The sequence below is a fragment of the Bufo bufo genome, chromosome 3, assembly GCF_905171765.1.
Source record: "Bufo bufo chromosome 3, aBufBuf1.1, whole genome shotgun sequence".
Classification (NCBI taxonomy): Eukaryota; Metazoa; Chordata; class Amphibia; order Anura; family Bufonidae; genus Bufo; species Bufo bufo.
In genome coordinates, this window is record NC_053391.1 from 16,890,979 (window position 1) to 17,173,422 (window position 282,444).

At 44.9% G+C, this 282,444-nt stretch overlaps 2 protein-coding genes across 8 annotated transcripts; one reads left to right on the top strand and one right to left on the bottom strand.

Annotated features, from left to right (window-relative positions):
* The first annotated feature begins 30,368 nt into the window (after positions 1-30,368).
* Positions 30,369-123,321, top strand: LOC120994391 (beta-1,4-galactosyltransferase 3-like). The gene is made up of 7 exons (XM_040422911.1): positions 30,369-30,437; positions 73,732-74,131; positions 94,597-94,832; positions 98,974-99,164; positions 112,994-113,116; positions 115,485-115,589; positions 122,064-123,321. The coding sequence occupies exons 2-7, from the start codon at positions 73,894-73,896 to the stop codon at positions 122,230-122,232; spliced, it is 1,062 nt and encodes a 353-aa protein (XP_040278845.1). The 5' UTR covers positions 30,369-30,437; positions 73,732-73,893; the 3' UTR covers positions 122,233-123,321.
* A 15,490-nt stretch (positions 123,322-138,811) lies between these two features.
* On the bottom strand, positions 138,812-232,876 carry B4GALT4 (beta-1,4-galactosyltransferase 4). 7 transcript variants are annotated; one of them, XM_040422915.1, is made up of 7 exons: positions 232,779-232,876; positions 200,401-200,834; positions 189,973-190,205; positions 189,515-189,702; positions 170,553-170,675; positions 147,248-147,352; positions 138,812-139,377 (listed from the first exon to the last, which is right to left on the bottom strand). In XM_040422915.1, the coding sequence occupies exons 2-7, from the start codon at positions 200,669-200,671 to the stop codon at positions 139,242-139,244; spliced, it is 1,056 nt and encodes a 351-aa protein (XP_040278849.1). In that variant the 5' UTR covers positions 200,672-200,834; positions 232,779-232,876; the 3' UTR covers positions 138,812-139,241. The 7 variants fall into 7 exon arrangements, with proteins under 7 accessions (XP_040278849.1, XP_040278848.1, XP_040278847.1 ...); XM_040422914.1 differs by lacking the exon at positions 232,779-232,876 and adding an exon at positions 207,522-207,689; XM_040422913.1 differs by lacking the exon at positions 232,779-232,876 and adding an exon at positions 207,513-207,689.
* Between the last annotated feature and the right edge of the window lie 49,568 nt (positions 232,877-282,444).

The following is a 282,444-nucleotide window of genomic DNA, read 5'->3' on the forward strand; positions in this document are numbered from 1 at the left end:
CGCAAAATAACTACCCATGAACTGAGAAAAGTCAAGCGTGCAGCTGCCAAGATGCCACATGCCACCAGTTTGGCCATATTTCAGAGCTGCAACATCACTGGAGTGCCCAAAAGCACAAGATGTGCAATACTCAAAGACATGGCCAAGGTAAGAAAGGCTGAAAGACGACCACCACTGAACAAGACACACAAGCTGAAACGTCAAGACTGGGCCAAGAAATATCTCAAGACTGATTTTTCTAAGGTTTTATGGACTGATGAAATGAGAGTGAGTCTTGATGGGCCAGATGGATGGGCCCGTGGCTGGATTGGTAAAGGGCAGAGAGCTCCAGTCCGACTCAGACGCCAGCAAGGTGGAGGTGGAGTACTGGTTTGGGCTGGTATCATCAAAGATTAGCTTGTGGGGCCTTTTCGGGTTGAGGATGGAGTCAAGCTCAACTCCCAGTCCTACTGCCAGTTTCTGGAAGACACCTTCTTCAAGCAGTGGTACAGGAAGAAGTCTGCATCCTTCAAGAAAAACATGATTTTCATGCAGGACAATGCTCCATCACACGCGTCCAATTACTCCACAGCGTGGCTGGAAAGAAAGGGTATAAAAGAAGAAAATCTAATGACATGGCCTCCTTGTTCACCTGATCTGAACCCCATTGAGAACCTGTGGTCCATCATCAAATGTGAGATTTACAAGGAGGGAAAACAGTACACCTCTCTGAACAGTGTCTGGGAGGCTGTGGTTGCTGCTGCACGCAATGTTGATGGTGAACAGATCAAAACACTGACAGAATCCATGGATGGCAGGCTTTTGAGTGTCCTTGCAAAGAAAGGTGGCTATATTGGTCACTGATTTGTTTTTGTTTTGTTTTTGAATGTCAGAAATGTATATTTGTGAATGTTGAGATGTTATATTGGTTTCACTGGTAAAAATAAATAATTGAAATGGGTATATATTTGTTTTTTGTTGAGTTGCCTAATAATTATGCACAGTAATAGTCACCTGCACACACAGATATCCCCCTAAAATAGCTAAAACTAAAAACAAACTAAAAACTACTTCCAAAAATATTCAGCTTTGATATTAATGAGTTTTTTGGGTTCATTGAGAACATGGTTGTTGTTCAATAATAAAATTAATCCTCAAAAATACAACTTGCCTAATAATTCTGCACTCCCTGTATATGGGGTGATCACCCCCCTGTAAGGCTCCATTCAGACGTCTGTATGTGTTTTGCGTATCCGATCCATGTATCCGTGGATCTGTAAAAAACATACGGACGTCTGAATGAAGCCTTACAGTGGGGTGATCAATGACAGGGGGGTGATCAATGACAGGGGGGTGATCAGGGAGTCTATATGTGGTGATCACCCCCCTGTCATTGATCACCCCCCTGTAAGGCTCCATTCAGACGTCCGTATGTGTTTTGCGGATCCGATCCATGTATCCGTGGATCCGTAAAAAACATACGGACGTCTGAATGGAGCCTTACAAGGGGGTGATCAATGACAGGGGGATGATCAATGACAGGGGGGTGATCAGGGAGTCTATATGGGGTGATCAGGGGTTAATAAGTGACAGGGGGGTGTAGTGTAGTGTGGTGTTTGGTGCTACTTATTACTGAGCTGCCTGTGTCCTCTGGTGGTCGATCCAAGCAAAAGGGACCACCAGAGGACCAGGTAGCAGGTATATTAGACGCTGTTATCAAAACAGCGTCTAATATACCTGTTAGGGGTTAAAAAAATGCGCGCGTTCACAGGAAATCTCGCGTCTCGCGAGATGACGCATAGATGCGTGACTCTGCCTGGAGCTGCCGCCTCTGTAACGCGATCCGGCATTAGTCGGTCCGGAGGCGGTTAAGGGTCCCCAGTTTTAAGTTTGCTCCCAGGTTCCGTGGATTGTTTGAAGTATTGAGGCGGATCAACGTAGTAACACACAAGCTACATCTACCCTCCTCTCTGCGCATTCCCAATGCCTTCCATGTCTCCTTACTGAAACCAGTGGTCCTTAATCGTTTCTCAACGGCTCCTTCTACTCCAACTCTGGTATCAGAAAATGCTGATGAGGTATTTGGACATCAAGAAACGTGGTAGGAAGACCTACTATCTTGTGGACTGGAAGGGATTTGATCCTAAGGAGAGATCTTGGGAGCCGCAGGAGAACATTCATGCTTCGGATCTGATAAAGAGCTTTCTGTCTCAACATGGACTCAAGAAGAGGGGGCGTTACAATTCTTTCTCGACAATTAAGAAGCATAGTACACAATATATATATTCCAATTACAATGCTTAGGTCCAAAGTGTGTAGACGGACAAGGAATACATATAACAGCATAAATTCGACATCAATCCATTGCGGTAAGCCGAGCATGTGGTTGCAATAGACATTGGTATAATAACAATAAAATATACTAAAGTGAGAGTGTAGGGAGGAGAGGGAATGGGGTAGATAAAAATAAAAAGGGGGGGGATTGGGAAGGGATAGGAGGGGGTGTGTCAGGTAAGGTCTGTTCATGACACCAATCTGCACTTAGAGAATTGAAAAAGGTGAGCACTGATGGCGGTTAGGAATGAGTGGAAAGCTATTCTAGCCTCACAAAAGCACCTGAAATACCTAGGCGCGAAGTAGTTTCCTGACATCATTATAGGGTTATTAGGGTTCTTGTGTAAAGGCTGCCAGTTCGACTGATCATGTCTGAACAGGAACCAAGGTGTCCAAAGCTTCATGTACCTACTGTGGTCCCTGGCCTCCCAACTCGCTAGCTCCTCCATACGGCATATTTGATCCACTTTGGTTAGCCAAGAGTCCACAGTAGGAGGTTTAGTACACAGCCACTTCTGCGGGATGAGCAGCCTGGCCGCCTGTAGCAAATTAGTAGTAAGACATTTTTTCGAGGGTGAGAACGTAGAAGTTGGGAGCCACAAAAGCACCAGAGTGGGGGGCAAAGAGACAGAGATATGTGTTATTTTTTGGATTGTTGATAAGACATCGTCCCAAAATGGGCGGATCTTCGTGCAAAACCCAAAAATATGCGATAGAGTGCCCGTGTCTTTGTGGCATCTATAGCATCTGTCCGTCTGCCTCATGCCTCTGATGAACATTTGTTTTGGGGTCTGATACCATTGTGTGAGGACTTTGTATGAGTGTTCTTGTATTCTAGTGCATCTAGAGAAGCCATGGGAGTGCGCGTGAATGCGCAGTATATTAGTTTCAGTCATTTCTACATTTAGCTCAGCAGCCCAGTGTCTCAAATATTGTGGCACTCCAGGGGAACAGGGATTTAACCAAGGACAGGTAACACATGGAGACTAGTTTGCGTGGAATGGCGTCAAAGGTCAAAAGTTTTTCAGAGCAGGTTTATGTCTCCTACTATCTATCAATGGCTTACTAATGGAGTTAAACTCAATCAGCTCCATGAAGTTGCATGAGTTAATAAGGAGATGAAGTGGGTATTGTTGGTCAGAAAGTCCCCCTGAGGTCACCCCTAGAAACTCCGCTGCTGTGTATTTGCGCAGTTTTATCCAGGTCGGGGCCACTTGTGTTGTATTTGGACGCATCGTGAAGGGGAGTAGGTCCACTGGCAGAGAGGGGAGGGGTTATTTAAAAGTCTCAGTTTGTTATTAAGCTGTTGAATGACCGAGGCTGTTCCTCTTAGCAAATCTTGAGATCTAAGGTTGGAGGAGTTTAGGCCCCACAAACCCGCCCTTTGGACATAAGAGAGTTGTGCCAGTTCTAGTTCATTTCCCCAGTTTTGGTAACTGGGAACATGGAGCTGGATCCATCTTTTCAGGTGTATAGCTTGATAATATAAGTGTGCATCTGGTAACCCAGAACCTCCCATGTTCCTCTTTTGTATTAATCTGCTGTAGGCTAGCCTAGCACTCCTACCTCCCCACAGGAATGTACTGAATAGCCGTTTAACTTGAGAGAAGAAGGACAAAGGGAGAAAGATAGGTAACATCTGTAGCACATATAGAATCTTTGGCATAATATAAGCCTTCAACAGATATTTCCTGCCCATCCACGAGACATACGGAATCCTAAAGGAATGGAGTTGGCGTTGAAAGTCTTTCAACAAAGGTTCATGATTCAGGTGGAAGATTTGGTCTAGGCTAGCAGGTAGTTTAATCCCTAAGTACGAGAGATGGGAATTTTGGCAAATGAAAGGGGTTGTGTCTTTAAAAGGAACCTGTCATGTGGATATTTGATTATAATCTAACTAATTATATACAATCATTAACTACTAAAAAGTACCTTAGATGTATTCACTTACTGGTGTGACAGATGGTTACCTCATAATATACACACAAAGATGCCACATGCCGTATGCTAATGAGCTGATTTGAGTCCAGCGTGATGTCATTGAGTCCAGCGTATTTTTAATTCAGAGCTATAGCCACTCCCCTGCCCACCTGCTGCTGGTTCATATGGAAAAAAACTGTCATTCAGCAGCAGGTGGGCGGGGAGAGTCAGAATATTCAGGACTCATCATTATCAGCTGGAGCTTTTCAACACAAGATGTTGGCAGATTGACTGGGTCAATTAACCACCTCCGGACCGCCTAACGCAGGATCGCGTTCCGGAGGTGGCAGCGCTGCGCAGAGTCACGCATATACGCGTCATCTCGCGAGACGCGAGATTTCCTGTGAACGCGCGCACACAGGCGCGCGCGTTCACAGGATCGGAAGGTAAGCGAGTGGATCTCCAGCCTGCCAGCAGCGATCGTTCGCTGGCAGGCTGGAGATGTGATTTTTTTTAACCCCTAACAGGTATATTAGACGCTGTTTTGATAACAGCGTCTAATATACCTGCTACCTGGTACTCTGGTGGTCCCTTTCATTTGGATCGACCACCAGAGGACACAGGTAGCTCAGTAAAGTAGCACCAAACACCACTACACTACACTACACCCCCCTGTCACTTATTAACCCCTTATGAACCCCTGATCACCCCATATAGACTCCCTGATCACCCCCCTGTCATTGATCACCCCCCTGTCATTGATCACCCCCCTGTAAGGCTCCATTCGGATGTCCGTATGATTTTTACGGATCCACTGATACATGGATCGGATCCGCAAAACACATACGGACGTCTAAATGGAGCCTTACAGGGGGGTGATCAATGATGGGGGTGATCACCCCATATAGACTCCCTGATCACCCCCCTGTCATTGATCACCCCCCTGTCATTGATCACCCCCCTGTAAGGCTGCATTCAGATGTCTGTATGTTTTTTACGGATCCACGGATACATGGATTGGATCCGCAAAACACATACAGGCGTCTGAATGGAGCCTTACAGGGGGGTGATCACCCCATATAGACTCCCTGATCACCCCCCTGTCATTGATCACACCCTTGTAAGGCTCCATTCAGACGTCCGTATGATTTTTACGGATCCACTGATACATGGATCGGATCTGCAAAACATATACGGACATCTGAATGGAGCCTTATAGGGGGGAGATCAATGACAGGGGGGTGATCACCCCATATTAGACTCCCTGATCACCCCCCTGTCATTGATCACCCCCCTGTCATTGATCACCCCCCTGTAAGGCTGCATTCAGATTTCCGTATGATTTTTACGGATCCACTGATACATGGATCGGATCCGCAAAACACATACGGACATCTGAATGGAGCCTTATAGGGGGGTGATCAATGACAGGGGGGTGATCACCCCATATAGACTCCCTGATCACCCCCCTGTCATTGATCACCCCCCTGTCATTGATCACCCCCCTGTCATTGATCACCCCCCTGTAAGGCTGCATTCAGATGTCCGTATGATTTTTACGGATCCACTGATACATGGATCGGATCCGCAAAACACATACGGACATCTGAATGGAGCCTTACAGGGGGGTGATCACCCCATATAGACCCCCCTGATCACCCCCCTGTCATTGATCACCCCCCTGTCATTGATCACCCCCCTGTAAGGCTGCATTCAAATGTCCGTATGATTTTTACGGATCCACTGATACATGGATCGGATCCGCAAAACACATACGGACATCTGAATGGAGCCTTATAGGGGGTGATCAATGACAGGGGGGTGATCACCCCATATAGACGCCCTGATCACCCCCCTGTCATTGATCTCCCCCCTGTCATTGATCACCCCCCTGTCATTGATCACCTCCCTGTAAGGCTGCATTCAGATGTCCGTATGATTTTTACGGATCCACTGATACATGGATCGCATCTGCAAAACACATACGGACATCTGAATGGAGCCTTACAGGGGGGTGATCACCCCATATAGACTCCCTGATCACCCCCCTGTCATTGATCACCCCCCTGTCATTGATCACCCCCCTGTAAGACTCCATTCAGAAAATTTTTTGGCCCAAGTTAGCGGAAATTATTATTTTTTTTCTTACAAAGTCTCATATTCCACTAACTTGTGTCAAAAAATAAAATCTCACATGAACTCACCATACCCCTCACGGAATCCAAATGCGTAAAAATTTTTAGATATTTATATTCCAGACTTCTCACGCTTTAGGGCCCCTAGAATGCCAGGGCACTATAAATACCCCACATGTGACCTCATTTCGGAAAGAAGACACCCAAAGGTATTCCGTGAGGTGCATATTGAGTCCATGAAAGATTAAAAATTTTGTCCCAAGTTAGCGGAAAGGGAGACTTTGTGAGAAAAAAAAAAAAACAATTTCCGCTAACTTGTGCCCAAAATTTTTTTTTTCTATGAACTCGCCATGCCCCTCATTGAATACCTTGGGGTGTCTTCTTTCTAAAATGGGGTCACATGTGGGGTATTTATACTGCCCTGGCATTCTAGGGGCCCTAAAGTGTGAGAAGAAGTCTGGGATCCAAATGTCTAAAAATGCCCTCATAAAAGGAATGTGGGCCGCTTTGCGCATCTAGGCTGCAAAAAAGTGTCACACATCTGGTATCGACGTACTCAGGAGAAGTTGGGCAATGTGTTTTGGGGTGTCATTTTACATATGCCCATGCTGGGTGAGATAAATATCTTGGTCAAATGCCAACTTTGTATAAAAAATGGGAAAAGTTGTCTTTTGCCGAGATATTTCTCTCACCCAGCATGAGTATATGTAAAAAGACACCCCAAAACACATTGCCCAACTTCTCCTGAATACGGCGATACCACATGTGTGACACTTTTTTGCAGCATAGGTGGGCAAAGGGGCCCACATTCCAAAGAGCACCTTTCGGATTTCATAGGTCATTTACCTACTTACCACACATTAGGGCCCCTAGAATGCCAGGGCAGTATAACTACCCCACAAGTGTCCCCATTTTGGAAAGAAGACACCCCAAGGTATTCCGTGAGGGGCATGGCGAGTTCATAGAATTTTATATTTTTTGTCACAAGTTAGCGGAAAATGATGATTTTTTTTTTTTCCTTACAAAGTCTCATATTCCACTAACTTGTGACAAAAAAAAAAACTTCCATGAACTCACTATGCCCATCACGAAATACCTTGGGGTGTCTTCTTTCCAAAATGGGGTCACTTGTGGGGTAGTTATACTGCCCTGGCATTTTAGGGGCCGAATGCGTGAGAAGTGGTTTGAAATCAAAATCTGTAAAAAATGGCCAGTGAAATCCGAAAGGTGCTCTTTGGAATGTGTGCCCCTTTGCCCACATAGGCTGCATAAAAGTGTCACACATCTGGTATCCCCGTACTCAGGAGAAGTTGGGCAATGTGTTTTGGGGATTCTTTTTACATATACCCATGCTGGGTGAGAGAAATATCTTGGCAAAAGACAACTTTTCCCATTTTTTTATACAAAGTTGGCATTTGACCGAGATATTCATCTCACCCAGCATAAGTATATGTAAAATGACACCCCAAAACACATTGCCCAACTTCTCCTGAGTACGGAGCTACCACATGTGTGACACTTTTTTGTAGCCTAGGTGGGCAAAGGGGCCCACATTCCAAAGAGCACCTTTCGGATTTCACCGGCCATTTTTTACACATTTTGATTTCAAACTACTTACCACACATTTGGGCCCCTAGAATGCCAGGGCAGTATAACTACCCCACAAGTGACCCCATTTTGAAAAGAAGACACCCCAAGGTATTCGCTGATGGGCATAGTGAGTTCATAGAAGTTTTTATTTTTTGTCACAAGTTAGTGGAATATGAGACTTTGTAAGAAAAAAAAAGAAAAAAGAAAAAAATCATAATTTTCCACTAACTTGTGACAAAAAATAAAAAGTTCTATGAACTTACTATGCCCATCAGCGAATACCTTAGGGTGTCTACTTTCCGAAATGGGGTCATTTGTGGGGTGTTTGTACTGTCTGGGCTTTGTAAAACCTCAGGAAACATGACAGGTGCTCAGAAAGTCAGAGCTGCTTCAAAAAGCGGAAATTCACATTTTTGTACCATAGTTTGTAAACGCTATAACTTTTACCCAAACCATTTTTTTTTTACCCAAACATTTTTTTTTATCAAAGACATGTAGAACAATAAATTTTGAGAAAAATTTATATATGGATGTTGTTTTTTTTGCAAAATTTTACACCTGAAAGTGAAAAATATCATTTTTTTGCAAACAAATCGTTAAATTTCGATTAATAACAAAAAAAGTAAAAATGTCAGCAGCAATGAAATACCACCAAATGAAAGCTCTATTAGTGAGAAGAAAAGGAGGTAAAATTCATTTGGGTGGTAAGTTGCATGACCAAGCAATAAATGGTTAAAGTAGTGTAGGTCAGAAGTGTAAAAAGTGGCCTGGTCATTAAGGGTGTTTAAGATATAGGGGCTGAGGTGATTAAAGAAAGTGACCCAGCATTTTGCTAAGAGAATCCATCACTTATTTATGTTGCCCTTAGTTAGGACACCATAAAACTGGTGACAGGTTCCCTTTAAGCAGGGAGATCACCTTCTTTGGGGCTGAGACATTCATAGCCTCCGATTTTGTGTAGTTCACTTTAAAATCAGGTAGTCTCCCATATTGTTCAAAGAGGGATAGAAGATGCGGAAAGGCCTCGACAGGGTTTGTAAGCATAACCAGAAGGTCGTCTGCATAAGCGGCATTTATGAATTCAGGAGAGTTTTCCTGTTGTATTCCTCTTATGCCAGGGTGTTCTCTGATGGCTGTAACAACGTCTCCATGACCATAACATACAAGGTAGGTGACAGGGGACATTCCTGACGAGTCCCGTTTGTAATCGGGAATGGTTGGGACAGCGTGCCATTCACCCGTATACGGGCACTAGGTTCGTGGTAAAGGGACATAATGGCCGTTTGGAATTGTTCTGGTATGCCGAATTTATGCAGAGTTTTCCTCATGTAGTTCCAGCTCACCCTGTCAAAGGCCTTTTCCGCATCCACACCCAGCAAAACTAATGAAGCAACTTTTTTCTTGGCCAACTGCATGGCCGAGATCACTCTGCAAGAGTTTTGGTTGCCCTCACGCCCTGGCACGAACCCAGCCTGATCAGGGTGAATCAGTTTCGGCAGGAGGGGGCCTAGGCGGGTAGCTAACAACTTTGCCCAAATTTTTATATCCACATTAAGAAGCGAAATCAGTCTGTAGATGCCACACTGATTAGGGTCTTTCCCTGCTTTTGGGAGAATTGTGACCGTCGCCTCTAGAGATTGTTTGTGAAGTGTGGAGCCCTTTAAAAGGGAGTTACACCATGCAGACAGATGTGGGGTTAAAATAGTTGAAAACTTTTTGAAATAACCAACTGGGAACCCATCTGGGCCTGGGCATTTCCCCATTGGCATAGAGTTAAGGATTCTCGTCACCTCTTCTATTGTGATCGGAGCCAGTAGCGTTTCGCTATCCCCCTCATCTAAGTGTGGCAAATTAAGATTCTGCAAAAACCCATCAGTGGCTCTCTCTATATCGGCATCTGTGTCATTATCCTGACATCTAAGGCCATACAGCTGGCTTTAAAAATGTTGGAATTCTTTTACAATATCTGAGGTTTTGTGCACCAGATGTCCGTCTTTCGTGTTAATCCCTGATATGTAGGAGGAGTCCTTTTTCTGTTTGATAAGTGAAGACATGAGTCTTGTACCTTCGGAATCGGAATTGAGCATATTGGTAAGCCTTGGCGTGACAGGTATTAAGGTGGTCTTTTAATTTTTTCCGTAGCAGTGATAGCTCTGTTTGGGCGGCTATTGCTTTAGATTTCTTATGTAAGGATTCTAGAGCTGTAATTTGTTCAATCAGCGAGTGGAAAGTTTTTTGTCTATCTTTCTTAATTTTACTGCCTAACGCTATCAGTTCCCCCCGAATGACCGCCTTATGTGTTTCCCAAATAGTGGTTATAGACACGTCATCCGTGGTGTTCTCCTTGAAGAAACATTGCAATTTGGATTCAAGGTCTCTCACCCCCGCCTCACTATCCAATATAGAGTCTCATTCAGTCTCCATTGCCGGGAATGTTGAGGTAAGTTAGAGAACCTCACGGATGTCGTGACCGGGGCATGATCGGATACCGTCATGGGATCTATGGTGGACCTCTCCACTATGTCAATATGGTTACTAGAGATAAAGATGTAATCTAGCCTTCTATATACTTTATGGGGGGCCAAAAAGAACGTGTAATCATGGTCTGTAGGGTGAGTCAAGCGCCATGTGTCTACCAAGTGGGCGTCCGAAATGTGCTTGTTTATTCTACCTAAAACCGCCTGAGTCAGGGGTGAGGATTGGTCCGAGGCGTCCAGAAGAGGGTTCAACGTAATGTTGAGGTCCCCGCCTACTAACCAGACTCCCTCAGCAAATGAGGACAGATTCGAAAGTGTAGTAGCTAACCAAGAGCCCTGACCTCTGTTAGGGCTGTATAGACTTGCCAAGGTCACTAAAACAGTCCCCAGTTTCCCTTTCACAAAAACATAACGACCCTCTGGATCCGTTAAGAATGCAATGAGGGTGAAGGGTACCCGTTTGGAAATGGCAATTCCCGCCCCCCTGGATGCTTTAGCCTGGCCACTGATGAACCAGAGCTGAAAGTATGACTGAGAGATTTTGGGGATATGCCCCAGTTTAAAGTGAAGTTCCTGAAAGAAGCAGATGTCAGTGTAAGACTTTTTCATGAGCCGTATGACTTGTGAGCGCTTTTGGGGGGTATTAAAACCCCTGACATTAAGTGAGGTGCAGTTAACCGAAGCCATCAGTGCAGTGCGGTAGGAGAGTGCCAGTAGTCATGTGATGCGGTGAACATGAACATAGGGGTAACTCAACAACTTGGGTAAAACAAAAACCTTTGCTACATGCAAGGACAATGGAATTCCCCTTGCCAGATCTTCCAATTCAGTGACAATTTGTACATCCTAAAAAGCAAGAAGGGTTCAGAGAGAATGCAAGTACACCATGATGGGACATAGGGTCCTCCGGTGGCCGAGTGGGAGCGTACCGGCTTATGTAAAGCCAGTCAGTAGAATGCACTGGAGCCAGGAACCGGGACCCCATGCCCCTGCAAAATGTGGCAATATATTTCACATCTATTCATAGCAACAGCCCTAACCGTCTAAAAGAGCCGTAGGAGGAATAAACATGGTCTTTCAACTAATAACTTTCTCATATAAAAGGAAAATACTGATTCACATAGCATATATCTTGTGCTGGTCGCTCGGGTCGGCAACGAGCAGCTGACAACTGACAACTGTAGTAAGCACAAGAGGTAAGATGTAGGCCCCCCAGCAAGGCTATGACACAAAACAGAACATAATAAGCAACGTCTCTGGGGGCCCATTTTTCAAGAAAGAGCATACAACCTGTGGAGGATGTTCAGGTGTTTTTAGATTTAGACCCTTGCCCCTTTCTTGGTGGAACTTTAGACCATCTGGAGCTCTCTGGGAGTTCCGGGAGCGGGATGCCAGTCTCAGCCGAGGGCAGTCATGATGGAATGTTCTGTGGGATTGCGTTCAGGAGCTCCCAAGCTGCCGGTAAGTCGTTGGGGGTCCGGATCGTGCATCTCTTGCCCTCTCTTGTGAACGTGAGGCCGAATGGAAACAGCCACTTGAAAGGGGTCTTGCTCAATCGTAGCAGTTCCATGAGTGGACATAAAACCCTTCTCTTGTTGAGGATTGAGGGAGCCAAATCTTGAAACATCAATATCTTAGCCCCGCCGTGCTGCAAGTCCCCATGATCTCTACCCGCTTTGAAGAGTGCTGCGGTATCTATATATCTTAGTAGGCCACAGATCACGTCTCGCGGGGGGTCGTCGTCTTTTGGTTTGGGGCGCAAGGAGCGGTGAATGCGCTCAATAGTGATGGCGGATGCCCTGTCTGTTGTAGGGTGGTAAAGATGTTGGATGCCGCCTCAGGCAACTCATCGTGGAGCACTGTTTCTGGTAGGCCTCTGAGGCGTACGTTCTTACGCCTGCTCCGGTTCTCCTGGTCCTCAATCAAGGCATATGAATGGTCCAAAGAGGAGAGGTATGTGGAGCAATTATCACCGACCGTGCGAGCATAGTCCAGTATGGACCCTTGTGTGTTCTCAAGTCTCTCAACTCGATGTCCGATATGTTTAATGTCACTTTTAATCTCTGCGAGCTCTTGTAGCCCTGGAATCAAAGCTGAAGACAGTGCTTGTTGTAGGAAACTCTTAGAAATGGGTTCTAGGGTATCATTTTGCGATCCCAGTGAGCCCTCAGTGAGCGGGCTATCAGCTCTTTCAGCGACTTCTGACTCCTCATCAAGGTCCGGCGGCGCCATTTTTGTTTGTTCGTATGCCTGAGCTGCCGCTTTCTTGTTGAAGTACTTCTCCATGTCAGAGGTTCCCCGATCTTGTTTGTGGGGCTCAGGCTTGTCTTTAGGCAAATATCTGCCAACTTTTCCCATGTTTCTGTGGTTATGGTGCGAAATAAACCACTTTGCAGAGTTGTGGAGAGGAGAGCTCTCTCACATGCGGCCGGTCAGGATGGCGGTCAGGCTCCGCCTCTATAGTAGTTATATTCTCGTACATAGAAGCAGTATTATAGTAGTTACATTCTTGTACATAGAAGCAGTATTATAGTAGTTATATTCTTGTACATAGGAGGCAGTATTATAGTAGTTATATTCTTGTACATAGGAGGCAGTATTATAGTAGTTATATTCTTGTACATAGAAGCAGTATTATAGTAGTTATATTCTTGTACATAGGAGCAGTATTATAGTACTTACATTCTTGTACATAGAAGCAGTATTATAGTAGTTATATACTTGTACATAGGAGCAGTATTATAGTAGTTATATTCTTGTACATAGGAGCAGTATTATAGTAGTTATATTCTTGTACATAGGAGCAGTATTATAGTAGTTATATTCTTAACCAAATTTATTTTTATTCAAAGTAAGTAAGGCATATCAATCGATCACATAGAAACATAGAAATATAGAATGTGTCGGCAGATAAGAACCATTTGGCCCATCTAGTCTGCCCAATATACTGAATACTATGGATAGCCACCGGCCCTATCTTATATGAAGGATGGCCTTATGCCTATCCCATGCATGCTTAAACCCCTTCACTGTATTTGCAGCTACCACTTCTGCAGGAAGGCTATTCCATGCATCCACTACTCTCTCAGTAAAGTAATACTTCCTTATATTACTTTTAAACCTTTGCCCCTCTAATTTAAAACTGTGTCCTCTTGTGGTAGTTTTTCTTCTTTTAAATATGCTCTCTTCCTTTACCGAGTTGATTCCCTTTATGTATTTAAAAGTTTCTATCATATCCCCTCTGTCTCTTCTTTCTTCCAAGCTATACATATTAAGGTCCTTTAACCTTTCCTGGTAAGTTTTATCCTGCAATCCATGAACTAGTTTAGTAGCTCTTCTCTGAACTCTCTCTAGAGTATCTATATCCTTCTGGAGATATGGCCTCCAGTACTGCGCACAATACTCCAAGTGAGGTCTCACCAGTGTTCTGTACAGCGGCATAAGCACTTCACTCTTTCTACTGCTTATACCTCTCCCTATACATCCAAGCATTCTGCTGGCATTTCGGGCTGCTCTATTACATTGTCTTCCCACCTTTAAGTCTTCTGAAATAATTACTCCTAAATCCCTTTCCTCAGATACTGAGGTCAGGACTGTGTCAAATATTCTATATTCTGCCCTTGGGTTTTTACGCCCCAGGTGCATTATCTTGCACTTATCCACATTAAATTTCAGTTTCCAGAGTTCTGACCATTCTTCTAGTTTTCCTAAATCCTTTTCCATTTGGTGTTTCCCTCCAGGAACATCAACCCTGTTACATATCTTTGTGTCATCAGCAAAAAGACAAACCTTACCAGCGAGGCCTTTTGCAATATCACTTATGAAGATATTAAACAAAATCGGTCCCAGTACAGATCCCTGTGGAACCCCACTGGTAACATTACCTTGTTTTGAATGTTCTCCATTGACTACAACCCTCTGTTGTCTGTCACTCAGCCACTGCCTAATCCACTCAACAATATGGGAGTCCATGCTCAATGACTGCAGTTTATTGATAAGTCTTCTATGTGGGACAGTGTCAAAAGCCTTACTAAAATCTAGATATGCGATGTCTACTGCACCTCCACCGTCTATTATTTTATTCACCCAGTCAAAAAAATCTATAAGATTTGTTTGACATGATCTCCCTGAAGTAAACCCATGTTGTTTTTCATCTTGCAATCCATGGGATTTTAGATGTTCCACAATCCTATCCTTTAATAGGGTTTCCATTAATTTGCCTACTATTGATGTCAGACTCACTGGTCTATAGTTGCTCGATTCCTCCCTACTACCTTTCTTGTGAATGGGCACGACATTTGCCAATTTCCAATCTTCCGGGACGACTCCTGTTACTAATGATTGGTTAAATAAATCTGTTTACGGTTTTGCCAGCTCACCACTAAGCTCTTTTAATAATTTTGGGTGTATCTCATCAGGCCCCTGTGACTTATCTGTCTTCACCTTAGACAGCAAACTTAGAACATCTTCCTCTGTAAAGATACATGCATCAAACGATTTAATAGTCATTCTTTCTAGTGGAGGTCCTTCTCCTTTTTCTTTTGTAAAAACTGAACAGAAGTATTCATTAAGGCAGTCGGCTAGCCCTTTATTCTCTTCTACAAACCATCGTAGCATCACTGGCAAGGCAAAGTCACAAATCGGTCATGGAAGTGACCACAAATGCATGTCAGTGCAACACATGTTGTACAAAATGATACATCAAATGTGACAGACAATAAAAATCAAATATAACACAAATAAGAGGAAAAGAGAGGGAAAGGAAGGGAAAGGAAAGGGGGGGGGGGTAGGGGAGTTTTCTCCAACTCCGTCAGGGGAACTTCCTATATGTCTTCCAGGGCGACCAGATTTTCAGAAAGCGGGAACGCGTGCAAGATTCCCAGTGGGCCAGCTCTTCAAACCTGTAGATCTGATCCACCTTATCCCTCCACATCGAAACAGTGGGAGGTTCAGTATCCTTCCAAAGCAGCGGGATGAGCAGTCTCGCCGCCGTGATGAGCATAGTAGGAAGATCAGATGTACAGGGGGAAAGCGAGTCATTAGGGCACCAAAGCAGAATCAGTTTAGGATCCAGCTTAACCTGCTTAGCACACACCTCATTTATCAGAGCTTCTATACTGGTCCAGAACGCTTTAATCTTTTCACAGTGCCACCAAATGTGTGACAGAGAGCCTACTTCTTTTCTACACCTCCAGCAATCACTTGGGAAATCTGCATTAAGCCTATGCAAGAACTCCGGGGACTTGTACCATCTCGTGAGCAGCTTATACGAGTTTTTTTGTACCTTAATACAGCGGCTAAAGCCGAGAGAGTGTGTAAGGACAAATGCCCTTTCTGGGTCTGTAAGGTGGATGGACAATTCCCTTTCCCATGAAGAAAGGAAATGTAGCTCAGGAGGGGAGGCTGAGAGTAACTCCTTATATATGGTAGACAGCGGTTTAGGGATCCTACGGGCATCTGATAGTCTCTTAGACAGCCAAGAGGGGGTTCCAGAGGTAGTGGGGGGTGGTAGCTTAATCATCTTAATCTCCTTCTGCAGGGCAAAACTCTGTAGGAAGGAAGCTTTTTTGACTATAGGGTCATTCAAGACCGTGGACCAATCCAGGGACCCATCCGGGGACCTAATCTCACTTAAAGGGATCTCGGCCAAAAGAGGCCAGATACCTAAGGGCTTCTCGGCTTCCGGATGGACATAAAACTGTAAAGAGGAAAGCGGAGTACCCGGTATGGGAAACTCAAGTGTTCTATCCTTAAACTGCTTGGCCCACTCAACAAACATACCCTTCCATAGGAGTGGCAAAGAGGAACTACCCGGAGAACAAGGGGACAGCCCCCAGAGAATCCGCTTCATTCTAGTGGAGAGCAGAGAGCACTCAAGACACACATATGGAGCACTATAAGTGCTATTGAGAAGGGATAGACCTCTAAATAGTTGAAAGGCCACATAGTAGGAACGTATGTCGGGCAGACCAAAGCCGCCAAACCTCCTCTCTCTGGTCAGCACCGAATAAGCAATTCTGGAGGGTTTACTTCCCCACAAAAAGAGGGAAAAAACTCTGCGGATGTCTACAAAAAATGAGTGCGGCAGCCAGATAGGCAACACCTGCAGAAGGTACAAAAATTTAGGAGCTATAAAGGTCCTGAGGTAGTTCCTCTTGCCACACCAGGAAATAAACGGCAGTCTAATAGAGTGCAGCTGCTTCCTAATTGAGGACAATAAGGGGGCATAATTCAGAGCAAATAAGTCCTTCGCCTGAGCCCGGACGTGCACTCCCAAAAATACTATGTCTTTTGGAGCCCAGTGAAAGGGGGTAGTATTCTGAAGGGCCTCTTTAACCGATTCTGGACAAGTAACGTTTAGGGCCATTGACTTGCTATAGTTGATTTTAAAGTTTGACACATAGCCAAACTCCTCAAAAAGAGACAAAAGCCTAGGGAAGGATGTTTCGGGATTGGAGGTCATGATAAGTAGGTCATCTGCAAATGCGGCTGTCAAGTGGGTCCGAGAATCAATGGTCAAGCCCCTAACCGCAGGATCCTGCTGGATCTTACACAGCAAAGTCTCCATCACTATGACAAACAGAGATGGGGAGAGAGGACACCCCTGCCTCGTCCCATTGGATATGGAAAAGGAGGGAGAAAGCGTACCATTTATTTTGAGTTTGGCAGACGGAGCTGAGTACAGAGTGAAGATCGCAGATATAAACGAATCTGGGAAACCAAATCTCGACAGGGCCCGCGACATATAATGCCAACCGACCCTGTCGAAGGCCTTCTCCGCGTCCGTGCTCAGCAAAGCCAGAGGCGTAGAGGAGCTTCTAGCCCAATCCATAAGATGGAGCAAACGTATCGTGTTTTCACAGCCCTGTCTGCCCCGCACAAATCCCACTTGCTCGCTATCAATAAGATCCGGCAGGATCAGCTGTATTCGCTGCGCCAGAATCTTGGCCCACCACTTGACATCCGCATTTAGCAGTGAAATCGGGCGATAACTGCCACAGTGGAGGGGGTCTTTGTTTTCTTTATGGATTATAGTTATGTGGTCCTCTAACGTTTGGGGGGTTAGTATAGTAGTTATATTCTTGTACATAGGAGCAGTATTATAGTAGTTCTATTCTTGTACATAGGAGCAGTATTATAGTAGTTATATTCTTGTACATAGGAGGCAGTATTATAGTAGTTATATTCTTGTACATAGGAGGCAGTATTATAGAAGTCATATATTTTTGAACATAGGAGGCAGTATTATAGTAGTTATATTATTATACATAGGAGCAGTATTATAGTACTTATATTCTTGTACATAGGAGCAGTATTATAGTAGTTATATTCTTGTACATAGGAGGCAGTATTATAGTAGTTATATTCTTGTACATAGAAGGCACTATTATAGTAGTTATATTCTTGTACATAGGAGACAGTATTATAGGAGTTATATTCTTGCACATAGGAGCAGTATTATAGTAGTTATATTCCAGTACATAGGAGGAGCAGTATTATAGTAGTTATATTCTTGTACATAGGAGGCAGTATTATAGTAGTCATATTCTTGTACATAGGAGCAGTATTATAGTAGTTATATTCTTGTAAATAGTAGGCAATATTATAGTAGTTATATTCTTGTACATAGGAGCAGTATTATAGTAGTTATATTCTTGTACATAGGAGGCAGTATCATAGTAGTTATATTCTTGTACATAGGAGCAGTATTATAGTAGTTATATTCTTGTACATAGGAGCAGTATTATAGTAGTTATATTCTTGTACATAGGAGGCAGTATCATAGTAGTTATATTCTTGTACATAGGGGCAGTATTATAGTAGTTATATTCATGTACATAGGAGCAGTATTATAGTAGATATATTCTTGTACATAGCAGTATTATAGTAGTTATATTCTTGTACATAGGAGCAGTATTATAGTAGTTACATTCTTGTACATAGGAGCAGTATTATAGTAGTTAAATTCTTGTACATAGGAGCAGTATTATAGTAGTTATATTCTTGTACATAGGAGCAGTATTATAGTAGTTATATTCTTGTACATAGGAGCAGTATTATAGTAGTTATATTCTTGTACATAGGAGCAGTATTATAGTAGTTATATTCTTGTACATAGGAGGCAGTATTATAGTAGTTATATTCTTGCACATAGGAGCAGTATTATAGTAGTTATATTCTTGTACATAGGAGCAGTATTATAGTAGTTATATTCTTGTACATAGGAGCAGTATTATAGTAGTTATATTCTTGTACATAGGAGGCAGTATTATACTAGTTATTTTCTTGTACATAGGAACAGTATTATACTAGTTATTTTCTTGTACATAGGAGCAGTATTATAGTAGTTATATTCTTGTAAATAGAAGGCAGTATTATAGTAGTTATATTCTTGTACATAGGAGCAGTATTATAGTAGTTATTTTCTTGTACATAGGAGCAGTATTATAGTAGTTATATTCCTGTACATAGGAGCAATATTATAGTAGTTATATTCCTGTACATAGGAGCAGAATTATAGTAATTATATTCTTGTACATAGGAGGCAGTATTATACTAGTTATATTCTTATACATAGGAGCAGTATTATAGTAGTTATATTCTTGTACATAGGAGCAGTATTATAGTAGTTATATTCTTGTACATAGGAGCAGTATTATAGTAGTTAGTTTCTTGTACATAGGAAGAGTATTATAGTAGTCATATTCTTGTACATGGGAGGCAGTATTATAGTAGTAATATACTTGTACATAGGAGCAGTATTTGTAATGACCGGCATCACGCAAAGGGAGGGAAATGGGAAGGCCCTGTCCAAGGGAGAGGGAAAGATGGTGACCCCTGACTCACCTTGCGGCTGGCACCTGACTGCCCTGACGTCCCTAGACGGGTCCCTCACCCGTACGCCGATCACGTGCCTAAACCCTGGCTTTCCCTAAGATGAGCCCTACGTAGTGAACGGGGCGGTGGGATCACTAGTCCGCACCACTGACACTAAAGGGAAAACACCAAGGAGAGGACAGACAATACAGACAAACATATAATCCCAGGTGGGCGACAACAGCAGACCACCAAGGCCCAACAGGGATCCGGAGGGTAACGTTCTGGAACAACAACCAGGGAACACAGCTACTCAGCTCCAGTGGGTCAGTATATAAGTCCAGGCAGGAAGCTCTATATCTGGCAACCAGAGAAGTGAGAGATGGGAATATAAGGAGGTTGGGATTGCTGGACAAGAAACAGCTGAGGAGGAGAAGCTACGGATCCCTGAGTGAGCCAAAAAGGATTGCAAGGCAAACCCAGAAAGCTACCATTAATAAACAGCACTGTCTTTAGACATTGAGAGCGCAGCCACCCGCTGCGACTTCCTGACCCCGGGTATAACGGAGTCAGGCGTGGCTCTTGACACCCTCGTGACAGTATTATAGTAGTTATATTCTTGTACATAGGAGCAGTATTATAGTAGTTATATTCTTGCACATAGGAGGCAGTATTATAGTAGTTATATTCTTGTACACAGGAGCAGTATTATAGTAGTTATATTCTTGTACATAGGAGGCAGTATTATAGTAGTTACGGTATATTCTTATACAAAGGAGCAGTATTATAGTAGTTATATTCTTGTACATAGGAGGAAGTATTATTGTAGTTATATTCTTGCACATAGGAGTAGTATTATAGTAGTTATATTTTTGTACATAGAAGCAGTATTATAGTAGTTATATTCTTGTACATAGGAGGCAGTATTATAGTAGTTATATTCTTGTACATAGGAGCAGTATTATAGTAGTTATATTCCTGTACATAGGAGCAGTATTATAGTAGTTATATTCTTGTACATAGGAGCAGTATTATAGTAGTTATATTCTTGTACATAGAAAGCAGTATTATAGTAGTTATATTCTTGTACATAGGAGCAGTATTATAGCAGTTATATTCTTGTACATAGGAGCAGTATTATAGTAGTTATATTCTTGTAAATAGAAGGCAGTATTATAGTAGTTATATTCTTGTACATAGGAGCAGTATTATAGTAGTCATATTCTTGTACATAGGAGGCAGTATTATAGTAGTCATATTCTTGTACATAGGAGGCAGTATTATAGTAGTTATATTCTTGTACATAGGAGCAGTATTATAGTAGTTATATTCTTGTACATAGGAGCAGTATTATAGTAGTTATATTCTTGTACATAGGAGCAGTATTATAGTAGTTATATTTTTGTACATAGAAGCAGTATTATAGTAGTTATATTCTTGTACATAGGAGACAGTATTATTGTAGTTATATTCTTGTATATAGGAGCAGTATTATAGTAGTTATATTCTTGTACATAGGAGCAGTATTATAGTAGTTATATTCTTGTACATAGGAGCAGTATTATAGTAGTTATTTTCTTATACATAGGAGGCAGTATTATAGTAGTTATATTCTTGTACATAGGAGCAGTATCATAGTAGTTATATTCTTGTACATAGGAGGCAGTATTATAGTAGTTATATTCTTGTACATAGGAGGCAGTATTATAGTAGTTATATTCTTGTACATAGGAGCAGTATTATAGTAGTTATATTCTTGTACATAGGAGGCAGTATTATAGTAGTTATATTCTTGTACATAGGAGGCAGTATTATAGTAGTTATATTCCTGTACATAGGAGCAGTATTATAGTAGTTATATTCTGGTACATAGGAGCAGTATTATAGTAGTTATATTCTTGTACATAGGAGCAGTATTATAGTAGTTATATTCTTGTACATAGGAGCAGTATTATAGTAGTTATATTTTTATACATAGGAGCAGTATTATAGTAGTTATATTCTTGTACATAGGAGGCACTATTATAGTAGTTATATTCTTGTACATAGGAGGCAGTATTATAGTAGTTACGGTATATTCTTATACATAGGAGCAGTATTATAGTAGTTATATTCTTGTACATAGGAGGCAGTATTATAGTAGTTATATTCTTGTACATAGGAGCAGTATTATTGTAGTTATATTCTTGTACATAGGAGCAGTATTATAGTAGTTATATTTTTGTACATAGAAGCAGTATTATAGTAGTTATATTCTTCTACATAGGAGGCAGTATTATAGTAGTTATATTCTTGTACATAGGAGCAGTATTATAGTAGTTATATTTGTGTACATAGAAGCAGTATTATAGTAGTTATATTCTTGTACATAGGAGACAGTATTATTGTAGTTATATTCTTGTATATAGGAGCAGTATTATAGTAGTTATATTCTTGTACATAGGAGCAGTATTATAGTAGTTATATTCTTGTACATAGGAGCAGTATTATAGTAGTTATATTCTTATACATAGGAGGCAGTATTATAGTAGTTATATTCTTGTATATAGGAGGCAGTATTATAGTAGTTATATTCTTGTATATAGGAGCAGTATTATAGTAGTTATATTCTTGTACATAGGAGCAGTATTATAGTAGTTATATTCTTGTACATAGGGACAGTAATTATACTAGTTATATTCTTGTACATAGGAGCAGTATTATAGTAGTTATATTCTTGTACATAGGAGGCAGTATTATAGTAGTTATATTCTTGTACATAGGAGCAGTATTATAGTAGTTATATTCTTGTACATAGGAGCAGTATTATAGTAGTTATATTCTTGTACATAGGAGGCAGTATTATAGTAGTTATATTCTTGTACATAGGAGCAGTATTATAGTAGTTATATTCTTGTACATAGGAGCAGTATTATAGTAGTTATATTCTTGTACATAGGAGGCAGTATTATAGTAGTTATATTCTTGTACATAGGAGGCAGTATTATAGTAGTTATATTCCTGTACATAGGAGCAGTATTATAGTAGTTATATTCTTGTACATAGGAGCAGTATTATAGTAGTTATATTCTTGTACATAGGAGCAGTATTATAGTAGTTATATTTTTATACATAGGAGCAGTATTATAGTAGTTATATTCTTGTACATAGGAGGCACTATTATAGTAGTTATATTCTTGTACATAGGAGGCAGTATTATAGTAGTTACGGTATATTCTTATACATAGGAGCAGTATTATAGTAGTTATATTCTTGTACATAGGAGGCAGTATTATAGTAGTTATATTCTTGTACATAGGAGCAGTATTATTGTAGTTATATTCTTGTACATAGGAGCAGTATTATAGTAGTTATATTTTTGTACATAGAAGCAGTATTATAGTAGTTATATTCTTGTACATAGGAGGCAGTATTATAGTAGTTATATTCTTGTACATAGGAGCAGTATTATAGTAGTTATATTTGTGTACATAGAAGCAGTATTATAGTAGTTATATTCTTGTACATAGGAGACAGTATTATTGTAGTTATATTCTTGTATATAGGAGCAGTATTATAGTAGTTATATTCTTGTACATAGGAGCAGTATTATAGTAGTTATATTCTTGTACATAGGAGCAGTATTATAGTAGTTATATTCTTATACATAGGAGGCAGTATTATAGTAGTTATATTCTTGTATATAGGAGGCAGTATTATAGTAGTTATATTCTTGTATATAGGAGCAGTATTATAGTAGTTATATTCTTGTACATAGGAGCAGTATTATAGTAGTTATATTCTTGTACATAGGAGCAGTAATTATACTAGTTATATTCTTGTACATAGGAGCAGTATTATAGTAGTTATATTCTTGTACATAGGAGGCAGTATTATAGTAGTTATATTCTTGTACATAGGAGGAGTATTATAGTAGTTATATTCTTGTACATAGGAGCAGTATTATAGTAGTTATATTCTTGTACATAGGAGGCAGTATTATAGTAGTTATATTCTTGTACATAGGAGCAGTATTATAGTAGTTATATTATTGTACATAGGAGCAGTATTATAGTAGTTATATTCTTGTACATAGGAGACAGTATTATAGTAGTTATATTCTTGTACATAGGAGGCAGTATTATAGTAGTTATATTCTTGTACATAGGAGGCAGTATTATAGTAGTTATATTCTTGTACATAGGAGCAGTATTATAGTAGTTATATTCTTGTACATAGGAGGCAGTATTATAGTAGTTATATTCTTGTACATAGGAGGCAGTATTATAGTAGTTATATTCTTGTACATAGGAGCAGTATTATAGTAGTTATATTCTTGTACATAGGAGGCAGTATTATAGTAGTTATATTCTTGTACATAGGAGGCAGTATTATAGTAGTTATATTCTTGTACATAGGAGCAGTATTATAGTAGTTATATTCTGGTACATAGGAGCAGTATTATAGTAGTTATATTCTTGTACATAGGAGCAGTATTATAGTAGTTATATTCTTGTACATAGGAGCAGTATTATAGTAGTTATATTTTTATACATAGGAGCAGTATTATAGTAGTTATATTCTTGTACATAGGAGGCACTATTATAGTAGTTATATTCTTGTACATAGGAGGCAGTATTATAGTAGTTATATTCTTGTACATAGGAGCAGTATTATAGTAGTTATATTCTTGTACATAGGAGGCAGTATTATAGTAGTTATATTCTTGCACATAGGAGGCAGTATTATAGTAGTTATATTCTTGTACATAGGAGCAGTATTATAGTAGTTATATTCTTGTACATAGGAAGCAGTATTATAGTAGTTATATTCTTGTACATAGGAGCAGTATTATAGTAGTTATATTCTTGTACATAGGAGCAGTATTATAGTAGTTATATTCTTGTACATAGGAGGCAGTATTATAGTAGTTATATTCTTGTACATAGGAGCAGTATTATAGTAGTTATATTATTGTACATAGGAGCAGTATTATAGTAGTTATATGCTTGTACATAGGAGGCAGTATTATAGTAGTTATATTCTTGTACATAGGAGCAGTATTATAGTAGTTATATTCTTGTACATAGGAGCAGTATTATAGTAGTTATATTCTTGTACATAGGAGGCAGTATTATAGTAGTTATATTCTTGTACATAGGAGCAGTATTATAGTAGTTATATTCTGGTACATAGGAACAGTATTATAGTAGTTATATTCTTGTACATAGGAGCAGTATTATAGTAGTTATATTCTTGTACATAGGAGGCAGTATTATAGTAGTTATATTCCTGTACATAGGAGCAGTATTATAGTAGTTATATTCTTGTACATAGGAGGCAGTATTATAGTAGTTATATTCTTGTATATAGGAGCAGTATTATAGTAGTTATATTTGTGTACAGAGAAGCAGTATTATAGTAGTTATATTTTTGTACATAGGAGCAGTATTATAGTAGTTATATTCTTGTACATAGGAGACAGTATTATTGTAGTTATATTCTTGTACATAGGAGCAGTATTATAGTAGTTATATTCTTGTACATAGGAGCAGTATTATAGTAGTTATATTCTTGTATATAGGAGGCAGTATTATAATAGTTATATTCTTGTATATAGGAGGCAGTATTATAGTAGTTATATTCTTGTATATAGGAGCAGTATTATAGTAGTTATATTCTTGTACATAGGAGCAGTATTATAGTAGTTATATTCTTGTACATAGGAGGCAGTATTATAGTAGTTATATTCCTGTACATAGGATCAGTATTATAGTAGTTATATTCTTGTACATAGGAGGCAGTATTATTGTACATAGGAGCAGTATTATAGTAGTTATATTCTTGTACATAGGAGACAGTATTATAGTAGTTATATTCTTGTACATAGGAGGCAGTATTATAGTAGTTATATTCTTGTACATAGTAGGCAGTATTATAGTAGTTATATTCTTGTACATAGGAGGCAGTATTATAGTAGTTATATTCTTGCATATAGGAGGCAGTATTATAGTAGTTATATTCTTGTACATAGGAGCAGTATTATAGTAGTTATATTTTTGCACATAGGAGCAGTATTATAGTAGTTATATTCTTAACCATATTTCTTTTTATTGAGGTAAGAAAACAAGGCCACACGCCCACACAAGACATCAGTATCATAACATTAAATGTCACAATAGTTATCCAGCATACAAGTCATGTGTAAACAATACCAGAGATTATCAACATCACCATAAAACATACATCAAAAGAAACAAAAGGAGGAAAAAGAGGAAGGGAGAGACAATAGGTTAGGTGGGGGAAGGGATCAGAGAAGTGAGGAATTCCTGCTCTATCATGTGAAATTCCTGTGTGATTTCCACGGGGACCATAGCTTTAGGAAACAATGGCGAGAGTTTGTTTCCCAATGCGCCAATTCCTCGAAACGGTAGATGTGATCTACCTTGTCCGTCCACATATCTAGATTTGGAGGAGAATCAGTTTTCCACATATAGTAGTTATATTCTTGTACATAGGAGCAGTATTATAGTAGTTATATTTTTATACATAGGAGCAGTATTATAGTAGTTATATTCTTGTACATAGGAGGCACTATTATAGTAGTTATATTCTTGAACATAGGAGGCAGTATTATAGTAGTTATATTCTTGTACATAGGAGCAGTATTATAGTAGTTATATTCTTGTACATAGGAGGCAGTATTATAGTAGTTATATTCTTGTACATAGGAGGCAGTATTATAGTAGTTATATTCTTGTACATAGGAGCAGTATTATAGTAGTTATATTCTTGTACATAGGAGGCAGTATTATAGTAGTTATATTCTTGTACATAGGAGCAGTATTATAGTAGTTATATTCTTGTACATAGGAGGCAGTATTATAGTAGTTATATTCTTGTACATAGGAGCAGTATTATAGTAGTTATATTCTGGTACATAGGAGCCGTATTATAGTAGTTATATTCTTATACATAGGAGCAGTATTATAGTAGTTATATTCTTGTACATAGGAGGCACTATTATAGTAGTTATATTCTTGTACATAGGAGGCAGTATTATAGTAGTTACGGTATATTCTTATACATAGGAGCAGTATTATAGTAGTTATATTCTTGTACATAGGAGGCAGTATTATAGTAGTTATATTCTTGTACATAGGAGCAGTATTATTGTAGTTATATTCTTGTACATAGGAGCAGTATTATAGTAGTTATATTTTTGTACATAGAAGCAGTATTATAGTAGTTATATTCTTGTACATAGGAGGCAGTATTATAGTAGTTATATTCTTGTACATAGGAGACAGTATTATTGTAGTTATATTCTTGTATATAGGAGCAGTATTATAGTAGTTATATTCTTGTACATAGGAGCAGTATTATAGTAGTTATATTCTTGTATATAGGAGGCAGTATTATAGTAGTTATATTCTTGTATATAGGAGGCAGTATTATAGTAGTTATATTCTTGTACATAGGAGCAGTAATTATACTAGTTATATTCTTGTACATAGGAGCAGTATTATAGTAGTTATATTCTTGTACATAGGAGGCAGTATTATAGTAGTTATATTCTTGTACATAGGAGCAGTATTATTGTAGTTATATTCTTGTACATAGGAGCAGTATTATAGTAGTTATATTCTTGTACATAGGAGGCAGTATTATAGTAGTTATATTCTTGTACATAGGAGCAGTATTATAGTAGTTATATTATTGTACATAGGAGCAGTATTATAGTAGTTATATTCTTGTACATAGGAGACAGTATTATAGTAGTTATATTCTTGTACATAGGAGGCAGTATTATAGTAGTTATATTCTTGTACATAGGAGGCAGTATTATAGTAGTTATATTCTTGTACATAGGAGGCAGTATTATAGTAGTTATATTCTTGTACATAGGAGCAGTATTATAGTAGTTATATTCTTGTACATAGGAGCAGTATTATAGTAGTTATATTCTTGTACATAGGAGGCAGTATTATAGTAGTTATATTCCTGTACATAGGAGCAGTATTATAGTAGTTATATTCTTGTACATAGGAGGCAGTATTATAGTAGTTATATTCTTGTACATAGGAGCAGTATTATAGTAGTTATATTCTTGTACATAGGAGCAGTATTATAGTAGTTATATTCTTGTACATAGGAGGCAGTATTATAGTAGTTATATTCCTGTACATAGGAGCAGTATTATAGTAGTTATATTCTTGTACATAGGAGGCAGTATTATAGTAGTTATATTCTTGTACATAGGAGCAGTATTATAGTAGTTATATTCTTGTACATAGGAGCAGTATTATAGTAGTTATATTCTTGTACATAGGAGGCAGTATTATAGTAGTTATATTCCTGTACATAGGAGCAGTATTATAGTAGTTATATTTTTGCACATAGGAGCAGTATTATAGTAGTTATATTCTTATACATAGGAGCAGTATTATAGTAGTTATATTCTTGTACATAGGAGGCAGTATTATAGTAGTTATATTCTTGTACATAGGAGGCAGTATTATAGTAGTTATATTCTTGTACATAGGAGCAGTATTATAGTAGTTATATTCTTGTACATATCACTGCATTCAGAATATAAATATCTTTCCTATATGCCTTATGATTATTTTCTACTGATGATAACATTGTTTTGTTCTTGATCCTCCATCTCTCGATTAGTTAATGACTCACCTTTTACATAAAGACATTCTCTATTCTGCGGGACTTTTCCCTTTCCCTGTTACCAGGTGGATCCAGCAGCTAGATTAGAATCTATGGGCAGATTCTGGTACAAACACAGTCAGGGAACAGTCATATAGCGTAGCTGTGCCGCTGCTGGGATCGGACAGCACAAGTTGCAGCATTGTTATATAATCTAATGCAAACGGCTTATTCATTTCTGATAATTGGCGTTACTGTAACCTGCAAAACCGTGTAACTATCAACAATGAGCACGCAATAAAACATGTGGTTCTAACTAGTTACTATAATGCTGCTGCGTCTTGCGTTGCTGTCTTCGGCATCAAGGCAGCTCAATAAAGAATTTTCCGGTCTACAATCCTACAGGCGCGATAGAATATGCCAGAGCCCCCACACAGACTGCACGTGTTCTCCTCCAAGATACACTTGTTGGCAGGAGGACGACCTCAGTGATACATAAGGATCAGGCACTTGTGATAAGTCGCCAGATCCTCGGCAAATAATATTCTGCAAGTTCATGATAAAGACAACCCAACCCTAAACGTCTCTTCTAACAAAAAGTAAATATCACTGGGCACATCCACCCACACCCAGCGAAGAGAAAACGTGGACGAGTCAGAGGGATGTCAGAAAGTGACAACGACGCTGAATGGCCGTGTAGGCCAACGATGACGCACTGTTATTGGGAACTGTGGATGACACACTGTTATGGGGGATCTGTGGATGACACACTGTTATGGAGGATCTGTGGATGACACACTGTTATGGGGGATCTGTGGATGACACACTGTTATGGGGGATCTGTGGATGACACACTGTTATGGGGGATCTGTGGATGACGCACTGTTATGGGGGGAATCTGTGGATGACACACTGTTATGGGGGATCTGTGGATGACACTGTTATGGGGATCTGTGGATGACACTGTTATGGGGATCTGTGGATGACATTGTTATGAGGAACCTATGGATGACACTGTTATGGGGATCTGTGGATGACACTGTTATGGAGGATCTGTGGATGACATTGTTACGGGGGATCTGTGGATGACACTGTTATGGAGGATCTGTGGATGACATTGTTACGGGGGATCTGTGGATGACACTGTTATGGAGGATCTGTGGATGACATTGTTACGGGGGAACTGTGGATGACACTGTTATGCGGGATCTGTGGATGACACTGTTATGGAGGATCTGTGGATGACACACTGTTATGGGGGATCTGTGGATGACACTGTTATGGTGGATCTGTGGATGACATTGTTACGGGGGATCTGTGGAGGACAAGGTAATGGGGGATCTGTGGATGACACCATTATGGAGGAACTGTGGATGACACTGTTATGCGGGATCTGTGGATGACACTGTTATGGAGGATCTGTGGATGACACTGTTATGCGGGATCTGTGGATGACATTGTTACGGGGGATCTGTGGATGACACTGTTATGCGGGATCTGTGGATGACACTGTTATGGAGGATCTGTGGATGACATTGTTACGGGGGATCTGTGGATGACACTGTTATGCGGGATCTGTGGATGACACTGTTATGCGGGATCTGTGGATGACACTGTTATGCGGGATCTGTGGATGACATTGTTACGGGGGATCTGTGGATGACACTGTTATGGGGGATCTGTGGATGACATTGTTACGGGGGATCTGTGGAGGACAAGGTAATGGGGGATCTGTGGATGACACTGTTATGGGGGATCTGTGGATGGCACTGTTATGGGGGAACTGTGGAAGAGACACTGTTAGGCTCCATTCACACGTCCGCAAAATGGGTCCGCATCCTTTCTGCAATTTTGCGGAATGGGTGCGGACCCATTCATTCTCTATGGGGACGGAATGGATGCGGACAGCACACAGTGTGCTGTTTGCAGCCGCAATTGCGGAGTGCGGCCCCGATTTTGGGTCCGCAGCTCCGCAAAAAGATAGAGCATGTCCTATTCTTGTCCGCAGCTTGCGGACAAGAATAGGCATTTCTATAGGGGTGACGGGCTGGTGTGTTGCGGACCCGCAATTTGCGGGTCCGCAACACACCACGGACGTGTGAATGTAGCCTTATGGGGGATCTGTGGATAACACACTGTTATGGGGGATCTGTGGAGGACACACTGTTATGGGGGCATCTTTGGATGACATTGTTATGGGGGATCTGTGGAGGACACACTGTTATGGGGGATCTGTGGAGGACACAATGTTAAGGGGGATCTGTGGCTCTTCATACAGAGGTGTAGTAAGTCTATTTTGAGGCCCCTGGCCCCTCTTAGTGTACTGCACTACATCCACGGTAACCATGACAACAGCGCGGGAAACGCTTAGCCCGCTCCAAGTCTGAGGGCGAACTTCTCACCAATCAGCCGCGTCCTCGGGCGGTGGGCGGGGCTTGTGGTCTCTAGGACGGGGCAGCGCCTGAGCGGGAGCGCGCACGTATAAATGATGGGGGGCGCGCAGGGCAACAGGTGACTGGTTGTGTGACGGGCGGCAGCTGGGCAGGTAAGTGTCACCGCGTCCTCCGAGACCTGGGGCCGAGGATGCACCTGCCTCCGGGAGTAACTACCGTGTGTTCTAGGAGGGTGTATGGAGAATGGGGGTCATTCTGCGGGTCACTACACGCTGCAGTGTAATAAGCTTATAATGTAGAGTTATATGCTAACCGTTAGAGATGTAGCAGAGCTGACTGTGTTGGGGAACTCTCAGGAGACTAATGACGTTTTGGCTAAGTTTGCTTACGAAATTTAAAGGGGTACTCCAACCCATGTCTCTATAGTGTATTATTTGGGGTCCCACCTCTCCCCACCCGCTGTCCTCCTCCTTGTCATTAGATGACCCCCATTCCTCCTGATGACTCGGTGTCCTTGAGGTGGCACTCCAACACCTTGAAGAGAAAAAAACTTTTTTTTTATTGGTTTTTAATAACCTCTATAAGCAGTAACTTTTTTCGATTGTCCTAGACGCCCGACGCCTTGTTGACGGTGGGACGAGCCACCCTTTAATTACGGATACAGTTTCAAAAAATAAATACATTATAAAATAAAAATTCATTATTTTTTTGGCGTAAAAAATTAAAAACTCCCCAGTTCTGTCTTCTCTTTTTTTTTTTTTAAGGCATCAGTGTAAATGACGTGCAAACCTGGATGCGAGCTCGGTCGGGGCTGGTAATACCGGATCTACATGGCTCTTTTGTGTTTGAATGTTGTGTGTGTATATATATATACACACCACATGCACTGGGTGCTATTCCTCAGAGGTCGGCTTCTCCTCCGCGATACGTACTTGGCAAATAACGAGGCAGCACTTCCAGCTTTTGGTGACAGGGTGACGACCCCAAAACTGTATTCCCAGCAACGTTTCGGCCTACTCAATGTATAATATATATATTTTTTACAACTTTTTTTTTTAAAAATATTTCTTTTCTCCCGGGGACCAGCGGTTTGTTGGCGTACTTACTTACCTCTGTATTGTGATTTTGTTATCACCCTGATACACCGGCTCTAGGGCTGGGGGGTCTTCCTTAGGACCCCCGGCTGCCCTGACAACGCCCTTTAATAGCGTCTCAGGTAGTCGGCAAGAACCCCCCCCCCCCATTTCCAACCACTCAGATGCCACAATGACAATTGACTGTGGCATCCAAGGGGTTAAACAGGGGGTGGTAGGCGGGTGTGAGCGGTGTGTCGCAGCCTCTGACTATACCCGTACTCTGTTGGTTGTTAAGGGGTTAATTATGCCTTGAAATTCTGCAACTTTGCGATATGCCTCCATATATTTTTTTATTTTTTTTTCTCTCGCCTCCTGTTCAAGATCTCTGCTTGCTGTTAGTGAATGCTTGTTAACATCCAAAGGCTGAAAAGTTTGATACTTCTCAGAGCTGAGGGTTTGTTACAGGCATCCTCAGTCCTTTGTGAATTAAATGCAGCAGAAGTACTTCTGTCTGGATTTTTTGCTACAGTGTATCAGCGCAGGTAAGGGGTATCGGTCTGGAGTCTCTTACTGAAGATTTAAAGGGGGTTCTCCGGGTTTTTAATATTGATGACCTCTCCTCCGTTGTCGGACCCCCGCCGATCCGCTTTATGAAGGCGCGGCGCGCGCAGGGTGCATGTGCCGTCTCCCTCCTCTCGCTGCTGGTATAACTATGGTGAGCAGGAAGACGGCGCGCGGTCACCTTCCCTTCATACTGCTGACACTCTACTTTGTCCGTGTTCACGGATCCATAACGCCCATTATAATCTATAGGTCTGTGAAAGCCATGGATCAGTACGAAGAGAGGCTTTAAATTATTTTTTTTGGAACATGGATGAGACACGGACATCATTTTCACGGAGGCCTCACTGACCATCTTTTCACGGATTTAACCCCTTTAGGACACCGCCTTATTTCACCTTAAGGAGCAGGCCATTTTTTGCAAATCTGACCAGTGTCACTTTAAGTGCTGATAACTTTAAAACACTTTGACTTATCCAGGCCGTTCTGAGATATTTTTTTTTTTTTTTGTCACATATTGTACTTCATGACAAAAAATTTTACCAAAAAATTGCAAGTTTCAATTTCTCTACTTCTATAATACATACTAATACCTCCAAAAATACTTATTACTTTACATTCCCCATATGTCTATTTCATGTTTGGATCACTTTGGGAATGATATTTTATATTTTGGGGGATGTTACAAGGCTTAGAAGTTTAGAAGCAAATCTTGAAATTTTTCAGAAATTTTCAAAAACCCAATTTTTAGGGACCAGTTCAGGTCTGAAGTCACTTTGCGAGGCTTACATAATAGAAACCACCCAAAAATGACCCCATTCTATAAACTACACCCCTCAAGCTATTCAAAACTGATTTTACAAACATCGTTAACCCTTTAGGTGTTGCACAAGAATTAATGGAAAATAGATACAATTTCAAAATTTCACTTTTTTGGCAGATTTTCCATTTTAATATTTTTTTTTTTTCCGGTTACAAAGCAAGGGTTAACAGCCAAACAAAACTCAATATTTATGGCCCTGATTCTGTCGTTTGCAGAAACACCCCATATGTGGTCGTAAATCGCTGTACGGGCACACGGCAGGGCGCAGAAGGAAAGGAATGCCATACGGTTTTTGGAAGGCAGTTTTTTCTGGAATGTTTTTTTTTAACACGTGTCCCATTTGAAGCCCCCCTGATGCACCCCTAGAGTAGAAACTCCAAAAAAGTGACCCCATTTTCGAAACTACGGGATAGGGTGGCAGTATTGTTGGTACTAGTTTAGAGTACATATGATTTTTGGTTGCTCTATATTACACTTTTTGTGAGGCAAGGTAACAAAAAATGGCTGTTTTGGCACCGTTTTTATTTTTTATTTACAACCTTCATCTGACAGGTTAGATCATGTGGTATTTAGCCAAGATGCCTGCAATGATTTGAGCAGGCACTGGGTTCCGATCCCTGCCCGCCGGGCGGTGGTGATCGGAACTATACATGACATACCGGTACGTCATGTGTCCTGAAGAGGTTAAAGGGGTAGTCACACTTGAGCAATTGGCATTTATCCTGCAAGGAAAGTGAATACAAGCCACTTACTAATGTATTGTGATTCTCCATATTGCCTCCTTTGGTGGCTGGATTCATTTTCCCATCACATTATACACGGCTCGTTTCCATGGTTACGACCACCCTGCAATCCATCAGTGGTGGTCGTGCTTGCACACTATAGGAAAAAGTGCTGGCCTCTTTGGCCGGGACCGTGAGAGCTCACGTACTGTAGGCCGATGCTTTTTTCCTATAATGTGCAAGCACGACCACCGCTGCTGGACTGCAGGGTGGTCATAACCATGGAAACGAGTAGTGTATAATATGATAGAAAAATTAATGGAGGCAATATGGAGAATCACAATACATTAGTAAGTGGCTTGTATTCACTTTCTCTACATGATCAATGCCATTTGTTGAAGTGAGACGACCCCTTTAAGCACGGACTGGTGAATGATGCTTTACTGGGATAAACCATTGACAGCAGATCAGTAGGGGTCTGACCATCGGCGCTCCCGCCGATCAGTGACGCTTTGATAGCCTTTCATGGGATGCCCCCAATGCCAAAAAGGATGGAAATCTTTGTTGAGCACCATGTATGGCAGTATTATATGGGCTCTGTATGTTACTGGTACTTAGGTGAGGTGTCATGAAGCCCCTAATGTTTTCACAGCTCGTAGCCCACCAAATCTTCCTCTATTACTGCAGTCTGTGTTCTTTCATGTGCTCCTATGTTATTCTGTATTCGTGGTCACGAGAAGCAGATTTCAGGGGAGATAAATAACTTACCGCAATCACATTAGTCAGTAATACTGCAGAGGGGATCTTCTCCTCAGTGTCCACACTGGCTCAGGATCAGAGAACCGGGCGTGTAGTGTATCTATACAGTGACTGCACCAGCAGAATAGTGAGTGCAGCTCTGCAGTATAATACAGGATGTAACTCCGGATCAGTACAGGATAAGTATTGTATGTACACAGTGACTGCACCAGCAGAATAGTGAGTGCAGCTCTGGAGTATAATACAGGATGTAACTCAGGATCAGTAATGTATGTACACAGTGACTGCACCAGCAGAATAGTGAGTGCAGCTCTGGAGTATAATACAGGATGTAACTCAGGATCAGTACAGGATAAGTAATATATGTACACAGTGACTGCACCAGCAGAATAGTGAGTGCAGCTCTGGAGTATAATACAGGATGTAACTCAGGATCAGTAATGTATGTACACAGTGACTGCACCAGCAGAATAGTGAGTGCAGCTCTGGAGTATAATACAGGATGTAACTCAGGATCAGTACAGGATAAGTAATATATGTACACAGTGACTGCACCAGCAGAATAGTGAGTGCAGCTCTGGAGTATAATACAGGATGTAACTCAGGATCAGTAATGTATGTACACAGTGACTGCACCAGCAGAATAGTGAGTGCAGCTCTGGAGTATAATACAGGATGTAACTCAGGATCAGTACAGGATAAGTAATATATGTACACAGTGACTGCACCAGCAGAATAGTGAGTGCAGCTCTGGAGTATAATACAGGATGTAACTCAGGATCAGTAATGTATGTACACAGTGACTGCACCAGCAGAATAGTGAGTGCAGCTATGGAGTATAATACAGGATGTAACTCAGGATCAGTACAGGATAAGTAATGTATGTACACAGTGACTGCACCAGCAGAATAGTGAGTGCAGCTCTGGAGTATAATACAGGATGTAACTCCGGATCAGTACAGGATAAGTAATGTAATGTATGTACACAGTGACTGCACCAGCAGAATAGTGAGTGCAGCTCTGGAGTATAATACAGGATGTAACTCAGGATCAGTACAGGATAAGTAATGTATGTACACAGTGACTGCACCAGCAGAATAGTGAGTGCAGCTCTGGAGTATAATACAGGATGTAACTCAGGATCAGTACAGGATAAGTAATGTATGTACACAGTGACTGCACCAGCAGAATAGTGAGTGCAGCTCTGGAGTATAATACAGGATGTAACTCAGGATCACTACAGGATAAGTAATGTATGTACACAGTGACTGCACCAGCAGAATAGTGAGTGCAGCTCTGGAGTATAATACAGGATGTAACTCAGGATCAGTACAGGATAAGTAATGTATGTACACAGTGACTGCACCAGCAGAATAGTGATTGCAGCTCTGGAGTATAATACAGGATGTAACTCAGGATCAGTACAGGATAAGTAATGTATGTACACCGTGACTACACCAGCAGAATAGTGAGTGCAGCTCTGGAGTATAATACAGGATGTAACTCAGGATCAGTACAGGATAAGTAATGTATGTACACAGTGACTGCACCAGCAGAATAGTGAGTGCAGCTCTGGAGTATAATACAGGATGTAACTCAGGATCAGTACAGGATAAGTAATGTACATACAGCAACTTTTTAGTTAGATGATACCTGTATATAAACTGTGAGTTGGACATTCCCTTTAAAGTTTTTATTTCTGTACCGCAGCCTGTTGCCCCACTAGCTGATTCCTGACTGTCCCCAGTATTTGCTGAACATCTTAGGATACGCTGCCTCTCTGTGCCCTATATGAGTGCAGTTCCTGATGTGAAGCTCCAGTAGAAGCATGCAGCCAGCAGACAGACCCCAGAGCTGCATTCCACCCCTGAGAAACAGCTTTTATCTGGGTCAAAGTGCATGTTGCAGGATGGTTTTCGGGGCGGCTGCAGCGTGACCGCCTGTAACTGCAGTCTGCTCCATGCAAAGCACTGAGACCTTTGTACGTTCTGCTGGGGATTAGGACGGTTTATTATCCCATCTATTGCAAAAGTATTCACCCCCTTGACTTTTTTCGTGTCTTGGTGCCTCACAATCTGGAATTAACATGGATTGTTTGAGGATTTGCATCATGTAATTTACGGAACATGCCGACAACTTTTTTTAAAATATTTTTTTTATTGTGAAGCAAACCACAGAATAACAGAAAAGGTCAATGTGCAGAACTATTCACCCCCCTATAGTCAGTACTTTGTAGAGCAGCCTTCTCCGGCAATCACAGCTCCAAGTCGCTTTGGATAAGTCTCTAGGAGCAGTCGCCACATCTTACCCCTGGGACTGTTGCCCGTTCCTCCTTGCAGAACTGCTCCGGCTCCTTCAGGTCGGATGTTTCTGCTGGTGAACAGCATTAAGTCTGACCACAGATCTTTTATTGGCTTGAGATCTGGGCTGTGACTAGGCCATTCTAACAGATTTACAGGTTTCCCCTTAAAGGGGTTGTTCAGAGCTGAACCTGGATTTACCTATATTTTCACCCAGACAGCCCCCCTGAGGCTAGCATCGGAGCATCGCACGGGCTCTTTTGTTTTCAATAACACTGCCGGGCGGAAACTTCCGCCCGGCAGTAAGTTCGGTGACATCACTGGCTCTGATGGGCGGGCTTAAGCCCTGCCTTAGCTGTTTTACTGGCTAGGGCAGGGCTAAATCCCACCCATCAGTGCCGGTGACGTCACTGGGCTTCCTGGCAGCCCCATGAAGAGCCCGGTTCGTCACCGGATCTCCAAAAAATACCTTTGCCCTGTGCGATTTAGCTCAGGGCAAAGGAGAGCATCGGAGCATGAACTGCTCCGATGCTCATGTCGGGGTGAAAATGGGGATATGTCTGGGTTCAGCTCTGAACCCGGACAACCCCTTTAAACCAGTCAAGTGTTGCTTTAGCCGTGTGTTTGGGGTCATTCTCCTGCTGGAAGGTGACCCTCCGTCTGAGCCTCAGATCACACACAGTGGTCCAGGTTATGCTCAAGAATATCCCTGTATTTAGTAGGGATCGACCGATATTGATTTTTTTTTTTTTTTCTAGAGCCGATAACCTGTGAACTTTCAGGCCGATAGCCGATAACTTATACCGATATTCTGTGCATTTTAATTTTAGATTTTTTTTTTTCTGTTTAAAGGAGTGTGTGTGTGTGTGTCTGTGTGTGTGTGTGTGATTACAAAATGTATTGAACACATGTTGATACAAGCCGTTATCAAGCCAAGTGAAACACATAATAAAGTGACTGTGCGTATATAGGAACATGTCAGGAAGTAATCGGTGCTAATTTCCTGTTTGATTCCATACTGGTGCATATAAAAACTCCATACAAAACCATTCATGGTGCAGCAGCCATCGGATCCCCTCAGGTATAGTGCATCACATTTCCGTCATGGTCTTCTATCTCATAGAGCTACATGTGCGGTGTACTCATGTTTTCCCAAATAGTGATAAAAACATCCATGGCTTGCTCCAACATAATTCACACCTGTAAGAAAACCGCAACTCAGGAATCCATACAATTCTGTTACCTTATGCTCTCACGGCACTATATCACAGATGGAGCGCTCCCCCATCTCGGCATGTCTCTGTACACTGCGCCTGCGCTGCCCTCATACCGCCGTGCGTCATCACCCGGTGTTAGAGGCAGGCCGATCTCGCAGCACTACATTAAAGATGCCGCGTTCCCCCAACTCGCCGTGTCTCCCTGTTCACTACGCCTGCGCCACCATCGCGGCGCATCACAAACCCGAGCGGACCAACACTGCAACACGCGCATGCCCAACTCAGCCTCCCGCCCTGCACCCCACGCCTGCAACAGGGCGAACACCGAAGGAGCCCCGAAGTTACCAAGTCTGGAAACCTGGTCACCCATCAGTATTGCATCGCGCAGCGTCTTCTCTATACAAAGCGCTGTATTCACTACAAGCAGCAACAACACCTTGTATTGACCCCAGCCTGAACAACAGTCATTATAACCGTTACCTGTATTTATTGAGGACTGTATTAGATATGGTATTGAGCACAATCTGTGACCTCCCGGGAATACTACCCGGTATATTCAACACATGAACATTTCCATACGTCACATATTAAAGTCCCTCTGTGATAATGGTAACGATTCGTATTATAAGGTAACTGAAATGGATAAAACCTGGGTCAGCGATCTCTCCCACAGGTGTCCACAACTCTCCATACGTAACTGCGGAATATAAAAAATAACATAATGTATCATCTGCAATCACTCGAGTGTCGCCAGACCCCGGGGTCGCAGCAATTTGTGCGCCATCCTCTATATACCTCAGTTGATCATTCCTGAGGTCACTCTAAATTCTATGTTTAACCCTTTAGGTTTGAGTGTATCCAAGCGATGGATCCACCTCAGTTTGCATTTTTTTTTTTAGGAGGGACACAGTCTCCCCCCCCCCCCCCCCCCTCTTTGGCAGAGCCACTTGATCGAGTATCATAAACTCAAGTTCCTGTTCTTTGTGTTTAGATACCGGGAGATCTTTCCTCATTTCTAATACTAAACCTGTGATTGTTCACCCGTGTCTTCACGCCATTGTGTTTAGTTTTGAAAAAAGTCTGTTGTAAGCGCACTTGTTCTGGAACGCTCGTCCTCACCGCGCTATCTTTGATGTTCCGTGTCCTTCTATAGGACATCAGTGGGGCCTCTTTAACCACCTCAGCCCCCAGTGCTTAAACACCCTGAAAGACCAGACCACTTTTTACACTTCTGCACTACACTACTTTCATCATTTATTGCTCGGTCATGCAACTTACCACCCAAAGGAATTTTACCTCCTTTTCTTCTCACTAATAGAGCTTTCATTTGGTGGTATTTCATTGCTGCTGACTTTTACTTTTTTTGTTATTAATCAAAATTTTACGATTTTTTTTTGCAAAAAAATGACATTTTTTCACTTTCAGTTGTAAAATTTTGCAAACAAAACGACATCCATATATAAATTTTGCTCTAAATTTATTGTTCTACATGTCTTTGATAAAAAAAAAATGGTTTGGGTAAAAGTTATAGCGTTTACAAACTATGGTACAAAAATGTGAATTTCCGCTTTTTGAAGCAGCTCTGACTTTCTGAGCACCTGTCATGTTTCCTGAGGTTCTACAATGGCCAGACAGTACAAACACCCTACAAATGACCCCATTTCGGAAATTAGACACCCTAAGGTATTCGCTGATGGGCATAGTGAGTTCATAGAACTTTTTATTTTTCCATTACGCCACATGACAGCACCTGTGAGAGATCCTCCTCCTTCCGGACAGGAAACAGGAACTTCCCAGATCTTTAAATTGGTCCCATGCCTTCCACCTTCAGTTCTTTCCTGTTTCCTGTCCAGGGACAGGAGGATTTCTTTCCAGGTCTATTTTGTGGCTGCAGGACCTCTAGGGTTAAGACGAAACCTAGTGGAGGTACCTGTCGGCGTAAGTCTCCACTAGGAGCCGCTGAGAAGTCCGGCGTCTGCATTTTCTTCCCTTCTTCGGAGCCATGGGGGGATGCCTGGGCTGCCTCGTGTCCCTGCCTGCCGGCGAAGTCGCGGCATGAGGGGGGAGCTGCGTCTTCCCTCTCATTGAGACTGGCTGTGCTGGACGCGCGCGTCGCGCCGGAAGTGACGCGTGCGTTCCACCGGCCGGAAGGGGAGGAGCTAAAACATGGCGGGCGCTGCGCGGCCCATTTGAAAAAGGGAACGCCAGCCAGCGTCGAGGGAGTAGCAGCAGGATCGACTGGCACAAGCGGCACCTACAGCCCTCGATTGCCCCTCTTTACACAGCACGATAATGCAGGAAGAAGGGGATGTACAACAGCGCACCGACAGACAGGAGCAGCTTTTGGAACCCAGCATGGTACTCCTGGGGGTAAGAGGGGTTAACCCCCACCATCTCCCTTTGGGGAGTTATTATTTTGGCCAGGTTAAACTGATGGGATGTTTTATTAAATGCAGGCTAAAGAGGCCCCAAGGAAAGCTTCCCACAAAAGAGCTAAGGAGTGTGGAATCTGCAAGAGGAAGTTGGATTCATCTTACTCCAAGACATGTTGTCAGCCATGTCTGGATAAGTTAGTGGCAGAGGAGTCGCCATCTTTATTACAGAGTATCCAGAATTTAGTAAAAAATGAAGTCCGTTCGTCCGTAGAGGAGCTTAGAAAATCCCTGCCTAGCTCATCCAGGCATAAGAAGGCCCAGGCGGTAGCGGAGGATACTACGGACTCCGAGTCTGAGGAGGGCGCTATTGTAGACTCAGATTCCTCTTCCGAGGATTTGACAGGGAAGCCGTTGTTTAGAGCTGAAGATACGGACCTATTATTGAAGGCGGTTAGATCCACGATGGAGCTGGGGGAGGAAAAGGAGTCCAGGTCTAGACCAGAGCTGATGTTTGAGAGCCTTAAGCCCAAAAGGTCTAGAGTTTTCCCCATTCAGGACTGTATAAAGGACCTGATTAAACGTGAATGGGAGAAGCCCGATAAAAAATTCTTTATCCCTAGAGCGGTCAAGAGAAAGTACCCCTTTGATGATCAGGAGGTCTCAGCTTGGCAGGAGGTACCAAGGGTAGACGCTCCTGTAGCTAAAATAAATAAAAAGTCAGCCCTTCCGTTTGAGGATCTAGGGTCCCTTAAGGATCCCATGGACAAAAGGGCTGACGCATACTTAAGGAAGAATTGGGAAGCTTCCACCTCTGCCTTTAAGCCAAATATAGCAACTACCTCGGTGGCTAGGTCATTAAAGCTCTGGTTGGAGGAATTAGAGTCTCATATAGAGAATAAGACTCCTAGGGATCAGCTGCTTGAGGCAATACCAACTATGTCCAGGGCAGTGGACTTTATTTCTGATGCCTCTGCTGATGCATTGAGGCTTTCCGCTAGGGCGGCTGCCCTATCCAATTCAGCCAGAAGGTCCTTATGGTTGAAAGGGTGGAGGGGCGACGTAGCTTCAAAATCTAAGCTTTGCGCCTTGCCTTGCCAAGGAGATTTTTTATTTGGATCAGCCTTAGATGACATTTTAGATAAGGCATCCGATAAAAAGAAAGGATTTCCAGCACCGTCCTTTCCTAAACAGGGGAAGCCATTTCGGAATAATGAAAGAAGGAAGGCTTTTGGGGATCCAAAGAAAAGGAGGGAGTGGAGATCTGATAAATCAAAAAGTGTCCTGTTTAAACCCAGACCTCAAACATCAGGTTCCACTCAACAATGACGCCAGACCCCAGGTGGGCGGTCGTCTTTCTTTATTTTTTCCAGCCTGGCGAAATATTACCGCAAGCGCCTGGGTAAAGGATATTATAAAGGAAGGCTATCGCCTAGACTTCAAGAGACTACCACCCAGGACATTCAAAGTTACTTCTTTAAATCAAAATTCTCCAAAACAGGTGGCACTTTCGGAGGAAATAAACAACCTCCTGGGAAAGGCAGTCCTTGTCCCAGTCCCCATGGACGAACAAGGAGAGGGTTTCTATTCAACCCTATTTCTGGTCCCCAAGCCCAACGGTACGTTCAGACTGATTATAAATTTAAAAGGTCTCAACCAGTATCTGTCCTACCAGAAGTTCAGGATGGAGTCCATCTCCTCCACGGTCCTCCATCTGTTTCCCAACTGCGTGATGGCCTCAATAGACATAAAGGACGCCTACTACCACGTGCCCATCCATCCCTCGTCCCAAAAATACCTGAGGGTGGCAGTGAGGATGGGGGAATCAATCGTCCATTTACAGTTCTGAGCACTTCCTTTTGGGGTATCACAGGTGCCGAGGCTCTTCACAAAGCTGATGGCGGAGGTAATGGCGGAAGTAAGGAGGTCGGACATCATTATAGTCTCATACCTGGACGACCTTCTCCTGGTAGGGCAGTCCCCAGAGCAGTTGAAATCTCACATACAGAAGGTCCTGGGGATCCTCATGAGCCTGGGCTGGTTAATAAATTGGGACAAATCATCCCTGATTCCAACATCCAGATGCGTTTTCCTCGGCATCCTGTTAGACTCTCAGACTCAGAAATCTTATCTTCCAGCAGACAAAAAGGAGGGGATTCAGCAGAAGATCAGGTCTTTCAGCAAGGTCAAGGAAGTCCCCTTAAGAAAAGCTATGTCTATTCTGGGTCTGATGACTGCTTGTATTCCGGCTGTGAGGTGGGCCCAATTCAGGTCCAGAATACTGCAACGGCTCATTCTATCCAAATGGGATGGGAGGTCGCTATCCCTGGATCACAAGATTGTGGTCCCGGGTTCAGTAACCCGGTCCCTAGCTTGGTGGCTAAAGGCTTCGAACCTCGGTCAGGGGGTAGAGTGGGTGAGACACGATCCCTTGATAATTACCACCGACGCAAGCCCTTGGGGATGGGGGGCCCATTCAGTTTTGGGGTTTTTCCAAGGTCCTTGGTCAAGAGACCAGAGTGCTCAGTCCCAAAATGCCAGGGAATTAAGAGCAGTCCTGTGCGCACTAGAGAAAAGTCTCCCTTTTTTGTCCCAAAAGCATGTCAGGATCCTATCAGACAACGCCTCGGTGGTGGCTTATATAAACAAACAAGGGGGGACAAGATCCTATCGACTAATGGAGCTGGCATCCAGGATTTTCTTGTTGATACAGAGGAAAGTTCTGTCCCTCTCAGCGGTGCACCTGAAAGGCTCAGAGAATCACCAGGCGGACTTTCTCAGCAGACACAGATTCAGTCAGGCGAATTGGTGTCTGAATCAGGAAGTGTTTCACCAAATACAGGCCCTATGGGGATCCCCTACGATAGATCTTTTCGCCTCAGTGGAAAACAAAAAGTGCAAAAAGTTCTTTTCTCTCAACGGGGAGGATCAGTCGATAGGCACAGATGCGCTCTCAGTCGTGGGGGAAGGGCCTAGTCTATGCGTTTCCTCCCATCAGTCTATTGCCCAGAGTGATCCAGAAGATCAGAGGGGAGCAGGCGACGGTGATCCTAATAGCACCATTCTGGCCAAGAAGAGTCTGGTTTGCTTGGTTGAGGAGACTATCAATAGCCGATCCTTGGGTGCTTCCGGAAAGACAGGACCTATTATATCAGGGCCCTCTACATCATCCGGAAGTCAAGAACCTCCACCTGACGGCTTGGATTTTGAGAGGACATTCTTCAGGTCTAGAGGCCTATCGGAACAGGTCATCGGGACTCTCCTAGCTAGTAGGAAGAAAGTCACCTCCGAAATCTATCTGAGAGTATGGAAAACCTTCCTTCGGTTTGCAGGTCCAGGCTTAGACTTGAGCTCACCCAACATCCCGTTAATTTTGAACTTTTTGCAGGAAGGCCTTAACAAAAAGCTTAAACCCAGCACTCTCAAGGTGCAGGTCTCAGCTCTGAGTGTCCTGTTTGACTTTCGATTGGCTACTCATCCTTGGGTTAAAAGGTTCATTAGGGGGTCCTCTAGACTATGTCCTATAGTTAGATCTAAGTCAGCCCCCTGGGACCTTAACCTGGTTCTTTCTGCTCTTACCAAGGCTCCGTTTGAGCCTCTGGGGGACATCCCCTTAAAGATGTTGTCCTATAAGACCGTATTTTTAGTGGCCATTACATCTGCCAGACGAGTAGGAGAGCTGTCCGCCTTGTCCTCTTCCCCACCATATACTCAGATTCTGGAGGATAGGATTGTTTTCAAACCAGACCCTGCATTCCTGCCCAAAGTAGTGTCTGTATTCCATAAGTCTCAGGAGATAGTTCTCCCTTCCTTTTGTCAGGACCCAAAGAATGAGGGAGAAAGATCCTTTCATACTTTAGACGTTAGAAGGTGTGTCTGAGTATTTAGAGTCTACAAAGGACTTTAGAAAGACCCCGCAACTCTTTGTTCAATTTCAGGGTCAGAACAGGGGCTCAAAGGTTGCAAGCCGTACCTTAGCCAGATGGATCAAGAGAGCGATAGGTTTGGCATATTCACTATCAGAGTGTCAGGTCCCTTCAGATTTTTCAGCCCATTCTACCAGGGCAGTAGCCTCTTCCTGGGCAGAAAAAGGGTGTGCTACTATAGAACAGATCTGTAGGGCTGCAACGTGGAGTTCTCCCTCTACGTTTTACAAGCACTACAGGTTGGACCTTTCATCTGTGCAGGATATGTCTTTTGGGAGAAAGGTGCTGTAGTCCCTCCCTAATAATTATCTAGTCTAGTCTCTCACAGGTGCTGTCATGGGGCGTAATGGAAATACTTCAATTACTCTTACCGGTAATATGTTTTCCATGAGCCCATGACAGCACCTACATAATTCCCTCCCTTATTTAAAAAAAAAATATATATATATATATATATATATATATATATATATATATATATATAATAATAAGACTTTTATTTATAAAGAATGATGATGGGGAAAAAAGAAAAAAAAAAAAAAAAAAGAAAGAGAGAAGGAGAAATTTACTCTTTAGTATAGTGCCAAAGAAGAGATATGCCTGGCATATATTTGGCGCAGAGTTTTTTCTATTATGTTTTCTCGCCTATGTTGTTAGTTTTTACTATATATACAGTCATGTGAAAAAATTAGGACACCCTTTGAAAGCATGTGGTTTTTTGTAACATTTTTAATAAATGGTTATTTCATCTCCGTTTCAACAATACAGAGAGATTAAAGTAATCCAACTAAACAAAGAAAACTGAAGAAAAGTCTTTTCAAGATCTTCTGTAAATGTCATTCTACAAAAATGCCTATTCTAACTGAGGAAAAAGATAGGACACCCTCACATGTATTCCCTCTTAAATTGGCTCAGATCTCACACAGGTATATCACACCAGGTGCACATAATTAGTAGATCGTTACTCTGCATGTTGAATGAGGCTTGCCCTATTTAAACCTCAGACATTTAGTTTGGTGTGCTCCTGACTGTTGAAGTGAGAGTGAGCACCATGGTGAGAGCAAAAGAGCTGTCAGAGGACTTCAGAAAAAAGATTGTAGCAGCCTATGAGTCTGGGAAGGGATTTAAAAAGATCTCAAAAGATTTTGAAATCAGCCATTCCACTGTCCGGAAGATAGTCTACAAGTGGAGGGCTTTCAAAACAACTGCCAACATGCCCAGGACTGGTCGCCCCAGCAAGTTCACCCCAAGAGCAGACCGCAAGATGCTAAAAGAGGTCTCCAAAAACCCTAAAGTGTCATCTCGAGAACTACAGCAGGCTCTGGCTACTGTTGATGTAGAAGTACATGCCTCTACAATCAGAAAGAGACTGTACAAGTTTAACTTGCATGGGAGGTGTGCAAGGAGGAAACCTTTGCTTTCCAAGAGAAACATCGAGGCCAGACTGACATTTGCCAGAGATAAAGTTGACAAAGACCAGGACTTCTGGAATAATGTTCTTTGGACAGATGAGTCCAAAATTGAATTATTTGGACACAACAGCAGAGGACATGTTTGGCGTAAACCAAACACAGCATTCCAAGAAAAGAACCTCATACCAACTGTGAAGCATGGAGGTGGAAGTGTCATGGTTTGGGGCTGCTTTGCTGCAGCAGGACCTGGTCAGCTCACCATCATAGAATCCACGATGAATTCTACTGTGTATCAGAAGGTGCTTGAAGAACATGTGAGACCATCAGTTAGAAAATTAAAGCTGAAGCGGAACTGGACCATGCAACATGACAATGACCCAAAACATACTAGTAAATCAACCAAAGATTGGCTGAAAAAGAAGAAATGGAGAGTCCTGGAATGGCCAAGTCAAAGTCCAGATTTGAATCCCATTGAGATGCTGTGGGGTGACTTGAAAAGGGCTGTACGTGCAAGAAACCCCTCAAACATCTCACAGCTGAAAAAGTTCTGCATTGAGGAGTGGGGTAAAATTTCCTCAGACCGATGTCGAAGACTGGTAGATGGCTACAAGAACCGTCTCACTGCAGTTATTTCAGCCAAAGGAGGTAACACTCGCTATTAGGGGCAAGGGTGTCCTATCTTTTTCCTCAGTTAGAATAGGCATTTTTGTAGAATGACATTTACAGAAGATCTTGAAAAGACTTCTTCAGTTTTCTTTGTTTAGTCGGATTACTTTAATCTCTCTGTATTGTTGAAACGGAGATGAAATAACCATTTATTAAAAATGTTACAAAAAACCACATGCTTTCAAAGGGTGTCCTAATTTTTTCACATGACTGTAGGTGCGTTGCTGGTCCCAGGAATCTTGTCAAATACTGAAGGTGGAAGGCATGGGACCAATTTAAAGATCTGGGAAGTTCCTGTTTCCTGTCCGGAAGGAGGAGGATCTCTCACAGGTGCTGTCATGGGCTCTTGGAAAACATATTACCGGTAAGAGTAATTGAAGTATTTTTGTCACAAGTTAGCGGAAAATGAGACTTTGTAAGAGAAGAAAAAAAAAATCTATTTCTACTAACTTGTGCCAAAAAAATGTCTGAATGGAGCCTGACAGGGGGGTGATCAATGACAGGGGGGTGATCACCCCCCTATAAGGCTCCATTCAGACGACCATATGTGTTTTGCGGATCCGATCCGTGGATCCGTAAAACACATACGGACATCTGAATGGAGCCTTACAAGGGGGTGATCAGGGAGTCTATATGGGGTGATCAGGGGTTAATAAGTGTCAGGGGGGGGGGTGTAGTGTAGTGGTGTTTGGTGTTACTTATTACAGAGCTACCTGTGTCCTCTGGTGGTCGATCCAAGCAAAAGGGACCACCAGAGGACCAGGTAGCAGGAATATTAGACGCTGTTATCAAAACAGCGTCTAATATACCTGTTAGGGGTTTAAAAAAATCGCATCTACAGCCTGCCAGCGAACGATCGCCGCTGGCAGGCTGGAGATCCACTCTCTTACCTTCCGATCCTGTGAGCGCGCGCGCCTGTGTGCACGCTTTCACAGGATATCTCGCGTCTCGCGAGATGACGCGTATATGCCTGACTCTGCCTGAGTGTGCCGCCTCTGGAACGTGATCCTGCATGAGGCGGTTAAAAGCCAACATGTTGGGGTACCCCCTCTGTAGTATACCCCAGTGTTGCCTAATGATACAGCACTGTCTTCATTGTATGTGGATACAAACGGTACCCGGTTAGGACTTTTCTTGGGGCACGCTTTTTTCACCTCCTCCCGAGGGATCGGATTTACTTTATTAATATGCCCCTTCACTAATGTTGGGGGACTTGTTCCTAGAAAGGGGATATCCCTAATTTTTTTCCAAGGCTTTATTTAAATGGTCTTCCTCATCTACAATCCTTTTAACCCGTAACATCTGACTATATGGGAGCGATTTAATCATCCTGGTCGGATGACCGCTTGTATATTGTATTGTGTATATACGTGTTCCTCATCTGGACTGGAACCCAAGATGCTTTATCTGAGTTTCATGTGTTCCTTAATAATATGGATGAACATATCAAGTTCACATTAGTGGCATCCAGTGAAAGTACAATTTCTGGATACACGGGTGTATATAAAGAATGGGCAGTTGCACACAGATTTGCACATTAAGGAAACTGATAAAAATACTCTGTTACAATATACAAGCGGTCATCCGACCAGGATGATTAAATCGCTCCCATATAGTCAGATGTTACGGGTTAAGGGATTGTAGATGAGGAAGACCATTTAAATAAAGCCTTGTTAAAAATGGGGGACTCGTTCCTAGAAAGGGGATATCCCTCAACATTAGTGAAGGGGCATATTAATAAAGTTAATCCAATTCCCTCGGGAGGAGGTGAAAAAAGCGTGCCCCAAGAAAAGTCCTAACCGGGTACCGTTTGTATCCACATACAATGAAGACCGTGCTATATCATTAGGCGACACTGGGGTATACTACAGAGGGGGTACCCCAACATGTTGGCTTTTAAAGAGGCCCCACTGATGTCCTATAGAAGGACACGAAACATCAAAGATAGCGCGGTGAGGACGAGCGTTCCAGAACAAGTGCGCTTGCAACAGACTTTTTTCAAAACTAAACACAATGGCGTGAAGACACGGGTGAACAATCACAGGTTTAGTATTAGAAATGAGGAAAGATCTCCCGGTATCTAAACACTTCAGTGAATACAAACAAAAAACAGGAACTTAGGTTTATGATACTCGATCATGTGGCTCTGCCAAAGAGGGGGGGGGACGACAGGGTGTCCCTCCTAAAAAAAAAAAAATGCAAATTGAGGTGGATCCATCGCTTGGATACACTCAAACCTAAAGGGTTAAACATAGAATTTAGAGTGACCTCAGGAATGATCAACTGAGGTATATAGAGGATGGCGCACAAATTGCTGCGACCCTGGGGTCTGGCGACACTCGAGTGATTGCAGATGATACATTATGATATTTTTTATATCCCGCAGTTACGTATGGAGAGTTGTGGACACCTGTGGGAGAGATCGCTGACCCAGGTTTTATCCATTTCAGTTACCTTATAATACGAATCGTTACCATTATTACAGAGGGACTTTAATATGTGACGTATGGAAATGTTCATGTGTTGAATATACCGGGTAGTATTCCCGGGAGGTCACATAGATTGTGGTCAATACCATATCTAATACAGTCCTCAATAAATACAGGTAACGGTTATAATGACTGTTGTTCAGGCTGGGGTCAATACAAGGTGTTGTTGCTGCTTGTAGTGAATACAGCGCTTTGTATAGAGAAGACGCTGCGCGATGCAATACTGATGGGTGACCAGGTTTCCAGACTTGGTAACTTCGGGGCTCCTTCGGTGTTCGCCCTGTTGCAGGCGTGGGGTGCAGGGCGGGAGGCTGAGTTGGGCATGCGCGTGTTGCAGTGTTGGTCCGCTCGGGTTTGTGATGCGCCGCGATGGTGGTGCAGGCGTAGTGAACAGGGAGACACGGCGAGTTGGGGGAACGCGGCATCTTTAATGTAGTGCTGCGAGATCGGCCTGCCTCTAACACCGGGTGATGACGCACGGCGGTATGAGGGCAGCGCAGGCGCAGTGTACAGAGACATGCCGAGATGGGGGAGCGCTCCATCTGTGATATAGTGCCGTGAGAGCATAAGGTAACTGAACTTTATGGATTCCTGAGTTGCGGTTTTCTTACAGGTGTGAATTATGTTGGAGCAAGCCATGGATGTTTTTATCACTATTTGGGAAAACATGAGTACACTGCACATGTAGCTCTATGAGATAGAAGACCATGACGGAAATGTGATGCACTATACCTGAGGGGATCCGATGGCTGCTGCACAATGAATGGTTTTGTATGGAGTTTTTATATGCACCGATTACTTCCTGACATGTTCCTATATATGCACAGTCACTTTATTATGTGTTTCACTTGGCTTGATAACGGCTTGTATCAACATGTGTTCAATACATTTTGTAATCCTTCACTTGTTATGTAAGGAGTGCTGCGTTACATTTATTTGGATTGTGTTTGGACCCCACCTGAATCATCTGCATCACTTGAAGTGAGGAGTGCTGCCCTGCCATCACCTGTTAACCTGCAAGTTTATCCAGAGGAAGGCAAAAAAAAACTGAGGTAGAAGCCAATTTTCCCCACTTTAGGGGAATAAAAAAATCCTCCCGACTCCAATCAGAATAACTCCCTGGATCAACGACCCCTCTCTAGTAGTTATAGCCTGTAATATTACACTGTAATAATATTATTTTAACCCCTTCCCGACACATGACGTACCATTAAGTCATGGAAGCCACTGCGTTCCTGCAATTTGATGTAATAGTATGTCATGGTGATCAGGCGGACACCGGAGTGGTGCGCGCCTGATCACTGCAGGGGCCCGGCAGTCACTGGTAGCCGTGCCCCTGCTGTATCTGCCGGCATCACTGTAGAATCTGATACCGGCGGATTAACCCCTTCTATGCCGCTGACTGCGACATAGAAGGGGTTTGTGTCTGTTGAGGGAGCGCATCGAGTCCCCGCACTGCTGTGGCAGGGACTCGATGTGTCAGAAGGCAGCCCGATGCCGTGCAGAGGCTGCACAATGCCATGCCTTGCCTTGCACGGCATCAGGACCTGCCTTCTACGGGTGCCAAGGAGATCCGGCCTCAGGCCCGTCTCCGACCTAGGCAACCTGTTAGTGTATGACTCGGTGTCATACACTAACAGGCAATGCATTACCATACAGATGTATTGTAATGCATTGCAGAGTTGATCAGACCCCCAAAAGTGAACATCAGAAATAAAGTAAAGAGAAAAAGTAAAAGAAAAAAAACTCCCCTTATTTCCCTTACGCCCATGACAGCACCCTTGAGAGACCGCCTCCATCCAGGACAGGAAACAGGAACTTTTGTGGAGAGCTCATAAGGAGGAGCATGACCCCAAGACCACCAGTTCCTGTTTCCTGTCCTAGACAGAGGACTGTTTGTAGAGAGCAAAAAAAGTTTAGGCTGCAGGGCCCCCTGAGTCGTTTGGAGTGGGGTTACCTGTTCCGGTGTAAGTCTCCTCTAGGAGCCGCCGGCTGAAGTCTGGTGCTAGCTGCTGGGGTCCGGGTTATGCCGCGCTGCCGCTACTCTGCAGTCCCGGCCGCACTGGGAGGTGCGTCTGGCACGCCGGTCCTTCCTGACAGTGTTCAGGCGAGCCGGGGCCTCCCTCCTCACCACGCTTTGCAGGGGGACAAAATCTCGCGAGCCAAGCGAGATCCGGATCTCTGCTGCGAGACTTCCGGTATTTGGAACGGACGCAGCATGCGTTCCGGAAGTAGGAAGTGGATTTCCTGCTTACGGCCGCAGATGGCTTCAGCAGGACCCGACCGAGGGAATTGTGACACACAGGAGGAGCGCGGTCAGTAGCAGCCCAGCCAGCCTTATAGGAAGCCGGATTTTGGATCCTGGGAATCACTCTATCCCACAGCATCATGGAGGAGGAGAGTGCCCAACGTGCCGATCAGCAGGAGGGTCATGAGAGCAGACCGGTACTCCTGGTGGGGTAAGGGGGATCATTCCCCATCACTTTTCTTCTTTAGTCATGCTAAATCTCCTTTCCCCTTTTTTTTGGCCTTTTAGACTATAAAAGAGGGGCCTAGAAAGGCGGTCTCAAAAACCAGAGGGAAAGAATGTGCCGTCTGTAAAAAGAAACTTGCACCCTCTTGGTAAAAAATGCTATGTCAACGTTGCATTGAGAAGCTAGTAGAGGAAGAGTCCCCATCCGTTCTGCAGAGTATTAGGGAGATGGTGAAGACAGAGGTCTCTGATTCCTTGAAAGATTTCAAAAAGAGCTTCCCCTCTGTAGCCTCGAGCTCCCTTGGAACCAGATCAGGCATGGCTAATAAATCTGACTCAGATCCACTAGAAGAAAGTGAAACAGGGGAAATCCTAGATAGCCCAGACTCGTCCCAGGATGAAGAATCCACTGGCAGATCTCCCGTGGGTGGCAGACTTACTCACTTCCTTTAATTCAGGTAGACTGTCAAAAATTTCTCAGTCGCTATTTCAATAGGTCACATTCATCACCTACAATATACAGGTTCTTCTCAAAAAATTAGCATATTGTGATAAAGTTCATTATTTTCTGTAATGTACTGATAAACATTAGACTTTCATATATTTTAGATTCATTACACACAACAAGTAGTTCAAGCCTTTTCTTGTTTTAATATTGATGATTTTGGCATACAGCTCATGAAAACCCCAAATTCCTATCTCAAAAAATTAGCATATTTCATCCGACCAAAGAAAAGTGTTTTTAATACAAAAAAAGTCAACCTTCAAATAATTAAGTTCAGTTCTGCACTCAATACTTGGTCGGGAATCCTTTTGCAGAAATGACTGCTTCAATGCGGCAATGTGGCCTGGAGGCAATCAGCCTGTGGCACTGCTGAGGTGTTATGGAGGCCCAGGATGCTTCGATAGCGGCCTTAAGCTCATCCAGAGTGTTGGGTCTTGCATATCTCAACTTTCTCTTCCCAATATCCCACAGATTCTCTATGGGGTTCAGGTCAGGAGAGTTGGCAGGCCAATTGAGCACAGTAATACCATGGTCAGTAAACCATTTACCAGTGGTTTTGGCACTGTGAGCAGGTGCCAGGTCGTGCTGAAAAATTAAATCTTTATCTCCATAAAGCTTTTCAGCAGATGGAAGCATGAAGTGCTCCAAAATCTCCTGATAGCTAGCTGCATTGACCCTGCCCTTGATAAAACACAGTGGACCAACACCAGCAGCTGACATGGCACCCCAGACCATCACTGACTGTGGGTACTTGACACTGGACTTCAGGCATTTTGGCATTTCCCTCTCCCCAGTCTTCCTCCAGACTCTGGCACCTTGATTTCCAAATGACATGCAAAATTAGCTTTCATCCGAAAAAAGTACTTTGGACCACTGAGCAACAGTCCAGTGCTGCTTCTCTGTAGCCCAGGTCAGGCGCTTCTGCCGCTGTTTCTGGTTCAAAAGTGGCTTGACCTGGGGAATCCGGCACCTGTAGCCCATTTCCTGCACACGCCTGTACATGGTGGCTCTGGATGTTTCTACTCCAGACTCCACTATACCAGTGGTCAGCTGGAGCCAACTTCACTCCAGACCCCTGCAGTGGCAAATCCTGAAGGAATGGCAGGGTACCCTCCACCCATTAGATACATTCCTCACACTCACCCCCCAGGTGCTTCAGTCTTTTCGCTGGTGGCTGAATCCTGTAAACCTGTCCCAGGGACTCCCTTGGAACCAACAGAATTTTGTTACCCTTACCACCGACGCAAGTCCTTTCGGCTGGGGGGCCTGTTGCCAAGGCTACTTAAGGCAAGGCGTTTGGAAAAGAGAGCAGAGTCTAGACTCTCAAAACATGAGGGAACTGAGAGCGGTTTTTCTTACCTAAGAGTTTCTTCCTCTACTTCAGGGAAAAGCTATAAGTTTTTTTGGACAACACCACAGTTGTCTCCTATTTGAACAGACAAGGAGGAACCAAATCAGAAAATCTTATGCAGTTGGCAGCAGACATTTTTTCCCTTATAATTCCTTGTGTTCCGTCCCTTATGGCAGTACATCTAAGGGGTACGGAAAACAAGGTGGCAGATTTCTTAAGCAGAAACACACTAGACCAGGGGGAATGGTGTCTGAATCAAATGGTATTCGATCAAATAATTCAACTTTGGGGTCGCCCTCATCTGGACTTATTTGCTACCAGAGAAAACAGAAAATGTTGTCGTCTTTTCCCTCAGCGCGAGAGATTCACCAACGGGGGTAGATGCCTTCTCCCTTCATTGGCCGAACCAGCTCCTCTACGCCTTTCCTCCGTTGAGACTTCTTCCAAGATTCCTCCAAAAGTTGAGACCAGAACGAACGACAGTGATCCTAATTGCTCCATTCTGGCCCAGAAGGTTCACCTGGTTGAGGAAGCTATCCCTGACAGACCCTTGGATTCTCCCGGATAGGCAAGATCTTCTGTCTCAAGGACCTGTCAACCATCCAAGTGTGAGGCAGTTACACTTAACAGCATGGCTCTTGAGGGGGAAATCCTAGAAAGTAGAGGACTCTCTAAAAAAGTAGTTTCCACTTTGCTATCCTGCAGAAAGGAGATCACCTCTTCCATTTATCTCAGAATTTGGGACACCTTCCAGACGTTTGCCAAGGATCCGGTATATCCTTTAAATCCCCCGCCTATGTGTAAGATCTTAGATTTTCTGCAAGCCGGTCATGAAAAGAAGCTGAGGCTGAGTACTCTTAAGGTACAGGTATCCGCTCTAAGTGCCTTCTTTGATTCCCCCATCTCTAACCACCCCTGGGTCCGAAGATTTTTTAAAGCCATCAGCAGACTTGGACCTATATCTGGTCCTTCAGTTCCCCCCGGGACCTCAACTTGGTCCTCACTAGTCTCACGGAGCCTCCTTTTGAGCCACTACAAGAATTACCCATAAAAGTCTTGTCCTTCAAAACCGCTTTCCTTGTGGCAATCACCTCAGCAAGGAGGGTTGGTGAAATTTCGGCTTTTTCTACTTCGCCACCTTACACTAACATCCTAGATGACAGGGTGCTCATTAAGCCAGACCCTTCCTTCTTACCGAAAGTGGTTTCTATGTTCCATAGAACACAGGACATTATCCTTCCTTCCCTGTGTCAAAGTCCGAGGAATGAAAAAGAGGAAAAGCTCCATTGCTTGGATGTAAAAAGATGCCTATCTCATTACCTGGAGGTTACTAGTCAGTGGAGGAAAACCTCAAAGCTGTTCATCCAATTTAGTGGAAAAAATAAGGGTCTCCCAGCCTCCACTAAAACCCTTTCCAGATGGATTGTGAGCGCCATTACTTTGGCCTATTCTTCAGCTGGAAAGACTCCCCCGGGGGGTTTTGGTGCTCATTCCACAAGATCAGTTTCCACCACTTGGGCAGAAAGGGCTGACGCTACCTTAGAACAGATTTGTAGAACAGCCACATGGCAGTCACCCTGCACCTTCTTTCGTCACTACAGATTAGACCTAGGCGCCAGAGAACTAGCTTTTGGTAGGAAAGTCCTCCAGGCAGTAGTCGTCGCCCCCCCCCCCCCCCCCTAAAAAAGGGATTTCTATTCTAGTTGTCGCTCAAGGGTGCTGTCATGGGCGTAAGGGAAATTTAAGATTACACTTATCGGTAATCACTTTTCCATAAGCCCATGACAGCACCCGGGATTTATTCCCACCCTATATGGAGATAGATTTTATTTTTTTGGAAATTAATATTTATCTATCTAATACGTTGTTGGGCCCCCTCTTTGCCTTCAGAACTGTCTTAATTCTACGTGGCATTGATTCCACAAGGTGCTGATAGCATTCTTTAGAAATGTTGGCCCATATTGATAGGATAGCATCTTGCAGTTGATGGAGATTTGAGGGATGCACATCCAGGGCACGAAGCTCCCGTTCCACCACATCCCAAAGATGCTCTATTGGGTTGAGATCTGGTGACTGTGGGGGCCATTTTAGTACAGTGAACTCATTGTCATGTTCAAGAAACCAATTTGAAATGATTTGAGCTTTGTGACATGGTGCATTATCCTGCTGGAAGTAGCCATCAGAGGATGGATACATGTTCTCATTCTGTTTACGCCAAATTCGGACTCTACCATTTGAATGTCTCAACAGAAATGGAGACTCTCATCAGACCAGGGAACATTTTTCCAGTCTTCAACAGTCCAATTTTGGTGAGCTCGTGCAAATTGTAGCCTCTTTTTCCTATTTGTAGTGGAGATGAGTGGTACCCGGTGGGGTCTTCTGCTGTTGTAGCCCATCCGCCTCAAGGTTGTGCGTGTTGTGGCTTCACAAATGCTTTGCTGCATACCTCGGTTGTAACGAGTGGTTATTTCAGTCAACGTTGCTCTTCTATCAGCTTGAATCAGTCGGCCCATTCTCCTCTGACCTCTAGCATCCACAAGGCATATTTGCCCACAGGACTGCCGCATACTGGATGTTTTTCCCTTTTCACACCATTCTTTGTAAACCCTAGAAATGGTTGTGCGTGAAAATCCCAGTAACTGAGCAGATTGTGAAATACTCAGACCGGCCTGTCTGGCACCAACAACCATGCCACGCTCAAAATTGCTTAAATCGCCTTTCTTTCCCATTCGGACATTCAGTTTCGAGTTCAGGAGATTGTCTTGACTAGGACCACCCCCCTAAATGCATTGAAGCAACTGCCATGTGATTGGTTGACTAGATAATTGCATTAATGAGAAATAGAACAGGTGTTCCTAATAATTGTGTGTGTATGTATGTATGTATGTAATATTCTAGGATAAGTTCTTGCGGTTAACTGGTGTTCTTGGGACCATGCTCCTCCTTATGAGCTCTCCACGAAAGTTCCTGTCCTGGATGGAGGCGGTCTCTCAAGGGTGCTGTCATGGGCTTATGGAAAAGTGATTACTGGTAAGTGTAATCTTAAATTTTATAATAAAAAACACCATATTTGGTATCGCCGCATCCGTAATGACCGGCTCTATAAATATATCACCTGATCCACCCTGTCCAATAAACGCCATTAAAAAAAAACATTTTGTGATGTAAGGTGACAAAAATTGCAACACTAAGCAATCAAAAAGGCGTATGTCCCACAAAATGGTATCCATAAAACCATCGCCTCATCCTGCAAAAATGAGCCCCTACCTAAGACAATTGCCCCAATAAATAAACTCTAGCTCTCAGGACATGGAGACACTAAAACATTTTTTGGGTTTTGTTTCAAAACTGCTATTGTGCTAAAGTGAAATATATATATATATATATATATATATATATATATATATATATATATATATATATATATATATATATTTTATAAAAATCCGCAGCACTCCAAGTAAAAAAAAGTGCAATTTATTCACACATGTCAAAACAGACAACGTTTCGGTCCTCTCACAGAACCTCTCTCAAGTCAAGTGAACAAAAAAGTGCATAGTGCAAGAATAAATACATCTTTACATCATGGCCCGTTAATTCATTGGCCAATAAAGTGACAGTGCACTTCATGGGTGGGCTACAATTCATATAATTAACTTCACATGTTAACATACGCACCAACAGAAGTCAGGGCATATCGGTAATACCTTCAATAGTGATCAAACAACATTAGTGTATACAAGTGCATATAATAGAGAACAGTGCAGTTAAAAAGACAGTGACTCTAATACCTTGCCAGGATCTTGACAGAGAAAACAGTAAGGGGAGAAGGCGTCTTTGCTTGTGTTGGAGCGCGCCACTCATCCGTGTCTACTGCTCCTTAGTGCGCATGTATCTAACCCACTTCCCTTATGACGCAGTATATAACAATCATGCGTCACCTCTAGGCTGGAGACCAACATGGTGACGCCCAATCGATCTTGTCAGCGTCCACCGCATACACATAGTATGCGTCAGCACGCTGACTCCTCGTCTGTGCTTCACCACGAGTCCATATCCGCCATATTAGTTTCGGGCACTTGTTTGGGCAGTATTATTATGCCTCCATATCTCCCCATATTTTGTCATTCCTATTTAATACCCGGCACAGGCAAGAGTCTAGGTGATAATTCAAACAGTCCATGCATACACATGCGTCATGTATTTAGCATAGACATATCGCTGTAGCTTCCATTCGATTCACCACATACAGAATACAGACAACATCAGACCATAAGTCCTATAGACTGGATATTAGCTAACCATTCCTCCTGTCACCCTAAATTCGACATTTAACCCTTTTGGTTTAAGAGTATCCAGCCGGAAAATCCACCTTAGCTCAGTTTTCTTTAGTTTATTTAGTCGATCCCCTCCTCTATCTAATGACTTAACTTGATCTATAATCATGAATTTTAGATCACTTTCCTTATGGTTCTTTTCAGCAAAATGTTTCGATACGGGCAGATCCCTTCTTTTATTCCTGATTGTCTATGATTATTCAACCTAGTTTTTAGATCACATGTGGTTTCACCAACATATAACTTTTTACAAGGGCACCACAATACATATATCACCCATGACGAGTCACAGGTGAGATAATGCCTTATGTCAAAGGTCTCGCCCGTGTCTGGATGTGTGAACACCGATCCTTTGACCATCTGTTTACAGTTCACACATCCCAGACACGGGAAAGAACCCGTGCGCCTTGTTTTAAGAAACGTCTGTCTCAATTGTCCCTTGTCTGGTACTCTGGAGTGTACTACCTTATCCCTGATATGCCCTGCTCTTTTATATGCCATCATGGGCGGATTTTTAAAGGCAGCAATATTGGGGTGTCCACTACTCAATAGCCCCCAGTGTCGCCTCACTATCTTTTCAATATCTGGACTCAACTCGTTGTATGATGATACCAACGGCAATCTATCACTGGTCTGTCTTTGTTTGGGGGTTAACAACTCCTCTCTAGGGGTCTTTTTAGCTCTGTCAGCATGTTTTTTTACTAACCTTCTAGGATACCCCCTCTCTATAAAACGATTGTTCCATATTTTTCATTGCTGAATTCATATTCTCATCTTTGTCAACTATTCTCCGTACTCGAAGCATTTGGCTGAATGGCAGAGTTCACCATCCTTCTTGGATGCCCACTCGTAAAATGCAATAATGTATTCTTATCTGTGGATTTGATGTTCAAATCCATATGTACCTGTTCATCCTCAATATATACTTGAGTGTCCAAGTATTGCACCCGGTCAACCGATGCCGTTAACGTAAATTGGATCTCCCGATCAAGAGTTCAAATATACGTGGAAGTCCATCAGCTGCTCCATGGTGCCACCCCAAATGAGGAAGATATCGTCTATGTATCTCCACCACGTCAAAACCTGGTTGAAGTGGGGAGATACATAGACAAGACGTTCCTCAAATGACCGCACAAAGATATTTGCATAAGTGGGCGCGGCATTGGAGCCCATTGCCGCGCCCATCATCTGCAAGAAAAAACGTCCCTGGAACACAAAATAGTTGTTCCTCAAGGACAATTCCAACAATGTCAATATAAACTGTCGTACTGGAGCGGAGTATTGAGTGTTGTAACATGTCCGCTACAGCAGACAGGCCTTTTCCATGATCAATCAAAGTGTGACACTATATCGAAAGAGGCCAGAATCGCCCCCTTTGGAACCCGCATTCCTTTAATTTTGGTGATGAAGTCACCGGTGTCCCTAACGTATGATTTAGCACCCATAGCATATTCTCTCAATATTTTGTCCAAAAAAACATTTATATTGGATAGGATCGAACCCCTACCAGAAATTATAGGGCGACCAGCCTTTTATGTATCTTTGGTAATACGTATATCGTGGGTGTAACCGGGGACTTCACCACCAAAAACTCTTTAAGTTGTCTATCAATGATACCATTCTGTACCGCAACAGCCAAATGTGCATCTATTTTCCTTGCAATATCGAATCTGGGGTCCCTGACCAATGGATTATAGACACCAGGTTCACTCAATTGCCTTTGTATCTCTCTAATATATAGAGTAGTGTCCATAACCATGATCCCACCACCCTTGTCCGCAGGCTTGATGGTGAGATCGGGGTTACTAGACAAACCCTCCAATGCAGACATTTCTTGTGTCGCAATATTTGGCCTCATGAACATATTGGACTGAGCTCTTTTTCTCAACATAGCTACATCTCTCTTAACCGCCTCCGAAAAACATTCCAAGGCATGTGAATTGACAAGTGGAACAAAATCACTTTTTAAATGCAAATCAAACTGTTTCAAAGTGAGTTGACCATCAGGATTGCTGACTTAATATTCATAGCACCAGTGGAACTGGAGTCGAACCACACCCTCAGTTTTAAATTCCTGAGGAGGCGGTTCAAGTCCAGTTCCAACTGGAACCAATCCGGCTTAGCCTGTGGGCAAAAGGACAATCCCTTATTCAGGGCTTTCAATTCATAATCAGTCAATGTATAGGGTGAAATGTTTACCACCACATTAGATTCTACTTTTTCTTGTTTGTATTCATCTGTCTGGAGTTGTTGGTCCTCATCAATCTCTGTGCTCTGGTTTTTCCAGGCTCTTCTGTGTCTGAGACCTCCCCGTCTCGTGGGGCGTCTCCCATAACAACTCGTGGGCCTAAAAAAGTTCCAGACTGGCTAGAGTTGGAATCATCATTAGCATCTTTAATTTCTCGCCCATTTGTTGGTTTCTTTGTTACGTTTAGGTGTCTTTTTGGGTAAGTGGCCCCATTCCACACGCCAGGGTTGCTCCCAGACGTAGACATGACCAGACGCATAATCATTCTGATCTCTATGCCACTTTGATCTTTTGACCTCCCCGAGGTCCTTCAGCATTTTTTCCAGAAAACACTGTTTCTCGAAGGAAATGGTGGTGCTTAAAAATAAATTGCAGGACACTGAACAACAGCTGAAGTCAACTGTGTCCACTAATGAGGCGGATGTATTCTTTGAGAAACAAAAGTGTTTTCTGGAAAAAATGCGGAAGGACCTCGAGGAGGTCAAAAGATCAAAGTGGCATAGAGATCAGAATGATTATGCGTCTGGTCATGTCTACGTCTGGGAGCAACCCTGGCGTGTGGAATGGGGCCACTTACGTTTAGGTGTCTTTTTGGGTAACAAAGAAACCAACAAATGGGCGAGAAATAAAGATGCTAATGATTCAAAGTCTAGCCAGTCTGGAACTTTTTTAGGCCCACGAGTTGTTATGGGAGACGCCCCACGAGACGGGGAGGTCTCAGACACAGAAGAGCTTGGAAAAACCAGAGCACAGAGATTGATGAGGACCAACAACTCCAGACAGATGAATACAAACAAGAAAAAGTAGAATCTAATGTGGTGGTAAACATTTCACCCTATACATTGACTGATTATGAATTGAAAGCCCTGAATAAGGGATTGTCCTTTTGCCCACAGGCTAAGCCGGATTGGTTCCAGTTGGAACTGGACTTGAACCGCCTCCTCAGGAATTTAAAACTGAGGGTGTGGTTCGACTCCAGTTCCACTGGTGCTATGAATATTAAGTCAGCAATCCTGATGGTCAACTCACTTTGAAACAGTTTGATTTGCATTTAAAAAGTGATTTTGTTCCACTTGTCAATTCACATGCCTTGGAATGTTTTTCGGAGGCGGTTAAGAGAGATGTAGCTATGTTGAGAAAAAAAGCTCAGTCCAATATGTTCATGAGGCCAAATATTGCGACACAAGAAATGTCTGCATTGGAGGGTTTGTCTAGTAACCCCGATCTCACCATCAAGCCTGCGGACAAGGGTGGTGGGATCATGGTTATGGACACTACTCTATATATTAGAGAGATACAAAGGCAATTGAGTGAACCTGGTGTCTATGAACCATTGGTCAGGGACCCCAGATTCGATATTGCAAGGAAAATAGATGCACATTTGGCTGTTGCGGTACAGAATGGTATCATTGATAGACAACTTAAAGAGTTTTTGGTGGTGAAGTCCCCGGTTACACCCACGATATACGTATTACCAAAGATACATAAAAGGCTGGTCGCCCTATAATTTCTGGTAGGGGTTCGATCCTATCCAATATAAATGTTTTTTTGGACAAAATATTGAGAGAATATGCTATGGGTGCTAAATCATACGTTAGGGACACCGGTGACTTCATCACCAAAATTAAAGGAATGCGGGTTCCAAAGGGGGCGATTCTGGCCTCTTTCGATATAGTGTCATTATACACTTTGATTGATCATGGAAAAGGCCTGTCTGCTGTAGCGGACATGTTACAACACTCAATACTCCGCTCCAGTACGACAGTTTATATTGACATTGTTGGAATTGTCCTTGAGGAACAACTATTTTGTGTTCCAGGGACGTTTTTTCTTGCAGATGATTGGCGCGGCAATGGGCTCCAATGCCGCGCCCACTTATGCAAATATCTTTGTGCGGTCATTTGAGGAACGTCTCGTCTATGTATCTCCCCACTTCAACCAGGTTTTGACGTGGTGGAGATACATAGACGATATCTTCCTCATTTGGGGTGGCACCATGGAGCAGCTGATGGACTTTCACGTATATTTGAACTCTTGATCGGGAGATCCAATTTACGTTAACAGCATCGGTTGACCGGGTGCAATACTTGGACACTAGTATATATTGAGGATGAACAGGTACATATGGATTTGAACATCAAATTCACAGATAAGAATACATTATTGCATTTTACGAGTGGGCATCCAAGAAGGATGGTGAACTCTCTGCCATTCAGCCAAATGCTTCGAGTATGGAGAATAGTTGACAAAGATGAGAATATGAATTCAGCAATGAAAAATATGGAACAATCGTTTATAGAGAGGGGGTATCCTAGAAGGTTAGTAAAAAAACATGCTGACAGAGCTAGAAAGACCCCTAGAGAGGAGTTATTAACCCCCAAACAAAGACAGACCAGTGATAGATTGCCGTTTGTATCATCATACAACGAGTTGAGTCCAGATATTGAAAAGATAGTGAGGCGACACTGGGGGCTATTGAGTAGTGGACACCCCAATATTGCTGCCTTTAAAAATCCGCCCATGATGGCATATAAAAGAGCAGGGCATATCAGGGATAAGGTAGTACACTCCAGAGTACCAGACAAGGGACAATTGAGACAGACGTTTCTTAAAACAAGGCGCACGGGTTCTTTCCCGTGTCTGGGATGTGTGAACTGTAAACAGATGGTCAAAGGATCGGTGTTCACACATCCAGACACGGGCGAGACCTTTTGACATAAGGCATTATCTCACCTGTGACTCGTCATGGGTGATATATGTATTGTGGTGCCCTTGTAAAAAGTTATATGTTGGTGAAACCACATGTGATCTAAAAACTAGGTTGAATAATCATAGACAATCAGGAATAAAAGAAGGGATCTGCCCGTATCGAAACATTTTGCTGAAAAGAACCATAAAGAAAGTGATCTAAAATTCATGATTATAGATCAAGTTAAGTCATTAGATAGAGGAGGGGATCGACTAAATAAACTAAAGAAAACTGAGCTAAGGTGGATTTTCCGGCTGGATACTCTTAAACCAAAAGGGTTAAATGTCGAATTTAGGGTGACAGGAGGAATGGTTAGCTAATATCCAGTCTATAGGACTTATGGTCTGATGTTGTCTGTATTCTGTATGTGGTGAATCGAATGGAAGCTACAGCGATATGTCTATGCTAAATACATGACGCATGTGTATGCATGGACTGTTTGAATTATCACCTAGACTCTTGCCTGTGCCGGGTATTAAATAGGAATGACAAAATATGGGGAGATATGGAGGCATAATACTGCCCAAACAAGTGCCCGAAACTAATATGGCGGATATGGACTCGTGGTGAGGCACGGACGAGGAGTCAGCGTGCTGACGCATACTATGTGTATGCGGTGGACGCCGACAAGATCGATCGGGCGTCACCACGTTGGTCTCCAGCCTAGAGGTGACGCATGATTGTTATATACTGCGTCATAAGGGAAGTGGGTTAGATACATGCGCACTAAGGAGCAGTAGACACGGATGAGTGGCGCGCTCCAACACAAGCAAAGACTCCTTCTCCCCTTACTGTTTTCTCTGTCAAGCTCCCGGCAAGGTATTAGAGTCACTGTCTTTTTAACTGCACTGTTCACTCTATTATATGCACTTGTATACACTAATGTTGTTTGATCACTATCGAAGGTATTACCGATATGCCCTGACTTCTGTTGGTGCGTATGTTAACATGTGAAGTTAATTATATGAATTGTAGCCCACCCATGAAGTGCACTGTCACTTTATTGGCCAATGAATTAACGGGCCATGATGTAAAGATGTATTTATTCTTGCACTATGCACTTTTTTTGTTCGCTTGACTTGAGAAAGGTTCTGTGAGAGGACCAAAACGTTGTCTGTTTTGACATGTGTGAATAAATTGCACATTTTTTTTTACTTGAAGGAGTGCTGCGGATTTTCTTTGCTATTGATTCCGTCCTGCATCGAGGGACTACTGTGGGCACCTATATAACTACAGCTGCATTTGAAGGAGTGCTGCCTGACCTTTTCCGTGTGTGTGTATATGTGTGTGTGTATATATATATATATATATATATATATATATATATATATATATATATTACACACAATTATACACGTGTCTCAACCCTTCCTCAACAATCCCCCTGTTGTCGGAATTACGACAATATCTTGGGGAAAAGGGTTGAGATATATTTGCCCCATCCTTGCTGGAAGTTCAGGAAGAACTGTAGTGCACACTATCTTTAGGTACCTAGACATCCCTCATTTAGCTTCCTCCAACCTGCCCTTCACCGCAACTTACTCCTCCGTCCATAGGATATACCGTCTTCTTCTCGCGGGAACTTTAATAGTCATCCAGTGTCGGCCACTCCCCATGTTTGGAGTGACCACACCCCCACAGTCTCTCGGTAGTTGCCGATCTTCAGGTGTCATCCCCCCCCCCCCAAATCTGGAGTGGGTTCACCCTTGCAGTCTAACTGGCCTTTTCAAGTAAAAAATCTTCCGGTGTCGGCCACCCCCAATTGGAGTGACCACACCCCCATAGTCTCTCGGCAATATTGCCGATCTTCAGGTATGGCCCGCCTCCACGGAATCTGGAGCGGGTTCACCCTCACAACCTTTAACTGGCCTTTCCTTCAAGTAGCAGTCTTCCAGTGTCGGCCACCCCCACTTTGGAGTGACCACACCCCCACAGTCTCTCGGTAGTTGCCGATCTTCAGGTATGGCCCGCCCCCAAGAAATCTGAAGCGGGTTCACCCTCACAACCTCAGTCCCAACTTTCTTCAAGCACGACTTTCTCTTGTTCCATCTTGATGGGTGCGGTTCTCCCGTGGACAGATTAATAGGTCTTTACAAGGCAGGTCAGATTTTTCATTGCGCGAGGTGATGTCATGGTACCTAAATTCTAACTGCGGAGAACACCTCCGCCACACTACACATCCAGCCCTTCCCTTAAGAACTTCACCGTTCCGGGTTTCAAGGTGGCAAATGGCAAAGGCCTGTCCCTATCGTGTCCTAATCTTATCCCCATTCACACAATATACATGTCGCATCCCTCCCAACACCACCAAATTCCATTAAATGTGTACCCATAGAGACTCATGCAACCTGGCATATCTCTCTACCTCCAAAGACACAGGTAGGTCGTAGACCCCCGTGTCAATGGGAAACGACTATAGGATGCAAATGTGTACAGCCAAATCCTGGGTATAGGCTGTCACACATTTGTACCTAGAGTGTCTATGGGTACACAATTGACCAACAAACAAAATCAATATATACAATGTGCTATGGGGCTTCAGGGTAGTACAAGTTATACGTCCCGAACCCTCATAGGAAACAGTGTCCATAAAATATTTGGCTACAGGACAGCCTCCTCCGGTTAGTTCTGTAAAGTTCAGTCTGGTTCTGGTGTATTTGGTCAATAAGTCCCTTGACCCTCCAATATGACGATGACCAGAACCAGAAGTTTCACTGGGTGAAACAAGTGATAATAAGCTCTTCCACCCGAACGTCTCAGTCTTCCTCCAGAGCCTGAGATAATGCTCCCGCTGGATTGTGGCACAGTCCTCCATCTCTAGAACACCTCTGAACAAAAGGTCGCTTGGTTGCCAAAATCCAGTGGGAGCCTCACAAGAGTGTCAGGGGGGATAGCTGGTCTCTTCTGTGGCGTCATCTGGGTTTTTCCTCTGCTCCATATAAACACACCTATGGCAGAAGAAAATACCAGGCGCTCCTGGGGGTTTTCTCCCCTCACGATGCAATGAAATGTCAAAAATCCCAGCACCAATACCTTTGACCCATGAGTAGAGAAAGGCATAGGGTTGACCTTTATCTCACAGGACCCCTCGTTATCCTAACACTGGTGTCTGAACACCCTACCTTCAGAGGATCGCATCCTCTGCTACACATCCCTCTGCACCAACAGATAAGGATGGCCACCCTACTAGGTTAGGACAACTGAAGTGCTGTGGACAAAGCACCATCTTGTTATTGATGGCACCCTATCCCCGTCCACTCATGCGTACCCAGGCTGATTTCCCCCTGTGATCCTGTCCTGTGGAGGCCCGCAGAACCAATGGCATGGTCATGCCCTGGCTCTCCAGGACCCCACAACACAAGAACACAGTCCACACTCTGCTGCCAAACACTCTGCGTCCAATCCCTATCAGAGCTGTGCCACCTGCTCGGACTAGAATTAAGTGCGCAGCACAACATTACACCAATGTTGTCTGTCCGCCCCAGTGTAACACAGTGTAACAACAGTGTTACCTGTATCGATCAGAGACCTTGGTTGCTCAGCGTGGCATTCCACTTAACTGTGTTCCAATGTCACCCGTTCCGCAAACCAACAATTTTCTCGATCCACAGTATAACAAAGTTCTACTCAAAGGGGACACAAGAATGAATCAAAACAGCAGTGACCGGACTTACAGCAAGGAATGTAAACTACAAAAATCAGCATGGTGAGACACATTCATGGACAAGGACCTCTGCCGTTACACATAAACATACAAACGGGTAACAAACACACAACATGGACATACACGGGGAACAAACGGTGTAACAACTAGTACAGGGGTTTCAAATGTTGCCTAGCCTAGCTTGGCCATTCTGACCCCTCAGCGCCTGATGAGGCATGTGTCGCTGAGAGGTAGCCCTTTTATGGCCAAACTGACTAGACCCCGCTGCACGATTTGTTACCTGGATCCCATCACTGGACACATTGCGATTACTTGCACAAGGGCAATTCCTTGCAATGTGTCCCTTGTTCCCACACCTGAAGCACCTGATTGGGCTTTCTGTCCTGTGTGCTTTGTTCTTATGTTTTGCAGTGCTTCGCTATATGGCCCAAGTCACCACACGCAAAACATTTGTTTGCACGGCATGGCTTAGGTCCGTCCACACTGCAACCGTGGTCCCTGAATTGTTCCATCCTCAGGGAGGCACTTTTCTTCTTCCCAAAGTCAGGGAAAAATCTGTTAATCTGGACAGGCTTGGTCTGGTGATTTGGCCTGTCACAGACTACTCTCCCCCCTTTTTGCCCTGCATAGGGCAAAGTTTTGGGAGATTCCGACCCTTACTTTACGGAAAAAGAAATGGCCGGCACCAACTTGGTGGTGACCTGTTGCATGCCAGTCATTATCTGGGACCTTACAGCAACCTGACCCTTCAATTTGGCTACCGTCACATCAGTAGAGGCAGTCCGCTCCTTGAAGGCCTTGACCTCCGTATAAGACTGAGTCAACTTAGCCTCGATTTCCTCCTTCTGCCTCTGCAGCTCTACTAACTGTGACTGTATCCTAGCCACCTGCGCATCTCGGTCAACAGTAGACTGCACATTCTCCGTCAGCTGTGCCTGCAATGCCGAAACCTGGTCCAAATTACTAGCACAGCATTGGCAGTGAATGGCCGGAGGAATTGTCTCCGTTGACTGAGACACCAGCGCAACTTCCTTTGGCTTGCAGATGCTAACCTCAAATGTTTGCACCAGTTTGGCTAGCATCTGAAGCCGTTTGGTGGCCTTGTTCAACACCGTCCGTTTGTTAACACATAGCTTGTCGTATCTACAAGCCTGTGCTAACAAATCGGACCACAGCATTTCTGCTGACTTGTATGTGGTGGGGAGGATGGGGTTAAATGTGCTGTGTCTGCTCAAGTGTTGCAGTGTGGGGAAGTCCATACTCACTGTTTGCTGAGCGTCCATCTTCTCATTGGGGCCGTACCTCTTCGTCCTAACAGCTGCTTGGAAGAAGTCCTTTTTCTTCTGGATCATTTCTTCCCGACCAGCCGGACTTGTACGCTGCTCCAACGAAGATGGATCTCTTTCAGTGACGTGTCCTCTTCTCCCTCGCAATCACTTGAGCGATGCAGTGACCGTGTAAAGCAAATGGCAAAGAATTAGTTCACAGATAGACAATAGTTTCTCTGCTAAAGATTTTGATCTGCGTTTGGTGCTATAAGGAAGAGTCGCGTTACCTGTCCGAATTATCAGGTCCTAGACGCTCAGACCACTGACCGCGTCTCTCTTGCCTGATAATTCACAGTATAACGGACCTCTAGCCTCAAAACCAAACACAGATTTCAAAATCTAAGCAGTGGGCCTGCCTCGCCAATGTAAAGGGGGAATATTAATCACCAATATTTATGCAAATATTGATAATTGATATTCATAAATAGGAGGAGCCGTCTATTGATGACTCCGCCTATTTATACCTTTTATATAACAAGACAATATTTTCACTATACTTTACACTAATCACTAAGCTAGCTGCATGCGCCTTACTAAACTATCGCTAATAAACACACATTACACAGATAGTTATAAATAAAACAGTATTTATTAATACCTAATACAGTTAAACACGCAATACACTAACAATACGGCACTATAACACAGTACTAAACTACACTACAGTTACCAAATCCCACCCACAAACTAACTATCCAATACACTCACACATATATATTAGCAGCCCACCCACCTGGTTCTACTTACTGTCCCTATGGAGTACGACGAGGGTAAACGGTGGCACTGCAGGGGTGTATGCAGGCCACAGACACTAAGACAGTAATAGGGGTGAGGTACAGTGGAGGTGACCAGGGCTGCACAGCAATGCAAGGGTTAATACCTTGCAAGTGACTCTGGTAGGATTAGGGTGAAGGGGAACTGAAGGGTAGGGATCCAGAAATGCAAGGGTTAATACCCTGCCAGTGAATGCTGGGGTACAGGGGAATGGTAGGGGTGAATACCAGGGAGAGGGATAGTAGGGATGATGGTGGGAGTAGATTGGGGTATGGGGTGTAGGGAAAGGGGGAATGTGGTTGGTACTGCAAGGGCAGAGATACAATGCAGTGCCAGGGTATTTGCAGGGGGTTTCACCAACAGGGGTGGATGCTGCTGGGCAGGAAAGGGGTAAATATGGTTGGCACTGCAAGGGCAGAGATACAATGCCATGCCAGCGTATACTCAGCCATCTCCAGGGGCATATGGGCCTCTCTTCCTTCAGGGACCTGTTCCCATGTGTGGCTCTCTGTAGTCCAGTTCCAAAAGACCCCTCTTCCTGGCTTGAGGCTCCTATATCAGCCTCAGAAACAGCCCACCTCCCCCCTCAGGCATGTGACATCATAGTGTGCCTTCCTAGAGTGGCATGGAGTTTAGCCATGGCGAAGAGGTGTGGAAAACAGGTTTATGATGTCTCTGGTTAGAAAGCCCCCTCACAAACGGTGCCAGAGTCTGATTGTTTGGGGCCTGAACAAAAGAGGACTAGCTACTAATCAGCTGTTATCCTACAGGCTATCAGCACAAGTTTTTCTCTAAACATGGGGGATGAATTGTTGATAAGAGTTGGAATTGCATATATACATAGTACATATTACATATATATATCCACAGATGCTTGGGGCACATCTATAAACACATACAAAACCGGGGGTATGAATGGGCAGCAATAAGCCCACATACACACTGTCATGCTGACATAAGTGTATATACATAGACACGTGTGCAAATACATACACACATATCTATATATACACACACCCTCGCATATACCTGGGGCATCACATACAGGGGACATACATATATCCCCACTTGCCATACAGGGCCAATATATACACGGTCATACAGGAAATATATATATAAAGGGGGCACATTTTCCAGGGACCACATATTTCCCACAGGGGCCACCATGAGCCCCTGTGGGCCACTAAGGGCAGATGTGCGCAGATGCTGGGCAGATCTGCGCACATCATCCTATAAAGTGACCATTAATGCATGCATATATATCATACATGCATGCACGTGTTTGCATGCATATATGTGTGTGTGTGTATATATATATATATATATATATATATATATATATATATATATATATATATATAATTATAATATATGTGTCTCAACCCTTCCTCAACAGTCTCCCTTTCGGTATCTCCTCAGCCCCCAGGGTCGTCTTCAAGGTCATAGTGGAGATAATGGCTCACCTCAGGAAACAAGGTCTAATAATAATGCTGTATTTTGACGACTTCCTAATTTTAGCAGACTCAGAAGAACAGATGCAAAACTACCTCCATGCCTTTCTAAGCCTATTAGAAGATCTGGGTTGGATTGTAAATCTAAAATAAAATCCTGTATTCATCCCCAAACAAGAATAAAATTCTTGGGTATCCTCCTAGACTCAGTCAGTCCTCTTTTCTTCCAGAAAAGAAAATATTGGGCCTGATACAAAAAATAAAAAAATTCCAAAAACAAAAAATTTGCTCAGACATAATGAAGCTGTTGGGAGTTCTGACGTCGTGCATATCCTCAGTTCCTTGGGCACAGTTCCACTCCATAACCTTACAGAACTGGCTATTGAAGGTTTTGGACAAAAGACAGGAATGTCCGGATCTCAGTGCAGGTAAAATCATCCATCACATGGTGGACAGAGGCCTCAAATCTCGACAAGGGCTTGGTCTGACAGAGAATACAATGTATCCAAATTCAAACAGATGCAAGCAAATCTGGTTGGGGAGCATTCATAGAAGGAAACTTCTTTCAAGCTCTCTGGCCAAAGAGCGTTTCGGAAAAATCATCAAACTACAGAAAACTAAAAGCCGTTTGGGAAATGCTAAAAGCTACGTCTGGATGCTTAGAAGGTCATCATATAAAGATTCTCTCCGACAACATAACTATCTTATTTGAGACGACAAGGAGGAACAAGATCACAGGATCTAATGAGGCTGTCGGAAAAAATATTCTCTTGGGGAGAAAGAAACGTAAAATCAACTTCCGCAGTTCACCTTAAGGGTTCTCAAAACCAAATGGTGGACTTCCTGAGCAGGAAAACTCTAGATCAGGGAGAATGGTCTCTGAACCAGGAAACATTCAACCTGATAGGGAAAAAGATGGGGCCCACCAAGTATAGATCTTTTGACCTCAAAAACAAATGCAAAAAGCTGCAATTTCTGCTCCCTAAATTTTAGGGACAACCCTTGGACAATAGATGCTTTCTCCCACACCTGGGATTGGAAGTTGGCTTATGCGTTCCCTCCATTTCAGCTGATCCCCCAAAGTGGTTCAGAAAATCATCCACTACAGACCAAATCTCATTTTGATAACACCATGGTGCTTCGAAGAGGAGCTGGTTCTCGGTTCTCAAAAAACTGTCTATTCAAGACTCTTGGATCCTTCCCTACAGAAAGGACATTCTAACACTGGGTCCATTGATCCATCCACATCCAGAATTCTTCAAGCTGGCAGCCTGGATCCTAAGTCAGAAATCCTAAAGAAACAGTGCTTATCAGACAAAGTGATCTCCACACTCAAAGCCTGTAGGAAAAGATTCACTTTGGCAATTTACCTAAAGATCTGGAAAAAATTCTGCACCTGGTTGGGAGAGACAGATCCAAATAGGTCTCCTCCAAATATACAAAAAATCCTAGAATTCCTTTAACGGGGATTAGACATTGGCCTTCGGCCATCAACCCTAAAAGTACAAATTGCGGCCCTAAGCATATTTTTTGACTCAAATTTGTTATAACATGGATGGATAAAAAGATTCTGCAAGGCAGCCACTCGTTTCAAGCCACTTATCAGACCTCGTGTACCATCGTGGGATTTAAACCTAGTTCTACAAGGCCTAACATCTAGCCCTTTTGAACCTCTGAATGAAGCCTCAGTTAAATTTCTCTCGCTTAAAACAGTCTTCCAGGTAGCCAGAAATTCAGGCCTTATCCATTAGACAACCCTATTTAACGATTAGGGATGATCGCATTATTTTCAGACCAGATCCTGGGTTTTTGCTGAAAGTAGTTTCTGATTTCTATGGAACTCAGGAAATTGTCCTTCCCTCTTTCTGTAATCCCCCAAAAAATCTAAAGGGGGAAAGTTTCTATTCCCTAGATGTTAGACGTATAGTTATGAAGTGTATATAGAAGTCTCTAGGGAGTTCTGAAGAGCTGACAATCTTTTTTAGTCCAGTTTGCAGGCAAAAATAAAGGGAAATCGGCCTCTAAAGCCTCCATTGCCAGGTGGATAAAACAGGCAATCTGGCATTATCGTGTCAAATCTTGCTTGCCCGGTAAAAATTAAGGCTCATTCCACCAGGGCAGTTTCTTATGCCGCAAAAGCAGGTGCATCTTTGGACCATATATGCAAAGCTGTGACCTGGTCAAATGTGCATACATTTATTAAACATTATAGGCTTATCTTTTTGTAGGAAGGTCCTTCAAGCCATAGCCCCCCCCCCTAAGATTATTGATCTGTTAGGTCTCTTATACTATGCCGTCATGGTGGTGAAATGGGAAAAATTGAATTTGACTTACCGGTAATTCCTTTTCCATGAATCCACCATGACTGCACGGAATTCCCACCCAAATAATCTGATATTATCTTTAGTATGAAGGAATACAAAAAAATACAATAATTTGATATCTTATCGGGCACTATAGTAATTTGATAAACACAGAGGTGGATGGTGGGAGGGCGCAATTTAACCTTTGTTTCCTGCCCCTACAGAGGTCAGGGGTCAATCTCATATACTATGCCGTCATGGTGGATTCATGGAAAAGGAATTACCGGTAAGTCTAATTCAATTTATTTGTTTTCAAAAAATGCTTTATTATATAAAACTGAAACATCATAGAAAGTAGACAATATAGAGCAATTAAAAATCATATGTAGCCCAAAATGGTACCAATAAAACTGGCACTTTATCCCGTAGTTTCTAAAATGTGGTCACTTTTTTGAGTTTCTACTGTAGGGGTGCATCAGGGGGGCTTCAAATGGGACATGGCATCTAAAAACCAGTTCAGCTAAATCTGCCTTCCAAAAACCATATAGCGTTCCTTTCCTTCTGCGCCCTGCCGTGTGCCCGTACAGCAGTTTACAATCACATGTGGGGTGTTTCTGTAAACCGCAGAATCAGGGTAATAAATATTAAGTTTTTTGTTTGGCTTTTAACCCTTGCTCTGCTACTGGAAAAAATTGATTAAAATGTAAAATCTGCCAAAATCGTGAAATTCTGAAATTTCTTGTGGAACACCTAAAGGGTTAACAAAGTTTGTAAAATCTGTTTTGAATACCTTGAGGGGTGTAGTTTTCTAAAATGGGGTCATTTTTGGGTGGTTTCTATTATGTAAGCCTCACAAAGTGACTTCAGATCTGAACTGGTCCTTTAAAAAGTGGGTTTTGGAAATTTTCCGAAAAATTTCAAGATTTGCTTGCAAACTTCTAAGCCTTCTAACGTTCCCCAAAAATAAAATGTCATTTTGAAAATGATCTAAACATTAAGTAGACATATGCTGAATGTAAAGTAATGACTATGAGGAGGAAACTCGACAGGCTGCAGTACCCATTGCAACCACTGGGCTGTCACTCATAGACAAATATAGCATAATAGTCTCCTGATAGAGTATCCCAAAGTCCTGCATGGGGACCGTGTGTAGAGGAAGGACAAAGGACACCTGAAATTCTGCACAGATGTGTTCATGTCTCGTGACCCCATCCAGAAGACCCGATAAGGAGGAAAAGCCAAATTCAACTTGTTTTTTACTCAAATATGACTTATTATTTTTTGAACTTTTGGATGGTTAATCCAGAGATGGGTCAAGGTTGGTTCGCACAAGCCCCCAAGCAATTGCAAAACCAGCAGAAATGTTATTGAGGCTTTAGATGTTACTGGAGTGAGAAAACCGTATAAGATCTCTAATATTTTTATGTATATATTATTAGTATTAGTATTAGTATTATTAGTATTATTAGTATTAGTATTAGTAGTAGTATTAGTAGTAGTAGTAGTAGTAGTATTATTAGTAGTATTTGTATTAGTAGTATTTGTATTAGTAGTATTTGTATTAGTATTATTTGTATTAGTATTATTTGTATTAGTATTATTTGTATTAGTATTAGTTGTATTAGTATTAGTTGTATTAGTATTAGTTGTATTAGTATTAGTTGTATTAGTATTAGTTGTATTAGTATTAGTTGTATTAGTATTAGTTGTATTAGTATTAGTTGTATTAGTATTAGTTGTATTAGTATTAGTTGTATTAGTATTAGTTGTATTAGTATTAGTTGTATTAGTATTAGTTGTATTAGTATTAGTTGTATTAGTATTAGTTGTATTAGTATTAGTTGTATTAGTATTAGTTGTATTAGTATTAGTTGTATTAGTATTAGTTGTATTAGTATTTGTAGTATTAGTATTTGTATTAATATTTTTGTCATTTGCAGGACATGTCTCAGCAGACCCTGCGGCATACGTTGTCCATCCTCCTCCCCGGCGTGGATCTGGCCTCATAAAGATGCCTGCGCCTCCCGTTGGGTTCCCTCCCAGCTTTGACACGTTTTCACTTCACCAAATCCTTAAAACGTGAGGCGAGTGCATCTGGCGCCATGTTCTCAGGCCGGACAGACAAGCGGTGCTTCTTCATGTGTTTGGCCGCCTCTCAGCTGCTGTTCATCTTGCTGCTGTATCGGCGTGGAGCCTCCAGCATGTTTCAGGGAATTTTCGGAGCCTACCCTGTATGGGATTATTCGAAAACCCAGGACGTCTACACCAACCTGAGCCTATTCATTCCGGACCCCGAAGCCGTGAAGACTCAGTACTGTCCCATCAGGTCTCCCATACTTGGTAGGTTTCTTATCTATAAATCCTGGTCCAGGCAACTGGTGTGGTGACCACTGAGATTTTGGAGGGTGTCCATGGGTATTTGTGCTGATGAGGTAAAGACGAAGTCTGGCTCAGTTGTCATTCTAGTCCATCCCAAAGGTGTTGGATGGGGCTGAGGTCAGGGTTCTGTGCACCCGCCAAACTTGTCACCCTATGTCATTACAGCTTTGTGCACATGGGCCCCCCGTAAAGTTGGGTGTGACTTTTTAATATTAACCTTGGCTGGAAATAAAGGGCTGAACCCCAGGGAACAACCTCCTCCAATAGCTTACAGTAGGTACTATGCAGTACGGTAGGTAACGTTCTCCAAGCTTCATCCAAACCCATATTCATCCATCAAATTGCGAGATAGAGAGATGGGATTCATCACTACAGGTAATGTTTCCACTACTCCAGAGATGACGTGCTTTACACCCCTCCAGCAGACTCTTGGTATTAAGCATAGGCTTGTGTGCAGCTGCTCCACCATGGAGAACCCATCTCATGAAGCTCCTCAGACAGTTCTTGTGCAGTTCGGATCTCTGTAGTGAGTGATACAACAGAGGATAGGTATTTTTTCACACCAGAAGCTTCAAACACTTGGCCGTCGATGTGCAAGTCCAGGAGAAATCCCCCTTTAAGAGCTCAAAATGCGCGAGCATCTTATCTTTTCCTCGAGAACAGGGTCATCAAAGACCAGAAAGTGCTGTATGTGTCAAACTTGACATCTCGATGGGCTGCTGTCTGGTCTTCTCAGATTACAAGCCTCGGTGACTACATCAGCAGGTTCCCTAGACTCTCCTTCCATCTCCCCATCATGTGAAGGCAGTCTCATTTTTTACACTCATTATGCTTCTTGTTGGGTAAAATGAGAGACAGACGAGCAGGTGCCCCAGGGCAGGAATGGCCATTACCCCCCCCCCACACACACACACACCAAGGAAGGGCAGGAACTAATGTTGGTGAGGAGTAAGGCCCCGGTAGAGATTTCCTATTACCATGACAACAGAAATTGGAGTGCTCAGCCTGGAAAAATAGGTTATCTGAGATTAGAGGGGAGTTTATTAAAACCTTGGTTTCACACAAGTGCCCTGGAGTAAGATGCGCCAAGAGGTGCAGACCTCTCACTAAATTGGCGCATCTTGCGGCAGTCTGTGCACTACAAAAGTAAATCTACACCAGCTGTGGGTGCTTACAAGCTACATCAGTTTTTGGCGTAAATTATAGTAAATATGTCTGTCAGTAGAAGCCATAATTTAGTCAAATAAGGTGACGTAAAATAGAAAAAAAATTTTTTTTGTGAAGACCCCTCATCCTTCAAAATTTGCATTTTTTTTTTTTATCTCTTACCACCCCTTTAATTGCGTAAAGGGGCATGTACCAAGATAAAACTCATATGCACAGGCTAGAGGAGTAGTATCTGATCGGCAGGGGTTTGATAGATGATTATAGTGAGAACGGGGTTCCCTGAATAAATGTGGCTAATGGTTGAGCATGTGCGCTGCAGCTCCATTCATTCTCTATGGAGCTGCCAGAGATGGACCCCTTTTAAGGCGAGATGAAGCACGGTATCTCACTTGTATGCTTTCTATACGACAAGTTGTTTGCTGTGGTTCTGAGCGGTAAAGAATGCGCTGTACCCTCACACATCAGATGCTTTGACAGCGTTTCCCCCTTGGACCTGGCCTACGAAAAGCAGAATGTCCGGCTTAAAGGTCACATCTGACGCCTCACTTACAGAAATGGAAGGTGTTTGGGCTTAAAAGGTCACCGTACAGATGGAGCCGTCAAGAGGGATTTGTCTACTTGCCTCTTTTGTAATGGAAAAACCTCAAAATGAGAGATCGGACTCTGTACACATACAGTGGGGGAAATAATTATTTGACCCCTCACTGATTTTGTAAGTTTGTCCAATGACAAAGAAATGAAAAGTCTCAGAACAGTATCATTTCAATGGTAGGTTTATTGTAACAGTGGCAGATAGCACATCAAAAGGAAAATCGAAAAAATAACTTTAAATAAAAGATAGCAACTGATTTGCATTTCATTGAGTGAAATAAGTATTTGAACCCTCTAACAAAAAAAGACTTAATACTTGGTGGAAAAACCCTGGTTTGCAAGCACAGAGGTCAAACGTTTCTTGTAATTATTGACCAAGTTTGCGCACATTTTAGGAGGAATGTTGGTCCACTCCTCTTTGCAGATCATTTCTAAATCCCTAAGGTTTCGAGGCTGTCTCTGTGCAACTCTGAGCTTGAGCTCCCTCCATAGGTTTTCGATTGGATTAAGGTCCGGAGACTGACTAGGCCACTCCATGACCTTAATGTGCTTCTTCTTGAGCCACTCCTTTGTTGCCTTTGCTGTATGTTTTGGGTCATTGTCGTGCTGGAACACCCATCCACGACCCATTTTCAGTTTCCTGGCAGAGGGAAGGAGGTTGTCGCTCAGGATTTCACGATACATGGCTCCGTCCATTTTCCCGTTTATGCGAATAAGTTGTCCTGTGCCCTTAGCAGAAAAACACCCCAAAGCAAAATGTTTCCACCCCCATGCTTGACGGTGGGGACGGTGTTTTGGGGGTCATAGGCAGCATTTTTCTTCCTCCAAACACAGCGAGTTGAGTTAATGCCAAAGAGCTCTATTTTGGTCTCATCAGACCACAGCACCTTCTCCCAGTCACTCTCTGAATCATTCAGGTGTTCATTGGCAAACTTCAGACGGGCCTGCACATGTGCCTTCCTGAGCAGGGGGACCTTGCGAGCCCTGCAGGATTTTAATCCATTGCGGTGTAATGTGTTTCCAATGGTTTTCTTGGTGACTGTGGTCCCTGCTAATTTGAGGTCATTAACTAACTCCTCCCGTGTAGTTCTAGGATGCTTTTTCACCTTTCTCAGAACCATTGACACCCCACGAGGTGAGATCTTGCGTGGAGCCCCAGAGCGAGGTCGATTGATGGTCATTTTGTGCTCCTTCCATTTTCGAACAATCGCACCAACAGTTGTCACCTTCTCTCCCAGCTTCTTGCTAATGGTTTTGTAGCCCATTCCAGCCTTGTGCAGGTCTACAATTTTGTCTCTGACATCCTTGGACAGCTCTTTGGTCTTTCCCATGTTGGAGAGTTTGGAGTCTGCTTGATTGATTGATTCTGTGGACAGGTGTCTTTTATACAGGTGACTAGTTAAGACAGGTGTCCTTAATGAGGGTGACTAATTGAGTAGAAGTGTCTAACCACTCTGTGGGAGCCAGAACTCTTAATGGTTGGTAGGGGTTCAAATACTTATTTCACTCAATGAAATGCAAATCAGTTGCTATCTTTTATTTAAAGTTATTTTTTCGATTTTCCTTTTGATGTGCTATCTGCCACTGTTACAATAAACCTACCATTGAAATGATACTGTTCTGAGACTTTTCATTTCTTTGTCATTGGACAAACTTACAAAATCAGTGAGGGGTCAAATAATTATTTCCCCCACTGTATATTGAGACTTTTTAACCGTTGGGGGGGATGGGCACTGCTTTCTGGTGGTAGATAAATTTATATTTTCCGTACACCTCCCCAACGGCACTAAGCAGGAGGGTACCCTGCCTCCCAGGGACAGGAAACAACGTAGAGAACAAAGTTTAAAAGCCTCCTCCCCTTTAACTTCTCCAGTTGTTTCCTGTCCCTCGGGGATGAGGTAGAGAACAGACAGGTTCCCTTCTGCTAAATTATTTTCGCTCAGCATTTGGTAAGTAGTCCCTGGCATCCAGGAGGGCTGTAGCAGAGCAGCGGAGTTCCGGGACACGAGACTCTCTTCTAAAAGCTATTAGATCCACCTTGAGCATTGAAGAGTCAAAAGAAACCCAGACTGTTCAGGATCAAATGTTGAAGGAGCTAGGGATCAAATGTTGAAGGAGCTAGGGGATAGGAAGAAAAGAGTATTCCTGGTCCATGACAACATTAAAAAACGTATTTCTTAAGAGTGGAAGGATCCTGAAAACAAGAGCTGGTGCTTTCTAAAGTATTTAAAAGAAAATATCCCTTCAATGAAGATTACTCCGTCCACTGGGATAAGACTCTCGGGGTAGATGCCAGAATTTCCAAAAAAGCATTCCTACCGTTTAAAGACGTTGGGCTCTTGAAAGACAGTATGGATAAGAAGTGTGAATCAGTGCTAAAAAGATCCTGGGAATCTAATACCGCTATGTTAAGACCAAGCATCGCAGCCACTTACACAGCCAGGTCCCTATCCTTGAGGTTGTCTCAGCTGGAGGAACATTTGGTCTCAGGCACTCCTAGAGAAGACATTTTATCTTCTCTGCCGGTTTTGAAAAAAGGTTCACATTTTTTAGCTGATGCCTCTGCAGACCTTAACCACTTAAGGACCACAGGTTTATACCCCCCTAAAGACCAGGCCCTTTTTTACAAATCGGCACTCCACAACTTTAGCGGTTTATTGCTCGGTCATGCAACTTACCACCCAAATGAATTTTACCTCCTTTTCTTCTCACTAATAGAGCTTTCATTTGGTGGTATTTCATTGCTGCTGACATTTTTACTTTTTTTGTTATTAATCGAAATTTAACGATTTTTTTGCAAAAAAATGAAATTTTTCAGTTGTAAAATTTATCTCAAAGTTTATTGTTCTACATGTCTTTGATAAAAAAAAAAAAATGGGTAAAAAAAAAAAAATGGTTTGGGTAAAAGTTATAGCGTTTACAAACTATGGTACAAAAATGTGAATTTCCGCTTTTTGAAGCAGCTCTGACTTTCTGAGCACCTGTCATGTTTCCTGAGGTTCTACAATGCCCAGACAGTACAAACACCCCACAAATTACCCCATTTCGGAAAGTAGACACCCTAAGGTATTCGCTGATGGGCATAGTGAGTTCATAGAACTTTTTATTTTTTGTCACAAGTTAGTGGAAAATGATGATTTTTATTTTTATTTATTTATTTTTTTTTTTTTTCTTACAAAGTCTCATATTCCACTAACTTGTGACAAAAAATAAAAACTTCTATGAACTCACTATGCCCATCAGCGAATACCTTGGGGTGTCTTCTTTCCAAAATGGGGTCACTTGTGGGGTAGTTATACTGCCCTGGCATTCTAGGGGCCCAAATGTGTGGTAAGTAGTTTGAAATCAAAATGTGTAAAAAATGACCGGTGAAATCCGAAAGGTGCTCATTGGAATGTGGGCCCCTTTGCCCACCTAGGCTGCAAAAAAGTGCCACACATGTGGTATCACCGTACTCAGGAGAAGTTGGAATGTGTTTTGGGGTGTCATTTTACATATACCCATGCTGGGTGAGATAAATATCTTGGTCAAATGCCAACTTTGTATAAAAAAAATGGGAAAAGTTGTCTTTTGCCAAGATATTTCTCTCACCCAGCATGGGTATATGTAAAATGACACATTCCCCAACTTCTCCTGAGTACGGAGATACCACATGTGTGACACTTTTTTGCAGCCTAGGTGGGCAAAGGGGCCCATATTCCAAAGAGCACCTTTCGGATTTCACCGGTCATTTTTTACACATTTTGATTTCAAACTTATTACCACACATTTGGGCCCCTAGAATGCCAGGGCAGTATAACTACCCCACAAGTGACCACATTTTGGAAAGAAGACACCCCCAGGTATTCGCTGATGGGCATAGTGAGTTCATAGAAGTTTTTATTTTTTGTCACAAGTTAGTGGAATATGAGACTTTGTAAGGAAAAAAAATAAAAAATCATCATTTTCCGCTAACTTGTGACAAAAAATATAAAATTCTAGGAACTCGCCATGCCCCTCACGGAATACCTGGGGGTGTCTTCTTTCCAAAATGGGGTCACTTGTGGGGTAGTTATACTGCCCTGGCATTTTCCAGGGGCCCTAATGTGTGGTAAGTAGGTAAATGACCTGTGAAATCCTAAAGGTGCTCTTTGGAATGTGGGCCCCTTTGCCCACCTAGGCTGCAAAAAAGTGTCACATGTGGTATCGCCGTATTCAGGAGAAGTTGGGCAATGTGTTTTGGGGTGTCTTTTTACATATACTCATGCTGGGTGAGAAATATCTCGGCAAAAGACAACTTTTCCCATTTTTTTTCTACAAAGTTGGCATTTGACCAAGATATTTATCTCACCCAGCATGGGTATATGTGAAATGACACCCCAAAACACTTTGCCCAACTTCTCTTGAGTACGGCGATACCAGATGTGTGACACTTTTTTGCAGCCTAGATGCGCAAAGGGGCCCACATTCCTTTTATGAGGGCATTTTTAGACATTTGGATCCCAGACTTCTTCTCATGCTTTAGGGCCCCTAAAATGCCAGGGCAGTATAAATACCCCACATGTGACCCCATTTTGGAAAGAAGACACCCCAAGGTATTCAATGAGGGGCATGGCGAGTTCATAGAAATTTATTTTTTTTTGGCACAAGTTAGCGGAAATTGATTTTATTTTATTTTTTCTCACAAAGTCTCCCTTTCCGCTAACTTGGGACAAAAATTTCAATCTTTCATGGACTCAATATGCCCCTCACGGAATACCTGGGGGTGTCTTCTTTCCGAAATGGGGTCACATGTGGGGTATTTATACTGCCCTGGAATTCTAGGGGCCCTAAAGCGTGAGAAGAAGTCTGGAATAAATGTCTAAAAAATTTTACGCATTTGGATTCCGTGAGGGGTATGGTGAGTTCATGTGAGATTTTATTTTTGGACACAAGTTAGTAGAATGAGACTTTGTAAGAAAAAAAAAATTCCGCTAACTTGGGCCAAAAAAATGTCTGAATGGAGCCTTACAGAGGGGTGATCAATGACAGGGGGGTGGTCAATGACAGGGGGTGATCAGGGAGTCTATATGGGGTGATCACCCCCCTGTCATTGATCACCCCCCTATAAGGCTCCATTCAGATGTCCGTATGTGTTTTGCGGATCCGATCCATGTATCCGTGGATCCGTAAAAATCATACGAACATCTGAATGCAGCATGACAGGGGGGTGATCAGGGAGTCTATATGGGGTGATCACCCCCCCCTGGAAGGCTCCAGGGAGACGCCTGTATGTGTTTTGCGTATCCGATCCATCTATCAGTGGATCCGTAAAAATCATGCGGACATCTGAATGGAGCTTTACAGGGGGGTGATCAATGACAGGGGGGTGATCAGGGAGTCTATATGGGGTGATCACCACAGTCATTGATCACGCCCCTGTAAGGCTCCATTCAGACGTCCGTATGCGTTTTGCGGATCCGATCCATCTATCAGTGGATCTGTAAAAATCATGCGGACATCTGAATGGAGCTTTACAGGGGGGTGATCAATGACAGGGGGGTGATCAATGACAGGGGGGTGATCAGGGAGTCTATATGGGGTGATCAGGGTGATCAAGGGTGAATAAGGGGTTAATAAGTGACAGGGGGGGGTGGTGTAGTGTAGTGGTGCTTGGTGCAACATATTACTGAGCTGCCTGTGTCCTCTGGTGGTCGATCCAAACAAAGGGGACCACCAGAGGACCAGGTAGCAGGTATATTAGATGCTGTTATCAAAACAGCGTCTAATATACCTGTTAGGGGTTAAAAAAATCACATCTCCAGCCTGCCAGCGAACGATGGCCGCTGGCAGGCTGGAGATCCACTCTCTTACCTTCCGTTCCTGTGAGCCTCTTATTAGAAAAGGAAGCAGTTATTCCAGTCCCAGAAGACCAGATGGGGAGAGGCTTCTACTCCCCAATATTCCTAGTGAAAAAAACAAACTACTCCTTCAGAGCTATTATGAACCTAAAATACCTCAACAGGTTCGTCCAATACAAGAAGTTCAAGATGGAGACTGAAGTCAACAATCAATTTGTTAACACAGGATTGCTTTATAGCAGACGCCTACTACTATGTACCAATTTATCGAAAGCATCAGAAATATCTACGATTCAGTCTTCTTGAAAGACCACCTAATACATCTACAGTTTCAAGTTCTACCATTCAGCCTGGCATCATCTCCGAGGGTGTTTACAAAAATGGTAGCGGAGATATGAAGTTTTTTTTCATCAGAAAGAGAGAATTTTTATCACATACCTAGACTATTTCCTCATTTCAGCATCCTCAGATACTTCTACAAGATCATTTGAGGACTGTTCTAGATGTTCTCCAGTCTCTAGGCTGGAAGCTGAATTTAGAAAAATCTGATCTAACACCCAACAGGGTAAAGGTCTTTTTGGGTATTCAGATGGATTCCCATCAAATGACCTCCCTTTCTTCCAGAATCAAAGAAGACCTTAATTCAAAGATCTCAGCATTTCAGCAGCTCAAAAGTTTCCTTCAGGAGGATCATGAGAATTCTGGGGCTTATGACTTCAACAATTCCAGCGATCAAGTGGGCTCAGTTCCACGGAAGACCATTGCAGGAATTTCTCCTAAAACATTGGAACAGAAGTTTGCTTTCACTGGACAGGTCAGTGACCCTCTCCCCAAAAATGAAGAACTCCCTTAATTGGTGGCTGAACATGCCGAACTTGAACCAAGGAGTTCCTTGGCAGACCACAAACCTAGTGGTCATAACGGACGCAAGTGGGTCAGGTTGGGGGGCCCACTGCAGAGAACTAGTACAAGGAACATGGGACCCAGACGTTCTCCCCTTATCCTTAAATGGGCTACTGGCAGTATTTTTGGCTCTAAAGGCCGTTTTACCAGATATTCGCTTCCAGAATTTCAAGATCCTCTTAGACAACAGCACTACTGTTGTATATCTAAGCAAGCAGGGGTGCACGAGAAGCAGAACTCTGTGCCAGATTGCATCCCAGATTTTTTCCTGCGCCGAGACGCACATAGTCAATCTCCTCAGTCCATCTAAGAGGAGAAGAGAACATTCTGGCAGACTTCCTGAGCAGAAGGAGGTTATTTCCAGGAGAGTGGAGCCTCAAGAGAACAGTTTTTGAAAATTTGCAGCAAATGGGGACATCCGACGGTGGACCTTTTCCGCTTCTCAGAGAAGCAAACTGATCTATTTTATTCCCCCTCATTCAGGGACAACCCAACGAGAGTGGATGCCTTTTCAGGTCCTTGGCTGCCAGGTCTTCTATATGCCTTCCCACCAATCCAATTAATCCCAAAGGTCCTAACGAAGATTGCAGAAGAACGCTCTCACGTAATCCTGATTGCTCCATATTGGCCAAAAAGGGTGTGGTTTCCCCTGCTTCTGAGTCTTTCCAGAAAGAGGTACTGGATTCTTTCTCAGATTTTGCCCATTCTGCTTCAAGGTCCGGCCTGGCACCCAACAATCAACCAGTTAAAACTCACTGCCTGGAATTTTTCTTTCTCAGATCCCGCCCATTCTGCTTCAAGGTCCGGCCTGGCACCCTACAATCAACCAGTTAAAACTCACTGCCTGGAATTTGAACGGTCTATCCTAAAGTCAAAAGGGTTATCAGATGCCGTCATCAACACTCTTCTTTCCAGCAGAAAACAGTCATGTCCAACATCTATCTCAGGACTCCTGGAATCCTACTTTACCACCAGATACTAAGGTAATGTTAGACTTTTTGCAAAAAAGTCTTGACAAAGGACTGAGTTGGCACCATTAAGGTCCAGATAGCTGCTCTTAGTGCCTTTTGTATGGAAGTCAGGTTGGCCGAGTTGGATTTGATCAAGAGGTTCATTTAATAGGGCAAGTAGACTGCATCCTGTTCATAGGTCCACGATTCCTCCCTGGGATCTTAACCTGGTCCTTTCTGTCTTGATGGATCATCCCTTTGAGCCTCTTGACTGAATCTTTCTGACTCCTATCCCTAAAAACTGACTTTCTTTTAGCCATCACCTCGGCTAGGAGAATCAGAGAAATTCAAGCCTTGTCCTGTAGGCCTCGGTATCTTAATATTTTGGAAGACTGAATTGTGCTAAGACATGAGCCTTTCTTACCAAAAGTGTTTTTGAAATTTCACTGGCAGCAGGAAATCTCGTTGCCTACATTCTGCGCCCAAGCAAAATCATTGAAGGAATTGAAGTTTCATCATTTGGATGTGCGTAGATGTGTGCTGCCTTATCTGGATTCTACGAAAGAACGAAGGAAAACCAACCATCTGCTGGTCCAGTACACAGGACAAAATAAGGGGCAGGCAGCTTCAAAAGCTACCATCGCTCGCTGGATTAAAATGACTCAGCATGGCATATATAGAAACAGGACTCACTCCACCCGCTGAATTGAAAGCTCATTCTACAAGAGCAGTGTCGACCTTTTTGGGCAGAAAATGCCTCGGCGTCTTTGTCTCAAATCTGCAAGGCAGCAACCTGGTCTAGTCCAACGTTTTTTAATCACTATAAAAGTCCAACCGGAAGTTTTGTCTGCAGCAGTCCCTCCCTAGTCTGATTTCTTTGGTAATCCTCCTGCTTAGTGCCGTTGGGGAGGCGTACGGAAAAGATCATGATTACTCTTACCGGTAATTGGGTTTTCCGTATAGCCTCCAACGGCTTTTTTTTTTTTTTCTTTTTTTCTTCTTTTTTTTTTTTTTTCACCCTGATACTTTTCGATTTATGTTATGTGCTATTAACTAAAAAAATGTATCTCCCAAAATAAAATTTTCTTCAGCATCATCCTGAGTTCTTAGGTATTTACCGGAGAAGGTAAAGGGGAGGAGGCTTTTAAACTTTGTTCTCGACGTTGTTTCTTGTCCCTGGGAGGCGGGGTACCCTCCTGCTTAGTGCCGTTGTGGAGGCTATACGGAAAATCCAATTACCGGTAAGAGTAATCATAATCTTTTATTGCTTAAAGGGGTTGCTGCTTTGGGGGGTCCCCCCCCCCCCCCTTTTTTTCTTTCCCGTTATGAGGATCACCCGAAAATGAGACGGACGACATGTGAGGGTGTGCTATAGTCAATTGCAGAATACTGGTGCGAGCACTCTAGTAGCAGACCTTCTAGAATGCCCAGGAGAGACAAGCATGATGAATGCAGTATACAAGGGGTTAAATCCAGAGACAAGCCAGAGTCTATACCAGGAGAGTAGTCAGCATCCACTAGGCTAATCCAAACAAGCCAGAAGTAAAAAAATAAAATAAAAATAAAAATAGAAAAGTCTGAGTAATGATATGAAACGGGTGACTTTAATCCCCAAATCCCCCGCCTGGCTCCAGGATTGGCCACGGAGTCAGAAACTATATTTACTGTTTTCAGTCACTAACTGGTCCATCATCAGGATAGTATAGGTCATCAATATCAGATCAGCAGGAGCCGACACTCCTACCGAACGGCTGTTTAAAGAGAACACAGTGCTGGTGCAAGCGCTGTGTTCTCTTCTCGGTTTGCCGTTGACATTGCAACAACCGACCAGCTGCTTGAAGAGAACGCGGCGCTCATGGTCTCCATTTCACAACTCCGCCGTCCCATTCCCTTCAATGGGACAGCTCCTTCCTAGTCAAGTTAATAGGATTGAGCTGTCCCATTGAAGTGAATTGGCACTGCGAAGCTGTGATTACATCTGCTGGCTGCTGCAGTGTCGACGGTTAACGGATCTGATGTTGATGAGCTATCCTGAGGATAGGTCATCAATATAACAAAAGCGGGCAACCTCTTTAACTGGAGTGGAAAGCTGCGGTAACTGAATGGATAGTTTTTGTTTTTTGCAACCTGCAAATCCAGAAAATTAGCTCCCGACCCACAATCAACAAAACCCTTACACACAACCATATTTTCAGAATAAAAAAAAAAAGAAAACTGGCAACAAAACATTCTTGGAAAGAATGGGGAAATACCTGGCTGCCTAGGTGGTCTTCCCTAGAGGTTTGCGTTTTGCCAGATTGGAACAATTCTTGAGCATATGGCCAGCATCTCCATAGTAAAAGAACAGGACTTGCCGCTGCTGGGCTGACATGGTGGATCCTAGCTGCATAAGTTCCTCAGAAGACAAGGAATGGACCTTTTGGCTTTCAGTGGAGTAGGCTGCAAAGAAATGAACTCCTTTTTGTTTATGCTTCTTTAGACATCTATCACTTTTGATGGCTAGAGTCATAGCTTCCTTGAAGGACATCTCTGCAAATAATATAACACGATCCTTTAAGCGCTCGGATAAACCTTGATGGAAATTACAAGGAAGAGCTAGGTTATTCCACTGGGAAGCAATAGACAATCTCCTAAATTCAGAACAGTAATCTTCAACAGGGCGATCACCCTGCCAAAGAGATTAGCTTCAGCCAGGGACTTGTGATTGGGTTTGTCAGATGGCAAACCCAAAGCTGCAAAAAAAAGTCTGCAGATTTCAGTTCAGGGGCATTAAGATCCAGAGAAAAGGACCAGACCTGAGAATCTCCTGTAAAAGAGGCATAACGAATCCCAGTCATTGCTGCTAAATTCCTGGTGAAAGAGGCCTCAAACGGAAATACAGCTTGCAACTCTCCTGAAATGGTACAAAATATTTTCCCATCATCAGAAAATCGACAAGTAAGGTTTACCTTTTTATGTAGCTGGATCTGGAATGGTGCCTGCAGTAACATTTTGTCCAAGCACGTGAGGTCTCTTGGATGTTGAAGTCTTTTCAGCCAGGACCAGTTGGGTTAAGCCCTGTATTTGGTCCACAAGACCATGAATCTGCTCCATACTGTGCCTGTGAGATGTACCGCTAATGAACCCAAAAACTGCCACCAGTCTTCTGAAACCTCTCCAGGTAGTATGAAACTAAGGCTGCCCTTAGGTATTCACCAGAATCCACCATCATACAGGATCACTTGGCTGCTAGGGACCCAGAATACATCTGCAGAGCTTGGGCACATTACTAGCAGACCTTCTAGAATGACCATGGAGAGAAAATAGAAGTAAACAAGCAGGGACAAAAAACAGGAGTGATTAACGTGAATAATGCGGTACATAAGCGGTTAAATCCAGAGACAAGCCAGGGTTGATCTCCAGGAGAGTAGAAGAAAGCAGCAGCTGACTTAAATCCTCTGCCTAGCTCCAGGATTGGACAGACAAGATACCTGATTGGCTCGGTTTCCAGTCACACTGCCAGGTCCAGGAACCAGAGATTGTCTGGTCAGCATGGCAACTCTCCCCGTACAGCCCTGCATAGTGATGGGAGGTGAACTCCTGATATGACAAGTGTTCAATTCCCCTGCAGCTCCCCAACAGGAGAAATGATGCATTACATGGTGCTTGTTGAAATAATTGGGCTGTCCGTGTAAGGCTCTAGCAACATAATGGACGCTAGCAGAATCCGACAGACCGATTTTTACCTCCTCTGAGGTGCACACTGTGTGGCCATATACACTGAACAAAAATATAAACTCAACACTTTCGGTTTTGCTCCCATTTTTCATGAGCTGAACTTAAAGATCTGAAACATGTTCTACATACACAAGACCCATTACTCTCAAATATTGTTCACAAATCTGTCTAAATCTGTGTTAGTGAACACTTCTCCTTTGCCGAGATAATCCATCCCACCTCTCAGGTGTGGCATATCAAGGTGTTTATTAGACAGCATGAATATCGCACAGGTGTGCCTTAGACTGCCCACAATAAAGGCCACTCTGAAATGTGCACAGTTTTGCCTTACGGGGGGAACCATTTGCCTCATGCAGTGTAACACATCTCCGTCGCATAGAGTTGATCAGGTTGTTGATTGTGGCCTGTGAAATGTTGGTCCACTCCTCTGTGCGAAGTTGCAGAATATTGGCAGAAACTGTAACACGCTGTCGTATACGACGATCCAGAGCATCCCAAACATGCTCAATGGGTGACATGTCCGGTGAGTATGCTGGCCATGCAAGAACTGGGATGTTTTCAGCTTCCAGGAATTGTGTACAGATCCTTGCAATATGGGGCCGTGCATTATCAGGCTGCAACATGAGGTGATGGTCGTGGATGAATGGCACAACAATGGGCCTCAGGATCTCGTCACAGTATCTCTGTGCATTCAAAATGTCATCAATAAAATGCACCTGTGTTTGTTGTCCATAACATACGCCTGCCCATACGATAACCCCACCGCCACCATGGGCCCCTCGATCCACAACGTTGATGTCAGCAAACCGCTCACCCACACGACGCCACACACTGTCTGCCATCTGCCCTGAACAGTGAAAACCGTGACTCTTCCGTGAACAGAACGCCTCTCCAACGTGCCAGACGCCATCGAATGTGAGCATTTGCCCACTCAAGTCGGTTACGACGATTAACTGCAGTCGGGTCCAGACCCTGATGAGGACGACGAGTATGTAGATGAGCTTCCCTGAGACTATTTCTGACAGTTTGTGTAGAAATTCTTTGGTTATGCAAACAGATTGTTGCTGCAGCTGTCCGGGTGACTGGTCTCAGACGATCATGGAGGTGAACATGCTGGATGTGGAGGTCCTGGGCTGGTGTGGTTACACGTGGTCTGCGGTTGTGAGGCCGGTTGGATGTACTGCCAAATTCTCAAACACCTTTTAGAGACGGCTTATGGTAGAGAAATGAACATTCATTGCACGGGCAACAGCTCTGGTAGACATTCCTGCAGTCAGCATGCCAATTGCATTGTGCTGTGTGATCAAACTGCACATTTCAGAGTGACCTTTTATTGTGAGCAGTCTAAGGCACACCTGTGCAATATGCATGCGGTCTAATCATCACCTTGATATGCCACACCTGTGAGGTGGGATGGATTATCTCGGCAAAGGAGAAGTGCTCACTAACACAGATTAAGACAGATTTGTGAACAATATTGGAGAGTAATGGGTCTTTTGTTTTTGTAGAAAATGTTTCAGATCTTTGAGTTCAGCTCATGCAAAATGCGAGCAAAACCGAAAGTGTTGCGTTTATATTTTTGTTCAGTGTATGTTGAATGGAGCAGCATGGTGTGTACTCGACCACTGATCTGGCGGTATTGTAGTGTTACATGGCAGTCATTCAGATGGTCAGCCAAGGGTAGTTTGAGTTTTCCTTAGTGGGACAGCTCTACTTTCTGGCTCACAGGGCATACGGACATCGTAAACTCCCTCTAATAGGACATATAGATTGGGGTTATCTTTGTAAGTCAACCCATTTAAGCTGCTGATTGACATTAGATGGCCGTACAGATTAAATAGACCCGCTCTGTGCTCCAGGAGTGGACCCCATTGACTGTAATAAGTTCCATCAAGTTTCCATCGTGGCGTCCATCATTTTGTACAGAATCTTACACTACAGACAGGACACATTTTTCATCTTCTGGAAGCAAATGGCAAAGGTTCCCATTCACTAAAAACAAGCAGATACTGAAAACTGTGAGGAATTCCCGTATGTTTTGCTCTATAAGACGCATCGGACCATATGACACTCCTAAGATATAGAGGAGGAAAATAAGAAAATATTATTTTGTAAGACCTCAAATCTGACCCCCCAATTCCTTATCAGATCCCAAGATCCTTCAAACCTCAAATCAGACCTAAAACAATACATGAACTTGCCTCTCCTGTTCCAGATGGCACTGCCACTCTGCGGATCCAGCGGTGTCTCCTGCACTCACCACTTCCTTGTCTTCTGAGTGCCGCGCTGCACTGTGGCCTCACACGTCACAGCGTCATGTCATAGTGCACGTAGGACCACACTGTCCTGATGCTGTTCACAGTCCGGACACATGCAGTGCCCAGAAGAAAACAAGGGAGTGGTGAGTACAGCCATTGCTAGCAGCGCTACACTCATCATTCCCTGTGTCTCCTGCATACTAATGACCTTTTCTATAATGGAAGCGCTCATTAGTTTTCGCTCCATAAGATGCATTGACCTTTTTACAGTGCATCTTATGGGGCAAAAAATATAGTAATATTGTATATAAAATGTATCAATGTTGCTTAATGTGTTCCATTGTGAGTTGGATACATTTGTTGAAGCTGAACGACCTCTTTAAAGGGTTTCTCCACTGCAACGTTCCCTCCCTTTTAGGATTCTTGGACTATAAGAACATCATAAAGTGTCCCCTTCTTGGACCCCCAGCGATCAGCTGTAATCGTTGGGGAAACCTGGCAATAAGTGTTCTCTGCAGCGCAACCACAGGGAATAGGAAGCATTACACATTGTCCATTCACATCAATGGACAGTATGTAATACAGGACAGGTCCTCCAGAGACGTGCTTGTTTTAACCGAGGTCAAACTCTGAGGATCATGAACAGAGAAGCCCCTCTAATAACGGGCTATCTAGCTTCCTAAAAAGTATTCCCTATCCTCAGGACAGGATTCGATTTGGTGAGCATCCGACTTTCGGGAAGGAGCATATAGACAAAACTATTATTTTTTAAAGATTTACAATACTTGCCCCACGTTTGGTAATGCTTGGTTGATCATGGGTGCTGTCAGCTGCGGTATTCATGGCATCCTAAATGCTAATCTGTTTCGAGACAATTTAGCATCTATATCTCTATTTCCTTGCACCTCTGAGTCTGTTCTGCTTCGGCCACGTGCTCCTCATCACCCTTTTTTTCACACTTGGTATCATTCATTAGCAGTTCTAAGTTACACTCACCTAAAGAATTATTAGGAACACCTGTTCTATTTCTCATTATTGCAATTCTCTAGTCAACCAATCACATGGCAGTTGCTCCAATGCATTTAGGGGTGTGGTCCTGGTCAAGACAATCTCCTGAACTCCAAACTGAATGTCAGAATGGGAAAGAAAGGTGATTTAAGCAATTTTGAGCGTGGCATGGTTGTTGGTGCCAGACGGGCCGGTCTGAGTATTTCACAATCTGCTCAGTTACTGGGATTTTCACGCACAACCATTTCTAGGGTTTACAAAGAATGGTGTGAAAAGGGAAAAACATCCAGTATGCGGCTGTCCTGTGGGCGAAAATGCCTTGTGGAGGCTAGAGGTCAGAGGAGAATGGGCCGACTGATTCAAGCTGATAGCAGAGCAACATTGACTGAAATAACCACTCGTTACAACCGAGGTATTCAGCAAAGCATTTGTGAAGCCACAACATGCACAACCTTGAGGCGGATGGGCTACAACAGCAGAAGACCCCACCGGGGACCACTTATCTCCACTACAAATAGGAAAAAGAGGCTACAATTTGCACGAGCTCACCAAAATTGGACTGTTGAAGACTGGAAAAATGTTGCCTGGTCTGATGAGTCTCGATTTCTGTTGAGACATTCAAATGGTAGAGTCCGAATTTGGCGTAAACAGAATGAGAACATGTATCCATCCTCTGATGGCTACTTCCAGCAGGATAATGCACCATGTCACAAAGCTCGAATCATTTCAAATTGGTTTCTTGAACATGACAATGAGTTCACTGTACTAAAATGGCCCCCACAGTCAGCAGATCTCAACCCAATAGAGCATCTTTGGGATGTGGTGGAACGGGAGCTTCGTGCCCTGGATGTGCATCCCTCAAATCTCCATCAACTGCAAGAAGCTATCCTCTCAATATGGGCCAACATTTCTAAAGAATGCTATCAGCACCTTGTTGAATCAATTAAGGCAGTTCTGAAGTCAAAAGGGGGTCCAACACCGTATTAGTATGGTGGTCCTAATAATTCTTTAGGTGAGTGTATATAAATCCAAGATATCTGGTCATTTCTGTGCAACATCTTAAGGTGCACTTACACGGGCTGAGCTAAAGCCGATTGTCAGAAAGGAAGCATTCCTTCTCGACACTCTGCTGCTCGCTCAGTGGAGGTGATCGCTGCATTTACATGCAGCCATCACCTCCACAGTATAAGGACGAGTGGTCCCTATTGTGATTGCTCGTCCTTATGCAGCTGCATTGTTTCTGGGCAGCAGATTGTGCTGTCTGAACAGCAATAAATGATACTTTACGTGCCTGCACTAACTATTCTTTCACCCAATGAACGAGCGTTTTGTGGCACCCTTACATGGGCAGGTTATGGGGAACGAGCATTCTCGGGAATGTTCATTCCTAATCTGCCCGATTTTATCTGGACTTGTATATCCACCTTCAAGTGCAACTAGTAAGTACATAAAAGTGAACAAAAGTCATCATACATGAGCCATTTTTTTTCCCTCTACATTTTAAAGAACTAACTATGCTTTATGTAGTCCATAATTATTCCTTCCATATCCCACATAATATTTCATTACCCCTACACTCAGCAATGACCTCCTTATCTCTCCATCCCTTCATGCTGATCTCCTTCTAAACATTAAAACTTTGCCCTCTAAACCCACTCAGCTGCATCATGCCTTATCCTACCCTCACCTGCTATCCCACTCTACTTCTTCGGACTACTGGAGACCTCTTTTCATATCCTGGACCCCCTTGTCTAATCTCGCTTCTATCACCGAGCCCCTACCACTAACTGCTTTCATTACTCTAACCTCATACCCATTCATCTGACTCCTGGAGCACTATGGAACTTGCGTTCTGTTTTGCAATAAGCTTTCCTACATCCATCAGCTCTTAATTTCCCCAAAAATTACCCTACTTGGTCTCACAGAAACATGGCTGAAACCCTCTGACACAGCCACACTCTGCTAGGAAAAACTGCAATTTACCCACACTCCCTGTGCGGACAGACTTGGTGGTCGTGTTGGCCTCCTATCAGGTAACTGCTTATTCCACCCATCTCTACTTTTCGTCAACCTCCATTCTTTTGAAGTTTACTCTGTCCGCTTCTACTCAACCTCCAAATAGCCATAATCTGTCGTCCACCAGGCCCCGCTACAACCTTTCTTGACCACTTCAATACCTGGCTGCTACACTTCTCAGGTCATCTTCCCACCATCATGGGGGATTTGAGCATCCCTGTTGACACATGCCACTCAACTGCCTCAAAACTCCTATCTCTTACTACTTCCTTTTGGCCTCACACAATGGTCCTCCACAGCCACCCAGCAAGATGGACACACACTAGACCTTATTTTCACCCACCTCTGCTCCCCATCTAAACTCTGGTCTCTCCCCCTCTATGACCACAACCTTTTTATTGTCAACCATACACTTCAGCTGCTCTGCCTGTCCATAAACTACCTTGTACGAACCTCAAACCTCTCGATTCACACACTCTTGTCACGGGCAGTGACAATCACTGTGTCAACCATCTAGTGTGATCTAGAGCTAATCCTAAGGGCGTTATCCTGGCATTCCCTTGGTCTTCACCTTTTAACCCGTATACAGGCATCTGGACTTCGCTGCAGGTGAGCCACCAGGCCACTTCCTCCTGGAGTAGTCCAGGTGTCGTTGGCAGCTGACCTACGAGGGTTAGAGACACCTGTGCAAAGCACCAAGGCATCAGGCAATTCTCGTAGTCAGTAGCAGGCAGAGATTGTGCAGATGCGTGAAACCTGTTCAAGGTCAGCGCAGGCAGCAGAGGGTCAATATGGTAGGCATGCATGAGTTTGGTCAGGCAGTGGAGGGTCAGAATCGGTAAACTAGCAGAGGTCCTTTCACAGGGACTAGCAAGGTAGCTACACCTGTTGCTCAGGCACCCTCAACCAGGCAGGGAATAGATCATGGTGTACGTGTGCTGGACTTAATAGTTAGCAAGAGCACACTCGTAGCCTCATGAGAGAGGAAAGAGGGGCCTCTCCTTGGCTTTTACGGAGTGGAAACTGGTGGATCTGGATCCTTCGGATCACAGCAGCAGAAGAGTCAAAGATGCAGTGTCCCTGCCCACCCCAGACCTAGGAATTAGCTATCCCATAGAACTGAATGGGACGGCTTCTTGTAATTACACCTGCTCACCGCTGCGATGTTGATGGCAGGTAAACAATGAATAGAAGGCTGTGCAGGCACTGCACGCAGCCTTCTCTTCAACCACATGATCGGTGGCAGTGCCGGGTGTTGGACCCCCTGAGGATAGGTCATCAATAAATAAAATCTCTAAACCTCTTTAATACTTTTATCTCTATACTCCGTCCCCTGGTGCCCCATCTCGCATCCCTCATCTCTGCTGAAGAGTTTGCCTCATATTTTATACATAAAAATCTGAGAACGCTTCAACCAACAATCCCTGCAACCCCTCTACACAACTACTCAGTGCCCACATACCTCAATTTACCACCATTACTGAGGAAAAGCTTTCCACCTTAAAGCTCCTGTCACCATGATCAACCCTATTAAGTCATGCATGCAGTTTGGTATATATCCATGGCCACACTGCTGAGAAACACATTTTTATTTATATACTAATGACCTAACTGGAGCACCAAGGGGCTGGCCAAAGCTCTTGGAGCACCAGTTTGTTACTCATTCACCTTTTAGTCCCTCCTTCCCCCTTTCCTGTGGATTGACAGCGCTAGACATCGGGTATACCTATGTCTCTGGTGCCTGTTCTTCCGGTCCCACTGCTCGCCGAGTGCTGAGACTTGTCACCTGTGCTGCGCTCTATCTCCTGGTCTCGTCTCTTGCTCAGTGCTGTAGGAGAACAAGCTCTGAGACCTGTCGTCATCTGTGCCGGCGCTGTATCTTTTGGGCTTGGCGCTTGATCAGCAGAACTCTTGACACACTGACCAAGTGCGGAGCCCCGGGTTCAACTACCCGTTCTTGGTTTCTTTGGTTGTGACTTGGGCTTTCTTCTTTTTAGTTGGTCCTTTAACCATAACGCTCAACAAGCCGCCAAGTTTGAAGAAGATCCAGATGAAGAACCGCTATGTGACGTCTGGAGGTAGCTTCAGCCCCAGGCACTGCTTTGGAAGGTACCGCACAGCTGTAATTATACCACACAGGAACAGAGAGTCTCACCTCCGAAGCTTGCTCTACTACCTTCACCCCTTCCTGCAACGCCAACAGCTGCACTACACAATATTTGTGGTCCATCAGGTAACGTGCATTTCTCAGCATCGTCTCTTGTAAATTTTATAGGTTTCTTGGTTTGAAGTTCTTGGTTCAGGTCAGAGGTCCCCAACCTTTTTTACATTGTTTTTTTTATTTACCAGCATCTTACCAATCTTGGTAAGGAACTCCTACAATTTATTTTTCAAAAGAGATAACAAGGCTATTAAAGAACCCCCCGAAGTGTATTCAAACCCCTAAATCTGACCCCAGATCTAAAAAAGACAGTATTTACTTACCTCTTACACTCGGCCACCCTCACCCTGACCTGCTCACAAATACTGATGTAAGTCTAAAACAACCGTCACTGAGCCAAAACTTTTGTTGGTGTCCCACTAAACCTGGATGGGTCAGGGATCAGCAACCTCTTCACTCCAGCTGTGGTGAAACTTTCACTCCCAGCATGCTCTATTCACTTGTATGGGAGTACTCACAACAGTCAAGCAAGCTGGGAGTGGTAGTTTCACCACAGCTGGAGTGCCGGAGGTTGCCGATCCTTGGTCTAGGTGGTGGTTTTCTTATGAGGTTTGCACAGCTCAAATTCTTTTGTGAAATTGTATATTGTACCATCTTATGTTACTATCAGACCTTCTGCCCACACTTGCAGTACCAGTTGACTTCAGCTTGGGGTTCTTCTGAGCACATTGCACCTGTTGAGGTCCCTCATCACCCTCCATCACTAAGCTTCAGGAACCCCGATGACTGCTCTTCTGGAGCTGTACTTTTTTCAAGAAGATGACTTATCATTTTGGTCCAGGTTTCTCTTGCTCCCAGAAGAGGAGGCCCAGCTTTTTACTTCTGCTGAGATCTACCTCTGGAGCAAGATGAGATGCAATGGGCTGGGTCACAAACCTCTAACACTCTTTTTGAGGAATCTCCATATTCTCAGACCATGAAGAGTCCTGTTCTATATAAGTTTTTGTTTTGAGATCTGATACAACTTTCTTTTTGCTTTTGCCTTTCACGTTCTAATGCCATCTCCAGATGTTATCAGTAGGCAGGTAAGTGGAGTAGTACCATGAGTAACCTTAGATTAAACCTTAGATTTATTTATTTTTGTTTTTGTGATACCTTCAGCCTTATAGTGAAAATTAGCCATTGTGGGAGGGACTCGGCAGCTAGTGTTCAGCTCTCCTGCAGCACCCCCACAGGAGAAATAAAGTATTACACAGGCTGGGTCCTCCGGAGACCTAGATGCTCTTGGAAGCTCTGCTATAATCTTCGTGAATCCTCAGTTTGACCCCCCTCCACTATATTAATACAGAATCGCCTAATGGGGTACTACAAATACATCAACTGGGTTTTTTAATCTAGGTAACCCTGGAAACACCTTGGGCTCAGTCACAAGTGTTTTGTCTACAGTTACTTTATATACATACACACATTTGTGGTTCTCCATATTTTATTTATTTTTTTTAAATCTGATTACTAATGCAGGCCGGGGTGGAGAATATTGGGGCCTAACTGGCTTTACCCTTCTCCAGTTTTGCAGTCCGTCGCCCCAAGACTTCTAAAACTAAACCGATCTCTTACCGTTTTGTGTTTACAGCTCTTATGCAGAGCAATGTAAGAAATTGCCTGCATAAACGCACCTACCCTTTAAACCTCGAAATATTGGCTCTGGCCGCAGTGGACACATGTCCGGTTTCTGGTCGAGCTGATGCAGCTGGCACCTTCCAACCCCTTGCAGTCTTTTACGATAATTAATTACTCGTCTATTCCTGGCAGCTGACGGGGCATCGGGCCGCTCGCTGAGGAGTGTAAAGGAACATCAGCAAATGAATTACAATAAATAGAGAGAAATCATAATTTTTCATCCGTGCTCAGGCAGTGGATTTTATTCACCCATAGTAAAATTCCTTCTGTCTGGCATTAGTGGGGCCGCAACTCCTGTGGAGGCTCATCACTGACCACCTGCCACCACTAGGAGGAGCTCACCATCTACAGATTTCTACCTCCCATTGACTTTAATGCTTACCTGCCTAAACCTGTATGCAGTGAGCTCCCCCTAGTGGTGGCTGCAACCACCACACAACTGCTATGCAGTTCATGATGCGAGTTGTCCAGCACTGACCACCTGCCACCACTAGGAGGAGGACATTGCCTACAGATTTCAACCTTTCATTGACTTTAATGCTGGCTATTTAAACCTGCATGCAGTGAGCTCCCACTAGTGGTAGGTGCAACTTGTATGGGGTTCATGATGTGATATGGTCCAGCACTGACCACCTGCCACCACTAGGAGGAGCACACTGCCTACAGATTTCAACCTCCTATTAGGTTCAATGCTATCTGTCTAAACCTGTATGCAGTGAGCTCCTCCTAGTGGTGGCAGCAACCACAACTGCTGTAGGGTTCATGAGATGGTCCACCACGAGGAGAAGCTCTAGACCTACAGATTTCTACCTCCTATTGAGTTTAATGCTGTATGCAGTGAGCTCCCCCTAGTGGTGGCTGCAACTGTTGTGGGGTTCATGATGAGATGGTCCAGCACTGACCACCTGCAGACAGAATTTCATTGAGCACAGCAGGGAATTTGGAGCAGTTTGTGGGGAAAACACCTTCCCTGAACACTAGAGATATTATAGATTATGGTGGACAAAATTATATACATGATACTGGATTATCAGGTGCCTGGTTAAAGGAATTCTGAACAAACCATGTTATATCTGTGAGCAGCTCCATAGATCACTGCTTGGCAGCACTGAGCTTGTAGGACACATGATAAATGCATTATAAGTTAGCACTTTTCTTTTCAGTATGTTCGTCTCCATTCACATCCAAAGGTGAGTTCTGAATTCTGTTTTTCTGCTAAAAGATGGCAGTAAACTGTGGATGGTTGGGGGGATACACAGCTCAGCCATCCAGAACAGAACATGCTGTATAATATATATTCTCTGCACTCGGAGGCCCCGCTCTGTGAGTTTCGGTGGTCTCGCGCTTTGTGGTGAAGCTGCTCGTTATTCCCAGACGCCTCCACTTCACAGTAATAGCACTTACAGGTGACCGGGGCAGATCAGAAGTGTTACAGATTGGTGTTTGGCATCCTATGGCACTGGCGTGTTGGGCATATACACTGCAGATCTTTCACCTCTGAATTTAAACCAATCTCCTCCAAAAGCTGCACAAAGATCGGCAGAATAAATTGCCATGTATAGCGTGAAATGTGCAGCAAAATGCAGGTAACTCCATGCAGATTTTAATGGGAATTTTCTGCACCCTTTGGTTCTGTACAGACTGTCTCCAATTAATTTTCATAGGGATCCACTTTTTTTTTTTTTTTTTTTGAAAAACCTTGATTAAAAAAATAATTTGCATTGCACATATATTAACTTTTATATGGTCAGGTCCCATTATTCTGACCACATCCTACTTACGATGTCTACGGCATGTAGCTCATGAAGGACGTCCTGTGTGCTGAGCTGGCTCAGTGGGTATATAAGATGTGTGATAGGCTGTCTGCACACATATCCCTTGGTGGGTATATAAGATGTGTGATAGGCTGTCTGCACACATATCCCTTGGTGGGTATATAAGATGTGTGATAGGCTGTCTGCACACATATCCCTTGTTGCTTTCATGGGTAAATGGGGCCATTTATCAGAGTTGCAGGAAAGGAAAGTTTTTTGACTTTTTTCCTATTAGTGCCCTACGATCTCATTGTGGTGTGAGAGGGTAATTAAGTGACAAAGAGCAGCCCCCCCCCCCCGTTATGGGGATGCTGCTATTGACTGCCTTCACTGGGACGTACAGTTTTATTGTGGAGGTGACATGGCTGTGTGCCTGATTCCATACGTATATAGTGTAGGAGGTGAGCACCTAGGTATGTCGTTTTAGTTTTCTGGTCTTTTTAGAGGCCATCACATTTCGGGCCATTTCCACTGGTGAGGGGCAGAGAAAGCGATTTGTTTATACACCTAAAATTCCTCCTATAACTCTTCCTGGCAGTTTAGCGGATAATAAATCCCCCTTTTATTCCCTGCGTACAGTGATAAATCCCGGTTAGGATAACATTGTCGCCTTCCTTTTCCTCCTCCTGTAATGGTCCGTGAAATAGTCACCACTTCCATTACTCTACGAGGCAGATTTTCCTCAATTTCCCGGCTAACAGCGACATTTATCTTCACAGGCGGGGAACGCAATGTTTAACCGGGCCAAGCTCCTCAACATCGGCGTGAGAGAAGCGCTGCGCTACAACAGCTGGGACTGTTTAATCTTACACGACGTTGACCTCGTTCCGGAAAATGACTACAACCTGTACATATGTGACGAGTATTACCCCAAGCATCTCTCCAGCGCCATGGACAAGTTCAAGTACAGGTAATGCACTGCGCATGCTGCGCCGGGTCATGGCTGCCGCACACGCTAGTATTGCCGGGCATTTTGACACTATTACAAAACCACTCATCTGTTACATGGGTAGAATACATTGAATAAATATACAGATCTAGCAGAGCTGAACCTGTCATTGGAATTACAGTACCTTGTGTACATGGATGGAAATTTACAAATGCATTAATGCCAAATGTTCCGAAAAAACAAATCCGGTTTTCCGGTCTGCGCATGCGCAGACCTTTTAAAAATGTGAAAAATAAATACTGGATGACACCAGAGAGATGGATCTGGTATTGCAATGCATTTGTGAGACTGATCAGTCTACAAATGCTATCCGTTTGCATACGGATTTCCGCATCCGGCAGGCAGTTCCGGCGACAGAACTGCCTGCTGGAATCCAACAACGCAAGTGTGAAAGTAGCCTAAACTCTGAGTGCTTAATATGTACATGTATGTTACACTAATATATATCCACACGCGCACACAGTATGTTGTAATGCTTCTGCCATACACTACAATAATCCATATGACCCTATACTTTAGACCAGGGATCATCAGTCACTGCCACTCCAATAGTTGTGTAACTACAGTTCCCATTATGCTCCTGTGAGGAATATGGATCATTATTTAATGGCAGCCATGATTTTCATCTGATTCACCTTTGTCAGTGTACATGCAAAATAAGTTCTCATTCCAACCATCTGCTTGTCAGATAGCAGAGGTAGTGAACTCCACAGGGGCTCTGGCTTCAAGGAGGCCACCTGTGGGCATAATCACACCTAACCCAGACTGCACGGAGGCCAAGCTAATCCTGCAGGAAAACTCCCGGCAGGGGGTCTCAGCCCTTGCCCAGATCTATCATTTCTCCCCAGACATCATAACCGGCGGTTCATAAGGAATTATGAATCGCCCGTCCATCCCAGGCATGAGTCAAATATATATTTGTGATCCTGTGACCAAGATGGTCAGGCTCCTACTCTTAGCTTGGTAATAGGGAGCCTGGGAGAGCAGATATACATATCTCCCCACAGAAACCAAATGACGGTACCATGCTTGGACTCTACTTGTAGCCGGAACCACGGCGGGTCTGTTGGTCCCAGAACCTTCTCCCTGTGACCTTCTGGGCTGCTGGAGCTATGAACCCTAAAGGGTTTTGTGGGTCATTGAGCTGCCAGGATCAGCAGGGAGGGGGGGGGGGGGGGGGGGCCCTTCCCAGAGGCAGGAAGAGGAGGGGCCAGCTACAGTTTTAAAAGGCTTGTGCCAGCAAGCGGGCGGGTCTTTCTCTGAAAGGGGGTCACATCGTGCCATGTGTCTGGAGAGACCTGGAAACTTCTGACATCACTGCCCCCACGTGACCACAGCCAAGGACTATTCCACCATCATAACCCAAAGGAACATTCATCTACGCAGTAACTGACCTGTGCTCTGTGTATACCATACTACCTGTATTCGTAACCTCAGACCACTGTATATATTCTCTGTGTATATTGTGTTATCTAGTAAGCCCTTAAGGCGATTAAACTTATAATTTAATCTTGTGCTGTCTTGTATCTCGATCGCGAACCCCCACCTCCGTGTTTCGGTCTAGTTATAAGCTACCGTGGGTTGGTTTCTGTGGCGAAACCAACCTCGCCACTGGGTTTTGGAGGGGCCTGGCTACCAGCCTCTTGCCCCAGGATTATGGGCCCTCTCATCAGCCCATGCAAAACTTAAACCCCATGGCGATTTGACTGTGTTTTGTGGCATCTGAGCGCTCAGATCCAAGCCATATGGGGACATGTGGGGTTTTGAGATGTGTGACAGAACCATCTGTCTGTGTAATTGTATTGTATGTTATGTGAGGGTACCCAGTTAGCTCATTTTATTGTATTTATGTTGTCTGAGTGCCATTCACCTAATAATATGCACTCAGACTTGAGCTGTCTGGGAATGTGTTAAATGTCTGTGTATTGTAAAGGGTGGGACATTGTATGTTTGAGTAAGTGATGTCTGTTCCATTGTCCCCACGTGTGTATTGGCCATTCCCCTTTGTCCTGAGAGATAATTGGATTACTCCTCGGGTGTCTCCAGGGCAGAGAGGAGGAAACCATGATGCATTGTGGGGATGTGTTGTAACATATTGATTGGTTATATTTCAAAACCCTGTGGGCAGTACTATGTTTTTGGTTTGTGAATAAAAGAGTCTGTACGTGAAGTACAGGCGGTTCCGGTTTTATCCTTCATCATGTTGAGGCTGGTGTTTGGGTAACTGATCGACGCTGGGGATTGCTTTACGCTGGGAGATTTGCTATACTCCCCTGGCTTTACTACTAGCTCTTGTAAGAGCTGGTTCCTGCTCTCTGGATGTAGGAGAGGTTCACCCACTGGAGCCTTGTCGTAGGTCCAGGGTGGGTAGGAGACTGTGAGACCTCAACCAAGCTTCGGCGGTTCGTGGGGTCTGCAGTGCGTACGGTGTCAAGTGGAGTGCTTGGAGTCCTCAGAAAGCACTAGGAGCATCCATTCAACGGAGGTACCCAGTCGGGGTGCTAGGCGTTCTGTTACATTTGGTGGCAAGCAGTGGGATGGCGTCCTAGTGTGAGGAGAAGCAGCTCGGAGACACCGTTTGTGAAGTATATTGAGGGCAACGCTAGTATCCGTACAGCGCCCCTGGCTACAGCAGCAGGATGGAATCAACTAGTCTTCAGACAGCGTTCTATGACGAGGAGGAGGAGGCAGCCGCAGACTACAGGGATGCAGACAGAAAGGAAGTCTGGTATGATGCCCTGGAAAATGCCCAGCGGCGGTGAGGTGAGAGTCTCCCCAATTATGAGCAGCAGCTACAGAAGCGTGTGGTGAAGCGGATGGGTCTCTTGGGAGAGCAGCCCCTGGATGACTGGGTAACAATGCTCCAGAGCCTGGTATGTAAGGAGCTTTGGCTAGAGGACGCTTACCAGGCCCTAAGGTGGCATGTCATTCAACATTCCCCCTGGGCAGCTGAGCATGACAAGCCAGAGGGAGAGGAGTTTTATGGTCCGGGCTTGTTATGGGAGTCCTTTGCAGAGCCTGACTTCGGGAGCCCGGCACAGTCCAGACTTCAGAACATCTTCTACGAGAGGGAGGCTAGGCTGGATTGGGATGACCCCCATGAGGTAGAGAAAGACCTGGCTCACCTAGCAACCCTGGAGTGGGAGCTGGAGCAGGACTACCGAGATCTCTTCCACTCCATTTGAGAGGGCTCAGCGAGAGAGCAGAGTGTCAGACCCAGGTCCAGAGCCCTTCAGCTGGAAGGATATTGTGGAGGTGTTCTGGGAAGACCCAACTGAAGTATCCCCTGCTTCAGTACCAGCTACAGAGGTAGGGGACCTCATAGACTGGTCCTGGGGGGAAACCCATATGGCAGGTGGAGATGGGACTGAGATCTCTCCACCGGCCCTACAGGGATGCTGGGCAGTCGGTCCAGATCCCCAACGGCAGCCAGAGTTTCAGGGAGTAGGGACAGTTGGTCCTGCTCCCCAGCAGCAGTATATTTTGCAGGGAGAGGAGAGCATCGTCTCCATTCCCCAGCGGCAGTGTGTTGTAAAGAGAGAAGAGACAACCGATCTCTCTCCCCAACCACAGGGGGACAGCACCCCTAACTCCGATGGTGCAGATGGGACCGTGGTCTCTGCACCAGGCCTACCAGGATGCTGGACGGCCGGTTCAGATCCCCCACCAACCCTGCAGGAATGCCAGGAGGAGGAGGTACCGATTCCTCCTCTCCACAGCCGATCTGCAACAAGGTCCTGGGGATAGGATTCCCTGACCACATCCTAGTAGAAGAGCTGGTATCTGGGCAGAGCGCAGTCAGCCTCTGCCCTCCGATATCCTCTTCTCCAGAGCCGGACATCCCACAGGCTACCCCAGCGGAAGAACTGGCATCTGGGCAGAGCGCAGTTGGCCTCTGCCCTCCTCTATCCTCTTCTCCAGAGCCTGACTCCCCACAGGCTACCCCAGCAGAAGAGCTGGCATCTGGGCCGAGCGCAGTCAGCCTGTGCCCTCCCCTATCCTCTTCTCCAGAGCCGGACTTCCCACAGGCTACTTCAGCGGAAGAGCTGGCATCGGGGCAGAGCGCAGTCGGCCTCTGCCCACCAAGTACCTACAGCTCCAAGCTAGAGAGCAACAAGGAAGCAAGGAGTAGCAGATGCCCCCTCAACAGCTGGGGACATTCAGAACAGAGCCAGGCCCCAAAATTCAACAGGTCCAGTATTGGGTTGTGGGTGGACTGCCAGACTAACTCAGGTACTGACCGTGAGGTCAGGTATCTCGTTAGTCTTCCCTGGGAGGGGGAGATATGTGGCGAAACCAACCTCGCCACTGGGTTTTGGAGGGGCCTGGCTACCAGCCTCTTGCCCCAGGATTATGAGCCCTCTCATCAGCCCATGCAAAACTTAAACCCCATGGCGATTTGACTGTGTTTGTGGCATCTGAGCGCTCAGATCCAAGCCATATGGGGACATGTGGGGTTTTGAGATGTGTGACAGAACCATCTGTCTGTGTAATTGTATTGTATGTTATGTGAGGGTACCCAGTTAGCTCATTTTATTGTATTCATGTTGTCTGAGTGCCATTCACCTAATAATATGCACTCAGACTTGAGCTGTCTGGGAATGTGTTAAATGTCTGTGTATTGTAAAGGGTGGGACATTGTATGTTTGAGTAAGTGATGTCTGTTCCATTGTCCCCACGTGTGTATTGGCCATTCCCCTTTGTCCTGAGAGATAATTGGATTACTCCTCGGGTGTCTCCAGGGCAGAGAGGAGGAAACCATGATGCATTGTGGGGATGTGTTGTAACATATTGATTGGTTATATTTCAAAACCCTGTGGGCAGTACTATGTTTTTGGTTTGTGAATAAAAGAGGCTGTACGTGAAGTACAGGCGGTTCCGGTTTTATCCTTCATCATGTTGAGGCTGGTGTTTGGGTAACTGATCGACGCTGGGGATTGCTATACGCTGGGAGATTTGCTATACTCCCCTGGCTTTACTACTAGCTCTTGTAAGAGCTTGTTCCTGGTTCCTGCTCTTTGGATGTAGGAGAGGTTCACCCACTGGAGCCTGGAGCCTTGTCGTAGGTCCAGGGTGGGTAGGAGACTGTGAGACCTCAACCAAGCTTCGGCGGTTCGTGGGGTCTGCAGTGCGTACGGTGTCAAGTGGAGTGCTTTGAGTCCTCGGAAAGCACTAGGAGCATCCATTCAACGGAGGTACCCGGTCGGGGTGCTAGGCGTTCCGTTACAGTTTCTCACCCTATATAATCCCGTTAGCGACCGGGCTTATATCAAACGAGAAGCTGGTGGCAGATACCCGGGCTGAGATGGCGCTGTTTTATTGGGGCAGTGACCAGGCTCCCTCAGCTTGTTGCCTCTCTGTGCCCGTGTGGACAGGAGGAGTCGGTGTAAACTGTACCAAGCTGACCTTACCTGCACCTCCGGGAGGGCATAACATCACGTCTTGGTAACCCGTGACCATACTGCGTCTCAAGAGCTCGACGTAGTTGCCGTCAAGCGGTCACATACTGGTGGCAGCAAAGTGGGATTGAGATACTAGTGTGTGTGTGTGTGTGTGTGTGTGTGTGTGTGTGTGTGTGACCCATACTTCCAGACAGTAAAGATGACCAGCGGTAGCTTTTGCCTTCAAAGTCTTATGATCAGCTCAACACTAGACAGTCTGAGTGCAAATACAATAAGGTGTGTGTGTGTGTGTGTGTGTGTGCATCAGGTGGCAGTCTGTGTCAGTGATCATCCGTGGCAATGATGGCCAGCATCACAAGAAGCAAGGCTAAGGATAAGCCGATGCTATGAATGGTGGCGGGGAGGACGCAGTCCAGATGAGCGGCCGAGAGCAGGTGGAAGGCAACTTTCTTAAAGGCGAGGGGGAGCACAGCCAAAGCTTCCCAAGGAGCCAGTTGCCGGCTGTGAGGTCCGCGGTGGGCCTCACTCCACCTGAAAATCCCCCCCCCCCCCCCCCCCCGACCAGGCAGGCTCGGCTGCTCTCCTACAGGCTGCCCTAGACCAACTCCAGGCAGTAGACCAGGCGGCTTATGAGATCCTCATGGCAGCTGCAGAACTTGGTGAGCAAGCACAGGCCGAGCGTGAGCACCAGCTACAAGTACTCCAGCTCCAACTCCAGCCCAATGTGAGTCTCCAGAGATTCGGATTCCCAAACTGTGGGCGGAGGACTTCCCCCTGCTGGACAAAGATGGGGACCTGGAAACCTTTTTTTTTTTTTTTGCATTTGAGACTGCCTGCCATCAGTACCAGCTGCCGGAGGACCAGTGGGTCAGCTTCCTCACGCCACGTCTCGGGAGAAAAAGCCCTTGATATCTTTGGGAACCTGCCCAGCGAGACCATCCTGAGCTATGAGGAAATCAAGCAGGCTCTGATCCGGCAGTACAACCTGACCTCTGAGACATACCGGAAAAAACTCCGTAGTTTGCAGAGGGGTTCTACCCAGAGCTGGGCCGATCACATGCGGGCCTTGCTGAGAGCGGTCGACCAATGGACCACAGGATTGGAGCTCACCACCATCCAGCAGCTGAAGGAGCTCATCATCGCCACAGAGCAGTTCTTGTGGAATTGCCTGGAAGACCTACAGCAGTACCTCCGCGACCGGAAGCCAAAGGGGGCCTCCGCAACAGCAGCCCTGGCCGATGAATACACCAACAGGACTTCAGAGGTCCGGAAACCTGTCTGCTGGAGAGAGGGTAAGACGCACGCTGCACCTGCTATCCCTGCCCCTAGGCCCAAGTGGGCACCGGCCCCTGCTGCACTTTCCATGTCGGTGGGGGAACACCGACTGTGCCACCTCTGTAAGCAGCCAGGACACTTCAAAGCCATGTGTACCCAGCGCCCACGGGACCGTACCAGTCATCGACCCGGAAACCGTCCACTGTGTGTGTGTGTGTGGGTGGGGGTGGTGGGAGGTCCCTTAACAATTTTCAACCGGTCACCGTGGGCCAGGCCGTGGCCATGGGACTTAGAGACTCCGGCGCTGAGATGACTCTGGTACGGCCTGAACTGGTGGCACCCCATGATTTATTGCCCGGTAGACCCCTTACTGTCTCCGGGATTGGAGGCGAAGAACCGTCGCCAAGGCCTATTTGGACTGGGGGCGCCGGTCGAGGAGTAAGGGAGGTGGGGGTATCCTCAAATATCCCTGCCAGTGTTTTGCTGGGGATGGACCTGGGGCGGCTTGTGTATGTGGCTGCTGACACCCCGAGGTCCGATCCCCCAGAATGTGATGCCATGTCCACCCCTGATACTGTGAATATACTTAACATGCCTGTTGATAGGGATTGTGGGAGATGTAATGTGTGCCTCTCCCCTCAAGGGGAAGGGGGTCATCCACGCCAGCTGTGCTGAGGTCCCAGGGTATGGCCAGCAAGCCTGCTGGAACCTGTTGTCCTCAGGTGTGGTGACTGTGGGACAAGCAGGGGGCAGACAGCTGCGGGGGAGGAGGATGCTAATGAGGTCAGGGCTGTCCCAGGAGAAGTAGGGCTGCCAGGTGAAGCCTCAACTGGGATGTCAGAGGGCCAGGTTAGTCCGTCTGGACTGGTCGGGAGCTGAGGGGAAGCAGGCACTATCAGCTGCTGTCACGAGCAGTGGGGGAGTGCTGGGGCCCCTCAGGGGTCTGACTTTTCCCCTTCCGACTAAGTGGCTACCGAGTCAGAAGCCAGGAGACAGGTCCCGGGGACGTGGCAGTCTAGTCTATTCTGGCCACGTCCGGTCAGAGGTTTCAGGTGGCGGTAGTGGCTTACGCCAGCCTGAACGCTCTCAAGGAGCAAGCGGCACAGCCTTCCTGGGACTCAGACCTCGATCGGGTGGTCTGGGACCAAGGACGGCTGTACCGGGTCACGGTCCAGTAGGGCTCACCAGAGGAGTGGCCTAGGGACAGGCAGGTAGTAGAACTGACAGGGGACGTGGCAGTCTCGTCTATTCTGACCACGTCCACGTCCTTGCTGTTGCGGAGAAGGTGGCACGGCCTCCCTAGGACTCGGACCTCCAGAGGCCGGTCTGGGACTAGGGACGGTTGTGCCAGGAAACTGTCCAGCAGGGCTCACTGGAGGCATGGCCTAGGGACCAACAATTTGTGGTACCTTATCCATTCAGGGTGGAGTTTTTGTGGATTGTGCACGAGATTCCGATGGTCGGATACCCAGGGGCCGCTAAGTCAGAGGCCTGGACGGGAGACGTAACCACCCCTGGGGTGTCGGTCATCGAGTGTCGTGCGTTTCCAGGAAAAAGTGCAGGCCTTGTCGTGATTGGTGCGTGACGGTATGGGACAGGTCCAGACCGACCAGAAGCGGGTGTACGACCAGATGGCTTGTGAGAGGACCCACCAGGTGGGTCAGCAAGCGTGGATGCTGGTTCCCGTACCTCAGGACAAGCTTCAGGCGGCCTGGGAAGGCCCATGCCTCGCGCACCAGTGGCTCAATGCCAGGATGTACCTGGTCACCCTGGACCGCGCCCGGGGAAGGCAGAAGGCATCATGAGCGGGAGGCAGGTGCCCTCCTGGAATTCCACCACTTCCGGGAAATGTTAACCAAAACGCCCGGAAGGACGGCGTCCACAGAGATGCCGTTGGGCATGGAGTGTGGTCCTGCCACTTCTAAGCGCATGGTCAAGCTGCTTAAGGGACTCAAAGAGGCTACGTATCTGGAGGTCATTGCCATCTTCGGTCCTACATGGGAGGATCCCCGAGAGCATCTGGCGCAGATGCTCGGGCAGATCTGCCAGGCAGGCTTTACCCTTACTCCAGGAAAGTGCCAGCTGGGCATAAGCGAGGGGCCCCGGGCAGGCGGGGAAGCATTGGAACCAGAGCCCGGGAAAGTGGATGCCAGCACATGCTGGCTCACTTCCCAGGACAAGAACTAGGTGATGTCCTTCCTGGGCACCACCGGCTACTATAGTGGGTTCGCGCCCCACTATAGTAGCCTGGCGAGGCCCCTGACGGACCGCTCCAGGAAGAAGCTGTCCTCTGCAGTCGATTGGTCAACAGACCGCGAGACGGCCTTCTAGGCACTAAAGGACGCCCTTTCCAGCTTCCCGGTACTACAGGCAGCTGACTTCACTCGGCTGTTTATAGTACCGACTGATGGCAGTAATCGTGGCCTTGTTATCATGCTCCGTCAGGGTGACTCCATTGGCCAGGAGCAAATGGGAGGTGGGTACGCGGAAGCCTGGCGCTTCAGCCGTACCACTTTGCCAATTGCCACCAGAGAGGGTGCGGATGGGCGCACGGGGAAACACGGGAATGTGCTTCCCCTAGCACCCTCTAAAAGGGGGAGGTGTGAGGAATATGGATCGTTATTTAATGGCAGCCATGATTTTCATCTGATTCACCTTTGTCAGTGTACATGCAAAATAAGTTCTCATTCCAACCATCTGCTTTTCAGATAGCAGAGGTAGTGAACTCCACGAAACCACTCATCTGTTACATGGGTAGAATACATTGAACAGATATACAGATCTAGCAGAGCCGAACCTGTTATTGGAATTACAGTACCTTCTGTGCATGGATGGAACGTTACTTTTGTCTGTGACTGCCCTCTAGTGGATATTTTATGTAGAATGCTCTGCGCTCTATAGGTTTAACAGATGCTGGAAAGATATATGACTAGTTATATTCTTGTACATAGGAGCAGTATTATAGTAGTTATATCCTTGTACATAGGAGGCAGTATTATAGTAGTTATATTCTTGTACATAGAAGCAGTATTATAGTGGTTATATTCCTGTACATAGGGGGCAGTATTATAGTAGTTATATTCTTTTATATAGGGGGCAGTATTATAGTAGTTATATTCTTGTACATAGGAGGCAGTATTATAGTAGTTATATTCTTGTACATAGGAGGCAGTATTATAGTAGTTATATTCTTGTACATAGGAGGCAGTATTATAGTAGTTATATTCTTGTATATAGGAGCAGTATTATAGTAGTTATATTCTTGTATATAGGAGCAGTATTATAGTAGTTATATTCTTGTATATAGGAGGCAGTATTATAGTAGTTATATTCTTGTACATAGGAGGCAGTATTATAGTAGTTATATTCTTGTACATAGGAGCAGTATTATAGTAGTTATATTCCTGTACATAGGAGGCAGTATTATAGTAGTTATATTCCTGTACATAGAAGCAGTATTATAATAGTTATATTCTTGTACATAGGAACAGTGTTATAGTAGTTATATTCTTGTACATAGGGGGCAGTATTATAGTAGTTATATTCTTGTACATAGGAGCAGTATTATAGTAGTTATATTCTTGTACATAGGGGCAGTATTATAGTAGTTATATTCTTGTACATAGGAGGCAGTATTATAGTAGTTATATTCTTGTACATAGGAGGCAGTATTATAGTAGTTATATTCTTGTACATAGGAGGCAGTATTATAGTAGTTAAATTCTTGTACATAGGAGCAGTATTATAGTAGTTATATTCCTGTACATAGGAGCAGTATTATGGTAGTTATATTCTTGTACATAGGAGGCAGTATTATAGTAGATATATTCTTGTACATAGGGGCAGTATTATAGTAGTTATATTCTTGTACATAGGAGGCAGTATTATAGTAGTTATATTCCTGTACATAGAAGCAGTATTATAATAGTTATATTCTTGTACATAGGAACAGTGTTATAGTAGTTATATTCTTGTACATAGGGGGCAGTATTATAGTAGTTATATTCTTGTACATAGGAGGCAGTATTATAGGAGTTATATTCTTGTACATAGGAGGCAGTATTATAGTAGTTATATTCTTGTACATAGGAGGCAGTATTATAGGAGTTATATTCTTGTACATAGGAGGCAGTATTATAGTAGATATATTCTTGTACATAGGGGCAGTATTATAGTAGTTATATTCTTGTACATAGGAGGCAGTATTATCGTAGTTATATTCTTGTACATAGGAGCAGTATTATAGTAGTTATATTCTTGTACATAGGAGCAGTATTATAGTAGTTATATTCTTGTACATAGGAGCAGTATTATAGTAGTTATATTCTTGTACATAGGAGGCAGTATTATACTAGTTATATTCTTGTACATAGGAGGCAGTATTTAGTTTCCGAAGACTGTATGTATGCATCTGTATTCCAGTTTAATTACAGTTTTAGTTAGAATATCTTATAATGTCACAATGCAAGTTGGTGGCTACAATACATTTCGTACTATCTGTCTGCTGTATAGATATATTTCTGCAGGGAGATACCAACATAATGTTAAATATTTTCCTCTTCAGATAAATCTGTATAATAATATTTACAACTCTGTGCAGACGTTTGCCCTTATGCCTGAGGTCCAGCAATGATTCAAACTGTTTGTGCACATACGCAGTACTAGTCACTCGCCACACGGTGTCACTGCTGCTCACTGTATAGGTGCACTACAGCTAAGGGTACTTTCACACTAGCGTTAAAGTTTTCCGGTATTGAGTTCCATCCTAGGGGCTCAATACTGGAAAAAAAGCTTTGGTTTTATCCTAATGCATTCTGAATGGAGAGCATTCTGTTCAGTATGCATCATGATGTCTTCAGTTCAGTCACTCTTGCGGTATTTGGCCGGAGAAAATACTGCAGCATGCTGCGGTATTTCCTCCTTCCAAAATTCCGGAACACTTGCCGGAATGCTGGATCCGGCATTATTTTCCATTTGAAATGCATTAAACGGATCTGGTCTGCGCATGCGCAGACCTTTCAAAAATGTGAAAAAATAAATATTGGATCCGTTTTTCTGGATGACACCAGAGAGACGGATATGGTATTGCAATGCATTTTGTGAGACTGATCCGCATCTGGATCAGTCTACAAATGCTATCCTTTTGCATACAGATTTCCGGATCCGGCAGCCAGTTCCAGCGATGGAACTGCCTGTTGGAATCCAACAACGCAAGTGTGAAAGTACCCTAAGCTCTGAGTGCTGAACTTTAATATGTACATGTATGTTACACTAATATATATATATATATATATATATATATATATATATATATATATATATATATATTATACACACACAGTATGTTGCAATGCTTCTGCCATACACTACAATAATCCATATGACCCTATGCTTTAGACCAGGGATCATCAGTCACTGCCACTCCAATAGTTGTGTAACTACAGTTCCCATTATGCTCCTGTGAGGAATATGGATCATTATTTAATGGCAGCCATGATTTTCATCTGATTCACCTTTGTCAGTGTACATGCAAAATAAGTTCTCATTCCAACCATCTGCTTGTCAGATAGCGGAGGTAGTGAACTCCACAGGGGCTCTGGCTTCAAGGAGGCCACCTGTGGGCATAATCACACCTAACCCAGACTGCACGGAGGCCAAGCTAATCCTGCAGGAAAACTCCCGGCAGGGGGTCTCAGCCCTTGTCTAGATCTCATTTCCTTCCAGACATCATGGAACCGGCGGTTCATAAGGAATTATGAATCGCCCGTCCATCCCAGGCATGAGTCAAATATATATTTGTGATCCTGTGACCAAGATGGTCAGGCTCCTACTCTTAGCTTGGTAATAGGGAGCCTGGGAGGGCAGATATACATATCTCCCCACAGAAACCAAGTGACTGTACCATGTTTGAACTCTACTTGTAGCCGGAACCCAGGCGGGTCTGTTGGTCCCAGAACCTTCTCCCTGTGACCTTCTGGGCTGCTGGAGCTATGAACCCTAAAGGGTTTTGTGGGTCATTGAGCTGCCAGGATCAGCAGGGAGGGGGGGGGGGGGGACCCTTCTCAGAGGCAGGAAGAGGAGGGGGCAGCTACAGTTTAAAAGGCTTGTGCCAGCAAGCGGGCGGGTCTTTCTCTGAAAGGGGGTCACATCATGCCATGTGTTCTGGAGAGACCTGGAAACTTCTGACATCACTGCCCCCACGTGACCACAGCCAAGGACTATTCCACCATCATAACCCAAAGGACGTGGTAACTGACCTGTGCTCTGTGTAATCCTGTGTATACCATATTACCTATATTCGTAACCTCAGACTACTGTATATATTCACTGTGTATATTGTGTTATATCTAGTGAGCCCTTAAGGCGATTAAACTTTACTAATTTAATCTTGTGCTGTCTTGTATCTCTATTACGAATCCTCACGTCCGTGTTTCGGCCTAGTTATACGATACCGCGGGTTGGTTTCTCACCTTATGTAATCTCGTTAGCGGACCGGGCTTGTATCAAACGAGAAGCTAGTGGCAGATACCCGGGCTGAGGAAGCGCTGTTTCACTGGGGCAGTGACCAGGCTCCCTCAGCTTGTTGCCTCTCTGTGCCCGTGTGGACAGGAGGAGTCGGTGTAAACTGTACCAAGCCGACCTTACCTGCTCCTCCGGGAGGGCGTAACGTCACGTCTTGGTAACCAGTGACCATACCGCGTCTCGTGAGCTCGACGTAGTTGCCGTCAAGCAGGCACGAGGTGTGGTATTCGTCACAACTCTGTTTACATCTATGGTTTACCAAGAACAGCTGGGAGTTGTAGTTTGACAACTGCTCGTGTCGGAGGTCACTGACCCTTGCTCTAGACATACAGTATAATGCTTGTAATCTCCTTCTGTGATTGACTGCCAGGGAGAGCTGGGAGAGGAATAGGAAAGAGACTCTGGCTGAAGCCGTGACAGAGACCATCGGGCGTTAGATAACACATTAAGGATTTCAGGGGATTGCATTTCACTGATACAGAATGCAAAAATCCTGTGCACCACCTGCGTTTTTTTAGGGATCATGAGGCTCCGGCAGCCATTCTCGATGAATACGCCAGTGGTTGTAATTCTTTTTTACTTCCCCTGCAGGCTTCCATATTGGACATATTTTGGAGGAGTGACTGCACTTACACCAGATCAGTTCATGAGGATCAATGGATTCCCCAACGCATACTGGGGCTGGGGAGGAGAGGACGATGATATCGCCATGAGGTAACCTACCGCGGTGAGGGTCACAAAGCTGTGATTGGGACGAGCGCTGTCTTCCTCCCTTTCCCCTACTAGAAGCCGCTCTGTAAGGCCCCTTTCACACGGGCGAGTATTCCGCGCGGATGCGATGCGTGAGTTGAACACATTGCACCCGCACTGAATCCCGACACATTCATTTCTATGGGGCTGTGCACACGAGTGGTGATTTTCACGCATCACTTGTGCGTTGCGTGAAAATCGCAGCATGCTCCTCTTTGTGCGTTTTTCACGTAACGCAGGCCCCATAGAAATGAATGGGGTTGCGTGAAAATCGCAAGCATCCGCAAGCAAGTGCGGATGCGGTGCGATTTTCACGCACGGTTGCTAGGAGACAATCTGGATGGAGACCCGATCATTATTATTTTCCCTTATAACATGGTTATAAGGGAAAATAATAGCATTCTGAATACAGGATGCATAGTAAAATAGCGCTGGAGGGGTTAAAAAAATAACAATTACCTCACCTTAGTCCAGTTGATTGCGCAGCCCGGCTTCTCGTCTGTCTCCTTTGCTGAACAGGACCTGTGGTGATGTCACTCCGGTCATCACATGATCTGAGTGACATCACCACAGGTCCTGTTCCTGCAATGAATGCTCACCACAGGTCCTGTTCAGCAAAGTTGACAGACGAGAAGCCGGGCTGCGCGATCAACTGGACTAAGGTGAGTTAAATAATTTTTTATTTATTTTTAACCCCTCCAGCGCTATTTTACTATGCATTCTGTATTCAGAATGCATTATTTCCCCTTATAACATGGTTATGAAGGGAAAATAATAGCAATCTACAGAACACCGATCCCAAGCCCGAACTTCTGGGAAGAAGTTCGGGTTTGGGTACCAAACACGCGCGATTTTTCTCACGTGAGTGCAAAACATTGTAATGCGTTTTCACTCACGTGAGAAAAATCTCGCGTGTTTGGTACCTAAACCCGAACTCCCGCAACGCCCATGTGAAAGAGGCCTAAGTGTTCAGAAACCTCCTCGGTCACACGAGAACCCATCTAGTGTAAAACAGCAATGAGGAGGAGAAGCAGCAGAAGGCCGGCACTCCAGCTGTTGTGAAACTACAACTCCCAGCATGCATACTGCCTCTGCTCTTTTCAGTACTCTGGGAATAGTAGTTTCACAACAGCTTGACTGCTGAAGGATGCAGGCCCCGGGCCTCCAGCTCACCTATTCGTTGGGGATGGAGGGAAATTGCCTTTATGAGAACCCAGCAGAGGGTTAGACCCGAAATCTGCACGTTACACGTAACATTTTGGACTCCACTATATCTAATGCATCTGCAAGTGTCCTGGAGGACAAGTTGGAGAGACCTGACCTACATCCATTATGTGGGCCCCGCTCCAGTCACATGTAACCCTCAGAACACTTCTGATTGGCCAGAAGGCTACATCCAGGTCTGGAAATGAGTGAGGTTGAGCCCCTTTTGCCCGGCATACAATGGCTTCTTCAGGTGCCCTCAGATCGAGCGCTCTTTGTGGAGATTTCCTTGCAATCATCTTCCAGAAGGGCCAACTATTGGACGTGGCCTTTAAAGGGTTTCTATCACTTCGTATGCCATAATTAGCTCTCAGACACTAGCGATCCGCTAGTGTCTGCTCTGGCCAACCATCCTAATATAACTGTTTATTGGGCAGCCGTTTTGCTAAAAAAATAACTGTTATAAATATGCTAATGAGCCTCTAGGTGCTATGTGGGCGTCATTAGCACCTAGAGGCTCCGTCTACCTTCATACACAGCCACCGCCCAGCGCGTCCCTCCAGCCCGCCCATCTCCTGCTGAATGCGATCCTCCGTGTGACGTAACGGACGAATTCTCGCGCATGCGCCGTGCGCGGCTGTATTCGGCGCATGCGCAGTGAATGTCTGACCGCTTCCCTGCTCAGACATCTCCACTGCGCCGATGACGTCATAGTGCTCCAAGGAACAGGCGCAGTGGAGATGTCTGAGCAGGGAAGCGGTCAGACATTCACTGCGCATGCGCCGAATACAGCCGCGCACGGCGCATGCGCGAGAATTCGTCCGTTGCGTCACACGGAGGATCGCATTCATCAGGAGATGGGCGGGCTGGAGGGACGCGCTGGGTGGTGGCTGTGTATGAAGGTAGACTGAGCCTCTAGGTGCTAATGACGCCCACATAGCACCTAGAGGCTCATTAGCATATTTATAAAAGTTATTTTTTTAGCAAAACGGCTGCCCAAAAAGCTCTTATATTAGGATGGTTGGCCAGAGCAGACACTAGCGGATCGCTAGTGTTTGAGAGCTAATTATGTCATACGAAGTGATAGAAACCCTTTAATAGGTTTTTATGTGTTTTCCTCTTTTACAAGGATTCGCCTCTCGGGGATGAAAATCACTCGGACGCCTTTAAGCCTTGGCCGATATAAAATGATCCCACACGACCGTGACTCCGGCAATGAGGAGAACTCTTACAGGTAAACGGGACCTAGTGAAAGTGTCAGCCGCCGATAGGTCATCAGTATCAGATTGGCGGGAGTCAGACTCTCTTCACCTCTGCCATTCAGCTGTTTGAAGAGGCCTCGGCGCACCATGCGGCTTCTTCCTAGGCCAGTGACGTCACATTTACCAGTCCCATGGCCTAGGCACGGCTCCATCCCATTCAGTTGGATAGGCCTGGGCTGCAATACCAAGCACAGCCACCATACGGTGTACAGCCCTGTATAATCTTTGAGGAGGCCACAGCACTCGCCGGAGCGCCACAGCCTCTTCAAACATCTTCTCAGTGGTCCTGCCTGGAGTCATCCCCCCACCTATCAGACATTGATGACTGGAGAATTGGCCATCAATATGGAAATCCCAGATAACTAATGGGTTCTCTCCATTCCAGGTCCTCCTCCATTGGCTAGAGTAGCGAGAGACTGCAAGGAGCATCTTTATCTCTCTCTGGAGGACCTGGCACGTCCACTGATGTAAATGGCCACTGTGTAATACTTCTCCTCTCCTGTGGTGGAGCTGCAGGGAAATTACACACTTGCCGCAGGGCTTCTCCTCATATTTCATCCAATCCGTGAACACTTTGTGGAACTGTAAATCGACATAGTGTTAAGTAAAGTTAGGGCTCGTTGACACGACCGTTGGTGTCCCGTTCCCATATTGTGGACCACATTTGTGGATCCGCAATACACGGGCACCGTTCCGTTGTCATTCCGCATCACGGATGCGGACCCATTAATTTCAATTGGTCCCCAAATCCGGAGATGCAGAACGGAAGCACTATGGAGTGCTTTCTGGGGTTTCGTTCTGTGCCTCCACTCCGCAAAAAGATAGAACATGCTCTATATTTTTGCGGAACGGAGGGATCGCGGGCCCATTCAAGTGAATGGGTCTGCGATCCCCATGCGCCTGTCCCACGGAAGGTGCCCGTGCATTGTGGACCGCAGCACGGGCTTCACACGGTCGTGTGAATGAGCCCTAAAGGTTTGTTCCATTCACATGTTTTACTCCAGTCACATCCAGAGCTGCATTTAGCAGTTGTTTTTTCCCCCCTCGCCTATGACAGCACCCATGGATAGCATCCGCCCCTTACCTCAAGACAGGAAACAGGAAGCACAGCCTCTTTAAAAGGGAAGTACAACCCCCATCATGCCAGTTCTGTTTCCTGTCCTAAGGGACAGGGTGGATGCACAGCATGAAGAGACGGAGCTGCGGGAGCCCCTTGGTGTTTACCCGTGGGAGGAGGGCCTACCCGTGCGGCGTAAGCCTTCCTTGGAAGCCGCTGCTGAAGCCTGGATCCCTGGACTCCTCCTCGTTCCGGTCACTCCCCCGTCGGGGCTGCCTTGGTGTCCCATGCACGGCGAACCTCTGCGGCCGTGCCGTATGTTCGGCTGCTGTCTGGCGTTCGCGCTGGGAATGCGCAACGCCGTCCCTTCCGGGTAGTCAGGCCGGCGCTGACGTCATTAGTCGGCGCCGGATCCTGGGCTCCGGATTCAGCAGTGGGAGGGGGCGTTGCCTTAGGCAGGAAGGGGAGGGTGCCGGTACGCGCCCGGCAAGTTCAAATCCAGCCAGCTCTCACTGCAGGCTGGTGTTTTGGCCTGCAGTGACCTCCATAGATGAAAGCCTGTGGCAGAAAATGGAGCCCACACAGCGCGCAGAACCCACTGAAACCACCAACGAATCCTTGGTACCGGTGAGGGTAAGAGGGGTGAATGCCCTGCCTTTTTTCATTATTACATTATCCTGATGGGAGTCTTTTTCATTCTGTGTTTCTAGACTTCCAAAGAGAGAAGGGGGTCAAGGTCCAAGGAGCGAGCTGCGCTATTTGTAAAAGAAAGCTACCGTCCGGTTGCGGTAAACCTGCCTGCCAGGCCTTCGTGGGCAAATTATTGGAGGATGAGGCCCCTTCTCTCATTAAGCCTAGAACAGATTATCAAGGATGAGGTTAAAGAATCAGTGAAGGAGTCCTTGAGTAATCTGCTTGAAGATCGCCCTAGCACTTCTGCTGCTGTCTCTATTCCCGCTTCAAGTGATCAGGAGTTGTTATCAGGGTTAGAGGAGGAGGGAGAACTACCGTCCTCGGATCACTCCCAGGATGAACAATTGGCAGGGAGACCTTTGTTCCTTCCAGAGAACATTAATTCCCTAGTCGGGATCGTCAGGGCAACTATGGGACTCTATGATCAGTCAGAACCCCAGTCTGAGGGATTCTATGTTTGAGGGCCTAGGTCCTAGGAGGTTGAAGTGTTTTGATGTGCATGAAAACAAAACTTCTGTGATTAAAAATGAATGGAGTAGGCCGGATAGAAAGTTTTTCGTGCCTTGTGCCCTAAAGCAGAAATATCCCTTCGAAGATAAAGCTTCAGCTGATTGGGATAGAGCCCCGAAACTGGATGCTCCGGTAGCGAAGATCTCTAAAAAGGCAGCCCTCCCGTTTGAGGACTCAGGAACTCTTAAAGATCCAATGGACAGAAGAGCCGAGGTCTATTTAAAGAAGAACTGGGAAGCGACGGCTGGCTCGTTCAGGCCCGCTATAGCCGCTACTTCTGTGGCCAGATCTTTAAAAGTCTGGTTGAAAGAAATGGAAGAGCAAATAAAGAATGGAGCACCTGTAGAAGAGTTGCTTGCCTCATTTCCAACTCTTTATAGTGCCGTTAATTTTCTAGCAGATGCCTCAGTAGATTCCCTGAAGCTGTCAGCAAGAGCCGCCGCTCTTTCGAATTCCGCCCGGAGGGCCATTTGGCTTAAGGATTGGAAAGGAGATGCGGGTTCAAATGCGAAATTGTGTGCTATTCCCTGTCAGGGGGAATTCCTCTTTGGGCCCACGTTAGACGATTTGCTGGAAAAAGCTTCTGACAGAAAAAAGGGGTTCCCCTCTATACATCAGCAACCTCCTAAGAAACCCTTTCTCAGACATCCAGATTCAACTTCAAGAGAAGAGAAACTCCCAGACAGTCCGGTAATGCGGCCAGAAGAAACAAGGGATTTCTTTTTTCAGGTGGAGAGGCCTCTAAAAAGCCTCAGCAATTACGCCAGATCCCCGGTTGGAGGTCGTCTCTCTCTCTTCGCAGAGCAATGGCGGAAGATCTCGAACAGCCCCTGGATTCTTTCAATCATTTCAGAGGGCTATTGCCTGAACTTCCTAAGAACTCCTCCAGAAAGGTTTGTTTTGACAGACTATCGCTCCAGCCCACAGAAGCTCGAGGCATTACGTCTGGAGTATTCAGATTTGCTGAAGAAAAAGGTCCTGCAGGAGGTTCCAGCTCAAGAGAGGGAGACGGGCTATTATTCAACGATTTTCCTTGTAAAGAAGCCGAATGGCACCTTCCGCACTATAATAAATCTGAAACTGCTCAACAAATACCTGGTGTACGAGAGATTTCGTATGGAGACTATCAGTTCTATAATTCCAAATCTATTCCCAGGCTGCTACATGGCGACCCTGGATCTCAGGGACGCTTATTACCATGTACCAATCCATCCCAGTCACCAGAGGTACCTAAGAGTAGCAGTTCAGTTCCCGGACAGACTCCTACATGTACAATTTCGGGCCCTGCTGTTTGGGTTGTCTCAGGCACCCAGGCTTTTCACAAAGATTGTAGCAGAGATGATGGCTCATCTGAGGGAGAGGGATCTGATTGCCATTCCCTATCTAGACTATTTCCTCCTTCTCTCTCGGGAACCAGACCAGTTAATCGATCTGATTTCCTGGTTCAGGGAGGTGCTTGTGAAGTTGGGTTGGGAATTAAATCTCCAAAAATCCAATCTTGTGCCAAGCCAGATATGCACCTTTCTGGGGCTACTCCTGGACTCCCAAAAACAAATGTGTTTTCTTCCAACACAAAAAATATCTCTGCTAGTCTCCAGGGTTCAAAACATTGTAGCTCACCACTCCATATCTCTAAGAGAAGCTATGTCAGTTCTAGGCCTAATGACGGCCGCAATCCCGGGGGTAGAATGGGCCCACTTCCACTCGAGGTCACTTCAGTTGCAGATCCTGGGGGTTTGGGACAAAGATCCCCAATCCTTGGATTCTCTCTCTTCTCTTTCAACTCAAACATTGAAAGATCTAGAATGGTGGACGGTGCCTTCCAACCTTCAAAAAGGAGTCCCTTGGTCAAGGAAGGATCCCCTTACTCTGACTACAGATGCAAGTCCTTGGGGTTGGGGAGCTCACACAGATTCTCTACTTCTGCAGGGACAGTGGAATCAGGAGATAGTTCCCAAGTCTCACAACTTCAAGGAACTTCTAGCGATCCTCATGGCCTTGAAGAGGAAGCCTCCACCTCTTAAAAAGCAGAAATATTTTGATCTACTCAGACAACATGACGGCAGTAGCTCATATCAATCGTCAGGGGGGGACCAGATCTCCAGACCTAATGTCTCTCACCAAAGAAATTTTCGAGCTAGCAGAAGGTTTCCTCCCATCGATCAGGGCAGTACACTTAAAGGGAAAGGAGAATGTAACGGCAGATTTTCTGAGCAGACATTGTGTGCGGCAGGGGGAATGGTCCCTGGATCAACAGATCTTCAACGACATTGTGGCTCTTTGGGGTCTCCCGGTGGTAGATCTCTTTGCCACAAGGGAAAACAAAAGTGAAAAAATTCTTCTCCCTATCCCCATTAGAGCAGCCCACGGCGGTGGACGCATTGGCCCAATCATGGAGAGTAGGCCTCCTGTACGCCTTCCCTCCTATAAAGCTACTCCCGAGAGTCCTGAAGAAAATTCGGGAGGAGAAGGCCCTAGTAATTACTATAGCCCCCTTTTGGCCCAGGAGGGTCTGGTTTTCCTGGCTAAGGAGGATGTCAGTAGCAGATCCCTGGGTACCTCCTGTCTTCCCGGGGCTACTAGTGCAGGGGCCGATACTTCATCCACAGTTAGAGAACCTGCACTTGACAGCTTGGCTGTTGAGAGGCAGATCCTAGAAATGAAGGGTCTTTCTGGGGAAGTGATAAACACCCTTTTGTCCAGTAGGAAGGCTGTTACTTCTAAGATCTATTTGAGGGTTTGGAGGGCCTTCCTTAGGTTTGCAAATAAGCCAGTTAATGTTTTGGAACCCCCGGAGTTGCCTCTAGTCCTTAGCTTCCTCCAGGAGGGCTGGAATAAAAAACTTAGGCCTAGTACCCTAAAGGTCCATATCTCTGCCTTAAGTGCTCTCTTTGAGTATAAGTTAGCAGACCACCCCTGGATTAAAAGATTTGTCATTGCAATTTCTAAACTTGCTCCCGTCCAGAAGTCCAGAGTTCCTCCCTGGGATTTAAATCTAGTTTTGTCTGCCTTTAACGGGGGATCCCTTTGAGGATATCCCAATAAAGATCTTAACCTATAAATTAGTTTTTTTGCTAGCCATTACTTCAGCTAGAAGAGTGAGCGAGATATCGGCCTTCTCAATCGAGAGACCGTATCTTAATATTTTAGAAGATAGGGTTATTTTATCTCCTGACCCTGCCTTCCTTCTAAAGGTTTCATCATCCTTTCACCGGTCTCAGGATGTAGTTTTACCTTCCTTCTGTCCCTCACCCAAGAATCAGAAGGAAAGGGAATTCCATTGCCTCGATGTTAGAAGGTGTCTAATTCAATACCTTTCTGCCACTCAGGACTGGAGGTTGTCCTCTAAGCTTGTGGTTTCCTTTCAGGGACAGAAGAAGGGCTCCCCTGCTTCCTCAGTCCATTGCCAGATATATTAAACAGGCCATTTATCTTGCATATTCCTCTAAAGGGGTTCCTCCTCCTGCCGGGTTTGGGGCACACTCAACTAGAGCGGTGTCTACATCCTGGGCAGAAAGAGCTTCCGCTTCTATTGACCAGATTTGCAGAGCTGCTACGTGGAGTTCTTCTCATACCTTCTTTAGACACTATAGACTGCAGCTTCCTTCACAGGAGGGTTTAGGGTTTGGGCGTAAAGTCCTCCAAGCAGTTGTCCCACCCTAGATAATCTCGCCTAGATATCCATGGGTGCTGTCATAGGCGAGGGGGGAAATATGGGATTACACTTACCGGTAATCGTTTTTTCCTTAAGCCTATGACAAGCACCCGCCTAGTACCCTCCCAAAATAATTTTAAAAAAAATAATATATGAAGAGAGATATACGTGTGTATTTGTATGTGTATATATATCTATTTACACACGGATATAAACTTTTGTTCTGTCGTAGATTTGTTGTGGTGTAGTCTTGTTTTTTTGTCTCCTTAGTTCTTGGAATAGGACTGGCATGATGGGGGTTGTACTTCCCTTTTAAAGAGGCTGTGCTTCCTGTTTCCTGTCCTGAGGAAAGGGGCGGATGCTATCCATGGGTGCTGTATAGGCTCAAGGAAAAACTATTACCGGTAAGTGTAATCCCATATTTTTTATCAGGAACCAGTGCATTGTGGGAGTTCTGGGGACCGTTAACCACTTAGCTGCTGAAGGCCAGGTTTCCCATCTGATGTTCTCCTCCTTCGTTTATCTTCCCAGGCATAATCTGTTAAGTAAAACCAGAATAACCTGGAGAGAAGACGGGATGAACTCCATAGCTTTCCGCCTGCTTTCCAGAGAGAAGACGGAGCTCTACACCAACCTCACGGTGGACATCGGTGAAACTCCGGTCATGCCGACCGACGCAAGAAAGTGGGGTTTTTTCTAACCCTTGGTCAGGGGCGTACTGAACTATAGAGAAGCATCCAGTGATATGGCTGCGGACCTGCAGTCTCTTCTCCAGTCCCTATGCATTCTGTAAAACCATGAGACCTGTCGTTTCCATTGTGACCAGTAGAGGTCACTGTGTGGACCGTGAGATGCTGGAATGAAACGACTTGGCCCTGACCGGTCACCCGCCTGAAGTGGCAGTCACATTCTGACCAGGGACACAGACCAATCACATGATCATCAGTATGTACATAATAGGGGAGCACAGACGCATGGTCCCAGTGAAATTAATGGGTTTATGGACTTTGTGTCAGTTGATTTGTTAACTGCACATCTTGATTCACAAACTGCTGCTTTTTTGCTCTATTAGAAAATAAGAGCACTTTTTTGGTATCCTCCCTGTTCTTTGTGTCGTTCTCTTAAAGGCTAGGTCCACCTTCACAACCATTTCTTATCGCGCCATTGCATTGATATTGAGAAAGGAAGTAACTTTGCGCTAGCTCTTGATTAAGAATCTCCTATCATTTTCTTTATACAGCACTTCTGCAAACCAGTGTGTCTCCATGGTAACAGACAACAGAGCCCCGCGTAGTCTGATTCTGCAGTCACACTTTCTTAGCCTCTTGGTAACCTGCTGATTGTATGTTGGCATAAATTTGAGAATAGATGGAAGGAGTGTGACCGCAGGATCAGACTACAAGGGGTTGGTCTGTTGTCTGTTACCATGGAGACACATAGGTCTGCCTAGGAGCTGTAGACACAGAACAGGAAGTTTTTTTTAATCAAGTCCTATTGCAAAATTATTTCACATTTTTTATTTTTCATTTTAAATGCAATGGTACAATAAAACAGTGTGAAGGTGGACGTAGGAGTAAAGTATTAATGAGCTATCCACAGGACAGGTCGTCAGTATCTGATCGGTGAGGATCCGGAGAAGCTCTGGTGAGAGCTGCAGCCTCATCCTCGGCCAGGTCATCAATCACGTGACCTAGACGCAGCTCAGTCCCATTCCAGTGGATTGGACTGAGCTGCAATACCAAGCACAGCCACTATACAATGTGTGGCGCTGTGGTCGGTAATCCCATAGAGTCGGCACCTTGTAAATCCCTTTGCTGCTCCGGTTGTCCCGCCGAGCCCTGACGAGTCTGCAGCGTTTTACAGTGGCAGCAAAGTGGATGAGATTTTTACCTGATCGCATCCACATTCCTGTCGGTTTATGTTTGCAGTGAGTGCTTAGGGTGAAACACATGGTTCATTCGCACAGAGTGTGCCTCAGATTCAGGGCAGATTTTGCCATTGGCTGTAAAGGGCTTTTTTTTTTTTTTTTTTTTACATCCCACACGGTACTGCTGTTTTTCTGAATAAAAAAAAATAATTATCCATTTAAAGGGATTGTCTCACTTTTTAAATTTATCATGTAGAGAAAGTTAATACAAGGCCCTTCCTAATGTAGTGCGATTCTCCATATTGCTTCCTTCGCTGGCTGGATTCATTTTTTTCCATTTGTATTATACACTGCTTGTTTCTATGGTTACGACAACTGCTGCAGCGCAGATACCAGGTGGCCAGGACGGGGACGGTTGCGCATGCCTATGTGAGCCTCCCACAGTCCCAGCCACCGGAGACCCTGGCACTCTTTCCTATAGCACGACCACCGCTGTGGGATTGTAGGGTGGTCGTAAGCATGGAAAATGTGATGCAAAAATGAATCCAGACAGCAAAGGAAGCAATATGGGCAATCACAATACATTAGTAACTTTCTCTACATTATAAATGCTATTTCCTGATTTGGGACAACCCCCTTTAAGGACTTCTTCTATTTATAGGTAAATATTTGCAGTATTTTTTTTTTTTAGATTGTTTGAGTACATTTGGCTCGTATAGTTTTATACTCCATTTCCTGAGTATTTACAGCCGCCTCTGCACCACCGCACAGACGAGGGAGCAACGTGTCTTATACAGGGCAAGGAAAGGGCGCCTGGGCCTACTAACATCGAGGAATATAGTGGGCTATGTGAATAAAACCCATCCTGATAGTGTCCACCTGACACAGGTGAGGGGCTCGTTACAATGTATCAGATCTCTCGCTTGTAACTATCCTTACTCCGGTGTGAGCGGGAGAGGATGGAGCCCCTAGAAGTAATATGCAATGTTCCCATTCACTGACAGAAAGCAGAGATCTTGAAAGGGTTAAGGAATTGAAAAATAATGCAGAATAAATTAAACTCCTATATTAAGAAGTTGTAAAACTGACATTTGGAGAATAAAACCTTAACCAATACAAAATTCTGGTCTGATAAATTTCTTGCTGTATCTTTATAGGGGGTCTGAGCTCCAAATCTCCTGTACAGGCATAGAGGAGCTGATAACATTCCACCACTAGAGGGAGCTCAGGTGCTTACCATAGACTTGGTACTCGGGCTCACAGTATGCAGTGAGCGCCCTCTAGTGGTGGCTGCTGGTAGGTTATAGTGCATGCTTACTGTGTAGATAAAATTCTGACTCTGTGTGACGTCAGGACGGCAGTGCTGCGCGCGGAGGAGAAGATGGACGAGCTGTGGATCGGCGCCCCTACAGGTCAGGAAAGTATATTTCACTGGCGCTGGGGACATGGCTAGGAGGGGGAGGTGGTGGGAGCTGGTGGTATTGAGGGGCAGCTGATGGCACTGGGGAGGGGGTGGAGCCTGATGGCACGGGGGGGGGGCTGATGAGTTTTTATAAAGAAAAACGTTCTTTTAATTAGTTTTGTTAGAGTACTCGATTTAATTGTTGGATTATTCGAGAGAATACTCAATTACAAAAAATAGCTGCAGCCCTAGTCGCTCTGTCCTCTTAAAACATATGTAACATAGTACATAAGGCCGAAAAAAGCCCTCCGTCCATCCAGTTCGGCCTGTTATCCTGCAAGTTGATCCAGAGGAAGGCAAAAAAAAAAACTGAGGTAGAAGCCAATTTTCCCTACTTTAGGGGAATAATAAATTCCTTCCCGACTCCAATCAGGCATCAGAATAACTCCCTGGATCAGCGACCCCTCTCTAGTAGCTATAGCCTGTAATATTATTACACTCCAGAAATACATCCAGGCCCCTCCTGAATTCCTTTATTGTACTCACCATCACCACCTCCTCAGGCAGAGAGCTCCATAGTCTCACTGCTCTTACCGTAAAGAATCCTCTTCTATGTTTGTGTACAAACCTTCTTTCCTCCAGACGCAGAGGATGTCCCCTCGTCACAGTCACAGTCCTGGGGATAAATAGATGATGGGATAGATCTCTGTACTGACCCCTGATATATTTATACATAGTAAAGTCATGATTTTATTAAAGACACGGAAGCGAGTATTGCTTTAACTCCTCTTTACTGTTACCATAGCAGCAAAGAATGAACAGTCAATCACAAAGAAAACCATAGTAACCAACTCCTCCCCACTATCCCAGCATATAATGGCTCAACCCCTGGGATCATCTTCTTTCTTTGTACAGCTACTCCGAACTGCAGCATATTCCGAAACTGGCCATCCCGGTCTGGAACCAACACTCTTGATAACTCAGATAACCAAAGTCTTCAACGGAAGGAAAAACGCCCCTTGACGCTGTAAACGAAACAGGCCATGCACTTGGATCCGAATCTGCGACCAAGCCGACATTTGAACCTGCGGAGTAGAAACATAAAGACAACAGATTGCACAAGGCATACATGAGTTCTAAACGAGGCAAATGACCCCAAGGCAAAGACATGAGCAAGGAGTAAAAGATAAAATACCGCAATCCGAAATTATATACAAACCTAAGCAAGGGTGGGAAGGGAGGGCAATACTCGCCTCCGTGTCTTTAATAAAATCATGATTGCAAGTTTAAAGCTTAGAAACGACAGAAGTAAAAGCATGAGACATGGGACGAAAATAAAACTCCCGAAAAGTGGACACTCTGGACCAGTCCGCTAAACGCATGACATCCTCCAGGCGGACCCCCGAGACAGTCATGGAAGTAGCAGAAGCACTGCGAACCGAATGCGCTGTAAAAATATTAGTGTCCATGCCCGCCTGACTCAGTATTTCCTTAACCCAGCGTGACAAAGTTGCGCTGGAGACGGGAGCATAGGGTCTCCGAAAAGAGATAAACAAATGAGGAAATTCCGGAGAACGCAAAGCAGCAGTACAGGATTCATACTCCTGCAAGCAAGCTACCGGACAAAGTTGAGGTGACTGCCGGAAGGAAGGTTAAGTCACAGAGCGGATGTTTGTTTTGGTTTGTCTGGAAATGTTAAACTGGACACCCTCCGGAGTGAAAGAACGTGCATCGTAGTCTAAGGCCCGAACGTCCGAGACCCGCTTACAAGATATGAGGCAAAGCAACATTACCAATTTCGCTGATTAATTGGCGCAGGGACAGTTGAGCATTAGAAGACCAAGAAGATAACATTTTTTTATACCAACCCCACATCCCAAGTAGCAGAGAAGCGAGGTCTGGGAGGTCGAGACAGACGAGAACCTTTAAGCAGACGACGACACAAGAGGCTGTTGGCCCGCAGGGCATCCCTCAAAACCCTCGTGTCTAGAGGATATCGCTGACCTGATTGATCGTTGATCGTACGATAAGCCTTCCCCGCATCATAGAGGGAAGACGAAAAGGACAGGGGCACGAAGGGGATCCAAATCGCGCTCTCTGCACCAATGAGCCCAAGCGTCCCAGGCGGCTCGATAAGCCCATCTGGTTCCGGGGGCCCATGCGTTTTCCAATAGGAAAACAGTTGTGTCTGAAACTCCAGACAACGCACTGGAACACCCGAGATCCTGCAAGCGAGAAGGCGTAGCAGCCCTGCTAGTAGTAGGGGATGGGATTCCCCTGTCGGGCCCTGAAGCAGAGAGAGTTGGTCCGGAAGGAGAAGCGGAAAATCCACCAACAGATCCAGGACCAGAGGGAACCAAGGTTGCGACCTCCACAGAGGCAGGATCAAGACGAGCTCCGCCGCTTGACGTTGAACCTGCAGGAGAACTCGAGGGATCAGAGCAAATGGGGGAAAAGCGTACATCAACGCCCCTCCCCACTGTAGCGGAAGCAGTGGACGCGTTCCTGCAAGAGGGTCTGGACGCCAGCTGAAGAATCTGGGCAGCTGGGCGTTCAAACGGTTCGCGAACAAATCTATTGAGGGAGGACCCCACCGTGATGACAAAGCTAGGAATACCGTCTCGTCTAGCTTCCAGTCGCTGGAATCCGATATGTAGCATGAATTCCAGTCCGCTAACACATTGTGGAGGCCAGGAAGATGTTCCGCAATTACCACAATACCCCTGGCGAGGCAGAACTCCCAAAAATCCTTCGCCAGGTAGGTCAGAACCGAAGAACGTGTTCCGCCCATACAGTTGACGTATCGGACCGCGGAGATGTTGTCCATCCGCAGTCTGATACAAGTCGTGACCATGCCATTGGCGAAACTGCGAATCGCCAAAGACCCTGCCAATAACTCTAGGCCATTGATATGGAGGTGAGTCTCTTCTTCCCGTGGATAACCCATTGCAGTGCGCCCCCCAGCCGTGTAAGCTCGCGTCTGACTCTATGACAAGGTCCGGTGCGGACCGAATAAGGCCTTACCGTTCCAAACCGACAGGTTCTGGATCCACCACCGCAATTCGTCCTTCGTCTCTCTGTCCAGAACGACCATGTCTGAATACGTGGCTCGGTTCGAAGATGGGCAATCTTGAGTCACTGGAGGGCCCGGTAGTGTAAGGGAGCCGGAAATATGGCCTGGATAGACTATGCCAGAAGCCCTATTAGACGCGCCAAATGTCGTAGAGATAACTGTGGCCGAAGCAGAGCATGGCGTAGCTCTTTGAGAATCGACCGGATTTTGGCTAGGGGCAGATGGAGGGTCAGGGACGAGGAGTCTATTCTGAACCCCAGGAATTCCATCGAAGTAGATGGTGTGAGACAAGATTTTTCTTGGTTTATGATAAATCCTAACCCTGAAAGGAGATTGATGGACATGGCGAGATGTCTGCGAAGGAGGGATGGACTTTGCGCCATGATAAGAATATCGTCTAGATAAATTATCATGCGCACCCCTCTGCTGCGTAGCCAAGTCACCACAGGTTTCATCACCTTGGTGAAGCACCAAGGGGCGGACGAGAGGCCAAAAGGTAGGCAAGTGAAACGCCAGATCTGATCTCCCCAAAGAAAACTGAGTAGGTCCCTGGAGGCAGGAGCCACTGGGACCGTGAGATACGCATCTTTGAGGTCTAGTTTGACCATCCAGTCGCCTGCGAGAAGCATGTCCCTTAGAAGATGGATGCCCTCCATCTTGAAGTGACTATATTGGACCAACGCATTGAGGGGTTTCAAATTGATGACTGGGCGCATCTGACCTCCCTTTTTCTGTACCAGAAACATATTGCTGATCACACCCGTGGTGTGAGACGTGGTGCGTTCTATCGCCCTCTTGTGGAATAATTCCAAGAGTTCCCTGTGTAGGTGTTGCTGGAGCGAACCGGTCAAATGTATAGGATGGGGAGTAGGTATAAGGCTCGGGGGGGCCACTAAGTCTATTGTGAAACCTCTGATGGTGTTCAGCACCCACCGGTCTGAGGTGATCACGGACCAGGCATGGAAAACGAGACTGAGTCTGCCCCCGACACAACCTGTTGAAGAAGGTAAAGGGAGAGCGGCGTAGGAACTTACCGATTGGTCGTCTAAAGGCGGGAGCTCCACGGAAACCTCTGGAACGTCCTGGTGCGCCCCTGGAGGGGAAGAAGGAAGGCTGGTGTCTGGGATCCTGAAGCGAGGATCTGTAGTTGAAGGAGCCTCTCCCCGTGCCGCGGGGATGGAAGTTAGAACGGCCGGACAGGCGGTCCCTAGAGCTGCCGGCCCTATTGGAGAAACGGGTATTAAAAACTTTTCTCATGGAGGTCTGGGCTTTGTCCAGAGCTGTGAAAGCCCCGACGTATCTGCCCAATTCCTTTATAAAGGAATCTCCAAATAAAAGGCCCTGGGCATCTTTGCCCGCCTCAGATAAGGCAAGGTTGGAGAGTTTTGGCTCCACCTTCATCAAAATGGCTTTACGCCTTTCTATGGCCAGGGAGGTATTTTACATTTCCAGTAATACAAATGGCCCTTTGGATCCATCCCCCTAACTCTATGGGGTCCACTGTTCTACCCTCTGCTTTGGCGGATTCCGCCATATCGAATATTCTGGCAAGCGGACCCCTGATATCTAGGAGCTTGTCCTGAACGGCTCTCAGAGCCGAATCCAACCCTTTCTTGGGGTTGAACCCCATTTTTGACAGAAACTGGACCATCTTGGGGGCCACCATGTCTCACACACCTTGTGAGGGATAAGAGGGCGTGGGCACTCTGCCCGTAACTTGTTGCGCGACTCCTTACTTAGAGGAGTGCGAATTTTTTACTCTAAATATTGAGCCACGTGAGTGGCCGGGAGCCATTCCGCAGAGCGGGGGTGATGTAGCTCATCGGGATTAAATAAGGGATCCCCCAGGGGGTCAACCAGAAGGTCCTCCCGCATAGAATGACCCTCCTGCATAGTGGCCGCAGTTTTAGCAGGTACGGGGTTCGGCAATAAGTCTAAGGTATCAACAGCAACATCTGTCAGCTCCTCAACCGAGTCATAGTTTGACTCATTCTGTGCCTCCTCTATAGATTCTTTGTCTGAATCTGACATTGGCTCAGGCAGGGTCCTGGCAGTCTTCCAAGCGCGAGACCTTTCTGCCTGTCGTGTGCAGGCTCTTTTACGCGGGACAACCGTGTGATCGTGTGATGGATTTCCATCGGTCATAGAGGTTCTGGAGGCTGAGGGCATGTTAAGATCCACACCTGAGCTCTGAGTAGTCATGACTGACTGAGCACATAGGGCCTGAGATATAGAATGCGTTAGGGCTGAGGACATGGAGCCCATAGCTGAAATAATCGCATTTGAGATGGATTGATGCACGCTGCGTTCTGCATGTCATTTGGGGAAACCTCAGCGCGGCTGTCTAATGCAGAGGGGCTAATAAGGGCTGCGGGGTCTCCCTGTCTAGGGGTAGAACAGGCACTGCGGCGAGACATGATGGACGAGTGGTAGGAGTAATTCACCCCAGACCACCAAAAACCGAATCGACCTAGGACAAAGGAAAAAAGCCTAATGAGGAACCATAATACTGAGAATAAATGGGATACAGGCACAAGACGGAAGGGGAACTCACCGAGGGGTACCGGAGGCAGATCTGGACACCTGCGGCAGAGAGTGGCGTGGGCGCGATCCTGGGCAAGATGGCGTCGAGATCCCGGCGAAACGGCGGCCAAGGAGACCCGAAATCCCGCGATATCGCGGGAGGGACAATGCGGGAGCCCCAAGATGGCGCCCCGAAGTCTCGCAATCGCGAGAACTCGGGCGGGAAGGAGACAGGGCGCGGGGACCGCCGAACGGGCCAGAAGAGAGCCGGAGACGTCCGGTAAGCGAAGGAAAAGAAAAGGGGGGGTGAAAGAGCGATGAGGGAAGCGCCGACACCAGGGCACTGGCAACAGTGGGGAAACAGCACTAAATATATAGCAAACGATAGCCCGCCCCAGAAGGGAGACGGGGGCACAGTAATCAATAAACACCAGGGAATTTAACCCTGAGTGGGCAGCAATGAAGCAAAACGAACAATCATGAACATACAATAGCACACGTATACTCATCTGCCATGGCAGCAGCAAAGAAAGAGGATGATCCCAGGGGTTGAGCCATTATATGCTGGGATAGTGGGGAGGAGTTGGTTACTATGGTTTTCTTTGTGATTGACTGTTCATTCTTTGCTGCTATGGTAACAGTAAAGAGGAGTTAAAGCAATAGGAGCCTCCGTGTCTTGTGATAAAATTAGATCTCCCCTCAGTCGTCTTTTTTCTAAAGTGAATAACCCTAATGTTGATAATCTTTCTGGGTACTGTAATTGCCCCATTCCAGTTATTACTTTAGTTGCCCTCCTCTGGACCCTCTCCAGCTCTGCTATGTCTGCCTTGTTCACAGGAGCCCAGAACTGTACACAGTACTCCATGTGTGGTCTGACTAGTGATTTGTAAAGTGGTAGGACTATGTTCTCATCACCGCCATCTATGCCTCTTTTGATGCAACCCATTATCTTATTGGCCTTGGCAGCAGCTGCCAGACACTGTTTTTTGCAGCTTAGTTTGCTGTTTTATTAAAATTCCTAGATCCTCTTCCATGTCAGTGTTACCGAGTGTTTTTTACCATTTAGTATGTACGGGTGACTTGCATTATTCCTTCCCATGTAGATAACCTTACATTTGTCAGTGTTAAACCTCATCTGCCACAGCCTCCAATCTATCCAGATCGCTCTGTAGTAGTATACTGTCCTCTGTAGTGTGTATACAGTCCTCTGTAGTGTATATACACAGTATACTGTCCTCTGTAGTGTATATACACAGTATACTGTCCTCTGTAGTGTGTATGTATATATAGTATACTGTCCTCTGTAGTGTGTGTGTGTGTGTGTGTGTGTGTATATATATATATATATATATATACACACACACACACAGTATACTGTCCTCTGTAGTATATATATATACAGTGTACTGTCCTCTTCAGTGTTAATTACTTTACACAGTTTAGTGTCATCTGCGAAAATTGATACTTTACTGTGCAAGCCTTCTACAAGATCATTAATAAATATATTGAAGCGAATAGGGCCCAATACTGACCCCTGAGGTACTCCACTAGTGACAGTGACCCTTCCAGTACTGACCCCTGAGGTACCCCACTAGTGACAGTGACCCAATCTGAGTGTGTACCGTTAATAACCACCCTCTGTTTTCTATCCCTCAGCCAGTTACTTACCCACATACAGACGTTTTCTCCCAGTCCGAGCATTCTCATTTTATATACTAACCTTTTATGTGGTACAGTGTCAAATGCTTTGGAGAAGTCCAGATACACGACATCCATTGATTCACCGCTGTCAAGTCTAGAACTTACCTCCTCATAGAAACTGATTAAATTAGTTTGGCATGACCGATCCCTCATGAAGCCATGCTGATTTGGCGTTATTTGCTTATTTCCATTGAGATGCTCTAAGATAGCATTTCTCAGAAAACAGTTTACCCACAACAGATGTTAAACTTACCGGCCTATAGTTTCCAGGCTCTGTTTTTGGCCCCTTTTTGAATATTGGCACCACATTTGCCATGCGCCAATCCTGTGGGACATTCCCTGTCAGTATAGAGTCCGCAAATATCAGAAATAAGGGTCTGGCTATGACATTACTTAATTCCCTTAGGATACGGGGTGTATGCCATCTGGTCCTGGCGATTTGTCTATTTTAATCTTTTTAAGTCGCTGTTGTACTTCTTCAGACAGGACACTTTTAATGGGGAATTTATTTTTACATTCAGCATTTCATCTGACAGTTTATTTTCCTCAGTGAATACATTGGAGAAAAAAATATTTAACAGCTTTGCTTTCTCCTCGTCGCTCCCTGCAACTCCCCCCCCCCCTCATCACTCCTTAAAGGGCCGACACCTTCAGATTTATACTTTTTTAACATTTATATAATTAGTTTTACTCTCTTTGGTAATTAATCTCTCGGTCTCTAGTTTGGCCGCTTTTATTTGTTTTTTACATGTTCTATTTTTTTCCTTAGTTTTTCAGTGCTTCCGTGCTACCGTCCTGTTTTAGTGTTTTATATGCTTTCTTTTTGTCATTTATTGCTTTCTTTACAGTTCTGTTTATCCACATTGGTTTCTTTTTCTTCCTTAACCTTTTATTCCCATACAGTATGTACCTCTCACAATTAGATTTTAGGATGTTTTTAAAGATATCCCATTTTGTGGCTGTATTTTTATTTTTGAGGACTTTGTCCCAGTTAGTTTGGCCTATGGCCTCTCTTAGTTGGCTAAATTTAGCATTTTTGATGAAGTTTGGTATTTTTGTTCCTCCCTGTAGAAACGCTCTTTTGAATGCTAATTGGAAGGTTATTACTTTTATGGTCACTATTTCCCAGGTGTCCCCCGACCTGCACGTCTGTTGTTCTGTCAGGTCTATTGGTTAATACTAAGTCCAGTATGGCCGTCCCTCTAGTCGGTCAGTCTATATCTGGGTAGTTCCCCCATAATAACCACCTCATTATGATTTGCCGCCTCGTCTATCTCGTTTAGCAGTAGATCTTCTGTGGCGGTTTATAGTAAACTCCTATTAGTAATTTATTGTTTTTAGCTCCATGCATCTGTCCCCACAGTGACTCCACATGTTCATGTCCCTCACTTATATATTCCCGGAGTGTGGGCTTTAGACAGGACTTTACATAAAGGCAGACCCCTCCCCCTCTCCGGTTTTGACGATCCTTTCTAAACAGACTGTAACCTTGTACATTAACCGCCCAGTCATAGCTATCATCCAGCCGTGTCTCATTTATTCCCACTGTCATAGCTATCATCCAGCCATGTCTCAGTTATTCCCACTGTCATAGCCATCATCCAGCCATGTCTCAGCTATGACAGTGGGAATAACTATCATCCAGCCATGTCTGTTATTCCCACTGTCATAGCTATCATCCAGCCATGTCTCAGTTATTCCTACTGTCATAGCTATCATCCAGCCGTGTCTCAGTTATTCCTACTGTCATAGCTATCATCCAGCCGTGTCTCAGTTATTCCTACTGTCATAGCTATCATCCAGCCGTGTCTCAGTTATTCCTACTGTCATAGCTATCATCCAGCCGTGTCTCAGTTATTCCCACTGTCATAGCTATCATTCAGCCATGTCTCAGTTATTCCCACTGTCATAGCCATCATCCAGCCATGTCTGTTATTCCTACTGTCATAGCTATCATCCAGCCATGTCTGTTATTCCTACTGTCATAGCTATCATCCAGCCGTGTCTCAGTTATTCCTACTGTCATAGCTATCATCCAGCCTTGTCTCAGTTATTCCCACTGTCATAGCTATCATTCAGCCATGTCTCAGTTATTCCCACTGTCATAGCCATCATTCAGCCATGTCTCAGTTATTCCCACTGTCATAGCCATCATCCAGCCATGTCTCAGTTATTCCCACTGTCATAGCTATCATCCAGCCGTGTCTCAGTTATTCCCACTGTCATAGCTATCATCCAGCCATGTCTCAGTTATTCCCACTGTCATAGCTATCATCCAGCCATGTCTCAGTTATTCCCACTGTCATAGCTATCATCCAGCCATGTCTCAGTTATTCCCACTGTCATAGCTATCATCCAGCCATGTCTCAGTTATTCCCACTGTCATAGCTATCATCCAGCCATGTCTGTTATTCCCACTGTCATAGCTATCATCCAGCCGTGTCTCAGTTATTCCCACTATGTCATAGCTATCATCCAGCCGTGTCTCAGTTATTCCCACTATGTCATAGCTCTCCTCACACATCAGTACTTCCAATTCCCCAGTAGTAGAGGAGATGGTGTTCTTCCTCCTAAGCTTCATGAATTTAAGATTAGGAAATATTTAGATAAGAGATCCTAGATCCTGATGATCCATCCTTAGTAAATATGGACAATATCCTGGCAGGACTATGTGACATGCACTTTATTGAGCGATCACCAGGAGGACGTGTCACATTTAAAAATATTTAGCATATATCCATTTTGGCAAAAGCTGGGTGACAACCAGTATGGCCGCCATTACAGCACATACAAGGGTAGTCACCTTGTCTATTCTGCCTCGTTATGTAGCGATCCCGGAGGGGAAACTAGCACCAAATAATTCTGCAAACTTGCCTTCGATGCTCTGGGTGACAACCGTGGAAGCTCCAACTGGTGGCAATAGTGGTTGTCACTAGGGATGAGCGAATTTCATATTTTTTTTAATTCGCTTACGGTTCGGGTTGTGGTATAATCTGAATTGCGTTATGGATTCCGTAACCATGGACCATGACGGAATGCCTTTAGAGGCATTCCGTCATAATAGAAGTCTATGGGCTGCATAACGGATCCGTCCCGTTTCCATTATGCAGGAGAGGACTCCCCTGCCTAACAGAAACGGGACGGATCCGCTTTGCAGCCCATAGACTTCTAATATGAGGCATTCCGTCATACAATTGCGTTATGGTCCATGGTAACGGAATCCATAACGCAATTCACCTTTTACCACCAAACGAATTTCAAAATATGAAATTCGCTCATCTCTAGTCTTTATATATTGACCCCCAGCTGTCCCTGCAAGAAGGAGTGCGTGGGAAAGACTATCTGGCGCCGTGATCCATGGACGCCGACCGCAACTCACTATTGTTACGTGATTCTTAAGGTTGAGCAATTCCTTTAATTTCCCTGAATGGGCGTATTTGTTTCCGACCTGCCCGGACAGATGAATTGCTATTAAAGAAGAATGAAACTTATTAACCCATCAGTGCCAATGTAACTGTGAATTACTGGTTGCATGTACAGTATGCGCTGTTCCCCGTACTCATGTAGCAAATAATACATACTGACAACCCCTTTAGATCTACGTCAGCTGAACCTGGCAGATGCCGAGAGACCTATGGATCAGGCAGGTGGATTTCAATATGCCTGAGCCTTCTCTGGGAGGTCAGCCTCTCTTGGACCTGTCTGGCAGTGGAACACATGCATCTCCAGAACTTCAGTAGGTGGGGGACCCTAGTTCTGGAGTTGGTGCAGGTCCCGTGCCTTGAGGGCAGACCTGTCTGCAATGTGAACTATATTATTTCTTGCAATTCCAAAATGGCCGCTAACGGAAGGTCATGTGATTGATTCATGAAATACTCTGTGCTCCTGAGGGCACTAATCCTTCCAAGGGAACAAAGGGCATAAGCCAAAAGTACCTTTTGTAAGCTAAAAAAAAAAATAACAAACTAGACTTGCCGAAGTTCAATAAAGCGAATGGGTGCACCTAAAAAAAAAATATATGAACGGTCTTACCATATACCCCTTTGGTCAGCCCTTCATAGGCGGGTCTCGCCTCACTATGGCGCAGTGCCTCCACCCAGATCTTGCTTGGAGCTGTATAGGACAGCAGGAGGGTCTTTCTCTTCTGCCAGGAGCCGACTTGGGAAACCCCTGCCATCTCAGTACACACTCGCCCCAGGAGGGAGGTAACTGATCAACAGATTTATTTGGGAAAAGGTGAACAATGGTGAAGAACATTAAGACAGCCGCCCCCTTCACCAGGGGGTAATCTGTAATTTTCCTTTGGAATATAAAGACGGCATGCACTTCCCAGCTATCTACTTATACTAATACTCTGCTTACTGCACCCTACTGTCTAGCAATTAACTGTCCATGACTAGGGCTGAAACGAGGACTCGAGCAAATCGAGTAAATAGACATTCAAAAAATCCTCTATGCAAATTTTGTGCATCAAGTATTTATTTATAACATGACCACATAGCGGTGAGTAAACGTGAATCGCTATTGGTCACTGCTCCGTGTTCTCCCGCTGACACCGCGCTGCACTGTTCTGGCGCGCACACCTCGTACTGCACTGTGAAGTCAGGTACCAGGGCATCGCGGGAAGAAGACGAATCAAGAGCTGTGGAGTGTCAGCGATGCCCCTAGGACAGGTAAGGTCTGTTTATTTATTTGACTATGACATGGAGGGGTGGGGGGGGACTGATGATATTGAATTTTTATAAAGGAAAATGTTCTTTTAAGAAGTTACTTTATCTGATTACTTGCTTAATCGGAAGAATACTTGATTACTAAAATAATCGATAGCTGCAGCCCTAGCCCATGACCTCCCACATGGGACTGTTGCGTGCAGCTCTGTTCTTGGTAAGATCAGCTAACTGACCTCCTGAAAAACTCTGTGCTGCTGGTCAGGAACCTGCTCTTTCCTGTCCCCTTATCTTTGAGCCACTGTCTGTAAGTGCCTTAGAGGAGCTGTATACAAGGGCCAAGAAAAACAAGTCCATCCTGGGCGGGTGCATTCCTGGCCGTCCCTCCTCCTGGTGCCTATCCTGCCTACCCTTTGTCCTGGTGCTTACCCCGCCTGCCCCTCGTCCTAGTGGCTATCCTGCCTACCTCTCGGCCTGGTGCTTACCCCGCCTGCCCCTCGTCCTAGTGGCTATCCTGCCTACCTCTCGGCCTGGTGCTTACCCCGCCTGCCCCTCGTCCTGGTGCCTATCCTGCCTACCTCTCGGCCTGGTGCTTACCCCGCCTGCCCCTCGTCCTGGTGCCTATCCTGCCTACCCTTTGTCCTGGTGCTTACCCCGCCTGCCCCTCGTCCTAGTGGCTATCCTGCCTACCTCTCGGCCTGGTGCTTACCCCGCCTGCCCCTCGTCCTGGTGCCTATCCTGCCTACCTCTCGGCCTGGTGCTTACCCCGCCTGCCCCTCGTCCTAGTGGCTATCCTGCCTACCTCTCGGCCTGGTGCTTACCCCGCCTGCCCCTCGTCCTGGTGCCTATCCTGCCTACCCTTTGTCCTGGTGCTTACCCCGCCTGCCCCTCGTCCTAGTGGCTATCCTGTCTACCTCTCGGCCTGGTTCTTAACCTGCCTGTCCCTCGTCTTATGGTTATCATAAGAAAATACAACATAAAATATACTTATAATGCCAAAGAACAGTTTGCCATAAAGCACACATGTATTAAACCGGATCTGCAGGACCCCCTTGTCTCTGATGCAACAGAGAAGCGAGTGAATAGGTTAACGTGTTTTTTACGATATCTGCTGCACACCAGTTCTGCCTCAAAATCTTTCTAATAAGATACCTTTTCTTGCGGGCCTCCCAGCAGCTTCGTATTACCTCCATCCAATCCCGCACACCAAACGTGGAGGCAGTAATGGCAATATTGGGTGAATTCTTTAATTGCTCCCCGTTTACCGAGCTGTGATCAATTCGACTGATACAGTAGAAGCAGATAAATGGCTTGAGTTCTCCTGAGGAAGCGCGCTGCCCAGATACGGAGGTGGTCACATATTTTTTTTTTTGATGTATATCGGATTGTAGGGGTTTTATGTCTGACCTCGTTTGGAAAGGGCGCTAGCCTTTTTAGGACTCTGTCAGGTCTATGAAGGGTTTGTGCAGGATCCCAACATTATCGCTCGGTTTTATGATGGGGCTCTCTAGTGGTTCCATTTTACTGCTACAACCTTCTGGCCTGGCTTTGGGAAGGGGACATGGACGATGTTATAACCCACTACAGGAATGTTAAGGGAGGGGGTGACTACTCCAACATCCATTTTGTTATCTATATCACGTCTTATGTTTTTTTCCATTTCCTATGTCAAGCATGCTAGTTTTTTTTTATTGAAAACCAAGGTCAGAAGAGAAGTTAGCTACTTCCTCCATTTCTTAAAGGTCACCAATAAACGGTCTCGCCCTCTACAGATTTGATCACAGGGAGAGCGATATAAAAAGGTAACAACCCCTCCTTTTGACTACCAGGTAGAGCTGAGAAAGAGATGGCAGTATTATCCTCCGGTGACGAAATAAATGCAGCCCTAGGAGAGCAAATATATCCGACGATAACTGTCACACAGCTACTTCCTGTCCCTAAAATCAACGAGAAAAGAGTCAATGCATTATTTGCGATTTTGGGGTTTACTTTACAAACGACACTGAAAATCTGTTGTTCTCCAATCACCCTTAAAACGATAAATTCTTCAAAATGAAAACATACTTTAATTTAACTTATTTTTGCATCAGAAAAGGTAATCAGTGAGTGTCTACCCCATTGTAAGAACATCTGTATAACAAAAAGCTGGAATGTGAATATTCGTCTTGTCGTACGCCATTGTATACAAACATCCGTCTAATAAAGCTTTGATTGTTCTACAGTACGAAAGTTAAAAGTCATGGCTAGGGCAGGCAGTGCTGGGGTCTACATGGCCAGTTGCACTGAAAACGGTCCAACGGAGTGTTTGATCGATGCTACTGAGGAGTGTATAAACCCCGCCCCCGAGGAGCCTGCATTACCGGCAGTCTGGTCTAGGCTGCAAGTTTTATCGACAACAGTCATTAAATCTGCCGATAAATGTAGTGATGAGTAACAGCACCATCCGATAAAGTCCAGGAGAGGTAACATCTTCTAGCTAGTGGTGCGGTTTTCCTATGTCAACTGTGATATTGATGTACAGAGGCTCGTGCTCGATGGAGAGCAGCTTGTAGGTGCAGGAGTTCAGTCCGTCCTTCTTCCAGACCTTGGACACTTTCCTGAGTAGCTGCATCCTACGAGAGAGGAAAATATTCCATAAAAATTCTGGTTATTACACAGGGACCTTCCTGTTGCCACCTCTAGTGGGAGATCTGTATGGCTCCTTTTAGATTGCCCCCTTGTGGTGGCAGTGGGTAGCTGATAATTGTGTGTCCGGAAGAACAGCTTCACATTAAAGGATAGGGCTACACAGTAATGCAGGAACTCAACGGAGGGAAGACATGCTGGAAATGTACCACAATAATGGAGATTATCATATACGACACCGCCATATACCATGATGCTCTATGTGCAGTATTATTTGGACATTCTGTAGTGCAGTTAGTAGATATCTTTACTTTTCAGCTGTTTTTTGGTCACTGTATGGCGGTATTATTTAAACAATATACTTTGGCACTGTACAGAGTATAATGGTGGCAGCACAGTACAGCATTATTAACTATGGCGATTATACAGTGTACAAATATCCATACGTTAAAGCACTATATATACACAGTATGGTGCCAAAATAACAGTGCCAGTACTGCCCCTTACATACAAAATGCCATTCCACCAGCAAATCCCTGTTAAGTGTTTTAAATAATACCGCCATACAGTGACCATATATAACACCTGTATATAAGTGCTATTCAATTATAGCTATAGACAGGCACACTTCATTTGGGGTAACCCAGAGATGTCTAATTTAGGTCATTCACATATATACTTATTGATCAATACAAATGTAAATTAAAAAGGATAAGAATATCAGAAATATAAAAAAATATAAAAAATTCAACCCCCGCGTTAGAATACACTGAAATGTATGTGGTGAACCACTAATTTGTCTTCACCCCCTACAGAGCAAAAGGTGAGGGACAAAAATATTCACTCTCTTGCTTGCCAAAAAATAGATGTATATGCATATAATAAAATGAGACCGGAGAACAGTCCCAGTGGACACTTAGTATAGATGTATAGTTCGTTTACATTCACAGTGCGCTCATTAATATTATGTCCAATATAGACCAGCAGACCGTTCCAATAGATACTTTGTATCAGTTTGTAATTGGAGGACTCCTTTGTATTCACAGTTTGCTGGTCTTGTAACCTCTTGTTTATTGTATAAGACACAGTTTACTCTGATATTTGAGAATCTCTACTCCCTGTTTGAAGGTAACAAAATGTTGCTCCCGTGGCGTCCCACGTGGTAGCTTACAGCGTCTCTCGCTGTCTCCAGCACGGGTAATCGTACCTATATTGCAGCGAGTGAATACCGGCGTCCCACGTGGTAGCTTATAGGGCTCCCCTCAGATACAGCGTCTCTCGCTGTCTCCAGCGCGGGTAATCGTACCTACAGTTGCAAGATAAAGTATGTGAACCCTTTGTAATGATATGGATTTCTGCACAAATTGGTCATAAAATGTGATCTGATCTTCATCTAAGTCACAACAATAGACAATCACAGTCGGCTTAAACTAATAACACACAAAGAATTAAATGTTACCATGTTTTTATTGAACACACCATGTAAACATTCACAGTGCAGGTGGAAAAAGTATGTGACCCCTTGGATTTAATAACTGGTTGAACCTCCTTTGGCAGCAATAACTTCCACCAAATGTTTTCTGTAGTTGCAGATCAGACGTGCACAACGGTCAGGAGTAATTCTTCACCATTCCTCTTTACAGAACTGTTTCAGTTCAGTAATATTCTTGGGATGTCTGGTGTGAATCGCTTTCTTGAGGTCATGCCACAGCATCTGAATCGGGTTGAGGTCAGGACTCTGACTGGGCCACTCCAGAAGGCGTATTATCTTCTGTTTAAGCAATTCTGTTGTTGATTTACTTCTATGCTTTGGGTCGTTATCCTGTTGCAACACCCATCTTCTGTTGAGCTTCAGCTGGTGGACAGATGGCCTTAAGTTCTCCTGCAAAATGTCTTGATAAACTCAATTTTTCCGTCGATGATAGCAATCCGTCCAGGCCCTGATGCAGCAAAGCAGCCCCAAACCATGATGCCCCACCACCATACTTCACAGTTGGGATGAGGTTTTGATGTTGGTGTGCTGTGCCTCTTTTTCTCCACACATAGTGTTGTGTGCTTCTTCCAAACAACTCAGCTTTGGTTTTATCTGTCCACAGAATATTTTGCCAGTACTGCTGTGGAACATCCAGGTGCTCTTGTGCAAACTGTAAACGTGCAGCAATGTTTTTTTGGACAGCAGTGGCTTCCTCTGTGGTATCCTTCCATGAAATCCATTCTTGTTTAGTGTTTTACGTATCAGAGATTCGCTAACTGGGATGTTAGCATATGCCAGAGACTTTTGTAAGTCTTTAGCTGACACTCTAGGATTCTTCTTCACCTCATTGAGCAGTCTGCGCTGTGCTCTTGCAGTCATCTTTACAGGACGGCCACTCCTAGGGAGAGTAGCAGCCGTGCTGAACTTTCTCCATTTATAGACAATTTGTCTTACCGTGGACTGATGAACAGCAAGGCTTTTGGAGATACTTTTATAACCCTTTCCAGCTTTATGCAAGTCAACAATTCTTAATCGTAGGTCTTCTGAGAGCTCTTTTGTGCGAGGCATCATTCACATCAGGCAATGCTTCTTTTGAAAAGCAAACCCAGAACTGGTGTGTTTTTTTTTATAGGGCAGCTGTAACCAACACCTCCAATCTCATCTCATTGATTAGACTCCAGTTGGCTGACACCTCCCTCCAATTAGCTCTTGGAGATGTCATTAGTCTAGGGGGTTCACATACTTTTTCCACCTGCACTGTGAATGTTTACATGGTGTGTTCAATAAAAACATGGTAACATTTAATTCTTTGTGTGTTATTAGTTTAAGCAGACTGTGATTAGATCAGATCACATTTAATGACCAATTTGTGCAGAAATCCATATAATTCCAAAGGGTTCACATACTTTTTCTTGCAACTGTATATTGCAGCGAGTAAATCCCAGCGTCACACGTGGTCAGGAGCTCTCAGAGTCTCACCTGGTAAAAACGCGTTATGCCTTAACTGCCCGGACTCTCACCGTAGTTCTCATATTATGTGTGGAGCGCTCCATATTTCAAAGAGATGGATTTTCCATATATGAGTAAGTGGGTTCTAGACTCTGTAAATGACTGCCAATTCTACCTGAGGGGAGCGCTGTAAGCTACCACGTGGGACGCCAGGATTCACTCGCTGCAATATAGGTACGATTACCCATGCTGGAGAGAGCGAAAGACACTGTAAGCTACCACGTGGGATGCCACGGGAACAACATTTTGTTACCTTCAAACAGATAGTAGAGATTCTCAAATATCATTGAGTAAACTGTGTCTTATACAATAAACAAGAGGTCACAAGACCAGCAAACTGTGAATACAAAGGAGTCATCTAATTACAAACTGATACAAAGTATCTATTGGAACGGTCTGCTGGTCTATATTGGACATAATATTAATGAGCGCACTGTGAATGTAAACGAACTATACATCTATACTAAGTGTCCACTGGGACTGTTCGCCTGTCTCATTTTATTATATGCATATACAGTACAGACCAAAAGTTTGGACACCTTCTCATTCAGAGTTTTCTTTATTTTCATGACTATGAAGGCATCAAAACTATGAATTAACACATGTGGAATTATATACATAACAGACAAGTGTGAAACAACTGAAAATATGTCATATTCTAGGTTCTTCAAAGTAGCCACCTTTTGCTTTGATTACTGCTTTGCACACTCTTGGCATTCTCTTAATGAGCTTCAAGAGGTAGTCCCCTGAAATGGTCTTCCAACAGTCTTGAAGGAGTTCCCAGAGATGCTTAGCACTTGTTGGCCCTTTTGCCTTCACTCTGCGGTCCAGCTCACCCCAAACCATCTCGATCGGGTTCAGGTCCGGTGACTGTGGAGCCCAGGTCATCTGGCGCAGCACCCCATCACTCTCCTTCATGGTCAAATAGCCCTTTCTTTCAAAGTTTTCCCAATTTTTCGGCTGACTGACCTTCATTTCTTAAAGTAATGATGGCCACTCGTTTTTCTTTACTTAGCTGCTTTTTTCTTGCCATAATACAAATTCTAACAGTCTATTCAGTAGGACTATCAGCTGTGTATCCACCTGAATTCTCCTCAACGCCACTGATGGTCCCAACCCCATTTATAAGGCAAGAAATCCCACTTATTAAACCTGACAGGGCACACCTGTGAAGTGAAAACCATTTCAGGGGACTACTTCTTGAAGCTCATCAAGAGAATGCCAAGAGTGTGCAAAGCAGTAATCAAAGCAAAATGTGGCTACTTTGAAGAACCTGGAATATGACATATTTTCAGATGTTTCACACTTGTTTGTTATGTATATAATTCCACATGTGTTAATTCATAGTTTTGATGCCTTCATAGTCATGAAAATAAAGAAAACTCTTTGAATGAGAAGGTGTGTCCAAACTTTTGGTCTGTACTGTACATCTTTTTTTTGGCAAGCAAGAGTGAATATATTTGTCCCTCACCGTTTGCTCTGTAGGGGGTGAAGACAAATTTTTGGTTCACCACATACATTTCAGTATATTCTAACGCTGGGGTTGAATTTTTTTTATATATATTTTTTTTATATTTCTGATATTCTTATCCGAACATTTGTTTTGATCATTAAGTGTACAGGGAGTGCAGAATTATTAGGCAAGTTGTATTTTTTGAGGATTAATTTTATTATTGAACAACAACCATGTTCTCAATGAACCCAAAAAACTCATTAATATCAAAGCTGAATATTTTTGGAAGTAGTTTTTAGTTTGTTTTTAGTTTTAGCTATTTTAGGGGGATATCTGTGTGTGCAGGTGACTATTACTGTGCATAATTATTAGGCAACTTAACAAAAAACAAATATATACCCATTTCAATAATTTATTTTTACCAGTGAAACCAATATAACATCTCAACATTCACAAATATACATTTCTGACATTCAAAAACAAAACAGTGACCAATATAGCCACCTTTTTTTTAGCAAGGACACTCAAAAGCCTGCCATCCATGGATTCTGTTAGTGTTTTGATCTGTTCACCATCAACATTGCGTGCAGCAGCAACCACAGCCTCCTAGACACTGTTCAGAGAGGTGTACTGTTTTCCCTCCTTGTAAATCTCACATTTGATGATGGACCACAGGTTCTCAATGGGGTTCAGATCAGGTGAACAAGGAGGCCATGTCATTAGATTTTCTTCTTTTATACCCTTTCTTGCCAGCCACGCTGTGGAGTACTTGGACGCGTGTGATGGAGCATTGTCCTGCATGAAAATCATGTTTTTCTTGAAGGATGCAGACTTCTTCCTGTACCACTGCTTGAAGAAGGTGTCTTCCAGAAACTGGCAGTAGGACTGAGAGTTGAGCTTGACTCCATCCTCAACCCGAAAAGGCCCCACAAGCTCATCTTTGATGATACCAGCCCAAACCAGTACTCCACCTCCACCTTGCTGGCGTCTGAGTCGGACTGGAGCTCTCTGCCCTTTACCAATCCAGCCACGGGCCCATCCATCTGGCCCATCAAGACTCACTCTCATTTCATCAGTCCATAAAACCTTAGAAAAATCAGTCTTGAGATATTTCTTGGCCCAGTCTTGACGTTTCAGCTTGTGTGTCTTGTTCAGTGGTGGTCGTCTTTCAGCCTTTCTTACCTTGGCCATGTCTCTGAGTATTGCACACCTTGTGCTTTTGGGCACTCCAGTGATGTTGCAGCTCTGAAATATGGCCAAACTGGTGGCAAGTGGCATCTTGGCAGCTGCACGCTTGACTTTTCTCAGTTCATGGGCAGTTATTTTGCGCCTTGGTTTTTCCACACGCTTCTTGCGACCCTGTTGACTATTTTGAATGAAATGCTTGATTGTTCGATGATCACGCTTCAGAAGCTTTGCAATTTTAAGAGTGCTGCATCCCTCTGCAAGATATCTCACTATTTTTGACTTTTCTGAGCCTGTCAAGTCCTTCTTTTGACCCATTTTGCCAAAGGAAAGGAAGTTGCCTAATAATTATGCACACCTGATATAGGGTGTTGATGTCATTAGACCACACCCCTTCTCATTACAGAGATGCACATCACCTAATATGCTTAATTGGTAGTAGGCTTTCGAGCCTATACAGCTTGGAGTAAGACAACATGCATAAAGAGGATGATGTGGTCAAAATACTCATTTGCCTAATAATTCTGCACGCAGTGTATATGTGAATGACATAAATTAGACATCTCTGGGTTACCCCAAATGAAGTGTGCCTGTCTATAGCTATAATTTAATTATCCTGGTTTGACAGAAGGCGAGTCAAAAAGCCAGAGCGCCTTATCCACAGCAAATAAGGAGGTGAGCCGCTAAATCAAACAAAGTGCTATTCATTGTTGAAATAATACCGCCATACAATTAAAGGAGTTGTCTGGGTTCAGAGCTGAACCTGGACATACCCATATTTTCACCAAGGCAGTCCCCCTGAGGCTCGGAGCATCTAATGCGTGATCTAGCGCAGGGCAAGGGCTCTTTTGTTTACAATAACACACTGCCGGGCGGAAGCTTCCTCCCGGCAGTGTGTTCAGTCACGTCACCGGCTCTGATGGGCGTGCTTTAGCGCTGCCCTAGCCGTTTTACTGGCTAGGGCAGCACTAAAGCCCGCTCATCAGTTCCGGTGACGTCACCGGGCTTCCTGGCAGCCCCATGGAGAGCCCGGTTCGTCACCGGAACTCCTGAAAATGCCTTTGCCCTGCGCGATTTAGCGCAGGGCAAAGGAGAGCATCGGGGCATGAACTGCTCAGATGCTTATCTTGGTGGGGCTGCCGGGGTGAAAATGGAGGGATGTCTGGGTTCAGCTCTGAACCCGGAAAACCCCTTTAACATACCAAACCGTGCCTGACAGCACAGCATATGGGGGAAAGGGGCACTTTCCAATATAATGCCAGTCCTGATAGTGAGAGACATGAAGAAAATGATGGCTAGAATGGAGGAGGACTGGTCATATATAGCACCATGGGGACACATGGGATGGTATCAGGTAAGACAATAACGTGTGGGTCAGGACTGGCATCAGAGTAAGAAGAGCGGATTAACATGTACGGCAGACATGGCGGAAGACTGCAGGCTGGCTGTTTTGGGTGGGTGTCAGGCAAGGGTGTTGCAGTAGTCCACCTGGGCTGTGATAAAAGCATGGACTAGTATTGTGCATCATCTTCTACATCAGGAAGTGGATGGCGGTGAGAGTCCGGAGGAGACAGACAGGAGAAATAGCCCTCAGGAGGTGTCATCTATATACATAGCACCCAGTGGTCATACACTCGTATGAGGCATGGCACATCCCCTGGTGCCATATAACCATCAGTGACTGGTATCTACTCCGCCACAACTGGTGTTCTCTCATAATCACGTGGTCGTCTCCAGGATCTGCGCCATCTCCTTACATAACGGACTCTTCTCCATGTGAAGAAATTCCTGCTCTTAGCTCAGGAAATACCAGGAGACTCCGCACATGTGTCCGAGCGAGAAATCTGACAACCAGACCCCGGGCTTATACAGCCACATGTTATATAACTGAGGAGAGGGAACTAAGCTGAAATATCACTCTACAAGTCTATCTGCCCAGGTTATACCAGCTGTACATATATAATTATACAGGAAATACCCGGGTTATACCAGCATGGTCCATATCACTATATGCAAGGAGATGTATAACTTATACCAGCTGTACATATATAATTATATACAGGAGATGCCCGGGTTATACCAGCATGGTCCATATCACTGTATACAAGAAGATGTATAACTTATACCAGCTGTACATATATAATTATACAGGAAATACCCGGGTTATACCAGCATGGTCCATACCACTATATAGAAGATAAAGGATACTGCGTATTATAAAAGGCCACAAACTCACCTTTCCTTGTTGATCTCATTGCCTGCATCTCTGGTGTGAAAAATCATTGTGTATCTGGCAATTTCTGGAGGAGGCCGAACAACCGCCATCTTTTCAAATTCTACCCTGTAAGAATAAAAGATGTAAGAGCCAATGTACCCCCAAGAAAATGTAAACTAGGGTAGTATTATAGTAGTTATATTCTTGTACATAGGAGCAGTATTATAGTAGTTATATTATTGTACATAGGAGCAGTATTATAGTAGTTATATTCTTGTACATAGGAGGCAGTATTATAGTAGTTATATTCTTGTACACAGGAGGCAGTATTATAGTAGTTATATTCTTGTACATAGGAGGAGTATTATAGTAGTTATATTCTTGTACATAGAAGGCAGTAATATAGTAGTTATATTCTTGTACATAGGAGCAGTGTTATAGTAGTTATATTCTTGTACATAGGAGCAGTATTATAGTAGTTATATTCCTGTACATAGGAGCAGTATTATAGTAGTTATATTCCTGTACATAGGAGGCAGTATTATAGTAGTTATATTCTTGTACAAAGGGGCAGTATTATAGTAGTTATATTCTTGTACATAGGGGCAGTATTATAGTAGTTATATTCTTGTACATAGGAGCAGTATTATAGTAGTTATATTCTTGTACATAGGAGCAGTATTATAGTAGTTATATTCTTGTACATAGGAGCAGTATTATAGTAGTTATATTCTTGTACATAGGAGGCAGTATTATAGTAGTTATATTCTTGTACATAGGAGCAGTATTATAGTAGTTATATTCTTGTACATAGGAGCTGTATTATAGTAGTTATATTCTTGTACATAGGAAGCAGTATTATAGTAGTTATATTCTTGTACATAGGAAGCAGTATTATAGTAGTTATATTCCTGTACATAGGAGGCAGTATTATAGTAATTATATTCTTGTACATAGGAGCAGTATTATAGTAGTTATATTCTTGTACATAGGAGGCAGTATTATAGTAGTTATATTCCTGTACATAGGAGCTGTATTATAGTAGTTATATTCTTGTACATAGGAAGCAGTATTATAGTAGTTATATTCTTGTACATAGGAGCAGTATTATAGTAGTTATATTCTTGTACATAGGAAGCAGTATTATAGTAGTTATATTCTTGTACATAGGAGCAGTATTATAGTAGTTATATTCTTGTACATAGGAGGCAGTATTATAGTAGTTATATTCTTGTACATAGGAGGCAGTATTATAGTAGTTATATTCTTGTACATAGGAGCAGTATTATAGTAGTTATATCCTTGTACATAGGAGGAAGTATTAGAGTAGTTATATTCTTGTACACAGGAGCAGTATTATAGTAGTTATATTCTTGTACATAGGAGCAGTATTATTGTAGTTATATTCTTGTACATAGGAGCAGTATTATAGTAGTTATAACCTTGTACATAGGAGCAGTATTATAGTAGTTATATTCTTGTATATAGGAGCAGAATTATAGTAGTTATATTCTTGTACATAGGAGGCAGTATTATAGTAGTTATAGTCTTGTACATAAGAGCAGTAGTATAGTAGTTATATTCTTGTACATAGGAGCAGAATTATAGTAGTTATATTCTTGTATATAGGAGGCAGTATTATAGTAGTTATATTCTTGTACATAGGAGGAGTATTATAGTAGTTATATTCCTGTACATAGGAGCAGTATTATAGTAGTTATATTCTTGTACATAGGAGCAGTATTATTGTAGTTATATTCTTGTACATAGGAGCAGTATTATAGTAGTTATAACCTTGTACATAGGAGCAGTATTATAGTAGTTATATTCTTGTATATAGGAGCAGAATTATAGTAGTTATATTCTTGTATATAGGAGGCAGTATTATAGTAGTTATAGTCTTGTACATAAGAGCAGTAGTATAGTAGTTATGTTCTTGTACATAGGAGCAGTATAATAGTAGTTATATTCTTGTACATAGGAGGCAGTATTATAGTAGTTATATTCTTGTACATAGGAGCAGTATTATAGTAGTTATATTCCTGTACATAGGAGCCAGTATTATAGTAGTTATATTCCTGTACATAGGAGCAGTATTATAGTAGTTATATTCTTGTACATAGGAGCAGTATTATAGTAGTTATATTTTCGTACATAGGAGCAGTATTATAGTAGTTATATTCTTGTACATAGGAGCAGTATTATAGTAGTTATATTCTTGTACATAGGAGCAGTATTATAGTAGTTATATTCTTGTACATAGGAGCAGTATTATAGTATATACAGGGTGGGCCATTTATATGGATACACCTTAATAAAATGGGAATGGTTGGTGATATTAACTTCCTGTTTGTGGCACATTAGTATATGTGAGGGGGGAAACTTTTCAAGATGGGTGGTGACCATTGCGGCCATTTTGAATCCAACTTTTGTTTTTTCAATAGGAAGAGGGTCATGTGACACATCAAACTTATTGGGAATTTCACAAGAAAAACAATGGTGTGCTTGGTTTTAACGTAACTTTATTCTTTCATGAGTTATTTACAAGTTTCTGACCACTTATAAAATGTGTTCAATGTGCTGCCCATTGTGTTGGATTGTCAATGCAACCCTCTTCTCCCACTCTTCACACACCGATAGCAACACCGCAGGAGAAATGCTAGCACAGGTGTCCAGTATCCGTAGTTTCAGGTGCTGCACACCTCGTATCTACACAGCATAGACAATTCAGGATTTTCCTAATTTATGACGTAAAGTCATGATTTTATGAAAGACACGGAGGCGAGTATTTGCTTAACTCTTTCTTTACTGAGAATATAGCAGCAAAGACAACTGAAGAAAAAATCATCAGAGTAACCATGGTAACAACTCCACCCCCCATAGCCCCTATATAAGGCGCATCACTGGACAGACACTTCCTCTTTCTTTGTGGACTTCAACTGTCGAGAACTTGGAACCTGGAACCATCAACAACAGCCGGAACGTTGACTGAGGAAAGAAACCAAACCAAACTGCAGGGAGGTGAGCACCTGGAACCGTTGGTCAAAGGCGAACAACCTGGAGACATCTGACAGAAGGCAATCAACCTGGAGGGAAAATGAGAAATCATGGTAATATAGTAATCAGTATCAGTATCCGGATCCGAGAACTTAAACACGGATCAATAAATAAAAGAAAAAATAAATAAACAATACAGAAATACGTCAAGATAAAACAAGCGATAGTTAAAATACTATAAATCCGTGGGATGGGTAAAAGAATTAACGGGTGGGAAATACTCGCCTCCGTGTCTTTCATAAAATCATGACTTTACGTCATAAATTAGGAAAATCCTGAATTTTATATCAAGACACGGAGGCTCATATTTGCTAGTTTAAAGCTGAGCAATCACCGAAGAAAAAGCATGCGGAACAGGTCTAAAATAGAACTCTCTAAAGGTAGAGACCCGGGACCAATCCGCCAGCCTTAAAACATCCTCCAATCGAGCACCAGCTATGGACATAGATGTAGCCGCTGCCCCGCGCACCGAATGCGCGGTAAAAATGGATGTGTCAATACCCGAAAGGGACAAGATCCACTTAACCCAACGGGACAGAGTGACACTGGTAACCGGAGAAAAGGGGCGACGGAAGGAAATGAACAGCTGAGGAGCATTTCCATCGCGGAAAGGCAGAGTGCGAGCCTCATACTCCCGCAAGCAAGCCACCGGACATAACTGCAGAGATGAAGGAAAAGATGGATAAGAAACAGACTTAATACCCGTTTTTGTACGTCTAGAAATATTGAACAGAACCCCGTCCGGAGTAAAATAGCGTGCGTCCAGATCTAGAGCTCGGACGTCCGAGACCCGTTTGCACGAAATCAAGCAAAAAAGGGTTACTAATTTTGCCGAAAGTTGACGAAGAGACAACAAGGAATTGGAAGGCCAAGATTCCAGAAACCTGAGAACTGTAGCAACATCCCAGGTGGAAGTAAAACGAGGCCTGGGAGGCCGAGCTAACCGGCAACCGCGCAACAGTCTGCACACTAAAGGATGTTGGCCGGCGGGAAAACCGTCAAAACCGGCATGCCTGGAAGAGATGGCAGAACGGTACACGTTGAGAGTACGGAAAACCTTCCCTGTCTCAAAAAGTGAAGTGAGGAATTGAAGAATCTCCGTTACAGGAGCCTGTACGGGATCCAAGTCCCGTGGATCGCACCAACGACACCAGACGTCCCATGAGGCATGATAGGCTCGTCTAGTGCCCGGAGCCCATGCAGATTCCAACAGCTGCCTAGTCGCTGCCGAAAAACTTGAGGAATCCCAGGAACCCCTGAGATCCGACAAGCGAGAAGAAGAAGCGATCCGTCTAGAAGTAGAGGGTGAGGACGACCGTACGGATCGAGGAGAAGCCGAGGAAAAGACGGTAAGATCCGAGGCTCCTCTGACAAAAGGTTCAATAACTGGGGAAACCAAGACTGGGTCCTCCAATATGGAACTATCAAGACCAACTGAGCCTGTTGGTGACAAACGTGAGCAAGCACCCGTGGGATGAGTGCGAACGGAGGGAAGGCGTAGAGAAGAGAATCCCCCCAGGGCTGGAGGAAGGCATCCACCGCTTCTGCCTCCGGGTCCGGACGCCAACTGAAGAATCTGGGGAGTTGAGCGTTCAAACGGGACGCGAATAAATCGATGGATAACGGGCCCCAAAGATATAGAATATCTTGGAAAACCGTCGAATCCAACTTCCAGTCGCTGGAATCTGAAAGACAGCGAGAACTCCAGTCGGCCAAAGTGTTGTGGAGTCCTGGAAGGTACTCGGCCACAACCGATATTCCCCTGGAAAGGCAAAATTCCCAAAAGTCTTTGGCTAGAGAACATAGAACCCTGGAACGTGTCCCACCCAGGCAGTTCACATAACGGACAGCCGAAATATTGTCCATCCGTAAACGAATACATGCTCGAACCGAGTCCTGTGCAAAGCTGCGGATCGCAAAGGATCCCGCTAGGAGCTCGAGAGCATTGATATGTAAATGTAGTTCGTCCGGGGACCATGCTCCTCCCGTGGATATCCCCTGACAATGGGCTCCCCAGCCCAAGAGACTGGCGTCTGATTCGATGACCAGGTCTGGACGTGGGCCAAAAATAGCACGGCCGTTCCACACTGCTAAATTGTGGATCCACCACACTAACTCGTCTCTGGTTTCCGAATCTAAAACCAGAGTGTCTGAGTATGAGGCCCCCGCTCTGAGGTGAGCGATCTTGAGCCTCTGAAGAGCTCGATAGTGGAGAGGAGCTGGGAAGATCGCCTGGATGGATGAAGAAAGAAGACCTATCAGACGAGCTAACTGACGAAGGGAGACCTGTGGGAGGGCGAGAGAATGACGAATCTCTTTGCGGATCGCCTTGACTTTGACTGCAGGCAAGCTGAGCGTTAGCCTCCCAGAATCTATGGTAAACCCTAGAAACTCTATGGACGTGGCCGGAATGAGGCAAGACTTCTCCAGATTGAGAATAAATCCTAAGTCTTGAAGAAGGTTCTTGGTCAACCTCAGGTGACCAAGCAGAAGGAGAGGACTCTGGGCCATAATCAGGATGTCGTCCAAATAAATGATCAGACGAATCCCCCTGCCTCTGAGCCAGGCCACTACTGGTTTCATGAGTTTTGTAAAGCACCATGGTGCGGAGGATAGGCCAAACGGGAGGCAAGTAAAGCGCCAGACTTGGTCTTTCCAAAGAAATTGAAGAAGGCTGCGGGATGTTGGGGCCACCGGGACTGTGAGATATGCATCCTTCAGGTCTAATTTTACGAACCAGTCTCCTGGTTGAAGCATATCCCTCAACAGATGGATGCCCTCCATCTTGAAATGTCTGTACCGAACGAAGACATTCAAGTGCTTGAGGTTTATGACTGGACGAAATTGGCCACCCTTTTTCTGGACCAGGAAGATATTGCTTAGTATTCCTGAAAGAGGGTCGGGAGATAATTCTATTGCCTGTTTCTGGAAAAGAGATGCAAGCTCCGCATCCAAGAGGGACTGGGTTAGGTTTGAGCAAGGGAAATTCTGAATGTGAGGGAGATTCCTTGGGGTGGACACCAACTCGATGATGAACCCCTGAACCGTGGATAGGACCCACTGATCTGAGGTTATCCTTGACCACGCATGGGAAAAGAGACGGAGTCTTCCCCCAACCTGATGAGAAATGGGATATGACATACAGCGATGACTTACCATATGGGCGTCTGGATCCTGGAGCGCCTCGGAAACCTCTGGAGCGGGAAAAACCTCCTCGTGACGGGAAGAAGGTTGGCTGGTATTTGGAGTCCTGAAGGGACTGACGATAATTAAAGGAGCCTCTGCCTGTGCCTCTGGACTGGAAATTGGAGCGGCCGGACAGTCGGCCCCTGAGACTGCCGGCCCTGGAGGAAAAACGAGGCTGGAAAACACGGCGCATTGAGCTTTGCGCCTTATCCAGAGCCGTAAAGGCTCCTACATATTTGCCGAGCTCCTTAATGAAAGGATCCCCGAAAAGAAGGCCCTGAGCTTCTTTACCTGATTCAGATAGGGACAAATTGGCTAGCTTGGGTTCAATTTTCATTAAAATAGCTTTCCTTCTCTCAATGGCAATGGAAGTATTCACGTTGCCTATCAAACAAATGGCTCTCTGTGCCCAGCCACTAAGGTCGTCAGGATCTACCTGCGTGCCGGCCATTCTAGCAGACTCTGCTAAATCAAGAATTTTGGCGAGAGGGCCAGTGACATCCAGAAGCTTATCTTGACATGCCTTTAAGGCAGAGTCAAGCCCCTTACGTGGGTTAAACCCAGACTTGGCCAGGAATTGGACCACCTTCGGGTCAACGCTAGGTGTTTCACAAATCCTGTTAGGGATAAGGGGGCGAGGGCATTCAGCCCGAAGCTTGCTGCGGGCCTCTTTGGATAGAGGCGTGCGGATTCTAGCTTCTAAATACTGGGTCACATGGGTGGCGGGAAGCCACTCGGAGGACCGTGGGTGATGCAACTGGTCCGGGTTAAAAAGGGGGTCCCCCATAGGATCAATAACTGCGTCTTTGACGTCTGACGTGGGATCAGCTATAACACCCGTTGCCAGAGACGGGCCTTCAAATGCAGGGTCAACCGCAATATCATTTAAATCATCCCCTGAATGATTGGACCAATTTTCAAAAGCCTCCTCAACAGACTCTGCGTCTGAATCAGAAACCGGATCCGGAAGAGCCCGGGCGGTTTTCCATAATCGTGCCCTTTCTGCCGGGCGCGGGTTAGCTCTTTTACGCGACTTATTCGCGCAGTCAATTGATGGAACAGAGCCATCATTCATGAGTGTTCTGGAGGCAGGAGGGGGCATAGTAGAAACAGGGTGAGCCATGAGAGCTTGTGAGATTGATTGAGTCAGAGAAGCTGACATGGTCCCCATTGCAGCGACTATAGCATCAGATATAGATTGCTGCAGGCCAGAAGCCTGAGCCACAGGGGCAGAGGACTCATTAACTCTGTGAGGAGTGGGGGGAGGTACCTGACCTGAGTGTCTATCCTGAGTAGAAACAGCTGGGGAGGCAGGAACAGTAGACATAATGAACAGTAATACTGAGGGAGTTAGTCACCCCAACAGTAAACGCCGATGTGAGAGAGCAAAAAACACAGTAGTGAAGCACAGGAGAAACGCCGGAGGCACTGAGGGAACAACGGACTAGAGGGGGAGTGGCTAAAACAAGCCTACACCTCCCCAGTGTAAGGGCCAATGAGCGGAGCGTCAGGGAAGATGACGTCCGCAAATCTCGCCCAAAATCGCGAGATCTCGGCGCCGGAGAGACTAAGATAAGACTGCAGCCGAAATCCCGCACCTCGCGAGACTAGAAAGCGCGCGAAGGCCGGGACCAGGGAGAAGAAGGTAAGGAGAAGGAGGGGGGGGAAGAGAAAATGGCCGCAAGACCTCCCAGAGTACGGAGGGAAGTGCAGAGAGCCAGGATGAGGGAAAAACAACAGGCGGCAAGCCGGTAAGAGGGCAAAAGGAACTACAGGGAAGTGCCATAAAAACTGACCATATAAAAACCAAAATCGGGAAAGAAACACAGTCAGGAGCTGTGGGGACAATATAGGTCGAATACAAGAGCCCTAAAACATAAAAAGGGGGACAAAATTCCACACAGAAATAAAAGAATAAGAATAATACAGATAAAATCGCTATATCTAGTATAGAGAAATAATCAAGGTACTTATCTGAGCTGAGCAGCAAAGAAAGAGGAAGTGTCTGTCCAGTGATGCGCCTTATATAGGGGCTATGGGGGGTGGAGTTGTTACCATGGTTACTCTGATGATTTTTTCTTCAGTTGTCTTTGCTGCTATATTCTCAGTAAAGAAAGAGTTAAGCAAATATGAGCCTCCGTGTCTTGATATAAAATTGCCTTCAGATGATACGAGATGTGCAGCACCTGAAACTACTGTGAGACAGTGACAGGTCTCACGCAGGTTAGAGGCAAGTGCGGTCCACACCCTTATTCCACCACAGGTGAGACCAGCTGGAGGTAATCCGGCCGGCACAAAGCACCTCCCAGGGTGTCAGTAAGGGGGGAGTGTGTTACCTGTGGACAGAGGCCTGGAGGCTCTGTCTGTGTGGTCCAAGCCAGGACGGCTGAGAGACCACTATTCCCCATGTCTGCTGAGACACTGGACTGGAGGCAGTGGGTGTACTGTGCTCTGTACAGCCAGGAGGCTGTGGGACATTGGCTGAGAAAGCCGCTTGTGTTCACAGGGTGTGAACAAGGACTTAGGTGAGTCAGGAAACTCTGTGTAAGGCCTCTTTCACACTTGCGTTGTCCGGATCCGGCGTGTACTCCACTTGCCGGAATTACACTCCGGATCCGGAAAAACGCAAGTGTACTGAAAGCATTTGAAGACGGAACCGTCTTCCAAATGCGTTCAGTGTTACTATGGCACCCAGGACGCTATTAAAGTCCTGGTTGCCATAGTAGTAGCGGGGAGCAGTATACTTACAGTCCGTGCGGCTCCCCGGGCGCTCCAGAATGACGTCAGAGCGCCCCATGCGCATGGATGACGTGATCCATGTGATCACATGATCCATGCGCTTGGGGCGCCCTGACGTCACTCTGGAGCGCCCGGGAAGCCGCACGGACGGTAAGTACACTGCTCCCCGCTCCCCGCTACACTTTACCATGGCTGCCAGGACTTTAGCGTCCCGGCAGCCATGGTAACCACTCTGAAAAAGCTAAATGTCGGATGCGGCAATGCGCCGAAATGACGTTTAGCTTAAGGCCGGATCCGGATCAATGCCTTTCAATGGGCATTAATTCCGGATCCGGCCTTGCGGCAAGTGTTCCGGATTTTTGGCCGGAGCAAAAAGCGCAGCATGCTGCGGTATTTTCTCCGGCCAAAAAACGTTCCGTTCCGGAACTGAAGACATCCTGATGCATCCTGAACGGATTTCTCTCCATTCAGAATGCATTAGGATAATCCTGATCAGGATTCTTCCGGCATAGAGCCCCGACGACGGAACTCTATGCCGGAAGACAATAACGCAGGTGTGAAAGGGCCCTTAGTTAGAGCCCAGCCAGGCAGGTGTTTATTATTTTATGTGGATGTCACATGTGTTCGGTGAAGCTGCGACTTCATGATGACCTGTATTGGTTGGAGTGTGCACAATAAATACACGGTGTGGACCTGAAACCTGGTGTCCTAAAGTCGTGTCTGTGAGAATGACCCCCAAATAAGAGGCGATCCCTTACAATTGGTGTCGGATGCGGGCAAGTTGTCCATGAGAGAAGGGCAACAGTCGGTTGCTAGGGGCAACGACGAGAAAGAGCAGGTGCTGCTGAATCCTGCTGTGCTGGAGTTAAAGGGCCGGAAGCCTGTTTGTTCGGTGGAGCAGGTGCTGCTCATGCTTTTGTGGACTATTTTGTTGTAGAGCAAGTAAAACTGCAGTGAATTAAAGGGCCAGTAGCCCAGCAAAAGTGGACTTGTGGCTGAAAGTTTTTCCTGCTACCGTGGGTCTCGGGGAAGAGTACGTCCGGCGGCGCTGGCGCATACAGCAGGCAGAAGAAATGGCCATAGCAATTGGCTACACTAAAAATGAATTGGCAAAATTTGATGCAGAGCGAGAGGCTTTGGAGGCGCAGTTGCAGCTGGCCTTGAGAAATGGCTTCTCAACACTGTATGGACCCTGTACAAAGTTCCAAGAGGTTGGTGGTGTGCCGGGACTATCGGGGGAAAAGTAAAGATATGCCGTTGCCAAGGGCAACTGTCGGGAAGATAGAGGGGGAGAGCGGTTCGGCTCTCAGGAGGTCGAGTGTTCCCTACCGGTGGAGACAGAGTCCTAGAAAGGATGGGCCGAGGGTCTGCGAGGCGGTTGCTAAGGGCGACCAACCACAACAGCGTGCGGCTGCCCAGCAGTTATGGAGCGGAGCGAGTGGCTCATATTCTGCGGCTGGGGTATCCTTGGCTCCCGTGACATCGCGTGTCTGAACAGGCGGGTGAGCTTGCTGTGATCGCTCCCTCGCAGGAATCTGCAGGGGAGAATGTTCTTGTGTTACCCAAAATGCCCGGAATCAAGGCTAGACATGGGATGACAAGGATCCGGGATCCCAGGTAAGAGGCAGCACAATATTGAAACCTGGGACTGGTAAAATAATAAAGGTGCTGGACAGTCGTGCGGATAAGGACTAGCCGCTGATTTTCACTGAGCGTCAGACTCCAATGAGAACAGAGACTGATGAACTTGATGTTACAGATCCGCTCATGCATGAGGGAGTGTTGGGCCGTGATATCGGTTTGTTGCTGTGGAGTAATGGAGACACTTCTGCAGATAGTGACGGAACTCCTGCAGAACCTGTACCTGTCCCTTTAAGTGAGGATCTAAGGGAGCTGCACTTTGACCTCCATGGGGGAAGAATATTGACCATTGGAAACAATGGTGCTGGTCAAGTGCAAAGTGATGGTGACAAAAGTGCGGAAATGCATAAGGAAAATGTCATGTCATATGAAATACGTGGTGACAGTGATATACCTTTTCCGTTGCAGGTTGTGGTCAGGGGAGAAGCGCCCCCTGGTGGTAAAAATGTAAATGATGATTAAACTTTATTTTCTGCATCTGCTATGTTTCATGAAGCGCGATATGACGTAATCGAAAGGTTTGAAGACATGCATATAAGTAGTGTGGAGCAAAGCCCAGCTCCAGCTCAGTGTTTGAAGGTGCAGGAAAATATGATCGGATTAGAGGGTGTACCGCACGTACCAGAGGTGGAAATGCAGTCTCCACAGTGTTTTATGGTTACTGAGGAAGTGTCCCGGGTGGGGATTAGCTCATCGGTGCCCCTAGAGGTCAGGATTGATAATGACACGAGCAGTATAGGTGACGTATGTGCTGTGACCGATAGCAACCCAGAGAGTGAAGCTACCGTGTCAAGGTCCTGTGAAACAAAGGTGGTTACTAGTAGCGACCAGACAGTTCTATCTGACGAGATGAGAATTAAGTCGGGTGACGTCAGCCTAGGGTCTGAACAGGACAGTACAGCTGCAAATAGGAGGATGATCTCTCTCTCTCCTCACGCTCCCTAGAAACGTTAGAGACGGGACGAGCTGTCTTCACAGAGCAACTGAAGAAGGAGAGCCAGAAAGAGAATGGTGATACTCCAGAGCCGAGCAAGGAGCAGCTGGAACCGGAGGCCCAAAAGCGGGGCACTTCCCACAAGCTTGTGCAAAAAGCTGAAAAGAAACTGCTGAAAAACATGGAGTTGGTGGTTCGGCGCCTGGAGAAACAGGAGAAGTGTGACTGGCTCCTAGCTGAAGAGAAATACGTCTCGGCTCGATATGGTGAAAAACGTGACCAAACAGAGACTGAAGCTTTGGAAAAGGAGACCAAGGCCCTCTCCTTGGCTAGAGCCCTGGAAGAAGCGCTTGAGGAGCGTTCTGAATTGGAGGGGCTGAAAAAGCAACTCAGAGCAGAGACGGAAAATCTCATGAGCTTAACTCCTTTCCGACCGCCTAACGCACGGATGCGTCCTGGCGGCGGTCGCTTCATTCCTCCTGGACGCATCCGTGCGTCATCTCGCGAGACGCGAGATTTCGGTCAGAGCCGGCACGCGCATGCGCATCGCGGGCCAGCAAGAGTTAAAGGAGTATTTCGTCACCAGCCTGCCAGCCAATGATCGTCGCTGGCAGGCTGGCGATTTTCAAAAAATCTAATCACAAGCCATCTAACACCTTATATTTATAAATATAAGGTGTTAAATGGCTTCTCTGCTCCTCTGCTGGTCCTTTTGGTCGGTTGGTCCCAGCAGAGGAGCAGACATCACTGTGAGTACCCACCAAACACCACACTTAGCCCCAGATCACCCCCCATTACCCCAATTAACCCCTTGATCGCCCCTGTCAATCACCTAGTAAAAGGGAAAAAAGTGAACTTTTTTTTCACTAGTATTGATGATAACTTTTAGGATAGTTTAGGCCCCTTGGTTAGGTAGTTAGCGATCGTTTATCGCCCAGCCCACCGCACCGCAGTCACTGATTCGCTGATTAGCGTATCGCTAATCAGCATTTGTACTTTTATAGTATCTGTAAGTGATCAGAACTGATCAGTCAGATCTATAATAGTATTAGTGTCACCTTAGTTCGCCCTCCACCCAAAACGCAGTGTTTGCCCGATCAGGCCTGATCGGTCGCACCCACGCCCGCCGCAGTGACAAAAAAATTTTTTTCTTGATCACTGCACAATCACTTTACAAGCGCTGCGGCGATAAAAAAATCAGTTTTGATATTTTTTATCAATCGCAGCAGCCTCCGGTACTTCGCTAGCCTCCCATTTGTAAGACAGGCTTGCTTTTTTTCTTGGGTAGTCTCAGGGAATACCCCCTAAATTTAGTAGTCCAAATGGCAAACAAGGGGTATTCTTCTGAAGAGGCCTACAGGATTCTGACCCAGTCGGATGAGGAATGGGAACCCTCATCTGACGAATCTAGCGGGTCAGAATATGAACCTGTAGAGAGCAGTGGCAGTCTGACCCAAAGTTCGGACGAGGAGGTTGAGGTCCCTGATAGCACCAGGCGTACCCGGCCCCGTGTCGCTAGACTACAGGTTGCGCAGGATCCACTTCAAGGGCAGCAGAGTGGGGCTGGCGCTGTCGGATTACGTGGTGAGGCATACACCAGCAGCGCAGCCCATCCTGGACCTAGTACCAGCACTGCCGTACAACATGGTGACGTGGCGAGCACCAGAAGGGCAGTTGAAGCTGGTACGGTAGCATGTGCAATAGTTACCCCGTCGCAGCCACCGCACAGACAGGCCCGTAGAGCCCCTAGAGTCCCTGAGGTGCTGGCAAACCCTGATTGGCAGCCCCCAACTTCAACCGCACCTGTAGTTCCCCCTTTCACCGCCCAGTCTGGAGTTCGGGTTGAGACGGCTCAGATCGGTTCGGCCCTGGGATTTTTTGAGCTGTTCTTCACTGCGGAGCTTTTAGACTTAGTCGTGGCAGAAACAAATCGGTATGCCACTGAATTTATAGCCGCCAACCCGGGAAGCTTTTATGCACAGCCTTTCCGGTGGAAACCAGTCCAAGTTTCCGAAATTAAAATTTTTCTGGGCCTTCTCCTCAACATGGGTCTAACCAAAAAGCATTAATTGCGGTCATATTGGTCCACGAACCCGATTCATCACATGCCCATGTTCTCTGCTGCCATGTCCAGGGCACGATTTGAGGCCATCCTGCGTTTCCTGCACTTTAGCGACAATACCAACTCCCGTCCCAGAGGCCACCCAGCTTTTGACCGGCTCCACAAAATTTGGCCCCTCATAGACCATTTCAACCAGAAATTTGCAGATTTGTATACCCCAGAGCAAAAAATCTGCGTAGACGAGTCCCTTATACATTTTACCGGGCGCCTTGGCTTCAAACAATACATCCCAAGCAAGCGCGCCTGGTATGGGGTCAAATTGTATAAGCTCTGTAAAAGGGCCACAGGCTATACCCACAAATTTCGGATCTATGAGGGAAAAGATCAGACCCTGGAGTCGGTCGGTTGCCCTGACTACCTGGGGAGCAGTGGGAAGACAGTCTGGGACTTGGTGTCACCCTTATTTGCCAAGGGGTACCATCTTTATGTGGACAATTTTTACACAAGTGTGCCCCTCTTCAGGCATTTGTTCCTAGAACAGATTGGCTGCTGTGGCACCATGCGACCTAGTCAACGGGGCTTCCCCCAACGGCTCGTTACCACCCGTCTTGCAAGGGGAGAGAGGGCTGCCTTGTGTAACGAAGAACTGCTCGCGGTGAAATGGAGAGACAAGCGTGACGTTTACATGCTCTCCTCCATTCACACAGACACGACAATACAAATTGAACGGGCAACCAGTGTCATTGAAAAGCCCCTCTCAGTCCACGACTATAACCTTCACATGGGAGGGGTGGACTTCAATGACCAGATGTTGGCTCCTTATTTACTTTCCCGCAGGACCAGACGCTGGTATAAGAAGGTGTCTGTATATTTAATTAAATTGGCTGCATATAATAGTTTTGTTCTCTACAGTAAGGCTGGGAGAACAGGATCCTTCCTCAAATTTCAGGAAGAGATCATAGAGAACCTCCTGTATCCAGGAGGTTCCGTGGCCCCATCCACCAGTGTAGTGAGCCGTCTACACGAGCGACATTTCCCCAATGTCGTTGCTGGTACCTCAAACCAAGCACCACCCCGAAAAAAATGTTGTGTCTGTAGCAGGAGTGGAATAAGGCGTGACACCCACTATTTCTGTCCTGACTGCCCTGACCACCCTGCCCTATGCTTAGGGGAGTGTTTCCGGAAGTACCACACACAGGTACACTTAGCATAGGAATTGCATCTCACAGGACAGGCACACAGGGCTATTGGGACAAAGTGCATAATGTACTTCGCCACATCTTTGGGTGATTTGTGCTTTGCACATTGTCCCATGGGGAAGGAGAGGTTTGTCCTATAAAAGGTAAAAAAATAAAAAATCACTGGTAAGCCAAAAAGTTAACGTTCTGTTCCAAAAGTTAAATAAAGTTTATATGTTCCGTTCAAATTTTATTATAAAGTTAATAAATTTATTACGTTGCGGCCTGGTTTTTTCTTTTTTGTTTTGTTTTTTTTACCTTCTAGGTGGACCAACCGATCGACTAGCTGCAGCACTGATGTGCATTCTGACAGAAGCATTGCGCTGCAGTCAGATTACACAAAAGTCGGTGTAAGCGGCGCTGCAAGACGAGATTTCTCCTCTGCAGTAAAAGATAAGTTTGCCGAGGCTTATGAGCTGAGGAGGTGGCGGTGTTCATATGCTTTGGCAAACACTTTGTATATAAAAAAAATAAAAATAAATCCCGGCAATGATTTATTCATCCACATCGATTGTGAATGGAGAAATCGGGTTTGCCAGGGCACAGTGGCGTACCAAGGGGGGGGGGGGGGGCGGCCCGCCCCGGGTGCCACTCACAAGGGGGGTGCCATGACGGAGTCACCCCTCCGTCCACTGCTGCACCGCGACGCGACTCCGCCAGGCGCCGGCTTCTGTGGAAGGATTATTGCGGCGGCGCGCAACATGACGTCACGAAGCTGACGCCGCGCCGCCTTCACGGATCTTTTAAAGAAGCGGAAGGATACATTACCAGCGGTCGGACGGAGCCTGAGGCATCATCAAAATGTGAGTAAATAATTGTGTAATTAAGGGGTGTGTGTGTAATTAAGTGGGGGTTTGTAATTAAGGGAGGGGGTGTAATTAAGTTATAGTTTTTTCAAGTTGATATAGAGCTTACAAATTTGTAATAAATATTATTGAAAACATTGAAAAAAGTTTGTGCATGTTTTCCGCGCCGCCTTCACGGATCTTTTAAAGAAGCGGAAGGATACATTACCAGCGGTCGGACGGAGCCTGAGGCATCATCAAAATGTGAGTAAATAATTGTGTAATTAAGGGGTGTGTGTGTAATTAAGTGGGGGTTTGTAATTAAGGGGGGGGTGTAATTAAGGGATGTGTGTGTGTAATTAAGGGAGGGGTTTGTAATTAAGGTGGGGAGGGAGGGGGTGTAATTAAGGGAGGAGGTGACGTGTAATTAAGGGAGGAGGTGACGTGTAATTAAGGGAGGGGGTGTAATTAAGGGAGGAGGTGACGTGTAATTAAGGGAGGGGGTGTAATTAAGGGGAGAAGAGAGGGGGTGTAATTAAGGGGAGAAGAGAGGGGGTGTAATTAAGGGGGGTGTGTGTAATTAAGGGGGGGTGTAATTAAGGTGGGGAGGGAGGGGGTGTAATTAAGGGGGGGTGTTATTAAGGGAGGGGGTGTAATTAAGGTGGGGAGGGAGGGGGTGTAATTAAGTTATAGTTTTTTCAAGTTGATATAGAGCTTACAAATTTGTAATAAATATTATTGAAAACATTGAAAAAAGTTTGTGCATGTTTTCTTAACTTTCTTGGGGGGGGGGCGGGGGGGGGGGGCCAAACAAAGGGTTCGCCCCGGGTGCCAAATGCTCTAGGTACGCCCCTGCCAGGGCATACGGGCTAAGTGGGTTTGGATGTTGGGCGGAGCTCCTATGTCCTGGCAGATGCCTTTCCCCTCCTTTTTTTTTTTGGGCAGAGATTTTTTCATCCACATTGATCAATGCGAATGAAGAAATCTGTGCCGTTCATTTTTTCTTTCAGCCCAGAGGCTGAACGGAAAAAAAATAATCTCATTACCCGTATGCTCAATATAAGGAGAATAGCAGAAACTCCTAATGCTGGCCATACATGTAATGATTGCGGAGACCCTCAAATGCCAGGGCAGTACAAACACCCCACAAATGACCCCATTTTGGAAAGAAGACACCCCAAGGTATTCCATGAGGGGCATATTGAGTCCATGAAAGATTGAAATTTTTGTCCCCAGTTAGCGGAAAGGGAGACTTTGTGAAAAAAAAAAAAAACAATTTCCGCTAACTTGTGCCAAAAAAATAAAATTTCTATGAACTCGCCATGCCCCTCATTGAATACCTTGGGGTGTCTTCTTTACAAAATGGGGTCACATGTGGGGTATTTATACTGCCCTGGCATTTTAGGGGCCCTAAAGCGTGAGAAGAAGTCTGGGATCCAAATGTCTAAAAATGCCCTCCTAAAAGGAATTTGGGCCCCTTTGCACATCTGTTATCGCCGTACTCAGAAGAAGTAGGGCAATGTGTTTTGGGGTGTCTTTTTACATATACCCACACTGGGTGAGAGAAATATCTTGGCAAAAGACAACTTTTCCCATTTTTTTTTTTATACAAAGTTGGCATTTGACCAAGATATTTATCTCACCCAGCATGGGTATATGTAAAATGACACTCCAAAACACATTCCCCAACTTCTCCTGAGTATGGCGATACCAGATGTGTGACACTTTTTTGCAGCCTAGGTGGGCAAATGGGCCCACATTCCAAAGAGCACCTTTCGGATTTCACAGGGCATTTTTTACAGATTTTGATTTCAAACTACACCCGGGGTGTACTTCTCACACATTAGGGCCCCTAAAAGGCAAGGGCAGTATAACTACCCCACAAGTGACCCCATTTTGGAAAGAAGACACCCCAAGGTATTCCGTGAGGGGCATGGAGAGTTCCTCGAATTTTTTTTATTTTTTGTCACAAGTTAGCGGAAACTGATGATTTTTTTATTTATTTATTTTTTCTTACAAAGTCATATTCCACTAACTTGTGACAAAAATTAAAAACTTCCATGAACTCACTATGCCCATCAGCGAATACCTTAGGGTGTCTACTTTCCGAAATGGGGTCATTTGTAGGGTTTTTCTACTGTCTGGGCATTATAGAACCTATAACATTATAGACAGGTGCTCAGAAAGTCAGAGCTGCTTCAAAAAGCAGAAATTCACATTTTTGTACCATAGTTTGTAAACGCTATAACTTTTACCCAAACCATTTTTATTTTTTTTATCAAAGACATGTAGAACAATAAATTTAGAGAAAAATGTATATATAGATGTCGTTTTTCAAAAAAAAAAATTACAACTGAAAGTGAAAAATTTAATTTTTTTGCAAAAATTTTGTTCAATTTCAAAAAGTAAAAATGTCAGCAGCAATGAAATACCACCAAATGAAAGCTCTATTAGTGAGAAGAAAAGGAGGTAAAATTCATTTGGGTGGTAAGTTGTATGACCGAGCAATAAACGGTGAAAGTAGTGTAGTGCAGAAGTGTAAAAAGTGGCCTGGTCATTAAGGGTGTTTAAGCTAAGGGGGCTGAGGTGGTTAAAAGATGAGTTGGAGAAACCTGAAGAGGAGAGTTCTCTGGAAGACGTCAAGAAGCCAGAGCCTGTTAAAAATGGGACTGGAGAGGGTGGCACTGTGGTGCTGGCTGTGGCAGAGAAGATGGAAGATGCTTCTGCTAAACCAGTTGATGGGGCTGATGTGGATGCCGAAGACCACAGACCCGTGGTAGCGTGTAGCCCAGGCCTGGAAGACGTCCCCTCTGCATACAAGGCCTTCCAAATAGCCAGCAGGCTGCTGGGGAATAAGTACGAGGAGGTGAACGATCAGTTTTCGGATCCGGGCTATTACGATGGGCTGTATCTCCTGACTCCTCCACAAAAGGAGAACAGTGTCCTGGGTGAGCCTCTGGAGAAAATGACAGAAGACGAGGAGTCTGCTGAAGACCCTGGTGCCTCCTGCCTCGATGAGAAAGAGGGGGAGGGGTTAACAGGGCAAGTGTATGGTGCCATGTCCGAGAAGGATGAGAAGGCGGTCAAAGAGACTGGAGACTTCAAGAAGACAAAGACTGAAAAAGTTAAGGCCGATGTGTTGGTTGACGTGAAGTCCCTAGGTGCTACAGAGACCAAAGTTAAGCCAAAGAGAGCCGCGGTCGAAGTGGAAAAAGCCGCTAAAGAAGCAGAGGTCTCTAAAACTGCCATAGTAGCTGGGGTAACTACTGCTGGAAAGAAGGAAGAAGTGACCCAGATGCACGTAAAAGAAGCGAGTAGGGGCAAGCATGCTCTGCTGAAGGAGCCCTGCAAAGCAAAGGAGAAAGTGTCGGGACATGACCATGACTGGGAACAGTTCAGGCAAGAGCTGCAGCAGTCCAAGAAAGGACGTGAGGTGCATGTACAGAAGCCAGAGGATCTAAAAAGAGAGAGAGATCAAAATATACGACAGCGCATCATTATCACTCGGGAAAAAGCAGGAAAAGAGTATCTGGCCATGAGATGGGCACATGAGGCCTTTAGGCAGTTTCGGTTAGGCAAGATGTTGGTTTTGGTGATGAACCAAGCTCTGCTGGCGTGGGTCTGGCAGAACAAAGGGAAGGTACGTGTCACCGAGGTTCCTGGCCTCGGTGAAATAAGAACCGGTAATTTTCTGTGTCAGCGGCAGCTAGTGCTCGCTGACACTGGGTTACTTAGTGTGGCTGTAAAGCCAATCTGGGCCGGTTCTTATTGGGAGCAGCCAAAGAGCAGGGTGGGTGGCTGTTCCCCACGTCCAGGCCACGTGGATGCCCTCTCACCAGCCTCCCGTGGTTATGCAGGTGTTCACCCTCACGGGCTTGAACAAAGGGGGAGGATATGTGAGACAGTGACAGGTCTCACTCAGGTTAGAGGCAAGGAAGGGGTGGATAGTGCGGTCCACACCCTTATTCCACCACAGGCGAGACCAGCTGGAGGTAATCAGCCTGGCATAAGGCACCTCCCAGGGTGTCAGCAAGGGGGGAGTGTGTTACCTGTGGACAGAGGCCTGGAGGCTCTGTCTGTGTGGTCCAAGCCAGGACGGCTGAGAGACCACTATGCCCCATGTGTGCTGAGACACTGGACTGGAGGCAGTGGGCGTACTGTGCTCTGTACAGCCAGGAGGCTGTGGGACATTGGCTGAGAAAGCCGCTTGTGTTCACAGGGTGTGAACAAGGACTTAGGTGAGTCAGGAAACTCTGTGTTAGTTAGAGCCTAGCCGGGCAGGTGTTTATTATTTTATGTGGATGTCACATGTGTTCGGTGAAGCTGCGACTTCATGATAACCTGGATTGGTTGGAGTGTGCACAATAAATGCACGGTGTGGACCTGAAACCTGGTGTCCTAAAGTCGTGTCTGTGAGAATGACCCCCAAATAAGAGGCGATCCCTTACACTACGGATACTGGAAGCCTGTGCTAGCATTTCTCCTGCGGTGTTGCTATCAGTGTGTGAAGAGTGGGAGAAGAGGGTTGCATTGACAATCCAACACAATGGGCAGCACATTGAACACATTTTATAAGTGGTCAGAAACTTGTAAATAACTCATGAAAGAATAAAGTTACGTTAAAACCAAGCACACCATTGTTTTTCTTGTGAAATTCCCAATAAGTTTGATGTGTCACATGACCCTCTTCCTATTGAAAAAACAAAAGTTGGATTCAAAATGGCCGACTTCAAAATGGCCACCATGGTCACCACCAATCTTGAAAAGTTTCCCCCCTCACATATACTAATGTGCCACAAACAGGAAGTTTATATCCCCAACCATTCCCATTTTGTTAAGGTGTATCCATATAAATTGCCCACCCTGTAGTATATTCTTGTGTATTCTTTATATTTATATATTACTTTATATTCTATAACATTTTTTATAGTTATGTCGAGGGAGCTGTGTAGGGGCTTATTTTTGTGGGACAATCTGTAGGTTTTATTGATACCATTTTGAAGTGTGTGTGACTTTTTGATCATATTTTTTTTAAAAATTTTGGCTAAGTCAATTGATGAAAAAAGGGTGAATAGGCCACTTGATTTTTTTCCGCGTATTTTATTAGTTCAGGCATTTCGGGATGTGGTGATGCCCGTGATCATTATGTTTTTTATTTATTTTTATTCTGGTGAAAGGGGTGCTTAAAATTTTTAACATATTTTTTTTACTTTTTTTTTTAGGAGGCTATAATATGCAACATTCTGATTTATTTCAGCTTAGGGTACTTTCACACTAGCGTTAGAAGAATCCGTTAGGCAGTTCTGTTGCAAGAACTGCCTGCCGGATCCGGAAATCCGTATGCAAACGGATACCATTTGTTTCCGGATCCGTCTGACAAATGCATTGAAATACCAGATCCGTCTCTCCGGTGTCATTCAAAAAAACGGATTCCGGTATTTTTTTTCACATTTTTTAAGTTAAGCCTGATCTGTCAATGCGGCAATTTCCTGAACACTTAGTACCAGATCCGGCATGAATACATTTCAATGGAAATTAATGCCGGATCCGGCATTCCGGCAAGGGTGCCGGAATTATAGCCGGAGAAAATACCGCAGCATACCGTAAAAGGGACGGAACTGAAAACATCCTGAACAGAATGCATCTTGAACTGAAGCGTTTTTTTCCGGTATTGAGCCCCTAGGACGGAACTCAATACCGGAAAACTTTAACACCAGTGTGAAAGTACCCTTAGGCCTCTTTCACACGACCGTCTGGCTTTTTCAGTGTTTTGCGCTCCGCTTTTCACGGATCCGTTGTTCCGTTTTTTGTTTCCGTTGTGTTTCCATTTCTGTTCCGTTTTTTCCGTATGGCATATACAGTATACAGTAATTACATAGAAAAAATTGGGCTGGGCATAACATTTTCAATAGATGGTTCCGCAAAAACGGAACGGATACGGATGCATTTCCGTATGTGTTCCGTTTTTTTTTTTTTGCGGACCCATAGACTTGAATGGAGCCACGGAACGTGATTTGCGGGCAATATTAGGACATGTTCTATCCTTCAACGAAACAGAAAAACAGAAATACGTAAACGGAATGCATACGGAGTACATAACTTTTTTTTTTGCGGAACCATTGAAATGAATGGTTCCGTATACGGAACGCCCAAAAAAACGGCCCGTAAACGGAAGAGGCCTTAGACTGTAGTTTATTTGCGGTTATCCCATGGAGCTCTGCAACCTGCAGGCATCTATAGGAACTGCAGCTCTGATACGCTGGGTTTCTTCAGACATCCAGCGCAGAGAGAAGGAACGGCTCCCCCGATTGCCGCATGGGGGGGGACCCAGTCCTAACCCGAAAGCGCACGCTTCTGGTTTTTCAGCATTTCGATGCTGTGGGCACGCTTATCCACCGCATCTAGAGTGTTACATGTATGCAATCGCCATTATTGACAGTTGTAGACATTGTCCCCAGGCCTCTGATGCTTGATACAGCAGAAAACCGCCGGCTACGGCACCTTCAAACGCCATATTTAAAATCTTTACTTCCAGGGTTAAAAAGTGAAGAAATGATGGACTCCAAGACCTGCCGCGACATCCTGTAATGACTGAGCAGCGTTGGCACTAGAATAGCTTTTTCCTCGCACTTCCTGCAGTGACTCAGGTGTCATCAGTTATATGGCGGCACTGGTAAGATAAGCAGGAATTGCAGCAGTTTTATAGACTTTACCTCAGGTTCACTATCTGATTGTCAGGAGCCATTACGATCCCTCTCGTCATTCGTGGCATTTTAACAACACGCGCATTACGGCACGGACACTATAACCTGCGCCTCTGAGTCCACGTGAAGCTTTGGGAGCTGGATGTCTCAGCAGGCCACGTACTGTTCCTCGGGAGCACGCTCTGGCCATTTTGTTCACGCACAGTAGAGGAAAACTCCCTCTAAGGGCTCATGCACACGACCGTATGTATTTTGCGGTCTGCAAAAAAAATACGGATGACGTCCGTGTGCATTCCAGAACAGCTGACCCCTAATAGAACAGTCCTATCCTTGTCTGTAATGCGGACAATAATAGGACATGTTCTATTTTTTTTACGGAACAGAAATACGGACATAAGGGCTCATTCACTACAGAGTGCGTCCGTGCCTCTGCACCGCTAAAAGATAGAACTTGCTCTTTTTGTGGAACGGACGGATCCCCATGCGGCTGGGCCACGGTTGGTGCCCGTGCATTGCGGACCGCAATTTGCGGTCCACAGCTCGGGCTTCACGCAAGCCCTAAGGAATGCACACAGAGTAACTTCCGTTTTTTTTGCAGACCCATTGAAATGAATGGTTCCCCACACGGTCCGCAAAACGGAACGGACACTGAAAGAAAATACATTCATGTACATGAGCCCTTAAAGGGACATTCCAGTAATAACTTTACTTATCTTCCGCTGATGCTGCATTACAGGATATATTCTTCTCCAGTCACACATAAAGCTGCATCCAGAAATGTTCCAGCTGGGGATGCTCAGAGGTCAGTAACCCAATCAGAGCTGAGCCTTTAGGTCACATGTCTGGCAGCTGGGTGGAGCCAGAACTATTTCTTTCCACGGACAAACAGTATTTTTGTACATAGATACATGAATATTTAGAAGTCCTCTCTATGGAGGAGCAGTAATCTACATGCTGTAGCTCCCCCCACAGGCCTTTACCTGTATCGCAGGTCATCGTCCTCGCCGCCCCAGCCCCAATAGTTGTTGGAATAGCCGTTCACCTTGGAAAATTGTTTCCGGGTCATTGCAGTGACTCCTCCAAAGTAGCCTTTATACCATAACCTAGAGGAAGAATGGACGGGAGTCAGGGGGGCAGTCCAAACAGGTTGCCAATTCTGTGGAGGTTAATGTCCTATTATATCTTGATAGGTGTTTTTACGTTTACATCTTGATAGGTGCCAGAGCTCCATTTTGCTGACACAGATTTCCAAACCCCCTGTGAAAATTCCAAAATGATAAACTCTGACTGCCTGCAGCCACCACTAGAGGGAGCTCAGGAGCTTATCATTTATACACAGGGAGAGCTTTATCAAAACTGTCGCAACGGAAATCTGGCTTAGTTGCCCTTTAATTTTCCAGGGGAGCTTTCAAAAATTAAAGTGGGATCTGATTGGTTGCTATGGGCAACTAAACCAGTTTTCCTTTGCGACAGTTTTGATAAATCTCCCCCACTGACTTTAATAATAACACACTGAGACAAACTCCCTCTAGTGGTGGCTGCAGGCAGTCAAATTTTATAATTTAAAGGGAGTCTGTCAGCAGTGTTCACGATGCTAAACTGCTGACAGCACTAGGTAAGGGCTGTGGAGAGCAGTACATGCGCATCTTTTGTGGAGATCTTCTCATCAGGATAAGCATTTATATTAAAGGGATATTCCAATTTTCATTTGTTTACATTTGTATATATAAAATCATGCAATTATCTAATATACATCTATTTAAAGGGTAACTTATGTTTTCATAAAAAAAATCCATTTTAGCATATGTTACTGCTGTAGCGGCATAAAGCAATCTTTTGTTTCTTCACATACCACTGTTTTCCTTGAGTTTTTCCCTTAGTTACGGCTGTTTAAACATTTACATAATGAGGACCTTCTCAAGATGGCTCCTCTGCCAGTTCTCTGAGGCCAAAACTGTCTTCCCTCACTTCCCATACACACTTGCTGTAGCCAGCAGCTCCCTGACAGCCAATCAGATTGGATTACTGAGAGACACGCCTCCGCACTCTAAAGCCTAATGCAGGCATGCAGTGTGAAGGACCGCCCCTCCGTCTTCTTAGCCAGAGACAGACAAGCCATAGCCCGCTCGTGAGCGCTGCCATAACCCCCGGATTTCTGCTGTTTTACAGAGACTCGGGGCTAATGTCTGTGATCAGTGGTAATGCCAATCACAGACATTTAACCCCTCATAGGCCATAGTCAAATGTGACCATGGCATCTGGGAGCGCTAACAACGGGAGCTGCATGCATCCCGGCCCAGGTTGCCTTCCCCTAGCTGTAATCGGGAAAGTCTGCCCGTACTAGTAATAGGCCTAAGCCTCTACAAGGTTTCCAGTTTGATAATTAGTATATTCCAGTGTAGGCCTGTAGGTGGCAGCACCGCATTGGAATATACTGAATTCAATATTCTGTAACAGATATTTATTACAGATTACAAGATGCAATCTAATGATTGTATGTCACCTAGGGCGACTTAAAAAAATTAAAAATATAAAGAGAATTTTAAAAAAGTTTGAAAAAAAAATCAAAAAATTGAAATCCCCCCCTTTCCCATGAATTATAAAAATAAAAAAAATTTTGACAAATGCCTGCACAAATAAACTATAAAAATATTTACCCCATACGGCAAACGACATGACGTAAAAAAAAAAAGATCTAAATGGCCAATTTGACATTTTTCCATCACCTCCCAAAAAGTCGTACACACTCCAAAATGGTATCGATAAAAACAAGTTTTTTTTTCCCCATCATTAAAAACACAAGAAAAACTACGGTATATAAATATGCTATAGCTGTAATCATACTGACCCAGAGAATGAAGGTAACAGGTCAGTTTTACCGCATAGGGAACACTATAAAAACAAAACCCATAAAACTGTGGCGGAATACTTTTTTTTTCTTTCTTTTTTTTACTTCACCCCACTTGGAATCTTTTTCCAGCTTCCTACTACATCGTATGCAATAGTAAATGGTGCCATTAAAAAGTACAATTCTTCCCATAAGAAACAAGCCCTTGTATGGCTATGTGAAAGGAAAAATAATAAAGTTATATCCTCAGGGATCTCAAGTCTCCCGGAAGTTCAGGGAGTCTCCCGCTATTAGATAGCGGCTCCCTGACGCCCGCATGTGAAACGATATATCCCGGAAAGGTTTACTCTAGTGATGTCCGGTTCATGAACGAATCGTTCTTTTGAATGGATTCAGTTCACTGAACCGGAGAAGTCGATTCCTCTGACTGAGCCGATCCGTGTGAAGCCGCTCAGTCAGATAGCAGAGCAGAGCAGAGAGAGGCTGGCAGCAGGGAGGAGCGTAATCTGATCCTAGAGTGGAAGCCAGCCCCTCCCCGCCAACCCTGGCCTGCAACCAATCACAGCTCAGTCAGATAGTAGAGCAGAGAGACGCTGGCAGCAGGGAGGACCGTAATCTGATCCTAGAGTGGAAGCCAGCCCCTCCCCGCCCACCCCGGCCTGCAACCAATCAGAGCTCAGTCAGATAGCAGAGCAGAGACACGCTGGCAGCAGGGAGGAGCGTAATCTGATCCTAGAGTGGAAGCCAGCCCCTCCCCTCCCCGCCAACCCTGGCCTGCAACCAATCACAGCTCAGTCAGATAGCAGAGCAGAGAGACGCTGGCAGCAGGGAGGACCGTAATCTGATCCTAGAGTGGAAGCCAGCCCCTCCCCGCCCACCCCGGCCTGCAACCAATCAGAGCTCAGTCAGATAGCAGAGCAGAGACACGCTGGCAGCAGGGAGGAGCGTAATCTGATCCTAGAGTGGAAGCCAGCCCCACCCTCCCCGCCCACCCTGGCCTGCAACAAATCAGAGCTCAGGCAAGCAGCTCTGAGTCACACACTGTACAGGAGGGAGTCTAAGAATGGAATGAGTCACAGGTTAAAAGAATCTAAAGATCCGACTTAGTTAGAGACTCATTCGATTCTTTGAGTTAAAAGAGCCGTGAGTCACTCTAACAGTTTACACTGAGGCTAATGACCGGACTGGCCTGCCGGGATACCGGGAAATTTCCCACTAGGCCGGCAGGCCTGAGTGCCACAAGGCTGCGGCCCTGGTGACAAGTGGGGGCGGCCGGCAGCAGGGCACAGCAGCAGGAGATGAGCGCTTCCATTGTGGAAGCGCTCATCTCCATAGTCATCTGTATCGCCGTCCTCAGGACGGCGATACAGATGTTTATGCTGCGGCAGGGGAGGGAGGGGTGTGTCCCCTCCTGTTCCTCTGATAGGCTGCCAGCACTAGGCCGGCAGCCTATCAGAGGCCGGTGCAGGCAGCGCGATGACGTCATCGCGCTGCCTGAGCCGTATAGCGAGGGACACAGGCCGGAAGAGACCTGCATCGCATCGCTGGAGGTAAGTATAAGTGTTTTTTTTTTTGTTTTTTTATATAGGTACAATACTGGCACATGATAAGGGGGGACTACTGGGCTGGCACATGATAAGGGGGGACTACTGGGCTGGCACATGATAAGGGGGGACTACTGGGCTGGCACATGATAAGGGGGGACTACTGGGCTGGCACATGATAAGGGGCGGCTACTGGCACATGATAAGGGGCGGCTACTGGCACATGATAAGGGGCGGCTACTGGCACATGATAAGGGGCGGCTACTGGCACATGATAAGGGGCGGCTACTGGCACATGATAAGGGGCGGCTACTGGCACATGATAAGGGGCGGCTACTGGCACATGATAAGGGGCGGCTACTGGCACATGATAAGGGGCGGCTACTGGCACATGATAAGGGGCGGCTACTGGCACATGATAAGGGGCGGCTACTGGCACATGATAAGGGGGCACACTGGCTACTGGCACATGATAAGGGGGCACACTGGCTACTGGCACATGATATGGCGGGCATCTATGGGGCACTTATTACTGGCAGATTATTGGGTGGCACTATAGGGGCATCTACTGAGGCTAAAAAGAAGGGGTATTTTATATGGGGGGCTCTGTATAGGGGCATTTTATACTGGGACACATTATGGTGGGTACTATGGGGAAGGGGGGGAGCACTATGGGGTCATCTACGGGGGCACTGAGAAGGGGTATTTTATATTGGCACATTATGGGAACATTAGCTCAACTGGGGGCATTACAAAGGAGAATTATTACTACTGGGGGGCATTATGGTAGGCTTTATTACTCCCCCATGGTATGACCCCCTAGTAGCAGCACCAGCCTCTCCCTGCTCTGCTATCCCTCTGCCCTTTCTCCAAATCCTTATTATGAAATCTTTCTCATTAGGATAAAACACATCAGCTCCGCCGAGCCCCCGGCCAAGTGCTGAAGTGGTGTCCGAGATCCCCAAGGGCCAAGCCAAGGAATTGTAAGTTTTTATGTGAAATATGTTTATGTTTGTAGTTGATCTTTATTATCGATTTTACATTGCAGATTTTTCTTTTTTTTTTGCAGCATATGGGTGAGATTTTATAAATATTTTTATTATTTGGTCGAAAGGCTCATTGGGGGGGATTGTAACAGGACTGCCGTAGAATATCTAAAAAAGCTGGTCAAGTAAAATGCTGCATGCAACAATCATTAAATAGGTGGCCAACAAAAAAGGGGCGGGTCAAAGGGCGTGGTAAAACACTGTCTGAGCATGCTGAGAGTTGTAGTTTTGCAACAGTTGGAGGCATCCTGGTTGGGAAAACACTGTGATAATATGAACAATGGGGGTTCTACAAAAGAGCTATCGTGGGGCAAAGTTCATATTCGTGTTTACACACGTGTTTTAAAATGAACGCTTTCTCCTATGATAAACAAGTAAATAATGACGCAACGCTGTGGGGCTGGTGTGAAACTTTTTCCAGGGCTGGTTTTTATCCCCAGTCCACCCTGGCTGCAGCAGTGATAAGGTTAAGGGACAGAGGCAGTCAGCAGAGAGATAAGAGAAATGACAGATGACACAGAGTTTAGATTACAGATTGAATTAACCCTTTAGGGTCAAATTGGCTTCTCAAGGAGATATATATGTTAAAGGCATCCCTTCTTCTGTCTCATTCAGTAGCTATATAACTATTGAAGGAGATGTATTTTTTTTTAAATACATTTACACATTTAACCCTCCATTTTAATTATACTATTTACCCCAGTGTTAAATTCACACCCCCTGGATGCTTGTGTTTTTCCCTACAGTGGGGTAGATAATTACACACAGGGTTTTAAAGAATAAACTTCCTGACTCAGACCAAGAGCCGACTCAGCGAGTCAGTAAGTGAGTCGAAGCATCCGCGCATGCGCATTGCGCAACCTAAGCTTCGGTTCACTTGCTTCTTGTCAGCTCAGCGAATGAACCGAAGATTTGATTCATGAATCGGTTCATTTGAATGAACTGATTCAAATGAACCGATTCATGTGAAAGATCCGAACTTCCCATCTCTAGTTTACTCGCAGTAAACCTTTCCGGCAACCTCTAGCAGTGTCCCCTTCTCGGCGCGTGCGCACAGTGCAAGAAGAAGCCGATGCCAGTAGTCCGCAACGGCGCATCAGGCTGAGCCTGTGCGCACGCGCGGGATCTCAAAGCGGAAGGAGGGGGAGAGAGGGAGAGGCGGCACTGAGGAGTAGAAGGCGGCGCTGGGCACGAACGGCGATGCGTGCGGCCGGGCACCATGCATCCACAGACCTCCCCTGCTTGGGCACCTTAATTCAGTGATTGACAGGTTAGTAAAACCTGTTTTTCCGCAGAATAAAGCCACAAATAGCTTTTATAAGGCCACCTTAGAAATCAGAATGCTGCCCTGGACATGAGCAGATGTTTAGCTCACAGGGCTTATAGGTGGTGACAGAATCCCTTTAATCATATACATAAATATGATAATTTGGGGCAGGGTAATGAGCCCAGTCCTCCACACCATAGAGCAAAGTGTGCAGATACTGCATATGTTTGGAAAATGTAATAAAAAGTTTGTGAAAGAAAAAAAAAAGAAAACCTCCCTGAAATGAGTTTTTGCAGGTTGGGATGTCTGTATCCTTATGGGGTTAAAATACTGCATACATACATTGCTTATAATCAGGCAAATGACCCCTATATCTAGTAGAATGATAGTGGGCACAGAAGTTATACTGAATGCCCACCATGGTGCCATTGAGCATTAGTTTAAGGGTTAATTTATTTATGTCTTTACTATTTTCCCGCCTTTTGTATTTTAATATACAATTCCCTTTACATTTTCTGAGGTAATTCTAAGTGAGGATTCTGATTGGTACCTGGTTGCTCACCTGTTGCTGAGGTACCTGTTTTCTGCCTCTTCCTGATTGGTTGTGGTTATTCTTGGGCGGGAAAATTGAATATTTAAAGAGGATCGCAGCAGGTCCGCAGCCTGTCCGCCGCGGAGCTTGGATGAAGAGGACGTCGTAGCCTGGAGGCAGAGGTCGTCGTCTGAAGCCCTGGTATATTGCCGGCGTAGCTGCAAAAGAGCTATTTGCTTCGTCGGCATCTCCAGGCGGAAGCGAGCGGCGGAGGGGCAGTAGCCGAATATAGCTGTAAAGAAGCGGAGAAGTAGCGGCGGACTGAAGAATATTAAAGAAAGCGGAGTCAAGTAGCAGTGTGGCGTTTGAAGGAGCGAAGCAGCGCCGAGGCAAGAGGTCAAGTAGCCGAAGATTCTGAAGTAGAGTCCGCTTACAGTCCAGCTAGAAAGAAAGCCAGAACTTACCGTTCCTGATGGAAGAGCTCCTGCAGAGACTGATTCATCGCGCCGAGTCAAGAGGAGGGGAGGCGTGGCTTCAGCGATGTTTGGAGGACGGCTGCTCGGCTGAGGAAGAAGATGCGCGTTCACGTGACGTCGCGCGGCGTGATGACGTCAAGGAAGAAGCGACGGCGTCTGTGATGTCATCAAGAAGCGCGTCCCAGTGCGCTGAATCGCGTTCTTCAAAACGGATCAAGCGGCCGAAGAGGGCTTATTCGCCACCAGAAGCAAGTTCCAGGAAAGGTAGCAGTGTGCGCTCCTCCTCCAGATGTGCGGTATCGCAACCTGGGGTTTTGAGTAGAGCGCAACTGCCGGCCTCCAGCGCCCCCAGCATGGACCAAGGACCGGAGACTGGTGAGGAGATATGTGGGCAGAGCTTTGCTTTGCCCACCAACATAGGAAATAATGATAGTAAATTGTTAATTAGCTTAGCTAAATTGTTTTCGGAATGGGCTGCAGCTAGTGCGCCTATTACAGTAGATCAGCCTGCGTCAGTGTGGAAGGACATTTCAGCTGATGCAGGTGCTGATATTGTGATCAGTAATAAGTCAGCTAATAGTTTAGTTTTAGATAATGGAGCTGGCATAAGTGAGACCTGTTTAAAGGAAGCGTTGACATGTGACGGCTCTCCTTTGGGGTTTCATTTATCTCAGTCGGTTAAGGAGAAAATTTGGAGGAGGGAGTACATTGATATTTTATCGTTGCTCCCTTCTGCAAAGGATTCATTTAAAATTGAGAAGAAATCATTTGAGAAGGAGGAAGATAGGAAGAGGGTTGCGCCAAGATCTTTTAATAATTGGCTACAGGCCTTTTTCATCTATTCTTCAGTATTTTGCGCAAAGCATCCTAATAGTAGTGTTGGTCTGTTTCAGCATATGGACTCCATTTTAGAGGCTTACCGCAATTTTGGGGGCTTCGCATGGTTTACATATGATGAAACTTTTCGTCAGAAATTAGCGGTACATAGTAACATGAGTTGGGGATCTAAGGACGTGGGTCTTTGGCTTAGTTTAATGTTGCCGCAAAAAAGTGGTTTTCAGGTTAGGTCTAATTCAATGGTGTCTGGTGCTGTTGCGAAAAAAGGTGTTTGTTTCGCATATAATGAGTCAGCGTGCAGATGGCTGAACAATTATAGATACAGGCACGAGTGTTCATTTTGCTCGGGCGCACATCCTGTTTTTCGGTGTTTTAAGAAATCTAACCAAACCGCTGTACAAAATCAATCAAACAGAGATTTTTCAAAAAGCGCAGACACCAGTGAAATGGGAAAAAATGCTTCCATGGCTAGATTTGTTTCCAGACCGTCTGAAGGCGGAGCTAATTCATAGAGGTTTTGTTAATGGTTTTTATGTACCTAAATTTACTGGGAAAGGTTGTTTAATAAATGATAATTTGCCATCAGTTAGGAAGCATTTAGATATTGTTGAGGATAAGATTGTGAAAGAGTTGAGAGAAGGTAGGATAGCTGGCCCTTTTAATTCCCCCCCTTTTTCTGATTTTAGGGTTTCTCCTTTGGGAATTGTACCAAAGAAAAATCCTAATGAGTTTAGATTGATCCACCATTTATCATATCCAGCTAAAGAGTCTTTGAATGATTCTTTGGACAAGGATATAGCGTCGGTAGCTTATACTTCTTTTGATGATGCTGTTTCTCTTATACGTACAGTTGGGGAAGGGTGTTTTATGGCAAAGGCAGACATTAAGGCCGCTTTTCGTCTTTTGCCAGTAGATCCAATAGGTTTTAATTCATTAGGTTTTCATTTTAACGGTCAATTTTTCTTTGATAAATGTTTACCAATGGGGTTTTCTTGGTCTTGTTTTTACTTTGAGTCATTTTCTTCCTTTTTGAACTGGGTTGTTATTAAAGAGTTGGGTTCTATGAACGTTATACATTATTTAGATGATTTTTTATTTGTTGGTAATTTTAGTGATTGTTCTCGTTTATGTGAAGGATTTTCACAAATTTGTCAGTATTTTGGTATTCCATTAGCACAAGAGAAATCAGTAGGGCCTGGTCAGGTGATCGAGTTTTTAGGTATTATAATTGATTCCGTTAATATGGAAGTCAGGTTGCCTATGGAGAAAATTGAGAAAGCGAGATTGTTAATTAAGAAAATCGTTTCAGTAAAGAAAGCTCAGCTGAAAGAAGTGCAGAGCTTATTAGGTGTACTGGCTTTCGCGTCAAGAGTCATTCCAGTAGGTCGTGTCTTTTCCCGGAGGTTATATATGGCGACGAAAGGGTTAAAATCTCCATATGCTCATGTTAGGATAACCAGAGTTCTTAAAGACGATTTAGCAGTGTGGGATGAATTTCTAGTTCATTTTAATGGTCGTTGTGCTTGGCAGGAAGAATTCCGGGAGGCAGGCTCATTAGGTTTATTTACGGACGCCTCAGGTTCATGGGGGTACGGTGCATTTTTGAATGGCCAGTGGTCTGCTGAACCATGGCCGGATTGGTGGGTTGAGTTAGGTTTGAATAAAAATTTAGTGTTGTTAGAATTGTTCCCTGTAGTGGTTTCATTGGTAATTTGGGGTAATGTGTTTAGGAATAAGAGAGTTTTAATTTTTACTGATAATAAGGGTGTGCTATTTGCAATTAATTGCTTGTCTTCTCATTCAGAAGTAGTTGTTAGATTGTTACGTTATTTGGTTTATTGTTGTTTAGAGCTTAATGTTTGGTTGAAAGCTAAATATATTCCTAGTAAAGATAATAAAATAGCTGATTCACTTTCCCGCGCACAGTGGGAAAGATTCTTTTATCTAGTACCACAGGCAGAGAAAACTGGAATTCCGTGCCCAAAGCGAGTTTGGAATCTTATCCGGACGTAATCAACAGTTTTATTAAGAAGTCTGTAGCTCCGCGTACATGGGAAGTATACTCATTAGCGTGGAAGAGATGGTGTCAGTTTTGTATAGTTTTTAATCTTTCATGTTTTAATTGTGATTTGGATGTATTTTTTCAGTTTCTTTGTTCTTTGTTAGATAAAGGTTTCAGTTATTCAGTTTTACATTCATCAGTTGCAGGTGTGTCGTTCTTTTATAAAGTAGCTGGTTATCAGTCGTTTTCAAATCAATTCATAGTGAGACAATTTTTGAAAGGTGTTAGAAGGTCATTTATAAAAGCTGATGTTAGACGACCAATCACTTTTGAGTTACTCGGGTCTTTAGTGTCAGTATTAGAAGGGTGTACATATTCAATTTTTGAAGCGATTTTATTTAAAACTGCTTTTGTGGTGATATTTTTTGGGGCACTGCGAATAGGAGAGTTAGTAGCAGCCAATAGAAGGTCTGTGTCGCCACTAGAGGTTAGCGATGTTAAATTATTTGTTAATTCAGTTGAATTTTTTATTAAAAAATCAAAAATGGATCAGCTGGCGAGAGGCACATGGATTAAGTTAGCTATGTTGAACGAATCACGGCTGTGCCCAGTTAAAACAGTGGGTGATTTTCTCAGAGTTAGACCTCAGAACAAAGGGTCATTTTTAATTCATGAGGATGGGTCAGTTTTAACAATTTATCAATTTAATGCGGTATTAAAGAAATGTTTGGAATTACTGAATCTAGGTAAAGAGAAGTATTCGTCTCATTCTTTCCGAATTGGCGCAGCAACAGTTGCTGCCGGCCTGGGATTAAATGAAGCGATAATTAAGAGAATTGGTCGATGGGAATCTAACAGATTTAAGTTGTATGTTAGGCCTAATCTGGTTCTTTAATGATTTTGATCTTTTTCAGGTCCAAAGGAGATGGTTATTTGGATTCTGGGCCATTCTTTTGTGTTCTGGGCAGAAAGAAGGGCTGCGGAGCGTAATTATTTGAAGAATAATTGTTTTGGTTCTTGTTTTATTTCCATTTTTTGGTTGGGTTTCAGGGGTTTAAAATGGTACCAAATCATTCCGATATTGAGGGGTGAGTTGGTTTCATTACCACATCCAGATGTTTTAATAATTCATGCTGGTGGTAATGATTTAGGCAAAATTAAGACCTTGGATTTATTAGATCATATGAAATCAGATATGTTAAGTATTAAATCTATGTTGCCTGATGTAACAGTGATATTTTCTGAAATTATACCAAGACTGATTTGGAGAGGGGAGCAGTTTGGTTTTATGGAAAAAATAAGGAAGAGGATTAATAGAAACTTGGAAAAATTTCTTCCTAAACTGAATGGATGGTCTTTAAGACATACTGAACTAGAAGGTTTTGTTACAGGCCTTTATCGGAATGATTTGGTTCATTTGTCTGATATAGGAAATGATATTTTTAATTCAGGTTTGCAGGACATGATAGAGAAGGCCGTGGTTTTTAGGGGGGGACATGTGGGATAATTCCCTCATGTCTGGTGGGTTAGTCACCCAGCTTTGCTGGGGGGATAATTTGTGGACTTATGAATTTTTAAAATGAGTATTTATTTATTTATTGGTTATTTATTTATTTAATTAATTATTATGGTTATGGTATTATATTGATGTAACCCTTAATAAAAGACCACGGCCAATTTCTACCACAATTTTGGTTTGTGTTTATTTTATTAGTATAAGATTTATTTATTAATTATTATATATATATATATGAGTATTGCTCATATGGCACCATGATAGTGGGCACAGAAGTTATACTGAATGCCCACCATGGTGCCATTGAGCATTAGTTTAAGGGTTAATTTATTTATGTCTTTACTATTTTCCCGCCTTTTGTATTTTAATATACAATTCCCTTTACATTTTCTGAGGTAATTCTAAGTGAGGATTCTGATTGGTACCTGGTTGCTCACCTGTTGCTGAGGTACCTGTTTTCTGCCTCTTCCTGATTGGTTGTGGTTATTCTTGGGCGGGAAAATTGAATATTTAAAGAGGATCGCAGCAGGTCCGCAGCCTGTCCGCCGCGGAGCTTGGATGAAGAGGACGTCGTCCCGCCCGCCCTCCCTGTTATTAAGAAGAAGAAGTCGTGGTCTGATATTGAAGGGGGGTTAGTCACCCAGCTTTGCTGGGGGGATAATTTGTGGACTTATGAATTTTTAAAATGAGTATTTATTTATTTATTGGTTATTTATTTATTTAATTAATTATTATGGTTATGGTATTATATTGATGTAACCCTTAATAAAAGACCACGGCCAATTTCTACCACAATTTTGGTTTGTGTTTATTTTATTAGTATAAGATTTATTTATTAATTATTATATATATATATATGAGTATTGCTCATATGGCACCATGGTATAGCCCATGTATCAGTCCTGTGTAATCTATGGCATTTGTCATGTAAGTCCTGACATTCAGTAAGCGGCAGTGTTACATGACGTACATACCACAGGACACACTCATGAGATAAGTAAATAGGACTAGAGGTGAAATAATGACTTTTATTGCAGTAACTACATTACTGTGTGTATTTACATGGCTGCCTGTTTGTAGGTGATGCTGTCATGTTGTTAATAAAGTTTAGTGTTTAAAAAAACCACACAGACACTATGAGATGCTGCTGCAGGGAGTAATACACTACTATTCACCTGTTAGATATCTGGTCAGGTAACTGAAGGCAGGTCACATGACTGACGCCATGTCTATTATTCCTATCCAGCTCTCCTATGGATGCCCTTTACATGGAGATAATAAAGGTCTGGAGCGCAACATTTTAAATAGATGTAAATTAGAAAATTGTTCAACCCGGGGTAACACTATGAATGACTGAAACCACACCAATTTAATCTATATAGATAATACCGCCATCCCACTTTTCCAAAACCAGAGAAGGACCGACCTTAGTGCAATCCTACTGGCCTGTCTCGTTACTCACTAATCAAGATTATAAAAACCTCTCCAAAAAATTAGCCAACCGCTTACAGACCCTGTAGGCCCAAAGGTATCGGACAAGCGCCCAGTGACGATCGAGGCCCCCCTCCCCGATGCGGATATTCCTAAACCCCTCTACTACCCTCCGTGCTTTTGGTGCCACCATTATCAACGTTGCCCTTTATCCCCCATCCTATATGATTTATCGCGGGACCCTATGTTACGGCTCGTACACTCGGACCCCAGTGTTTAAGGCATCACAGTAGGCACTCAAGAGCTACGGGTATCGGCATTCGCTGATGACGTTCCTCTCCAACCCCCGCCAAACGTTTCGCCCAGTGTCATCACCAAATATGGACTGTCTGAAGCTTTACTACCACGGGGCCTCACGCCCCCGTCGTGTGCCTCTATTAAACGTTGAGCACTTCTTTAAATGGCTTAGGCGTTACTCTCCCTATAAACTGTACTCCATAAGTAAAAACACTTATACCCGGGCTAGCTTTTCCATTATCCTTCTCAGTAGGGCTAACCTACTGAAACTTACTGCAATGCTTATGCTATCAAGCACTTCCCTTCTTCCTTAAAGGGGTTTTCCAAAATTTACTACTGATTAGCTATCCTCTGAATAGTATGTGATCACTGGGGGGTCCGACATCTGGGACCCCGATGATCAGCTGGCGAGAAGGCATCAGTACTCGCAGTGGCACTGCGGCCTTCTCCAGCTTTTCCCAGGCCAGTGACATTACGTTCATCGGTCACATGGACTAGGCGCAGCCAGCCCCATAGAAGTGAATGGGGTTAAGCTGCAATACCAAGCACAGCCACTATACAATGGATGGCGCTGTGCTTAGTGAGCACAGAGAAGGCAGCGGTGGAGCGCCTCTACCTTCTCAAATCAGCTGATCGGCGGTGGTCCCAGGTGCCGGACCGCCACTGAATATGCACACCAGTAGAACCCTTTTAAACCTAGTGATGAAAGATTGATCTTAGGGCTCTTTCACACTTGCGTTCTTGTCTTCCGGCATAGAGTTCCGTCGTCGGGGCTCTATGCCGGAAGAATCCTGATCAGGATTATCCTAATGCATTCTGAATGGAGAGAAATCCGTTCAGGATGCATCAGGATATCTTCAGTTCAGGACCGGAACGTTTTTTGGCCGGAGAAAATACCGCAGCATGCTGCGCTTTTTGCTCCGGCCAAAAATCCAGAACACTTGCCGCAAGGCCGGATCCGGAATTAATGCCCATTGAAAGGCATTGATCCGGACTTAAGCTAAACGTCGTTTCGGCGCATTACCGGATCCGACGTTTAGCTTTTTCTGAATGGTTACCATGGCTGCCAGGACGCTAAAGTCCTGTTTGCCATGGTAAAATGTAGTGGGGAGCGGGGGAGCAGTATACTTACCGTCCGTGCGGCTCCCAGGGCGCTTCAGAGTGACGTCAGGGCGCCCCACGCGCATGGATGACGTGATCCCATGGATCACGTCATCCATGCGCATGCGGCGGTCTGACGTCATTCTGGAGCGCCCCGGGAGCCGCACGGACGGTAAGTATACCGCTCCCCCGCTCCCCACTACTACTATGGCAACCAGGACTTTAATAGCGTCCTGTGTGCCATAGTAACACTGAACGCATTTTGAAGACGGATCCGTCTTCAAATGCTTTCAGTTCACTTGCGGTGTTACGGATCCGGCGGGCACTTCCGGCAAATGGAGTACACGACAGATCCGGACAACGCAAGTGTGAAAGAGCCCTTAGCCACAGTTCGGACCTTTACCCGGAAGGGGGCTCACTTTAGAATTGCCATGAACGTCCTTCTGAAAACTCCATACAACCCAGACATTGGGTGCAAGACGTGCCCGTGATTTGTTAAAACCGAATAGCTCTACGCCGCTCACTTTTGGAGAATTTTTAGATAAATACAGACTCCCCTCGCACGCCATCTACCCCTTCCTGCAGGCCTCAAGCTATATGATGAAAACCCTCCGCTAGTTACCAACAGGCCCCACCCAAGACCTCGCCGTCAACCTTCTATTAACTATGAGGGTTACCTCCCTGACCCCCTAAAAATATCAAGGTTTTATTGCTTCCTCTGACCCATCTTAAATTACTCTACACGGGGCATATCCACATGGATGCACCATTTCCCCGAACTATCACCTGATGACATCACAGGAAGCGGGAGTAGCACCCATTACATGGGGTCCTGTGCTGAGAGGTGATCGGATTCCTTCTCCCCCCTGACCTGCTGCTATCTCTATATACAATTTATAGAATTGTTCGACATCCCATTCTATAAATAAACAAATCTAAACATAAACTTTTATATTCATCTGCTCTCTCAAGTGTCCAGGAGGCGGAGCTTTGCTGTGAAGTGCCCTCCACAGCCCCTCCCCTCTGCTGTGACTGACAGCAGGCACACAAGGCAGAGGGGAGGGGCTATGTAGCAGCTCAATGCAGAGGGCACTTCACAGCAAAGCTCCGCCTCCTGAATTTGGCAGAACAAAACGTTCATATTCTCAATACTCCTGATGAATAAAGCTTCAAAAAAGGTGTGTTCACATTGTTCTCCCCAGCCCCTACCTAGTGCCGTCAGTAGTTTAGCATGGTCAAACCTGCTGACAGATTTAGGCTACTTTCACGTCTGTGTTTTTGCTGGATCCGTCATGGTAATACAACCGTCTGCATCCGTTCTGAACGCATCCGCTTGTATTATCTCTAAAATGGCCATGACGGATCCATCTCTAAAACCATTGTAAGTCAACGGTGGACGGATCAGTTTTCTTTTGCATTCCAGGACGCTGCTTGCTGCGCTTTTGTGTGCGTCATGGGAACGCAATGAAAAGGAACGGAATGTATTCTGGTGACTCCGTCCGCTTCAGTTCAGTTTTGTCCCCATTGACAATGAATGGGGACAAAACTGAAGCGTTTTCCTCCAGTACTGAAATCCTATGGCGGATCTCAATAGCGGAAAGAGAAAGCAGCCAACGCTCTGTATCAGAAATATGAAGCCCTGAACTGTATAAAAAACATACAAAAATGAGAGCAGAATCTTGTATCTATCTATAGTCATGGCTGTAAATGTTGGCACCCCTGAAATTTTCCAAGAAAATGAAGTATTTCTCACAGAAAAGTATTGCAGTAACACATGTTTATTCCCTTTGTGTGTATTGGAACAAAACCAAAAAAGGGAGGAAAAAAAGCAAACTGGACATAATGTCACCAAACGCCAAAAATGGGCTGGACAAAATTATTGCCACCCTTAACTTTATATTTGGTGGCGCACCCTTTGGAAAAAATAACTGAAATCAGTCGCTTCCTATAACCATCAATAAGCTTCGGACACCTCTCACCCGGAGTTTCGGAGCGCTCTTCCTTAGCAGACTGCTCCAGGTCTCTCTTATTGGAAGGGCACCTTTTCCCAACACCAATTTTCAGATCTCTCCACAGTGTTTAATGGGATTTAGATCTGGACTCATCGCTGGCCACTTCACAACTCTCCAGCGCTTCGTTGCCATCCATTTCTGGGTGCTTTATGACGTATGTTTGGGGTCATTGTCCTGCTGGAAGACCCAAGATCTCGGACGCAAACCCAGCTTTCCGACACTGGGCTCTACAGTGCGACCCAAAAACCGTTGGTAATCCTCAGATTTCATGATGCCTTGCACACATACAAGACAAAAAAAAACTAAAACTTCAATGAACCTCCATCATATCTCACTGTAGGTGCTGTGTTCTTTTCTTTGTAGGCCTCATTCTGTTTTCGGTAAACAGTAGAAGAATGTGCTTTACCAAAAATCTCCATCTTGGTCTCATCTGTCCACAAGACGTTTTCCCAGAAGGATTTTGGCTTACTCAAGTTCATTTTTGCAAAATGTAGTCTTGCTTTTTTATGTCTTTGTGTCAGCGGTGGGGTCCTCCTGGATCCTCCATAGCGTTTCATTTCATTTAAATGTTGACGGACAGTTTGCGCTGACACTGATGCTCCCCGAGCCTCCAGGACAGCCTAAATTTCTTTGGAACTCGTTTGGGGCTGCTTATCCACCATCCGGACTATCCTGTGTTGACACCTTTCATCAATTTTTCTCTTCCGTCCGTGCCCAGGGAGACTAGCTACAGCTCCACGGGTTGTGAACTTCTTGATGATGTTGCGCACTGTGGACAAAGGCAAATCTAGATCTCTGGAGATGGACTTGAAACCTTGGATATTTTTCCACAATTTTGGTTCTCCAGTCCTCAGACAGTTGTCTTCTCCTCTTTCTGTTGTCCATGCTCAGTGTGGCGCCCACAGACACACAATGCAAAGACTAAGTGAACGTCTCTCCTTTTTATCTGCTTTCATGTGTGATTTCTATATTGCCCACACCTGATACTTGCCCCGGGTGAGTTTGAAGGAGCATCACATGCTGGAAACAATCTTATTGATCCACAATTTTGAAAGGGTGCCAATAATTTTGTCCAGCCCATTTTTGGAGTTTGGTGACATTATGTCCAATTTGCTTTTTTGGTTTTGTTCCAATACACACAAAAGGGAATAAACATGTGTTACTACAATACTTTTCTGTGAGAAATACTTCATTTTCTTGAAAAATTTCAGGGGTGCCAACATTTACGGCCATGACTGTATCTATCTATCTCTATCTCTCTAATATCTATCTATCTATGGCTAGTTTCATACTAGCAGCAGGGGACTCCGGCTGCCTCTCGGCGTGTGCTGCCACCGGAACTCCACCCCCACCCCCATTATAGTCAATGGGGACGGAGCGGCAGTACGGGGGCACACGTGAACTAGCGGCAGGACGGATCCGACAGGCTGTTCACCCGCCGGAACGGCCTGCCGCTAGTGTGAAACTAGCCTCTCATATCTATCCATCTCTCTCATATCCATCGTCCATTTTTCTACTATCTCTCGCTATCCCCCCTCTCTCGCCCTCTCTATCCTCCCCTCTCTCACCCTCTCTATCCTCCCCTCTCTCACCCTCTCTATCCTCCCCTCTCTCACCCTCGCTATCCTCCCCTCTCTCGCCCTCTCTACCCTCCCCTCTCTCGCCCTCTCTATCCTCCCCTCTCTCGCCCTCGCTATCCTCCCCTCTCTCGCTATCCTCCCCCTCTCTCGCTATCCTCCCCCTCTCTCGCTATCCTCCCCCTCTCTCGCTATCCTCCCCCTCTCTCGCTATCCTCCCCCTCTCTCGCTATCCTCCCCCTCTCTCGCTATCCTCCCCCTCTCTCGCTATCCTCCCCCTCTCTCGCTATCCTCCCCCTCTCTCGCCCTCGCTATCCTCCCCTCTCTCGCTATCCTCCCCCTCTCTCGCTATCCTCCCCCTCTCTCGCTATCCTCCCCTCTCTCGCCCTCGCTATCCTCCCCTCTCTCGCCCTCGCTATCCTCCCCTCTCTCGCCCTCGCTATCCTCCCCTCTCTCGCCCTCGCTATCCTCCCCTCTCTCGCCCTCGCTATCCTCCCCTCTCTCGCCCTCTCTATCCTCCCCTCTCTCGCCCTCGCTATCCTCCCCTCTCTCGCCCTCGCTATCCTCCCCTCTCTCGCCCTCGCTATCCTCCCCTCTCTCGCCCTCGCTATCCTCCCCTCTCTCGCCCTCGCTATCCTCCCCTCTCTCGCCCTCGCTATCCTCCCCTCTCTCGCCCTCGCTATCCTCCCCTCTCTCGCCCTCGCTATCCTCCCCTCTCTCGCTATCCTCCCCCTCTCTCGCTATTCTCCCCTCTCTCGCCCTTGCTATCCTCCCCTCTCTCGCCCTCGCTATCCTCCCCTCTCTCGCTATCCTCCCCCTCTCTCGCTATCCTCCCCTCTCTCTCTCGCCCTCTCTATCCTCCCCTCTCTCTCTCGCCCTCTCTATCCTCCCCTCTCTCTCTCGCCCTCTCTATCCTCCCCTCTCTCTCTCGCCCTCTCTATCCTCCCCTCCCTCTCTCGCCCTCTCTATCCTCCCCTCTCTCTCCTCCCCTCTCTCTCCTCCCCTCTCTCTCCTCCCCTCTCTCTCCTCCCCTCTCTCTCCTCCCCTCTCTCTCCTCCCCTCTCTCTCCTCCCCTCTCTCTCCCCCCCTCTCTCTCCCCCCCCCTCTCTCTCCCCCCCCCTCTCTCTCCCCCCCCTCTCTCTCTCCCCCCCTCTCTCTCTCTCTCCTCCCCTCTCTCTCTCTCTCTCTCTCTCTCTCTCTCTCCCATCTATCTGTCTGTTCATTAAATTTCCCATCATGTGCTATGGAAACAGTCAGTAATGGTCCCTCTGTTCATCTACTGCATACCAAACATGTCTATATCTTTCCTCCACCACGGTAATTTTCATGGACCTGCAGAGAAAGATGTCTTTGTGTTTTCTCTAAGTATCCGCTTCCATGATGACAGGCGGACAATGGAAGTCTTCATCTACCAGGAGTGAGAACAGATCTGGAGGGACACCCCCATCCTCCTTACTTGTATCCGGTGGCATTGCGGCCCACCACCAGGTGTTTGGGTTCACTGTCGCAGAGGTAAGTGTTAAAGTCATTCTCCGGCACCAGGTCCACGTCGTGGAATACGAAGCAGTCCCAATTCTCTTCTTTTAACGCCTCCAAGTACCCAACGTTCAGTAGCTTGGCTCGGTTAAATTTCACATCTCCAGCCTGCAAGACAAAAAAAAAAAGCACAATTCTGCACCTTCAGAGCTGAAATCTCTTCTGTTCTGGCAATTTGCATTCTGGGAAGTGTCCCCTTTGCACCCGGCACTGATGCAGGGGGAAAAAAAACAAAAACAAAAAAAACACTATCTGCCCCCTGCATCACCGGAGCGCAGTAAAACGGTTAGGGGGGTGTTTCAGGACAAGCTTGCTGACTGTTTCCACTAAGAACCAGTATAAAACTGGGGAACTCGCACCTCTACTCTATTTTCCCACCTGATGAATGATGTAAATGGCGTAGTCCAGCTGCTGCCTCTGGAGGAACGGGTGTAGGTTATCGAGCAGGTAAGTGAGGTGTTTCTCCCGGTTCCGGTGCGGGATCAGAATGGCTACTTTCTGCTGGGCTCTGCAGGTCTCTGGCCGGTAGTAGCCATTGCTCACCATAGGATACTTCTTCTGCACATCCTCCAGACTTAGGTTTGGTGGAAACGTTAGCGGCACAATCCCCTCTGTAATAAAAAATATATATATTCATATCCTTCATGACTACGACTACACAATCTTAGCACAGTGGTCAGTGATTGGCTGCAGTGATCACATGGGGCAGCTGCTGCAGCGGCAGAAACAAACCTGCCTGGAGGAACCAGAACTGACTACCAGACGGTCAATATCTGACACCCACATTGGGTTAGCACCCAGATTTACCCCGACTCTTAAAAGGCAAATGATTCCAATATTGGGCCGTACTTGTACATTACTAGGCAGGACTGTTAGAACGGGTGACGACATGTGCTGTGGTCACAATGGTTGTCAGCCAGCGTTCCTACAAGCAGGAGAGAATTACGGGCTGAACAGAATAAAGTCCTCTATAGGGTGAATATCCTAGTCATACACATGGCTCCCCTCCCCCGCTATGCCCTCGTTCACAAAAGGTTAATCGCCTATTAAATACCGAATTTGCTCCGAACCCTTTATCTGGATATTGATTTTAGAGTTGCGACGGTAATTGGTTGATATGGGGAGTGACATGGAGCCCTGTGGGAGGAGGGGGTGGACAGAGGTGTGTACAGCACCTACAGGACATCGGGATAGGTCCACTGCAGCCAATGTGTCCTGATGGCTGCGAATCCGTGAAAACCCCAGTGAGGTCATCGGTAGGGCATAAGTATGGTTCAAGACGTGCAGTTTGTGACTTTTTTACTCCGTGAAAGTGCCGAATCTTAAGGGTAAATTTGGCCCTTTGTGTTTGGATTCCTCGCTGCTTTCAAAATCTCTGCTTGCTGTCAGTGAACGGACCAATCCTTCTGACATCCAGTGATTAAAAATGTTGCACAAGCCTAAGACTTCTCACAACTGTATCCGGTCTAGACAATCCTCCGTCAGCTAAACACACGAGCAGCACAAATCTCTCTCTCTCCCGTCCTGATAGTTTGCTACAATGTATCAGTGCAGGCAAAATGTATCCATCCGCAAATATTTCAGCTATAGGATAAACTGCTTGAAATCAATCACAAACTTTAAAAGGGGTATTCCAAGAATATACGCAGCAACAAAATATACGTCAGCCCATCCCCCTTATCCAGATCTCTGGACACAGAGCTTTTATATTATACTTTTATTCTCGCTGACTTACTTTAACCCCTTAAGGACTCGCATGTATGGCGCAATGTCCGCCGGGTGCTGGGGCAGGGTCAATCGGGGCACCATGGCTGCTCTTACCGGCAGGCATCCATGCTGGGTAAGGGCAGTATGGTGTCTTTCCGCCCTACTGCAGCTCCAAGTGCTGCGATTGGCCGGTCAATGAAGACCGGCACATCACAGCACCGGAAGCTGCGGGGAGGGGGGGGGGGGGGGGCGTGACCTGTGCGAAACTAGTCAGCACTCCCCTGGCATCCCCTGGCAGTGCTGCAAAAGGCTGGAGAAACGCTCAGGAAAGGACTGAACCTCCCTGCAGGCAGCCATTCTAGCTGGTGATTGCATGCAGAGAGGTTCTGTGCTGCTTGCTGGAACTTGTGGTGCACCACCACTGCTTACTGGTACCTGTGAAAAGAAGAAGAACATCTGCTGCAGTGATTTTTTATATTTTTTTGCAGCAGCAGATGTACCAGATCCCTAATCTACCCCCCCCCCCCTCCTTCCCAAGCCCTAATCACTGTCCCATCCCCCATATATATGTTAATTTTTAGCTAGTGTTCTTTTTCTTGTATCTGCAGTATATTTTTATACTGCCGTGTCTGCACGAACGCACCAAACATCAGCTTGCGTGCGTTCTGCCGCCCTGAGCATCAATAGGTACTTTTTTTTTTTTTTTTTTTATGGTCGCTTTTGTGTTTTTTTTTTTTTTTGGTGTAAAAACAACATTTAGTGTGAAATAGAAAATCAATTTTAGGTAGTTTTAGTGTAGATTTTTTCACGCACATAATCTCTGCGTGCGTGCGTCCTGCACCTGCTGAGCGCTGATCAGAAACATCCATTTTTCTGATCGGTCTGCTCACTTTACTGGTGGCTAGTTCTAGCTATATAAATCTATATAATGCAATTTAGTTACGGTAGGTAGTGTTAGTGTAGATCTTTGGACGGACGCAACATCTTTGTGCATCCTGCAAATTTCTTTTTTTTTTTCCTTTTTTTCCTCTACGCCTTTTCTCTATATTTCAAATTTATAACAAGCCCCTTCACGTGTGAAAACACTACATACACACCCCTCACACTAAATAAAGGTTTACACATTTCACACCAAACACCCCAATAAAATAAAAATGGCCCGTCCGCCCCAACAAGTTTACTCAGCTGAAGAGGCATACGCCATCCTTGCCTCCGATACTGAGTCTGCCAGTGAGGGAGAAGAGGATGCCACGTTCCTCTACCCCCTCATCATCATCATCTGCTGATGAGGGACCCTCTAGAAGGCGCCCCAGGGTATCAGCGGAGGTATCCCCCCAGAGTGACCCCATATAGACCCCACCCCCTGACGATTATCAGCCCCAAACTCTGGATTTTGAGGGCAGCTCCGGAATTCAGATAGACAGTGCGCGCTTCACTGAACTAGATTTTTCAAAATCTTCTTCTCTGAAGATTTAGTAAATTTAATGGTGGCTCAAACCAATTTATACGCCCAACAATTCATTGATCAGAACCCTACATCGCCATACGCTAGACCCCTAGGTCGGACCCCAGTTAGTGCGGCAGAGATGATGACGTTTTGGGGACTCGTGCTGCATATGGGTGAGGTAAAGAAGCCAAACGTCAGACAATATTGGAGTTCGGACATTTTCTACCAGACTCCAATTTACAGTCAGACCATGACCCGGAAGCGATTTGAGTCTTTTCGGAAATTCCTACACTACAACGACAATGCACAGCGCCCACCTCAAAACGACCCGACATTTGACCGTCTACCGTATGTGTAGATGAGTCCCTGTTACTTTTCAAAGGGAGGGTTAGAATCCGCCAGTACCTGCCTAGCAAACGGGCAAGGTATGGCATAAAGATTTACAAACTGTGAGAGTAGCTCAAGGTACACCCACAAGTTCCGCGTTTACGAAGGAAAAGGTTCCAGGATAGAACCCCCAGAATGCCCCTCCATCCTAGGAGTTAGGCTGAATGCACACAACCGTGGACGTAAGCGGTCCGTGGTATCCCGGCCTGGCATCCTGCCGAGAGCAGGAGCGCAAGGCGTCATTGGTTGCTATGACGCCGTGGGCTTCATGCCGCCGCTGCACTACAGTAATACACTCGTATGATCTATATGAGTGTATTACTGTACTGCAGCGGCGGCACAAAGCGCACGGCGTGTAATACACTCATATAGATCATACGAGTGTATTACTGTAGTGCAGCGGCGGCATGAAGCCCACGGCGTCATAGCAACCAATGACGCCGTGCGCTCCTGCTCTCAGCAGGATGCCAGGCAAAATGCATGTGCGCCCATACAGCAGGCTACAAGCACATATGGTGGGGTGTTTCCTGAATGGGGAGAAAATGGGGAACACATACTGGAGTGCATTTTCTCCTTTAACTCCTTGTGAATGTGAAAAATTGGGGTCTGCTAGTAATTTTTCATTTTCACAAATGTGTGCTTTGAAATCCTTTAACAAGTGTTTCTGCCTTCTGTGAGACACCTGTTTGCTAAAAAGTACCCTGTCCACCACTTAAAACGTTCGTACGGGGATGCACTTTCCAAAATGGCGTCACTTCTTTGGGTTTTTAATTTCTGGGGAACTAAGAATTTTTTTTAATGCGACATGGTACCTAAAATCCATGTCTGCCAATTCATGTCAGCAAAATCCATATTTTGCCGTTTGCCTCTAGAGCCCTGCTGTGCGCCCATACATCATTTTTTTAGCACATTAGGGGTGTTGCCATATACGGGGGGGAAATGGGGAACAAAATGTGGGGTGCACTTTGTCTTGTTACCCTCGTCTCTTATTTCCGTGAACACTAAACGTGACCCTTGTGTAACCCATCAAATAAGAGGTAGGAGCGACTCCGCTAATAACCCCTATGAAATCAATCTCGATGTTGCTTATCCACACCCTTGTTCTGCCCAGCAGGGTTAGAGAGTCATTACAGATCATGTCTGCCTCAGTCTTGGTATTTCTAAAGTGTTTAGTGTGGTTATAGCACCATCTAGTGGTGTTCCCATTATTACACTTTGTTTTTCCTGTTACAATACTACTCCATTGTGGGAGTACAAAGCATTCTGGGAAAGAGAAGTCTCCAGTCTCCAGGACACAGTTCAGAGCTGTCCTTTTGCATATCTCCTTCTCAAACTCCACCATCCTTGTATAAGCATATCTGGTGAGAGATCTACCTTTGTTTCAGGGACATGATGTTTGTTCAGCTAGTTGTAATTGTTATTCAGGGAGTTATAACTGTTAGATGTTAGACATGTAATCCTATGTATAGGCAGCCATTTTACCATGGGCTTTCCCTGTCAATGCAAATGTTATAGTACATGCTATCTTATACTCAGTGGCGTAACTACCAGGGAAGCGGCTGCTTCGGGGCCCGGGCTGCCAAGGGGCCCGGCGCCCCGGCAGCGTGTGTGACAGTTTTCAAGTTAGTTAAATATGATCGATTCTTGTCTTAATGTTCAGGGCCCCTGAACTGTGTCCTGCGGACCAGGCCCCCTCGCTAATGTGATCTAATATTACTGTCTCCTGATGTGTCTGGGATTCGAACCCACAACCTCCATGTACCATGTATCAGAGGCAAAACATTTACCCACACAACCATAAGGGCTGCATTGCTACTGATTGAAAAAATATTGCCTCTGATACAGAAGGTCGTGGGTTCGAATCCCAGCAGAAACTTTTCTGAAATACAAGCACTGACTCCATATATGGACATACAGGGCGGGACACAGGAAGAGGCTGCATCGCATCGCTGACATGGAGGTAAGTATAAGTGTTTTTTTTTTTTTTTTAATACCCGACTGTTACTGCCATGGGGGAGCGGGAGGCACTTGATACTGGCACATGGGGGGAGGGGGGTTGGCACCTGATACTGGCACATGGGGGGGGGAGAGGCACCTGATACTGGCACATGGGGGTGGGGAGAGGGGTTGGCTGGCACCTAATACTGGCACATGGGGGGGGGGGGGGAGAGGCACTCTTGATACTGGCACTTTTTTTGGGGGGGGGGGTGGCACTATGATACTGGCACATGGGGGGGGAGGCACTTGATACTGGCACTTTTTTTGGGGGGGGGGGGAGGGCACTATAATACTGGGACATGGGGGGGGGGAAGAGAGAGGCACTTGATACTGGCACGTGGGGGGGGGGGGGGTTTGGCACTTGATACTTGCACATGGGTGGGTTTGGCACTATGATACTGGCACATGGGGGGGGGGAGGCACTTGATACTGACACTTTTTTGGGGGGGAGATGGCACTATGATACTGGGACATGGGGGGGGGGAAGAGAGAGGCACTTGATACTGGCACATGGGGGGGTTTGGCACTATGATACTGGCACATGGGGGGTGGGAAGGAGGGAAGCACTTGATACTGGCACATTGGGGGGATGGGAGATGGCACTATGATACTGGGACATGTGGGGGGGGGGGGGAGAGAGGCACTTGATACTGGCACATGATGGGGGGGCATCTATGGGGACACTTACTGGCACATTATTGGGGGGCATTATGGGGGACACTAGGCCGGCAGCCTATCAGAGGCCGGACACTGAGGGGCATCTACTGGGGCACTATATATGGGGCATTTTATACTGGTACATTATGGGGGGCACTATGGGGACATTAGCTCAACTGGGGGAATTACAAGGGGGTATTTTTGCACTGTCACATTATAAGGAGAATTATTTCTACTGGGGGGCATTATGGTGGGCTTTATTACTCCCCCATGGTATGACCCCCTAGTAGCAGCACCAGCCTCTCCCTGCTCTGCTATCCCTCTGCCCCTTCTCCAAATCCTTATTATGAAATCTTTCTCATTAGGATAAAACACAACATCAGCTCCGCCGTGCCCCCGTCCAAAGTGTGAAAGTGGTGTCCGAGATCCCCAAGGGCCAAGCCAAGTAACTGTAAGTTTTCATGTGGAATATGTTTGTTATACACATATAGCCTACACCAGGGCTGGCCAACCTGCGGCTCTCCAGCTGTTGTAAAACTACAATTCCCACCATGCCCTGCTGTAGACTGATAGCTGTAGGCTGTCTGGGCATGCTGGGAGTTGTAGTTTTACAACAGCTGGAGAGCCGCAGGTTGGCCAGCCCTGGCCTACACTGTGCCACACAATATACAGTATACCGCTACACTGTGCCACACAATATACAGTATACCTCTACACTGTGCCACACAATATACAGTATACCTCTACACTGTGCCACACAATATACAGTATACCTCTACACTGTGCCACACAATATACAGTATACCTCTACACTGTGCCACACAATATACAGTATACTGCTACACTGTGCCACACAATATACGGTATACCGCTACACTGTGCCACACAATATACGGTATACCGCTACACTGTGCCACACAATATACGGTATACCGCTACACTGTGCCACACAATATACGGTATACCGCTACACTGTGCCACACAATATACAGTATACCGCTACACTGTGCCACACAATATACAGTATACCTCTACACTGTGCCACACAATATACAGTATACCTCTACACTGTGCCACACAATATACAGTATACCTCTACACTGTGCCACACAATATACAGTATACCTCTACACTGTGCCACACAATATACAGTATACTGCTACACTGTGCCACACAATATACGGTATACCGCTACACTGTGCCACACAATATACGGTATACCGCTACACTGTGCCACACAATATACGGTATACCTCTACACTGTGCCACACAATATACAGTATACCTCTACACTGTGCCACACAATATACAGTATACCTCTACACTGTGCCACACAATATACGGTATACCTCTACACTGTGCCACACAATATACAGTATACCTCTACACTGTGCCACACAATATACGGTATACCTCTACACTGTGCCACACAATATACGGTATACCTCTACACTGTGCCACACAATATACGGTATACCTCTACACTGTGCCACACAATATACAGTATACCTCTACACTGTGCCACACAATATACAGTATACCTCTACACTGTGCCACACAATATACAGTATACCTCTACACTGTGCCACACAATATACAGGATACCGCTACACTGTGCTCCACAATATACGGTATACCGCTACACTGTGCCACACAATGTACGGTATACCGCTACACTGTGCCCCACAATATACAGTATACCGCTACACTGTGCCCCACAATATACAGTATACCGCTACACTGTGCCCCACAATATACAGTATACCGCTACACTGTGCCCCACAATATACAGTATACCTCTACACTGTGCCACACAATATACAGTATACTGCTACACTGTGCCACACAATATACAGTATACCTCTACACTGTGCCCCACAATATACAGTATACCTCTACACTGTGCCACACAATATACAGTATACCGCTACACTGTGCCCCACAATATACAGTATACCTCTACACTGTGCCACACAATATACAGTATACCTCTACACTGTGCCACACAATATACAGTATACCTCTACACTGTGCCACACAATATACAGTATACCTCTACACTGTGCCACACAATATACAGTATACCGCTACACTGTGCCACACAATATACAGTATACCGCTACACTGTGCCACACAATATACAGTATACCGCTACACTGTGCCACACAATATACAGTATACCGCTACACTGTGCCAAAGGAGTGGGGTTTACACAGGAGGAGGGAGGTGCGAAGTGCGCTGGGGTGGCCCTTAAAAATATTTGCTGTGGGGCCCAGTCACTTCTAGTTACGCCCCTGCTTATACTTAATACTTATACATACATGTTATTTGCATTCTTGCAGTTTTACCAAACAATCGTATATAATCAATCACATATGTACGATCTGTTGACCAATAAACAAGTTAGACTACAAAGAACAGTCCTCTTATTTGGAAGACGGGAATGGTTTCTGCTGAATGTCAGACTGCACACTGTGCGAACGGGTATGAGGACAGAACTCCCTTATAAAACAAGTTTAACATGCTTATCACAAGACATCACAGCGCTGTAGTGTCAGGTCAGAGCATGCTGAGAGTTGTAGTTTCGCAACAGATGGAAAGCTACAGGTTGGAGATCACAGGTGTAAAGGATAATTAAGGATAATTAAAGGGGAACGGGGCGGTTATAAGGGTTGTGTAGGCAGTATATAACGATGACCTATCCTCGGGAAGAAATCACCATGGTAATCGGGAAGTAATCACCATGTGACTGGTGGGGGCCCGACACCTGACATGCCCACCAATCACCCGTTTCACGAGGAGGCAGCACTCCATGCAAGCGCTACTTCCTCTTCTTTAGGCCTATTGCACACGACCGTATGGCTTTTTCAGTGTTTTGCGGTCCGTTTTAAACGGATCCGTTGTTCCGTTTTTTGTTTCCGTTGTGTTTCCGTTTCCGTTCCGTTTTTCCGTTCCGTTTTTCCGTATGGCAAATACAGTATACAGTAATTTCATAGCAAAAATTGGGCTGGGCATAACATTTTCAATAGATGGATTCGCAAAAAACGGAACGGATACGGAAGACATACGGATGCACTTCTGTATGCATTCCGTTTTTTTTGCGGACCCATAGACTTTAATGGAGCCACGGAACGTGATTTGCGGCCAAATATAGGACATGTTCTATGTTAAAACGGAACGGAAAAACGGAAAAACGGAAACGGAATGCATACGGAACACATTCCGTTTTTTTTGCGGACCCATTGAAATCAATGGTTCCGTATACGGACCGCAAAAAACGGCCAGTAAACGGGGAAAAAAAACGGCCGTGTGAAAGAGGCCTTAGGCTACATTCACACGTCAGTATTTTTCTATAATCCGATTTTCTGTCCGTTTTTTGCGGATCCGTTGTTCCTGAAAATGTTTCCGTATGTCATCCGTATGTCATCCGTTTTTTGCGGATCCGCAAAAAACGGAAACATGCATAAATTTCAATAAGCAAATAAAGTTGTTTGGATTTCTTTAAAAAAAAAAAAAAAAAAAATTTAAATGTAATTTCCAGGAACGGATTCCGTATAAAACGGATGACATACGGAATGACATCCGTATGTCATCCGTTTTTTGCGGATCCATTGACTTTGTATTGTACCAGGATCCGATTTTTCAGGAAAAGAATAGGACATGTTTTATATTTAAACGGACATGCGGAACGGAACAACGGAAACGGACAGCACACATTGTGCTGTCCGTTTTTTTTCCAGGACCCATTGAAAATGAATGGGTCCAGATCTGTTCCTGAAAAAACGGAACAGATCAGGAAAGAAAAAACGGACGTGTGAATGTAGCCTTACACTGCCCGTCGTCTCGGAGGCACAGTGTAAAGGCTTGAATGGTGCGAGTCTTTGTAATTACTCTGCACCGCCTCTGCAATGGAGAGGACGCACAATGTAGGCCTCCTGCACACGACCGTATGGTTTTGCGGTCCGTTTCAAACTGATCCGTTTTTCAGTTTTTTTCAGTAGTTTCAGTAGTGTTTCCGTTCCGCTGTTACGTTTTTCCGTATGGCTTCCGTTTGTGATCCATTTTTTACAGATCGCCAACGGAAACATACAATTATGTTTAAACAGTAAGTACATAAAAAAATTGGGCTGGGCATAACATTTTCAATAGATGGTTCCGCAAAAACGGAACGGATACGGAAGACATACGGATGCATTCCGTTTTTTTTTTCGGACCCTTTGACTTGTATGGAGCCACAGAACGTGATTTGCGGGCAATAATAGGCCATGTTTGTACGGAACAGAAATACGGAAATGGAAGGCATACGGAGTACCTTCCGTTTTTTTTTTTGCGGATCCACTGAAATGTATGGTTCCATATACGGAACGCAAAAAACAGAATGTAAACGGAAAAAAAATAATAATGTTCATGTGCAGGAGGCCTAATAAAGAGCAAGCAGCATTCGTATGGAGCACCGCCTCCTATTCAAACAGCTGATTGGCGGGGGTGCCAGGTGTCGGACCCCCACCAATCAGATATTGAGGACCTATCCTGAAGATAGGTGCCTGCACAGCCCCTTTAACATTCTGGGAGCCCCGATACACGGACCCCACTGATCACTATAAACTTACTGAGTTGCGGGGACAGCACCGGGCAGATCTTCACATCTGCTTCATTCAGGGCAATGTGTTCCTCAGCAGGCGGAGGTCTATTCCCCTCGAATTTCTTTTCTGAGGATGGGTATTTCCAGAAGTTGTCCAATGAGGTTCTGAATTTGGGGGTGTAGCGTGTACTTTCCCTTACATAGAAGGTGGCCCAGCCCACGATCGTTATACACACAGCAATAAGAAGCAGGAAGCGGATCTTGCAGAAGAAGCTCCCGACGGCGCTGGTCATTCCCATAGCTACGACTACTCTTCCAGACCAAAAAACGGGAACCAAACGTACTGGAGATTGGTAGCGACTCCTTCCGGTTACCTCATCAACCTCTCACGTAGAACATCCATCCCACAACAGGCTGACCAGAGCAATTCACATCTCATAGCTATCATCCGGAGAACCTGACCTGCACATATAGAAGAAAACCATATCATTAGTCAGGGTCCTATCTGTCACCTTGAACACCCACAGACTGATAGAATAACTCCTCCTAAAAAAAATACAACCATCCAGTTTCTAGGAAAGCTGGGTGACCACCATTATGACCTCCAGCCTCCTTGGAGGATGTCATCCAACTTTTCTAGAATCCTGAATGGCAAATTACTGAATATCATTTAAAAAGACATGAAGCTCCATGATAAAAATTATGACTTCCCACAGCCACCACTAGAGGGAGCTCACTGCAAACAGATTTATTATTGAGTACAACCAGTAAGCTCCTGAGCTCCCTCTGGTGGTGGCTGAAGTCGGACAGAATTTTAATGTTTTATCATTTATGTCTGTCTATGCAGAGGATTTGGAGATCTGTATCAGAAAAATAACGGCTCAGGTGGCTATAAAGATAGGAAGAAATTAGGAAAGACTTTTAGACCTAAAACAAACTGATGTGGACACTGCCTTTAAAAGGATTTTGCCTATCCATAGAATCATGAGGGTCCAACTCAAGGCACCTTTGTTAGTCACCTAAATGAAAGTGATGGGGCACTCCACAGAGCAGTGTAATTGTCTATATAGAGAAGGCGCGGCAAACATGGTTATGGTCGTGCCGTGTACTGCAGATTGGTCTCAGCGGTTTCTCACTTGTGGTCATCACTGTGGACTGATATCTGCTAAGATTACAACTATTTTCCATTCCACATCTTTCCAGATTGCAGTAAATCTTTACCTCTATAAAAATGCTGCGCTATGACTTATGGGGGAAGGTTGAAAACCCTACTGTGATTATTAGAGGCAGAGGACCTGAGGACTGCTCTGACTATTGGGGGAAGATTGGAGGCCCTGTTGTGATTATCGGGGCAGAGGATCTGCTTTGACTATTGACTGAAGGGTGGAAACCCTAAATATTGGGAAAAGACTGGAGACCATTTAGTGATTATTAGGAGTAAAGGACCTGCTCTGACTATTGGGGTAAGATTGGAGACCCTGTTGTAATTATCAGGGGTAGAGAACCTGCTTTGACTACGGGGAAAGGGTGGAAACCCTACCGTGATTATTAAGAGTAGAGGACCTGCTCTGACTATTGGGGGAAGATTGGAGACCCTGTTGTAATTATCAGGGGTAGAGAACCTGCTTTGACTCCGGGGAAAGGGTGGAAACCCTACCGTGATTATTAAGAGTAGAGGTCCTGCTCTGACTATTGGGGAAGATTGGAGAACTTGTTGTAATTATTGGGGGAGGAGAACTTTCTTTAACTATTTGTGGTCAGGTAAGGTGTGAACTCAGCTGGGACTATTGGGGGAGGAGAAAAGCACTGATACTATGTAGGGGGAAGACCACAGATGGGACTACGTGGGTTAGGGGAGACAATGCAGTATCAGCAGGTGAGACATGTGGACTACTACTGGGGGGAGTAGGGGCAAAATCTGCAGGAACATGTAAGACTGGGTTCAGCAATGATTTTCTGGAGACCCCCTTTTTCAGAATTCAGAAATTGGTTCCAACAGGTAAGGACGGGATTCCTTCATAAATGTGCTGCCTCAATATACCCCACGTAAAGGGGAACCCCAAACCATAGATTCCCATTGCAACCATTCATAAATTGCACCAGGAGTATCACACTGGAAGATGGATTTGTTTCCCTCCGCCCAGATTTAGTTCTTATAAAATGATCTACAACCTAAAATTCCTTTGAGCGCTCCCTCAGGGAAACTCTGCCAACGCTGCACGCAATTACCCGGATCTTCATTTTCTAAGAAGCCGAAAAGACACATAGAAATTCTCAAAAAATGACAGGAGCAATAAAAGTAATAAATGCCTTCAAACGGTAAAAAAACATAAAAAATAAAAAAAATTCTAGAAATTGATGAGAATGTATGAGGGGCTGCCCTTTCCAAGCCCTTATGGAGGATACAGAGCGGGAGCCACATCCTCAGCCCCTTGATACCAATATAAAACGGTGTAATTCTTTGCTTCCCCTGTGGAGGCGCCGCAGGGAGACTAAGTCAGCCTCTAAGGGCACAGTCACATGAGCCGGGATTGGCAGGGAGTACAGTGAAGTGGGCGAGAGTTCACCAATAATATAAAAGAAAGCAATAAAACAGCAATGTTACATGGCCGTCCACAAACAGACGTGAGAAGGAGCAGTCCACGGAGCGCACAGCTGTGCAAACTAACACTGAGCTGAGGATTTATCACCCCGGAGTAGATGGTCAGCTCATGTGGCCAGCGCTCTGGAATCTACCTTTATACAGTTAGATAAGTAGTAATACACACATACCGCACAGTACCTGCCCCGCCGGCACTCAGGCCCATGAGCTGATACTCTATTGTGTCCTCGTCACTCGGAGACGGCGAAAGGAAAACTAACGCTTCAAGAAGACTGGAAAAACTATCCCCCACCCCTGTGACCAGTAAGGTGAGTAACTGGTGGGGAGGAGGGTCGGCCTCTAGACGACAGCCCAAACACCACAAGGAAGGGACAAAGAGCAACCGACAGGACTTACTACTGCGGAGATCTGCTGTACAGAGAGAGAGCGCGTGTACACACTGACATGTACACGTACGGAAATGTGTGTGATGTTATATGTATGTATATATTATGGGGGAGATTTATCAAACTGGTGTAAAGTAGAACTGGCTCAGTTGCCCATAGCAACCAATCAGATTTCATCTTTCATTCCTCACAGCTCCTTTGGAAGATGAAAGGTGAAATCTGATTGGTTGCTATAGGCAACTAAGCCAGATCTACTTTACAGCAATTTGATAAAATGACCTCAACAGCGGCTCAGTGGTTAGCACTGGTACCTCGCAGCGCTGGGGTCCTCGGTTCGAATCCGACCAAGGACAACATCTGCATGGAGTTTGTATGTTCTCCCCGTGTACTCCAACACTCCAAAGACATACTGATGGGGAATTTAGATTGTGAGCCCTATTGGGGACAGCCCGATGCTAATGTCTGTAAAGCGCTGTGGAATATAGTGGCGCTATATAAGTGCATGAAATAAATAAATAAAATGTGTTTCTATGTATGTATATTGCAGGGGTGGCCAACCTTACGGACACAAAGAGCCCAAAAAAATGTATGACTACCAGGAGCCACAAGATACACATTCTGTTGCGACGTTCACCGCATAAGAAATATTTTTTAATATTTTAATAGTTCACACTTTTTCGGGCATAGCGATATGTAATATGTTTATTTTTTATTGTTTGTAAATTTTATATGTAAAATTGGGAAAGGGAGCGATTCAGGCTACTTTCACACTACTGTTTGGAGCGGGTCCGTCTGTTGTCTGCCCAGACGGATCCGCTCCTATAATGCAGACGTTTGGATCCGTTCAGAACGGATCCGTCTGCATTATATTGTAGAAAAAATTCTAAGTGTGAAAGTAGCTTCAGACGGATCCGTTCAGACTTTACATTGAAAGTCAATGGGGGACGGATCCGTTTGAAAATTGAGCCATACTGTGTCATCTTCAAACGGATCTGTCCCCATTGACTTACATTGTAAGTCTGGACGGATCCGTTTGCCTCCGCACGGCCAGGCGGACACCCGAACACTGCAAGCAGCGTTCGGGTGTCCGCCTGCTGAGCGGAGCGGAGGCTGAACGCTGCCAGACTGATGCATTCTGAGCGGATCCGCGTCCACTCAGAATGCATTGGTAGCTGGACGGATGCGTTCGGGGCCGCTTGTGAGACCCTTCAAACGGATCTCACAAGCGGAACCCCAAACGCTAGTGTGAAAGTAGCCTTAGGGTGAATAGGGCTTCACTCTCCTTGCTGCCCTGTGCATAGTACACACAGCAGCAGGGATGTTACCATGGCAGCCAGGGCTTCAGTAGCGTCCTGGCTGCCATGGTAACAGATCGGAGCCCCAGGCTTACACTGCTGGGGCTCCGATCGGAACTGCCACCAATGAAGAGGGGGGAGCGGACCCTGTGGCCACTGCTACCAATGATATATAATACTTGGGGGGGGCACTGCGCCCCCAATGGTTAGAATTTATAATACTGGGGGGGGGCCACATTAATTCAAGTAAAGGAGGCAGCGGGTGCCGGCGGTGTATTCCGGCACCCAGCCTCAATAACAGGGCATGCGATCCGCCGAACCGCGGCAATTAACCCCTCAGGTGCGGCCCCGCACGCCCTGTTATGGAGGCCGGGTATGTGATACCGCTGCCGGCACCCATTGCCTCCTATACTTGAATTAATGTGTTAATTACATTCATTGGTGGTGCAGTGGCCACAGCTGCTCCCCTTCTCCTCCCTGCTATCTCCCCATTGGTGGCAGCGACAGCTGCGTGACAGTGGAGAGGGAGAGAGGGACTCCTCCACTGTGCTAGTGAAGAGAACATGGTAGGCGCTGAGAGCGGCGCATGCCATGTTCTCTATTATGCCTCATTCATACGTCAGTGTTCGGTCAGTGATTGTGAGCCAAAACCAGGTGCAGCTCTAAACACAGAACAGGTGCAGATCTTTCCCTTATATCTTATGTCTGTGGAGGCTCCAATCCTGGTTTTGGCTCACAATCACTGCTGGAAATCACTGACCAATACACTGACGTGTGAATAAAGCCTTAGGCTGCGCAGCTGCTTCCCATCTCGAGAGCCGCGGATTGGCCACCCCTGGTATATTGTATATATTATGTGTATGTATATACTATGTGTGTATATAGAAACATAGAATGTGTCGGCAGATAAGAACCATTTGGCCCATCTAGTCTGCCCAATATACTGAATACTATGGATAGCCCCTGGCCCTATCTTATATGAAGGATAGCCTTATGCCTATCCCATGCATGCTTAAACTCCTTCACTGTATTTGCAGCTACCACTTCTGCAGGAAGGCTATTCCATGCATCCACTACTCTCTCAGTAAAGTAATACTTCCTGATATTACTTTTAAACCTTTGCCCCTCTAATTTAAAACTATGTCCTCTTGTAGCAGTTTTTCTTCTTTTAAATCTTCTCTCCTCTTTTACCTTGTTGATTCCCTTTATGTATTTAGCAGTTTCTATCATATCCCCTCTGTCTCGTCTTTCTTCCAAGCTATACATATTAAGGTCCTTTAACCTTTCCTGGTAAGTTTTATCCTGCAATCCATGTACCAGTTTAGTAGCTCTTCTCTGAACTCTCTCCAAAGTATAAATATCCTTCTGGAGATATGGTCTCCAGATACTATGTATCTATTGTAAGAAGGTACCTGGAATCGTCGTGGATGGAAGGTATGTGTCACAGAAGTTCCTCGCCTCGGTGAAGTAAGAGTCGGTATTTTATGTGTCAGCAGCAGCTATTGCTAATTGACACCTTGAAATTTATCATGGCTGTTATAGCTGATCCGGGATGGCTCTTACTGGGAGTAGTCAAAGTGCTGGGTGGGTGACTACTCCCCATGTCGGGTTTTGCCAGGTGTGGTGGATTTACCTCCCTCTGACAGTGGAGCTCAGGAGTCTGTGTGCTGTGAACTGAGGGCTGTGCTGGGATTTGAAGTTTGAGCCGGGCTGGAGGACTCGGGCCCCTCTAAAGGCGAACAGGCCGGCTATGGACTTGATGAGGCTGAACTGCTTAGGGGGACTTTCACACTGGCGGCAGAGTGATCCGGCAATCTACATGCAAACGGATAGCATTTGTAGAGTGATGCGGATTCGTCTCATAAATGCATTGCAAGAACGGATCAGTCTCTCCGGTGTCATACGGACAAATGGATCCGTTTCTATATTTTTTTTTTTACATTTTTAAAGGTCTGCGCCATTTTTAATGCTGGATCCGGCACTAATACACTTCAATGGAAATGAATGCCGGATCCGGCATTCCGGCGAAATTTCTGTTTTTTTGGCCGGAGATAAAACTGCAGCATGCAGCATCCGGCAATGCGGTCTGCGCATGTTCAGACCGCAAAAAATGGGGGAAAAAAATAAGTGCCGGATCAGTTTTTACGGAGAGACGAATCCAGCATCTCAATGCATTTGTCATACGGATCAGGATCCTGATCCGTCCTACAAATGCCATCAGTTTGCATGCGTTTTGACGGATCCGGCGACAGAACTGCCTGCTGGAATCCTCTGCCGCAAGTGTGAAAGTACACCAACAGGGTGTGAATTAGCACCCAGGAGAAAGGGAGACTTATTGTTTATGGACTTACCTTGTGTGTGAACAAACACCTGCGTTTTGCGATACAGCAATGTGTGAATAACCGCCGCTGTGACTCCAGAGCTGTGCACTTTGCCTCTATACTGCATCCGCTAGTCCTAACTACCAGAGCGAGTCCCCACAATATATATTATGGGTGTGTATCTATGTGCTTGTTATAACTGGTGGAAAAACGCATCTCGCACACCTGAGGCTCCGAGGTCCCGGCCGCTCTGTCTGACCTCACATCAATAAATAACTGATCATTACTCCCATCGTCTTCAGTCAGCAACAAGTGCGAAAAGGGTGCAGAGGCCACCTCAGGGCGGTACAGTATACAGACATGTAGCACGCCCCGGCTACAGTGACCATCACAAAGTCCTTGTAACTATGCGGTCACATCGCCACAACATACAATCTACAGCGACAACACCTCAGCTCCAGGTGTCCTCTATAGATTGTAAGCTCCATCGCGGTAAACCATACACACCAGAGTATATAAAAGCTGATGTCGCATACATCCCTCACCGGCAGCGTCCTTTCATCTCGTCCCACGCTGTCCTGAGACCTCAGAAGAAGGGGACGTTCCCCCGGTGTCCCCTATAGGCCTCTGTCCTGATTCCCTCCAGACCACAAGTATCCGTTCATCATCCCTGTGAGAAACTGAGGAGACAGAAGACACAGCAAAGTGTCCTGGGCAGGGAGGGACTCCGGCCGCCCCTCCTCCATGGTCACAGGGCCGCCCTCTGCCATGTGGCAGGCTGCCCAGACATTCGCTGGCTCCCAGGACTCCGGCTTATTGCTTCATCAGACGTGCACAATGGACGGGTGGCACTGACGGGCAGCGAGACGACGGAGTACAGATCATATCTGGAGAGACAGTCCTCACAGAGACCATAATTATATCCAGAACAGGCTGTGCATGACTCAGCGGGGAGGGGAAGAGAGGAGATAGATAGATATGAGATAGATATGAGATAGATAGATAGATAGATAGATAGATAGATAGATAGATAGATATGAGATAGATAGATAGATAGATATAGAGATAGATAGATAGATAGATAGATAGATAGATATGAGATCGATATGAGATAGATAGATAAAACAACACTGGGCAGCACAGCAGTTTCAATGTGTAGATGTGGAGCGCCAGCGGCTGTGGGGGCGATCCACCTCCGAATAATCAATAAACGAAAAAAATTCCACGGCACATCCAGGGCGTAAAATCAAGGTAGTTTCCTTTATTCACCAGCACAACTAACAGAATACTAAAAGGAGAAACAATAAAGAAAGACACAGACACTTCTATGTGTGGATAAATTGGCCGCGATGTTTATTTAGGGTTAAATGATTAATAATTAAAAAACAGAATAAATATAATAAATATATATCATTTAATAAATAACTAGTTAAAACCAACATATCATACTGTAGTCATAAAACAAGTCCGACAACACCCACAACCCCCCCCCCCCCCCCAAAACATCGCAACCAATACTTCATCATGTTCTGCAAACCCAAATTCTAAATGTCTAGACCGACATCAGAGAGGTGCACAGAACCCGCACCCTCCAGGTCAACATGTCTGTAACTAAACCCTCCCAAAGAAGGTAAGAATTTCGGAATGGACCGATTAATCCGCCTTCTTCTCTTATATCTAAAAAATTATTCTCTCAGATACCGGATTAACCCAGGAACCATTTCTGAAAACCCGATTACCGCGGTAGGAAACAAAAGGTTTGAGAGAAGCCAGATCCCCTTTCATTTCCCAAATCCAATCCAACGTTCTGATTTTACCCACATCTTTACCTGCCACATGCAAAATTAATAAACGAGGAACCGGCCACAAAACAGATAATCCATGGGCTTCGGAAACGACATTACGCCGCTTCATGCCTCTTGCTCCCCATCATAGAACTAGAAAGTCATTGTGATTAAGGCTACATGCACACGACCGTATGTGATTTGCGGTCCGCAAAAAAAAAACGGATGACATCCGTATGCCATCAGTTTTTTTATTTTTTTTTGCGGATCCATTGTAACAATGCCTAAAACGGACAAGAATAGGACATGTTCTATATTTTTTTTGCGGGGCTACGGAACGGACATACTGATGCCCGAAAAAAAATAGAACATGTCCTATTGGATCCGCAAAACCCGTTACGGACGTGGGAATGGACCCTAACTGCGCTCCTAAAAAGGAAAAAAATAATTAAATAACCGGAAACTCAGGACGAATATACAACATATAACGATCAGAAACCCACCTACCAACTTTTTTAATAAATCAACTCATCTAATCCCAATGCAGCAGCCCCCCAATCTGGAAAGAATGGGAAGAGAATCTCTGGCCTTCCAGACCCAAACAAGACTAACACTTTTTTAGAACCGCATTAAATTGATACGCTGTTAGAGGAGACGTATTCCTATGAATAAACGACAAACCTGCCACAACTGGACGAACTGCTGAGTTATATTCCTCACAGGGCAAATAACCGAATTAGGTAGAGAAGTCAAACGAATCGAAGAACCCTTACCCAACTGATCCGTCTTGGAACGCCGTCAGAAAATATTAAGGGATGAACTTTCCAACTCTACATCAGATTTCAGCAAACTACTCGACCCTTTGTTAGAGGACGCCACTGACTCACCTATCCTGAATGCTGCAAAGACGGCAAGAACAAAAGAAGCTCTAAACAAACAACTAAAAACTACCAGAACAAACTCTCTAACAACCCATAACCGACTTAGTAGAAGGAGAAATCGGACACCTATTATCCACACAAGAATTTTTTTCTTGTAACCCTTCAGCATCTGCTTAAATCGGAAAATAAACTATAAAACGGAGGTTTACCTGAGGGCTTAAAGAAAAAGGAGACGCCTGCGAACATTCTAAGAAGACAAACGTTTTAACATTTACATCTTCAATAAAATAATCAGTTCTAAATAAATCACAAAACAGCGTCCACTCCTTCCATGCGGCAGGTGTTTTAGGAGCAATGGACATCCGACTGCTATCCGATATTAGTCCAAGAGCAGGTTCCATAAATGCGATGGACAAGGATTGCCGTCCTGCGCTGCGTCTGGAGCCAACTCTCTGGACCTTTTCCACTGGCAACGAGAAAAAGAATCGGCAAACACATTCTTTGAACCTTCAAGATATCTAGCTTCTAACCAAATATTCAAGACAACATAACACTAAATGTCTTACTATCACACTTCCGTCGCCGGAACTGCCCGCCGGATCCGGCAATCCGGACGCAAACTGATGGCATTTGTCAGACGGATCCGGATGTGGATCAGTCTGACGAATGCATTGCAATACCGGATCCGTCTCTCCGGTGTCATCCGGAAAAACAGATCCGGTATTCATTTTTTTTACATTTTTAAAAGGTCTGCGCATGCGCAGAACAGAAAGCCGGATCCAGCACTAATGAACTTCAATGTAAATTAATGCCGGGTCCGGCAAGTGTTCAGTATTTTTGGCCGGAGAGAAAACAGCAGCGTGCTGCGGTATTTTCTCTGTCCAAAAAACGTAAGAGGGACTGAACTGATGCATCATATATTTAACTCCCCTTAATCCACTTGTTCGTGCAGCCGGCATCTCCTTCTGTCTTCTTCTTTGAGGAATAGGACCTTTGATGACGTCACTGCGCTCATCACATGGTCCATCACATTATCTTTTACCATGGTGATGGATCATGTGACGGACCATGTGATGAGTGTAGTGACGTCATCAAAGGTCCTATTCCTCAAAGAAGAAGACAGAAGAGATGCCGGCTGCGCGAACAAGTGGATTAAGGGGAGTTAAAAAATATATATAATATATATATATATATATATATATATATATATATATATATATATATATATTTATTTTTTAACCCCTCCAGCCCTATTGTATTCAGAATGCTATTATTTTCCCTTATAACCATGCTATAAGGGAAAATAATAAAGATCGGGTCGCCATCCCGATCGTCACCTAGCAACCGTGTGTGAAAATCGCACCGCATCCGCACTTGCTTGCGATTTTCACGCAGCCCCATTCACTTCTATGGGGCCTGCGTTGCATGAAAAACGCACAAAATAGAGCTTGCTGCGATTTTCACGCAACGCACAAGTGATGCGTGAAAATCACCGCTCATGTGCACAGCCCCATAGAAACGGATGGGTCCGGATTCAGTGCGGGTGCGATGCGTTCACTTCGCGCATTGCACCCGTGCGGAAAACTCGCCCGCGTGAAAGGGGCCTAAAACTGCAGCGTAAATACAAAAGGCCTGAAGCCAATTATTAAACGACCTAGGAGGACCTCTTTTGTCATCTTTTTTCTCTTTTAATGAATGCTCCTTAACCGACGGCAACAATGACATCAAGTCCACAAACTCTAAGCGCCAAATGCGCTCTTTAGTCTGTGCACTTCGATGAAAACCTAAAAGGGGTTAACTCACGTCTGAGAAACGCCTAGACCCTTATCTAATAAAGGTACCTCAGGCCCTTGTGAATTAACCCCTACAGGCATAAACACTGAGGAATTAACAGAATTAAGCACAGGCCGCACATTGGCAGGACCACCACTAGGCGGCACCCACGCATTAGAAACAGAATTCGACACAGGAAGAGGACGAAACGGACAGCAGAGAGAAAAGCTCAAAGAAAATCAGAAGGACAAGAAAGGTTAGGGACAGATGGAGGCACATGGCTCTCCATCCTGAAGAGCGGCTGCAGATGCAGAACCTCGCTCCTCCATCCGTCCAGGCACAGAAGATAGTTGCAGCTGCTCAGAACTATGAGGCAGCTGATGGGCGCTGCAATCTTCTCCTGTGACCACTAGAGGGCTCCGGACTCCGGACTCCTTCAGCAGAGACTTGCGGCTGCCGTTCTTCATCCTCCCTTCTTCTAACCTGCTGAACTACGTCCCGGGCTGTTGACCGCCGGCGCTCTGCTCCCGTATTTGATGAGGAGCGCACATAGCCTCCGCTGCTGTGCTGCCTGCATGTTATGAGGAGGAGTACAAGCGCGCCGGCTTCTCCTCACAAGCTTCGCAGGGCCGCTTCTCCAGCCTCCAATGCCGCTGAATCTTCCATCCTGGCCGCTTCGGCTGACGCTGCTGGCACAGATGCTGATGATTCCACCGCAGACTCATCCAGAAGACAGCGCTGAAGCCGCTCTACGCCGACTCCGCTCTTATCAGCTGATGTAGTAAGTCTTCCATGTTAGGGTGAGAGGTATTAAAGGCACGGTATTAGAGCTCTTCTGCGCCCCAACTGACACGAAACCCCAGATAACCGGGTTTAAATAGATGAGTCCTTCCCGCCATTGCAGATCACAACAAATCACAGCTGACAGATTTTCCCGCTCTGCTTCAACCATCCAATAAAAACCCCTAGCAACCAGGGGCAGATTACAACAACCGGCTCGTACTGCAGTGCAGCTGACCTCAAGGTGACCCCATCTCTTCAGGTTCGATTTACCTGCAAAAAATGGCTCCACATACATATATGAGAATGGGGATGAGGGGGGGGAGAAATAGCGAGAAACCCAAAGAATGTACCACCATATACATATAATTCAAAACCACAAAAAATGTGCTTATAGGGAGTGTGCCACCATGTGTCCCCACGAGCAAAAGCTCTGAGGGGGCCCTGACATTCAAAATGGCAGCATTTGGCTCAGCTACTTCAGGGACCTCTACAAAAACATCCCTAAAGAACACCAAACCAAAGAACAGCAACAGATAACCATAAAACTGAGGGACATAGAGGAGGCCATCAAGAACTTCCAGAACCCTCTGGACTCACTAATCACCATGCAAGAGATACAGGAAAGAATCTCACAGCTGAAAGGCAAAAAGGCCAGCGGTACTGACGGCATCCTGTGAGAGATGATTAAATACAGCCCCTCGGACATACACACAGCACTGGCTAAATTATTCACCCTCGTCTGCCCCAAGACTGGAACCAAGGCTTCATAACACCCATCTACCAGAATGGAGACCAATATGATCCAGCCAATTACAGAGGGATCTGCGTCAGCAGCACTCTGGGGAAACTGTTCAATGGCATCATGAATAAAAAAATACTCACCTTCCTCACACAGTACGAGGTCCTCAGCAAAAGCCAAGCCGGGTTCATGCCAAACCACCGCACCACTGACCATATCTACACCCTGCACAGCCTCAAAACACACGTCCACAATACCAAACGTGTCAAAATATTTGCCCGTTTTGTGGACTTTAAGAAGGCATTTGACTCAGTGTGGCACCTGGGCCTGTTCCTGAAACTTTTGGAGAGCGGAATAGGAGGGAGAACGTATGATGTCATCAAGAGCTCATACACCAGGAACCAATGCACTGTGAAGGTGAACGGGAAGAGGACGGCTTATTTTCAGCAGGTCCGAGGGGTCAGACAGGGCTGCAGCCTGAGCCCAACACTCTTTAATATCTACATCAATGAACTGGCTGCAGATCTGGAGGCCTCCTCAGCTCCAGGCCTCCCCCTGCATGACTGCAAGGTGAAGTTCCTGCTGTATGCCAATGACCTCCTGCTTCTGTCCCCAACAGAGAGAGGCCTCCAAGACAGACGGACAGTACTGGAAAAATTCCGCAGCACATGGGCACTACCCATCAATCCTAAGAAGACCAAAGTCATGGTGTTCCAGAGGAAGGGTCAGAATAAAGTCCCCATTCCTTCACACTAAATGGCTCCACACTGGAGAAGACCAACAGCTACACCTACCTGGGGCTGGAGCTTAACCAATCAGGGAGCTTCAAAGCAGCAATAGAAACAATGAAAGGAAAAGCCTGCAGAACCTTCTATGCCATCAGAAGGCAACTGTACCACCTCAAACCACCAGTGAGGGTCTGGCTGAAAATATTTGATGGTGTCTTCGCCCCGATCCTGCTCTACGGCAGTGAGGTGTCGGGCCCGGCCACCTACCCAGACCAGTCAAAGTGGGATTCCAGCCCAACAGAGACCTTCCATCTAGAGTTCTGCAAATAACTCCTCCAAGTCCATCGCAGCACCTCCAACATGGCGTGCCGGGCAGGTTTCCACTACGGCTCACCATGCAGAAGAGAGCAATATCATTCTGGGCGCACTTACAGGACAGCAGCCCCGGCTCTTACCACCACCAAGCCTGGCTGAGCCACAGGGCCCAGAGCAAACCCTGCGCCCTCAAACTGAGTGTCAGCTGTATGTTCAGCCAAAACCCCCAACATGCCCTGAACAAAGCACAAATAAAGGGGGTCATAGAGCGATACAGAGAGGAATGGAGAAGCAAAATAAACAACTCCCAGAAACTTACTGTATACAAATCACTGCAAAGGGACTACACCATGGCGTCCTACCTGGAGGATACCCAACCCCAAACACAGACAGACCCTGACCCTGTACAGACTGAGCGCCCACAGCCTGGAGATGGGGTGGCACAGGCAGACATACAAGCCGCGGGAGAGCAGACTGGGCCAGCACTGTGTGCAGGGGGCCCTGGAGGATGAGGCCCACTTCCTGCTACACTGCAGCAAATACTCACCTGTGAGGGCTACTTACTTCCAGAGACTCTCCGCTCCCATCCTAGAATTCACATCTATACATGAGCGGAGGAAACTCCACGTCCTACTGGGGGAAGAGGAGTCCACTGTGGAGATCGCTGCCCAATATGTCTCTACCTGTCACCAATTGAGAGGAAGATGAGACACCATGGACTATTATACCCCCATAATGCCCCTTTAACCCAACATCCACCACCTTTAATTCCCACATCAAACCCCCTCCACAATACCTATTATTTATTTTGCTTTGGCAATGCTAAATGTTTTACTTCGACGTGCCAATAAAGCTTTTTTGAATTTAGATAGAAAGATAATGTAGTGTCTGGTTTTGGGGTGGCCCCAACGCTACGCTGGGTCCCCTGGACATCATTGAGGTGTCACCACGTGTTGCTGCTCTCCGGAAGGGATGGTGAGGTGCGGTGCACCCCAATGGGAAAAAGTCCAAAGAGTCAGGGTCTGCAGTAACCAGGGAGCGTCTTTACTGGAGGAACTCAGGCGCTCCATAGTGTAAACCATACACAGACAGGCGGCTGCGCTGGACAGAAATTCACTCACCAGATGCAGTTGGGCAAAGACAGGGGCAACTCAGTAATTAGGCCTGATGAATTCATCACAGACTGCAGCTTCCACCTCGCCTGTCACTCCACACAGAAACCAGAAGATCAATCCAATGAAAAAGAAGGGAAGGTCCAGAGTGCTGTCTGAAACATCGAAACGGAGGTGTCTGGAGAACCCACCATCTGTAGGGTAGGACACCGGGTTTCAATGGTGCCGCCGTGCACCTTATGATATGGGTGTAATTGTGCATGTTTGTTGCACGGTTTCTTCTAACACCTAATCATTGTATGTCTTCTGTTGTTTTGTTGTATGTCGTTGTGCATTATGTACGTCAAGTTTCTGAAGATCCCGGGTTACCACATTGAGAAAGGTGTCAATTGGGGTGTTATCATTTATTGGTGGAAACATTTTAGTGAATGCGGTCTGAAACCTAGTCCCAGTGCTGTTACTCATGAGTGGGAATGCAGATTGAGGCAGCTTAGCGTATATTCTTAAGTGAACGTACAACCTAGTATCTTTACCGTGTGAGACATTTAGACTTAGTTTGCTGACGAGTTGGGGAATGGCAGGCTTTTTGTCTAATGACCCGAGTTCCGAATGTTAGCTAGTGTAACGAACTCTATTAGGGGTAGCGTGTAGTTCGTTTGCTTTTCGCCGAACGGACCTTGGTTGCAGTAATTCCCTAGTCGGTTCGGATGAAATTCGGTAAAATCCCTCAGAGTAACATGCAGCATCAACAGGAACAAAATTAATCCCACAACGATCACAGATACCCAAACACCAGCTGAAACATGATGAAGGGTAGAAGAAGACTGCCTGAGCTGCCAGATGCAGCTCTTTTTATTACGTGCTCCCATGCTGGGGAGGGATACACCCATTATCTTACAGTAGCCAGTAAAACAAGGGTTACAGCCCACACACAATCCTCCCCTCTGCCTGTGATACAATTACCTCACACAATGGGAAATGTAATTATCACAGGCAGAGAAATACAGTTTTTACCCATATACTATAACTTTAAAACTATACATCACATTCACATAAAAATTACATATTCACAATCAGTCCATTCAGGGGAACAACATATTAAAAAATGGCACGAATCAGACCAGGGGTTCCGAAGTTAGTAAAAGTATTTTCGGGGCCTGGCTGTACGCATGCTATCCGGCCAAGACCGGTTTTACAGAGCCCTCTATCCTAGAGACAATTGAGAAGTAAGTCAATTATCTCTCAGGACAAAAGGGAAATCGCCAATACCCACGTGGAGACAATAGGACAGACATCACTATTCAAATATACAACGTCCCACCCTTTACAGTACATAGACATTTAACATATCCAAACAGCGTTCAGATGCCACAAACACAGTCAAATCAACGAACATTGTACATTTCACAGGCAACCTAATACACATATCTTCACAGCTAGGAGACCCTAAAGAGGTTTTTTTCAGAAAAAGAACTGCCCACACAGGCAGCTCAAGTGAGCATCACTGCGTCTTTTAAACATCTGAATCGTGTATATAAAGATCACGTCCGATGCTGGTGGGAGGTTCAGACTTTGGATATATACATTAAAAACAATATAGTCCCAAGAGGACTCAGAAGTCCGATCCTCCCAGCAGCAGGTGTACAAGAGTCCATTGAAGGTTCCCTCCGCTTAATGCGGCTGTAACATGAGGAGAGGTGATTAGCAGGGAGTGAAATTGAGCTTAAGGAGTGTATTACGCAGGCAACAAAATTCTGTGACCATACCGACTTTGTGAAAAAGGAGGCGTTATTGCAACAAAACATTACGAACACATTACGTCTCAAATCAAAGAAAGGAAACATTTCCAATTTAATAGAGATACTGGTGACTTTAAGGAAGGCAGGGTATTTGACTTTGGCCCTAAACGTCAGGTCACTTCGGAGGTGGAAACTGAATTGTCCTCCTCTGAGTGCGACACTGATGTAGAGCGGGGCAGCGTGTCGTTACGTGGACAAGGAAGTTCCAGCAGAAGGCCCCAGAGAGCGCGGGGATCTAGACAGGGAGGTAGATCGGGTAGGGGATCCCGGGGTGTTTTTTTTTTTTAGATCAGACCCCACTTGTATCCCACTACCTATTACGCCACAAGAAAGCCCCGGAGGGTCCCAAGTAGAGGGACTCCAGGTAGTCAATCTGTCCAAACGTGACCTCTCCCCTTCCCAGATAGAGGTTCTTAAGAAGGGTTTGTCCTTTGTGCCCCTACAGAAGTTTAATCTCTTTAATTGGATTAAAGATCTACAGTTGTATGTGCGTAGACCTAAGTGGAAAAAGTTTAGTATGCATGATAAACTGAGGTGTCAGGAGCTTGGGATTGATGTAGAGGACCTCCAGGACGTACATCTTCTGGTTGGTTTATCCGAAGAAGGAGATAGGAATATAGGTGATGGTCTGTTCACGGACCTAAAGAATGCATCTAAAATGTTTCCACCAATAAATGATAACACCCCAATTGACACCTTTCTCAATGTGGTAACGCGGGATCTTCAGAAACTTGACGGGCAATCCATGGGCAATGATAATGTGAGCCACGAGGAAAGGGTGTCATTGGAGGAGTCAGAGCGGGACACCAGTATTGTCATTAAGCCCTCAGATAAGGGCGGTAATATCGTGGTCATGGACCATGACAAATACTGCATTATGTGTCTTAGACAGCTGGAAGATAGGAACACTTATACAGTCCTTGTTACGGGTCCTACACCTATGAGGACAGACTTATTAGCAAGGCAGATCTACAATACCTGTCACCTAAGTTCCCTGTCATAGTAACATAGTACATAAGGCCGAAAAAAGACATTTGTCCATCCAGTTCGGCCTGTTATCCTGCAAGTTGATCCAGAGGAAGGCAAAAAAAAAAAAAAAACTGAGGTAGAAGCCAATTTTCCTCACTTACCAACTCCAATCAGGCATCAGAATAACTCCCTGGATCAACGACCCCTCTCTAATTCCTTACCGACTCCAATCGGGCAATCAGAATAACTCCCTGGATCAACGACCCCTGTCCTTGCTACGTTTTATAGTCTGCCCAAGCTACATAAACAAGGAACTCAATTGAAGGACAGACCCATTGTCTCGGACATTGGCAGCCACTGCAAATATTAGTATGTATGTGGACACAATTTTACGCCCATTTGTAGTGAGCCTGCCATCCTATGCCCGGGATACTATGGATGTGCTGCAGCAGCGGGATGGCATTTACTGTGAGGAGGGCGTATGGCTGGCAAGTTTGGATGAGGAAGCCGTGTACACCTCTATACCCCACAAATTGGGGTGTGAGGCTGTCGAGGCCTTCCTCCAACAGAGGGGAGAACATTGTCGCCGCCATAACACCTTTTTAATGCAACTTTTGAGATTTGTCCTGACACGGAACCTCTCTCTCTTTGACCAACGTATCTACCACCATCTCAGGGGGGTTGCGATGGGCGGCCCTTGTGCCTCCACTTTGGCAAACCTCTACCTGGGCTGGTGGGAGAAGGAGGTCGTGTTGGCTGACACGATGGAGCAGTATACAGATATATAGATGACGTGCTGATACTGTGGAACGGCACCAGAGCCAGTTTTATTCAGTTTGTGGAAACCCTGAACATTAATCTACTGGGCCTATTTTTCACATCAGAGATGCAGGAGAGACAGATTGCCTTTCTGGATCTTACTATCTCGATAGGAAGGGACAAGAGAATCACCACTAAACTTTTCAGAAAGCAAACGTCCACTAACAGCCTCCTGCATTGGGATAGTGGACACCCTGTGGCCCTGAAAAGTGGTATCCCGAAAGGGCAGTACCTCAGGGCTAGGAGGAATTGCTCTGAGTTGGGCAAGTTCAAGGCAGCTGCATCTGATTTAACATCAAGATTTGTAAATCGGGGGTACCTGCAGCACACATTGAAGAAGGCATATCAACATGCAATGAGTGCCAATCGTAGTCAATTATTGGTCCCAAACATCAGGACCAAAGTTGACTCTACCCCTCAGATTATAGCCACATTTGATAAAGCTCATCAACAGGTCCGTGAGATCCTGCAGCATCACTGGTCTAGTCTTCAGTCCGATCCAGATATCGGGTCATCTATACCTGATCGTCCCTCTATCACATATCGGCGCAGCTCCAATTTGCGTGACCGTTTGGTGCACAGCCTGTAGACAAGTCCCGCGTCTGGTACATGGTTAAAAAATACATTAAAAGGAACTTTCCCCTGTGGCTCCTGCATTATATGCGGGAACATCAGGAAAGGAGATTCCTTCACCAGTTGTTCTACTGGTGATAGGTTCAGCATTCGTTCCTTTATTAGGTGCACCTCAGTGGGCGTTGTACATCTTATTACCTGCAAGTGCGGCCTGCAGTATGTAGGCAAGACCAAACGTGAGTTAAGGAGGAGAATAAGGGAACACCTATCCGATATTCGTAATTTGCGGGACACAACTGTGGCACGTCATGTGCGGGGGACGTACACGACGGGAATCCTGATGTTCTGCGGGTTCAAGGGATTGTATTGATCAATAGATCCATTCGTGGCGGAAATATTGACGCACTCTTACTCCGCAAGGAAGCAATGCGGATCTTTAAGTTGCAAACTGTCCATCCGAGGGGTCTGAATGAAGCCATCTCATATGCCTGCTTCATTTAATATGCAACCTAGGCAGAAAAGTGGGGTTTTACTACCCCAATAGCCATCTTTTCCAACTATGGTCTATATGCACATACAAAAGTGATCTAAAATATGACGGTTCCCCCCTCCCTCCCTATGACTTACTATCGATCGCAGGGAGGAATAATGGGGGCTTTATAGATGGTAGATGATATTCAGGGAGGGATGTTGGATAACGGTCAGAGCTTTCCTCGATTTAGTGGTTCGATATATGTTGTAATATTTCTGATTGATTTCCCCTGATGGGTCGATACCTGTATCCACATCGGCACTAGGCGAGTGACATATCGCCGCAGGTTTCGACTCCCCCAATACAGTAACGCTTAGCGCGCAATCTCTAGGGAGTGTATTAGCTTACCTGGGTGCTCGACGGGTCAATGGGCGGGTGTCAGATGACGCGCTCCTCTCTGATTCGCGGCAGCGCCAGCAGACACCTCCCCCAAGGCGGGGCTTTTGTGATATCTTTTCGGCGTTCATGCGGCCGCGCGCGCCCATTATAGCGCCAGAGGCTTAACACGCAACAGTGTGGGGCCCTTTTCCCTTTACAGGTTACTTTATTAAGAGACCTTTGCTCCTGATGACACGTAGAAACGCGTTGAGCTCTGTTTAGGACACGGTTCTATAGGCAGGGTGCATGTATGTTCTAAGGCAGCTCAACAGCTAGTCTGAATACAAGTGTGAATGCGGTCTGAAACCTAGTCCCAGTGCGGTTACGCATGAGTGGGAATGCGGATTGAGGCAGCTTAGCGCGCACTCTTACGTATGGCGGCTATTGAGTGGCTGCTTGCTGTATGGATGAACTACACCACATATAGCAGACTGTAAGATCTGATGTCGATACTACAGACTAAGACTCTTAACAGGGCATCCAGCTCTAATACATTATAAGCTGCACAGAGATAGGTAGGACTGCAATTTAGCGCACCTGTGCCTACCCGTAACGCATGGACCGCGTCCTTATTCCTGTTCCTGCGGGTTATTAGTATCAACGTGCCAGCAGGATTAGGATTCAGTCCAGACTGTTTTAGATGTAGCGGGTCAATACCTACCCTTGACTACATCAGTCCAGTCTGGTGCCTGAAACTCACGAAAGTGACGCACAGAATTTTTCCCGTTTTAACCAGTTACTGATAAATCCTTTATAAATTACAATAAACATGAAAATGCAGTTAAACAATATAAAATAGTATAAGTGCACACAACAGCATCAATCATAGTGTACATTAACCCTCCCAAGTGCACTAAAGTTGTGAGTTGATGGCTTTGAATAGCAGCAATAGGGGCAAATGTCCACAGTCCCAAGTACTCAGATATGAGAGAGGTAGACAAGTTAGTCACAAATGATTTACACTACTAGGAAAAACTCTACTCTGCTATCTCAGTCAGCCGCATTAAGCAGAGCTGAGCTCCATACAAAGAACCGGAGGACACAGGACCCCCATTCTCTTAATCAATGGTGGTCACAGACATTTATCATCTATTCTGTGGGTGGCGATACCTCACGCTATAATCCAAGTTCAGGAGATGCTCCTCCGTTGCGCTGCTGTGCCCTCCCGTTCGGTTTTAGCGGCAGGTACGCTAATTTATAGCATCGGTACAGAAAGGAGGAGACATCCGTTTTTCAGCAAAGCGCATCGCAGACAGAGAGGACGGGAGCTGTTCTTGCTGTGCTCGCTTACATAGCCCGTTCTCATGAAATTTCCCAAATCTCACTGTACCGATGCTATTAATTAGCGTACCTGGTAGGGATCGATCAATTATCGGAAGTACCGATATTATTGGCCGATATTCCGGATTTTGTACATTATTGGTATTGGCATCTAACCTTGCCGATATACCGATAATGCGTATAAAGCGAATACTAGTGAGCGCTTCCATTATGAGGGGCACAGCGGGGCAACGGAGGAGCATCTCCCGAACATGGGCTATAGTGTGAGGTATTGTTTTCATTAAGTAAAAACTAGTGAAAGGTCCTCTTTAAAGGGGTTTCCCATGATTAATCTAAAAAATAATAATCAGACATGACAGTACATGACAATACCTTTCTAACAAAGCCAGAACCAGCCCGGCACCTCACATGGATCCAAAGGTCTCCCCAGTCATTGATCTGCTAGATTTATATCAAGCCGACAGCTCAAAGGGCGTGTCTTTTCTGTTGCAGCTCAGGGGCGTGTCCATTCTGCTGCAGCTCTCTCCCTATCACAGCTCAAAGGGCGTGTCTTTTCTGCTGCAGCTCAGGGGCGTGTCCATTCTGCTGCAGCTCTCTCCCTATCTGTCACGAGGGTGTCAAGAGCCACGCCTGACTCCGTTATACCCGGGGTCAGGAAGTCGCAGCGGGTGGCTGCGCGCTCAATGTCTAAAGACAGTGCTGTTTATTAATGGTAGCTTTCTGGGTTTGCCTTGCTATCCTTTTTGGCTCACTCAGGGATCCGTAGCTCCTTCTCCTCAGCTGTTCCTTGTCCAGCACTCCCAACCTCCTTATATTCCCATCTCTCACTTCTCTGGTTGCCAGATATAGAGCTTCCTGCCTGGACTTCTATACTGACCCACTGGAGCTGAGTAGCTGCTATCCCTGGTTGTTGTTCCAGAACGTTACCCTCCGGATCCCTGTTGGGCCTTGGTGGTCTGCTGTGTTCGCCCACCTGGCATTATATGTTTGTCTGTATTGTCTGTCCTCTCCTTGGTGTTTTCCTCTTAGTGTCAGTGGTGCGGACTAGTGATCCCACCGCCCCGTTCACTACATAGGGCTCATCTTAGGGAAAGCCAGGGTTTAGGCACGTGATCGGCGTACGTAGTGAGGAACCCGTCTAGGGACGTCAGGGCAGTCAGGTGCCAGCCGCAAGGTGAGTCAGGGGTCCCCACCTTTCCCTCTCCCTTGGACAGGGCCTTCCCATTTCCCTCCCTTTGCGTGACGCCGGTCATTACATTATCAGAGCTCAAAGGGCGTGTCTTTTCTGCTGCAGCTCAGGGGCGTGTCCATTCTGCTGCAGCTCTCTCCCTATTACAGCTCAAAGGGCGTGTCTTTTCTGCTGCAGCTAAGGGGGCGTGTCCATTCTGCAGCAGCTCTCTCCCTATCTCAGCTCAAAGGGCGTGTCTTTTCTGCTGCAGCTCAGGGGCATGTCCATTCTGCTGCAGCTCTTTCCCTATCACAGCACAGGAGCAGGGCTGTGGAGTTGTAACATCCTGAAGTATGTCACTAAACTTCTGTTCCCCTGCTTCTTAATGGCAAGTGTATGTATATTGTCATCTGGTATAAGTTTGCATTATTTTCCCCATAATGTGCATTTTCCAGGCCTGTTGCATTGTATTCATGCTGTAATATCCATGTACACCAGCAGGTGGCAGCAGTATGTAGCAGAACCAAGCCAGTTAGTATATCTAGACTGGAATAGACCATTCCAGGCAAGCTTCCCCCTATCTGAGGAGGAGTGGAATGTTCCCACATCCTACTTCAGGAGGAGGATAGAAAGTTTTAGTGAGTGTACCAGCCACCCCCTGTTGGGGTAGGCTGTGTGAATAGGAGCTCCCAGAAACAGGGTCCCCAACCAGGGATCCAAGCCTCTGCTGAGGCCCAAGATCAACCTTCCCAGCCTGAGTCCCTTACCTCAGCTGGATGACAAAGGAAGCAGCCAACTTCAGAACTATCAGATCTCCAGGACGCCACCATCATTCCCTGCGAGCAGTCCTGTAAGTACAGATTCCAGAACAAGGAGAAGATAAGTACCTCCATAGCTAGTCAGGCCCATATCAAGCAGACCATAGACAGAGAAGAAGACAGATACCTGCCAGATTCTTAAAGGCGTATGTACTAGATGCAGAATATATATATAATTCCTGCCACATATTGCCAATACCTGCTGGGATCCTAAACTAAAGCTGTAACATTGTATGGATCTAAAGCTGCATATATAATAACCTCAAGTAAAGACAAGTTAGACCCTATTCTCTGTGTGGAATTCCATCATTCCTCAGTTACTCCTATTTACAGCACTCAATTCTGTTGCATGTGAGCCGGGATACAGGAGTCCGGCCGTACTACAGGTAGGAGACACCGTTGACACAATACAGAGACAACATCCCCCTCTGGCATTCCTCACCTAGTACGTGAGCTATGCCACCTTAAAGGGCCCTTTTACAGTACCTGCGCAAGCTGCAACTGGCGTCACGAACTTATTCACACCTAAATCTGACCCACTGCATAGCAGCCCCAACTGACCCAGTGTCCTGCTCATTGCAGTCGGTAGATAAATGCTCCGACTCCTCTGTATTTACTGCCTATATAAAGTACGATAAAAACAATTTATTATTTTTTATATTAAAAGTCTCCACAAAATAGGCTTGATAGGGTGAATAGGGATATCTCAGACTAATGATGCTGATCCCTAAAAACACTCCCTCCACTGGAACTCCTAATTCTAAGGAGGGGTGCTGTGTTGGTGTAATTCCTCTACCAGCAATTAGGGATAAATGGACATCCAATATCAGTGTACCTGAATGAACAGCAGCATCTAGTGTGCACAAGATATAGTGTCAGGTTACTCTGTAAGGATAGAACAACCCTAGACTGGTAACTTTCTACACAGGAATGAACCACTTAGGCTCCAAAAGTATCGGCAAGAGTCAGTCTGCATATGTGACTACAGAAATATAATGCTCGACGCGTTTCTCTATCCACCTGATTGTTGGTTCATCCGGAGCAAATCCCCAAGTCCACTGTTGCCGCTGAATATTACCCCCTCACACTGGGTGGGCAGCAAATAACAGAGAACCTAGGACTATCTAACAGAATATGCTGCACGCCACTGATGTCGTGCGTGCAGCAATGAGCCTCCGGCATATGTGGCCGTGACCCGCGCGTTTAAGTGGAGGAAACTACTCCCCTCTGTGTAGCCGACCCACAATGAGTATCCAATAGAGACTGAAGCACGTCACCTGACTGCGCCCAATCCTTCCGTCACAGCCAGATGACGCGCGATCCATCATATCGTCAATCCAGGGCTGACAAAAACCTGGCTCCGCCCCCACCCGTAAGCGTCACTCATAGGGGGGGGGGGGGGGGGATGAAACGATGACGAGTGCTTCTTCCGCCCTCACTGTATTGGTCAGTACAACAAGAGGGAGGGGCAATGAAAGGTCTGTGACGCACGCTTGAGTTTCACAATAAACGGGGACACCAAAGGTAAACAGATACATAGTCAGAAAATCCCAGCTCCTTGTAGCACCAGAGGAGAACAAAACAGGTCCCCCATAATAGGTGACAAGGAGTGACAAATGGAATAATGCAAAGGATATACTTAGAAATAAGCACTAAATTCCTAGGTAAATATATGAATATATGATTCGCGCGTCATCTGGCTGTGACGGAAGGATTGGGCGCAGTCAGGTGACGTGCTTCAGTCTCTATTGGATACTCATTGTGGGTCGGCTACACAGAGGGGAGGAGTTTCCTCCATTTAAACGCGCGGGTTACGGCCACATATGCCGGAGGCTCATTGCTGCACGCACGACATCAGTGGCGTGCAGCATATTCTCAGTTAGATAGTCCTAGGTTCTCTGTTATTTGCTGCCCACCCAGTGTGAGGGGGTAATATTCAGCGGCAACAGTGGACTTGGGGATTTGCTCCGGATGAACCAACAATCAGGTGGATAGAGAAACGCGTCGAGCATTATATTTCTGTAGTCACATATGCAGACTGACTCTTGCCGATACTTTTGGAGCCTAAGTGGTTCATTCCTGTGTAGAAAGTTACCAGTCTGGGGTTGTTCTATCCTTACAGAGTAACCTGACACTATATCTTCTGCACACTAGATGCTGCTGTTCATTCAGGTACACTGATATTAGATGTCCATTTATCCCTAATTGCTGGTAGAGGAATTACACCAACACAGCACACTCCTTAGAATTAGGAGTTTCAGTGGTAGGAGTGTTTTTAGGGATCAGCATCATTAGTCTGAGATATCCCTATTCACCCTATCAAGCCTATTTTGTGGAGACTTTTAATATAAAAAATAATAAATTGTTTTTAGCGTACTTTATATAGGCAGTAAATATATATTTTGGATTAGCACGTCAACATCACCAACCAAACCTAGTTAATTAGACTCTGACTCCTCTGTATTTAATATGCGAATGTATTTTATATATTCCTTGAAGGAAAGAAAGGAAACGTCCATGTCATTACCACAGAACTACTGGCCGGGAAGCAAACAGTCTACTGTATTGAACAGTTTAAGCAAAAGACAAACACAATGAAAACAAAGTTTTAGTTTTAGTTTTTATCCAGTGGCTGGATAGTAGCAGCAGGCAGAAACGTCACGAACAGGAACTTTACCAGTTCAAAAATGCTGCTGCTGCTGCCTTCTCCTTTGTGAGCTGGTCTTCTGCTGGAGATCGGGCAGTGGGGGGATCCAGGACGGGGCATTTATTGTAAACATGATTTCCCTAGTAGAATCCCATAGTCATGTTTAAAGTTTAAGCTAACAATCTGGGTTTACAAGTTTTTATAGCCTTAGCTGAATGACAGCAGTTTTTCAAATGGTTTACAGCTTCAGTCTTGAGCTATTATTGACCATCCATTCCCGTCACTTATACAAGTGTCTCGTCCTGCAAAAAACATAATATCAGTGAGAGGCGAGGTTACCCATGGGCGCTGCGTTCCCTGTAACAGCGGAACACAACACAATGGAAAGTAGAAGTATTGCCGCTCCGTAACTGTGCGTTGCGTGCCATATAGTGAAGCACAGGAAAAGCTTCTTCATGGTCACTTAACGTGTTCGTTTTGCGGTAACGTGACGCACTGCATGCATTGGCCTTTATTCTTACAGTAGAGAAGTCATTAATTATAACTTTTTGCGAATTGGGACATTTAAACTTGCTTTTTTTATTCCAATTTAAAAAAAATTGTAGGAGTCGGTTCATTTTTGCCGACTCCAAGTGCCCAAAATTGCCTCCGACTCCGCAGCCCTGCTCAGGAGGCAGCTTTAGGATAGCATTGAGCATGTGCGGTCACCGCAGTGAGCAGGACAAAGAAATAAGAAAGAGAACAAAGAGCAGGTGACGCTACACAGATACATTTTATCACATAGCTCAGAGGCTGCTAGACTGAGGTCCCTTGCAGACGAGCGTGTGCGGATGAGGTCCGGATGCGTTGCGAGATGCGTTCAGTGAAAAATGTGTAATTTTGCAAACAAAGTCATTCAGTTTTGTCTGCGATCGTGTTCAGTTTTTATCGCGCGGGTGCAATGCGATTTAATGCGTTTTGCACGCGCGTGATAAAAAAACCGTAATATAAACAAAACAACATCTCTTGTTCATTCACTTCTATGGGGCCTGCGTTGCATGAAAAATCACAGAATATAGAACATGCTGCGATTTTTACGCAACGCACAAGTGATTCGTGAAAACCAACGCACATGTACACAGCCCTATTGAAATGAATGGGTTTAATTGTCTGTGCGGGCGCAAGGCATTCGCATCACGCTTTGCACCCGCGCGGGAAAACTCATGTGAAAGGGGCCTAAAAGTTTAATTACAAAAGTATTCAGATCCAGGTGCTGGTTTGAAAACTACAGAATATTTTTTGTGGGAAAACCCCTTTAAAGAAGCCATGTACATTAGATTTACCAAAACAGAACACAGCAATCAGATAACCAGCCAGATCCCCCACGACGGCGCCTCCTCCACAGATCCCCCACGACGGCGCCTCCTCCACAGATCCCCCACGACGGCGCCTCCTCCACAGATCCCCCACGACGGCGCCTCCTCCACAGATCCCCCACGACGGCGCCTCCTCCACAGATCCCCCACGACGGCGCCTCCTCCACAGATCCCCCACGACGGCGCCTCCTCCACAGATCCCCCACGACGGCGCCTCCTCCACAGATCCCCCACAACGGCGCCTCCTCCACAGGTTGGTCAGGAATAAGGTGGCGTTCTGTTATTATAACGTGGCTTGTATTGTCTCTGTGCACACAGGTGACACGGTTCACATCTTAGGGAATGACACAGATATGACTGAAGGGTCAGAAATTATATGAGGAATTGTCCGCCGGTCTCTGGAGGTTTACAGAACACCTCGCCTATAACAGATATACTGCACCTACAACATCCAACTACTACTACTCCATCGTGACGAGCGGAGGAGGGGAGCGCACACTCTAGAGCGATAATAATAATAATAATACTAATAATAATAATATAATAGAGTTTATATGATGCACACCTCTTTTCTGCGAATAGCCGTGGCCCCTTTATTACACTGATTGTCAGAGACCGCAGATGCTGGACCCCCACCCATCATATACAGATGGATTTTCCTAAGCGTGGGCCATCAATGTAACAGTTCTGCAGACCCCCTATAACAGTGCCCCCCTACCACCGGCAGCCAGAGCGGCACCAGAGCGGCCCCCAAACCAGAACAAACTACAGTGCCCAGCAAACCACAGGAAGCCCCTTAACCAGGGACACCACAGTGCCTGTACTTCTACCAGTTAGGAACGGGTTACTGTCTCAGTTGTCAGCCTGACAGATGATACATTCACACTACGCCCTGCAAGATCTCTCGCCCAGATCCTGGAAGTGCTCCCCTGAGGTCTGTCCTATAAGGATGGACACTGCCAAGACAACCCGCCAATCCAGCGACAGTGCAGCTCACTATATTACTGGCAGCGGGCGACGCTTTCCATTCAGTTGAAAAATCCCATAAAGCAAGAAGTGGAACTGGAAAACCTGAACCGTTACTGCCCAGTACCAAACGTTGGACGACACCACCGAAACAGACCTAAACCCGAATAATAGCAGTTATGTTCTTGTACATAGGAGCAGTATTATAGTAGTTATATTCTTGTACATAGGAGCAGTATTATAGTAGTTATATTCTTGTACATAGGAGGCAGTATTATAGTAATTATATTCTTGTACATAGGAGCAGTATTATAGTAGTTATGTTCTTGTACATAGGAGCAGTATTATAGTAGTTATATTCTTGTACGTAGGAGGCAGTATTATAGTAGTTATATTCTTGTATATAAGAGCAGTATTATAGTAGTTATATTCTTGTACATAGGAGCAGTATTATAGTAGTTATATTCTTGTATATAAGAGCAGTATTATAGTAGTTATATTCTTGTACATAGGAGCAGTATTATAGTAGCTATATTCTTGTACATAGGAGCAGTATTATAGTAGTTATATTCTTGTACATAGGAGGCAGTATTATAGTAATTATATTCTTGTACATAGGAGCAGTATTATAGTAGTTATATTCTTGTACATAGGAGCAGTATTATAGTAGTTATATTCTTGTACATAGGAGGCAGTATTATAGTAGTTATATTCTTATACATAGGAGCAGTATTATAGTAGTTATATTCTTGTACATAGGAGCAGTATTATAGTAGTTATATTCTTGTACATAGGGGCAGTATTATAGTAGTTATATTCTAGTACATAGGAGGCAGTATTATAGTAGTTATATTCTTGTATATAAGAGCAGTATTATAGTAGTTATATTCTTGTACATAGGAGCAGTATTATAGTAGTTATATTCTTGTATATAAGAGCAGTATTATAGTAGTTATATTCTTGTACATAGGAGCAGTATTATAGTAGTTATATTCTTGTACATAGGGGCAGTATTATAGTAGTTATATTCTTGTACATAGGAGCAGTATTATAGTAGTTATATTCTTGTACATAGGAGCAGTATTATAGTAGTTATATTCTTGTACATAGGAGCAGTATTATAGTAGTTATATTCTTGTATATAAGAGCAGTATTATAGTAGTTATATTCTTGTACATAGGCAGTATTATAGTAGTTATATTCTTGTACATAGGAGCAGTATTATAGTAGTTATATTCTTGTACATAGGAGGCAGTATTATAATAGTTATATTCTTGTACATAGGAGCAGTATTATAGTAGTTATATTCTTGTACATAGGAGGCAGTATTATAGTAGTTATATTCTTGTACATAGGAGCAGTATTATAGTAGTTATATTCTTGTACATAGGGGCAGTATTATAGTAGTTATATTCTTGTACATAGGAGGCAGTATTATAGTAGTTATATTATTGTACATAGGAGGCAGTATTATAGTAGTTATTTTCTTGTACATAGGAGACAGTATTATAGTAGTTATATTCTTGTACATAGGAGGCAGTATTATAGTAGTTATATTCTTGTACATAGGAGCAGTATTATAGTAGTTATATTCTTGTACATAGGAGCAGTATTAAAGTAGATATATTCTTGTACATAGGAGCAGTATTATAGTAGTTATATTCTTGTACATAGGAGGCAGTATTATAGTAGTTATATTCTTGTACATAGGAGCAGTATTATAGTAGTTATATTCTTGTACATAGGGGGCAGTATTATAGTAGTTATATTCTTGTACATAGGGGGCAGTATTATAGTAGTTATATTCTTGTACATAGGAGCAGTATTATAGTAGTTATATTATTGTACATAGGAGGCAGTATTATAGTAGTTATTTTCTTGTACATAGGAGACAGTATTATAGTAGTTATATTCTTGTACATAGGAGCAGTATTAAAGTAGATATATTCTTGTACATAGGAGCAGTATTATAGTAGTTATATTATTGTACATAGGAGGCAGTATTATAGTAGTTATTTTCTTGTACATAGGAGACAGTATTATAGTAGTTATATTCTTGTACATAGGAGGCAGTATTATAGTAGTTATTTTCTTGTATATAGGAGCAGTATTATAGTAGTTATATTCTTGTACATAGGAGCAGTATTATAGTAGTTATTGTATGTTAATCAATTTCACTCCAGATTGATTGATGAGATTGCAACTTTTTTTCTCTCAATCTCATTACAGTAGGAGGGTGGAGAAGTAAAAGCGGAGTAGATTTTCTAGACTATAGTATTAGGTTTAAGAGTAAAACATATTTATGAAACAATATGTGACATTTGATAAATGTGGTGTAAAGTACATCGAGGCGGCTTAAAGGGAACCTGTCACCGGGATTTTGTGTATAGAGCTGAGGACACGGGTTGCTAGATGGCCACTAGCACATCCGCAATACCCAGTCCCCATAGCTCTCTGTGCTTTTATTGTGTAAAAAAATCAATTTGATACATATGCAAATGAACCTGAGATGAGTCAGAGCTTGAAAATATGACTCTTCTCTGGTCACACAAGTAAGATATGACTCTTTTATGTTAATTTGCATATGTATCAAATCGTTTTTTTTTACACAATAGAAGCACACAGAGCTATGGGGACTGGGTATTGTGGATGTGCTAGCGGCCATCTAGCAGCCCGTGTCCTACAGGTTCGCTTTAAGCTGCACTGACTTTAGTTCCCCTAGGACTAGGACTCAAACAGGTAAAAAGACACGGTGACTCCAGAGCTCGTCTCTGATGCGTTTCGAGTGAACACGCCGCTCAGTTAGAGCCTAGTAACAAACAAACAAACTCAGTCATTAACCCCTCGGGTGCCATACTACAGCCATGAAGCTGCAAAAGACACATTTAATTTTAAATTACAGATACAGAAATAGAAATGCATGAATACGTATATAGAAAGTGACAAACAAGGAGAAGTACTAAATGTAAAATGAAATCTCGTTTCTTATTTACGCCCCTAGAAACACAAGTGTTCAACACGAACCTCCATGCGGTAAATCGCGGATTCTCAATACGCGCATAGCGGCCGCGTGCTTTCCTCGTTTTGCGAAACGGAACGTCCGGCCCATAATAGAACAGTCCTATCCTTGTCCGTAATGCAGACAAGAATAGGTCATGCATGTTCTATTTTTTTGCGGGGCCGTGGAAGCGACATACGGATGCGGAATATATTTGTGTGCATGAGCCCTTAGGGGTTTGCGGTGGAAATCTCCGGAGTGCACCCGACATATTGTAAATCACGCGTCATTGTTATATTTTTATAGCTCAGACATTTTTGGACCCGGCGAGACCGTTATGTTTATTATTTTATTGTTTATTTTTATATGTAAAGTTGGAAAAAAGCTGAGTGTTTTCCATTTTTTATAATTTAATGTTTTTTGGTTTCTTTTCTAAAAATATATTTTTTTTACTTTTCACACGGCAATCTTCTGATAACAGAGAACTATTATGGTCTATGGCAGGGATCAGCAAGCTCCAGCACTCCAGCTGTTCCTGAACTACAACTCCCAGAATCACTTCATTGGAAGTTACAAGAACAGCCGAGTAAGTTTGCATGCTGGGAGTTGTAGTTTCACAGCAGCTGGAGTGCTCTATGGGATTCGGACACTCTTCCTGCTGAGCTGCGCCTCGTCCACGGCTTTACAGGCAGTTTGCCCTCGGCGGCCCTGAGATCCTTCCGCAGGCTCGGGGCTGTCATGGTAACCGATCAGAACCCCGAAATTTAGATGCGGGGGGCTGCAACCGCGCAGAGAGGGGCCCCCTGCCTCTGCCTAACATTACAGACGACCCAATCGCTAATGACCGCGACATCTGAAGGTATAAATGACCGTGTTTGGAGTCATCGCAACATTCTGGCATCAATTATAGTAAATCCGGTGGACCACGGAGCCTCTCCTGCCTTCACGCCATTTTAGAAAAGCGGCAAAAAAAACTCTAAAAGTCGCCAGTTAAGCTGCAAATACGGCGCGTGCCAAAATGTTAGATTTTTTTTAACACCTGAGGAGTGACGGTAATAAGTCATGCGGACACTGTCTGTCTAGACCGCCATCAGACTGTACGGTAAATGTGGCGCAGGGTGATCGATATTTAATAATTAACCTTATATCAATTCCCATTTTGTGGCACTGGCTTCACCCCATGAATTAATGACCTACAGCTGCAATGCCCAGCTGGTAGCACCCCCTGGATTTGCAGATTTCACCCCAGGGATTTGACAGTTAGAAATTTGCTAGGCAAAGACCACATGTAAAATAATAGCAATTAATGAAAAATCGAGGTGCACGTGCAACCACCGCCCGCAGGGGGGCGCACTAGCGCGCGTTTATCTCCGAGGGTCCTCACCTGTCTCCCCGGAACGCTCAGTACGTGTCCAGCTTTCCTGCTCCGTTAGTTACCACAGAGTCTTGGATGACCGTAGGAGAGAGCGTCTACAAAGCAACGCTGCCATGGCCCCAAGAAGAGCTAGAGCGTCAGCGTGGCGGAAAGAGGAAGTGCAGCGGCCGCCATGATGGTTAAGGGCGGCTTAGCCATCCTTTGCTTTTACATCATGATTAATTATTACAGTTATAAATTATATATAAAATAATCTCTTATTATTAAGGATATTATGAAGGTGTTGTGATCATTGTTATAGTAATACACAGCTGGGGGACACACTCAGTGTAGAGTAAGATGCACTTTTTTCTTTTTTGGAAAGTCTTAGAGACTCCTGAAGAAAGGGGAGACCTCCTGGATCGCCCCAGATTTATTGGTGGTCCATATGCACCCACTTGGTGGACTTAGCACAAACAGTTTAAATGCAGACCACTAAATAGGCTTTCTAGTGATACAGACCCCTCTTAAAGGGGTTTCCTGGGAGGAGAATATTGATGACCTGTTCTCGGAGGGGCAGGGAGCCGGACCTATGCCGAGGATCGATCATAAATTATTTACTCCTGGAAAACACTAGGGGCAGTAATGCAGACCCCAGACCAGAGCCCTTTAAATACAGACCCCAGACCAGAGCCCTTTAAATACAGACCCCAGACCAGAGCCCTTTAAATACAGACCCCAGACCAGAGCCCTTTAAATACAGACCTCAGACCAAACCCCTCTAAATACAGACCTCAGACCCCTATAAAAACAGACCCCAGACCAGAGCCCTTTAAATACAGACCCCAGACCAGAGCCCTCTAAATACAGACCTCAGACCCCTATAAAAACAGACCTCAGACCAGACCCCTTTAAACACAGACGCCCCAGAGCTCCTAATTATAGACTCCAGATCAGACCCCTTTTAAATACAGACCCCAGACTAGAGCTCCTTAATATAGACCCTTTAAATACAGACCTCAGACCAAACCCCTCTAAATACAGACCTCAGACCCCTATAAAAACAGACCTCAGACCAGACCCCCTAATTATAGACCCCAGATCAGACCCCTTTAAATACAGACCCCAGACCAGAGCTCCTTAATATAGACCCTTTAAATACAGACCTCAGACCAAACCCCTCTAAATACAGACCTCAGACCCCTATAAAAACAGACCTCAGACCAGACCCCCTAATTATAGACCCCAGATCAGACCCCTTTAAATACAGACCCCAGACCAGAGCTCCTTAATATAGACCCTTTAAATACAGACCTCAGACCAGACCCCCTTTTAAATACAGACCCTAGACTTGACCCCTCTAAATACAGACCCCAGACCAGAGCTCCTAAATATAGAACCCAGACCAGACCCCCTATATAAATCCATACCCCATATGAGGCTAAACCAATACAGCCACCAGACCTCCTAAATATAGGACCCAGCCCATACTCCATAAACAAATATAGACCCCCGACCAGACCCCCTAAAATAAATCCATACCTCAGACCACCTAAATAGAGACCCCAGACCAGACCCCCTATATACAGACTCCATACCTGGCCCCCTAAAATAAGTCTATACCCCAAGCCCCCAAAATAAAAACATCAGACTTGACCCCCTAAAATAAATACATACTCCAGAACAGACCCTCTAAATAAATTAGGGCTGCAGCTAACGATTATTTGAATAATCGATTGGTGGTCGATAATTTCATCGATTAATCGGGAAAAAACACCAAAATGACAAAAAAAGGGGTTTATATGATTTTACTTGAAAAATTATGTTCAAAGGCCATATTACAACAAATTGTAGATGACACTGTTATGGGGGATCTGTGGATGACACTATTATGGGGGATCTGTGGATGGCGCTGTTATGGGGGAGGATCTGTGGATGACACTATTAGGGGGATCTGTGGATGGCACACTGTTATGGGGGAGGATCTGTGGATGACACTATTAGGGGGATCTGTGGATGGCGCTGTTATGGGTGGGGGATCTGTGAATGACACTGTTATGGGGGATCTGTGGATGGCACTGTTATGGAGGGGATCTGTGGATGGCACTGTTATGGAGGGGATCTGTGGATGGCACTGTTATGGGGGATCTGTGGATGGCACTGTTATGGGGGATCTGTGGATGGCACTGTTATGGGGGATCTGTGGATGGCACTGTTATGGAGGGGATCTGTGGATGGCACTGTTATGGGGGATCTGTGGATGGCACTGTTATGGAGGGGATCTGTGGATGGCAATGTTATGGAGGGGATCTGTGGATGGCGCTGTTATGGTGGATCTGTGGATGGCACTGTTATGGGGATCTGTGGATGGCACTGTTATGGAGGGGATCTGTGGATGGCGCTGTTATGGGGAGGGGGATCTGTGCACTGTTATGGGGAGGGGGATCTGTGGATGGCACTGTTATGGGGGATCTGTGGATGGCACTGTTATGGAGGGGATCTGTGGATGACACTGTTATGGAGGGGATCTGTGGATGGCGCTGTTATGGTGGATCTGTGGATGGCACTGTTATGGGGATCTGTGGATGGCACTGTTATGGAGGGGATCTGTGGATGGCACTGTTATGGAGGGGATCTGTGGATGGCGCTGTTATGGGGAGGGGATCTGTGCACTGTTATGGGGAGGGGGATCTGTGGATGGCACTGTTATGGGGGATCTGTGGATGGCACTGTTATGGGGAGGGGGATCTGTGCACTGTTATGGGAGGGGGATCTGTGGGTGGCACTGTTATGGGGGATCTGTGGATGGCACTGTTATGGGGGGATCTATAGATGACACTATATAGCATCTTATGCTATATGTGTCATCCACAGATCCCCCTCCCCATAACAGTGCACAGATCCCCCCACAACAGTGCACAGATCCCCCCCATAACAGTGTCATCCACAGATCCCCCTCCACATAGCAGTGCACAGATCCCCCTCCACATAAAAGTGCACAGATCCCCCCTACAACAGTGCACAGATCCCCCCCACAACAGTGCACAGATCCGCCCCACAACAGTGCACAGATCCGCCCAACAACAGTGCACAGATCCCCCTCCCATAACAGTGCCATCCACAGATCCCCCTCCACATAACAGTGCCATCCACAGATCCCCCTCCACATAACAGTGCCATCCACAGATCCCCCTCCACATAACACTGCCATCCACAGATCCCCCTCCACATAGCAGTGCCATCCACAGATCCCCCTCCACATAACACTGCCATCCACAGATCCCCCTCCACATAACAGTGCCATCCACAGATCCCCCTCCACATAACACTGCCATCCACAGATCCCCCTCCACATAGCAGTGCCATCCACAGATCCCCCTCCACATAACAGTGCCATCCACAGATCCCCCTCCACATAACACTGCCATCCACAGATCCCCCTCCACATAGCAGTGCCATCCACAGATCCCCCTCCACATAGCAGTGCCATCCACAGATCCCCCTCCACATAACAGTGCCATCCACAGATCCCCCTCCACATAACAGTGCCATCCACAGATCCCCCTCCACATAACACTGCCATCCACAGATCCCCCTCCACATAGCAGTGCCATCCACAGATCCCCCTCCACATAACAGTGCCATCCACAGATCCCCCTCCACATAACACTGCCATCCACAGATCCCCCTCCACATAACAGTGCCATCCACAGATCCCCCTCCACATAACACTGCCATCCACAGATCCCCCTCCACATAGCAGTGCCATCCACAGATCCCCCTCCACATAACACTGCCATCCACAGACCCCCCTCCACATAACAGTGCCATCCACAGATCCCCCTCCACATAACAGTGCCATCCACAGACCCCCTCCACATAACAGTGCCATCCACAGATCCCCCTCCCCATAACAGCTCCGGCCCCCACTGCTCACAGCAGACTATTCTGGCAGTAACTTTTACTCAGCGCATCTTTATTACCTTACAATGAAGCTCAGGTAACAGGCAGAGCGGGCGGCGGCGTAACGTAACTCACGTGACGCGCCTGCTCCACCCACTTTATGAATGAAGGAGGCGGAGCAGGCGCATCACGTGAGTAAGTGACGTTACACCGCCCCCCGCTCTGCCTGTTACTGGAGCTTCATTGTAAGGTAAAATAAAGATGCGCTGATTTAAAGTTAAAGTAAACTGCCCTCATAGCAACAAATTGGCGATTATTCGATAGGTGGATTCGTCGACAACGAATCCCGTTATCGAATATTGTCGATAAAGTTGATTCATCGTTGCGGACCATCTAAATACAGACCCCAGAACTGACTCTCTATATACATACCCCAGACCAGACCTCCTAAATAAACACTTACACCAGACCACCTAAATACAGACCCCAGACCAGACCCCCTAAATAAATACGTGCTCCTGACCACCTTACATAAGGCCCACCCATTTTTATCCCGAAACTGCCTGGATTTGCCGGGCCTGTCTCTGTAAAGTCAGCTCAGTGATTTGGCACTGTTGGTGACTCTGCAGAAGACGGAGAGATCTCTCCTTTTTCCAGGAGCCTCCAGGACATTCCCGGACAGCAATAGCGCCACCTTCTGGATGATTGTGGTAACTGCAAAGGTGTTGGGAAAAAAAGGGTGGTTCGGGTGGTTGTAGTGATATTAATCTATGTCGATCCAGTGCAGAAAGTGCCGGTGGCATATATTCTGCACTGAGTGAGCTGATGTTTGGGTTCCTAGTAGGTCATTGTCTCTTCATCATCTTTGGCCACTAATGGTCCTTTATACTTATTTAAAGTGCAGACTGATCTCTGGTTGCTGTTACATCCACAGGGGTAGGCGCCGTATTTAAAAACAACCCACCATCTCGGGTACTGGTGGCGCAGAAAACCAGTGGAGGAACCATTGGCAGGTTACCCTGACAAGCTGTGACCTACTAAAGAGTCTGTATAAAGGGGGCTATAAATTGTACATGGGATTATAGATCATACAAAACCCGCATCCAATCACCTTATCAATACAACTAAAATAAATAAATAAGACACGTGGACACCTTTATATGGTGGAAGATTTGGGCCACGACCAGCTTTATTAAAGAACAGCTTAAACCAAATAAACATTAAACCATGTACCAATATAACCTTTATAACCACATAACGGTCCAGCCATAAGCTCGGACCATCCAGCTTAATACCATAGTTTAGACCAGCCATAAGCTCGGCCTAAATACCCAAATAACTAGTCCGCTCACCATTCCAGTGAGCGACTTTACCCCTCCTTCTAATAAAGCAGTCGTGACAATATAGCAAAATTGGGCGGGCGGGCGGATTCCGAATGCCTGCAATTAAAGCCGCTAGCCGACGACAAAAAACCCGACCCATCGGCATGACTCTAGATGCGAAAGCCAAAAGACCCAATAATGACTGAATCTCCTTAACCGTAGCTTTCCTCCTACTCAACAGATCTGAAATCACAGAACAAATTCTAAAGACCTTCTCCTGGGGAAGACGAAACTCACCCTTCGCTGAATCAATAGTAATACCTAAATACTCTAAACAATTAACAGGATAAACAGTCTTCTCCGCAGACAAAGGCACACCAAACTCCGAACAAACCTGAAAAAACGAACCCAACAAATCAGAACAAACTGGGGAATCAACTGGACCTATAAACAAAAAATCATCTAGATAATGCGTCACAGCGCCTTTCATGCACCGAACAGACACAACCCATTCAATAAAAGAGGAAAAAGCTTCAAAATAAAAACAAGACACAGAAGAACCCATAGGAAAACATCTATCAAAATAAAACAAACCCTGAAACTGAAAACCCAGAGAATTAAAACAAGACGGGTGAACAGGTAATAAGCGAAAAGCCGACTGAATGTCGGCCTTTGCCATTAAAGCGCCCTGACCGAACGAGCGGACCATATCCACTGCAGCGTCAAAGGTTGCATACTTAACGGAACACAAGGCCTTATCGATCTCATCATTTAAAGATGCCCCATAAGGGAAAGATAAATGATGAATCAAGCGAAAGGCATTCGGTTCCTTCTTAGGTACAACACCCAAAGGTGAGAGACGAAAATTAACAAAAGGAGGGGAAGAGAAAGGACCTGAAATCCTATCCGCCTCCAGCTCCTTCATCAATTTCGCACGCACCACAGACGGGAAATGGTTAACTGAAGATAGGTTATTAACCCATTCACAACCAGAACCTGAAAATGAAGGCAAAATAAAACCTACAGAAAAACCCTTAAGAAGTAACTCCGCCATCATGCGGTTTGGATACTGCTCTAACCACGGACCCATGCTCGCTACCCTTACTGGCGTCCAGGCTCTTTGAAACATATTCCCTTGCGGGTGGCTGAGAGGGCAGATTTGCTTTCTTGAAGCAACGCACCATGGGGTGGCTGCCTCCGCAAAATGTACACTCATGCCGATATCTGCATGAGGAAGGCCATCGACACTGCGACTCATTGAACGCAAAGCAAGTGCCCTTCCTCAAAGCAGACGGCTGAGAAACTGTTGAGGACGGCTGCTGCCTAGGAGCGGAAAAAGACGTGCGATGCGGCACCAACAAATTAAGCCACAAACCCACATCCTTTGCCCCCCAACGCATACCAGGGTATACTGACAATTTTTGCCTAACACCTTCATCATAAGAAAACCACCCAACACCTCCAAAACTTTTATAAGCTTCTAAAACATTGTCTAAATGTTGAAATAATCCAGAACACTTTTGAGGAAATTTCTCCCCAATGACACTACAAAAAATACAATACGCCTGCAACCAATTGTTGAATGACCGAGGAATCGGACGCCGCCGATCCTCCTCAGTCTTCTCATCACACTTATCCAATTTAATTACAAAATCCTTAGACGCAGGCAAAAGAGATAAAATATCAACAAATTCATTACGCCAAATTTTTTCTTTAACAGAGACAGGCAAATGAAAACCTAAGGGGGACATCTCACAAGGGAGAGCCTCCTTGTAACAGGTCTCCGCTACAACCTTCCGCTTACAAAATAACGGAAGAGGGAGGGAACCTTCGCTGTCAGAATTCTGCTCATCCCTCTGCCCGACCGACCGCCAAGCAGATGTAACATCATCCGCAACGGCAGACGGAACGGCAGATAGAGGGACAGCGGGGATCATAGCTTGAAGAGAGGAGAGGACAGAGGACAAGGAGGTAAGTACCGGAGCCAAGCCACTAAGGCACTCACCATCAGACGAAGCCTCAGTCCTGCGAGGAGGGGAAAGCGATGACACTCCTGGTGGCAAAGAGGTATCTTCCTGGCGCGCATCCGCCCGCGGCTCAACACCGGAGTGGAGCCGCAGAGCTGGACGCTGCACCTGCTGTCCGCGAGTCCTGGACCTCTTCCCACTTCTGTGACGAAAAGAAGAAATTCCTTGAACGTCCACCAGAGGGCACCCAGGAAGCAAATGACCGCCGGAACCATCAGTCCCATCAAAGTTCCCGGGGGACACAGAAGGCTGCTGCACCACCGGAAGTGACATCACGCCCGCGCCGCTACTTCCGGGTCTGGACTCCGATGCCTGCCGCTTCTCTGGACGCCGCCGCTCAGCAGAGGACCTAGATGGAGAAGGTGAAAAACGGGTGCGCTGCCTCCTCTCACGCTGAGAAGAGCGCAGCGCAGGCAAGACAGCAGCAGGGTCCACAGGCTCCGGTCCATCACCGCAAGAGGCTCCTCCAGCTCCAGGCAACTCCGGGAAGGCAGGCGACAGGTCCGACAGGCACGCTTCAAACCCGGCAGACGCTCCTTCCTCCACAGCACGGCTCCGCAGGGCAGCGATGAAACCATCCATCAGGTACGGCTGGCAGGAACGCAGGAAGCAGGCGAATCCTCACAGGGGCAGACAGGCAGAGTGCAGCTCCAGACTTGCGGTTTGGCTGACAGCTGGATCACTGACAGCCACCGCAATATATACATAGAGAGACCCCATCCCCATAAATCAACAACCAATGCCCTAACTGTTGCTGGGCATCAACAATTAATCTGCCCAGCAACCATCATCTATAGGTGCCCTAACTAGCCAATCCACCTCCCCCAGTAACACTGGCTAAATTTAGCCACCCTGGCCACCACTTTTGGCGGGAAAATCTCCCGCCAAAACCTCACCTAATGACCTTGCCATGATCAAAATCCCATGCGGATCCTTCCATATTAAATTCCAGGATCCTATCATTCTGGTCTGGGGTCTGTATTGTATACAAAAGGTCTGGTGTGAGGTCTGTAAATGGGTTATGGTCTGGAGTCTTGTATGAGGCCTGTAAACAGTGGGGTATGACCTGGGGGCTGAAGGTCTAGCGTGAGGTCTGTAAACATTAGTGTATGGTCTGGGGTCTGTATACAGGGAGTCTGGAGTGAGGTCTGTAAATTGGTTGTGGTCTGGTAGGAGGCCTGTAAACAGTGGGGTATAATCATGCGGTCTGTATACAGGTGGTCTAGTGTTAGGCCTGTAAACAGTGGGGTATGATCTGGGGTCTTTATATAGGGAGTCTGGTGTGAGGCCTGTAAACAGTGGGGTATGATCTGGGGTCTTTATATAGGGAGTCTGGTGTGAGGCCTGTAAACAGTGGGGTATGATCTGGGGTCTTTATATAGGGAGTCTGGTGTGAGGCCTGTAAACAGTGGGGTATGATCTGGGGTCTTTATATAGGGAGTCTGGTGTGAGGCCTGTAAACAGTGGGGTATGATCTGGGGTCTTTATATAGGGAGTCTGGTGTGAGGCCTGTAAACAGTGGGGTATGATCTGGGGTCTTTATATAGGGAGTCTGGTGTGAGGCCTGTAAACAGTGGGGTATAATCTGGGGTCTTTATATAGGGAGTCTGGTGTTAGGCCTGTAAACAGTGGGGTATGATCTGGGGTCTTTATATAGGGAGTCTGGTGTGAGGCCTGTAAACAGTGGGGTATGATCTGGGGTCTTTATATAGGGAGTCTGGTGTGAGGCCTGTAAACAGTGGGGTATGATCTGGGGTCTAGTGTGAGGCCTGTTAACATTAGTGTATGGTCTGGGGTCTGTATACAGGGAGTCTGGAGTGAGGTCTGTAAATTGGTTGTGGTCTGGTAGGAGGCCTGTAAACAGTGGGGTATAATCATGCGGTCTGTATACAGGTGGTCTAGTGTTAGGCCTGTAAACAGTGGGGTATGATCTGGAGTCTTTATATAGGGAGTCTGGTGTGAGGCCTGTAAACAGTGGGGTATGATCTGGGGTCTTTATATAGGGAGTCTGGTGTTAGGCCTGTAAACAGTGGGGTATGATCTGGGGTCTTTATATAGGGAGTCTGGTGTGAGGCCTGTAAACAGTGGGGTATGATCTGGGGTCTTTATATAGGGAGTCTGGTGTGAGGCCTGTAAACAGTGGGGTATGATCTGGGGTCTTTATATAGGGAGTCTGGTGTTAGGCCTGTAAACAGTGGGGTATGATCTGGGGTCTTTATATAGGGAGTCTGGTGTGAGGCCTGTAAACAGTGGGGTATGATCTGGGGTCTTTATATAGGGAGTCTGGTGTTAGGCCTGTAAACAGTGGGGTATGATCTGGGGTCTTTATATAGAGAGTCTGGTGTGAGGCCTGTAAACAGTGGGGTATGGTCTGGGGTCTTTATATAGGGAGTCTGGTGTGAGGCCTGTAAACAGTGGGGTATGATCTGGGGTCTAGTGTGAGGCCTGTTAACATTAAGGGATGGTTTGGGGTCTGTATACAGGGAGTTTGTGTGCATGAGCCCTAAAGGAGAGTTCTGGACTGGGGTGTGTAAACAGGGCTGTGATCTGTATAAAGGGGGACTCCCCCGGGATCTGTATATAGAAGGTGCGCCCTGGGGTCCTATATAGAGGGTCTGGTCTAGGGTATATATATTTAGGAAGGCTGTTGTGTGTGGTCTGTATTGATTTTGGTACCTATTGAAGAGGGATGAGCTGTTATTTCGTTGGCGTCAGCTGGGGAAGGTTCACTATAAATGGGCCGGGCATAGGCAGTAGGCGGTATTATAGGGGCACTCGGTTGCAACTGCAGCAATCTCTGCACTTTGATTGATGGTGTTTACAGTGCCTGACCCTGTCATTTAAAGTGCAGAGAGAGCTGATCCTCTAGGTGTAATGCCAACGCCCCCGTTGCTCCTAGAGGATCATTTGCATATATTAAAACATCATTTTTCTCAGTAATGCGGGCACATATGACAATGGGACCAACACAGATGCCTTTGCAATGAGCAGGATACGGGGTATACACGCTGATGCCAAATTATGCAATGACTGGGTCAGGTGTAGATGATAGTCTATGTTTTGTAGTTGTTTGTGATGCCAATTGCAGCGTGCGCAGGGTACTATCACAGGGCCCTTCCAAGATGTTATAACTCACGCCCCAGGTTAGGAATGCCAGAGTGGTGTGATTGCCTATAATGTCTCTGTATGGTGATGATAATGGTGTCAACGGTGTCTCCTACCTGGGTACGGCTGGACTCCTGGCTCACTTGCAATAAATTGAGTGTAGTGATAGTAGGAGTAATAGAGGGATTTTGCAGCAGAAATTGATGTCCAGACCGTTGGGTGAAGTCCAAACTTGTCTTTACTATAGATAACTTTCATCCAAGCAATGTACAGCTTTGGTCTTCGGTCCCAGCAGGCTTTGGCAGTGGTTGGCAGAAATAAATCTTCTGCTCTATAAATCTGGAGTTTGCAGGAAAGAACGTCTGCTTAGTAGCTCTAAAACTGTGGCAGGAATTTGGCTTCTCCACTTTCTTTCTATCGTCTGCTTTATGCGGACTGACAAGCTGAGGAGGAATATGACTTCTCCTGGGTCTCTGGACTTTACTCACAGATATATTCTCAGGGAATGCTGTTGTCCTGGAACTGGAGGTTGTCTGCTTGCTTCATCCAGCTGAGGCTGTAGGGCTCAGGCTGGAGGTTGTGATCAATGTCTCAGCCGAGACAAGATCCTGGCTTTGTTCCTTATATCAGGGAGCTCCTAACACACACCCCCTACCCCTAGCAGGGGGTTGGCTACACTACTCACTAACTTCCTTCTCCACCCAGGGTGTAGGCTGTGGGAATAGTCCACACCTCCACAGAGGGTGAGCTAAGCTGGAATGAACCATTCCAGCTTAGAAATACTAAACTGTAACTCCTTACTAATCCATTGCTGCCACCTGCTGGTGAATACGGAAAATTACAACAATAATTGTATTTAACATAGTTTATGCACATTTGTGAATGACATAATGTAAAATCATATCAGATGACAAGGTAGAGGCTCTTAACAGATAGCAGCGGGGTAGAGGAGTGTAGTAACACAACTCTGGGGTGTTACACCTTTACCTGCCCATGTAACAGGTCAGCCAGTGTATAAATATTCTGACAGATGCTCCTTATAATTAGTGTTAGGACCCAAGACAACGTGGATCAGCGCATAAATCACGGGAAAACCTCATCCTTTCACATTTCCCCCGCACTGCAGCTATTGCTTGTCACAGAAAACGGAGTCTGCATTCTTTAATGTAAGAGCTGCATTTTGTAGATTGTCCACTAGGAGTCACTGTTTCATTAAAGGGGTATTCTTATCTCAGACATTGGTGGCATATCACTAAAAAAAACGCCACCGATGCCAGATGGGTGCAGGACCCACCTCTGGGACCCGCTTTTATTTCCAGAATGGGCCCCCAAAAGTGAAGAAGAGTGCACTGTGCAAGCGCGGCCACCCTCCATTCACTTCTCTGCGATTTTAGAAAATAGCCGAGAACTGCCTTGAAAATTTCCGGCAGTCCCATAGAAGTGAATGAAAAGTTGGCCGTGCACGCGTACTGTGTCCTTTCTATTTCTGTGGAACTTCTGAAAATAGCCAAACATGTTTTGCAGTTTTCAGAACTCCCATAGAAGTGAATAGAGAGCACACTGCACGTGCTCGACCACCTCTCCATTCACCTCTAGGGGGTTGCAAGAAATTGCCAAGTCAGCAATTGGCTATTTTCGGAACAACCAGAGAAGTGAATGGACGATGACCGGGCTTGCGCAGTGTGCTCCCCTTCACTTTCAGGGGGCCATTCTGGAGATAGGTGAAGATCCCACCTCTGGAGCCTGCTTCTATCTGGCATTGGTAGCATATCCGAGCGATATGCCACCAATGTTTGAGCGGACACAATCCTACTTCTGTTTTTTAGTGGCTGCACTTTTGTATTATGACCAGTGGGTGTCGCTGTTTTATGGAAGTCTATGGTTTCTGGTGTTTGTTCTGTTGTATTCTCACCACTAGGGGTCACTGTCCCATAACCCTTGTTGTTTCTAGCATCTGCACTTTTGTATTTTGACCAGTAGGTGTCACTGTTTTATAGAAGTTTGTGGTTTTTGGCTTCTGCATTTGTGAACAAGTGATATCACAGGTATGAATGCAAAAATCTGTGCCCCCCCCCACACCTACCATGACATTTAACTCCTTAGATGCCTTAGTCTAAATGGTTTCAGAGAGGTCACCCATTAGCACCCCAGAGGATGCAGAGCAGCCACAGGTCTAATAAATGGTATAAAGTTTTGTTTTAAAAAAAATCTCACATAGCAAACACCATAAAATAAAAAGTGATCAAAAAGTCTTCTATACCCCAATTGTGATGGACGAACATCGGCCGGGACGGTTCGCGAACCGCAAGTTTCGCGGCAGGCCCCATTCACTTTAATGGCGGGTGAACCTGAAAAACCTTCAGCTCATATTTGCAGCCACTAAATACTTACTAGAAGTGCACAAATAGTCCCACAACATGGACAGTGACATACTAGAGGGGGATCAATGACAAAAATTCCAACAAAAAATATGTGTCTTAATCAGGGGACATTTTTATGCGTCTTAACCCCTTAGGGACACCGCCTTATTTCACCTTAAGGACCAGGCCATTTTTTGCAAATCTGACCAGTATCACTTTAAGTGCTGATAACTTTAAAACACTTTGACTTATCCAGGCCATTCAGAGATAGTTTTTTCGTCACATATTGTACTTCATGACACTGGTAAAATGAAGTAAAAAAAAACATTTTTATTTATAAAAAAATACCAAATTTACCAAAAATGAAGTAAAAAAATTGCAAATTTCCAAGTTTCAATTTCTCTACTTCTATAACACATAGTAATACCTACAAAAATAGTTATTACTTTACATTCCCCATATGTCTACTTCATGTTTGGATCAATTTGGGAATGATATTTTATTTTTGGGGGATGTTACAAGGCTTAGAAGTTTAGAAGCAAATCTTGAAATTTTTCTGAAATTTTCAAAAACCCACTTTTTAGGGACCAGTTCAGGTCTGAAGTCGCTTTGTGAGGCTTACATAATAGAAACCACCCAAAAATGACCCCATTCTAGAAACTACACCCCTCAAGGTATTCAAAACTGATTTTACAAACGTCGTTAACCCTTTAGGTTAACGACGTTTGGTGATAAAATTTCAGAATTTAGATTTTTGGGCAAATTTTCCATTTGAATCCATTTTTTCCAATAACAAAGCAAGGGTTAACGGCCAAACAAAATGCTATATTTATTGCCCTGATTCTGTAGTTTGCAGAAACACCCCATATGTGGTCGTAAACAGTTGTACGGGCACACGGCAGGGCGCAGAAGGAAAGGAATGCCATACAGTTTTTAGAAAGCAGATTTTGCTGGACTGGTTTTTTTGACACCATGTCCCATTTGAAGCCCCCCTGATGCACCCCTAGAGTAGAAACTCCAAAAAAGTGACCCCATTTTAGAAACTACGGGATAGGGTGGCAGTTTTGTTGGTACTAGTTTAGGGTACATATGATTTTTGGTTGCTCTATATTACACTTTTTGTGCGGCAAGGTAACAAGAAATAGCTTTTTTGGCACCGTTTTTTTTTTTTGTTATTTACAACATTCATCTGACAGGTTAGATCATGTGGTAATTTTATAGAGCCGGTTGTCACGGACGCGGCGATACCTAATATGTATACAATTTTTTTTATTTATGTAAGTTTTACACAATGATTTCATTTTTGAAACAAAAAAAATGTTTTAGTGTCTCCAAAGTCTTTTTGGGCGATTATCTTAAGTAGGGTCTCATTTTTTTGTGGGATGAGATGACGGTTTGATTGGCACTATTTTGGGGTGCATATGACTTTTTGATCGCTTGCTATTACTCTTTTTGTGACGTGAGATGACAAAAAATGGCTTTTTTTACCCGTTTTTTTTTTGTTTGTTTTTTACGGTGGTCACCTGAGGGGTTAGGTCATGTGATATTTTTATAGAGCCAGTCGATACGGACGCGGCGATACCTAATATGTATACTTTTTTTTATTTATGTAAGTTTTACACAATGATTTCATTTTTGAAACAAAAAAATCATGTTTTAGTGTTTCCATAGTCTAAGAGCCATAGTTTTTTAAGTTTTTGGGCGATTATCTTGGGTAGAGTATGATTTTTGCGGAATGAGATGACGGTTTGATTGGTACTATTTTGGCGTACATGCGACTTTTTTGATCACTTTTATTACCTTTTTTGGGAAGTAAGGTGGGCAAAATTTCAATTTCATCATAGTTTTTTATTTTTTATTTTTATGGCGTTCACCGTTCGGGTAAAGTAACATGACCGTTTTATAGATCAGGTCGTTACGGACGCGGTGATATCAAACATGTGTAGGGAATTTTATATTTTTCATTTTTAATCAGTGATAAATGTGTTTTTTGATTTTTACATTTTTTTCACTTTTTTTTTTCACTTTTTTTTGACCCAGACCCACTTGGTTCTTGAAGATCCAGTGGGTCTGATGTCTGTATAATACAGTACAGTACAATATATAGTGTTTTGTACTGTATTTTACTTACACTTTGTCTGAACAGATCTATGCCTTTACAGATCTGTTCAGCACCATGGACAGCAGGATGCCTGAGACGACGTCCTGTTGCCATGGGAACGTTCCCTGTCTGCTCAGTTGTGTCTGAATTGACCTGCGGTTTGTTGCGATCGACGACATTTAGCCGAGGTGCCTGCTCAATGATTTGAGCAGGCACCTTGTTCCGATCACAGCCGGCCGGGCGGCAGTGATCGGAACAACACATGACGTACCAGTACGTCATGTGTCCTGAAGAGGTTAAAAAGAAATTCTCTTAAATGTGCCCTGTTTTGCTACCTAAATGCACTATAAAGAAAGTATATTATTGGTATATACCACCCCTGCTTCTATCACTTTTTTAGGGGGGCAACTGGTATATCACACCAGTAGAAATTATTTGTTCCAATAACGCTTGTCCCTCTGTATACCTGCAGTATCGCAGCAGAACCGCACACGACTGCCGCACAATACAAATGCACTATAATATACTGTCTAACATAGAAAGTATATTATAACATTGTACACGGAAGGCAATCCATTAGAATATACATAAAGATAAAACGTAACCTTTAATAATGTTACTATTAAAAAATATTCCTCAAAAGGAAAATAAATCAAATTATTAAAGTTAAGCAAAAAGCATAGATGTGGTCGGCAATAACAAGTGCTCGGCGGCACTAAATCAGGTGTTCGGCGGCACCAAATCAGAAACCATATGTCCTACCACATTCCGGGGGGTTCCAGTGCACATCCATGAATCCCGGAGGGAAAGCAAAAAACATCTATCCCTGGTCTAGAGGATGATGTGGTATTGAAGGACAGGGTGGGCAAAGAACTGTCCCTGATATTGCCCTACAGGGGGGTGCTATTCTGGCCCTAAAGGCCTAACCACAGACCACCCGCCCTGATAAGGGCGACCCCGTCCGGAACCTTACCCTATATAAAAATGGCCTAGTAAGCCCCTAGCCCCTAGGCCCCTGACTTCCAGGTGATCACTATATAGATCTATGTGTTTTTCACTCATTAGAAAAGTATAAGTATATCGCACCCCTCTGTGTATCACACCTATCGATAACACACCTATACCAGTCCTTAAAAGGACTTTTGTGGCCCTATTAGCCAGCGTTTGGTGTCCCTAACAGCCTGTCCCTGCTCCACACAGCAACCTCTCCCTACACTGGCAAAAGACTCAATGTAAAGTGGGGGCCAGATCAGGTTTATTTATAAGGTAGGGGCTATGTCCATGTGCTGAAACATCTCAAATGGCTGTCCTGTCCCACCTGATGGATGTGTCATGGGTTAAAGTTCTTCACAATGAAAAAGAATATGGCGGGCGCGAATATCGCCATATGTTCACATGTTTGGCAAACTGCGAACGAACAAAGTTCGCCGGGCAAACCGCAAGGCCATCTCTATACCCCAAAATGGTGTCAATAAAAATCCTAAGTCATACTGATAAAAGTTCTGGGTCTAGGGATGTAGCGATACATTGCACAACTTGAGACGTAGGATCACCTAATTGCGGCTGCGCCAACAAGAGTCCCATAAACACCATTTGGGGGCACAAGGAGCTCAGGTACATTGGAATCTATTTCTTGAGTTAATAATTTAAATATTGTAACCCCCTCTAAGGTAGGATGTTGTCAATAACCTGCGAGGGTAGGGGTAGCGCAACTGGTGTAACTTGGACTTTAATGACAGAGGGAATCTCTGTAGGCAAAAGGCAAGAGGGTGGAATACACTGTGAGGACTATGGATTATTATTCCATGTCAGCCATGCTTCCACACTAGCCATCAGCTGTCAGATAGCAGAGGGAGTGAACTCCACAGGGGGGCCCTGCTTCAAAGCCAGCAGATGACAGAAGACCTCTAGCAGTCCACCAGTCTTTACAACTTTTCACACTTCCATTCAGCCAGCCAGGAACTCAGCTAATGGAACAGGAAAGATCTCTCTGCAGGAGGTCTAGTCCATTCCCCAGTTCAATGGAAATTATCAGACTTTCTGGGGCCGGCAGTTCATAAGGAATTATGAATCGCCCGGCCATCACAGGCACAAACCGGATACATATTTGTGTCCCTGTGGCCACGATGAACATGCCCGTGGTCATGGTTTGGTGGTGGGATGCCAGGGAAGGGAGATATACATATCTCCCCACAGAAACGAAATAATGGTACCATGCTTGTACTCTACTTGTAGCCGGAACCCAGGCGTGTCTGTTGGTCCCAGAACCACCTCCCTGTGACCTTCTGGTCTAGAGCTATGAACCCTAAAGTGTTTTGTGGGTCATTGAGCTGCCAGGATCAGCAGGGAGGGGGGGACCCTTCCCAGAGGCAGGAAGAGGAGGGGCCAGCTACAGTTTAAAAGGCTTGTGCCAGCAAGCGGGCATGTCTTCTCTGAAGGAGGGTCACATCGTGCCATGTGTTTAGAGGGACCTGCAACCTGCTGACATCACTGCCCTTCATGTGAATACAGCTAAGAACTCATCACAACCCAAAAGGACTCATCCATCTGGTAAACTGACTTGTGTTCTGCTTAACACTGTTTGTACCGTACCACCTTTATTTGTTACCTCAGACCACTGTATATATTCCTTGTGTGTATAGTGTTATTTCTAGTAAGCCCTTAAGGCGATTAAATATATAATTTAATCTTGTGCTGTCTTGTATCTCGATCACGAATCACCACGTCTGTGTTTCTGCCTGGTTATACGCTACTGCGGGTTGGTTTCTTACCCTATATAATCCCGTTAGCGGTCCGGGCTTATATCAAACAAGAAACTGGTGGAAGTATTCCCGGGCTGAGAACGCACTGTTTCACTGGGGCAGTGAAAAGGCTCCCTCAGCTTGTTGCCTCTCTGTGCCCGTGTGGACAGGAGGAATCTGTGAAAACTGTACCAAGACTGACCTTACCCGCTCCTCCAGGAGGGCGTAAAGTCACGCCTTGGTAACCAGTGACCATACCGTATCTCGTGAGCTCGACGTAGTTGACGTCAAGCGAGCCCAAGGGGTGGTATTCATCACATACACAAAACAGGGGCCTGTCCCAATTTTCTTACACTCTTTGCGCTCTTAGGACTCCTGGCATCTTCTTCAGGCTGGGAGAACCCAGATCAATAAGAGGACCCTATGATGGTGAAGCTATAGCAGTAATTCTGTAGCTCACAAGGGTGAAGTGGGGAGGGGAGGGACACAGAATTAGGCCTCAAGGCTATGGAGAGAAAAAAGGTCACCTCCTAGGAAGCCCCTAAACCTGGCCTTGACTCCTGTCAGTATGTATAGACCCTGAAGGTGGAAAAATACATACGCCGGAACCTAGACCCTAGGAGCCCTGAAATGCCCTAGGTAGTGGCAGGGAATGATACTACTGATTCCTTCCCAGGTGAACGAACCAGTGTCTCCCTGAGGCCTAGAAACAACAAGCATAGGGGAACAACCAAATACAAAGAGCAGTACAGCTTATCTTTAAGATAATGGATGAGCAGGAACACATGTAAGGTCCACACACCAACTCTTCCAAATCCAAGCAGAGAATATCAAACGCATGGTATGAAGTGTGAAACCAAACTAAATAGGGAAGCAGTAATGACCACCAGCTGCACCTGACAAGAGGTGTGGTCATTACCAAACCACAACACTGAGAATCAAGAGACTGTCAGTTAACCTCACGTGTAATCAGTCTTTCCGATCTTCTAACCTCTGTCACAGAAGGTACCGTGACACCCCCATTCTCATCATAGTCGGACCTGCGCCAATCACATACTTATCACCTGTTTTTGAGATCGGTGATGAATTGATATGGCGGGAAATACTTTCAATAACCAGACGATTTTCAGGCCATAAAGGCGTTGTAAATAAGGGTCAGAATGAGGAAAAAGCAGGTCCCACTCCCCTCACCGATCCCCTACTTCTAATCCGACACTTCCTGACTCTCCAGTCATATAATTTACTGAACATCAAGTGTTAGCATCTCTCTACTCTTCATCCATGCCGTGTGCAGCAAGCCCCTGAGGAGCCAGTGCAGGAGCCAGAGGATGAGAGTGGTAGTGGCCCTGATGAGATGTTGTGTCATGGTGTATTTCTTCTGGCCGTCGCTCCCTGGGGTTCGGAGATGTGGAAAGGTGGTGTAAAGAGAGCATGCAACAACAAAGGTTTTTCCTGACTTAGTGCAAAGGATGAATGCATCCAGCTGTAGTCTGTACAAGGTGCAATGGTATGGTGGCAGGCAAAAAGGCAGCCAGTAGCACTCTGGAGTAGTCTCTCTCCTGATTTCCCTTAGCTAACAGAAATAAGCTGATGCTTCCGACTATAGGTGTCCAATTGTGAAATGCAGGCTATTGAATGTGACTGTCCTGAAATTTGTGGATTGGTGTCTTAACTTGCTATCCCTCACCTTGCAGCAGAGTCTGTATAGCTGTCATTGTATGCTGTAGCTTGCAGTTAATCTGGTGGCCTGGGACCCTGCTGTCTCCCTGAAGTAGTGGTCCCCACAGATGAGTTGTTTTCGTAGTCCTAGGGCCCTGGAAGGGAAACAGATGTTGGTGCTTCCTCACTCCAGGTTTGCTCAGCTAACTCTGGAACTTTCTAGAACCCTCTCTGCTGGCAGGAAGTAAGACCAGCCCACTCCCACCAAGAGGGAAAGAATGGAATGGTACGTTCCATTCCTAATGCCAACCATACCTAATCATTCCTGAAGCATACGGCATATACTTAAAGGGAGTCTGTCTCCTCTATATGGCCATATACAGTGCTTACATTGTAATAGTATTTTTGTTATTTATTTTACACTTCAAGAAGCTGGAAAAACTACGTTAAATTCATATGCAAGTGCCCAGGGGCGGCGTTCACTGTGTAGGAGCCCAGCCGCTGTGCCTCATTTCATTGTTACTCGCCCCTAGCCTCTGCTTATGCCCGCCCTCCTATTCCCTTGCGTTATCCTTCAGTCCGGCCGAGATCCCGCATCTGCGCACTGCCTTGCCGACGCATGCGCACTAATTGAAGCGATGCCGTGCCCACAATGGGCATCGCAGTGCGCATGCCGTGGCGAGGTAGTGTAGTATTTACAGTGCCTTCATGTTTGGATGTCATAGAACTGTTATATATTGTGTTCACAGAAGCACAAAAGATAAAATGGCTTTAAGATTCATTATATAGTGTAAGGTAAGCTTAATGACACAGCAGAAACAACAGAAAGCATAGATTTAAACTGTTGTTGCTGGGCAGGAGTCTTGACCAATCACAGCCAGCCTCACACACAACAAGAGTTTAGACCAATCACCGCCAGCCTCACACACAGCCTGTGTGGGAAATTCCCTTAGCAGGAGCTGCTGGAATCATTATTCACCAGAGAGAGAAGCTGAACAGACATTCACTCCACTAAGAGCTGTGTTTTATTGAAGCAGAGAGGCCAAAATAGGTATTTAAAGCAGTTATATAATGTTCCTATTGTTAATATAGTGATTAGAACTGTATACTGAACCAGTTATATGTGTGTTTACTTACAGTTCCACCAATTGCAAGCTACAAAGTTCACAATCCAAATTCCATATTGCAATCCAAATTGCATACAACCATACCAGATCATGCTCAACCAATCTGCAAATAGTTACTGCTAACTGCATATTGCAAATTGGGCCTCAGATATACCTCTCAGAGAGATCATAAAGTGCTTAAATAACTTAAAGTGAGAGTACAGATACTCAAGAGAGAAATATATCCACCATTTTATGTTGAATGACAAGATTGAACAGTTGAACCACCATCTTATGCATACTGCCATTTTGTGATATCTTTTCAACACGTGTTATGTACATGGACTATCTGCTGCGGAGGCGGCAGTGTTATATATGAAGAAAAGTTGAAGTTAATAAAGAAGTTATTTCAAGCATTAGGTGTGCTCTACAGGGAGTGCAGAATTATTAGGCAAGTTGTATTTTTGAGGATTAATTTTATTATTGAACAACAACCATGTTCTCAATGAACCCAAAAACTCATTAATATCAAAGCTGAATATTTTTGGAAGTAGTTTTTAGTTTGTTTTTAGTTTTAGCTATTTTAGGGGGATATCTGTGTGTGCAGGTGACTATTACTGTGCATAATTATTAGGCAACTTAACAAAAAACAAATATATACCCATTTCAATTATTTATTTTTACCAGTGAAACAAATATAACATCTCAACATTCACAAATATACATTTCTGACATTCAAAAACAAAACAAAAACAAATCAGTGACCAATATAGCCACCTTTCTTTGCAAGGACACTCAAAAGCCTGCCATCCATGGATTCTGTCAGTGTTTTGATCTGTTCACCATCAACATTGCGTGCAGCAGCAACCACAGCCTCCCAGACACTGTTCAGAGAGGTGTACTGTTTTCCCTCCTTGTAAATCTCACATTTGATGATGGACCACAGGTTCTCAATGGGGTTCAGATCAGGTGAACAAGGAGGCCATGTCATTAGATTTTCTTCTTTTATACCCTTTCTTGCCAGCCACGCTGTGGAGTACTTGGACGCGTGTGATGGAGCATTGTCCTGCATGAAAATCATGTTTTTCTTGAAGGATGCAGACTTCTTCCTGTACCACTGCTTGAAGAAGGTGTCTTCCAGAAACTGGCAGTAGGACTGGGAGTTGAGCTTGACTCCATCCTCAACCCGAAAAGGCCCCACAAGCTCATCTTTGATGATACCAGCCCAAACCAGTACTCCACCTCCACCTTGCTGGCGTCTGAGTCGGACTGGAGCTCTCTGCCCTTTACCAATCCAGCCACGGGCCCATCCATCTGGCCCATCAAGACTCACTCTCATTTCATCAGTCCATAAAACCTTAGAAAAATCAGTCTTGAGATATTTCTTGGCCCAGTCTTGACGTTTCAGCTTGTGTGTCTTGTTCAGTGGTGGTCGTCTTTCAGCCTTTCTTACCTTGGCCATGTCTCTGAGTATTGCACACCTTGTGCTTTTGGGCACTCCAGTGATGTTGCAGCTCTGAAATATGGCCAAACTGGTGGCAAGTGGCATCTTGGCAGCTGCACGCTTGACTTTTCTCAGTTCATGGGCAGTTATTTTGCGCCTTGGTTTTTCCACACGCTTCTTGCGACCCTGTTGACTATTTTGAATTAAACGCTTGATTGTTCGATGATCACGCTTCAGAAGCTTTGCAATTTTAAGAGTGCTGCATCCCTCTGCAAGATATCTCACTATTTTTGACTTTTCTGAGCCTGTCAAGTCCTTCTTTTGACCCATTTTGCCAAAGGAAAGGAAGTTGCCTAATAATTATGCACACCTGATATAGGGTGTTGATGTCATTAGACCACACCCCTTCTCATTACAGAGATGCACATCACCTAATATGCTTAATTGGTAGTAGGCTTTCGAGCCTATACAGCTTGGAGTAAGACAACATGCATAAAGTGGATGATGTGGTCAAAATACTAATTTGCCTAATAATTCTGCACGCAGTGTATAAATCTACTGTTTTCATAGAACGGCACTAGAGGAATTACAGAGTAATAGACAGTCTGGATAAACTAAAAGTCAGAGATATCAAAATTCTTCTAATGCCAAAGCCCAAAAGGCACTTCATAGTACTGCGCCTGCCACGCCACTAACTATCTGTATTATATATAAGCTATCTAACTGTGAGGGATACCACCCCTCCTGCCCACTTGACGTCAACTACGTCGAGCTCACGAGACGCGGTATGGTCCCTGGTTACCAAGACGTGACGTTTTACGCCCTACTGGAGGAGCTTGTAAGGTTAGCTTGGTACAGTTTACACAGACACCTCCTGTCCACTCGGGCACAGAAAGGCAACAAGCTGAGAGAGCCTTCTCACTGCCGCAGTGAAAACAGCGCTGTCTCAGCCCAGGTATCTGCCACCGGCTTCTCGTTTGATATAAGCCCGGTCCACTAACAGGATTATATAGGGTGAGAAACCAACCCGTGGTAGCTTATGACTAGGCCAAAACATGGACGTGGGGATTCGTGATAGAGATATTTAATCGCCTTAAGGGCACACTAGATATAACACTATACACACAGAATATAAACAGTGGTCTGAGGTTACAAATACAGGCAATATGGTACACACAGGATTACACAGAGTACAAGTCAGTTACTGGGTAGATGAATGTTCCTTTGATTTAGGATGATGTAATAGTCCTTGGCTGCGGTCACGCGGGGGACAGTGATGTCAGTTTTTTCCAGATCTCTTTAAACACATGGCACGATGTGACCCCCTTTCAGAAAAAGACATGCCCACTTGCTGGCACAAGCCTTTTAACCTGTAGCCGGTCCCTCCCCTCCCGGCCTTTGGGCTGGCAGCAAATGACCCACAAAACACTTTAGGGTTCATAGCTCCAGGCCAGAAGGTCACAGGGAGATGGTTCTGGGACCAACGGATCCGCCTGGTTTCAGGCTACCAGTAGAGTCCAAGCATGGTACCGTTATTGGGTTTCTGTGGGGAGATATGTATATCTCCCTTCCCCGGCATCCCACCACCAAACTAAGACCATGGGCATATTCATCGTGGCCACCGGGACATACATTTGTATCCGGTTTGCGCCTGTGATGGCCGGGCGATTCATAATTCCTTATAAATCACCGGTTGCATGTTGTCTGCTAGATTTGATTGAACTGGGGAATGGCTTAGACCCCCTGCAGGGAGGTTTTCCTGCAGGATCTGTGCTGTCTGAATGGAGGTGTGAAATGTAACCAAATTTGGCCTGCTAGGAGTTTTCTGCTATCTGGCTGGGGCTTTGAAGCAGGGCCCTCCTGTGGAGTTCACTACCTCTGCTAGCTGACAGCTGATGGCTGGTGTGGGAACATGGCTGACATGAAATAAGAATCCATATTCCTCACACTTACTATCTAATGTAATGAGTGGAAAGCACAGAGCACAGCAATGACACTGCTTTCTCTCTCAGAACTTTAAAAAACTGCAAAAAATGGCTGCTGGGGAGGTTCTTATATAGTAAGGGGTAGGCAACTTTCCTATTGGTTGCTAGGGATGTTGCTAAGCCCTGACAAAGACAGCAGAGAGGGATCCTGGGTTCAGATGAAAAAAAATCTAGAATATTCGAAAATACGAATATATATCACTATATTAAAAATTTCGCGAATTCTTGAAGTGCCGATATTCACGATTAATATTCGCAATTCGAATATTCGCGCCCAAAACACTAACGATTACAGCTCTCTCCAAAGCTAGCCTTATTGACATTATATGAGGGTGGATGACAAGTGACTGGCAGTGGTGAAGACAGTAGTGGCCTCCTATTGGAAATCAGAATTGACTCCCCCTTTTTCCATGTGGCAACTGAAATGCGATCAGGTCTGCAGATTAGAACAAATAGCACTCTGGGTTGCGGGTACCCCTCACCTATTCTACAAGATATGGAAAGAATGGAGACAATATAGACACCTTGCTTTAACAGAATAGATAGTTAATAGGTCCGAGCCTTATAGACTGATAGTCCCTCGGGTGAGTTAGGGAACTTACTAAATCTCCATTATAACTGCCCCCTTTCCCCCTTTTTTTTCTATTTACCCCTCCCCCCCTTCGTTGTTACATAAGTATATGTTACATAAATATGTTTCTGCATGATGCCATGCCTTGCCTTTTATGTAGATTATCCATTGTCTTGATAATTAATGCAACTATGCTATTTATATGCTTGGAAACTGACATCTTTTGTATTCGAGACGTTCTCGTTCAGTGGCATGTCAAAACATTTCCGTGAGACTCTGTATGATTTTGATTGTGAAGTCCTCAATAAAAAAAAATTAAAACTAAAATCCATGGCGCTCACAGTCATCTGATCTTAAAATCATTGAAAATCTGTGGATAGACCGAAGGGCGTATCTAAAGGCTCATGGGCCCTGGTGCAAGAGTTCAGCTTGTGCCCCCTTCCCTCAGTGCTTTGTGGTCAGGGGCAGCACATAACCTTCAAGCTGCCTGGGGGGGAAATTGAAATGACACTCCCCATGTAAAATTCTTGACCTAACCCTTTCTCTACATCCAGAGGTCTACCTTGACCAGCATGCACTTTCTATAATACTGGTGTCTTCTTATGTGGCACAAGGGTCTTGGGCCCAGTAGCGATTGGTACCTCTGCACCCCCTATAGCTACACCACTGTATAGACCTCAAAAGAGCAGTGCATGCAAGACGGCCCAGGAATCTTACTGAATTGGAAGACGTCGGCAAGGCAGAATGGAAGAAAATCTCTCAACCAAGAACTGAAGGACTCCTGACTACTACAAAAATTGTGATAAAGGGGGTGCTACTGGGTACTAACCATGCAGGAGGACCCAAGTTTTGCTTAGGGCATTTTTCTTTTTTTATATATTTTATACATATAAAAAAATGTTTTTGCTTAAAAAGGAATGTGTCACCATTAACTTTATGCCTTTTGGAGATAATTTCATCATCAACTTGCTTAACTGTTCCCATGAATTGTGACCTGGGGTGCCCAAACTTTTGCACACCACTGTATATATACAGTATATACTCTGTTCAACATAGAAATTACACCAAAAAGGATCTGTAGATGCTGACATTTTCCAGCACCTAGCTCCAATCTGTGGTGTGTGTGAGGGACATAAAAGCCAGAGTAAAGAGTTTAGACTTCATGAAACCTCAAAAACCGGATCAAGTCCTGGTAGTTGGGAGAAAAACGACAAACTAAAATGACAGCAAGAGATGCAGAGGGGAGAACGTTTACACATACGGATCGTCTGATTAGAACAATGGGGTATAGTGATCCATTCTGTACTTCAAGTGTAACTGTCACATCCCAAGCCTAGGGCGGCAAACAACGTCTACACAAAGCATCAGAAGGTGACTTAATGACATTGGGCTGCGAGTCAGTCATCCAGTTACAATGGTATATAGAACATGGAAATGGAGGCTAGAATGTAGGTCTGTCCTCTTCCGGTTTTGTCTTGGGCGCATTGATAACCAGAGATTGGTCTGGAGACCACATGGGCAACACCATGAAGAGGCCTTCACAAGGGAACGTCACACCGGTCCTACTCATGGAATTGTGGTGTGGGGTGATATAATGTATGGTAGCCGGAGCCCTCTAGTCTTCATTAAAGGTACTAACAGCTAGGCATTATGTTTATTTGGTTGTAGAACTGGTGGTCTGGCCCTTTCTCCAAAGTGTCCTGTATTTGAAAAGGATAACACCAAGTCACGTGTTGCTCGTGCTATCATGAGCAGCCTGCATGACCTAAATGTGTTACCATGGCCTGCAGCCTCTCCGGACTTGAGCACATCTGGGACGTCACTGGTCGAAAGTTTAAAAGGGAGCAGACAGCTGCGGATCTTGATGATTTACGTGCCCAAGTGCATTCAGCGTGGCAGAACAATCCTCAGACAACCATTAATAACCTTATTGATAGCAGCCAAGGTGTGTAGGTGCGTGGATTTCTGCGTGTGGCCCTCGTACTCCATACTGAATAAATCAAGATGTTCTGAATATTTTCTTTCAATGTTGTTACATTTGGATATCATTAACATGTCTATCCATCCTGCTATTTTCCATAATTCCACAAGTTTTCCTTCTTGGTGTTGCAATTTCAATGTTTAACAGTGTGTGTATATATATATATATATTTAGTAAAAAGTCTTTGGTAAAGTATTGGAGGGGTTTATATCTCTCCCAGATTCCTTACAAGGGTGAAATACAGTAAGCCGTATGGTTTCGGCAAAGTACAGTTCACTAGAGCTGGTTTATTCAGACTTTGTTTATGGTCTGGATTTTTTTGGAATGGTAGGTAGGATTGGTAGAGGGACCCACTATTCCACTCCACTCCAGTACAGCTATTCCCCCTAAATAGAGGCCTCAGAGTCTCCTGTAAAAAGTCTGATCTGCATGGGATCTGTACCTAGGTGAGGTAGAAACCTTTGCTTAGTTAGCGCCCAGATGGGCCAGGACTTTGATTTAATGTTGTTATCCAATGTCTAAAATATGCCCCCAAATTCTCGGTCCCATCATATAGATTATACTTACCCTCCGCACGGCCACCGCTGCATCTCCCCGTTGCACAGATGAAAACATCCGGCGATGGGGTGATGAGCTAATAGTAAGCTGCGACTGGGATGAGCCTCCCTAGCATCGCGGGTGATGCTAGGGAGGCTCGTCCCCGTCGCGGCCTGCTTTTGGCTGCTCCCCCTGTCAACAGATGTTCTGATGCGAATGACGGGAAGATGCAGCGGCCGTGCGGGGTCAGGAGCGGCGCGACAACTTCTTTAATGTTTATGTGTTATTTTGGTGCCTTCACCCCTAGTGCTTGTATAACTTGGGTGCCTTGTTTTGTGCTGGATACAAAATAATCAGACTTTAGATTTTTAAGAAGGCTTTTCTATCATTCAGATTCTTTGTGGATGATTCGTGGCTTCAGAGGGAAGATCATCTTCAGTTTTCTCCAGTCCCTGCTGTGGACACAACGTGTTCAGCTCGGCCACATCCAGTGACTTTTGCACCATCTTGATATCTGCTCCATGTCGACGGCTGCTGACTCCTTGTGGTTTGCTGCAGTAATGGAGGTTTATGGCGATGACTAGTGTTGGGCGAGCATGCTCGGCCGAATACTAGTTCGGCTCGAGCATCGCGATGCTCGGCACATCGCGGTGTTTGGCCGAATACCGCGTGTGCTCGAGCGCGATACTTGAGTCTCCTCCCCGCACGTTTGTTGGCTGCTATGCAGCCAATAAACGTGCAGGTAAGTGCTGCCATTCACTGTAATGCCGTAGCCATGTTGGCTACTGGCATTACAGTGATTGGCTTGCCGGAACGGGTCATCAGGTGCTATATAGCACCTAATGACACGTGTTTGGCTCAGTATTAGTCAGGGAGAGCAGAAGGGAGAGATAGTGTAGGGATTGAAATAGCAATATTTTAATTTTTATACTTGTTATAGACCCAAAAGTCCTTTTAAGGACTATTGCGTGTGGCAGAAATATATATTTTTAGCGCAACCTGCGCTAAATTGCTAAAACTTACTAGAGACCTGTGGGGTTTCACTCTGGAAGGTGGGTTAAGCGGGCGCAGTACAGAGGCAAAATACAAGTTCTTAACTCAAAACTTCAGTGTTTATTCACACTTGAGGCAATTGCACAAAACAGCACGTTACTTTGCAGTCTTGGTGTTAATTCACACACAATGGAAAGTTCATATAACACAAGTCACCTTGCTGGCAGTTCTGCCTCCAGTAGTCCACAGCAGGCTTTAGGAGGCCTGTTTCTCCAGCGTGCAGCTCTCAGCCCTCCAGCAAGGCACAAATCCTCAGATCCCAAAAACAGAGACATCTCTGCTGAGCCCAGCTGCCTATTTAAGGACAGCCAGGTGCTGCCAAAACCCAGACCGGCACTTAAACTCTGGTCCGGTATTTGACCTCACCTGGGAGGAAAATAGCTGCCTTGCCATACACAACCCCTCACTGTGTCACATACCACCCCTTTGTTCAACCCTGAGGGGGTGGACACACACCAGACAATGCACCCGGGCCAGGGCATCCGCTTTTCCCTCCAACCGGCCTGCTTTGTGTTTTACCGAGAACTTAAAGTTCTGTAGAGACAAGAACCACCTGGTGACCCGAGCATTCCTCTCTTTGGCTTGGCTCATCCACTTGAGAGGGGAGTGGTCGGTCACCAGGCGGAACTTTCTGCCTAACAAATATTAGCGGAGAGACTCAAGTGCCCACTTGATAGCCATTTTATTTACAATTGGTCACTAGGACCATAGATGTCCCTGATTAACACGTGTTACTAAATCTAAAATTTAACATTTATTATTAATCTTTAAAAATGTTTAGAACCCTGCTATTAAAATAATCAGTTATGCCTGCTTAATATATATCAATTGTACCAGTGAGTCTGATTGCTAAGTGAATCCTCTAGAGGGCGCTTGTCATTTATGGCTGTTAAGTCTCTCTTGCTTTTTATTACGGCATCACAGTATTCAGTTAGTGCGCTCTGTTATTAGCACAGTGCGCTACTTATCAACAGCATTTTCCCTCATAGGATGCACTATTTCTACTTGTCTTCCTATCAGACCACTCTCTAAGCTTAGCATAGACTGGCTAAAACACGCTATCTGCCCCCCGACATGTTTCGCCAAGCACTTGGCGTCTTCAGGGGTTTGGGCAGTGAAGTGTGTATGGGGGCGGAGCCAAGTTTATAAAACCTCCCTATGAACGTAATGACTCTGTTAACCAATGTGTGTCTCTGTTTCTATGAGTCAGGGCCGTAATAAAAAGCAAGAGAGACTTAACAGCCATAAATGACAAGCGCCCTCTAGAGGATTCACTTAGCAATCAGACTCACTGGTACAATTGATATATATTAAGCAGGCATAACTGATTATTTTAATAGCAGAGTTCTAAACATTTTTAAAGATTAATAATAAATGTTAAATTTTAGATTTAGTAACACGTGTTAATCAGGGACATCTATGGTCCTAGTGACCAATTGTAAATAAAATGTCAAATAAATATGTTAGTCGGATGCACAGGGTGGTGGACACACCAAAAAAGGGTGCTCTCAGTCCTACAGCGTCACCCCGCTGTTAAAAGGCAATTGAATATGAACAAAATGACTGGGCACACCTAAGGATACTTAGTTGCTAATGTTTATTAGATAAAAGGACAATAAATGTAGTAGAGTAAATATTCTACAATATAAACTTGCGACAGTAAAATTATGTGGCAACACTTCATATAAAATTCTGTATGTTTGTAGTTGACGTGCGCATTTAATCACTATCGTAATAGAATAGCATCTGTGACTAAAAGCTGCACTTCAGATACAAAATGGAAATACATAAATAGATGAAATTAATCCATAGAAGACGACCTCGTATAAAAGCAACAATGTATATAAGTGAAATATAATATAACATAGACCAATAAAATTTAGATATAAGTGTTGGTCTTGATAAAAATAAGAACCGCAAATAGAAGGTAAAAATGCAATATTATATATTCTCCTAAGATATGTGGACTAAAAAGTAGAGATTCACTGTCCTGGAAAAATCATGAAGTTCCAGGTAAGGCAGGTGTCAGTTCAATATATCAAAAACGGACCCTGACAGGACAAAAGTGCAGTTTATAGTGAATGGTGTCTTACACCGTAGATGACTCAGCGGCGTCCCGCTTTCAGTCAGAGAGAGATCCCTTAGAACGATGGTAAACAAGTTTCGGAACAGTCTTACCGGTTTTTGGAGGTTCCTCACGTGTGGAAGGAGCCTCAGCTGTCTATCGGAACTTTGCTGTTTTCCGCTGTAATCAGGTAGAACCCCCGATAGATGTTTTGGGTCACCTGTTAGTTATTAGTTTGCTGCACGCGGTCCCGCTTGTAACACGCGGTTGCGATGTCGCAGCTCCCGATGAGCAATTTCAGACCAGCTTTGTAAAGACGGTGTAGACTTGTTCCTCAATAGAGTCGGTGTGGTGCACTCACACAAAGTAGAGCTTGGGGGGTCAGACCAGACGCGTTTCGGGGCTAAGGTATCCCCTTCTTCAGTGGCTATCCGACCTCCCCAAAAGACCTTTCTTTTATGCTCCACGAAGGAGCTTTGCAAAACCCGGTTCGTGTTCTGATACCGGAAGTCCTGTAGAAGTGATTGTTCCATCAAACATTATATATTTTCTTTTCCGATATGGTAAAGCAGCTTGTTTGTTCCATTTATTTCAACCATTAGTTATGTATGTCCACTTCTATAAATATCATATTTAGTTATTATGTTAAATAGCATTAAAAATAACCTTGCAGTTCACTTGCGGTTTATTTTAAATCTATGTTGAGACTGCAGAACCTACTAAACAAATAGTGTCTGCATGTATAAAAATACAAATACAAGGAAAACGTTCCATAAATATTACCAGTACATATATAAATATCTATATAAAAAATGTATTAAAAATAAAAGTATATTAAAAATATATTAAAAAAGACAGCAATATGATTACATAAAACTTGCATAAAAATTCATAAAAATTCATAAAACTCAAAAATTCCATAGAAAAAATTCTCCATATAAAATTTTTTTTCATACATAAAAATTTTTTTTCAAAAAATTCATAAAACTTTTTTTAAAATATTTTTATCTTTTATGTATGAAGGAACTTTTCATTATTTCATTAACTCACAAGACTGAGGCAGTGGCGAATGGAGTCAATAGATGTAACCTGTTAGAGGACTGCCGTCGAGGGGGAGCCAGCCGGGGCTTATTAGCTATTCGGCAAAGCTCACCCTCAAAGGCAGGACCCAACCATCAATCACAAAAAGCCAAAGAGTTCACATTCTGCATTTAAGCCGTCAGGAATCATGGTCTCCATTTCAAAGATTCTCTGCGTTTCTAATCTTGACATTCTGCTGATGTGATTACCTTTTCTCCAGCTTTTTGGAACCTTATCTATGGCTGCAAATTTTAAATTAGATGGGTCACTATTATGCGCCATTTTAAAGTGTCTAGAAAGAGAGTGGGTATCTAAACCCTTTTTAATATTTGATATATGTTCAGAAAGACGTTTTTTAAGCATTCTTTTAGTCCTGCCTATGTATTGGCGTTTGCAGGGGCATTCTATCATGTAGATAACATTCTCTGTACTACAGGTTAAAAATTCTCTTATAGTGTGTTTATGTCCATTTGTGGTCGCAATTACTTCTTTTGTTTGTTTTGTGAAGGATGTTAGTTTGCAATTGCCGCATTGGCCACACCTGAAAAAGCCCTTAAGATCCATCCATTTTTGTATTGATGAGGTATTAACTCGTTGTTCGTCTTCCTTAACTGTGGGTGCTATTTTGTTTCCCAAAGTTGGTGCTTTAGTGAAGACGATTAGGGGTTTTATTGGAATTATTGAACCTATAGTTTTTTCTTTTTTAATAATATCCCAGTGTTTATTTATAATCTTTTTTATTTTATTGTGTTCACTACTATAAGGTAATATTATTTTCACTTGCTTATCCATTTGTCCTTTCTGATTTTTAGTTTTATCTTCAAAAAATTCCTTTCTATCCATTTTAGTGACTTTATTTAGTGCCACATTTAGAATTTCTTCTGGATATTCTTTTTTTAAAAATTCCAATTTCATTTTTTCAGCCTCAATTTCAAATTGATCCTTCATTGTGCAGTTGCGTCTCAACCTTTGGAATTGGCCCTGCGGAATGTTGGTAAGCCAACTCGGTAAGTGGCAGCTGTTAAATAAAATATAACTATTCCGCGTTGAGGGCTTAATGAATGTACAGGTTTTAAGTACCTTGTCTTCTACATAAATTTTTAAATCCAAAAATTCCAAGGTTTCTTTGCTATTTGTTCCAGAAAATTTGAGATTAAAATTGTTATTATTGATATCTTCTAAAAACTGATTAAGTGATTCGGGGCCTGATTTCCAGATAAAAAACACATCATCGATGTATCTTTGCCAGAGCACCAGGTCCGTCCCCAGTTTGGGGGCCACAAGTTGCTCTTCCCAATCGGCCATAAATAAATTAGCATAACTGGGGGCGAACCTGGTGCCCATGGCAGTGCCCCGAATCTGCAAGTAAAAGGATCCATTAAAATAAAAATAATTATGATTTAATATAAAATCAATACCCTCGATTAAAAAGTCTATCTGTATATCTGTTAGTCTACCTTCTGTAATTAGTTGTTTTTTTATTGCTTTTTTACCTTGTTCATGGTCTATGACCGTATATAGGGATTGTACGTCTAGAGAGCCCATTATCCAATGGTTTTCAAATTGCATATTTTCTATTTTCTTTATTATTTGCGTTGTATCTTTGACATATGAAGGTGTATTTTTCACTTTGGTTTGAAGTAGAGTGTCAATATACATAGAAAGATTTGCAGTTAATGACTCAATCCCTGAAATAATCGGACGTCCGGGGGGATTTGATTTATCTTTATGAATTTTCGGGATGCAATAAAAGGCCGGGATTCTGGGGTATTTATTTAAAACAAAATCATATTCTTCTTTATTTAAAATACCGCTGTCCATTCCTTTTTTACAAAGGTTACTTAAATTAATATAAAATTGATCAGTTGGATCATTTTTTAAAAGTTGATATGTACTGGTATCCGCCAGTTGACGCAGGCATTCTGCATTATACTTTTCAGTATCTTGAATCACTATGGAACCGCCTTTGTCCGCTGGACGGATTATTATATTGTTTTCTTTTTGTAATTGTTTAAGTGCTATGGTTTCTTTTTGTGTTAAATTATTCCGTTTATATTTCACATTACTTTTGATCTTTTTTACATCCCTCATAACACATTCTTTGAATGTTATCAGCTCTTGGCTGAGTTCATTTCTCGGATATTTCTTTGATTTATTTTTCAAAGAAGTGTGTATGATTGGGTCTTGGATTGTGGGCAAATTGATTTCTCGACTTATTGGGTTTTTTAAGAAATATTTTTTTAGACATAATTTCCTTATGAATTTCTCCACTCCAATAAAAGTTTCAAACTTATTGAGTGGTTTTGTAGGTGCAAACTTTAAACCTTTATTAAGGAGTTGTTTTTGTGTGTCTGATAGGGTTACTGAACTTAAATTAATAATTGCATCATTTGTGATTATGGGTGATGTCTGTAGTGATAGTGTCCTTTTTCTCCTTGTTCCTCTTCGTGTCTTCCCCTTTCTGTGTCGTAATGTCTCACCCTGTGTATGTGATTGTGATTGTGATATTCGTCCTGTGAGTTGTGTCTCCTCATATTTGGGGTTTTGTGTATCTGTGATGCATTCTGATTTTTGTTTCTCAGATTGTATTGATGGTCTATATGTGTGTTTTTCTGTGTGGTTTGTGTTCTCAGTGGTGGTGATCTGTGTCTTATACGTGAACGGTGGTGTGGGGGAGTGCGGTCTAAAAAATGATTAGTTTCTTCTAGTGTTTCAAATCTATTATATGTGGGAATGTTGAAGTGGTCATTTCTTGTTAATTCTTGTTCAGTCGTATCTATTTCATTTGTCGTGTTGCTGATTGCTATTATTGTTGGTACATGTTCAGCACCTCCTTCTCTGTTGTTAATTTCCCTATCAGTCCTCCCTCTTCTTTTGAAATTCAGTTTTTTTACTTTTTTCTCTATTATTTCTTGTTCTATTCTGTCTAAATTTTTGCATATGTCGGTTTGAATTAAGTTAATTTCTTCATTCTTAGTAAATTTATCTATTATTATTTTTAAATCTGCAATACGTTTGGTAGTTTCTTCTAATATTTCCATACGTCTCTTAATGATAAGTTTTGTACATGCAACCGACTGTCCATGCAAAAGGTCCTCCCATTCTTTATTAAATATATCACTGCATAAGTCTTGTGCAGGATTTTTATAAATCAATAAACCTTTGGGAATCTTGTCAATTTCTATGCATCTCCTTAGTGTTTTAATTTCCCACCGTTGTTTAAGCTGGCGGATTAATAATGTTTCTAGTTCTCTGAAAGTGGTATTAATACATATATCAGGATTACTAGTATTCAAATTACTGTTGTCAAAAAGAAAATTATCTACTTTTTGTTTTTTGATCTCCATGTGGTCCCAAATATCCATGGTGGGTCAACCAACCGTGCTATCCACTAGGGTGACAAAGAAAAATATCAAATAAATATGTTAGTCGGATGCACAGGGTGGTGGACACACCAAAAAAGGGTGCTCTCAGTCCTACTGACTCCATTCGCCACTGCCTCAGTCTTGTGAGTTAATGAAATAATGAAAAGTTCCTTCATACATAAAAGATAAAAATATTTTAAAAAAAGTTTTATGAATTTTTTGAAAAAAATTTTTTATGTATGAAAAAAATTTTTATATGGAGAATTTTTTCTATGGAATTTTTGAGTTTTATGAATTTTTATGAATTTTTATGCAAGTTTTATGTAATCATATTGCTGTCTTTTTTAATATATTTTTAATATACTTTTATTTTTAATACATTTTTTATATAGATATTTATATATGTACTGGTAATATTTATGGAACGTTTTCCTTGTATTTGTATTTTTATACATGCAGACACTATTTGTTTAGTAGGTTCTGCAGTCTCAACATAGATTTAAAATAAACCGCAAGTGAACTGCAAGGTTATTTTTAATGCTATTTAACATAATAACTAAATATGATATTTATAGAAGTGGACATACATAACTAATGGTTGAAATAAATGGAACAAACAAGCTGCTTTACCATATCGGAAAAGAAAATATATAATGTTTGATGGAACAATCACTTCTACAGGACTTCCGGTATCAGAACACGAACCGGGTTTTGCAAAGCTCCTTCGTGGAGCATAAAAGAAAGGTCTTTTGGGGAGGTCGGATAGCCACTGAAGAAGGGGATACCTTAGCCCCGAAACGCGTCTGGTCTGACCCCCCAAGCTCTACTTTGTGTGAGTGCACCACACCGACTCTATTGAGGAACAAGTCTACACCGTCTTTACAAAGCTGGTCTGAAACTGCTCATCGGGAGCTGCGACATCGCAACCGCGTGTTACAAGCGGGACCGCGTGCAGCAAACTAATAACCAACAGGTGACCCAAAACATCTATCGGGGGTTCTACCTGATTACAGCGGAAAACAGCAAAGTTCCGATAGACAGCTGAGGCTCCTTCCACACGTGAGGAACCTCCAAAAACCGGTAAGACTGTTCCGAAACTTGTTTACCATCGTTCTAAGGGATCTCTCTCTGACTGAAAGCGGGACGCCGCTGAGTCACCTACGGTGTAAGACACCATTCACTATAAACTGCACTTTTGTCCTGTCAGGGTCCGTTTTTGATATATTGAACTGACACCTGCCTTACCTGGAACTTCATGATTTTTCCAGGACAGTGAATCTCTACTTTTTAGTCCACATATCTTAGGAGAATATATAATATTGCATTTTTACCTTCTATTTGCGGTTCTTATTTTTATCAAGACCAACACTTATATCTAAATTTTATTGGTCTATGTTATATTATATTTCACTTATATACATTGTTGCTTTTATACGAGGTCGTCTTCTATGGATTAATTTCATCTATTTATGTATTTCCATTTTGTATCTGAAGTGCAGCTTTTAGTCACAGATGCTATTCTATTACGATAGTGATTAAATGCGCACGTCAACTACAAACATACAGAATTTTATATGAAGTGTTGCCACATAATTTTACTGTCGCAAGTTTATATTGTAGAATATTTACTCTACTACATTTATTGTCCTTTTATCTAATAAACATTAGCAACTAAGTATCCTTAGGTGTGCCCAGTCATTTTGTTCATATTCAATTGCCTTTTAACAGCGGGGTGACGCTGTAGGACTGAGAGCACCCTTTTTTGGTGTGTCCACCACCCTGTGCATCCGACTAACATATTTATTTGATATTTTTCTTTGTCACCCTAGTGGATAGCACGGTTGGTTGACCCACCATGGATATTTGGGACCACATGGAGATCAAAAAACAAAAAGTAGATAATTTTCTTTTTGACAACAGTAATTTGAATACTAGTAATCCTGATATATGTATTAATACCACTTTCAGAGAACTAGAAACATTATTAATCCGCCAGCTTAAACAACGGTGGGAAATTAAAACACTAAGGAGATGCATAGAAATTGACAAGATTCCCAAAGGTTTATTGATTTATAAAAATCCTGCACAAGACTTATGCAGTGATATATTTAATAAAGAATGGGAGGACCTTTTGCATGGACAGTCGGTTGCATGTACAAAACTTATCATTAAGAGACGTATGGAAATATTAGAAGAAACTACCAAACGTATTGCAGATTTAAAAATAATAATAGATAAATTTACTAAGAATGAAGAAATTAACTTAATTCAAACCGACATATGCAAAAATTTAGACAGAATAGAACAAGAAATAATAGAGAAAAAAGTAAAAAAACTGAATTTCAAAAGAAGAGGGAGGACTGATAGGGAAATTAACAACAGAGAAGGAGGTGCTGAACATGTACCAACAATAATAGCAATCAGCAACACGACAAATGAAATAGATACGACTGAACAAGAATTAACAAGAAATGACCACTTCAACATTCCCACATATAATAGATTTGAAACACTAGAAGAAACTAATCATTTTTTAGACCGCACTCCCCCACACCACCGTTCACGTATAAGACACAGATCACCACCACTGAGAACACAAACCACACAGAAAAACACACATATAGACCATCAATACAATCTGAGAAACAAAAATCAGAATGCATCACACATACACAAAACCCCAAATATGAGGAGACACAACTCACAGGACGAATATCACAATCACAATCACATACACAGGGTGAGACATTACGACACAGAAAGGGGAAGACACGAAGAGGAACAAGGAGAAAAAGGACACTATCACTACAGACATCACCCATAATCACAAATGATGCAATTATTAATTTAAGTTCAGTAACCCTATCAGACACACAAAAACAACTCCTTAATAAAGGTTTAAAGTTTGCACCTACAAAACCACTCAATAAGTTTGAAACTTTTATTGGAGTGGAGAAATTCATAAGGAAATTATGTCTAAAAAAATATTTCTTAAAAAACCCAATAAGTCGAGAAATCAATTTGCCCACAATCCAAGACCCAATCATACACACTTCTTTGAAAAATAAATCAAAGAAATATCCGAGAAATGAACTCAGCCAAGAGCTGATAACATTCAAAGAATGTGTTATGAGGGATGTAAAAAAGATCAAAAGTAATGTGAAATATAAACGGAATAATTTAACACAAAAAGAAACCATAGCACTTAAACAATTACAAAAAGAAAACAATATAATAATCCGTCCAGCGGACAAAGGCGGTTCCATAGTGATTCAAGATACTGAAAAGTATAATGCAGAATGCCTGCGTCAACTGGCGGATACCAGTACATATCAACTTTTAAAAAATGATCCAACTGATCAATTTTATATTAATTTAAGTAACCTTTGTAAAAAAGGAATGGACAGCGGTATTTTAAATAAAGAAGAATATGATTTTGTTTTAAATAAATACCCCAGAATCCCGGCCTTTTATTGCATCCCGAAAATTCATAAAGATAAATCAAATCCCCCCGGACGTCCGATTATTTCAGGGATTGAGTCATTAACTGCAAATCTTTCTATGTATATTGACACTCTACTTCAAACCAAAGTGAAAAATACACCTTCATATGTCAAAGATACAACGCAAATAATAAAGAAAATAGAAAATATGCAATTTGAAAACCATTGGATAATGGGCTCTCTAGACGTACAATCCCTATATACGGTCATAGACCATGAACAAGGTAAAAAAGCAATAAAAAAACAACTAATTACAGAAGGTAGACTAACAGATATACAGATAGACTTTTTAATCGAGGGTATTGATTTTATATTAAATCATAATTATTTTTATTTTAATGGATCCTTTTACTTGCAGATTCGGGGCACTGCCATGGGCACCAGGTTCGCCCCCAGTTATGCTAATTTATTTATGGCCGATTGGGAAGAGCAACTTGTGGCCCCCAAACTGGGGACGGACCTGGTGCTCTGGCAAAGATACATCGATGATGTGTTTTTTATCTGGAAATCAGGCCCCGAATCACTTAATCAGTTTTTAGAAGATATCAATAATAACAATTTTAATCTCAAATTTTCTGGAACAAATAGCAAAGAAACCTTGGAATTTTTGGATTTAAAAATTTATGTAGAAGACAAGGTACTTAAAACCTGTACATTCATTAAGCCCTCAACGCGGAATAGTTATATTTTATTTAACAGCTGCCACTTACCGAGTTGGCTTACCAACATTCCGCAGGGCCAATTCCAAAGGTTGAGACGCAACTGCACAATGAAGGATCAATTTGAAATTGAGGCTGAAAAAATGAAATTGGAATTTTTAAAAAAAGAATATCCAGAAGAAATTCTAAATGTGGCACTAAATAAAGTCACTAAAATGGATAGAAAGGAATTTTTTGAAGATAAAACTAAAAATCAGAAAGGACAAATGGATAAGCAAGTGAAAATAATATTACCTTATAGTAGTGAACACAATAAAATAAAAAAGATTATAAATAAACACTGGGATATTATTAAAAAAGAAAAAACTATAGGTTCAATAATTCCAATAAAACCCCTAATCGTCTTCACTAAAGCACCAACTTTGGGAAACAAAATAGCACCCACAGTTAAGGAAGACGAACAACGAGTTAATACCTCATCAATACAAAAATGGATGGATCTTAAGGGCTTTTTCAGGTGTGGCCAATGCGGCAATTGCAAACTAACATCCTTCACAAAACAAACAAAAGAAGTAATTGCGACCACAAATGGACATAAACACACTATAAGAGAATTTTTAACCTGTAGTACAGAGAATGTTATCTACATGATAGAATGCCCCTGCAAACGCCAATACATAGGCAGGACTAAAAGAATGCTTAAAAAACGTCTTTCTGAACATATATCAAATATTAAAAAGGGTTTAGATACCCACTCTCTTTCTAGACACTTTAAAATGGCGCATAATAGTGACCCATCTAATTTAAAATTTGCAGCCATAGATAAGGTTCCAAAAAGCTGGAGAAAAGGTAATCACATCAGCAGAATGTCAAGATTAGAAACGCAGAGAATCTTTGAAATGGAGACCATGATTCCTGACGGCTTAAATGCAGAATGTGAACTCTTTGGCTTTTTGTGATTGATGGTTGGGTCCTGCCTTTGAGGGTGAGCTTTGCCGAATAGCTAATAAGCCCCGGCTGGCTCCCCCTCGACGGCAGTCCTCTAACAGGTTACATCTATTGACTCCATTCGCCACTGCCTCAGTCTTGTGAGTTAATGAAATAATGAAAAGTTCCTTCATACATAAAAGATAAAAATATTTTAAAAAAAGTTTTATGAATTTTTTGAAAAAAATTTTTTATGTATGAAAAAAATTTTTATATGGAGAATTTTTTCTATGGAATTTTTGAGTTTTATGAATTTTTATGAATTTTTATGCAAGTTTTATGTAATCATATTGCTGTCTTTTTTAATATATTTTTAATATACTTTTATTTTTAATACATTTTCTATATAGATATTTATATATGTACTGGTAATATTTATGGAACGTTTTCCTTGTATTTGTATTTTTATACATGCAGACACTATTTGTTTAGTAGGTTCTGCAGTCTCAACATAGATTTAAAATAAACCGCAAGTGAACTGCAAGGTTATTTTTAATGCTATTTAACATAATAACTAAATATGATATTTATAGAAGTGGACATACATAACTAATGGTTGAAATAAATGGAACAAACAAGCTGCTTTACCATATCGGAAAAGAAAATATATAATGTTTGATGGAACAATCACTTCTACAGGACTTCCGGTATCAGAACACGAACCGGGTTTTGCAAAGCTCCTTCGTGGAGCATAAAAGAAAGGTCTTTTGGGGAGGTCGGATAGCCACTGAAGAAGGGGATACCTTAGCCCCGAAACGCGTCTGGTCTGACCCCCCAAGCTCTACTTTGTGTGAGTGCACCACACCGACTCTATTGAGGAACAAGTCTACACCGTCTTTACAAAGCTGGTCTGAAACTGCTCATCGGGAGCTGCGACATCGCAACCGCGTGTTACAAGCGGGACCGCGTGCAGCAAACTAATAACTAACAGGTGACCCAAAACATCTATCGGGGGTTCTACCTGATTACAGCGGAAAACAGCAAAGTTCCGATAGACAGCTGAGGCTCCTTCCACACGTGAGGAACCTCCAAAAACCGGTAAGACTGTTCCGAAACTTGTTTACCATCGTTCTAAGGGATCTCTCTCTGACTGAAAGCGGGACGCCGCTGAGTCATCTACGGTGTAAGACACCATTCACTATAAACTGCACTTTTGTCCTGTCAGGGTCCGTTTTTGATATATTGAACTGACACCTGCCTTACCTGGAACTTCATGATTTTTCCAGGACAGTGAATCTCTACTTTTTAGTCCACATATCTTAGGAGAATATATAATATTGCATTTTTACCTTCTATTTGCGGTTCTTATTTTTATCAAGACCAACACTTATATCTAAATTTTATTGGTCTATGTTATATTATATTTCACTTATATACATTGTTGCTTTTATACGAGGTCGTCTTCTATGGATTAATTTCATCTATTTATGTATTTCCATTTTGTATCTGAAGTGCAGCTTTTAGTCACAGATGCTATTCTATTACGATAGTGATTAAATGCGCACGTCAACTACAAACATACAGAATTTTATATGAAGTGTTGCCACATAATTTTACTGTCGCAAGTTTATATTGTAGAATATTTACTCTACTACATTTATTGTCCTTTTATCTAATAAACATTAGCAACTAAGTATCCTTAGGTGTGCCCAGTCATTTTGTTCATGTAAATAAAATGTATGCACGGTCCCAACACGTGTTAGGGAGATTTATGTAAAGGTGTCACTTGATAGCCAGGCACTCTCTCTCCACTATACTGTACCTGGTCTCGGCTGGGGTGAGCTTGCGGCTTAGGGAGACAACGGGATGCTCCTCCCCATTGACTTCCTGAGACAGTACAGCATCGAGGCCTACTTCGCAGGCATCCGTTTGTTCCACGAACTCCCTCTTGAAGTCGGCGTCACCAAAACCAGTGACCCACACAGAGCCGACTTCAAAGCGGCAAAAGCCTCTTCCGCCCAATGATCCCAGTGAACCATCACTGATTTTCGTCCCTTCAAGAGCCCTGTCAAGGGCTGTGCTAGAGTAGCAAAGTGGGGAACAAACCTCATGTAATTGCCCACCATTCCCAGGTAAGCCGAAGCGCATCGACGATGTGGACGAAGCACGATGTCCATTAGTCGCTGAAAAGTGGGGGGGGCGCCATGCAGACCAAAGGGTAAGATCTTATATTGATACAGCCCCTCAGGCGTGATGAAGGCAGTTTTCTCTTTGGCAGCCTCCGTTAAAGGTACCTGCCTTTACCCTTTCGTGAGGTTCAAAACAGAAAAATACCAGGCTTTTCCTAACCTCTCGATGAGCTCATCCACCCGAGGCATGGGATACGCATCGAATTTGGAAACTCGTTAAGTTTTTGAAAGTCGTTACAAAACCGCAACGTCCTGTCCGGCTTGGGTATCAATACTATAGGACTGGCTCACTCACTTTTTGACTCCTCAATGACGTCTGCTGCAATATTAGCTGCACCTCCTCCGATATGGCTTGTCGCCAAGCATCAGTTACCCGGTATGGTTTTAATCTGACTTTTGCCTGAGGCTCAGTGACAATGTCATGCTGGATTATGGACGTGCATCCAGGGAGGTCCGAGAACACATCTGTGTTCCGACTAACGAACTCCTTGGCCTCCTGAGTCTGTTTAGAGGAGAGGCTGTCAGCAATTTTTACTGTGGCAGCCGCCTCTCTTGCATCAGACAGAGGGGCCGGTACCACTTCTCCTAGAAAACCCGGCCGCGGGCTGTCTTCTGTACAGGTTTCCCTATCTTTCCACGGTTTGAGTAAATTCACATCGTAAACCTGCTCCGGCTTTCGCCGCCCTGGCTGGTGTACCTTGTAGTTTACCTAGCCAGGAACTTACTGTCCACGGTCGGCACCAGAACCAAAACCCGATCACCAGGGTTAAAGATCCCAAGCCTGCCGATTATAGACCCGACTCTGGGCTTGCTGAGCTGCCTCCATACGCTCCCTAACAAGAGGCAACACTGTGTCTTTCCGATCTTGCATCTGGGTAACGTACTCAATAACACTTTTATGTGGAGTGGGTTGTTGTTCCCATGCCTCTTTGGCCACGTCCAAGAGACCGCAAGGGTGTCTGCCCTATAGCAGTTCGAAGGGGAAGAACCCAGTAGAGGCCTGGGGTACCTCTCGCACTGCAAACATGAGATAGGGCAGAAGGAGGTCCCAGTCCTTCCCATCTTTAGGCACTACCTTTTTCAACATATTTTTTAATGTTTGGTTAAACCGTTCTACCAGACCGTAGTTGTTTTAAGTGCAGCAACTTATAGAGTTCCCTCATCACCTTGGACATAAAAGGGTTCCCTTGGTCGGTCAGAACCTCTTTAAGTAGTCCTACTCGGGAAAACATCTCCATTAACTTCTTAGCTATGAGTTTGGCCGAGGTATGTCGCAGTGGCACTGCCTCCGGGTACCGAGTGGCGTAGTCTAGAATGACTAAGATGTGTTGATGCCCTCTGGCAGACTTCGGTACATGGCCTATGAGATCCATAGCTATTCGGTCAAACGGTACTTCGATAATCGGGAGAGGTACTAGGGGACTACGGAAATGTGGCTCGGGGCTAGTTATCTGGCAGGTCGGGCAAGACTTAACAAAACTCGTCCACTTCTTTGAATATGCTGGGCCAGTAAAACCGCTGTAGAATACGATCCTGAGTTTTCTGCAGCCCCAGGTGACCCCCGAGAACGTGTTGGTGGGCTAGATCTAACACAAGCTTGCGATAAGCCTTGGGGACCACCAACTGTTCAATAGGCTTACCCTGTGGTTGGTTTACCTGATACAACATTTCCTGATGAACCACAAAACGGGGAAACACTGACTCTGTCCAGGTTGTTGTGTTTCACCATCTACTATTAACACATTTTCCCAGGCACGGGATAGGGTTGGGTCCCGACGTTATTTGGTACCAAAATTATTCCCGGAGACATTGAGGTCTGCCAATTCAGGACACGGCGGCAAGTCCTCCACGTCTCCCACCATCACACTTAGCGGGGTTGTCTCCCCCCTCTTCCACCGAAGTGGCGGTCATCCCTACCACTAGCCCTTTGGCCTCGGGTTCCCAGGGTTCTGGCCTCCCCCCGGAGCAAGGCCACTCTGCTGGGGTTAGCCCTGTCTCATGGGTATCAGTCACTCTCATGGCAGGCCACAGTGCCGGCAAGCCCGGGAAGTCTCTCCCTATTATAAGTTTGTAGTGTAAATTTGGGGCTACTGCCACTTCATGAGTGCATCTGCCAGCCCCTGTAGTTAGAGCAGAGGTGGGCAAACTTTTTGACTCGTGGGCCACAATGGGTTCATATATTGGACCCGGGGGCCGGACCAAGAGTAGATGGATGGGGCGTTTGTGTGAATTAATATAAATTTAATTAAAATTTCGTAACATTAAAGGTTTCGTTTAATTCAAGGGAGAAAAGCATAAAGAGAGTTATTGTACAAAACATTTATGCAATGTATTTATTTCATAACATAGTATGTATAACTCACCTTCAATTTTAGTGGGAAGAGTGTTGTTGGTCTCCCTTATTTAGTCTAGAGTTAGCTTTGTTGTTGCAATTCGCAGAATAGATACTGTCCCAGTATATAGGGCCCCCATAGTGCCCCCCATAATGTCCCAGTATATAGGGCCCCCATAGTGATTCCCCTCTTCTCCATAGTGCCCCCCCCCATATTGTGCCAGTATATAGTGCCCCCATAGTGCTTCCCCTCTTCTCCATAGTGGCCCCCATAGTGCTTCCCCCTCTTCTCCATAATGCCCCCCCCCCCATATTTTGGTCGTATATAGGGCCCCCATAGTGCCCCTCATATTGTGCCAGTATATAGGGCCCCCATAGTTCTTCCCCTCTTCTCTATAGTACCCCCATATTGTGCCAGTATATAGGGCCCCCATAGTGCTTATCCTCTTCTCCATAGTGGCCCCCATAGTGCTTCACCCTCTCCTCCATAGTGCCCCCCCCCCATATTTTGGCAGTATATAGGGCCCCCATAGTGCTTCCCCTCTTCTCCATAGTGGCCCCCATAGTTCTTCCCCTCTTCTCCATAGTACCAATCCATATTGGGCCAGTATATAGGGCCCCCACCCCCCTTCTTTCCACAGTATACTATAAATAATAAAAACAATAAACACATATACTCACCTTATTCTGCTGTCAGTGATGCGATGCAGGCCTCTTCCGGCCTGTGTCCCACTCTGTACGGCTCAGGTGGCGCGATGACGTCATTGCGCCGCCTGCACTGGCCTCTGATAGGCTACAGGAACTAGGCCTGTAGCCTATCAGAGGAACGGGCAAGGGAGACACCTCTCCCCTGCTCCTCCGCACCGTTCATCTGTATCGTTGTCCTGAGGACGGCGATACAGATGAATATGGAGATCTCCACTCCTGCTGCCTCCGGACAGCTCTGCGGGCCCGATAAAAAGGTCCGCTGAGCCGTAAACGGCCTATGGGCCGTAGTTTGCCCATCACTGGGTTAGAGACACCAGGGCGGTGGAATAGTCTTTTAAGTCTCCATGGATCCACATGTCCTCGACTTTCCAGCCAGTATACTCCGCTGACTGTACCAATGGAGCCCTTACTAGGGACACCAGGCTCCCTGAGTCCAGCAGAGCCTCCTCTGGAGTGTCTCCTACCTCCACCTGGCACAGGTGGTTTAGAGTTTTTGGGGTACCTGCTGCACACAGCTTCCTGGCATATAGCGACTGACAGTAGCCATAGTTAGTATCAATGGGACAGTCAGCTCTTACATGGCCCGGCTCCTGACACCGCCAGCCGACTATCGATAGGAGCCAGGTCCGTAGAGGGCACACCCCGTCTGGTTTTGGTTGGTACAAGTCGCTGGGTCTGGAATGGAGATTTACGGGGTTTGACTGCCCCCCTCCTAAAAGAACCCCCTGTAACAGTCTAAGTAGCCTCGTAGCGCTCCACCAGGTCCACCATTTCTAGGGCGTTTCCAGGAGACACCTGGCCGATCCAGTGCTGGAGAGGGGGTGGCAGCGCCCTCCAGAACATAGCAGCCAATAGTCTATCCAGCATAGCCGTGGGACTCAGCACATCAGGCTCTAGCCACTTTTGCAAAAGGTGGAGTAAGTCATAATACTGGGTCCTCGCAGGCTCAGCCGGCTTAAACCCCCACTGATGTACCAACACATTCACCCTCAGTCTTGCCAAAATCTCACCCTTTACTTTTTGGTAGTCAGACGCTTAATCATCCGGTAAGTTGAAATACACCAGATGGGAATCGGATGCCAAGAATGGAGCGACGACCTCAGCCCACTGGTCACGGGGTAGCTTTTCTCTGATGGCCACTTTCTCGTACATCGCCAGGTAGGTTTCAATGTCGTCTGCGGGGATCATCTTAGGAATCGCGGCACGGACTGCTTTCCGGGCATCGTGGACGCTCGTGGTTGCTCCTGCTGTCTGCAAAGCCATCACGTGTTGTAGCAGCAACTGGCTAGTCTCCTGCTGCTGCTTGTTAGCCTCGTGTTGCTGCAGGTTTGTCTCTCGCTGCTGCAGATTAGCCTCCATGAGGGCATTCACAACAGCCTCCATTTTGTCGTGGGGCACTGGTTGTAATACAGCTGGTTTAATGTACGACATACAGCCGTGCCTGAAAAATGCAGAAACCAAAAATATTGGTGTTCACACCAGCCTCACTGCTCTTGCCCGCATCCTCCACCAATTGTGGGGATTCGCTCTGGAAGGTGGGTTAAGCGGGCGCAGTACAGAGGCAAAATACAAGTTCTTAAATCAAAATGTCAGTGTTTATTCACATTTGAGGCAATTGCACAAAACAGCACGTAACTTTGCAGTCTTGGTGTTAATTCACACACAATGGAAAGTTCATATAACACAAGTCACCTTGCTGGCAGTTCTGCCTCAAGTAGTCCACAGCAGGCTTTAGGGGGCCTGTTTCCCCAGCGTGTGGCTCTCAGCCCTCCAGCACGGCACAAAGCCTCAGATCCCAAAAACAGAGACATCTCTGCTGAACCCAGCTGCCTATTTAAGGACAGCCAGGTGCTGCCAAAACCCAGACCGGCACTTAAACTCTGGTCTGGTATTTGACCTCACCTGGCTGGAAATCAGCCCAGCCGCACATGCTGGGAGGAAAATACCTGCATTGTCAGACACAACCCCTCACTGTGTCACAGACCCAAAAGTCCTTTTAAGGACTATTGTGTGTGGCAGCAATATATATTTTTAGTGCAACCTGCACTAAATTACTGCGAAAGGTGTACATTGGCTAAAGTCTCAGTTCTTAACATCAGCTTGAGGGATTGGCCAGTGCTGTCAGTTGCAGATCATTGTGGTGCACCTTTCGCAGTGATTTATGTATTTTTTTATTTGCATCCACACATTATCCCATCTTGTGTAGGATGCCATTGTGGTGCATGTGGTCCGCTGCCGACATCCTCCATTGTATGCATTTTTGCTGGGGATTGCCATTAGCAACGGATCACATGCGGAGGAATTGCTCCCCTGGTTATAAACACGCCACAGTGTTTGGGGTTTTTGAGCATTTCCTCCCATTTTGGCCACTTTATTTCAGTTATTCAACCTGCACTAAATTGCTAAAACTTGTTAGAGACCCAAAAGTCCATTTAAGGACTATAGTTGTATCTGACAGCAATATACATTTTTAGCGCAACCTGCACTAAATAGCTTGCAATTGTCTCCTGTCTAACGTGTGACATCCAGTGTACTTTTTACGTAGACGGTGTCCGCTGCAGACAGTTACATTACCTGCGCTACATCTCCTGTATAACGATTGTCCATCCTAAATATGAGTGACATTCAATCAGTGTAATTCTGTAATAGGCGGTGGTGACAGCGACATTACTTGCGCTATACCTCCTGTTTAACGTGTGCGCATCCTAAAAATATCAGTGACATTAATTCAGTGTCATTTTCTATTAGGCGGTGGCGACAGCGACATTACTTGCACTACTTCTCCTGTTTAACGTGTGCGCATCCTAAAAATATCTGTGACATTCTGTGTACTTTATTTGCGCATACACTTACAAAACCTGCACTACTGTACGTGTGACATAATTGCAAGCACATATACCATTTAATATGCATAAGGCAAACAGTAAGGTACGTGGCAGAGGCCGTGGTGCTGATGGTGCACGCAAAGGCCGTGGCCCTGGGCGCGGTGAAACTGTGCCTGCTGCCAGAGCACAAGAAACACACTCATCCACGATACCGAGCTTCATGTCTCAGTTTGCAGGGCGGCACAGGACAGCGCTCTTGAAGTCACACCAGTGCGAGCAGGTGGTCGGTTGGATTGCAGCAGATAATGCTTCCAGTCGGTTGAGCACCACCCTGTCTTCCACCAAGTCCAGTCTCAGTAGCCAAGAGTCTGGTCAACACAATCCTCACCCTGATCCTCCTTCCTCCCACCATGGAGAGTCTTTGCAAACAAGTGATCGCAAACTCGGATATTCCGAGGAGCTCTTTTCATCGCCATTCCTTAATTTGGGCCTCTCGACAAGCCCGCTTGAAGAGGGACATGAGGAGATCTGGTGCCCTGATTCCCAAACTCTGGAGCATCCACACAGAGGAGGCTCTAGACTTTGTGAGGCCTTAGGCGAAACTCGAACATGAGGCCCCTCCGAAGATTGTTGGGATGCTCGCGATCTCCCGTACGGTTTACCGGCTCAGTCCTCAAGAAATAAACTGGTCAACACTCCCCCTCCATGTATCTCTATGGAAGACTCAGAGATACACAAGTGCTGTATCTGAGGCTCTCCCATAGATACATGGAGGGGGAGTGTTGACCACCGCTCCGGGCACAAGGAGATCCGGAGAACCATACAGGAGATCGTGGGGGATCCCAACGGCCAGACGACCCCGATCAGACACTTATCTCCTATCCTTTGGATAGGGGATTTATTTTCCTATCCCGGAGTACCCCTTTAATATGCAGTGACATCACAGTAAAGGGTTAATATGCACAGTGACAACACAGTACAGGGCTTATATTCACAGTGCATATTAACACTTTGCATTAACCCTGGCCCAGTTCTCTAAATCGACCCTCCCCCCACACACCGCATTTTGCTGTACTTGCTATACAGAAGCACATACCTGTCACATCCAGGGCCTCCAGGTGACGTCTCCTCCGATGTAGATCTTCTCTGTCATCGTCTTCTCCATTCGGTCAGGACACTTCTCTCAGCCGCCTCATCTCTGCAGAGTGTGACACACAGACATCTTAGCTTCCTCACTTTTCTATTATCATGCCCCAATCTGGAGTCCCCACAGTGTTATCCTGCTGCTCGCTGTGCCCCCCAATACCCCCAAATACTATCCTGAAGAAATAATAGTGCCCCCATAGTTATAGTGCTCCTCGTAGTCCCACCAATAGTAATTCCCTTCTAGAGTGCCATAATTAGTAATACTGCCCCCATTATGTAATCTGCCCCACACTATGTAATTTGCCCCCATTAAGTAATTTGTCTGCCACACTGCCCCCATCATGTATTTTGCCCCCCACACAGCCCCATTAAGTAATTTGTCCACCACACTGCCCCCATTAAGTAATTTTCCTTGCGGCAATCTCCCTTGCCAAGGGGTAGGTGTTCCGCAGTCTGGCGCTTTTTTGAGGAAAGTGCGGACAATAAAAGAATTGTCATTTGCAACCTGTGCATTACAAAAATGAGCAGGGGCATGAACACTAGCAACCTCACCACCACCAGCATGATCCGCCACATGGCATCAAAAGCACCCTAATACGTTGGCCGAACGCCTGGGTCCACAATCAGTGTCTGCGAGTCACACCACTGCCTCCTCTTCCCCTGTGTTACGTGCTGGCCAATCCCCTGTCCAAGACGCAGGCCCGGATTCCTCCCGCCCCGCACCTGCACCTTCATAAGCACCATCAGCTAGCACATCCACTTCTGTGTCCCAGCGCAGCGTACAGATGTCCATATCCCAGGCCTTAGAACAAAAGCGCAAATACCCAGCCACCCACCCACAGACCATAGCACTAAATGCGCACCTTTCCAAATTGCTGGCCCTGGAAATGTTGCCATTTAGGCTTGTGGACACTGAGGCCTTCCGCAGCCTAATAGTGGTGGCTGTCCCGCAGTACTCTGTCCCCAGCTGCCACTATTTTTCACAGTGTGCAGTCCCAGTCT

What these genes read in the sequence shown, in the direction of transcription:
- LOC120994391 (XM_040422911.1), top strand. Translation starts at nt 73,894, where the DNA reads ATGTTCTCAGGCCGGACAGACAAGCGGTGCTTCTTCATGTGTTTGGCC. An exon ending in CAATATTTGTGGTCCATCAG is followed by an intron (nt 94,833 to 98,973) that starts GTAACGTGCATT and finishes TTATCTTCACAG; the next exon opens with GCGGGGAACGCAATGTTTAA. An exon ending in ATGGACAAGTTCAAGTACAG is followed by an intron (nt 99,165 to 112,993) that starts GTAATGCACTGC and finishes CTTCCCCTGCAG; the next exon opens with GCTTCCATATTGGACATATT.
- B4GALT4 (XM_040422915.1), bottom strand. Translation starts at nt 200,671, where the DNA reads ATGGGAATGACCAGCGCCGTCGGGAGCTTCTTCTGCAAGATCCGCTTC. An exon ending in GGTGCTGTCCCCGCAACTCA is followed by an intron (nt 190,206 to 200,400) that starts GTAAGTTTATAG and finishes TTTTTATTACAG; the next exon opens with AGGGGATTGTGCCGCTAACG. An exon ending in CGCAATGCCACCGGATACAA is followed by an intron (nt 170,676 to 189,514) that starts GTAAGGAGGATG and finishes TTCTTCCTCTAG; the next exon opens with GTTATGGTATAAAGGCTACT.